This window comes from Onychomys torridus, chromosome 10 (assembly GCF_903995425.1).
Source record: "Onychomys torridus chromosome 10, mOncTor1.1, whole genome shotgun sequence".
In the NCBI taxonomy this organism is placed as follows: Eukaryota; Metazoa; Chordata; class Mammalia; order Rodentia; family Cricetidae; genus Onychomys; species Onychomys torridus.
Genome location: NC_050452.1, coordinates 38,662,004 through 38,950,361, shown reverse-complemented (window position 1 = coordinate 38,950,361; position 288,358 = coordinate 38,662,004). Strand labels below are relative to the sequence as shown.

Genomic DNA, 288,358 nt, shown 5'->3' with positions numbered 1-288,358 from the left:
GAGAAGTAGAGCTACTTTCATTTTGGGATATGGCTACTAGTGGATGCCTCATGCCTCAGTGGGAGGCCTCAAATCTATCTCCATATTTGTAGGACTAAGTGTAATCAGGAATTTACCAATAACAACAACAAAAAGGGAAGGAAGGAAGGAAGGAAGGAAGGAAGGAAGGAAGGAAGGAAGGAAGGAGGGAGGGAGGGAGGGAGGGAGGGAGGGAGGGAGGGAGGGAGGGAGGAAAGAAGGGAGGAGAACATGGTGTTGAGAAGGTGATGGGTGAGGGATTCTCAGGGGAATTGAAGGGAGAACACATGCACATGTACATGATGAATTTTCAAGTAATAAAGAAAACATTTTAGAAAAAATGTTGACTACTGAGAAGAAAGTACATATAATGATTAAACGAACTAAATAAGACAGCTATGAGAAAGAACTAGTATTATTTCAGAAACACAGGAATTACTTGTCAGTGGTGCTGAGGTGCAGTTTGACCCAGATTAAGGGTGTGCTCTACACAGGACAGCACAGGATGTCTAAAGAAGGCTAAGCTGTTTCTTTCAACATGATTCTAATTCAATCAACTCAGCACATAGAAAGTAAATTTTTCATTATTTAACACAAATTTAAGAACACGAAGAATTATAAGTAATCAGATATTTAAGATATTATACTAAAAGTGATATAGTCAATATTCAAAGTCTGATTTCTGCAGTTCTCTGAGGTACATTTAAAATTTTTGGTTATCTATGTTTCAAAGATTATCTGTACCATTCTGAACTGTCTATTTTCCTCTCAAGGTATAACTCATAGAATGTGAAGTATTTCTGAGTTAAATATTTGTCTTTCATCCTCCATCCAATGAATACATCGGTTTCCATGTCTCAGGTAACACTAGTCTGCCCTCTCTTCTCTCTTAATATGTAGCTTGCACTCTCATTGTTATCACAGAGAGTCCAATATTTTTTTTGAAAACTGGTGGTTTGCTATCTCACATCTGCCCAACTTTTGTTATGATGTCCATTAATCTTCGTACAATACAAAAGTAGTTAAACAGCTCTCTGGCTCAGAGAACTTCAACACTTTCCAGTTTCCATGTGCATCGGTTTCTAATTGTCCCCCATGGTATTTGACCCTACAATGTATAGCTTCAGTATGTCTTTTGCCTTATCTTAAGCCATCTGACAGGTCATACAGTGGTGGCACACACCTTTAATCCCAGCACTTGGGGGAAGGAAGCAAGAAGATTAGGAGTTCAAGGCCATCCTGGGCTACAAGAGATTGAACTAGTTGTGAACCAGTCTAAACAAGAAACAGAGCCTGGTGGTTGTGGTGGTGGTGGTGGTGCACTGCACACTTTAATCCCAGTACTAGGGAGATAGAGATAGGAATATAAGGCAGGTGGAGACAGGATCTCCCTACCCCAATTTGGTCTGAGGATTCATAGAGGTAAGTAGCTAGTGGCTGCTGCTCTACTTCTCTGATCTTTCAGCTTTCACCCTCGATATGCGACTCTGGGTTTTTATTAAGACTAATTAGAATCATGCTTCACTTACACAATGTCAATAAATATTTATTTGTTATCATTAACTTATGAATCTATATTTTTTTGAGCTGAGGATCGAACCCAGGGCCTTGCACATGCTAGGCAAGTGCTCTACCACTGAGATTAATCCCCAACCCATAAATCTATACTTTAATAATTCTTCTTATATGTTTTATATATCTCTGTATTTTTGTATCTAATATAAACCTGACCAAATTCATACAGAAACTCTTCTTTAAATGTTAGACTTAAATCTTCAAATAATTAAGTACTAGAGGTTTCCAATAAATAGGAATGTCCAATTTTATCTAATCATGACCCCTTGACAAGATATCTTAATTGGGTTCTAGTATTCACATTCTAATTTTTTTTTGGGGGGGGGGCTGAGGAATGAGGCATGTCTCTTCTATACATTATCTCCTGTGCTTAAGTTCCTATGATTTTATGATTTATTCATCAAGATTACTTGGATTGCAACTAACTGCCATTGCCCTTGCTATCCTAAATACAAAGAAATTTATTGAAGGATATTGAGGTCAATCTCAGAACTAAACCAAATAGTACTTCTGTTATGGACCATCTCTCACTGCTGAGAATCTTGGGCAGCTAGCTCAACCAGAAGCCATGCTGCCCTGGAGCAACATCTCTAATGTTACTCCCAGAACAGAGCTCTTTCCCTCAGGGGAGGTGGCTCCAAGTCACTCTTGCGCACCCTTTAGTGGTTTGTTTATTTGTTTGGTTTTTCGAAAAGGTTTCTCTGTGTGACCACTGGCTGTCCTGGAACTTGCTCTGTAGACCAGGGTGGCCTGAAATTTAAAAAAAAAAAAAAAAAAAAATTCCAATCATGAAAATACCAAAAATCAGGACAACTCTTGAGACCGTAGCAGCAACTTTTACCATATGATGGCTTGGTTTCAACTATTTATGTCTCAACATAATTAAATACAAAAAGAAAGCTGGGCGCAGTGGCACATGCCTTTGAACCCAGCACTCGGGAGGCAGAGCCAGGTGGATTTTTGTGATTTTGAGGCTAGCCTGGTCTACAGAGTGAGATCTAGGACAGGCACCAAATTACATGGAGAAACCCTGTCTTGAAAACAACAACAAATAAATAAAATAAAATAAATAAAAAACAAAAACAAAAAAAAAAAGAAAGGCAATAACAAAAAAAAAAAACAAATAACAACAACAACAACAAAAACCACCTAGATTCTGCATCAGAACAGGACAAAACCAGCAAACGGAAGGAAAACAGCCCAAGAAAAGGCATAAGAACCAGAGACTCATTTGTTCACACACTCAGGAAGCCCATACAAACAAAAAACTACAAGCCATAATATATATACAAAGGACCTGTAAGGAAACTTTTTTGTTTGTTTGTTTTGTTTTGTTTGTTTGTTGTTTTGTTTTTCGAGACAGGGTTTCTCTGTGTAGCTTTGTGGCTTTCCTGGAACTCACTTTGTAGACCAGGCTGGCTCAAACTCACAAAGATCTGCCTGCCTCTTGCCTTCTGCATGCTGGGATTAAAGGCCTGCGCCACCACCGCCCAGCTAAAGATTTATTTATTTATTATGTCTGCAGTGTTCACCTGCATGTATGCCTGCATGACAGAAGAGGGCACTAGATCACATTACAGATGGTTGTGAGCCACCATGTGGTTGCTGGGAATTGAACTCAGGACCTCTGGAAGAGCAGCCAGCCAGTGCTCTTAACCTCTGAGCCATTTCTCTAGCTCAAGGAAACTTTTTAAAAGCCCTGACATGACATTATGAGATAAGAAACCTCCAAAGATGCCAATGAAAACCTTTACTGTTGGCCATCTACTGCTGGGTATGTGGTCTACCCTTAAGAGTAGTTTGCTTCCCCAGTGAGACTAAGTTGAAGAAAACTGAAATTTCATTTGCAAATGGTTATCAATTGGAGATAGCTTCTGGATTAGGGATAAAGTCATGTGTCCACTTCTTTCTGCTCTAGTACCCCATTTGGATCAAGACCTGGGTGGGCTCTGTGCATACTGAGCATTTTTAAGGTAACATTTGGGTTTAAGAAACAATATAGAAGCCTAGTTAACAAAACAATCTGCTGTAGGCAGGATTAACATAAAAGTTGCTAGGGATGGGACAGGACAGGCTTTGCTTGCCCAGACTAGCATAAAGACTGGCAAACTGCATATGCAAATGAGGAACTCTGTGATTCCTTTCCGTTTGGCCTGTCACTATAGAATTCTAGCTCACTCTGTCTGTTTATCTGTCTATCTATCTATCCATCTATCATCTATCAACTCTTTCTCCTGTGTGTGGTGTATGGCATGTTTCTACATGTGCAAGGTTGATTGGATGTTTTAATTGTTCTTCATCTAGTTTTGCTGAGACAGAGTCTCTTACTGAAACTGGAGCTCACCAACTCAGTTAGATTGTAAAGCCTACTAGCCCCAGGGATTCTTCCATCTCTGCCTTCACAGCACTGGAATTACAGGCACATACCACCACAACCAGAGTTTTATTCATGATTTTGCAGCAAGCTTGTTCCAGACTGAGCTACCTCTCAGTCCCAGGCATTGCCCTTTATTTCCAAAATAGAGAGTAATTGAGTATAAAGAAGACCAGAAGAGGAGGTAAGGGGTACATCTACAAATCTCACCTCACAGGACTTTCACTCCACTTACTTGATTTGAGTTTCACCATCTCTATTGTATGGAGAAGAAAAATAAAATTAAAAGAATAAAGCAACCCAAAGTCACAAAGCTAGAGAAAGAGGCAAACTTGATACCCTGTTTAGACTGATTCCCACGACGATGTTTTCATTCATTTCCTGATCTCCAGTGGTCCCATGAGAATCATTTGATTATAATCATTTAATTTTTTAATTAATGTCAAGTCTCTGGAGCTCCTCTTATCTTTCTTTTCTAACTACCTTTAGAATTTCTGCCAACTAAGTTAATAATTATCTATTAAACTGGGAAAATCTTTCATAGGTTGGATGCAACCAAACACTAATGTATTAACAAACTAAACATTGTTCTTATTTCCATGATCTGACAGCCCAGTGTATAAAAAAATATCTATTGGTGACTCTCTTTCCTCTCTGTTACCTGGCAGTTAACTCTAGTTAAGAGCATTTGGTCCATGGGAGGCCTTACCTTGTTGCAGGAAGGACTGAAGAGTGGGTTGCGGGGGAAGGCTAGGGGGCAGGAGGAGGGGAAGGAGGGGGATCTGTGGTTTGTATGTAAAATGAATGAAAAAAAATTTTAATAAAAAATTTTAAAGATAAAAGAAAAAAGAATTATTTGGTTTCTAACCTGTAGTGAGTCTTTGTTTAAGGGTAAAATGGAAACACCATGTTAGAACTGTAAAGGTCCTTCGAAATAATTCATGTCACAAATTTCAACAAGTTTTTCAACAGTGCAAGTGGAAAATACACAAGCAATATTACAATGCATTGAGGAGAAATAGCTTAAGAAAGCAAGATTTCTGTCCTAGTATATCATTCTTTTTCAACTCAGAAAATCACTATTTCAAGTCAAATGTAAGTTTTAGACATACCATCTACAGCCTTTATTATTGATTACAGAGAAGTAGGTAGAACACAAAAGACATTTATAATTTTCTACAGTTAAGAAATGTGAAAATACTGCATTCTATTTGATGGCCCCATTTATCCACAACATTTCTGATGTTTGCCTAGAGATATTATATTAACACTGTTCTAAACAGAGACTAAGTCTATGTACTTAAATGAGTCTACTGAAGTAGGTGCAAAGTTTGTGACAGAGAAGAGTTGCAGGCTGTTAGAAGTTATAATATGCTAAAATATTCTAATCTGTGTCAGCAATTTTAACATCAATGCTTTCATAATTAATTTTTAACATTTCATCTCTTTGCTTATTTTCTAAGTTAAATACCATCAATTATTAACTATGAATACTGTAACTATGTCTTTAAAAAGCCAATGTGGTAAAAGCATTCACCATTTGTGTTAAAGAAATACGAGCCCATCCTCAGTCCTCTGTGAACAAACTGTGGACTGCACCCATTTTTCTGTGCATGTGTGAACATTCAGTTTATGTATGCCTGTCTGCTTCAGGCAAGAATCTGGTACTTTTACATCTGATTAGAGTTTAAGTGAAAGTCCCACACTGCTCATTATGAAATCAGCAATTAAATCTTATATTTAACAGAAATCAATAAAATAAAATTGCTTCTTGGGTTTGAGAACATATCCGTAAATCAAATTAATTAACAGTACACTGGGGGATAAAAGTGTTGGCAAGAATTTAAGCAAGAATTTGGTTCCTTATATGAGACTTCAAGTACCCTCCAATGTGCACAGAACTTTAGGCAAAGAAAACTTTTTTGATGAAAGATAAAAATCTCTTCAATGGCAAAAAATTATTTCATAATTATTTAACTTGTTAAAACAATTTTAATGAATACAATATATGCATTTATTTTTTCCAGTTGCTGAGGATTTATCAGTGGATTTGACAAATCAAATCAAGTTGCTTTCTACTTTAGACCCTCCAGTTGTGGTCTCTAATTAACAAGAGGAAAGTTCTTCTAGTCTCCACATGGTTATCAACTCATTTCTTAATGAGTAAGATTTCTACATGGAAAATGAATGGGCATCTACTCCTTCTCCATCTTTTTTTTCACAAATCTTCTAGTAAAGTGAATTACCTCTCACATACAGTAGATTTACAATCAATGATTCTTGAGAGAATAAATTCATGAGTTCAGGAAATACAATTTCTTGCCATTGTAAAATTAGATTCTATTGTGCAGATGTCCTTTCTTTAATAATAATTATTGCATGAGGTTGTCTTCATTTTAATGTCAGGCAAAAGCCACACAAAAGGTGAACCTACTAAATTTAACAGCCTGTTTGCTAAACAGAGTGGTCTTACAAAGTTCAAGATGTTTGCTTTTAGGACTTCTGTCTCTATATTGGCTCTAACTGCAGAAGTAACTATGTAGATGTGGAGAATCTCCTAAAATCTTTGTTCTCCTGGAATGGCTTCTGACCTTTCATAAGTTTCTAGTTATTTTTTTATAGAACATGGTTACTTTCATCTGTAGGTTGGAGATTAACAAGAGGGAACTATAGGATGACTGAAAATATGAGGTTAATTGTACCCTATTTTATCTCTATGAAAACCATGGCCCATTTTTCTCTTCTACCTCTAGAAACATACTTCTCAAAATTCTATAAATATGTATAAAGAAATGAATTTGAAATTTTCTAAAAAGAAAAGAGATGTTTAATAGACATTTCATAGTATGTAATATATCGGAAGACTTAATGATTGTAAATTAAATGAAACTGTTGTAACTTCAATATGTTCACAATTTTTTAAATTAAAGAGATGAGTCTACACTTGGTTCTGTTTGCAAGTTCACATACTCTAGCTAAATGGCATCCTAAAAATAATTAAAATGGGCTAATTGGATCTTTGCTTTGCCACTTTCAGCCCTTGAGTTTTTATGGTTCCCTAATGTCTTTTGTAGCTGTTTAATTTCTTCATGCTTCAGTGATCATGGCTAATGCATGTCACAAAGCTGTTGGGAAGGGAATGACCTGAAAACTGTCCAAGTCACTGAATGCAGAGCAACTTTGAACAGAGGATTAACTATCAGAGACTTTCACAGGGAGGGTCGAATCAAGGTCTTACACAGCATCCGTGTAAATTCATCTGGCATGAACATCCCCCAGTGTCACCTAATATTATTTTTGTGTGTAATATTTTAACTGATACATAAAATATAAAATTATATATTTTATTAAAGTAACAGAGCAGGTTTCCACACACCTATACATTATGTAGTCAGGTTAAATATATATGTTTCTTCAAAAATTTATCACTCTTTGTAGTAAATACATTCAAAATCCCTTCTTAGAGCATTGTGAAATACACCTTACACATTCACAGCCTACATGACACTATGGCAAGGTACAGAAGCCATATTATTATGTGTATTTTTTTGTTTCTCCTGGAGTTTTCTTTATAACATAATGTACTGTGAGACTGCTAATACTTGTTCTATTGGTGATTATTTACACGATGGCTTTCTCATCTTGGGAACGCTAATATTCTGCCACAGCAGTGGTTGGTAAACATGGCTACAATCATGCTCTCTGCTGCTACTTAAGCTCCTACAGCTTCAGGATCAAATCCCTATTTCTGATATCCAAAGCTGTCTGCCATTTGTCCTTGCTTTTGTAGTGTTTTACCATCTCTCTGCTACATGGAAATCCACACTGGAAATAGGCTACAGGGTGAAGTTTACCCTTTAAGAAATTATAACTGAGAGTTAAAACAAATACGCTCCAAGTTGTAAATCTATGATTCAGGCATGGCCTGCAGACTGTTCTTTATCATCTGTAGGAACATCAGTATAGGATAGTCTGGCACTTAGAAGTTTGACTCTTTTGTGATAACTAGACATATAGTCAGTATGCTTGTTAAACAGTTTTTGTTTCATCATTATTATTGCATGTATGTACATATTTTCATATCATTCTCATTTGAATCAATATTATCTTTTAATTTACAGGTTAATAATATTAAATAAATTAGGAAAATAAAAAGTTTCATTAATTATTCAAAACTCAGTTGTAACTATATTTTCAGGTGATTGTTGTTGGGTTTTGTTTTGCTTTTGGGAAGGAGTTTAAGGAAACATCACTTTTAAAACTACAACATCAAAATTGTGGCATAGAAAGTAATTATGAATCAACAAAGATAAAAAAATTATATTGCTTTATTGTGAAGTATATTCATCTTTTTATTAAGTTTGTTTTAACATCCAAAATATACTTTAATTGCTTTGAAGTTCAGAACATAAAGATGTTCAAAATTCAAAATAGATCCCCAGACGATAAGCACTGCATTTTACAGCTGACAGAAACAAATGTCTAATTGCTGGGTTTTAAGGAAAGACCACTTGATAGACATTAGCTTTCAGTACTGGGTAAAACCACTTCAAGAAGATAGTTCAAATATCCCTTTTAAATGACACAGAGATCTGAGAATGATAATTAAAGATTGCAAAGAGCTTACTTTGCAGTTTAAAAAATGCCCAGGTTCTTAAAGCAGTCCCTCCTGGGAATGGAAAATTTGCTCATGAGAACTTTTAGCTTCGTTCCTGAAAACACATAACTGAATTTTAAGGTTGTGAAAATATTTAATTTGGTGTTCAAGCTCTGAGTGAGAGTAGGATTTGATAGTGAATTTGCAAAGCCAAGAGGACATTCTGCAGTCATCATCCAGCTTTAGAAGCTGCTCCAGCATCAGTCTGCACATTACTCACATCACTGGAACACTTTGATAGTTAAAAGAGATTATTTAGTGATTTGATAAAATGCATGATTCACAAAAAAATCCTATATGTCAAATTTGAGATTATTCTCTCTCTCTCTCTCTCTCTCTCTCTCTCTCTCTCTCTCTCTCTCTCTCTCTCTCTGTGTGTGTGTGTGTGTGTGTGTGTGTTCTTGTAGGTGCACATAAGTGAAGAAGATTCCAGAAGCTGACTTCAGCTATCATCTTCATGTATTCACCACCGTATTATTATTTGAGACAAAGTCTCTCACTGGACCTGGTATTCATGGATTTAACTAGACTGGCTAGCCAGCAGGAGCCAGGGATTCATCTGTAGTGGTCTCTGTCACTGAGAGATGATATGAAAGCTGCTCACAACCTGTTATAGGCTATCAATAATAAAACTGTTATTTAAAACTTGTAATCTGCAGCTTGAAATTTCAGTACTCCTAGCAACATAAAAAGCCCAATGTTTAAAGCTGTGCATTAATAGTGCAAACATATTATTTGTTAAGTACTTTTGATTCTTTTTAATGATATTGATGCTTGCATGCAAGAGAGGACTTTTTTAGTGAAAGGTAAGTCTTGAGGTTTACCTTTCTTACCCAAAGGGAGAATACTGAAATAAATTTTTTTATAGAACATTATTATGTGACTAATATTTCAATAATAATCACTAAATTGCAGTAATCAGGATAACACAAATGTTGTGAGAAGTTCTAAAATGCAGTATTAAAATTTGGTCTACTTATTTAAATTATTTTTCTATCAAAGTAATGTTCTCTTGTCAGTTATTAGTGGCACTTAAAATCAATTCCTTTCATCATGAGTTTAATTAAATCTCATAGCAATTGATGGCCAATTTTGAAATTTTTGCAGGAAGTAGAATGACTTTCTTGACTTTACTGACATCACTGTGAAGTCACTCTTTTCATCTCCATTAACATGTCTTTGTGAGAGTTATTCCTTTCTGATTTTAGATATATTGTCCATTGTGCAATGCACCTGTTTCATACCTTGTCATGTCAGGAAATAGGATAACTGCTGTGGATATCACTCTGTGTAAATAAAGTTCTGATTGGCCAGTGGCCAGGCAGGAAGTATAGGCGGGACAAGAGAGAAGAGAATTCTGGGAAGTAGAAGGCTGGAGAGAGACACCGCCAGGCGCCATGAAAAGCAACATGTAAAGACACTGGTAAGCCACAAGCCATGTGGCAAAGTATAGACTAACAGAAATGGGTTAATTTAAGATAGAAGAAGTAGATAAAAAGCAGCCTGCCATGGCCATACAGTTTGTAAACAATATAAGTTTCTGTGTGCTTTCTTGGTTGGGTCTGAGCGACTGTGGGACTGGCAGGTAAGAGAGATTTGTCCTGACTGGGCCAGGCAGGAAAACACAAACTACAGATTACTTACTCTTTAATGCCTTTTAACTTTCTGCTGCATCCCCTGCACTGCACCTCCAGCTCCAACCACCCCTTCACATTGGTTGTGCACAATACCACTCATACTTTAATGTACCTAACTAAATTGTCAGCTCATAAACCCAATGGCATATCTGTATTGCTAGAATGCTTAACTGGTCTGTTAAAGGTTCCTATAGTCCTTGAAGTAAGTATGGCCACCACTGAAACTACAAATGACTTGTATTCATAAATGATGCTTAGGTGATGAGGTGTGAACCCTGAGTTTCCTTGATTTGATTGCTGTCTTTGCATCGTCTTAAAACCAGACAAAAGGTGTTTGACACCCAGTCTTTCATCACATTTCACCAGATTAAAATTTCCTCCTTCTTCTAAGCCTGTGATTGTAGTGGTTTGAAAAAGAAAATATCCCTGGACTTATCTCAGGTGCATGAAATGGCTTTTTTGGGGACACATTCTCTAGGGTGGGGTACCTTGCTCAGCCTTGACACAGGGAGGAGGAGCCTGGTCTTGTCTCAACTTAGTATGCCAGACTTTGTTGATTCACCAACAAAGGCCTTACCCTCTCTGAGGAGTGGGTGGGGTTGTGTAGGATGGAGGAGGTAGGTAGAGGGTAGGAGAAGGGGAGGGAGAGAGAACTGGGATTGGTATGTAAAATTAAAACAAACTTTTTTTCTTTTTATATCAAGAAAATTTTTTATTCATTTTGCATACCAATCATAGATCCCCTTCTTCCCTCATCCTGCCCCTCCAGTCTCCCCCACAACCCACTCCCCCATTTTCTCCTACAGGAAGGTAAGGCCTCCCATGGGGAGTCAGCAGAGCCTGGTACATTTAGTAGAGGCAGGTCCAAGCCTCTCCCACTGCCTCAAGGCTGTTCCAGGTGTCTCCAAAAAGCCTGCTCATGCACCAGGGATGGATCCTGATCCTACTGCCAGGGGGGCCCTTAAGCAGATCAAGCTGCACAACTGTCTTGCTATGCAGAGGGCCTAGCCCAGTCCCATGGAGGCTCCACAGATGTTGGTCTAAATTTCATGAGTTCCAACTAGTTTGGTTTGTTTGTCTCTGTAGGTTTCCCCATCATGATCTTGATGCCCTTGCTCATAGAATCAATCCCTCTTCTCTCTCTTTGACTGGAACTCAGCCTGGTGTTAGGCTGTCCATGTCTGCATCTGTTTCCATCAGTTACTGGAGAAAGGCTCTATGATGACAGTTAGGGTATTCACCAATCTGATTACTGGGGTAAGCCAGTTCAGGCACCCTCTCCAATATTGCCAGTAGTCTAAGCTGGGGTCATCTTTGGGGATTCCTGGGAACTTTCCCAGCACCTGTTTCTCCCTATCCTCATGATGTCTCCTTCTGGCAGGGTATCTCTTTCATTGCTCCCCAACTCCATCCCTGTTCCAGTTCCACTCATAAAACAAACTTCAAAAAAATAAAGAAAGAAAAAGTAAAAGAAATATCCCCGAAAGACTCAGGCATTTCAGCACTTGATCCCAAGTTGGTGGTGCTCTTAGGGGAAGTTATGAAACTTTTAGGGTCTTGCTGAAGAAAATCCGCCACTGGGGACAGGATTCAGGAGTTCAAAGTGGCATCACCTCTTCCAAGCACTTGTTCTGCTTTCTGTGTGTGGTTGAATATATGATCTCTCAGCTTCTTGCTTCTGCTGCTATGTCTACCTTTTGTTGACATGTTTCCCCACCACAATGGACTCATCTTACTGGAACCATAAGCCAAAATAAACTTCCTAAGCTGCACTTGGTCATGGAACCACCATTAAAGTAACTAATGCAGTCATAAACCAATTGTTCCCAATCACACTGACACAGAACCCAATGCATAAGCTCTGGCTAATGAAAAAATGATTGTTTATAGTTATGTAAATAAAGAGCTCATGATTTAGGCATAGTAGAAGAAAGTATTAAGGCATAGGTGGTCCTCATTCCAAGGTACTAAGAGATTGAGTAATAATGAAAATCACTGTAGGGAATAAGAATGTTCAAGAATTCTAAAGAATTCTATGAGATTAGTCTTTCAGAGTCATACTTGGAGCATACACTAGAACAAACAATCATCTAAGTGAGTTTGTTCAATAAGGAAATCAAATCCTCAGTCTAATTTCTGCCTTAGGAAATGCAGTCCAGGGGTTTCATTGTGTGGAGATTTTAGTGCAAATGATAAATGAATCTCCTAACAGAAGTAAAGTCCTCTGCAATGGCAAGATTGGAAATTAAAGTGATGACATCTTAGGTGATGTTCTCTTATTGGGAATGTGAAACTGGGGTATCATTTGAAGAGTCATGCAGGTCTCAGAAGTGTGTATAAATGAAGGCATTGAAACAAAAATAATAAAGCTAAATTCAACAAAGAGCAGCTGACTCTCACAGGAGTTTTGTTTTGGGTGAAGTAAATTCAAATGGGAACCACAGAAATAGTCCCTTGCCTGTGGGGCAATATAGTTATCAAGTCCCAGGAATGCATTTGACCTCAATTTTTCCAGCTTTTGGGGAACTAAAATAAGATTAAAACCATTTATAAAGATATACTCATAGTGTGATAAAACAAAACTTTATGTAGTCGTATATTATTTTAACTACAATAGGAAAAGATGTAGTTAGAGTATGTCATTGAATTTTTTAGTTAAACCAATAGTCTAGTACCTATATGTGGATATGAAGCTACCTACTGATGTCTTTTCCAAGGATACAGAATGCTGTATTTTAAGAAGGTAAATGTGTGTTGTAATTACTATTAATGTCTTAAGACATTTTTTAGGAAGTAAGAGTGTCTTGGAAAGGCTTTCCATTGTGACTTTATTATATAGGGACATGTGTGATTGAACAGATTGATTGCCTTTAAAGTAGAAGATTCTCAGAATTTTATACTTTGAGATAGACACATTTTACATAACGGACTGCTATTTTCAAGACAAGAAGACAGAATCACACTGAACAAGGCATACAGTGTTAGGATAATTACCTGAAATTCAGCTGCATGCTGTTTCTCTGGCCCCATCATTATTGGGGACATCCTGGCTATGGGATGAGAAGCTGCAACACTTCAGTGAGCCCCATCACTGTTCCACTCACACTCTCTGAAGTGCAGTTACTATTTACCCAACAATGTCCAGTGTTTTCAAGGTAGTCAAAGGCTCTGAAGAGCAATGATTTCCTGGTCTCTGGCAAGTGACCAAAAACCAGGGGAGTGATAAATGACACTGGTAGAAGATACCAGAAGGTACAGTTTTGGATCCAACCTTATAAGGAGTCTTTCATACCTATATTGAGTGGTTGTATGCTGCTTCCATAACTCAAAGCACACAAGTGAATCTGGGTGAGAAGAATCACAGAAAAAAAACAGTGTGTAGCCAGTCATTTGCTGTGCTAATGGTGTGTTGCACCTAAGTGAGAAAAGCAGAATCTTCCCTTCTTCCTTCCTCCTCCCTCTGCTTACTCCCTCCCTTCCTTCCTTTCTTGTGTAAGTGCATGTGAGTTTGTGTATGTGTGCGAGTGTGTGTGTGTGTATTGTGTGTACATATGTGAGTGTGTGTGTGTGTGCATGTGAGAAGTCCTATGGTCATTGAGAGCCATCATAAACGATCTATATCATAGGAAGTAGTTGCTGAAGGTGCTCCAGTGAAGACACTATCTAAAGATGGACAAATGTGTCTGTTTGGAAATAAAACCTATGAATTAGGAATGTGTTTCTATCAGAACCCCCAAAGTTCTAAAAGACAGCATATTTACATGAGCAGGTTAAAAGAACTCTGTGGAATATATATTAATATGGTGATGTCATGCAAAAGCTCTTGAGGAATGCTACCATTTTTTTTTTTCTGAAAAATTTGTTTGAGATCATAAAAAATAGAGTACCCAAACTGGTAGTCTGGAAAAGGTACATGGTAGTCCTTCAGAGGTAGAAGCAAACTGGGATGGGATGGTTAAAAGGAACAGTAATCAAATGTTTGTAAAATCTATATTTTCTCATCTTTAATTGAGAAGAATTACTCATTTTAGTAATATCAGATATGGGACATAGAATTCTATTCAATGGAACCATATTATTAAGAAAGTAATCTATTGACAAGCATCCTTTTCTTTCCATGTTGAGGAAAGAAATTCGGTTCACAAATGGAGTAGAGTGGGGATAATCATTTCTTTATTAGACTTCATAAAAGGTAAGATTTTAACTTTAATATTGTTTAACTTACATAGGACAACACTAACCATTTTAATTGGGCCTTCATGGAGCTCCATTTCATTAGACAATTTCCACATGCAACTATGAAAAACACAGGCAAAGCCACAAATAAAGAGAAACTTGCTGATGCCACATTACTTTATATTCAGTTATTTGTTTTTCCAGTAATATGGGGCAGTGTTCAAATTTAATGGTGGGTAACTACCTCTACAAAGAGAGCTTTTCCTCTGCCTGTTGCTGGGGGAGGGAATCATTCCAGTTCACAGCAGGATCCTCACCATGGTTTCATACCTGATCTATTTCAGGCTTCTCCAACATCAGAGCATTCAACTTCACACACAAGTAAGTACCTAAAGGGAGCCACAGAATCATTTGTCGAAGAGGGAGTAGGACAGGACTAGCTAATCTATAAGGAGCAAAGTAAATATTTCATAAATTTTAACCAGAGATGCATAAGGCTTATTTCCTGTAAGTTGTCCTATGAAAATTATAATAGGCCAGAGAACCTACAACATATTACCATTTCATCATGTAGTAACTGGACAGGGAAAGAGAAAAAAAGGAAGACTTCATAGATCAGATTCTTCCCAATTCCTTTGTAAAATCATAACTTCCCATGGTGTCATGAGGCAAAGTATCAGATTTTTATTTTAAATTTTTACTTAAATATTTCACTTATGTGTGCTGCATGTGGTTATGTGCCCATGAGTACAGGATCAGAAGAGGATATTGGGTATTGTTTCCCTGAGAACTAGAGTTATAAGTGGTTGTGAGATGTGTGATGTGGGTGCTGGGAACTGAACCCTGGGCTTCCCCAGGAAAGCACCAAATGATCTTTATAGTGATATTTTATTTGTATTGAAATGTGATTTTATTTGTACGTTAATAAAGTTGCCTTGAGGTCAGAGCAAGCCAGAGCAGAAGCTGGGTGGTGGTGCACGCCTTTAATCCCAGCACTTGGGTTGCAGAGCTAGGTAGATCTCTGTGTATTCAAGGACACAGCCAGCATGGCAGACACATGCCTTTAATACCTGGAGATCTGTACACACAGGCAGTGACAAGGAGGTCATGTGGCTGGGTTTACAACCAATGAGAAAAGAGAACAGAAAGTTTATAAAAAAGACAGGACACACAGAAGTAGCTCTCTGGCAGAGAGGAAAGACAGCAGAAACAGTGAAGGGTAAGGCTCTCAGCTATTGCTCTGACCTCTTGGTTTTTAACTCTGCAGCTGGCTCTGTGTTTCTTACTTAACAAGACGGTTACATCTACAGATCTTAACGCTATACAAATTACTTAGAGATGTAATTACATACTATAAACAGGACAAGATGTCTTGTTTATAGTAATAGATGGATGGGAACTTCATGTCAATCTCCCTGCTGAAAACAGAAAAAAATAATAATAAAAATGTATATTACAAAATATATAAATTATATAAATATATTTAATTTATCTATCCATTCTCTTCACTTAAATACAATGGTTTATGCACAATTTGCTAAGTAACCTATGAATACTATATTAATTATTGGTCTTAGTTTCTGTCTCTAGATGACAAGGAAATAGAGGTACAGAGCTTATAAATGTAAAGATCCACAAGGCATCACATTCACAAAATCATACTCCTACAAAGATGCTTCTGCCTTTCAAACTTTTCTCATATCATATTTTAAGAGAAAAAAATCACAAATTAAAAAAAACTGCCCTTTAAGAAATCTTAAATGCCTCCCCCTCCTGCTAGAGGTAGTGTGTACCCCCCCTCCCCTTTTCCCTTTCTTCCATTCTTTCTACCCTCCCCCCAAAATACACTTGCCACGTGGAAAAAAAATCTCAAATGGGATCAAGAAAGGCCACATACTACAGACAACAGAAAAAGTAGGAAGCTCAGATATTAAGTTACTAAATACATATTTTCATATTGTATACACTGTTTACAGTAGTGATAGACTTGAGTCAAAGGGGAAAAAATATGAAATACATTGAGAAGTTTTAAGAAAGAAACACACAGAACTGATATTTTAAAAATGTTTTGCTTTTGCCCTTGCCAGAATGAAATACTGTACTAGCATGCACTTTCCTAATTCTTAATTTTTTTCATCTAATTTTCCTATTATATTGTATTTTTATTATTTAAAAACCATTTTTAAATTTAAATACATTTGATTATATTCTTCCTCTCCTCCAAGTCCTCCCATATCCTCTCCCATTCCCTACCTATTTTTCTTAAAAAAAAAAAAATCAAAACCCAATATAACAACAATACTCCCAAAATGCCACACCAGAGGGGGGGAAAACTGTAAGCAAATAAAAAGAGTAGTTGATGAATGTCTAATGGATTTCACAGGTTTTTGTTTGTTTTGTTTTGTTTTGTTTTGTTTTGTTTTGTGTGTATGCTTTCATTTTTCTGATTTTTCATTAAGTCCAGCATATACTTCACAAGCATTTCTTTATTTCTGCCCCAACCATATTACAGGACAAGAAATTATTGTGCTAAGACAAACTCAGAAAGGAATGTCAATGTACAAGTAAATGCCAGCAAGCCAGTAGGTTTTGTTTGTTTGTTTGTTTGTTTTGTTGTTGTTGTTGTTGTTTTTTAAGTGAGTCCTGTGTTCATCAAGAGTAAGTGCTCTTTGGAAGGGACTGTGATCCTTGACCATGGTTACTTAACCATGTGAACATGTGAACGAGCATGACCAGTGACAAAAACAGGGTATTTAGCATCCCTATTATGTAGGCTAAAGAACTCTGTAGAATAGCTAAACAGCAGCAAAGGATATTATTTGATCAGAAAATTTCTCAATAGGGAAATAGAAATCAAAATTCCCTCTGCCTTTTCAGTTGAAAATTGACTAGAAGAAATCAACAAGGATAGGCTTTGTTTGACCAAAACCAAACAAAAGGATACACTTCAAAGTAAAAAAAAGAACACTACTTGAGGCCTTCTGCATTTGAGGATTCAACTTATTTTAGATTAAGAAGTCAATGAATCTCTATGGAAGTTCATAGAAGAAATGGAAAAATTGTAAACAACCTGTGATTCCTGATCATCTCTTCAGAATCTGCAGCTCTGTTAATGGGTGGGGATGGGGAGAAAGTGGAAGGTGGCACAGGGAAACAATGAAGCTGATTGTGTGTGTGTGTGTGTGTGTGTGTGTGTGTGTGTGTGTGTGTGTGTGTGAAAACATTTACATATTCTGGGTGAGTTCCAGTACAAGTCATCATATTTGGGTTCCATTTTCTAACATTTTACTCCAGGGTTCCACTGTGGCAAGATGCCTTTTATCAAGGTCTTGAGACCATGGCGAGGCTGAGTTCTCTGGTGTGGAGAAGGTGGACACCATTAAGAATCACTATTCTTGGGCTGGAGAGATGGCTCAGAGGTTAAGAGCACTGGCTGTTCTTCCAGAGGTCCTGAGTTTAATTCCCAGCAACCACATGGTGGCTCACAACCATCTAAGATGCCTTCTGTCCTGCAGGCCCAACACTCACTGTATATATAATAATTAAAAAAAAAAAAAAACCCTTGCTTTTCCAATCATATACTTTTTTTTTTTTTTACAATGTACAAGGTGGTGTGTCATCACAGTGACCACCTAACTGAATTACTCACAGTGATCTGCAATAACCTGTTACTGAAATTGATTAGAGAAGTCAATGTCATCTGTTTCTTCAAAGTTTGTGTCTTAGTGATCAACACTCTAGCCAAAGCCCGTGTCATTAGCAGAATCAGAACTTGCCAGTAGTGTCTAATGTCAGGTCAAGGTTAATACAAAAATAGCATATTAGCACAATTTAAATATATGCAGATCTTTCCAAAAGAGAGCTTGATGAATCTGGAATGAGAGGAGAGGTAATAGCTTGTTTCTCAACCAGCAAATCATTTTCATACAAACCATGAAAGCCTGGGAAAGAGGGCACACAAGATTAGACCTTGTCACTGTCTCTATCCCGTTGGAACCACTCTCTTCTGTACCAATGACAATATCCATTCTGTCCTGGGAAGTTCTTCTAAACATATATTAAATGGTGAAATAATAAATGGTTTTGATATGTATTTTTAAAAATCTGTTGGAAATTTCAGTAAAGGATTTTCTATTTATCTAGATCGTTAGATAAAGAGTGTGTGGGGGAAGCCCTTTACGCTAAAATCATTTCCACACCATGAGCCCACCCTTAGTGCTTAGCCAGAGGAACTGCTGAGAGCCAAAAGTTTACTTTAAACAGTAAAGCAACAAGAACAAGTCTTTGCAATCTCTAGCAAGGACTGTATCTGCTGAAATGCCTAAGAGAGTCTGGAGAATTTACACAAAGCCTTTATTGAAAAATAATTGGAAGCCACCCACGGCGTGCTATAAAAAAAATTCCAATTTTCCATCCTTTTTAATTCTGACAGAGTTAGCTTTCTTGTCTGCAACATGAAAATTGAAATATAATAGATTTTGCCCAATGTTTAACAATATGAGATTTTTTGTTATATTACTGAGTCCTTATTCCTATTCTCAGAAAATAGCTATAAATTCCACTAAATAATTAAATCATTTTTATCTTCCACATACTCATTTTTACAAATTGAAAGCCCATCAAAAATCAGTTTACAGCAACGATTACTTTGTAAATAAATCAAAATTTAATTTTTGTCTTCATTGTGTCTGAGTCACACATTTTCAGAGGGTCCATTACAGCTTTGGTTAAAGAAAATGTCATACAAACCTCTGTAAGCACGTAGAAAAGGGTGCCTTAGCTACATATCTCATGAGTCACATAGACTGAAAAATATTAAGAATATATATATATATATATATATATATATATATATATATTGCATTTGTTTTTTAATTTTAAAATTTATTATATAATTTGAAAACAGACATACATTTATTACTCAGTAAATATAATGTGAACACCTTGATAGATTAAAAGTATAAATATATGTCTCTGTCAACTAATAATATAATGTACATATGTAACACAAAAATCTTTTATAATTTTATTTAAGTATTTTAACACATTTAATTAGTGATATAAAATAATATATTCTAGGGATACAAAATGATTGTATATATACACATACAATATACAGTGAATATATGATCAATTCCAACTCTGCATTTTGCAGTTATATCATGCATGTATGCATGACATGTGGTAAGGGAACTGTCTGTGTCTGTTTCCCTCAAGTTTGAAGTAAGCATTAAATGTAGTTAACAAGGTTGCAGACTGGAGTCTAAGAACACATAAATCATTTAACTAATTGAAACTTAATGCAATTGCATACCTTCTCATTTCTGTACCCTCTAGCCACTGACAAATGCTATTCTGTTGGGTGTTTCTAGAAACTGGCCTTCTTTAAGCTCTTCATACTAAGAAATCAGACACTTCTGTGGCTCAGAGCTTGGCTTGTTTCACACAGCAGATGTTCTCCAAATTCTCCGTGTGGTCACAAATGTCATATTTTTGCCCTTTTTGTTTCCTTTTATGACGGAGTAATGTGTCCCTGTGTGTATATTTATCCTGCTTTGGACATGTGTGCTGTTTCCCACTTTAGTTACTATGACAATAATGAAATAAATATGAGATGCAAACAATCCATCATGCATGAGGATAGTGTTATTATTGTTGCTCTTTAAACACAATGGTAATAGAACTGTAGAGTGATGTTTCTAAAAAGCTGAAAGGAAAGATGTCCATAGAGACTATATTCACTTTATATCTGCTTGGTTTGAATCAAAATTTCATTGTCTTTGGATATGTACCCAATACTGGGATTAATGAACCATACTGTAACTTGATTTATTATTTATTTATTTATGGTTTTAGAGTATCCTCTACTGTTTTCCACTGTTTTACCCTCCCACAAACAGTAACAAAGAATTCTATTTTCTTCTTATCCTTGCTAATACTTGTTTTCTTTTTAATATTTTATAATAGATGTCAAGTGATAGATAATTGTGGGTCTATTTGCACTTCTCACATGACTAATTATTAAGATTTTCATTAATCTACTGGCTATTTCTTTGTCCCTTTTGAGAAATGTCTAAACTTCAAACAATCTTTAAAGCATGGCATTCATTTTCTTGTCATTAGCGGTCCTCCTCTGTGGACCTTGGATATTAATTCCCTTATGGCTGGAGGTTTAACAGATATGTTCTCCCTTTCTATAGACTGCTTTTGCATTGTATTGACTTGTTTGATTTGCTGTGCAGATGCTTCTAAGTCTGATGTAGTCCCACTCATTTTTTTTTTTTGCTTTTGTTGTTCGTATTTTTATATAATAGCCTAAAATAATCATTGCCAAGATGATCCACAGGCTTTCTGTATGTATTTTCTTTTTTCAGCAAGGCAAAAAAGTTTACTTCTCCAGATTTATAGCATCACTCAATGAAGCAAGAAGTCCAGCAGGGATCCCTGATTGTTTTCTTAATAACCTATGTGTTTTCTTCAAGGAAGTTTATCATTTCAGATATCACTTTTACATTTTTAATACATCTTTTGTCCTATCTAAGAGTTCTATTATTGTGGCACCCATTAGAAATGACATAAACCTACACTCCTTATCTTTTCTCATCTTGGAAGTAAAGCTTCTAGCCTTTCATGAGAACATGAGGCAACATTTCAGTTTCTATGTGGCCTTAAATGTGAAGCACATTCCTTCTTACTATATTTTTGAGGGCTTTTATCACAAAATAATGCTCAGTTTTGTCTAACAATTTTTAAAATATCTCAATATAGGTAATAATATTCCTTTGTTTTGATTGTGCTATGATCAATCATATTTATTGGTACTTTTTTTTTATCAATTCTTGCATTCTCCTCCCCCAACATATTTTTATTTTTTATTTAGAGAATTTCATAAAATGCACCCTGATCACACTCTCTTCCCATCTCTCCCAGATCCATCCTCCCTCCCTTGTGCCACCTCCATAGAAAGCTACCAAGTCCCATTCGTGTTGCCCATGTACTCAGTGGAGCATGGTCAAACTCTCAGTGGCTAGGCTCTTAACAAAAACTGAGTTCTTCTCCACACCTCAGCCAAAAGCCATCAACTGAGAACAGTTATACTCCAGCATCTTTATCACAGTATTTAAGGATTCTCTTCAACAGCTTCCTGTCTTGACTGTTTCTTTTTTTAGGAGGTGGGGTGTGTGGAGAGGCTGTCACATAAGCTATCAATGTCTCTTATTCTCAGTTAAGAGACTGTAGAGTACCACCAAAAAAAAAAAAAAAAAGCGTTCTGAATGTTCTGAATCAGAGGGCCCATTCTTGATTTTTGATCTTGATGTAGGCTGCCTCCCCAGCTCTGGGATTACAGATGCATGTCACTGTACCACGTTCTTTAAATGAGTGCTGGGAATCTGAACCGGCAACTTTATACTTGTACAGAAAGCACTTTACTAATTAAGCTATCACTTCAAACTCTAGATTAATAATTATTATGGGTTATTTATGGATCGATCTGTTATCATTATATAGTTACCTTTTTGTCATTGTGACTAATTATCAACATAAAATCTATGTTTTCTACTCTAAGTATGGTCATCTTAGCTGTCTTTGGAGCACAATTTTCATGAGATATCTTTTTTACCTCCTCCCTTTTAGTCTATATATGAGTAAAGTGAATATCTTATCATCTTTTCACTGTAAAATGTAATGTGTATTTAAATTATTTATTGATCTCTAAGGATATACTATTTCTCTTTTGGTAATTCTCTCTCAGTTTTGAAGTTCTATTATTTTTCTTGCCTCTCATGTCTCTTTTCTGATGTGATGTCTTCTGCAGTAACAGGCATTGACTGCATATATTGTGCATTGGTTATATTGTATGTGTGTGCTTTGGTTACACAGAACTTAAATAAATCATCTCAGAGTGGTATCATTCAACTTTAAGATGACAACATCTTTACTTCAATCACATAGGAAACATAAGCAGCAGCCCTTTCCTACTTTTTATTATTTATCACACATTTACATCTCTTTATGTTCTATATCTAGTAACAGCTTATTGAAGATGCAATTTAGTACTTTTTTGTTTTAACATTTGTGTTAGTTAAAATGTATTTCCAAGACACCACTGTGCCATAAAAATTTTCTACATTTGACTACATCCTGGCTTTATAATGAGTAGTATACTTTCACATGTTTTCACATTGTTACTTAGTGTCTTTTGCTTCAGTTTGAAGACATACTGTTAGCATATTTTAGGGGAGTAAATTTTAATGTGAAGTCTTTAGCTTGTCTTCACTTCTAAACAACAGCTTTGCTGGCTATAGTGTTCACAGTTGATCATTGTTTTCATATTTTTATTAGTTCTTTGAGAATTTGTAGACTGTGTTTTGATCAAATTCACTTTCTTCACAACTCATCACAGAACTACCTTTCTTTCCTGCCTACCCAATCTTGTGTTCTCATTTCCCTCAGGCATCCAGTCCAAATTGTGCTATCCATATACTCTTGGGTGTGTGGCCTTCCACTAGAGCTTGGTCAACCTACCAGGGCCTCTACTCCTAAAGAGACCTAACTTTCCCTCTCCCAGCCACCATCAGTTGCCAACACCTCTTAGGTTGGAGGTGGGACTTCATGCTCACCTTCCCTCTGCATGCTGGGATTTGGTCTGGCTTGCGCTTTCACAGTCTCATATACAGTATCACAAACATTGTGAATTCATTTGCAAAGCTTTCCTCCTGTACTGTCTTCTGGTAACCATTGCTTTGTGGGGGTTGTTTTGTTTTGTATATATTTTCCTATTCTGTCACAGCTGGGACTACTTTCATTTAGAAGTATGAAAAAATCTTTATGGAGGCTCCTTACAAGTCAGTCAATCTCTCTCTTCCTCTCTCTCTCTCTCTCTCTCTCTCTCTCTCTCTCTCTCTCTCTCTCTCTCTCTCTCTCTCTCTCTCTCTCTCTCTCTCTCTCTCTCTCTCTCTCTCACAGAGAACCCCTGTTGAGTCCATTTAGTGTTGCTTATATGTTCCTATGCTTAAATGCAAGGCTGACCACTTGGGTTTATTTTTTGTTATTTATTTATTGCTTTTCTCTATTGCTTTTAACTTTTTATTGGTTCTTTGTGGATTTCACATCATGCATCCTGACCCCACTCATCTTCCCATCCTCTGCCCTTATAATCTCCTCCCAAAAACAAAATTTAAAAGTAAAAACAAGAAGCAAAACAAGACAAACAGTAAACAAATAAAAAAATTCTCAAAGTGAAAGATGTAGTTTGGCCCAGTGAGTCACATGGTATGCCCCTTTGTCCATACCTCTTTTTTTGCAAGTGTTTATTGTAATGAAGCATTCAGTCATTAAAAGCTAGCCTCACTTGGGTTTATTCAACCTATCATGAGGCTAGTCCCTCAAGGCAACTGATTTTTATACTATCAACAGACATTTCTTGATATCATTTTGAATTCTATTACCCATGATTTATAAAATGCAATTTCTCTGAGATTGGTCATTAGTACCTTGTAATTTATTTTCATAGTATTGTGTTTGCTGAATCCAGATGGTTCATTATCCACATTCCAGGTAGCTCTGCACAGGTTTCTGCCCATTTTAAAAAACAAACATCTCTGCTAGTCTTTCCAGGTCATTCATGGTACACAGTACTTTCTCATAGTTCTGAAGCTGATAGGATTGTCTACAGGCTGCAGTTGAGTAGGTGCTAAGCCAACCCATAATAGAGCTCAGTGTTCTCAAGGTTGGAAGGTATGTGTAGAACTTATGCACACCTGGTTCTTGTCTGGTCCATGTGAGCTTTGGGCATCCACTAGGACCTTGGTCAGTGGAATCCTTGCTAGAACAAGAGTCCAAGCACGCTCAGTAGATGATGGCTCTGCTATTAGGTACACAAACAGGTTCAAATTGCCTCAGACTCTTGGAGGGTTCCTTCTTGGGCATGAGTGGGCCTCTCAATAGACTGTGCTGCCTTCAGACAAGTTAGAAAATTGACACAATTGAATCTAGGATGACTTTAAGATCCACTGCCAACACCGATGTCTGTGGGCTTTCCTCTGGACAGCGCAGACGGTTATAGCTCCTTTGAAGTCATTGTGATTTCACAATTATGATTACTTAACAGAGACTTGTTTTAGCTACGTTCACAAGACCATTTTATAGTCTACTACGAGACTGTGATGAATATATGTTACATAGAAATTAAAAGACATCCAAAATAAGATATAGAATTAGAAGGAAACTACTTTTATAATTGGTATTCTTTTAACTTCTTACTTTTCTGAACTAAATCATTTAAATTCCTCTTATATGACAAAATGGATGGAAATTGTAGAGCAATTCCCAAATATACTTAGGTTAGACATTTTTTAGCATACCAGGTATTTTTTCTCTCTCTCCTTATTTCTATTTGAAATAGAGTGGGAAGCTGTGTTTTTCCCTGTAGACAGTTCACCAATAGCTCCCTAGTTTGTGGGCCACTTTAGTCTTTTGCTATCTAAATTCAAGCTGTTATCACACGATTCTCTCTAAATCACCAAACCCTGCAAGCCTATTTTCTTTTCCCAATTCTGCTTACCACTTATTTTCTACTTTGTTGCTTGTAATACCAATTTTAACTTCCTTTTCTCCCTACACTTGAAAGATTTATCTGCCGGAAGATTTGATAGCATTGATTTAATATTAAAAATCAAGATAAAGGATTAAAATTTTATTTTACATTTTCTTAAAAGAATAATCAGCATATACAGATGTATTATAGAAGTTTTATTATTTATTTATTGTGGTGCTGATCATTTAACCATCAAATTGAAATTACTGAAAAATGAGAACTCAGACAGCAAAAACAGTGTTGGTAAAGCACCACTACCTTTATCCTCACTTTGAGTAATTTTTCGTCTAGTCAAGATGAAAAAGAAAACCTATTCATTCCATGTTCAACACTTAAGCAACAATCTGCTTGTGTGTGTGTGTGTGTGTGTGTGTGTGTGTGTGTGTGTGTGTGTGTAGGAATGTGCAGCAGGACAGAGGTTGACATCAGGTGTCTTCTTCAATCTCCCTCTATGTTATTTGTTGATACAGGTCCCTCAATACATCTGTAGCTCATTGATTGACTAGCCAGCATGGCTAGCAGTTTCCAGGGAATCTCCTATTTATGCCTTCCAGCACTGAGATTACAGGTATACACTGTCATACTTAGCTTGTATGGATGGTGGAGAGACAAACTCAGGTCCTCATGCTGCAGTAGCAAGCACATTACCCACCGATCTATCTTCTCCTCCCCCAATGATCAATGTCTTTAAAATAATTTTTATTGCACTTACATATTTATTGTGTCTTTGAGTGGGGGAGTGTGAAGAATGAGAGCCCGCTACAGCAGATGTGCAGAGAGCAGAAGACAGCTCTTGGAAATGGCTCTGTCTTCCCTTCATATGAGTTCTGGTGATTGAACTAAGGTCATAGGGCTTGATGGCAAGCACCCTTTTCCTCTGAGCTGTCTCACTGGCCCACAGAAATCTGTTTTAGCAAGAAAAATAAAATATCAGCTTTTTTTTTTAACATTTGCTCATATCTGATACTTCTTAAGATCTCATTAAACATAGAGACACTTTTATTGAAGTCACAAAATTAATGGCATCTTGCCACTAAACCTATTAAATTCTTTAGTGGGACTCTGAAGCTAGTGTTGATAATGTCCTTTAGGCTTGTATGCTATGAAACAAATAGATGGACATGGAAACACAGCAACAAAATTATACAGAAGAGATAATCTGGTATCGGTTCTCTAATCTGAAGCAGGATTTCCTGAAAAACAAACACATCACCAGCCATGTCAATAAATTCATGATACACTAATCCTCAGCTAATGGAAAAGCAAGTGAGGCATACAGGAGTAGTTGGAGCATGGCATTGAACATATCAGAGAAAAGGCTAACTAGTAGGACTCACTTAAAACTTTGAATAATACAATGTGTCAAAATTTTGTTTTCATATTTGTTTTTTATGATAATATTTGATATCTAAGTTTTTGGGCATTTGCTGAGTAGACAGAATACACTGATTTCCAAGCATACCACAAAGAAAAATCAATTGTTTCATCTTATTATGGTTCACTGATTGTCATGCCTATGATTATATTAATGCCACAGTAGCTTAATAGTGGAACATTTTAGTTTGAAATTGAGAAAAAATACTGTATGTTTTTCTTGTATGAAATTGTTGCAACTCTTCTAAATCCACTTTCAACTTAATATTCAGTTAAGGTTATCCATTCACAAATAATTATTTAACAATTTAGGAGTGCCTTATATAAAACCACAGAAACAGCATAGATCATTCTGTTGCCCTCACATGTAGTTCTCTTCATTGATTTTTTTTACTTCTTTCCTCCTGTTTTTTTTTTTTCAATCACAGTTGAACAAATACCCTGAAAATATTGTTGTTTAAGTCCATATTCATTCAGATGTTTTTTTGAGCTGAGGATCGAACCAGATTTTTATATTCATATATAATTACAATATTCTAAGCTTCCTTGATTACTTCCTGTAGTTCTAAGACATTTTAAATATAAATCACTTTTGTAGTTAATTATGCTAGCAAAAAATTGATATGCACTTTTATCAAACCAAGCAGATATAAAATGAATATAGAGTTTTTGTGGGCATCTTTCCTTTTAGGTCTGTGGAAACACCACTTTACAGCTCTGTTACTACTGTGTTTAACAGACAATAATCATAACATCATCTTCATGCATAACTCACTGTGTCTTAAGTAATATTTTCTTTGCATTTGAAATGATCACTTTAGTTGTGAAGAGAGAACATTCCTAAATGCCATCTTCTGCTAACAGAGTAGTATATGAGTACAAAGATGAAAGTTGCAGTCCCTAAGGCAGTGGTTTTCACCTTCCTAAAGCTGTGGCCCTTGGAACACAGTTCCTCGTGTGGTGGTGACCTACAACCATAAAATGATTTCTGTTATTACTTCAAAACTCCAATATTGCTACTGTTATGAACCACAATGTAGATGTCTGTGTTTTCCAATGGTCTTAGGTGACCTCTCTGAAAGGGTTGTTTGACACCCAAAGGGTTGTGGCCCACAGGTTGAGAAACACTCTTCTAAAGATTTACTAGTGGCACAAACACCTTTGTGGTAACCAACATTTCTCGGATAGACTTAAGACATGCTCCACGAAAGAAGAATGCCTGCTGGTACTAGAAACCTAGTGAACTACCCAAGTCTAGTGAACTCGTGGATCATTGAGAAAAGCTTACATCCACCATTTTCCTAAACCAGAACAATCTCTAACTACATTTTTAATATTTGTCTTTAAGCCACAGATATGTGTAATCCTTACCCTTGTATCAGAGGAAGGGAAATAGCAGGAGCCGCCTTGGGCAATAAGGGCCATTACCTCCTGCCTTTCTTATTTGAAGCTTGGGCAGTATTCTAAGTAAACACTTATTATCTACTTGCTTCTGTAGAGAACAATCACTTATCTCCCTTGGAACATCAGTGAAAGTGATCTCATTATTAAGTTCTTAAGCAGTGAATGAGACTAAAATGAACAGAAGAAAAAGGGGAGAAGAATCATTTGGCTGTCTACACTCTAAGTGAAATTTTAATATTGCTATAAATTAATGATTACAGGTATTTATTCCTTAGACTTGATTGTGACCATGCTATATTCATAAGGATAGCTGAACTTAGGAACTTACTATTTTCTGATGAGAAATATCAGATTGTACAGACTGTGCATTTCTATAAACTATAAATTTAAGTGACATAGATAAGTGTCTATGAATTCTCTGAATATCTCAAAAACCTGATAACTAATTTTACTCAGATTTTTAGAGTTACTGCAGCTCAGAAAATAAAATAATTCCCATATTTTGCCTACCCCCCAAAAAAACATATTTGAGAGTATCCCACATACAAATTCAAATTGAGCATTACACACAGCATTGCTCTTACTGAATTATAGATGATATATTAAATATCAAAATGTCAAGAGGAGGGGCAACAGAGCTGGCTTGGAAGTTAAAGACACTTGTAGTGAAGCCTGGTGACCTGAGTTTGATCCCATGGTAGAAAGAGAGAACTGACTCCTACAAGTTACCCTCTGACTATTTCATGGCATGTGCATGCTCCTCAACACCCTACAAATAAATCTAACACAAATTTCAGCATGTCAGGGTGATTTCATCCCAACTTTTATCTAGATTTCAACATTCTGCTCTAGTTGACAAACTATGCAGTCTTGGATAATTACCCCTTAAAGGTTAAATAAGTAGATTAGAGATTGGAATAAAGTAGATATGATATAGTCTGCCCCATATAATTTCCATCTTACCAAATGACTCTGTTAATGACTTAGAGACTTTCAGTCCTTTCAAGGGGAATCCAGCACAGTTTAACTCAATGGGAAAAGGAAAATTCCTTTGACGTTTTCTAAGGGTTATCTCCTATTATATTAAGAGAATGTGGCAGCGTTTTATTGGAGCAAGCACGGAGACAATTTTTTTCTTGAAACCCCAATCTCTAGTCCAGCAAAGGTCTTTATTATTTAGCCTTCAGGAAAGTACATGTGACAGATTGCAACTGTCAGTAGCTGCTGACTCCCTTTATGCTTCCCCTGCTTTTTGTATTCCCAAGAGGACCAAACTGATTAAACTCTGACTCCTGAATGTGAAGCTGAGAAGTTTCATAACCATGCAAGTGCTTTAGCATGCATAAAATGTTGCCATGGAAATCAGAACTTGACATTACAATCCACATTAATTTCTCTGAAAGTGGTTAAATAGGTATAATGTCAAAAAAAAATAAAAATAAAACCATAGTTCTAGTCATGTATCCTACATCTCATCATTTACCTTGATGTTTTAGATCTTCCTCTTGGGGGAGAATTCTTAAAGTTTATTTTATGAGGGTTTCATTATAGCATTTGCATACATGCATATCATTATACTTTCTTTTTATTAACTCTACTCCTGTACCATTCCTGTTTCCCATAGCTGTGCCTCTCTTGCTAGTATATAGACATTGTATTCAGTTTGTTGTTCCAGTTTTACAATGCCAAAAAAAAACATCCAAGAAGCTATGTATAGATCAGTCAGAATTGCCTATGTGAATAGATCAGCAAATAATCTTTTGAGGGTAGCACCCTTTTCTTCCCAGCATTCTAAACAAAATCCCCAGATTTAAAATGTGTGTAGCATAGAAATAAACCAATCAAAAGTTGGGTTTCACTCTTAAAGTAAAACTTATTGTGCTAGACAGTATTTCTTTTTATTATTATTATTTTATTTTTTTCTCATGCTCAAACCAACAATCATGTATTTCTCTCCCCCTTTCCATCCATTTCTTCATATGTAAGGTAGACAGTACTGTGCTGTGGGATGTCTTTCTGGATGCTGTGAACATGTGTGGCTCCCATCGGATAATAAATAAAGCTGCATTGGCCTATGGCAGGGCAGGATGGAGACAGGCAGGAAAATCCAAAAGAGATAGTGAGAGAAGAAAGGCAGAGTCAGGGAGATACCAACCCTCTGTCCAAGGAGCAACATGTAACTGGACACAGGTAAAGCCATGAAACATGTGCAATACATACATTAATAAAAATTGGTTGAATTAAGATATGATAGTTAGCTAGCAAGAAGTATGAGCAATAGGCCATACAATTTGTAATTAATATTAAGCCTCTGATTATTTCATAAGCGGCTATGGACCATGGATGGGAGAGATTTGTCCAGATCTCTGGGCCAGGCAGGACCAGAGAAAACTCCCCCTACAGTATTGCATAACAAGTTACAATAAGACTGAGGCCTAGTGTAATCATCATCAGAAGGGCTTCATCCAGCAATTGATGGAAACGGATGCAGAGACACATAGACAAACATAGGCAGAGCTCTGGGAACCCTGTGGAAAAGGGGGAGGAAGGATGATAGGAGCCACAGGGGTCTAGGACATCACAAGAACATGGCCCACAGAGTCAACTAAGCAGAACTCATAGAGACTGAAGAAACAATCAGGGAGCCTGTATGGGTTTGAGTTACGTCCTCTGCATAGATGTTATGATTTTGTAACTTGGTGTTCTTGTGAGATTAATTTTGGTAAGTGCTTCAGTACACATGTTCCTTGAGCTATGGAGTCAGTCAGCTGGGCAGCTAAGTGCCATTGACCCTGAGACACCTAAGAGTTATTTAAAAGCTGTTATAGGACACTGGCAATGAAGCTGATCAGGAAGAATCATGCCTTCCACCTTTTATCAAATAGCATTTTGGGTGCTAAACTTCTGTTTTCAGTGAACAGTGCCCTTAATACAATATAGGTCTTCCAAGACGTTTAGAATGAGTCAAGATTTTATTTCACGTATGTATGTGATACTTTGGCCTTCAAAAGAAAAGACATCAAGGAGAGGTCATTTGTCACTAGCTGGCTCTAACTGTCCACTGGGCCATTACTGCATCCATATCTAGTCTCACAATACAATTGTGTCAGATTAGTTTTCTTTGCATGGTGGCCCTTCATTTTTTGTTTCCTGCCTGGATTTGTAGTTCTGAATCCTACTGCTTATCTTTTCCTTTGGTGAAAAATACAGCAGAAAGTAAAAGAAAAAATTGTATCCATAACTGTTTTTATATGGTTGGAAAGGACCAGAAGACACATGTCAGCTACATGCTGAGCTTGAAATTTTAAGGTTCAATAATCAATGACATATTACTCATATTTTGTTGTGAAATATTCCTTTACACTGTGTGAATATGTTGTTGTAATTGGTTTAATAAAGAAACTGACTGGCCAGTAGCTGAACAGAATAAGGTTAGGCATGAGAGCCAGACTAGGAGAATGCTGGGAGGACGAAGTGGGGAGTCTGGAGTTACCAGGAGACTCAAAGGGAGCAGGACATGCTGGAGAAAAGGAAAAGCCATGAGCCACGTGGCAATACATAGATTACTAGAAATGAGTTAATTTAGGTTGTAAGAGCTAGTTAGTAATAAGCCTGAGCTATCAACTTGTAATATTAATTACAAATTAATTAATTTGTAATTAATATTAACCCTCTGAGTGATTATTTGAGAGTGGCTGCAGGCCAGGAAAATTCCACCTACAACATTTAATTCTACATTGTTAATAATTGATAGTAAACCTTTAAAATGTAACTGAAATTTGGGTATGCATGCTATTTAAAATCTTTATGATTAATTTAGTGGCATTGTCACTATATTTTGATATGCGTGAATCTTCAGTATTGATTTCTAGACAATATTTGCTGGACGACAACAAGAACAAAAGCATTATAGCAAAAGAGGCAGAGTGGTCACTACTATGTTCATCTATTACACAACCATTAAATATCTTCATGATGGCTTTGGGATAAGTCTACAAAAATGTACTTATCACAACTGTATTTAGATGACAAAAATACTATAAGAAAGTGAGTATTATGGTCTGAATTATGTCCCTCCTCTTTCTACCAACTCATATTTGAAATTATAGTTCCAGTTGCTCAATGCAACTACATTTTGAGAGACTATTTAAATGAGTAATTTAGCAAAGTGATGTCATTAGGGTAATTGCTAATTCGATATAACTTTTTAAATTCATTTTACATATCAACCACTGATCCCTCTCTCATCCCTCCTTCTGCTTCCCTCACCTCCACCTCCACCCCCCCCCCATTTCCCATTCCCCATCCCCCACCCCCCCCCCCCCCACAACCCATTCCTCATCCCCTCCTCCAACAAGGTGAGTTCTCCCATGGGGGAACAGCTAAGCCTGTATACCACTTTTTTTTTTTTTTAAGAAATGTAGAAGCAGGCTTGATGCCTGTCACTGAGATCAAGATGCAGTTTGTATATTTTCAGGCTAATACTGCTCCAATGGAAATTTTATATCACTTTAACAGGAAAAGTCTGCACTAACTCCATGTTCATCCATGTTCATAAGCTGAATTATAAATAGACTTTGCTCTCTCCAATATGCACATAACCTCTGCTTGTCCCCATAGTGAGTGGTTATTATGGGTCAAACAGTACAATGATAATTGTAATAACAACTGTTAATCATAACAAGAACAAACAGGGGGAAGATAATATGATGACCACAGCATGTATACATAAATTACACTAGTAACACTTGACTAATCCATTATACATTTCAGGGACAAACACTAAGCATAGTAAAACAAGCGAAAGAGAGGCTTACCTGTGTCTATACTGGATTGAAATGGGCAGATTCCATGGTTTGGGTAAAACTGATCATATTGGCTTTGCCTTCACAAAACCTAAAGAAAACTTGATGATTTGAAACTATTTACTTACACATAGGTCTTCCATATAACAACTAACTAGAAGAAACTTCATATCTACTATATTGCAGGGACCTTCCACAACACAGAGAGATTTTTTTTTTCCTTTTGACTACACCAAATTGGCTTTTTTTTTTTTTTTTAATTTAAAGATCTCAGGTTAACTATGCCTGGGCCTTTCCCAACAACAACCCAACAACCGATGAAACATATGCAGCACATAGAAAACTTGTCAAGGGCCTACATTTCAACAACAGAGTCCTCTGCTGAAAATTCAGGTTTCCACTACTTAGCAAATCACACAAGTATCTAAATACACATCTTAAAGTTATACATGATGGGTACAGAATGGTATGTGCTTATATAGCTGTGTATGTGAATGTGCTCTATGACTGAACAGCTGAAGTGTTTCTATCTTTACATTTTGATACCTGTGCTTGCCTGATTACATCTACTTCTCTCACATTTTTTTTTTCCGTGACAGGGTTTCTCTGTGTAGCTTTTTGCACCTTTCCTGGAACTCACACTGTAGCCCAGGCTGGCCTCGAACTCACAGAGATTTGCCTGCCTCTGCCTCCCAAGTGTTGGGATTAAAGGTGTACACCACCCCTGCTTTTCTTTTCTCTAGTTTATGCCTAAGCTGGGCATACTCCTAGTGGCTCAACACTTCACTTCTTTACTTTATCACCACTATCCCAGCACACAATCACTGAGAGTTCATGGCTCTATGAATTTTATAAACATACAAAGAATTGTTAGATACTCTTTTTCTATCTCCCAGGTATTCAAAAGATTGATTTTTCAAAACATAAATCCAAATGTGACATTTCTGCTATTGTATCCATTAAATGCATTATTAGAGTCACAAAAATATATATATGAAGTCTGTGAAATGCATTTCACATTCACATTGTATTAAACCTTAAAACCTTTGTATTGTGCTATGAGATTCCATTATAGATCAAGGAAATGGATTCATATTAATCTGGGACTTGGTGAGACGGCATTCTTTGAAAGTTACTGAGTGGCAGTAACAGTGGCTCCAGATGACTGATCCATTGATGTTTACACTGGCAATGCACTTTTAAGAAAAGTCTTCAGAGCTCATTGTCGACCCATTACTATGCTAATCTACACGGACTAATTGGAATTGATATTGCTGTATACATTATTATCATTAGTGTGCTGGGATCTAGTGTCCTGCCAGGATGAAGAAATTAAAAGAATAAAAGAGGGAAGTAATGGTCCATGTCAATAGATAAAAATAAATAAATTATATGCCACTAGCTAGATAAATACACTAGTGTGGCTTCCAAAAAAAAAAAAAAAAAAGACTCTATATCTCTACTCACTTTTCTATTGTTCTCATTGATGGACCTATATATTAATAAGAAAATTCATGAATTAAGGAGCTACAGTAGACAGTGGACTCATAAAAATTGATGTTTAAAATCACCGCTAAATACAAATAAATTGATCATAGAGAAATTTTTCTTTTAAGGCTTTATATTTACAAATATAAATACATGTTATTATTAACTTCCATTTATTTTTCTGTATCTATAATCAAGATATTTTGTTGAGAGTTATCTTATCCATCCTAGTGGTTTTAATTTCTGTCTCTGCCCTGGTAACTCTAAAACTTACAACACTGTCATTACTTGTGATAGCAGTGCATGTATGTACACATATATGCACATACTTGAAAGTTTGCTAAGCATCAACATTTAGATGTTCAATAGATACCTCAAACTTGTGTCCCCCAATTAGCTTCTGCCAGAGAATCCAATACAACAAATCCAGTTGACTCTATTGCCTCCCTCCACAAAGTGTTTCGACCTGCCCAGCTGCTCCCTCTAGATGAAGCCTTGGTACTTAAAGTATATATCAAACTGTCTTCCCTTGGTGCTAGGCCTGCTGCAGTTCCAATAATCACAAAATGAAATATTAGCTTTCGATCCCACCAACGGACAGTTCCATTTTCTCTACATCTTCTTCAGCATTCACTGTCAGCTGTTTTGTTGATATTTGCTATTCTGTCGGAAGTAAGGAATTTCAAAGTTGCTTTGATTTGCATATTCTTATCACCAGAGATTATGAGCATTTTTGAAAATATTTCTTGGCCATTTTTCTTTTTCTTCTTTTCTTTTCTTTCTTTCTTTCTTTTTTTTTGAGAACTCTGTTCAAATTGCAAGTCTAATTTTTTTTTATGAGTAATTTGTGTTTTGGTTTTCTTGGTGGGCTTTTTCTTTGACTCTGTTTTTTGAGTTGTTTATATATATGAATATTTTCCTCTGTCAGATGCATAGCTCACAAAGCAAAGATTCCCTCCTATTCTGTGGGCTTCCTTCCATATATGTAAAAAACAGTTAAAGAAAAATACACTAAGAATTTGAGAGAGGAAGGAGAACACATGGGAGTGACTGAAAGAGAAGAGGGAAGGGGGAAATAATTTAATGATATTATATCCTTAAAATGTTATAATAAAAATGTGAAAGACAGGTAATTGTCAAGTCCTATACTTGATTACAGGTATGTTTGTAGTAGTCATTGGAAAAGATAAACATATGTATCAAAATATCACATACATACTATTTATATTTAATTATATATAATTATATTTTAATAAAGCCAAAGACTAAAAAAATTCTTAAATATTATAAATCTAACAATAGGCACTACAGATCTATATAACTTGACACCTAGACACTCTGCAATTTCCCCCTCTGTCCTTCCCATTTACTGTTCTCCAATGACTCTGGACTCCTCACTTATTCTTAAATATGCAAAAGTCCCTACCTGGAGAAATTTTGCCTCTGTGATATTTATTTCAAGAAATACTTTTCCTTCAAGTATCAAAATGGTTCATTCACCAGGCATAGTGGCACAAACCTTTAATCCCAGCACTTGGGAGGCAGAGGCAGGTGGATTTCTGTGAGTTTAAGGCCAACCTGATCTAAAAAGCAAGTTCCAGGACAGCCAGGTCTGTTAGAGAAACCCTCTTGAGAGACCTAAATAAATAAAAAAAACAATACCGTTCAATCCATCTTGGCTTCTTTACATTCTATCACAGAAGGCACTCCTTACCATGCTACCTAAATGAGTAGAGAGGACATTGGGATGGAGAGCATGTGGTGAAGCACCAGTGCTGTTCAGATGCCAAGGAGAAGGCAGGAGCAGCCCTAGGCAAGTGCTGCATTGTGCTTTCTGCAGAATGAGGTGGGCACAGAACACAGGCTCAAGACTGGCTAGCTCTGAGAGGTGCCACAGGCTTTATAGCGTAAAAGAAGTCCCTGCCTTCTGGCCCTTCGCTCTGAGATGTTGAGTGCATGTGGATAGGAATCAATGATGTGTAATAGCCGAATAAAGAAGGTGGTTATTGTAATGGTTCTGAATTGATATTAGCTTCTGAAATCTGAAACCTCATGGTCTCTATGAACTGATTAACACTGGGAATGTCTATCCTTCATAATGGTCCAGATGTCAAAGCATCAGGATACCAAAAGATAGCACACTGTGCCATCCTCATGTTTAGCTTTAGGGTCTTCATATAATTGCCTCCCCATCTGACTTGCAATGATTTTGTTTTGACTTGCACCATCCAGATCTAACATGTACTTCATTAAAGAAATCTTTCTGTTTCACTGACTGACATGGCCCCAGAGTATTAGACCAAGGTCAGATACAAAAAGTACAAATATTGAGTTAACCACTTCCCAAATGGGTATATGAAAGCTGTTCATCAATGGTTCTCAAGAAAAGGCAATTTTGGTCCCCATAGACATTTAGCAGTGCCTGAAACATTTTTAACTATCACCTTGGGGAGGAAGGATGCCATTGGCATCCAGCTGGTGGAGGTCAAGTGTATTGTTAAGTTTCATGCAGCACAACAGCATATGAAATGAATAGAATTGTCTGGTATAAATGTTATTAGGGCCACACCTGAACACTTCTCAGGTTAATGATTTCACTTCAATGATCTCAAAAATGTCATAGAAGTGAACAGTGGTAGTCATAGTTAATGTAGAACCAAACTTTCTCACTTACTTATAATGTTTTAGTTGATACCTATTAAATAAACAAGCAGCTATTATTAATATATTTAAACAAAAGATTCATCTTGAAATGCAATGCACTTGTAAAATATTTCCTGTTTCATGTTCTCACCAAATAAAAAATAAATTAATATGTATTATGTATATTATAAGTAATTATTATTCCATGAGAATCTAGAATATGCATTAAAATAGTCCAATGATCACAGACATTATTAATTGAAATAATCTGTGTGTTTGCCATGTTGATAGAGTTTGACATACTTTATCTAAATATTTTAAAGTGTTTCCAGACCCCTTTTTATGTATGACTGTTTGTTTCAGGCACCAGGAAAGTGTGGTAAACAAACAACAACAACAACAACAACAACAACAACAAAAATCAACCTATCACCTTGCATCTCTCAGTTAGCAAGCAAAAGGAACAGGGTGGCATATGGAATGCACACTGACAATTAGGTCAGAAGTGACATCCTTGTACCAACTCTTTAAAGAGAATTGTTTCTATCCTACTTCACATTTAAGAAAGTGGTTGTTTTGGTACAGAAAATAACAGATTTGTGTAGGCAGAATTTTCCTGTCACAACTGCCTGCTCCCAAATAGCTGACAGCCTCTTGCCAAATAACTGACTTAGAGACTTAATATAAATTATAAATGCTTGGCCAATAGCTCAGGCTTATTACCAACTAGCTCATTCATTTTAAGTTAACCCATATACCTTATTTACCCTCTATCATAAAGTTATGCCTTTATTAGCATGGCACATTCATTTCCTGCTCCCTCTGTGTCTGGCTGGTGACTCCTGACTCTACCCTTCTTCTTCCCAGCATTTTTAGTTTGCATTTCCCACCTAACTCTATCCTGTTCAGCTATTGGCCAATCAGTTTCTTTATTAAACCAATCATAGAGACAAATCTTTAGTGTACAAAAGGTTCATTCCACAGCAGATGTACCTAAAGTAACACAGAAAGACAGTAGGGGATTCAAGACCCAAGTATGAATCTAAACTATATTCCCTTGAGCACAATTTCCTGCTGTTCTCTACCTGGCCATCTATAGGCAAGAAGAGAGATTCACTCCACAATTTAGAGCCCAGGTTTCTTCAACATGATAACTTCTCAGCTAAGACCAAGAAAGTTTAAGCATATATTAATTGTATAGAGCATTTATGCTAACATTCCATTGGCTATACTCCAGTCACTTATACCTAACTATATGGGCACTTGAGAAATATGAGCTCATGCTATACCCAGGGAATAGAAGCAATGAATTTGGTAAGTAACTAACAGATGTTTACAGTCTCTCCTTGAGGTCAATTATTAACTTGTATTTTGCTTTCCACTCTTAAGGAGGTCTTATTTTCCTCCATAAGTAGAAACAGCCTAAAGTCCCATCCAGTTCCTGAAACCATCATGAAGTCCAGAATCTTTTTGCAATGTGATATTTCACAATGTTTTCTTCTTTAGGGCCAATGTAAACCATTGGTTGTGTAAAGGCATATAAATTACAATGATAACATTCATATATATATATATATATATATATATATATATATATATATATATATGTATATGTGTGTGTGTGTGTGTGTGTGTGTGTGTGTGTATGTATATATATGTATGTATATATATAAAATAGCCTGGTATATCACAGAAGATATAAGACATTCCCAGTGAAAATTCATCCTTCAAAATGGAAAATGGGGAAAAGGTAGGTATCATCACCTCATGACAATGACAACATCCTATTAAACAGTGAATATGAAGAATCCTGTCTGTTCTGCTCTTTGCTTATATGAGGGTTTTGACATCTGGAGGGAACCATACTGTCCTCAACAGCAAGTACTAGGTTCTGCACATTTGAAGGTGTGGGGAATATGTAATGTTGTGGGTTTGGAATCCACAATTATCTCAGATGGTTTATTTTTTTTTATGACAGTTTATAACTAAGGGCTTCAGACTAATTAATTCTTGTAACTTATTTGAGGCTAAGGTTATGATTTCTTAGGAGAAAAAACATAAAAATGTTGAAATGTGGTTCTTAAGAACTTTAAAATATTTTCTTTTGTTCCAATCAGTGGCATAAACCATATACAGATGAATTATCACATCTTCTATGTCACCATGTTTTCCCCTCCAACATCTCCTCCTACCCAGAAAATTTCCCAGTCTGTTGCTACTATATTGAGTGAGATAAGACAATGCACTGAAAAGACATGTCTGAGTCACATTTTGTAGACAGTGCCTATTCCCTCAATGCCTTTTGGGGTCTTCTTTCCTAATATTTTAACCGCAGAAATGACTGACCTCTATAATCATATTGCATCAGTCTATTACTTGTTTTTGTTGTTGACAAACAGGGACTCTGGCTTTGTGTCTTTTATTTGCCACTCAGATCCACTCTGCTAAGCCATTCAGCAACTTGAAGTGCTTTCTGATCCTGTAGACCACTTTTAACATAAGATTCTCCATTAGGTTAAACAAGTGACTGTTACAAATGACCATAAAATCATTGGTTGACGGAAGAATGAGGGTACTTCTTATTGCACTGCAGTTCTGGGCATGTTTTGTGATATTTCCCTCTACATGAGATTCTAGACTTAACTTTTCTCTCATGGTCTTCCATTGCAAAGGTGTTGGTATCAAGCTGATAGATAAGGGAGGTGCATGATGCAAACTATTTATGATAGGATACATTGATTCATTTTATAAAATCTTTTTATAAGAATGTAATTCATAAATTTTAGCATAGTTTTTTATTAATTCTTTGAACTATCATAATTTATGTCATTTTTTTTCTAAAAAAAAAAAAAAAAAAAAAAGCAAAGCAAATACCCAAAACCAAGTTCCATGTTTTATCACCTAGCAGTTCAAAGTAATGCACTAAATCCACATAGCTATTTAGATCTTAAAGTATCTCTGGATTCCAAACTCCATTCAAGGTTTTTTATTTATAGTGTTACTAGCTCTTTGCAATCACCCATGACCTTCATGCTGAGTTTCTTTGATCCTGAGCCTTCATGACTTACCTTCACCTTCTCCAGCTTCTTAATCTCCATCTTCCTGGTGATTGCTTTGTTTGTTTTCTGATTTTGCTAACTCTATGCATGGAATCTCTATCTGCTCAAAGTGAATACACCTCAGTAGTAGCCTGCCCAATTGGCAATATTTCAATCTCTTTGATTTATGAAGAAAGCATTGACTTATATTATCCCACTTAGAATATGCTATAAGCTTCTATACATAGAACTCAAAACTTGATAAACATTATAATAATAACATTCAGTAATAATGAAGCCTATGTGACTAAAGATTCTTCTGTTTCTTCACATAAGAAGCCCTGTCTTCATTCTAATGGTGCTTGGAAGGTTTTGGCTTCTGATAGCTTAGTGAAGTATTACAATCACCTTCTCCCAAGGGCTCTAGGACATCATTCCCCCTGTCCTGCGGTGCCTGAACTCATTGAGTCGTTTGGAGCAAGAAACCTTTTCAATATATAAACTGACTCAGAATTTAGAGTTACAGAATGGAAGAACACTCAGAAATTTCAGAGGGTTTCTGGCTACAAACATTATCCGGAGACTTGCTACACAAAGTGTTATGTGCACAAAAGCAACATACAGGGACTGCTAAAAATGCAGATTATCAGGTCCCCTCCACACATGAATTTCTTATGGTAATGAACTATTTCCATGCATAATAAAGTTCAAGCTCAAGTTCTATGCAGTTCTATTATAAAAGGGCATGTTTTAAATATTCTCTTGACTTCCCATATTCATGTCTGACACACTCTACCTATGGATGTGCATACTTGTTCTGAATTACCCTTCACAAAAGAATTCATTCATTTAAAGTATAGAACCTTGATATTTTATACATCAAAACATGAAATATTCAGAGCATATGTTTCCCATAAATTTTATGCCCTTGCATTTTAAAATGTTCATTCTACATTTATTCGAGGAAACAATACAACCATGGCTCCTGTCAAAATGATGTATGCAGTGTAACATAGTTCTAACATGCAGAGTTGTTGTTTAAGTATAATGGAGAAGGAAATCATCCTTGGCACAAAGCACATATAGTGTTTGTCATCATACATTTTTATGAGCAAAAATAAACAGAGAATCTTGTAAATTGCCCATTGACAGAGTAACATTTTTCCTGTTCTCTTAAAAGAAAACTGGAATCTAGTATCCTTAATATTAAATTAGAAGTTTTTTCTCTTCTCTTTTCATTAACACTTAAATAATAAGCAGTAAACTTGTCTTTTGCCCCAATACCCCAGAAGCTTAATATACTCAACATATCTTATGAGGCAAGCTCCCAAACAAAATATATGTCTTTAACAAAATAAAGAAATTTGCAAACCTTAAATGGTGAATTGAGCTTTACATTTAATTACTTGTTTCAAATGCAATTTTTCTTCCACAATAGCAATGTTCTGAAAAATTCTTCACAATTACCACCTTTAAAATTTCAAGCAAATTGTAAGTGGTTGCGTTTTGACTCCCAAATGTATTTTTTAAATGACTGTGTGTTTCTTTGTTGAGCAAGTCAGGGTGTCATACTGCAAGTGACTAGACCTTTCTACGAAAATATAAATTTTGTAATTAGAAGTTGAATCCCCTCCCCCAATCACTATTCATTGATTGCCTTTTAGTTTTATTGCTTCTTAAGCTTTGTCCCAAAGGATGTAGCTAGTGTCTTAAGAGTCACGTTTTTTAGTTGCTAAAATGTTGCTGGTTTTCTCTTGCCTTTCTTTCATGTTTAATTCTAACTATTTCTCTCTCCTTTAGAAATATCTGTCTAAAGCCCTTGCCATAAACCTGGCAAGGCTGTGTACTAGCCACATAACTTTGTCTTCTGGAAATCTATTTGTGAGGCTCTTGTGCTCTCCCTTTCAAGTGTTCTCACCCTGCTTTGATCATTCCTCTTGAGAACCTCACCCCTCCAATTATGCCTCTACCTTTTTTAGATTACACATCTTTGACTGTCCGTGGGATTTTTCTATCAAAGCTGAGAGTGCCTGACTTAGGCCTTCTTTTGCCCTTATTGATTTTTTTTTCAAATCACAAAAGAAGCAAAACCTTTTTATGTTCCCAGTTTCAATAAAATTGTATCAGGAAAAAAGCACAGCTTAAACTTTCTCTAAGTTTTACTTCCATGATCTGAGTAGTCTATATCCTTGGGAGCACTGTTCAGGGCTCTGTCCAATTCCCCAAGCATCTTCTTGGGTAACTCAAAAGGATGTCAGTTTAAGCCCTAAAATAACACACAGTGGTAGTATTTTTATAGAAGCAAGTAGATTGATTCCCTTTCAGCGTATTAGGAAATAACCTCTTTCGACAATGTGAAAGAAGAACCTAGAGGAAGCCATCACTACTTATTCAGCAATATTGGCCTTGAGTAACTTCCAATCACATGAATTATATAAATTTCCAGGTACCCTGAGCTTTCTCTATATTCCCAATCACTATGTGTCTCTAAGTAAAAAAGAGACAACTGCCCACAGCAAACGGGGAGCACTGGGTTTCCTGGCACTTGTTTGATAGCTTGAGGTACCCAGAGTCTTATTTTCTTGTCTTCTTGGTTAGTCCCTACATGATACTCAGCAAAAACAATGCTGTTGGAGTGGTCTTATTAATGGTCAAGTTAAATTATTCCGTGGTAAGAAAACTCTCACTGATGTTGACTATGGTCAGGACCCCAGGCTGCAATTATTGTGCACTGTTTGAAGTTATTTTTTACTATTGTAAGCTCACTGTAAAAATAACATCACTGTGAAAAAATACATGTAGGGAAATGGTTTTACTAAATAGTTCTTACATTGATAAAGAAGTGTACAACAATTTGAACTTTAAAAGAATTACTTATCTGGGCATGGTGGTGCATGCCTTTAATCCCAGCACTCGGGAGGCAGAGGTAGGCAGATCTCTGTGAGTTCAAGGCCAGCTTGGTCTACCAAGTGAGACCCAGGACAGTCAAGGCTGTTACACAAAGAAACCCTGTCTCAAAAAACAAAATATAAATTATTTATATGTGTATGTCTTTAAAATTTTATGTTCAACTCAAAGTTCAGTATTAAGTCAATTTTTACTGTGCTCCTCTGTAAAGTAAAAACAGTCACTGTTCCCTTTTAATATTCTCATATGGTGAAGGGGATCAAGAGGCTGCAGAGGATCTGTCTTTTAAGAACACTGATTCTGTTTATTTGATCAATACTTGCCACTTCCCCCAAAGTACAGCCAGCTAATGCCATCCCCATGGGGGTTAGGATTTCAAATTATGAATTTAGGGAAGACAACACATCCAGAGCAACAGCAAAATGCAAATTACCTTTGAAGCATGTTAGTAATCCTATTTGTGATGCATAAAACAAAAAATTAACAATTATTCTTAAAACAATTAGAATATTATACAGAGAGTTCATCTGACTTCAATGTAGTCATTTCCTCAATTTAAACAAACCATCTTGACAAATTCTTTAAAAATGGAACAGAGCAATTTCTTCATCCATCAGTCCTCCACTGGGGTACCTGAACCTTTGTGAAAAGAGTTAAAACTCGGAATTACCAGAATCATTTGTGTCAGATGTACATTGTGCTATAATGGAGATCTAGGTAGTAATGAATTTAGTCTTCTCTCAACAGAATTCTGGGTTCCTGATGAGTAATCTTCTAAACTGTCAGAATTTTTAAGTTGACAAGATTGGGTTCCTCAGACCATACCTAAATAAGGCTTACTAAATAAGGTAACTTAGGATCTGAAATCAAGAAGAAATGCTATATCATTTTTAGTAACTCCACCTTAAGATTTCAATTGATTGTCTGTCTCTGATCCTGTGCAGGAAATATAAATGATTCTTCTCCAAATAAGTCTATTCCTGTATGCAAAATAAATAAAATGACTATGATTACAATACTTTTTGGAAAGTACTGTTATTATATGGGTAAAGAAGGATGCAAAGGGAGACATATAAACTTGAATATTTGAATTGAGTATAGAATATATATTCCAGAGTTTTAGTGAATATACTGTTCTTACTGTTACACATCAATGAGGTTATCATTACAATGCTTTGGAGAGGCATTCTATTCATCTGGTTTGCTTGAAAGTTGCTTCTCATTTGCCTTAGAAGCAAACTATACAAGTTATCAAAAATACTATAACTAAATAAAATATATTTTATAAAGTTCATTACAAGGTAGTATTACTTGTCTATATTTTAGCACTGCAGATGGGGAAGTAATTAAGGCTCACATGAGACTCCTATTCAAGGAATTTATATTTTATTAAGGGGATTGACAATGGACACTTAGGTAGTACAAACTGGTTAATATATCTGGGTGCTTGCTCTAGCCTCCTGTTGGCTCCTCATTTATTGTGATCTCGGTGAAAAGAATTCTTAGGGATACAGAAAGCATAAATGTAGAAGATGGGCAAGATTTATTGCACAGTAAACTGAATGCTTTCAAGGAATGAGAGTGGGCAATGGCCAGAGGAACTGCTGCACTGAACATTGAAAGCAGCCTTTCTACTGTTCTTAGCAAATGGCTTTCCCAGGTGATTCATTGACCATGAGGATTAATGCATGGGGGAAGGAGGAATGATGTGGCGTGGTTGCTACCCGAAAGCCTCCAGCTAGATAATAATTTTACAAATTTTAGATCATTTTCTATTCACGACCTTTCAGCCAATTTAGAACCTCATTTCTCCACCCAGTACAAAAGCTATGATCCAGGTCCTGTTCATTAGACTTCGAATCCATCCAGCTATTTTAGGTCCTTGTTTTATATACTACAAATTATCACAAAAGGGTCTATCCCCAATGATCTTCAAATGTCTTAATGTTTAGTTATCTATACAACAGTTACTAATGTGTGAAGAAAAAAGCAATTAAAATTAGAAGATCAATGTGAAAAAGAATGACTGCTTTGCCACTCTTGGTTAGAAGAAGAAGGGATGTATTTATGAAGGGGATATTTTTGTAAAAATCCTTTTTTAGTATATTTAAAATTGAAATATAATTACATCACTTTCTCTCCTCTCTCTCTTCTCTCTAGGCCCAACCCAGCTATCCTTCCATTACCAACATGGTAATTGCATAAAGATGTGATAAGTAGCACTCACAAGTCAGTGACAACCAAAAGCTCTCAAATTGGACTTAAGGCCCACTCAGCAGAAGGGAAATCATGCCTGGCAGTGGAATTCTAGCCAGCTTCCTGAGGCTAGTGAAGTCATAGACCTTAGAAAATAATTCACTACAGCCAACTTGCTAGACTAGTATAATTCTTTACTATATTCTAAATTGTAGTGGGTAGCTATTCTAGCTTTGATCTGGAAGTTCCAACCCCCTTTGAGGCTTTGGTAACTGTCACACCTACAAGGTGGAGCCAAGAGAGGACCCCTGAAGACCTGAGATCCGGATGGGCCAGCTCTCTTGGTTCCTGGGTCCTGGACCCTGGAGGTGGACTGAGCAGAGTGCTCCAGAGAACACTGCTGGACTGCACTATACCTTTCCCAGACCCTGTTGCCTATTCCTTCACTTGTAAGTTACCCAACAGAATAAACCTCCCTTTTATAATTTTTTAGATTAATTATGGAACAAAAGTCCTACAAGGCATCTATTCTTTTAAAAATGAATGTAAAACTATTCTTTTTGTAGAAAAGGGGGAAAAAAGGAAAGAAAATAAAAAATGAAGCTTTGATCCTAACCAAAAAATCAAACAAACAAACAAAAAAACTCCCTTTTAACTACGTGGAGTTGCCTTAATATTTAAACCAATACCAAATCACAAAGATATATATAAATACAGGGCTGGAGAGATGGCTCAGAGGTTAAGAGCACTGGCTGTTCTTCCAGAGGTCCTGAGTTCAATTCCCAGCAACCACATGGTGGCTCACAACCATCTACAATGAGATCTGGTGCCCTCTTCTGGCCTGCAGGCTGAACACTCACTGTATACATAATAAGTAAATCTTTAAAAAAAATACAAAATTTTTTATTAGGTTTTATATTCAAAGGTAAGTGTAGCTACCACCCACTCCCCATCAAAGAAGGCTATCTTTAGAGCCAATGGAGAATATCACAGAAAACCACAGAGATCTGTCGATTGTGGGAAGCAGAGACCTCCACATCTATATCTTAGCTTCTACATCTTTTTCTCAGGGAACATCACAACAGAGTGTGGAAAGCGTGTAAGAGCCAGAGTACCAGGAAATCTGCTCTGAAACAGCCTGCGCTTTCTAGAAACAGCTGCATAAACAAGACTAGAATGATGTCACTATCAATGGACATGTTAACATGCAAGGGATAATTTTTTCTGGGCCCCACCCCTACACAAAGAATAACAGTCTCCTATTGGAAGGATGAGCCCAATCATTAGTTGTCTTATACATTTGGTTAGACTTGAAATCATATGGACACCACCAACAAAAACAGATCTCAGTGAGTGTATTGATGTGTGTGAAATTCTTAATGAAAAAAGCTGAACAGTCAGTGGAAAGATTAGGAGGAAAATTCCTAGCATAATATAAAGCTACTACCAAGGCCATAGGGGAGGGGAAGATTTAATGAATTTAGAAAAAGATAGTAAAACTAAAAACATTGTTAGCCAATGAGAAGTATTTATGAGCAGATATCTGAGAAGTGGGAGAACTAGATGATGTGAACACTTAGGATTTGATATCTGATGGGAAACCAGTGGGGGAGAGTAGAGGCTGTGGATAAGGAGAATAAAAGGAAATACCATGGGAGTCCACATGAGAGAATAATGCCAAAGGGAGATAGGATAGAGAGATGGCAACAAATTTACTGCATGCATAAATCCAGAATCTGAATTTATAGATGATGGAGATCTTTTGAGTACAGATAATCATAGCGAGCACCTATGTTTCCTGGGTTATTTAAAATGGTGATTTGCTGAGATTGAAAACAGTGGAAGGAATTTTGTGGAAGGCAGACATGTTGCAGTTTTATTATGCACCTTAGTACTGGTCAGATGTCATATCATTCTGACATGTATGTAAGTATATTTGTCTAATATGTTTAATATAGACAACATCTGTAAAAAGAAATTTCTTCAAGATGATAATGATTCTAAAGAATACACAAAGCCAGTATTTGAACTCAGTCTAGATCAGTGCAATACTCTAAAATCTAACCTTTACTAAGCTGATCTTATATGATTGCCTTTATATTTTTAACATAGAATAAAGAAGATTGCTCAGTTTATGGATGATTTTTTTTTTCAACTATAGAATACTCAGAGGCACATGTTTATTGATTTGTAAGAATCTTAAAGGGTCTCTCTACTTTCATTCAGTTCAGTAAACACATTAAAATAAACACTGCCGGGCAGGAACTGAAAAACATGTCCTGAAGACCAAGACTTCCTGTTTTGTTGACTGAAGTTTCTGGAACACACAGAACATACTTCCCTGCTTCAGTATGTCCATTAAATCTTAATCTTTAATCCAAGAATTAGCTTGCCCTAAATAATTGAATAGCATCAAATTTCACCCTCTGCAAATATATATAAAACATAAGTTTCTAATAGAACTCTTCCCAGATAATGTGATCTCTTCTCTAAAAATATGTAATATTCCTTTCACTGTTATTTTTATAAATGACTTGAATTATTTTATAACATACATAGTTTCAAAAATGTTTTATCAAATATTAACAAATGTGTAATATTGAAAGTTAATATTTTTCAGTTTCATTTTCTACTGTGCCCACAACACCTAGACCCAGGCCTTATTTAAGAACCTCAAGTACAATATCAAAATATGAAAATCTTGGCATTTATAACTATATAAATTATATATTAAATATTAAAGCGTTAATGAGGAATTCTATGGCTGGACAAAATTAGATATTATTAATATCTAGGAACACAATTTTTAAATTAATTAACCAATAGAAGAATTACTAAAGTTACAACAAAATATCATAGGTTGATTAAATTAGCTATTCATCACAAACTCTGAGGGACTTCTGGCTTGAGTACTGTAGAAAGGTCCTGTCTATCTCCCTCCATGTGAAATAGGATTTCAACATACGGGACATGTTGCTGCCTCAAAGGATTCTATACTTTGCTTTCAGATAGTTGTGATTTCATTAATTTATAAATTTTAATCTTATTCTCAAGAGAACATTTATTTCCCTTTAGTATTTTCACTTAATGTAGAGTCTGCATCAGCATATAAATCACCAGCTTTACTTATAATCTTACGGCTTAGCCAATCTGTCCTCCTCTAAGAATGCTATAAAGATACATTTGTCTATAACATCCACTGAGTCCTTGTATTTTAAATCAAGTTCCATCTGTGTTCTAATATAGCATCTGCCTAAAGATGATTAAATAATCTATAAGCCACTGGATGGGTAACTTATTAGATCTCTGTCTGAACAACTTTGAATCTGAATATGAAAGAATGACATATCAAAACGGAGTGAAGGGAAGACAGATTATGGAACCTGGAGCTTCACAAGTCCTCGGCTTTCTAAGGACTGGTGCTTCAGTGTTTATAGATCTCTAGTTTTGTATCCATTCCCTATAAAACAGCTTCAGAAGATGTTTCTGAAAGTCAACATGACCAGTCAAAGGACTGGAAAGAGACAGGAATAATACTCTCAATTACATCATCCCTTTGTAGTTTGATATTTATTATTTATTCATTCATTCATTTTTAGATAGCATTTCACTATGTAGACCTGGCTGGCCTGCAACTCTGTATATAGGCAAGGCTGACTTTGAACTCTCAGAGATCCTACATCTTAACCTCCAGAATGAAAGGATTAAGGACTTTCATTACTATGCCTGATCAACTATCTCATTTTGTTTCTAGAATTTTCTGTCTTAGTATATTTTATTCTAGTTGCTACATATTTGAAAAATATAATTAACTATATTTAACTAAACTGTGAAAATAGTAAGCAGTAAAAATCTGTGATAAATAATACGTCAATTTGCTGTTTGTTTATGTTTGGTTTGGGTATTTTTTTCCTCTAAAAGAAAATATGCCAGGTGGTGGTGGCCCACACCTTTAATCCCAGCACTTGGGAGGCAGAGGCAGGCGGATCTCTATGAGTTCAAGGCTGGCCTGATCTACAAAGTGAGTTCCAGGAAAGGCGCAAAGCTACACAGAGAAACCCTGTCTCAAAAAAACTAAAAAAAAAAAGAAAGAAAGAAAGAAAGAGAAAACATTTTAGTTATATCACTTGGTATACTTTTCTTAAAGTTGTGAATATTAATATTTCTTAATTCTCAATTTCTCCTAAATTTGGAAGTAAAAGTAGTTGTTTTATATGTCAAATCTAATATACATAAAATCGCATATGTATGTAATTATAATAATATATGTCAAATATGTGCTGTTATTTCTCTGAAACCCCTGGTTCTTTTTCAGGTAACTGCCACACCTGCCTAGGATCTGCCCCTGGGGCATGGCTTAGAGGGAGCCCCCTTAAGACTTGAGGTGTGTATGTGTTTGCCCCTTCTGGATACCTCTGAGTGTTTGCCCCTTCTGGATACCTTTGGGTGTTTGCCCCTTCTGGATACCTCTGGTCCTGGAAGCTGGATGTGAGACCAAGCCAGAGTTCTCTGCTGGATGGTACCACATCTTTCCTGTATCCTGTAACCAACCCCTATTGGCTGTAAGTTATCCCACAAATAAACTTCTCCTGATTACCAGATAAATTACATGGAATTGCCTAAATACAGTTATACACTCTTCCTAGATACTACCTGAGCCTTAAATGAGGGAAGATTAATATACATAATTTATTTATCCATAGCTGAGCACTCACTTATACTTGACACTCTGCCCAGATACAAATTAACTGTGACCCACTGCAAAGAGAAGCTTCTCTGACCAAAGACAAAAGCAACACAAATCTACATGCAAAAACATAAATATTTGGAAGGCAGTTGACTGGATGATCATTTAATATAACAAAAGCAGTAAGCTCCCTTCTAGGGCCTATTATCTTCCCAGTCATGAACTTTTGATCAGAAGCATCAAGCAGGCTTAATATCCTATTAGAAAGTGGTTGATTACCTCAATAACCATAATGTCACCATTATACCACTTGGCCCTAACAGATGGGTTGGTTTTATAGAATGAAGAATTTCGAGTTTGGTATGATCAATGATGTGCATTCTTCCTGAGAAGACTGCATTGAACATTCAGGCACTCTGTAAGCAAGCAGGAAGGAAGTTCCCTAATGGTTGAGTTTGATTTCTTTATGTCCTATATCCCAACATGAATGTGTCTTCAACAGTAGAGTATTACCTAGTTATGCTGGCAGTCAAGAACAATAACAATAGTCTATGTTCTCTCGAGTACTGCTGATGGTTCCATAACTAATATCTCTCTGGGTGTATGCACTGCCTGACACTGAGGTTTTCTATTATAAGCCATGTATGTCTTCTGGAATCAGTACTGTCCATCCATTGTTGGTACTTCTGCCCAAACTCCTTTTTAATGTATATTATGGTTTTAATTACCTTATAAGTAGGTGGATTTCCACAATGTTTCATCAACCATGCTTATTTTTACTCACTCCTATCATTTTGTTTCTCCCTCACTTAAACCTTTTACTCAGAGTACTCACCTTATTCATGCCATTTATGATCCACTACCTCTTCTGATTTTATTTTTACTTTGGTTGCTAGATCATAGGCCCATGAATAGCTTTTTCATATGTCATTTTGCTTAAGCCTTCCTCCACCTCTCATTTTTCTATTTCTCACCCCTTCCATATTTGAATCTTTGCTCCAATACCTTTCCCATAATTTCAATGAGATAATATTTGAAAGACAATATTCTAGTGGAAAAATTACATGTTATACCTAGTAGATAATGGAGCAATACAAAGATACCATAGTTTGATACAATAACTTTTTGATGCTACGGTCATGCATGTTGTACATATGTGTGCCTTTTCCATCACAGTCTATGTAACTGGACTCTTACACAGATATGTATAGCACAATTGTCATTACACAACAATCCAGTGTTTGATAGTGCTTCATGAGCTCCATTCTTTATCTCATTGACTGATCATGAAGCAAAGCATGGAATGAAATGCAAAATTGTGACAAAAAATATTTATGCTATAAATTATTTACCTTAAAATTTTAATATTGGACTTCTTTCATTTGAAATCCATAGGTCATCATTTCTGTTCAAATATTCTCTTGCATATGTATGTTGGTTATGTATGTGCAGTGTTTGGGCCGTGGTGGCACACACCTTTAATCCCAGCACTCAGGAGGCAGAGCCAGGCAGATCTCTGTGAGTTCGAGGCCAGCCTGATCTACAGAGTGAGATCCAGGACAGGCATCAAAACTACACAGAGAAATTGTGTCTCAAAAAGCCAAAAAAAAAAAAAAAACAGAAAGAAAGGTATTTTTTAATCATTAATGAAATTTTCAAAAGTTAATTCATGTGGTCATTGTTTATATTCTGGAGATAATTTTTTAAATTAATTATTTTTTTCCCAGCCTGATCACAGTTTCTCTTCCCAGTCCCTCCTCCCAACCTCTCCAATCTCTCATCTACTCTTCCTCCTTTCTCTTCAGAAAAGGGCAGGAATCCCATGTACATGAGCCAACCATGGCATATCATGCAGCAGTGAGACTAAGCACCTCCTCTCCTGTTAAGGCTGGAAGAAGCAACCCAATAGGAGGAAGGGGTCCCAAAAGCAAGTAACAGAGTCAGAGACAGTCTCTGCTCCCACTGCTAGAATCCCACAAGAAGACTAAGCAACACAACTGTGCATAACGTAAGTAGAGATTACCCAGGTCAGTCCCATGCAAGCCCTCTGGTTGGCAGTTCAGTCTCTGTACACCCCTATGAGCCTAGGTTAGCTGGTTCTATGGGTTTCCTTGTGGTGTTCTTGGCCCCTCTGGCTCTCATAATCCTTCCTCCCCGTCTTCCACAGGGGAAGACTCCAAAGGTCTGCCCAATGTTTGGGTCTCAGCATCTGTTTCTGAGGAGTATTTTAAACATACTTTTGAACTGAGGCAGTCACTGCCTGAGTGTATTATAACCATCTACTATTCAAAACCAGGCTTGAGATTTCACTGTTTCTCCATAACAGTTTGGTAAGAACAGGATTTGGCTGCAGTCTCCAGCACTCCATATGTTTGATTTAGAATGTTTTCCCTGTTGTCACTGTTTTTTCACAGATGCAGAGATGAAAGGCAAAGTGGATTAAGCTGCCATAAAATACTAAGCTGTATTTTACAACAACTGCACAGTGACTACCAATGGATCCCTGCTAGAAGCTGCCATGACCAAGCAATTTTTTTCAGCTTTATATCTAGCAAGGGCAGAGGGAAAGAGCTGGAAACAACCTAAGACACCATAGAGGTCTTCATCTATCTTTAAAGAAAGCTAAATTTAACCCAACTTAAAAAGAGAGTGAGTTTATCTTTTGCATTGAGGACCACAACAGCAAAAGTTCAAATTCCATTATAAATATCTTTAATTTATCTTGATATCTACTGATCAGTTATGCTAGAGACATACATAGGATGTAAGCCACGGTCCTTACCCTTAACATTTCATAATTAGATCTAAAGCATACTTAATTAAGAGCAACCTATGTCACATTCTTTACTTGTAAAAGACAGCCTCATCATACTGCTGTGAGATAAGGATTATTCTTATACCTATTTTATAGAAGACAAAATTGACTTTCCCAAGATATATATCCAAGTGTGCAACATAAGACTTACATCAAAGTAACTCTAAAGCCCTGGCTCATTTATTAACACCACATCACCACTTAATTGTTTCTATCACTTTCTGATTTTACAAAGGATCTTTGAGCAGCGATTTGATCTGAAAAGACACACAAGTCACTAACAGGCTTACAGTGTATCTAATTCTCTCATGATTATTTCTGAAGGGATACAAATTCATGATTGCTAAAACATGAAAACACTGAATAAACATATCACTCATACTAGACTATCCCCCTAAACCCATAGTAGACAATGCTAGTCAACATTAGCTCACTTAAAATTTAGCCCTGATTATTTATTCACAAAGATCTGATTATCAAAACTTCAGTAAACACAAAGAATTAAGACTGCTTTGCTGTGGGATAATGCTCTTGTAAACTGATTTAATAAAATGCTGATTGGCCAGTAGCCAGGTAGGAAGTATAGGTGGGGTAAGCAACTAGGAGAATGCTAGGAAGAAGGTTGGGTCAGGAGTCACCAGCCAGACACAGAGGAAGCAAGATGACAAGGCAGAATTAAGTAAAGGTACTAACCCATGTGGCTAAACATAAATAAAAAATTATTGGTTAACTTAAGTGTAAGAGCTACTCAGTAATAAGCCTGAGCTAATGGCTGAGCAGTTATAATTAATATAAGCCTCTGTGTGTTTACTCAGGAGATGCAAATGGGAGAGATTTGTCCTGACTGCCAGCCAGCTGGGACACAGGAAAACGTCCAACTACACTGCTTGATATTGTATCATCTACCCTAAGAATCATTTCTCCATCCTCACAGACGTAAATATGCAAACTTAGTAAAGCATTTTGTATCACATATACATATCATTGTATAGCATCTATATTCATTCTCAAACAATCAAATTATTTATTTGAGTGTAGAAGAAAATTATAACAGTTTCTTTAAATGAAGTCTTAATGAAATTTCTAGGTCTATACGTACAATGTTCTCCAATATTTGTCTTAATGTAAATAAAGCCAAATAAGGTAGAGAAAAGTCAGGCCCCATCACAGCAAGTCACAAAGGGCAGCTTTTCGAGTCAGGCCACATCACAACAAGCCATGAATGGCAGCTTCTACAGTGGCAGTATTGAGTAGTCACCACTGTACTTGGGTGATTTCATAAGTAGAACAAGTAACTACTTACGGAACAGGTGCTGCTTAATTAAAAAACAATTAAGTATAAAAATATCACTTTAAGTGAAATTATGCTAATTTAGAGCTCTCATTGATTAGGATGACAGGATGTACAAGCCTTTGTGGTCCTCCATTTCTGTGCCTTAGCATTTTTAAAGTATACACAAAGGGAATTCTTTTTTCCTTTTTCATTTTTTTTTTCCGAGACAGGGTTTCTCTGTGTAGCTTTGCGCCTTTCCTGGGACTCACTTGGTAGACCAGGATGGCCTCAACCTTACAGAGATCCGCCTGGCTCTGCCTCCCAAGTGCTGGGATTAAAGTCATTCACCACCACCGCCTGGCCACAAAGGGAATTCTTAGACAACATATTTACTTTAAAAGAGAGAGAAAAAGATTTCTCCAGATTTTTTGAAATTTATTTTAAAAAACATAAACAAAGGGGAAAATACAGAGACCTACTTCATATCAGGAACAGGAGACAATCTTAAAGTTTGCAGCTGCTTAAACATGGGTTCATAAATTCTGAATATATATATATATTTCCACTTAAAAGAGTCTCAAGGATGCTCTTCAAATTCTTATGCCTACTCTCAGACACTATATCTAAAGCTCATCCTCCACTGGCCTTTTGCAGCCACATGTCACTGGTATCTCCCCATATCACAGAGCTAACAGGAGTAGAGCAATTATCCTGGCCACTCTTATCCTCATAGGATTACAGTCTCATCTTTTATCCAGATCAGACTATATCCATTGTCCTCTTCCCACCTCATCTTACCCCTTTGCACTTGTTAGACTTGTCCAATTTATGTAGCCACTGAGCACATGCAAGGTGACCAGTATGCATCAGGAATCTCTAAGTATAAGATATATATTTATATATATATATATATATATCATACTTTCTATGAAAACAGGACATGACATTTTGTATATAACAAATATATACCAAAATTCATTGCTAAAGTTATTTTCATCCTTATTGATTTTTTTTTAAATATGAAAATGAAAATGTTTAAAACTCCAGAAACAGTCCATGTTACTAGTTCTTTGGACACAATTTCTCTAATAAACTTTCAGTCACATTTGTTGATGAACTTTTGCTTCAAAATAATACTCATATTATTACTTATCTTATGGTCTATACATAAACAAGTGACTGAATTATCAGACATTCTCCATGCCAAGAAGAACTTAGAAAGTCAAAACTCTAGCTGTCGTGATAGAAGCAAAGGGAGAAAAATATATCTCTTCTTTTGTCTTGTAGAACATTGACTGAGAAAAATACATAGTAAATTCCTCAGTTAGAAATATCTTGGCAGTATCAGCACTATGGTGCCATTGAAAGATGAACTCAAAGTAAGAAAAAATTATTGTTTCCTCCTGTCACAATAAATTACTGATACCAGCATTTGTGTGTTACTCTGGCTTTCAGTTTCCATATCTCAGGCATAGACAAACAATTGTGCTACTTCTTATTTATGTCCTCTGTATTGTGCTGGAGTCCATCACCTTCTTTTTCATGTTTTTGGGTGGGGAAATTATCAGCCCACTGTGGGGAAAATCATACCCCACCAAAAGTTCCAGTGTTCTGTCTTTGCAGAAAGTTTGATGTTCTTTCAATCTCCTAATAAAGCATGGCTTTTTTTCATACGTGACTTCCTTTGTATTATTCCAATGAAGTGATTTGCACATTTCAGATTCTACCTGTGAATTTCAGTGGTTTCTTGAATTTCAAAAACTGATCTACCAGAAGGTGCCATGAGAGATTCTAAAGGAGGGAGACAGCCTATAGTCCCACCCAGCTATGATACCTATGAACCACATCAATAACCAGCATAGCATAATAACTCTGAGAGTGCAGTCATGTCATGCATACTTTGGAGGTAAGAAACAGCTCTCTAATTGGACTTCATACTTGCACACAAGGGAGAAACCAAACTGTGCCTGGTACTGGAAACCCAGAGCTATACTAGTAAAGTCATGGTTATTGGATTAATATAATAAACAAGCATAACCGCTGAAGATGATCTATATCTGTCTTTATACCAACAGATAAATGTCATCCTCATTCCTCATCATACAAACTTCTCTTTATAACAAACAGAAACGACTACAGAAAAATTCAACCAATGAAAAATGCGGAGTTGTGGAGCCCAGTACCAACAGATACATCTACAAAATATTCATACACATAGAGCTCAGAAAAAACTGCAGAAATTGGGTTGAAAAAATTGTAAGATTAGAGAGTTCACTGTAAGAATGTGTCTTCTAGTAATATCAGAAGTTAAACCCCTAAGTCTCACCAATATAACTGCCCAAATGTGAGCCAAATAAGGATACCAATTGACAAATCAAAGTTCATGGAAGAAAACTCAAGAGTCCTCAAACCTACACACACACACATACACACACACACACACACACACACACACATACACACACACACAAACACACACAAGGCAATTGAGGATAGCTAGAAGCAGGAGAGGTGGTCTTCTCCAGAGAAGAGCATATTAATTAGATGTCCAGTGCCAAACAATCAGGTCTGAAAACATAACACAAGTATTAGTATATGGATTGAGCAAATATGTCTAGGAATATGTATATGTGTATACATTTATGCATGTATACATGTAATAACAATTAGTGCAAAGGGGAACCATTAATTTGAAGGAGAGTGGGAAGGAGTATACTGGAGTGCTTGAAGGGAGGAAGAAGAAGGGAGAAAGGTTGTAATCATATTACAATTTCAAAAAAATTAAAGAAATGATCTAACTTTTGTTACTTAGGTGATAAAAAAAAGTTTTGATCTAGTGCCCAAGTTAAATAATATGGAAGTGATTTTTACTTGAAGGCAGATGTTTTTCTTTAGAACTAAGTTTGATGATGACTTTAACTGCCATGAATATAAAGTCAATACTCATTTTAGAAGAACAAATAGAATTGGTTTTTCATTAAATTTGAATGGCTTGTAAAGGTCTGATATGAACTCCTGTGTGCAGTCTTTCAACTTATACCTGCACAGTAGAGCAATGTGGTATCCTGTATATATTTCAAAAGCTGTACATTTTAATTTTGTTATATTGCCTAATTGTTCTGAAATATTACATTCCTAAGCATATATCTCACATGGAAATTTATAATAAAGTTGTCATGACTCAGCTACTAGTCAACAAAGATACTATCGGAACATGTTCTTGTATGGAGCATTACAAAAGATATATGATTTCCATTAAACTAAAGCACTTTCTTCTAAGCATTTAAACTGGAGCTCTCCATTAGTTCATCTATGTTTTATTAATCAAGTCTAATGTAGGTATTTTATAATGACGTTTGATTTTTTTTTAGATATTGACTTATTCCTTTTAAAATATTAAGGTATGATACAATTAATATTTTATATTAGGAGATTTGACAGGAATAATCATCAATCCAGTAGGCAGTAAGAGAATTTGGGGGCTGCTAGTCCATAAAAAAAGATGTATTAGAGGAGAGAGGAGACCAAATAAAATTATTTTCTAGATATATTTAATAAATATGTTTATGAACAAGAGGTCTACTCAAGAAATCTTGAAAAAATAGTCTAAATTTCCCTGCTATTGCTTTCATATCCCATCTTTAGAAAGATGAGGACATACACTCTGCTATGTTCAAACAAAAACCACTGACTGATAAGCAATATTCCAATCTGTTATATTGATTGAATTGTCTAGTTTTATATAAAGCAAATAAATGCAATAAAGAGAATTTGATGAAAGCATCTAAATACCTTCTGAATATATTCCTACAAATAATTGCCAATTCAATATTTCTTCTGTCCCTGATCCATTTCTTGTCTTTGTAATACTGAATACCAACCAATTTTAAGTCTTTATTTATTTATTTATTTTTTAAAGATGTATTTATTGTATATACAGTGTTCTATTTGCATGTATCCCTGCAGGCCAGAAGAGGGCACCAGATCTCATTATAGATGGTTGTGAGCCACCATGTCGTTGCTGGGAATTGAATTCAGGACCTCTGGAAGAACAGCCAGTGCTCTTAACCTCTGAGCCATCTCTCCAGCCCAAGTCATTTATTTTTAACCTTTTCTTGATTTTCCTTTCTTTCTCTCCTTCCTTCCTTCCTTCCTTCCTTCCTTCCTTCCTTCCTTCTTTCCTTCCTTCCTTCCTTCCTTTCTTTTTCCTTCTTTCTTTCCTCGATGATTTCATAATATGACCACACAAACTTCTAAGACACTTAAATGTTTGCCTTCATTAGCTTCTATGGAAATTCTTTTGCTTTGTTTTGCTCACACATCTGTGGTTACTCATTGACAGGTTTATTTGGGCCTCCTGTCTTAATGTTCAAAATGAAGATATTTAACTGGGGGAATATATTATTTTGTGTGAAACAGATTAAGAGAACAAACAAAAAAGGAAAAAGCAAGTACTTCTCTCAGTCTTAAAAAGGAATGTGTGCATCCGCTGGAGCCATGGGTGGAGAGAAGTGTATTTAGAAGGAGGACCAAGGGCTGGAGAGATGGCCTAGAGGTTATGAGCACCGGCTGCTCTTCCAGAGGTCCCGAGTTCAATTCCCAGCAACACATGGTGGCTCACAACCACCTGTAATGAGATCTGGTGCCCTCTTCTGTCCTGCAGTCATACATGCTGTATACATAATAAATAAATAAATCTTTAAAAACAAGAAGAAGGAGGAGGAGGACGACCGAAGGGCATATTTTGAACATAAAATTGTATATACTGTCCGCAAACTTAGAAAGAAACACCTCTTAGATGACAAGTGGTTCTCTGTGCCCTTGTTATTTCTCTTTCTCCAGTATTTAGACATTCCCTTTCTTAAATCCTCTTTATTCCTGTCTCCCTCCTCAATTCTCTACTTCTGCCCACCTTCCTTCTCACCTCTCTTCCTCTCTCTCCCCATCTCTCTCATTTTACAATGAGATTTCCTGCAAAAGTCCAACTTTCTTTTCTAAGATCTGTTTGAGTGAAATGTCTGTGAGCTTTCAGAAGACCGGACAGGATGGCCACACTGTAGTACCGGAGGCCTTACTCAGCCAGTAACACACTCTCTCCTCAAGAGATGGGTATATCCTGGACAGGAGTAGAAGGCTATTCTAGCAAGAGCTGTCTTTGACCCTAGATCTTAAATCTTATGACTTGTACAAATTGAGGCTTTTGGACCTTGACCTGTCACTTCTCTACTTCAGTCAAGCCATCCTTCTACAATACTTTTCAATGTTTTCCAGAGTTTCATGGCTATCACATTTGAAATTTGTTACAAGATGAGGATGAAGATATTCAAATTAAGTCCCTGAGGCCACTGAGACTGTCCAGTTGACAGCAGCAACAGCAGAGGAAACAAGAGGTATTCACAAGGTATTGACCGTTTAATCTCTAATTTGTTTCACTCATTGACTGAAGATATCAGTTCAGAATGAAATGTGGTAAACATTTCTTTTAGGAAAAACAGAAAATAAGAGGTGAAGAGAGATGCTTTAAAATTTTGCCTTTAGTCTGTGAACTATTGAGCAGAGAGCTCTTGTCTACAATAAAAATTCACTTTTCAAATATGTTTCTCAAAATGGATAGCCCACCATCATCTGAAGATTATCTTGTCCCATATAGAGCCTGTCATTTTCTTCTGAACTGTTCTCCTTAACAATAATTGTTACCCTAGTCCCTTAGTGAAAAAATGTCATGGTCTTCTTCCAAGCAACTTTGAACTTAGTCAAAAAAGACTCTTGCATTGAGACATAGATTTTTAGCAAAATCTGGATAGATCACATTCCCTCTATCTCTATCTGCCTTTATATCTATCTCTCTTCCTTCTCACTATGGAAATCAGATTGTTTTGTTTATGAAGTATGATAGCAACAATAACAACGGCAACTAAGTTGGACACTGGATGCTCAAAATGCATTTAAAATTACTATATTCCTTATAATTTTCACTTTTCAATTTACTAATAAAAATTTTTGACTATTTTTGCATGGATAATGTTTTATTAGCTGAAAAAATAAATTGCTCTCATAAAGTTACCATTTTTATGCAAAGATATTACATTGTGTAGAATTACAATTAAATTTTAGTATGTAATCCCTTATGAAATCATTGTTATTATAAAATAATTCTTAAAAGACAGTAGTAGCATTATAGTTATTAAATTCAGAATCACTTATAATTTGCAAACATCATCATAAAAATCATAGACTAATGGCTACATAAACTATGGCTACTCTGTCATTATAAAGCCATACTTTTCACAAAAGGTGAATAAGGTATATTTGATAAAGGATGACAGTTTTATTTCTAACTTTATATTATCTTGGTATTTACTCCAGGACCTTGAAATGATCAGGGACAGCCTGGTCTTCCAAATCACCCTTTACTTCCTTACCTCCACATCCAATCCCTCATTTTATCCTGGGAATCAGCTTTACATGGTTCTTGATTCACTTCCTTTCTTGGTCTTTTTCTTTTTGATGATCCTGCAGATTTAACCCACATGATGAAAACAGTCTTCTGATTTCAGTTTCTCTGTTCTCCTCATTGAATCTGATTTTCATATTTAAAAAAAAAAAAAGTAATTTCTCACTGGGCGGTGGTGGAGCACGCCTTTAATCCCAGCTCTCAGGAAACAAAACCAGGCATGTCTCTGTGAGTTCAAGACCAGTCTGGTCTACAGAGCGAGATCCATGACATTCACCAAAACTACAAAGAGAAACCCTGTCTCAAAGAAAAAAAAAGAGTAATTTCTCAGTATATCATTCCAGTTAATGTTACCACCCTGCTTTAAATTCTCAAAGAATAAAGAGGGTAAAAGAAGACCTTAAGGGGTGGGAATTAGTAGAACACTGTGTGAGGAAAGGGATAATTGTGGTGTGGGAGTTTTAAGTAGAGAGAAGAATGGGATGGTAGGGCAGAAGAGCAGGTTGACAGAGAGATAAATAACAGTGAGGATGCTTGAAAAACCCACAGGGAAGCCTACTATTTCATAAGCCTCATGTACACACACACACACACACAAATGGAGTTATCATATACAGGACATAATGTTCATTCCAGAAGTCATGGGCTGCAAAATGAAAATGCCTCCCTTATAGCTGTTGGTCGTAGGTGTCCCAAAGATTCCTCAAATAATCCAGGCTATCATCATGACTCCTGGTTGTCCATAAGAACCTGATAATAAGACCAGATTGCCAAAGATACCATGGGCATTGCCCATAAAACATGGAAAAATAGAGTTGGTAGTGATCAGGAAGCTTTCTCCTTGTTGGCTAGATGTCATACTATTAAAAGGTATTATGCAGGCTGCTGGGGGAAGACTTTCTTCAAAGACTTATCCGCTTTGAACCCAGTGAACCACAATAATGAATGGTGCAGTGACATATGCCCATGGGTACAACAGTGGCACAGATGTTATAGGTGTAACCAACCCCTTTCTGATTGTATTTAATTTCTGCTCTGCAGTAGAAAATGCATGCCTGATGCTCAAAATCTGGCCATGAACCCATGATTGAAGAGCTCAGAGGCCCCAGTATTAAAGCTAATACTATTATTCTACTAAACAGAGTTTTAAACTACCCTCCAAATTTATATCAGTGACACTCTCAGATATCATCAGAGAAGATCCTTTATGCAGTGGATTATAGTTAACACAGAAATTTACAACTGGTCAAAGTGCAGAGAATACATGTCAGTGGAGTTCTTGGCCAAACATAGGACAACTATATCACATCCTCTCTTCCACAGGCTCAGGAACCATCATGAAAAAGGGGGAAAGGATAGAAAGAGTTTAAGAACCTGAGCTTGAGGAAGATCAGAGAACAACAATATTTTCTGCACAGGACAGGACCATCTCATTCATGAACTCATGAAAGCTGTGGTTTTCTGAAGATTAAGCCAATTAATACTTTAGCATGTGGGGAGGGGTTCAAAATCTCCCCAACCCTAACTGAATAGTTATGGATAATTTATGGTTTCTACGTGAATTTTCTATTGCTGTGATGAGACACCATGGCCAAGGTAACTCTTATAAAAGAAAATATTTAATTGGGGGCTCACTTACAGTTTTAGAGGCATAGTCCATTATCATCAGGGCAGCAGGCAGATATGGTGCTAGAGAAGTAGCTGAGAGCAACATCCTGATCTACAAGCAGAGAGAGAGATACTGGGCCCCTTGTGGGCTTTTGAAACCTCAAAGACCACCCTCAGTGACACACTTCCTCCAACAAGGCTACATGTCCTAATCCTTCTGATCCTTTCATATAGTTCCACTTCATGGTGACTAAGCATTCAAATACAAGAGTCTATGATGGCCATTCTTATTCAAACCCCACAGGGAGGGAAAGCAAGTTTTCTTTCAAGGTCACAATCCTAGTAGGTTGATGAAACGCTAGTGTATAACCTCACAATGATAAGCATAGAGGTAGTACACACTGGAGTGAATAGGATATTTTAAAAAATAAAAAAGGACAAAAAGTTGGAGAGTTAGGGAAGTTGAGGTGGACCTGGGAGGAAGTAGAAAAAGGAGTTAGGGTAAATATGATCTAAACATATTAATGGTATGGAATTCTTAATGACTTAATACAAATGTTTTTAAATGACTAAAATAAAATATTTAAATACATAAAGAACCACAAATGACATATCACACCATTCAAGCACATTGTATAACTTCAGTTATTGGTCTACAGTAATTTTCCAACATAGATGATTCCCAACCATGTTATATTTTTAAAAATTTGGCTTTGTTTTTTGAGAAGTTCACAGAAAAGTTTAGTGGCAAATTTTTATAGAAATGTGATGAATAGATATCACATATTCATAAGCATATAGTGCACTATCAATGGAACATTCATAATGGTCAAGAAACCTCTCCTGACACTGTAAGTTCAGCTAAAGGATCTAGTTCACATTAGGGTCTACTTTTGGTGGTCTTATTCTGAGGGTTTTCCCAAACACATAATAACATGTAACCCCCTGGAATTGGGTTACAATCATTTGTGAAGCACCCTAAGATGTTGGGTGCCAAATTCGGTGTCTGGAAGAGCAGTAAACACTCAGAAACAGAGTCATCTATCCAGCCATTTTTCTCTATTTAAACAGAAATTTATCTATCTATCTATCTATCTATCTATCTATCTATCTATCTATCTATCTATTATTGTGTGTATGGGTGCCATACTGTGTATGGAGCTCATGTGACTAATTGTGAAAAAATCAGTCTCCTCCTTACCTTATATAGGTCCCAGGAATTGAATTCAGGTTGTCAGCATTGGAGGGAGATGCTTTTACACATGAAGCCCACTCTCCAAGTTCCTCAAGTTTTAAAAAGTACTGAATAACATACTATTGTCTGGATGTTACTACTTAAAGACATCTTGCTTGTTACTGTTTTAGAAGTTATGAATGGAGCATTTGCAGAATTTGCATATAAGTGTTCTGTTCTTTTAAACAAATGTCAAAAAGTGTGAGTACTGGACTGTACAGTAAGAATATGTTTAGTTTCATAAGAAATCACAAAACTTTCCCAAATCACAATACTATGTTGCATCTCTATCAGCACAGGATAGGTATTTTTTTCTTTTCAGCATTTTAAATTTTTAACTTTTTGTTTATGATATAGTGTCTCAGTAAGCAGTCTAAGCTGTCTTCAAACTCCATTATCTCCCTGCCTCAGCTCCCCAACTGCAATGATTTTGGGTGTGTGTTACAAAGTCAAGGAGATTTTGACCACTTCTTATGAATGAATGGTGCTATCTTTTTTTAAATGAAATTTTCAGATGGAACATTTAATCATCTTTCAATATGTTTATTTATCATGTATTTCTCTTTGCTGAGATTCCTGCTTAGATATTTTGTAAGCTTTTAAATCAGAGTGTTTATTTTTACCTTTGTTCAGTTTTATTTTTCCTTTGTAAAATATGATCATTAATCTTACATATACATATATATCTCATGTTTTCTCTCAGCATGTACTAAGCTCTGTCTTTCTATTCTCTTGTCTGTTTCTTGTCTTTTCCTTCTTTTGAAATAGTAGCAGCTTTTAATTTTAGTGTATACCAATTTATCAATTGTTTCATGGTTCATGTTTTTGATGATGTCATCACCAACTCAAAGGATATTTGCATTTTATAGTCTTTTCTAAGTATATTATGTTACCGTTTTATGCTACAGTCTGTGTTTTATTTTGAATTGATACTGCTCTCCCTCCGTTTTCCCTTCCTCCCTCTTTCCTCTCTCCCTCCCTCCTTCTTTACCCCTTCCTCCAAATGAGTATCTAATTGTTCCACTGTTCCTTTCATCTGCTGTATTATTTGTTTGTTTGTCAAACATCAGATGCCTAGATGTGTCAAGGCTTTTTTTCTGATTTATATGTTTATGTTTTTTCCAACAGCTGAGAATCTTGATAAGTGGAGCCTCTTAGTCTTTAGAGCAGAATGTGTAAGTCCTATGACTTTGTTCTTTTTCTTCAATATTGTGTTGATTGTATTTTGTCATTGATTATATGAATTTAAGATTAGTTTTGTCCACACACACAAATATTTTGTTAGTATTTTTATTTGCAACACTGAATTTATGGAGCATATTGTCACATTGTAGCAGTACTGTATCCACAAACATGGACTAGACTTCCACTTATTTGCTTCCTCTTTCATGCGGCTGTCAACTCTCTCCCTGCTCTGTGGCTGCACATTCTGCAGTACTGAGTTCTATTAGTGGCTGTAGCTAGAGTTTGCAGTGTATACTTGCAATCTCCATGCCCACTGTCATGTGACACCATGGGAAGCATGAACACCACAAAGCCCCTAAGGGTTGCTAACTATTGACCGTCTCTCCGATCCATCATTCATTTCACGTATCCATAAGCAAGAACTACTGAGTGCATTGCTATGATCTCACACATATTACTATCTCTTTAACAAAGTAAGAAACAGGAAATATTTTGCTTCTTTATTCTTTCTGAAACACTTTACTTGATATAGATGCAATTTCTGAACTCTGTCATTTTCTGTACATCTGAAGAACTACTGACATTTCTTACAAAGCTATTCTTTCAGGAAGAATTTCCACAGCTTTGTTTTTTTCTAAGAAATTCTTCATGTCTCCTTTGCTTTTGAAGGGTAATTTCACAGGATTCAGAATTCTAGGTTGGTGGGCTATTTCTCTCTGTGCTTTACATATTTCAGCCCATGTTCTTTTTACATAATTTCTGGGAAGACTAATGCAATTCTTATCCCTGCTTCTCTATACATGAAGATAATTTCTACCCTCTATGTTCTTTTCAGATATTTTTATTTCAAAATTTGCCTTTATTTTTTGTAGTTTTAATAAACATGTTTTTCTATTTTTAAGCTTTTTGACATTTGCCTTATTATTTATTTTTGTATTTCATGAAATATGTGTTTTAGAGTGTGACTAATTTTTTGTTTGTTTGTTTGTTTGTTTTTTGAGATAGGGTTTCTCTGTGTCATTGTGGTGCCTGTCCTGGATCTTGCTCTGTAGACCAGGCTGGCCTCGAACTCACAGAGATCTGCCTGGCTCTGCCTCCCGAGTGCTAGTATTAAAGGCATGGGCCACCACTGCCCAGATGAGTGTGACTAATTTTAAGGGAATTCTTAGTCATGATTTCTTCAAATACTCTGTTGTTTTTCTTTATTTTCCTGGCATTCTCAAAAATGTGTTTTGTAACATCTATTGTTGACCAGCAGATCTTGACTTCTGGCTTTTTCCCATTCATTTCTTTGCTTGTGCTGCTATGCTTGCTGCTTGCTAGAATACTTACTTCCCCATCATGATAGACTTCTACCCTTCAGGCACCATAAGCCCAGACGAACACTTCCTCTGCACTTGCTTTGGTTTCAGATTTTATCACAGCAACAGAAAAGTAACTAATATCTCAGGCAGAAAGGCCTGGCGACAGGAGTGGGAAAGTTGGTGGTCACAGGGCTTCTAGGATGACTAAGCCACTACTGTACTTGGAGAGCTTCTCTCCAGGTTCCACCAAGCCCCCGCGGTCCCACAACCCACATATAAAATAATCATACAGACACTTATATTATTTAAACTGCTTGGCCATTAGCTCAGGCCTACCATTGTCTAGCTCTTACTCTTATATTTAGCCCATTTCTGTTAGTCTATACTTTGCCACATGGCTTGTGGCTTACCAGTGTCTTTACATGTTGCTTCTCCTGGCAGTGGCTGGCAGTGTCTCCCTCCCAGCCTTCCTGTTCCCAGCCTTCTCCTCTTCCTTGTCCCGCCCACCTTATCCTTCCTGCCTGGCTACTGGCCAATCAGCACTTTATTTATACAGAGTGATATCCTCAGCACACTACAAGTACCTAGTGACTCCCTTTCTGCATCAAGGTTTCACATCTTGAAGGTTCTACAACTTTTCCAAACAATAAAATCTTGTAACAAAAGTAGAATACAGTCTTATACTAGGGCTATCTATGCAGAAATGACAACTTTATTTAAAAAAAAGAAACTACTTCGTTATCAACAATGACACCCATGCTGATTAATACTTATTTATAAGATTCTAATTATGCAAGTTTTCTTCAAAGATAGTATATCTGTTGTAAAATCATACAATGCAATTTATTTTGAAATGTGCAAGGTTAAATGCCTATTTTAATTTCTTACCTCATAGTTTCCATAAAGACATAGTAAAGGGTAAAGCATAAAGATAATATAGTAAGAGGGAATAAGAGCTTTCAGCAGACAAAATTCTTTTAACTGGGTTAGAAGAAGAGCAAAAACAGCCTGCAACAAGAAGAGTCTCAGAAATAGGGGCAGCTAGCCTTCCAGATGTGAAGGGGCTGACATAGTTTCATTTACTACTGCTGTTGGGCAATGCAACCCTACATAATGGAAGGAGACTCAAATGTTTTTCATGATATAAAACTGTTCCAATCTCACCACTCAAGAAAAATACATATTCTGTTTTTACTTTTCTCTAAAATTAAGTCTGCCACTTAGCAAATATCATCTATAAAACTAATCTTGCTTGTAATTCTCAATGTCAAAAGACAATCAAAAACTGCCAGAAATTGAAGAAAACCTTTGGCAAGAAGATCAGGATAAACAAACTTGAACAAGCTACCAGTGTAAACAGTAGAGAAATGAAGTAAATTTATTTCATGAAAGGAATTTTGACACCCAGCATGACAGCAGTTTGAAAGTATAATAAATCCTAACAGTAACAGGGTAAATGGGAAATTTATTACCTGAAGTTCATTATCATAACAATATCCATAGACAGTGGCTGAAATGAATTAATTTGAAACATATGTGTATTTTCTGTAGAATAACAAGAACAACTCAAAAATCAGTTAGAAAATTGGGAAAAGGTTCCAACTTTCAGGAAATAGAGTAAGTGACTATCATTTTTAGCTTAAGTCTTCCTATGTTACATGAATACTTAAACCACAAACAGATGGGAATTTTCAAATATAAGATACTCACATAAAACCAGAAGTGACAGGAAAATAAATCAATAAACCCCTGTTCATACAACACCATCTTTAATGTTTCCAGAAAATGGCACACTTTTCTGTTTTGAGTTCTTGCCCACCAAGCTTCATTGTAGATTATTTTGAAGAGGACTCTGAACAGCACATTGAATTCAAAACCAGTCCACAAATCTTAATTTTGTTATAATTTGTTACTCTCAATGTATGCTTCCACAGTCCCTTGGTGTTCTCTGCCATTTATGTGTACAGAAAACTGATATTGGTCCTTTTTGTGTGTGTGTATTAAAGACTTTCTGATGCTGTTATCTACCACATTCCTATGCCTCCTCACTTCCAGTAAATTGTAGTAAGGTATGGGTAAGTTTTAAGGAATCTTGGGTGAGTAAAGATCATAGATCTGTTTTTACTCTCTCAGCAAACATGTATTTGCTTTGTTATATTAATAGTCAGAAGTTGCCATTGCTTAGATATGCTCTCCAAATTAGACAGAACTGAATTTTGATTTCTTTCCTTTTCTTCATTAGCTTGAATAATATAAAAAAAATTCTCACATCAACCATTTGCTTAATTTTTTATCACATTTCCTGTATAGAAGTACTGCTTTTTATTTTAACTAATTGGTAAATGATGTGATAAAATGATCTAAAACATGCAGTAGACTGCAATGTGGGGTTTTCTAATCCTTACATGTAGGTCCTTATGCTACCACAGGCACCTACAAGAACAGGTCTGATGGTGACCCCTCATCAGAAGTCTGCAGGCCAAGTCTGCTTGTGAGTTCAGAGGTGCCAAACTCCATCAAGCCTTTCCTCTTTTGCTGACACCTGAGTCCTAGAACCTTTGTTTAAGCTTCTATTGTCTAATGATTGTCAACCTCTCTCTTTTCTAGCCTGGGGCATAGATAGGTAGTTGTTTATACTGATAGTCCCTTTTCTTTTTTCTTTTTTTTTTTTTTCAAGTTAACTCATTTCCTTTAAGTAAAAATACAAATCCCAAAGTAATTGGGAGTTACTGACCTGGAAATGGTGCTAGACAATGAAGTCAGTTTTGTCTATTTCTCTGTACTTAACCAGTTAGCCGAACACTACTAGTTCCAAGCCTACATTTTCCTGGATATTAATTGTTATTCCAAAAGAACTGTGTAATCAACACATCAACCTCCAGACAAAAGTATTTAGGGCATGACAAGGGCAGTATTTAAAGCAGTGGGGAACAAGATCCTGTTGGGATAGAGTGTTGTTGTTTTGACAAACTACAAGGCATCATCATGGATTTTCCAGAGGGAATCCAATTCAGCTACAGTGCCCCTACAGGCACTACTCAAAAGCAGCAACAAAACAAGTGGTATAAAAAGTCACTCCAAGAGGGACAATTTCAAAGTTGAGAATGTGGCAGATTACAATCATGTACTGTGTTGGTAGAAATAGAACTGTACACATGCCTTTATGTATATGTCCCAGCAAATGAGATAGATTCATAGAAATGAAATGGCTGGGTCAAAAGTGAATGTAAGATACTATCAAACTTTTCTAAGATATTTATTATTTTGTATTTCAAGCAGCAAAATATGTCAACACTATAATTTCCACAGTTTCATCAACATATCTTCTAAGTGCTGGGACTTCTGCCAGACTTACTGGTGAGAAGTAGTCTAAACTTAAGTTTTAATTAGTATATGTTTCCATTATAAGTGCAAATATCTTCATGTGTTTTTGTGTATATAGGAGCTATTCTCATTTATTTTTCTGGGAAGAGTCTCTCTTTTAATCTTTTCTGACTTTTGAACTTTTACTTCTCTATTTTCAGAAGTTCAAAAAGTATATTATAGTTAGTTGTTTTTAATGAATGAAATTTTGATATATTTTCCAATTAGTCATTCACAATTTTTCTTTACTTTTGTGAAACAAGTTATTTCTTGTGTGATAAACTTAGTGATATTTTAATACTGTATATGCAATGATAACTTAATTGGAAATTATGTTTTCCCCGAAATTTTTCTATATAGCCTAGTTACATAATTTCATCTTAAAAAAATTACAAATGTAAAACACATGGAATTTATCCTGTCTACACAGTGAAATGAATATAATTTAATCTATTTTACTTGTGGTTCACTCATCAAATAAGAACTTATTAAATAAGCCCACCTTTTTCCATTAAATATTGCCCTCACAGAGACCACATTTCCACATGTAATAAAGTCCACATGTGAATTCTCCTCTATTTGATATCATTATGTGTTTGTGCAATGGGAGACTGATTTAAAAATAGACTCTAGAAAAGATTTTAATAACTGATAGGGACTGCCTATTTGGTTTTGTGTGTGTCCTGATTATTTGCTATTTCTTCAAATAAATCTTAAAGTTAAATTGCCAAGCTCCAAGAAAATAATGATTAATTTTGTCTTGGAATGCCTTAATGCTATGAATCAACTCTGAGAAAATTAAACTTTATGCGACATTGTCTCCTTATCTAATAATATACTGTTTCATTGCTCATGCATAAATTGAGTATAAATTTAGTTTTATTAGCTTATTCATTTTAATTTTATGATGTAGTAATTTCATCTATACCTTCTTTTTTGGTGATTAACTTTATGGTTTTATAGTATGAACCAATATAAGAATTATTATTGCTTGTAGTTTATCTATATTTTGTGTTTTCTGTATATATTATCCTTCAGTAGCAAATAGAGAATAACTTTTCCTGACCAAATTTTATCTATAAAAGTTTTTCTTGTGTAATTTCATAAGCTAATACTTATAGTACAATTGTGACACTAACAAGTGTGAAGAATATATTTTGGCATGTATGTACATATTTTCTTTACCTGCTCATTCTTTAATGGTCATTTAGTTAGTTTCCATGACTTGGCTGCAAGAAATAATTGTGTGATAAACAACATATCTGTTTTTAAAAACTTTTCTTCCCTTTTTTTTTTTTTTTTTAATTTGCTTTTTGGCTGTTTACTCAGAACTGGAACAAGAGTTACCAACCTAGGGTAGTACAATATTCTTAGACTAATCATAGACACTTCCAATGGGGTGTTTTTAATAAGATTTCTGTTTTACTTTACATAAGCAACAATCCTTCATGTGTGCATTTGATAATAAGAGTTGAACACTTTGGTGGCTGAGAAGATGGTTCAGTTGGTAAGGTGACTGTCCAGCAATTGTGAAGCCTTGAGTTGGATCCCCAGAATCCACAGAAGAAAAAAATGGGTGTGCTGGTGCTGGTGAGTGACTGTGATCCACATGCTGGAAGGCAGAAGAAGGATACCCAAGGCTGGCTGGACAGCACACCAGGTTCAGGAAAAATAAATTAATATATATATATATATATATATATATATATATATATATATATATATGAAAAAATGACGGTAGAAAAACAAGTGGAGGATATCCACTGTTGATCCATAGCCTACACACACACATACAAATTCAGCTCTTTGGAGTAATTGGTTAGTTAAAAAAAAAAAAAAAAAAAAAAAAAGCTATCTTTTTTTTTTCCCTATTGGTTATATTCTTCTAATGACCAAATTTTAATATAGTTTGTTTCATCATAATGATGTAACTTAAAATTTTTTGACAGAACAGCTTCCTACTGAAGATTAAAGGGTGAAAGCCTGGGCACTGGCAGCCTTAATAAACTAGGCTAGGCCTCCTATCCTAGTGTGCCAATTATGGAGAAAAATTACAGTGGAAAAAGAGAATGAGGATAATTACTTAATGCGGCCAAAATGGGAAAAGGAACACATAAGGTGGTCTCCAAGACTCTTTTGGGTTATTGACATGAGGTTTATCTGTATACAAAGAAATAATGGGGCAAACAGCAGGAGATATGCATAATCCAGCAGTTCTGGGCAGGTGAGATCCAGCCTAACTTTGTTCCCCAGATTCTGAAGATATCTCAGAAATGATTAATTCTGCTCTAGGGTGAAGCTCATCATATCTGTTTTCACCTTACAGGTAAGGGTGTGTCCTGTGAGATTTTGTTCTTCTTGGAATCCATGGTAACTGCAGGTTTAGGACAATCAATTCCATGCTTCTTAGTCTTGTGGAAAGATAAAATATTTCTTGAATGATAAAAATACATACCTACAAAAATAAGCAGGTGACTGAATGTAAAGGAGACTAACAAAAAACAGAAGCAGAGATGCCAGCCATTCATCTTGCCTTTGTGTACCATGTGGGTCCAAAGATATAGTCAATGCCCCGTAATATAGTCTCTGCATGCATGCTTCAAACTTTTATGATTATTAAATTTGTTCCATATTGTCACCGTATAAAAAATAATAGAAGCACATAGAGTCAGTAGAGCATGAGACTCTTAATCTCAGGGTCGTGGGTTCATGCCCCACATTGGGTGCTAGATATTGGTGAAATTATTAAGGCCACTCATGTAGTTAAAAGGGAGATTTATTTGGTGGGGTAACTTACAAGTGAAGGGACAGGTAACAGGGTCTGGGAAAGGTGTGGTGCAGTCTGGCAGTATTCTCTGGAGAACTCTGCTTGGTCTACCTCCAACGTCCAGGGTCCAGGAACCAAAAGAGCTGGCACATCTGCATCTCTGATCTTCAGGGTCCTCTCTTGGTCCTGCCTTGTAGGCATGACAGTTACCGAAGCCTCAATGGGGGCTGGAACTTCCAGATCAAAGCTGGAATGGCTACCGACTATACAAATGTGTTTGTATTTCAAATGTATTACTTTGGAAACCAGTTAACAAATTGAATTTTTACTTATATATGGAAGTGAGCAGTTTCTTAAAACTGATTAACTTGTGAATAATGTTTTTTGAAATGGGCATGATGTCAGAAGAAATCTCGGTCAGTGAACAGAAAGGGCTGGGCTTCCACTGCTTACTCAGAACCCTTGAGCAATTACAGTTACTAGTACTGCAGAAATTCTCCTGGCGCCACAATTTAGAGAACAGATGAGGCAGATCTGGCAGGCTGCTCTGAGTCTCACCACCATGTTGTAACATCAGATGATCTGAATGATGGAGTAAAAACTATGTTCACAGTAGTAATACTTGGAAGCTCACGTTCAGAAATGATTGATAGACAGGCAATATAGAGAGCGAGAATTTGGGGTGAATGTAAGATATTCTTGGCATATGACCCTTTTACATGCCAACAGTTGAACATTTCATTAAGACAGGAAGGTATGATGCCAAGCAGAATGTCTGAAATTAAGGCATAACTTTAAGTCTACCTTAACATGAAATAAGCAAACATTTAAAAAAACATTCTATTAGCATATCTGACATTTTCTTACCTATTTTTCAAATTAACTTCTGAATAAATCAATGTAACTTTGTCATACATCTATTTGCTACTGCAGCAAAAAATATTTAAAAGCTACTAAATGTTAATAACATTTCTATGGTAGTATAGCAGTGCCATGGGTTATGCATATTTAATTTAATCAGATTAGATTACATAGGGTTGGGTATAAAAGTAGAGAGTATGGATGATTGCTAGATGGAGGATGACAGAAATAAAATAATCGAAAGGACAGGAAGACTATATGCAGGACAGAAAAATCCCATCTAGTGCTTTGCTCCTTAAGGCAACAGCCTTCTGTTCTCGGCTTCACTTTGCTCTCACAAAGAGTATGTCCTCAAACTCTATGTGACACATCTATTATGCAAATGTATTTGTTATATATATATCTTGGCAAATGAATGTATTGGTATGTGTATAACAGAGGGTTATATTAAAATGAATAATCTTTTGTGTAAATTAACTTTCAAAGTGTTTTACTTAAAACACATACAGTGTGTGGCATTTCCTTACCACAATTTATGTGACCCAAACTCCAAACAAAATCTTAAAAGTGACTTTTCTGATGGCTATGAAAGACTTCCCATCATTAACATAGCACCAGGATCAGAGTTGTTGATAACAGATAATGTGGTACTTACAGCTCTGTGTCTTACAGTGCCAGCCTTTTACAATCATTCTGTACCAGTCTGAACTTCCACTGCCAATACTGTCATCACTCCTCATTTTAACCAGATAATACGATTACAATTTACTAAGTTTACCTTGTCACCCAATTTCCAAGAAACTTCTCTAAAACATCTACTATTCCCCTGTGTTCTATTAAAATCCAGTATGAGATGAGACAGATGGTTGTACGATTGAGTACCATTCTAAACACAGTCTAAAATCAATACTACAGAAAGAAATGGCCTTTAATGCAAAAAAGCTAACAAAGACAATGAGTAAAAGAACAGAAAGCTGTTTTAAAACATATATTTTGTTCATTTCTATAGTAGGAATGTTTATCATTTAAATGATCTTATTTATAAAGTAGTATTAAAACCCTCTTATGTATATATTACCTAAAAAATAAGCACATGCCTCTTTCTTCATGTTCTTTTTGTCAGACACTCATCAGTTAAGGGTGTATGTCTGATTGGAAGATCTTTCATTTCAAGAAAATGTGAAATGTTTCCATGGAGATCAGCTTGAGATAGCCCAGTGACGAATTTCTTAGCTATAATTTCACATTGGTTTCTATGGTTTCCAGATAGGGAAAGAAAATGAAGTTGCATTTTTTTTGTAATGTAAAAGGTTATTGGAAAATAAGAGATACTGCTCAAATTAATGTCATCTCCCCCAGGAAAGTAACTGCTGTTACTGCAAAGCACAGAAAATTTTATGACATATGAATAAATGCATCTGCTTTTTTGTACTTGTCAGAATGAGGAACTATAATACTTAGTGTTACAAAATTAGCAGATACCTTTCTTCAAAGGGAGGCATTTCATCAGTGAAATGTCTTGGTAATGGTTACTAATAACTGGCTCACAATCTCCACATTTCTTACATCACATCTTTTCAGGTGCCACACAGTGTATGTGTCAAATTAGTAAAGAACATGGGTAAGTCTGCCACAGAGATATAATTTTTATTTTACAAAAGGTGTTTTTTTCCCCACTTTACATGCCAATCCCAGTTCCCCCTCCCTCTCCTCCTTTGCCCCTACCTCCCCCAATCCCACTCTCTATCCACTTCTTGGAAAAGTTAAGGCTTCCCTTGGGGAGTCAACAAAGTCTGGCATACTAAATTGAGGCAGGACCAAGCCACTCTCTCCTGTGTCAAGGCTGAGCAAGTTATCCCACCCTAGGGAATGTGCTCCAAAAAGCCTTTTCATGCACCCAGGATAAGTCCTGGTCCCACTGCCAGGGGCTCCCCAAACATCTAGCCACATAACTGTCACCCACATTCAGAGGGCTGAGTTCAGTCCCATGTATGTTCCCCAGCTTACAGGCCAGAGTCCATGAGCTCCTACCAGCTTGTCTCTGTGGATTTTCCTACCATGATCTTGACCTCACTTGCTCCTATGATCCCTCCTCTCTCTCTTCAACTCAAGTCTGGGAGCTCAGCCCAGTGCTTGATTGTGGATCACTGCATCTGCTTCCATCAGTTACTGGACATAGATTCCATGATGACAATTAGGGTAGTCACTAATCTGATTATAGGGAAAGGTAAGTTCAGGTACCATCTCAACTATTGCTAGGAGTCTTACGAGGTGTCATCCTTGTGGATTCCTTTACCTGGAACCAGGTTTCTCCCTCACCCCCTCCCCCAATGGTTCTCTTTACCAAGATATCTCTTTCCTTGCTCTCCCTGTCCATCTCTCCTTCCACTTGGCCATCTCAGTCCTCCTGTTCCCATCCCCCATCCCTTTCCTTCTATCCCCCACCCCCCAACCCAGTTTACCCAGGAGATTTTAAATATTTTCCCTTCCTGGGGCCATCCATGTGTATTCCTTTTAGGGTCCTCCTTTTTACCTAGGTTCTCTGGGGTTTTGTATTGCAGCCGGGTTATCCTTTGCTTTGCATCTAATAGCCATTTAAGAGTAAATGCATACCGTGTTTGTCTTTCTGGGTCTGGATTACCTCACTCAGGATGATACTTTCTAGCTCTGTTGACTTGCCTCCAAATTTCATGATGTCATTGTTGTTGTTGTTGTTGTTGTTTTTGTTGTTGTTTAAACCACTGAGTAATACTCCATTGTGTAAATGTACCACATTTTCCTTATCCATTCTTCAGTTGAAGGGCATCTAGGTTGTTTCCAGGTTCTGGCTATTACAAACAATGCTGATATGAACATAGCTGAGCAAATGCCCTTGTGGTATGATTGAGCATTCCTTGGGTATATGCCCAAGAGTGCTACAGCTGGGTCTTGGGGGAGATGGATTCCCAATTTTCTAAGGAAGTGCCCAGGGAGGCTACCTAGAAAACGGGACCCTAGGAAAGACACAGGGATTGCCCAATGACAGAGAAATGGATGAGATCTACATGAACAACCTGGACGACAGTGGGAGTAATGAAGGGCAAGGTTTGAGGGAAAGAAAGCTTAGGGGAGCAGGAGATCCCAGATGGATCAAGAATAGAATGGGAGAACAAGGAATGGAATAACAGACCACGATAAATGAAGACCACATGAGAACAGGAATAGGCAGAGTGCTCGAGAGGTCCCCTTAAATCCACAATGATACATCCTCTGTAGACTGCTGGCAATGGTCCAGAGAAAGCCTGATCTGACCTAGTCTGGTGATCAGATGGCCAAACACCATACCAGTCGAGCTGGAACTCTCATCCAATAACTGATGGAAGTGGATGCAGAGATCCTCAGCCAGGCCCCAGGTGGAGCTCCAGGAGTCCAATTGTCAAGAAAGAGGAGGGACTGCAAGAGCGTGAATTGTTGAGCCCAAGATTGGAAAAAGCACAGGGACAAATAGCCAAATGAATGGAAGCACATGAATTATGAACCAAAGGCTGTGGAGCCTCCAGCTGGATCTGGTCCTCTGGATAAGTGAGACGGTTGAATAGCTTGAACTGTTTGGGAGGCATCCAGGCTGTGGAACTTGGACCTGTCCTTAGTGCATGAGCTGGCTGTTTGGAACCTTGGGCTTACACAGGGACACTTTGCTCAGCCTGGAAGGAGGGGACTGGATCTGCCTGTACTGAATCCACCAGGTTTAAATGAATCCCTAGGGGAGTCTTGGCCCTGGAGGAGATGGGAATAGAGGGAAGGGATGGGGGCAGGAGCGGGGAGGACAGGGGAACCAATGGGTGATGTGTAATTTTTAAAATTTAAATTAAAAAAAGAAAAAAATTGGGGTACAGAGCTAAACAAAGCATTCTCAACAGAAGAATCTCAAATGACTCAAAAAGACATTTAAGGAATGACTCAACATCCTTAGCCATCAGGGAAATGCAAATCAAAACGACTCTGAGATACCATCTTACACCAGTTAGAATGGCTAACATAAAAATAAAAACAGCCTCCATGGAGTAAGGGGAACACTCCTCCACTGATGGGGTGAGTACAAACTGGTACAGCTACTCTGGAAATCAGTATGGAGGTTTATCAGAAAATTGGGAATCAACCTGCTCAAGATCCAGCAATACCACTATTGGGCATGCATCTAAAAGATAAAAGTCTAACATGTGAGGTCAACATTCATATTTCAAGGGTAAGGTCTCACTGTTACTAATGAAAAAGTTGTGTCATGCAGTAAGTTAATTTTAGACCTCAAAGTCAAATCCCATGAAAATGCTTGTACACAGGTCAGACTGACCAACTGTATATCATCCTTTTGGCCTTCTTCTCTACTTGACCCTTTAGCAAAAATTCTACAGCAAATGGGCAGCTATAATTTATAATTCATCTTACCTATGTCACTCAGGAAGAAAAAGATAAGCAGTGCCAGGACAGTCACATAGCTCCATGGCTAAAAACACTTGCCCAAAGCCTGAAGACATGAGTTACATCCCTGGAACCCACATGATGAAAGGAGAGAATAGTGACTCTTGGAAGTTGTCTTTTGTGTATATACCCACACACATGTGCACACATTTTAAAGAGATGGACCAAACTATTAATTCTAAATTATGAACAAAGAATATTCAGGACAAAAGTGAAAAAACAGTGCCATTTTTAAATATTGACTTCATGTTGCATTCATTTGTTATCTCCACCTTCTAGTACTCCGGTTTATTTGTTCTCAAGTTTTCACAAAAATCTAAGATTCTCCTCAAGTTGCAGGTGTCCTTCTCTAGATCTTTGCACATATACATCTAAAGGAAGGCTCTGAGCATGGCTAGCCTAGGAGGAAAAGATGAAGCCCTGATTTATTGTCTCTAGGTTGTATTTGGCAACATTTTGTGTTCATTAAAACCTAAGAGTAGAGTTAGTTGAATCCATTGTCTTATGATCCATTTCATATCACCAGCCCCCAAGCGAGAAGTATTACATCAGCTTTTGTAAGGCACTTTGGCAATATTTGACAGTAGACAGTTTCAGCAATATAGGTTGATTTCATGCAAGCTGTATAAAAATAGGCAAGCTTATCCAGTAGTGCATACAACTGCTCATTTCCTTGCAAGGAGAAATGGTCTGAGGCTTATTTCTACACTGAGCAGGGTTCCAGCTGATACCTTGGCAGGATAGTCAGGGAATTAGAAGACTATTAGAAAACTGGTAACACAAAGTCTGAGGGAAGGTTATGTGAACAGATTTCTAGAACTGAATACAGAATAGAAGGCAGGAGACATGGCAGAGGAGTGTCTTAATACGGGACGTAAAATGTTTCAGTCTGATAGTTATTATTTTCTTCTTTCAAAATATCTTCTGCTTCCCCAATGGCTCTGGAATACAGTGACCCATCAACAGGAATGGAGGTCATGCAGATTATATAATGCAATATTCAGTTCACCAACCTTGACTGCTTATATCTACTGTTGACTATCCAAACTATCAACCAGAAAAACCAAAACTATACCTCCACATGGTACCATAACCAGGAAGTAAGGAAAGTTCCATCCAGGCTCCAATGCTATATTGATTTCATTGAACCACCTACATTATGAGAAAAGCAAAATACTTGGCTCTCTGATGGGTGATGGTGCTCTGCATGCTGTGAATGTGTTGCTCCCATTGATTGATAAATAAAATGCTGATTGGCCAGTAGCCACACAGGAAGTATAGGCAGGATAAACAGACAAGGAGAATTCTGGGAAGAGAAAGGCTGAGTCAGGAATCGCCAACCCCAGAGGAAGCAAGATGTGAAGGCAGAACTGAGAAGAGGTACCAAGCCACCTGGCTAAACATAAATAAGAATTATGGGTTAATTTAAGTGTAAGAGCTAGTCAGTAATAAGCCTGACCTAATGGCCAAGCAGTTTCAATTATTATAAGCTTCTGAGTGATTTTTTTTAAGTGGCTGCAGGGTCTGTAGGGCTGGGCAGGACGAGAGAAAACTTCAGCTACAGCTCTCATCTGAATATATGCTGATGTGTGGATGCACCTTCTTCAACTCTTTTGTAAATATTGCTATTCACGAAACTGAGAACACCTTACTTAGCATTATCATATAGCACTCATCTCAAAATTCAACCAAGAAATGTTATATAGTCACTGGTATTTTTCTCATTTCTTTTTACTGACAGAAGCTGCATGATTCTCATTTGAAGTGTTAACTCTAAGTTGAATAATATCATCTCATGAGGCTACAGAAATGTTTTCCTGGGAAATGGGTATATTTTAAATAAGACACAAGTTCATAGTGTTGTTTTACAAGAGCTGGGATGTAGAAGCTTCAAAATCAAGAAGTGAATACAGGCATGGTTTCTCTCACTATTATCCTTAGGGATCCACCAGGGATACCGTTGGTTTCTATCCCTAAGACTTGCCATATTGGTCTAAAAGTCAGGCTTTCACCCATGATTACGGCAATGGTAGCATTTGAGGTGGGATAGTTAAGAATGCTATCCTGAGAGAACCTTATGTCTTCTTTGGGGAGGACAGCTAGTATATTTTTAGTTTTATGAAGATAAGTTGAGTCTCTTTAGGTTGAAACATGTTTGAGTACTGTCTTCATTTGCAGTACAAAATGTCTAGGAAAACTGTGCATTGATATGAGGTTGACCCAGAGTTGAGTACATTGTCCCTACTAAGTTAAAGTAACTAACTATTCTGGTGGCTTTAGTCTGCTTTGTTATTGCTCTAACAAAATACTTGTGAACTATAAAGAGAAAATGTTTTATTCAGCTCACAGTTTGGGAACTTCAAAGGCCAGGCATGTCAGGCACACACATTAGGCTGGCCTCTGTCTGAGACATGTAGTAAATTCCAGCACATCCTGGCAGAAGAAAGTATGTGAAGAAAAGCCCTATCAACAAACCAGAAGTCAGGGGACACTGCCATTCCTCTTTGGCTCACAAGGAAAAAAGACTTCCTTGCCACCATATTTACCTTTATGCAATCTGGTGGTAGGAGTGCACTGGGGAGAAAGGTGATCTGTGTTAATGAGATGTTTTCTTATGGGACATCTGAAATATTCCAGTTGGATTTTATGTATTACTAGTTTTCAATTTCTCACTGTATATAGTCATTGTACATGGTACTATGTTACAAAGATCTCTTTCATATGAGCATATATATTGTATACAGCCTTAGACAGGAAGTTGCAGGAAAAGAATAGGTATTATGCTCTAGGTGTTTTGCTTCAGTCTTATGAGAAAAAAGCCTACTATAAATCATGAATGAAACAAGAAAAAAAGACTTCTTATTATGCCTCATGTACACTTTCCCCCAATTTCAAGGATAAGTCTTTAACATATGGACCTTTGTGTGACATTTAACATATAAGCACAGCATCTTTCCTTTTCTATAGTTTCAGGGAAGGGCTGGTCAAATAAAGAAAAATCCTGAGAGAAAAGGAAAACAAGCATAAAAAAAAAAATAAATAAACAACTTTACACTTCAAAGGTTGGGCAGACTGTTCCCTATCCCTCAAGCTTCCAGCTTGCTTCATTGACAAGGAACAAGAGCTAAACTAGCTCCCACTAGTTGTTCTCCTTTGAGTTAAGGTAAGTTAAGTGCCAGGTAAGTGTGCAAGCCCTTAAGGAAGCCTTCACCATCTCCTATAGGTAGGTCATCAGCATAGCTTAGTGATTAAGAGGAGTGTATTCCAATTTAAATTCATGATTTCAGTGCAAGTGTCCCACATCCAATTGGCCCTGGCTCTTTCCTACTTCACATGCAGTTTCCTGCTTTATTGAGAACAGCTTCCATACCAGATGCAGAGATCTTGTATGGGTTTCTCCATCACCTCAGGCATCTGCATTCTTTGTCACGCCCATAATTCATTCTGTATTCTACATTACACATTGCTTTTCTGCTCATCAGAATAAACTCTACCTGATCCAATCAGTATGCAGACTATGCAAATTCTATAAATAAGGAAGGTAAACACCAAAGCAGAAAAATGGAAAAACAAAAAACCTCAGAAAATTCACACAAGAGAAAAAAAAAAATGGGTCGGGGAGGGTAAGATTGAAACATGAGCTAGTGTTCTGACCCTCAAAAGATCAGATATTAAAATTTCAGAAAACTCTACCCATTGTAGAGGAAGAATTAGAAATAGTCCCAGAGCATAACAGAAACATTCTCTACAATATCCCCATTCTGCATCTAGGAAAGATCCAAGAAGGCATAGACCCCCTAGGATTCCCAAGGATTGCTTCTGTAAGGTAACCACACCCTTGAAATTGCCTATTCCTTCTCCTGAGCTACAGTCTTGATTTAATTACTTTCTGCTGAACAGAATATATGACAGAAGTGGTAAGATTGGGTTGCAAAAAGACTCAAAGAAAAGCAAATAGTGTTATTATTTTATCATGACTAAGATGTAGGTATCTGGCCACATCCAACAAGGTCTTGAAACTAGCCAACTACCAAGTGAGTGAAACTGTAGTGGATGCTTCCTCCTGCCCTGAGATGAATGAAGCTCTTTCTGAATACTCTGCAGAAATATGAGCTCCTGCACTAAAAAGCCCCATCCCATCCCCATCATCCTCAGATTCCTGACAGAAAATGAGTTTGCAAATGCCTTATGGGAAGAAGTTTCAGAGTAATTTGCAAAATGAAATAGATAATTAAAATAGTCTCCAATAATCTAATTACAACCCTCAGTGGAAATCAAATTCCTATTTTTAATTTTTTTAATGAATGTGGGCTATGATTACCTATAGTAACCCATTTACTCATCATTTCAATGTAATTGAAAGCCTCATCTACCAGATCCTGTTCTGAATACGAAATCACAAAAGCCTATGATCTTACAGTTTCACAAACAAATAATAAACAAGTGTAAAAGCCATCCTAAAAGTCAGATAATGAAAAGAGCTATTAAAAAAAAAAAAAAAAAAAACAGGCTAAGGAAGTAGAAGAGAGAGAAAGTGAGACCAAAACACAGGTAGGGGGGGGTTTGTTTGTTTTTTTGAGACAGGGTTTCTGTGTGTAGTCCTGGCTATCCTAGAACTCACTCTGTAGACTAGGCTGGCCTCGAACCACCTGCCTCTGCCTCCTGAGTGATTGGATTAAAGATGTTGCCACTCCCTGGTGAGGTAGCAGTATTTAACAGATCCACTCTGAAAACATTGACATGTGAGCAAAACCATGAAGTTATGAGGAAGTGATTCATACAGCATCGAAAGTGCACCCCACGCACAAGAAAGAAACAAAATCATTGCGATGCAGGTCGTAAAATCCCATGGCAGCATCCACAGCCCCTTTTCTAATATAAGAGCTTGGACTTCAGAGACAAATGAGTTCCTGGCTTTACAAGATGAAAGTGACATCCTGACAGTTTAAAGATGATCTTGAGTGCTGAACTGAAAAATGCATCATGGTGAGGGAGGGGTCAGGGTGATGAGCTAAAAAGCAAGGAGACTAATGAGAAAGTTTTGAAATCAATGCCAGTGAAAGTACAGTGGTACAGACCAGGGTGGGAATGAGAAAGGACAGGTGAAACTGGCCAGCTTCTGACAAAAGAATATTATCTGGATTCAATAAAATTAATTTCTAAGGTGTGTATTTATGAATGTCTACCGAAGACAGGTACCTAGAATAAGTCAGTAAATCAGAAGAACTTGTGCTTCTAAAATTTTACTTTTCAAATACATGGTATCCACACTCCCCAGTATCTACATCCACTGCTACTGCATTACTTCCAGGAACTAAATGATAGTTTTCAATGACTTGTTAGCACTTTTAAATGAACTTTATTTCTTTTGTTATGCTATATTTAATTAACAGAACATTTCCATGACAAGTTTGTTTTGAGACAAGGTGTATTATGGTATCTGAGATAATTACTTATTCTTCCACTCTTTTGGGGTAACTCTGCCAACGGGAGACAGATTCCATTCTACCCCCATCTGTGTGATATAAATTATAAATCCAAGAAAACAGAAAGTGGATCCACTAATTAGCATCATATTGCCATATTTGTCATGAAAATCCGATGAGGTCTTTTTGTGGCCCTGTCTTGCCACAACTTGTCGAATGCTTTGAGTCTTCAAACGGTTTAGTGCGGATCGGGCCAAGGGAAACATAATGATGTGTGAAACGATTACTACTGATTGCAGCAATGGGTCTATTTCCAGAGACCTGGAAGACAAAACATAACATTTGATCTGTATTCAGTTCCTCCTTCATTTCAATGCTTCATCTAGGCCCCTAGATCCTGTAAACAGCCATCAAAGACCGTGAAGGTTCCAAATTTCCAGTGCAGCCCTCTATCTTTTTCCAATTAATTTTTTGAGACAAAGGTTTCTCACTGCATCTTCTCATGGGTTCAGGATCTCCTGACTGTCTCCCATTGCTGGGATTAGATATGTGCACGGCCACATACAGTATTTCCATGACTGCTAGGGATCTGAACTAAGGTCCTCATGCTCGTGAAGTAAACATTCTATCTAATAAGCAGTCTCTCCAACCCCAAGAATGTGACTTTCAAATCATGATGTCTGGATTCTAACTTCAACTAAGAGCCTGGATGACTGCATAAATTTGAGCAGTTAGTAAAAGTCCCCGTGCTTCAACATCAGTGTCAAGCTGAGATAACAATATTGTGAAGACTGCATAGAATAACCCAAAGAACAACGAATTAGACAGTGTTAGATTTTTCTTACTCATCAAAAGCATGCAAAGGCTTCTTCTCCACAGGCAGAGTCCAGATTTATCAACATGTCCAAGACAGCTACTCAGGATCATTCCCCACACATCACACTAGTTGAATATCCTATCTAAAATCTACCATACATTATAGGTTTCCATCAGAATTACAGACAATGACAGCATCATCTCTTTTTCCTGTTCTTTTGTTTTTTCCTCTTTGGCCATTAGGAAAGAGCAGAATCAGAGAATAACTTATGATAACTAGGTCTTTGTCTCATGCCTTCTGCTTTATAAAAAAGACTTCATTATCCCTCACATTGAGAAGTTGCAACCCACAAACTTTGCCCCCGTGATGCTAGCTGCACACCATTATATTATATTTCATCCTTTAGTTATTCCTATACCTATGAAGCTCTTTCATGTACCTTAAGTTTTCTTATAATTAAATTGGCTTCTGCGGTTTAAAATTTCCATTTATAAATTCCTCTTTAGTTACATCCTATAAAAAAAATAATGCTGTAATGTTTGAATGTAAGATATCCTTCATGGTCTTGTATTTGATCCCATGACCAGAAGTCTACTGGAACAATTTGAAAAGTTGTGGAACCTTTAAGAGGTGGAGCCTAGCTGGAAAAAGTAAATTTCTAGAGTATAGACTTTGAGATTTATAGCAAGATTTGGCTTTCTAGCTCACATTCTTGTCTTATCTTCCTGTGTCATCTGTGCCCGAATCTAACAGGTATTAGCTTGTTCTCCATATCTAGAGCCAGAATGCTATCCTGCCACCATGCCTTCCTCAGGATGATGGAGCATATCCCCTGCACTGTAGTCCAGGATACATTCTTGTTTCTGTTAGATATTCTGCTACAGTAATAGGAAACGTAACTAACACACCCTGAATCTTCTCACTCTTCCTGCCTGCTGATATGAGTAGCATCTACCTTGTATCTACTTTGATGTATGTGAAAACTAAGAACTCACTAGTTAAAAGCATTTTCCACATTGCTAAATTCCACTTGGCAATTCTAAAATGAATTTTGTGTGATCATGCATCTTTAGTACATTATCCAAATAACTAAAACTATCGGTTCTAACAGCCATATAGAAGTATACAACACAAAATACAATAATATTCAAAAGTAAACGAAATGCTTCTCACAGCATACATCTGATGAAAAGTGACCACAAAAAGCTAGATTTCTCTTTCTCTAGTAATAAGAAAAAAAGTAAAAGTCCTCCTATCTTTGCAGCAATAAAATAAATACGTTCTGAATACATTTATCTAAACAAAATATAGTGTTCTATTGAAGATAAAACAGAAAGACTATGAAATCTACTTTATGCAGTAATGATTAGGTTAAGCTCAGGGAAGAGAACAGCCACTACGGGATTACATTCTAATTATAGGAGGAAAATATATAGACTTGAAATTTCACTGTTAACAATAGTAACATAACTAAAGGCCAAAAGAGTAAGTCAAGCACTAATAAAGAAAGAAAATTAGCATGATTGTAGCCAGACATTATGCCAAGATTTTTCACTTCTGTAAATACAAAGAGGAAGTGTGGTCTGTTTTTTACATAAAAATCAAGTAACAGGACATGATAAGAACACATGCTTTTAATTCCAAGGGACTTCTTAAAGTACATTCAACACCGAAGACTGAAAAACCTAAATAAACAAATAAAACCAACCAAGCAAACTTATGGGGATTAAAGTTACCAGAGATAATCTTTTAATTGAAAATGATTCTCTGCATTCTACTGTTTTCACCTAGTGACTTGTGAGTGTACCTCTACACTCAGAGCAAGCAGCAGTATACATGTTCAAAAGGCTTCTGGTGCACAGAAGGTAAGCCCAAACATGGTTAAGGAAGTAAGTGGGCAAGAGAGCAAGCAGCAGAGGGTGCTGTTACTTCAGACCAGAGTGCCATCTGGGGTAAGGGTGGGGAGTCTGTGAATGCTTCTAGATGAGATGACACTTAGATTCAATCTTTAATGACAATTAAGACCAAACAAAAAACTAGGGAGAAACGTGCAGCTGAAGCAGCAAAACTACAAGCTTGGGGGTTAGCATAACAGGCAGACAAGCCAACTGGGGTGACCAGTAGCTGTCACATAATCACTTTGGCCCAGCAGATGAGGAACTGCAGTGAAAACCTGTCATGTCTCTTATGGAATTTGGACTATTGCTGAGAAAATAAGTTTTAGGTTCATAGTCCTTGATACTGAGGACTTTTCATTCTGCATTTTAACTTTTGTGGTAATATAAACTATGAGACCTAGACATTGTTGCTTCTTTGTTCATATTTTAGTTGTACTAGTATATAAAATTATGCGTTCTGGGCTCTAGAAATGGTTACATAGGTTAAGAACATTTGTTGCTCTTCAAGCAAAACCAATTTGATTCCCATCACCCATATGGTAGCTGACAATTGTCTGTTAACTTCAATTTCAGGCCATCTGTCACCTTCATTTGGCCTGATGCACAGACAAATATGTATGAGGGCTAATCACCCGCACACATAAAATAAAACTAAATTCATCTTTAAAAAAGAATGTGTGTAGATTTTATGTTTCTAGGATGTGCTCATATAAAAGGCAAAATAGCCCACTCTCTTGGTTCCCTCGGATAGACAAGCCCCAACCTCTGCCCCTGAAAGACCCTGAGCCTTCAGGTCTACCCCCTTCTTGGGAATGAGGAACTAAAACCTGTACTAAAAGCAGAATTGCTAAACCATTGTTCAACCACAGTTAAGATTTCTGTTAAGATATGTTGCTCAACCATAGTTAAAATAATTACTGTGTTCCGGGAAAAACAACTGTAACCTTTGCCCATGCCCTGATGTGTAAACTCCCCCAGAAGTTCTCAAAAAAACCTCAACTGAACCTAAGGTAGCCTTTAAAGTAACCAATCCTGTAGAGACCTGCAATCTTATGTAAAGCTTATGATTTTGGCCTAAAAAAATTATACGTGACTGCAGTTTGGGGATTCTCTTACTATGAGGAGAGGAGACAGCCCATTTGTACAAATGCCTGAATAAACCCTCTTGCTGCTTGCATCAACTGGACTGGAGTCTGGGTTCTTGGGGCACCCACCCGAGAAGGTAGTACTCTGAGTCTGGGGTCTATCACCCCAAAACAGGCCATGCCTGCCAGAAGACCAGGTAGGCCAGTTGCCCAGGTATATTTTCCATTCTCTATCTTCCAACAGACCAAATCTCAGTTGTCCCTTTAAGTAGACTATGGGGGGGGGGGGTGTTCAGCCCCACAATAGCCTGCTCCCAGGGTCTGGGAAGAATGTATGACCAACTGATAATTGAATTTTTGATGATATTAAATGAATCTAAGTACACAAAACTCCTACTCCATACACTTTATTCTTCTGAATCAGTTCTTTCTACAGATATGGCTTTTTTTTTCTGTCCTCATGCTTAGCTCCTCTGTCTCCTCTTTTCCTGTCCTCTCACAGCCCTAAGCTTTTATGTTTTTGATCTCATCTTTGTCCTGTGTTTCCTCATCTCCCATCTTTCCTTCCTCTCCTACTTGGCTGACCTGATTTGAATCCACCTACAACCTGCAAAGCCTTTCCTTGCTCCTCACTCCCCTGCAGGAGCCACTCTGCTCTACCATCACAGAAACTCTGGCCACACAACTCTGCCTGGATCAGGATTCCCACCCCAGCCTTCACTGCACCTGGTTATGCAAAAAACGCTTTTGTTCTGAGTCAATTACTCTGGAATGCTTTTTGGCCTGTCTGGGGAAGGAAGGTCTGAGCTTCATTTGCAGAAGGAACAAAGCTATGCATCTACAATCCTGCTGTCTCCTAGGCTCTTTTGGGATGTTACCTAGTTCAGATCAGCAGAAGGTCTGAGAAGCTTATTCTGTTTGCTGTTAAGGCCTAGTAGTATATAAGTGCACAAGAAATTCATAGCAGAGGACAAATAACATCAAATATTCCTTGATATTTGACTTTCATCCAGAAGAATTTCTTGAGCCTTCTAGGTTTAGATTTGTCATATAAAGCAGAATCTCTATTTCATATACTTTTGGCCCACTGCAGTCCCCCCTCCCCTTATTGCTGTGTTCCAGCCCCCAATTCTGGAAGATACCATCTGCCCAAACACTGGACACAACTTCCAGAAGACTAGATAGCCTATGCTCCCATGGACTTCCTCCACTCCCTGGTGCTCATCCCCATGACACAATCTCCCCTTCTGGGTGGAAACACTCAGCAGTACCAGAGACCACATGGAGCACCAGAACTTCAGGTAGGCTGCCCACCTGCAGACCGCCTCCAAACTCTCAGTACCCCAGCACACTATCCCTAAGCTCCCTCTGGAGGGAGAGAGTTTGGGGAGAAACAACTGGAATTGGAGGACATTTGGGGTACAATGTGGAAACATAGTGCAGTGGAAACTTCCTGGAACCTGTGAGGGTGACCCTAGTGAGGACTCCTAGTAATGGAGGATGTGAAGCCTGAACCAACCATTTTCTTTAATATGGTAAGGCTTCCAGTAATGGGACTAGGACACCAACCCAGCCACAAAACCCTCAACCTACAACTTGCTCTGTCTGTAAGATGTGCTGGGGCAATGGTGGCTTGGAGTTGATAAGAGTTGCCAACCAATGAATGATCTCACTTGAGGCTCACGTACTAGAGGGAGCCCATACCAGTCACTAACCTGGACAGCCATGAACTAGAAGCTGGATAGCCTAGAGACTTAGGGTAAAACCAAACAGGGCTGTCCATAAATAAATAAATAAATAAGTAAAATAGAAAGGTCGGATTGGTGCCTAGCACAATCATCATCAGAAAGGCTTCCTCTGGCAGCTGATGGGAGCAGATGCTGAAACCTAGAGCCAAACATTAGGGAGAGCTCAGGGAACCCCTCAGAAGAGGGAGAGAAAGACTAGAGGAACTAGTGGACCAGAGGGTTCAAGGATACCAGGAGAATGCAGCTCACAGAATCAACTTAGCAGGGGTCATAGGGGCTCACAGAGACTAAAGCAGCAATCAGAGAGCCTGCATGGTTCTGCACTAGGTCCTCTGCATAAATGCTGTGGTTGTTTAGCTTGGAGTTTTTGTGGGGTTTCTAACAAGGAGAGTGGGGGTGTTTCTGACTCTTTTGCCTGCTCTTGGGACCTTTTTAGTTTTACTGGGTTGCCTCGTCCAGCCTTGATATAGCCGTTTGTGCCTAACTGCGTCTTGTTATGCTGTGTCCAGTTGTTATCCCTGGGAGGCCTGTTCTTTTCTGAAGAGAAAGGGAGGAGCAGTGGATCTGGGGAAAAGGGGACAGGAGGGACTAGGAGGAGCAAGGGAAGGGAGGATGAAGTCAGAATGTATGATATGAGAGAAGAATAAATAAAAAGGGGAAAACAAATAAAATTTACCTTCCCAAAGGCAAAATAAGAATTAGAAGAACTGAGTTACAACAAAACTTACTATAATAAGTGCAGATATGGTAAAATAAGGAAAATATGGTCACCACAACTGGTGTTAGCTTGAGAAGAATTATAACTTTTGTATTGAAATAATATGGCAAATTTAAGTGTTCTTTGTTGGATGATCTGTCTTTAATTTTAATCTGAAAATATGGATTGGCTATATAGTTGTATTACTCTTTCTTTAAACATAAAGAGAATTAGTGTAGTTTTATGGTGACACCTAAGTGATTTTATAATAAAATACCTTAAGATGATATATCCAACATGAAATGCCCAATTCTCCTTTAAAATGATTTTGTGTGTAATTGAGAAACATTCCTGAGATTGGGGAGAAACCACTGATCATCGGAAAAAAATTTAGGGTTAAAGCCACATTTCACAGGTCTAGAGATGTAGATCATTGTAGATCATCTGATGCCACTTGCCTACCACATGTGAGGCTTTATGCGTGACTGACACCAACATACACAAAGACACACAGACACAGACAGACACACATACACATACACACACACACACACACACACACCAGTAATATGTAGTCAAAACCAGAGATTAAGACATTAAGCATTAGAGAAGTACCTATAAAATGGTTCTTAAGAGGTGATAAGGATTTGAAATACTAATAGAGAAAAATAATTAATGAATGCCAGAGAAAATCTGATGGGTTATTTAATCATTATTGCAATTAAATAAAAAATTCTAATCTCTTAGCTTCCATGTTAAAATTTTTAGCTAAGGCAGCCGGGCGGTGGTGGTGCATGCCTTTAATCCCAGTACTCAGGATGCAGAGCCAGGTGATCTCTGTGAGTTCCAGGCCAGCTTGGGCTACAAAGTAAGTTCCAGGAAAAGTGCAAAGCTATACAAAGAAACCCTGTTTCAAAAAACAAAAACAAAACAAAAAAACAACAACAAAAAAGATTTTTAGCTAAAATGTCCCAGTTTAAATTCAGCAGATGCTCAAACTAGCTTATTGCTGAACCTGTAGAGTCTGAGTCTGTGTGACATAGGTACAAAATGCAGAAAGAAAAGGTTATAAATGATTGGGTGCTTTATGATTATGTGAGTTTAGATACTTGATTGCAAGGGACCAGGATCTTGAAAGAATTTCAAGGGGAATGTGTCATCTGGATAGCCCAATACAGATCAACAAGTGGCTGCTTTATTTGATATAATGATTTTTCTTGAAAGGTAGGAAATGTGATCTTGTTTCTTAAATGTCACAGTTATCACTCTCAAAGACATCAGAGTTGTTTCACTTGATGGGATTAAGTTATATCATCAGGTCTTCCCAATAAAATTCAATTGACACTTTGCTTCAAATGACATCTGCCTGGTGTAGAATTCCTATACATTTCAATATTTGTTGTAGCATGCCTGCCTTTAGCCACTAAATATCACCAGTATCATCTTCCATCAATGATGGCATCAATAATCTCCAGACATTGTCAAATGTACAAAATCTTCCCCATAGTTCTCTGCTGTTGAAAATGAGAGAAAATGGGTTCTTTTAGCTTCTTTTTTGTTTTTGTAGTGTTAGTGATTGACCCTAGGGCTCTGCACACTAAGCAAGCACCTGATGACTGGGCTACATCTACATTTCCAGTCGCCCCTTTCACCTTTATCTGCTGTGGATATCGCTCTGTGTAAATAAAGTTCTGATTGGCCAGTGGCCAGGCAGGAAGTATAGGCGGGACAAGAGAGAAGAGAATTCTGGGAAGTAGAAGGCTGGGGAGAGATACCGCCAGCCGCCGCCATGAGAAGCAACATGTAAAGACACTGGTAAGCCACAAGCCATGTGGCAAAGTATAGATAAGCAGAAATGGGTTAATTTAAGATAGAAAAAGTAGATAACAAGAAGCCTGCCACAGTCATACAGTTTGTAAACAATGTAAGTTTCTATGTGCTTTCTTGGTTGGGTCTGAGCGACTGTGGGACTGGCGGGTAAGAGAGATTTGTCCTGACTGGGCCAGGCAGGAAAACTCTAGCTACATTTATCTCCAAGAATCAAACATTTTTATCACAAACAGCAGCTTATGTTAGAAGAAAATGCTTTCTTCCATGTCCCACCCTGGATGCAAACTCACTAGGAGCTGATCCTATTCTATGCAGTAGAACTCTGGCAACTCACTTGAATTTATCCACCTTCTGTTTTCTCTCAATAAAAAACAAAATTAACTGAATTTATTCAGTTTTTTCTCCAAACTTTTCAGATTCTAAGAGTCTCTCAAATCTTTGTTTTAAAATGGAAATTCCTATGTCTCATATCAAATGTAAGAGCATACCTGGGGAACTGCTTAGGACTCTGCATTTCTGAAGTAAGTTCTGTTAGCATGTACCATTAGCCATGCTTATGGAACACAAAGTAAGATCAGCTCTAGTGTGCATCTACTCTAGATGCTCTTGGACTTTCCAAGGAGAGAATCTTTTAAAGAAGAGTGCTGCAGTAACTGAGCCCAGCATTGTGGTGAACTAATCTGAGTGCCCTACAAGTTATACACACAGCCTGGTATGAAGTTAGCCAACAGAAACAGCTAGCAGCATTTAAAGTCATTCAGAGTACTACCAATGCTGATGTTCTGCTGTATAGTAAGTGCCATATCTTTAAAGCTGGGCTCTTGGACAACATTATTCAACTGTAGTGCCTTCGTTTCCACCTGCTTTTATTTCTAGTCTTCTTTTTCACAGCTTCAGAATATCAATGCAAAATAAGAAACAATAACAAGGCAATCGTCTTGAAATGAAAATGCACATAACCTGTGGTGTCTTTAGTTCGCTTATATATGTCAGAGGATGCAAGGAGGGATTAAGTGTACATTGTGCAAAGTGTCTCCCATCATTACTACTTAAACTTTCAGGCTTTTCATAACAAGAAATACGAGAACCCTGCAAAAAGAAAAGGTACTGGTACAAATTTTGAAAAATGGCTATATTTTACAAGCATCATATCCTGACTCACTGAATTGATGCATTTGCTTAAGGCTAAATTTTACGTTACTTTATTAAGTCTAAAATGTTACATAAATGAATGCTACCTGAATAAAGAGAAAGGCAGATTATCACACTGAATTGCTATTCCAGGAAGAAGGGACAATAGCCAGCACATAGAATTTCTGATTTGATGTTCTCTGAGGCAAGTGTTGCCTAATGATAATAGTTGTTAAGACATGCCAACTCCTACATGTTTTCTCTCCCTCCACACCCCTCTTTTATTTTACATTGAATATAAATCAGGTCCAGTATTTCCTCAAAGAGGATATTATTTGCCTGTTTGATAACATGTTCTAAAGATTCTAAAAGGGTGATCCTGTTGTTAAGTAATTGAAGCCACTCATAGAACATAAGATTTCCAGTAAGAAATAGCAAGGGCATGACTATACAGTCCATCAACAAAGGTCTCAAATGTGCTTGTCCCTTGTCGCAGTTGGCCATCTTGTTCCTTCCTCCAGTCTTCAGCTTTGCATAGCAAGGCCAGAGTTGTCTTGCACACATGTGAAAATTACAATCATCTCAGCATCCACTTCTTGCCAAGGAAACTCTCAGAATTTAAGTAACTAGATGGAACGCAGTGGTAATTACACTAACTTTTAACTACATTCTAGTTACTGGAATGAATAATCAAACTCCAGTTTTACTAATTTGATACTAATTAAAATTAGAAAGCATCCTTACTTCAGTACTTTTCCATAGCATAAAGCATATAGCTATTTCACTTTTCTGTTAGATATGGGTAAGAGCTACTTGAAAATAGTACTATAGGGTTATCTACATTTGAGAAAATATAAAGGCACCAGATAGTTTGAAAGACTTCTATGGTACTTAATACACTGCAATGATTCCTTAACAAGGATGGCATGTGGCACTTTCTAAACTTAGCTGAGGATATCTATCATGCTTTTTCTGCCTGGAGTATATCTATATTAAGATTTTTCTAGAATAGCTCAGGGGAACACCAAAAGATGGCTCTACATACCCAATCCTATTACATCACTGTATCTTTTCCTATGGCTTAATAGTCCCAGAAGGCATTTCATAAACCACATAGTTTAACACATGACTCAAGGGGTATAGGTGGCGTGGTAAATCAAGTGTCTTAACAACCATAGAATATAATATGTGTAGTATTCATTATATGATTGAGATTCATAAAGTTTCAGTACTTGTGCAGATGTTTTTCTAGTCTCTATATCCATTTTTAAAAAATGAATTTCTTGTGAATAAACTGAAAACATGACACTGAAGTGGCCAGTGGAATTATATTAATAACTTGTTTGAAATGAAATTTAGAAGTAATTTCCACATTTATATCAGTGATATACTTAGCTAAAAGTAAGCATTAAGACATTTAACTATTTGAAAACAACAACAGCATTTTAATTTTAAAATAGCACCTACTAGTCCACATTTTAAATTATAATTATTTTAATTGCTAAGTAGAACTCAGGGCAGTAAGGGTGCAATCTAGATACCAATTTTAATGAAACGTCAAATTTAGATTATGACTGTTTTCTAAAATTTCCAGAATTTTTTTCAGCTTACAGTATCTTTGCTCTCCCAAATTTGCTCCAAATTTCCCTGTAAATTATACCTCTTTGTGTAAGACTTGTGTTGCTGACATCACTTGACCAACTGAGGGGGCATTTGCAGAGGAATTTCACTTGACAAAAGGAGCATGTCACAAGCCTGAGGCAGCAGTGAACAGAGCTATGCAGGGGCTTTACCAGGCCAGTCCTGTCTTTTACTAGAGTTCCCCTTCCTCTTTCCACTCTCCTAACGTTCAGTGAACTTCTTGAAAACTCTTAACAGATATTGACCTTGTCCTTCTTCCACTTTGGATTCATTATTTGAGAACAAGGAAGATTAGCCAGAGAGTCCAATTTGGTTAACCGATTTCCCCCTGCAGACACTTCAGGAGAAAGAGTTCAACAGGATGAAATCTTGTGGCAGGATGTTCACTTTTGTGAGATGATATGTCTAAGTTTATATTTTAAGTTCCTGAGGGAGAGATGCTGAAGGAGAGAGCAAGCCTTCAAGAGTCTAGAAGTATGAGACAAAAATACAGAACACAGACTCTTATTTAAAAATAAAAATTCCCAAGGGAATTTTAGTTTGAGAAAGATTTCTAGGGTTCCCTTTCATTAATCCAACAGATATCAGATTTCATTGGCCCAAAGGGTATTCTATTAACATTGTTTTTATTAAAACAAGTAAGTCTGCTATGAAAATAGGTCATAATTTTATCATAATCAAAAGATGGTTATAGCTTAAACCACTCGGTCCTGATAGAGTATTTGGCTTCTTGCAAACAAAATCTATTTTGGTATATTCAGGTCATTCAAGTTGTCAGATTTGAAAAAATCTAGAGATTACTTTAAATTGCCCTTTGCCATATTTGTCTTTGTGGGGGTGTTACTGATTAGTCACAGCTTGATGAAACAAATACTCATTGAGAAACAAAGTATATAAAGGAGGCTGGATGTTATACGGACCCTTTCTTGGTTTTTTTTTTTTTGGGGGGGGGTTGTTTGTTTTTGTTTTTGTCTGTTTTTAGATATGGTCTCACTATATAGCCTAATCTAGTTTCAAAGTCATGATACTCCCATTTGTGCCGGCATGCTGGGCTCAGGTCTGCCATTTTCACTGACAAGAGAATCAGAGAGCTTAACTTACATACCTGGGAACAAAGAGGAACAAATACTTAAGTAGAGAACAAGTGAGGCACACTAACACTCTGGCCAGCTCTCAAACACCACTACCACACTGAATGGAAGATGGGAGAATTCTTAATTTTAAAATGCATTTTACATATCAACCACAGATCTCTCCTTCTTCCTGCCTGCCCCCCCAAACCACCCCCAATCCCTCCTCCAACAACACAAGGTCTCGCATGGGGAGTCTGCAGAGCCTGGTACATTCAGTAAAGGCAGACAATTTTGTAGCTTGAACTGCTTAAGGGGCCCCCTAGCAGTGGGATCAGGATCCATCCCTGGTGCATGAGCCGGCTTTTTGGGAGAATTTTTAAGAATTAAGGACGTTAATCTCTGACACAGGTAAAATAGATACTTTTTTTGGATGGATATCTGCCATCCTGCAAATAAACAACTATGTACATAATATATCTATAGGTAGTTTAAGAGGAAGTATAAAACCTCTTTAGGTAATAAGGGCCGATGAACTAGATTCTTCCATCTGTAATATTCCATTTCTAAGTTTCAAGTAAATATCTTTTATCATGTTAGGGGTAATGGTAACTATGTGGAAACAAATACATGCTCACCTCTTTTGTACATTTAAATTTTTGATGTGTGTAAGAGTTTGCATGTAGTTTATGAGCATGTATGTGTGCGCAGGTTCACATGTATAACATGGGAACCTAAGGATAATGCCTGCTGTTGATTCTATTGCTTTCCATTTTATTCCCTTGAGACAGGGTCCCTCACTGAATCTGGAGCTAAGCTGATGGGCATCAAGCTTTAACAATCTCCTGTGTCCATCTTCTATAAGATGGGGTTACATGTATGTCCCTAGACTATATCTGTCTTTTAATGTGAGTCTTGGGGATCTGAACTAAGGTCATCATGCTTCCCAGCACATGTTTTTACCTATTAAGCCATCTCCCTAGTCTCTATAGCCCCACCCCTTTCCTGCAATTGCATGTTTCTAGAACTAAGAGTTTCTCTTCAAGGCTTCACTATGAAAATATTAGAAACCCGTAGCTAACCAGCATAATAGAGCCTACTAAATAAATACTAGTGTCAAGAAAACTGAGCAAAAAAAATAAATCATTCTTTCCAGGAATCCTCAATTAGAAGAAGAGATGGACAGGTAACCATAAAGTATCTGAATATGGTCAGGATGTTAGATCATTAAAAATAAAAGGCCTCACACCAGCCCAAAGATTGCAGGAAAAATGAACTTTTGCCTAAACTACATTCTAAAACAGATTCAGTCATACTAAAATAAAAATGGAAAATAGAGGCTTGTTATTCAAGGCTTTTTCACAATTATCAAGGGTTTTCAAATACTTTCTCTTTAAAAATGACCTTCAAATTCCATCATATAAAAACTAGGATCATCTCCTTTACTGTCACATTCATAGCAAAAGCACATGTAATAAAACTACACAGGCACCACAATGAAGTACAAATTCTGTAATTTTTTGTCAATTATACAATAATAAATTTATTTTTTTTACATTATTAAGTATATGTATGTACAGAAGGTATGTACAGGACACAGCCTATGTGTAGAGGTCTGAGTACAACTTGCAAAGTCAGTTCTCTCCTACCTTGCATTAGGTCTTGGGCAATCAAACTCAGACCATCAAGATTGGTGGCAAAAAACTTCCCTCACTGAACCATCTAGCCAGTCCTACAAGTTGTCCTTCATTGGAGGTAAGGTGCTTTCTTCCTCTTTCCTGTTCTCCATTCCAATCTTTCCAGATGTGACCCTAGTACTGCTACAGCCCGCCTGTCTGAACCCCTCCTTCCTGCCCACCTTAATTCTCTTAGGACTGAGCCTCTTGGAATTGAGAGGCAGAGGGTTAACTAAGGAATAAATAATAGAGAACAGTTAGCTATGGGGGAGAAACCATACTACCTCAACAAAAGATAACAAGAATTCAGGGCTCATCAAAACTTCAAAATATTAATGGTCTAAATTCCCCCATTAAAAGGACAGGGTCTAAAAAAATAGAAAACAAGATCCATATTTCTGAAGCTTCTAAGAAATATACCTAACCACCATCAACAAACATCATTTTAGGAGAAAAGATATTCTAAGCAAATACAACCAAGAAGTAAGCAAACGTAGCTATTATAACACTTGACAGAACACAGATCAAATCAAAACTAATCAGAAAAGAGAAGAAAAGACACTACATACTCATTAAAGGAAAAATCCATCAAGAGGATATTACAATTCTCAATATTTATGCACCAAAAACAAGGACATCCAAGTTCATAAAATGAACACTACTACAGGTAAAAATCATATATCAAACTGTTACACAGTAATACTGGATGACCTCAAGACCTCACTCTCTCCAGCAGACAGGTCATCCAGACAAAAGTAAACAGAAAATTCTGGAGTTAAATTGAGTCATAAATCAAATGGACATCTACAAAGCTTGCCACCTAAAGACTAGAGAATATACTTTCTTCTTAGTAGCTCATTGAACTTTATCTAAAACTGACCACATACTCTGATACACAAGTCTCTCTCTCTCTCTCTCTGTGTGTGTGTGTGTGTGTGTGTGTGTGTGTGTGTGTGTGTATGTGTATGAAGTAATACCCTGCATCCTATCTGAAAACCTCAGAATCAGCTGGATATCTAGAACAGAAATTGCAGAAAGTGTACAAATTCATGGAAGCAGAATAACTTACAACTGAATGGAAATTGAGTCAAGATAGTAATCAAGAAATTTTAAAACTTTAAAACTGAATGAAAATAAAAATACAATATATCCAATCTGATGGGACATAATGAAAACAGTTCTAAAAGGCACATTCATAGCGCTGAGTGCCTCCATTTAAAAAAAAATGAAGAAATTTCATATTAATAACTTAAGAACAAACTTGAAAGCTTTAGAAAAACAAGAAATAATGCCCCAAAGGAGTAAATAGCAAGAAATAATCAAACTCAGTGCTGAAAAGTAAAATAGAAACAACAACAAAAAAAAAGGTAAAAAGAACCAGAAAAATAAAGAGTTAGTTCTTTGATAAAAATCAAGAAGACTGACAAGACCCATAGCCAATGTAACCAAAAGATGAAGAGAATATCTAAATTAATAAGATTATGTCCCTGGTAGTGGGATCAGGATCTATCCCTGGTACATGAGCTGGCTTTCTGAAGCCCATTACCTATGATGGGACACTTCGCAAGGCCTTGGTGCTGGGGAGGGGCTTGGACCTGCCTCAACTGAATGTGCCAGGATTTGCTGACTCCTCATGGGAGGCCTTACCTTTTCCCTTTTTGGAGGAGGGGATGGAGGGTGGGTTTGGGGAGAAAGCTGGGGGAGGAGAGTGGGAGGACAGAGGAATGGGAATATGTGGTTGATATGTAAAATGAATAAAAAATTTCTTAATAGAGAAAAAAGAAATGAAAAGGAATGTATTACAAAAGACACTGATGAAATCCAGAGGATCATAAGGATATTCTTTAAAAAATCTATATTCTACCAATCTGGAAAATCTAAAAGAAATTTTGGATGAATTTCATGATATGTATGACATATCAAAGTTAATCAAGATAAAATAATTTGAACAAATTCATGTAACCCCTACTGAAATATGTGTGATTAAAAACCTTTAAAACAAAAATTACAGGATATTAATTCAGTGCAGAAATCTACCAGACCTTTAAAGAAAAACTACCACAAATACTCCACAAACTACTCCACGCAATAGAAACTGAAGGAACACTTCCTAATTATTTTTATAAAACCACTATTAATCTTGATAACAAAACTGCATTAAGATATAGCACATATACACACACACAAAAAAAAAAAAACAAACACAAAAATTCAAAAAGATAAGGAACACTGAAATGTTCAAAAACCATAGCCATCAGGAAAACGAAAATTTAAACTACTCTGAAATTTCATTTAACCCTAGAAATGATAACCAAGATCAGTAAAACAAATGACAGTATATGCTGTGAAGGCTGCTGGGAAAGAAAACCACTTATGCATTACTGGTGGGAGTGCAAAGTGCTATAGCCCCTGTTAAAATCAGTGTGGAGCTCCCACCAATAGCTGAAAATTGATCTATCAGCTATATAATTTTTGTTTATATTCTCAAAGGATTCTATATTTTACTACAGAGAAACTTAATCATCAATGTTTATGCTGCTCTACTCATAATAGCCAGAAACTGGGAAAGGCCTAGATGTTCTCATGAACAAATAATGAAAATGTCATAAATTTATATAATGAAATGATATTCAGCTGTTAATAATTATCTTTAGTAAGTTAACCCACACACAAAAAAGACAAATATATGTATGTTTTTTTTTTATAGGTAAATGTTAGTTTTTATAGTTTAGACTTTTGTGTTTCAATATGAACAAAGTTGTTAGGTGGTTAGTAAGGTAGTAGGTAAGAGGAAGAAATCTTCCAAGAAAAAAGGAATACAATATAGTGTCACAAAGACATAAAGGTAAATGACAATAGCAGGATTAAATGGGGGGTGCTGGGAGGCCAAGGTAAAAGAGGGAATGTGGGGAGAGAAAACTAATCCTAAGGGTTTTTGTACAGCTGAATGGAAATCTACTACTATAGGAACTCCCTAAAATATATACATATATGTAAAGTATTTAAATAGCATCAGCATACAATGGGAAAGATAATGCTCTAACTAGACATCTTATTTGGCCAAGTAAAACCTCTACCAAGAATGAGCTACAATTTTTTAAATTGTTGCCACAGGGCATCCATACAGCCCTCCTAAACATCAAGAGAAGATTGTCAAGGCTATTGGTTATTTGGCATAATCTGATGGTAAAGCCCTATCATTGATTTACTTATGCCTTCAGACATGAAGAAATTAGTCAGGTACCAAACTAGAAGTTTCACTCCTACTGACTAGTATTCAGAGTGCTGGAAGGTAGTTTGTGTGGCACCAGGGGAGAAAAAATAATACACAATAAATATAGTGTCACCAAGCTACCAACTCTGCAACCTATGAAGGAAAAGAGATATACTTGTAAGATATACCGGTGTAATAGTGGCACAAATATTATAGGAGTAACCAAACATTTTCTGATTGGATTTAAGGCCCACTCCATGAGACGCTAATCTATACATGACACTGCTAAAGTGGCCAAGTACCAAAGAATAGACAGGTCATGAACCTAGGGAAAGTCTTATTACTATTATTCTGCTTAAAGGAGCATGGAAATAAATGACTCCTAATGATACACTCTTATAGCCACAGAGCAGAGCACCATTCAACCTTCCTCAGAAAAGCTATTGGTCATTAACAAAAAGACCCACACTGGACAATATACAGAGATTGAGAGACTTTGGATCATTCTGCCCTAAATGAATTATTTTTATCAAACCTTTCCCCTCAAGGATTGGGGATCTACATTAAAAAACCAGGTGTGGTGGACTGTAAGGAAACAGTTTCTTCCAGATATAACAAGACTGACTCAGATATGAACTCCCAGAGACCATGGTACCATGATTTCAAGCCAGATAAAATGCCAGCACTGAAAAGAATAGACACAAAGTTTCAGAACTAACCACAGAGCTATTTGCAATTGATACCTGCTGGGAAAGGAAATAATCAGTTTTCTCCGATGGAATGTCACTGGGTATATAAACAACACTCCAGGAAAGCCCTACTCCCACCCTCCAGGAATAGTTGGTCAACACAAGAGACTCCATGAAATGTTTTAGTATGTGTGTGCAGTTTTTGTTTTCATTTGTTTTACTGCTTTTTTTCTAGGTTGTTTTTATTTTCATTTTTCTTTTGTTTTTCCTGTGGTTTTGTTGTTGTTGTTTTATGAAACAGAGATCATGAAACTGTTTAGGTATGGATAAGGGGAAGATCTAGAAGTTGAAGGAGGGGAATGAATAAGTTCAAAATATATTGCATGATATTTTAAATCGCAAAACTGAAAAAGTTCTAGAATGAACCTCAAATTTTAATTAGTATTATTGTTTTTAATATTATAAAATTATGGAAGATAAGCTTCAGAGACTTCTTTAAGAAGAAATAAAATTTATAAAACTGACTAGACAAAGAATAGTAAGCAGAGTTAAGATCATTTGATTTAATTGTATTTAGAATTAATATTATCCACAGTGGGGCCATTTGCTTTAGAGTTCATGATGCTCAAGGATCATTTGTAAGTTTATACACCAGAAAAATACATTTAAAAACTTGGACAATGATAGCAAGTATATATGATTATTACAAATTAATACATATATTTTAATAACAGAAACAATACTGAAAAAAAAATCACTTTAAGTCATGATTTATATATTTGATCAAGATTTGGAATTAAACTAGTTAATTAAAATCTTCTTTAATATGCCTCACAATCACTGCCAAATACTGGTGATAAAAGTTTACAAATAGTATCTTCCAAAATATTGGCAATACAAAAAATATTGATGGAGGCATATGCTAAGTTGAAGAAACCCTAAATAAAATATCCATTTATTCAACTTTGGGAAATATATGCAGAACAAGAAAAATACTTAAGTCAAACAGTGATTTTATATAGTATAAACACATACAATGGGATACTACTACAGAATGGTAAAGGGCAAGATGGAAGAAGCTTGCTCCACGGGCATCTATTTAGCTTTAGACAAGTAGTCAAGGAACTCTGCCCATTTCTTATGTACCACCCAGATTCCACTCAATCATTCTCTATAAAGTGTTAGTGCAAAGAATATTGATATCTCCTGACTACCAAAATGAACACTTTAGATCACATTTTTTTTTTTTTTTGCATTTGATTGCAATAATAGTAACTATGCTCCTCTCCTCTGAAAAACCTATTAGCTTCTGTGATCCTCTCTGAGTTTTATTCCCGTCTCTATGGCAATTTAAAGATTCACGATCCTTGCTGAGGGCATAGCTTGGTTAGAAAGTACTCTTTATAAGCATGAAGGCCTGAGTTTGGCTCTCTAGCATCCACACTCTGCTATGGAAGCAGAGAAAGGTGGACTCCTGGAGCTTGTTGGCTAGCTAGCCTTGTCTTATTGATGACACTTCCAGGTTCACTCAGAGCCCAGAGACTTTGTTTTAAAAAATACATTGAAGTGGTTTAAGAAAATAATCACAATAAATGCTGGGCATGCAAAGCACAGTACACACACAGATATACACACACACAAACACACACACACACACACACATGCACACGCACATGCACATTTGCATGCACGCACCAGAACATTATTTTCTATTAGCTCTTTAACTATAAAAGCTTATCACAAATCTTGCATGTTTACTTCTGGCTGCATAGAATGGCTTATACCTATAATCCCAGCACCTGGGAGGCTGATTCAGGACTGATCTGAGTTCAAGACCATCTTTGGCTACATAGTGAGTTCAAGGCCACACTTTGATACTAAGTGAAAGCATATTTTAAAAATGGTTTCTTCTATTTAAGTTTCTATGCTTCTATGCTTTTCTAGATAGTAACAATCATTGTGGTAGATGATTACCAAATTATATCTCCAGTTATGAATCTTCAATTCCAGAGAAATACATTAAAATCCCTTTTAAACTCAGGACAGGGAAGCAGGCAGGCTAACTAGCTATCTTCACTTCTTCTGTCTCTCCTACAAATCCAGTTCCCCTGACTCACCAGCAGCTCCACAGCCAACCACCTGCTATGGCCTCTCCTTCATCTCTGCCCCATCTGCATCACATCACACAAGTCTTCTCCAACCTACCTCTTACTCATCCCTTTGTCTCAGCCCCCAAATGGAGCAGGCACTGGCTGGAAAAATACCAGCCAAGGCTGTCAGTGAAGCAAATAGGCCAAATAAGCAGCTAGGCTAAGTGCAGATCTTCATCTTTCCCTCCATTCCTCAAAAAGTAATACTCCATTCTTATCCCCAACTCTGTAGCAGATGACCTCTCTTCACTGTGGCCTCTCCTCACTCTCTGCTCTGAGTTACAGGAGACTAAACATTGTTCCTAGTAGAACATTCCACTTCCCTCCCTCTTGTGGACAGCCTCATCAATGGACTCTTGCCAAGAGACATCATCCAGACAAAAATATAAACAGAAATTCTGGGGCTAACTGATGTCATAAACTAAGTGGACCTAACAGATACTTACAAACACACACAGAAAATATATATACCTTCTTCTCAGCAGCTCCTGGAACTTTCTCAAAACATTGACTACATACTTGCACACAAATCAAGTTTCAACAGATGTAAGCAACCTGAAATAACACCTATATCCTATCTGGATATCAACAATAACAGAAAACAACAGAAAGCTTACAAACTCATGGCAACTGAATAAATCACTGCTGAATGAAAAATGGGTCAAGACAGATGGAAATTATGAAAGAAATAAGACTTTTCTAGATTTCAATGAAAATGAATACACAACATACCCAACCTTGTGTGAAACAGTGAAGGTAGCAAACCTTAAGGTTCTATAACAAAAATAAATGCAAATAGAAAGAAATAATCAAACTCCAGGCTGAAATCAATAGAATACAAACAAAAAACAACGGAAAAAAAAATCATACAATCAATGAAACAAAGAATTGGTTCTTTGAGAAAATCATTAAGATTGACAAACCTTTAGCCAAAGTAGCTGAAAACTTCAGAGAGAAATTCCAAATTAACAGAATTAAAGATGAAAAGGGAGGGCCTAACAATAACCACCAAGGAAATTCCGAGAATCATAAGGACATATATTAAAAAGCTATACTCTACAAAAATTGGAAAACCTAAAAGAAATGGATAAGATTTTTCAATCAATACCACAGTTAAATCAAGGTCTGATAAGCCAATTTGAACAGACTTATATACTCATATATATTGGTTTTCTAGAGGTGAAATAGAAGCAGTAATTAAAAATTCTACCAACAAAAACAGCCCAGGGCTAGATAGTGTTAGTGGAAAATACTACTAGACTTTTAAAGAAAAGTTAATACCAAAACTCTACAAATTCCACAAAACAGAAACAAAATGTTGCCCAATTCATTTTGTGAGGCCACAGTTACCCTGATAGCTAAATCAAAGACCGAATAAAGAAAGAGAACTATGGACCAATTTCCCATATGAATACAGATGCAAAATATTCCAATAAAATATATGAAAACACATCAAAAAGATTATCAAATATGATCAAGTAGTCTTCATCCCAGAGTTTCAGGGATGGTTCAAAATATGAAAATCAATAAATATAATCCACCATATAAACAAACTGAAAGTCAAGAGCCACATGATAATCTCATTAGATGCCTGCTAGAAAGGCTTTTGACAAAATCCTAGATCTCATCATGATAAAAGTCCTGGAGAGCTTAGGGACACAAAGGATATTATCTCAAAATAATAAAGGCAGTTTACAGTAACCCCATACCAAACATTGACTTAAATGGGGAGAAATTCAAAACAAATCCACTAAAATCAGGAACAAGACAAGGTTGTCTATTCTTGCCACCCTATTCAACATAGTACTTTTAAGTCTCAGCTAAAGCAATAGAACAACTAGAGGAGAACAGAGAATACATTTTGTAAAAGAAGAAGTCAAATATCTTTATCTGCAGACACTGTGATAGTATATACAAGTGACTCTAAAAATTCCACCAAGGAACTCCTACAGCTGATGATGAACACTTTCAGCAAAGTAGCTTAATACAAAATTACCTTACACAAGTCAGTAGCCTTTCTATATACAAAGGACAAATGAATGGAGAAAGAAATTAGGGAAACAACACCCTTCACAAAATAGCACTGAAAAAAAATATCTGGGAGTAACGCTGACCAAGCAAGTATAATTATCTGTTGGATAAAAACGTTAATACACTGAAGAGAAACTGGAGAAGATACCAGAAGATAGAAAGATCATTCACGCTCATAGATAGGTAAGATTAACATAGTACAAATGGCCATCCTATCAAGTGCAATCTACAGATTCAATGAAATCCTCATTAAAATTCCAACATAATTCTTCACAGATCTTGAAGGGACACATTACAAGAAACAAACAAACAACTAGGAGAGCTGAAACAATTCTTAACAATGAAACAACTGCTAGAGGTATCACCATACCCAAACTCAAATTGTACTACAGAGCTGTAGTTATAAAAGTAACACAATGTTGGTACAAAAATAGACACATTGATCAATGGAATTGAAATGTAGAACAGGACATACATGTATCCACACATCTATGGACACCAGATTTTTTTAAAGGGCCCAAAACACACACTGGAAAAAAGACAACTATCTTTAACAGGTGGTGCTGGTCAAACTAGACAGCTTCATGTAGAAGAATGAAAATAGATCCATATTTATCATTCTGACCAAAACTGAACTCCAAGTGGATCAAAGACACAAAAATAAAATCAGATATAGAACTAAATCTGATAGAAAAATTGGGAAATAGTCTGGAATTCATTGGCACAAGAAAGGACTTTCTCAACAGAATACCTTTAGCACAGGCAGTAAGATCAACAATACTAAATAGGACTCATGAAACTGAGAAGCTTCTGCACAGCAAAGGACACCATCATTAGGACAGAATGGCAGCCTACAGAATGGGAAAGTATTTTCCTAACTTCACATCCAATAGAGGACTAATCTGCAAATTACACAAAGAACTCAAGAAACAATATTAGAAGGCCAAATAGCCCAATTATAAATGGGCTACAGATCTAAACAGAGAATTATCAAAATATGAAACACAAATGGCTAAGAAACACTTAAAAATGTTCAATATCCTTAGCCAACAAGAAAATGCAAATCAAAACTAGTTTGAGATTTCATCTTACACTTTTCCGGATGACTGAGATCAATAAAACAAATGACAGCTTATGCTGGAGATGAGAGCTTAGGAGAGCAGGAAGTTCGAGCTGGAATGGGAACAGAGTGGGGGAACAAGGAAAGAGATACCATGATAAATGAAAACACCATGGGAATAGGGAGAAGCAGAGTGCTAGGGAGGTTCCCAGGAATCCACAAGGATGACTCCACCATAGACTACTGGCAATAGTGGAGAGGGTGCCTGAGCTGGCCTACTCTGGTGATCAGATGGCTGAATACCCTAACAGTCATCATAGAACCCTCATCCAGTCACTGATGGAAGCAGATGCAGAAATCCATGGCCAAGTCCCAGGTGGAGCTCCAGGAGTCCAATCAATGAGAGAGAGAGAGGAGGGATTCTATGAGCAAGGGATATCAAGACCATGACTGGAATAAGTACAGAGACAACTAGCCATACTAGTGGAAATGCATGAACTGTGGACCAATAGCTGAGGAGCCCCCATGGTACTCTACTAGGCCCTCTGGATGAGCGAGACAGTTGTTTAGCTTGAACTGTATAGCCCCACCCCCACCCCCCAGGCAGTGGGATCGGGACCTGTCCCTGGTGCATGAGCTGGCTTTTTGGAGCTCAGTGCCTATGGTGAGACACTTTACACAGCCTTGGTGCAGGGAGGAGGGGCCTGGACCTGCCTCAACTGAATGTACCAGGCTCTGCTGACTCCCCATGGGAGATCTTGCCTTGGAGGAGGTGGGAATGGAGGGTGGATTGGGGGTAATATTGGGAGGCAGGAAAAGGGAGGACAGGGGAATCTGTGGTTGATATGTAAAATGAATAGAAAAATCTCTTAAAATAAAATGGCATTCTGCCTGCAAAATATGGTATTTCTATGGTGACACAAAGCTTATAGGACTAACCAATCAATACCTTATTTGATTTACAGACCACTCCATGAAATGAAACTCATACCTGACCCTGCTTGAGTGAACAAGAACCTAAGACTAGATAGCTCAGATACCCAGGAGAAAACCAAATACTACTGTTCTACAAAATGAATGTAGCAATAAAAGGATTCCTAATGGCATTCTTCTGCTCCACTCATAGATCACTGTCTTGCTCAGTCATCATCAGAGAAGCTTCTTCCTGCAGCAGATAGAAATACAGAGACTTATAGCCAGACACTATGCAGAGAGTGAGAGACTGTGAATCATTGGGCCCTAAATGGAATGTTTCCATCCTATCCCTCCCCTCAGAGCTCAGGGAACGCTGGGGGTTGCGGGGTGGGATGGGAGGAGAGGAGGTGAGAAGAATGTAAGAGCCAGAGGGAAGGAAGGACACCAAGGAAACAAGAAACACAGTAGGACTGATGCACGTAAGAATCAGAGAGACTTCACACCAGACAGGGCCTTAGAGCTGAAAGGAGACGTAGACACATTATCCCACATCTAACCCAGAGGCTGTCTCCAACTGATAACTTGCAAACGAAAAATTAAGTTTTCTCCAAGGAACTCTCATGGATAAACAAACTCTTCTTCAGGGTAAGCCACAAGCCTAGCAATAGATGCCCAACAGAAAACAAATTCAATGGCATCTTTGGTGGGTGCTTGTTTCATAATGTCATGTCAGGGCTTTTAAAATTTAATTTAATTTTTTAAAACTTATGAAATTCATTGCATATATATTATGAGATCTGGTTTTCTGGGGTTTTTGTTTGTTTGTTTGTTTTTCAAGACAGGGTTTCTCTGTGTAGCTTTGGAGAATTTCCTGGAACTCACTTGGTAGCCCAGGCTGGCCTCGAACTCACAGAGATCTGCCTGCCTCTGTCTCCTGAGTGCTGGGATTAAAGGCATGAGACACCACCTCCTGGTTCCTGCTGTTGTGTTTTTATGTGATTCTTGAGTGTGCAAATGAGTGGGTCTAGCATCTGTATCTGCTTCTTATATCTTTTCTTTTGCTCCCCTGCCCTCTCTTTCCTTCCCTCCCTCGCTCACTCCCCTCCCTTCTTTCTCCCCCTCCCTCCCTCCCTCCCTCCCTATTCTGATGTTTGTTTTTGTTCGATCTTATTCTAATTTATTTCATTATCACCCCTCAAATGTCTGTTGTTTTTTAAGGAGAGACAGAAAAGGGAGTGGATCTGTTTATGAGGGAAGGTGGGGAGAAACTGGAAAGAGTAGAAGAATGGGAAACCATAATCAGAATATAGTGCATGAATTTTGTTTCCTTTTTTATTGAAAATAGATTCTTCCCCATACATCCTGATCACAGTTTCGACTCCCTCCACTCCTCCCACTCCCCATGTCCCCTCTCTCCCAGATCCACTCCCCCTCCATTTCATCTTCAGAAAAGAACAGGCCTCCAAGAGAGGACAGCTAACCCATACAAAACAAGATACAACAAGACAAGGCAACCCAAAAGGAGGAAAAGAGTCTCAAGAACAGGCAAAGGAGTCAGAGATATCCCCACTCCCACTATTAGGAGTGCCACAACACCACCAAGCTAACAACTATACTTAACATATATGCAAAGGGCCTGGGACAGACCCATGCAGGCCTCTTACTTGCTGCTTCCGTCTCTGTGAGCCCTGCTTTGTGGATTTGGGGGGCCATGTTCTCCTTGTGTCTTCTATCCCCTCTGACTCCTGTAATCTTTCTTTCCCCTCTTCTGTGGGATTCCCTATCTCAGAGGGGAGGAGACCTCCAATTTAGACTTTCTGTATATATCTGGCTGTGGGTCTCTGCACCTGCTCCAATCTGCAGCTAGAGGAAGTTTCTCTGATGATGACTGGAGAAGGCATCTATAGGTATAGCAGAATATCATTAGGCATCAATTCGTTGATTTTGTGGTTTCTGAGCTATTCATTCTCCAGTTCCTGGATATCCAGGCAGTGTGGGGCATGGCTCCCTCTCGTGGTATGGACCTCAAGATAAACCAAACTTTGGTTTGGCTACTCTCGTAAATTCTATGCCACCATTGCCCCAGCACATCTTGCATGGAGGGTGGGAGGGAGGAGAAAGTAAATAAAACACCCTAAAAAGCTCAACTATATCATCAAAATCAACAGACTTAAATTAACAAGCATGCTTTTCTCAAATTGATCCTCAAAGATATTTCTTTATCTCAGTAATATTATTTCTGCCCATATAGTCTGAACAATTTAAGAAACTTTTCTTGACATTTCAATTCCTTTACCTTGTCAATTACACTGTTAGATTATTTTAATTCTGCATCTTTAGAAAAGCTCAGATCTGCTCAATTCCCTATATCTGTTGCTAAACAGACCAAATTTTCTTCATTTACTCTCCTCAAAAGCCCCACAATATTTCTTTTCAACTGCTGATAGCAAAGACATCTCTTGACAGCAGAAGTAAAACTATACCATAACACAGAATACTCTCAATTACATTACGTTTGATGGTTCACAAGTTCTCATATAAATAGTGTGGCACACAGGTGAACATTTACCAGAGTCAGGATTGGCTATAGCTGCAACTACAATACAATTATTCAAGTTCTAAGCAGAAGGCTCTAAATCTCTAAGGTAAAAATTTAACAACCCGGTGTGACTAGGCCATCCAGAGCTAGAGAAGGGCTGAGATCAGATAAGACAGGAAATTTCAGCAGGAGCCAGTAATGCAAAAACTTACAGACCTCAAACAGTATTTATATTTACTTGTTAACAAAAGGCTTTATTATAATCATATAATCTATAAACATTTCTTATAATGCTGTTCTGTTAAAAGTGGGGTAAATATTTATTTAACCAGGACTCAATGAACATTTATTCATGGCTACTAAAGTAATGTATTTCATACAACTGTTCTTTAATGTTCTACTGAGAGGTATGGAAAAGAAAGCCAGTAGGGCATGGTGGCCATGACCTTTGGTAAGAAACTTGAAAGAATATTTAATAGGAACTAACAATTTCAAAAACTATAATAAAAAAAATAAGTGAATAATAAAGTAAGTTTAAGGAAAATAGAATTCAGCAAAGAAACAAAAAATATTTAAAAGGTCATCTATATGTACAAATGCCTAGATGGGAACTCAGACACATTATTTGCATGAAGCCAAATTACAGTAAAATCATGACTTCCAAATTGGTTTCTTGGGGACTTCTTCCTTTCTTTTTTCTTCTTTCTTTTTTTTGGGGGGGTGCTGGCCTTTTAATTGTTCAGTCACTTGAGCTCTCTGCAAATGAAACAAAAAAAAAATCTTGGAAGGTGGATGAGTTATTTATTCAGTAAGCCATTTATTCTCTAGCAGTGCCTCAGCTCTTCTTTAATCAGAGCATTTTTAAGTAAGTAGAAAACCCTTTTAGAAAATTCTTATGCCTATAAAAGCCAGGCCTCCCCTCCTTGAAAAATAATCCCTGTTCTCTGTGCACAACCCGCTTGTCAGCAAAACCAATAGCAGGGGTCCACATAAATGTAGCATCTCAAGTGCAATATAGTCTCCTGCTGTTTTCTTGCAGCCAAGGTATCCATTAAAGAGCTGGCACAGCTTCCCAGGGTACATTAGAAATGGCCGTTACTAAATACACAGCCTCTTCTTCCTTCCTCATACAGATGATATTGCTTTAATTGATCAGTCACCCCTACTGTGTTCTGCTGGTGCCAGGGCAACTGGAAGGGATGAACTACTGCTGTACAAGTTATTGTAGTCTCTCTTGATGAGGAAATACAACACAGACTTTGAGGCTGAAATGCATTTTCTAGGTTATTACTTCCTTTCACTATTTTATGCCTAAAGTGGGAAAGTTTGGACTCAATACCCCAAGCTGTCTGAAACTCAAAGGTTCACTGCTTTGCTCTAGGGAAATATAGATCTCAGCTGGCCAACATGATGAATTGCTTTTTGTTATGCCTTTCTCAGACCTTTGAAAGTACTGCAGATTAAAATCAAGAGAGCCCAGGAGAAATCAGAAATTCTAACAACAGGTCAGAAGTTGTTGAATTTGAGTGAATTATAAAAGATATGAAAGTTCCACTACCAATTTAGTTGCCTCATTAATTCTATCACAACCCCCCTCTATGTATCTTACTGCCTTTTTAATTTTGATCATGTGGTAAGACTGCAAATAAACATACGGATGGTATGATCCTGAGTGTAAGACCTAGAAAATTATATTCAAAGTTGTATGACTTAAATAACTACTTGATCTTAGACAGAGTAGAACTTTTTCTTGCCTTATTTTCCTCATATGCATACAATAACATGTTATCTATTTTAATTTGAAAACACATGGTTCATGAAAGACTTAATGAACAGGAATAGGTAACAATGGGATGTAGTGCCCAGTAGAGAGAAGAGGGGTTCTTAGCTATCTTATATCATAAACCACACTCTAATTGATAAAACTTATATTTTTCTTTTTAATAAGCAATTTAATGAAGATAAAGACTTTTTCTCATACTGGTATTCTCAAGTTCTCAATGCATGTTTGAGAGAACAAATGATGTTAAACATAGTTAAGGTCAGCTGGACTGTATTTGATGAAGATTATATGCGATTATATGAAGACTATGCCAGGGAGTCTGAACTGAACAGGATGAAATGAATGAGGGCTCTAATGGATAGTTCAAAGTGCAAAGTAACACAGAAAGCCCTAATTCAACTTTGGTGGACCTAACACAAAACCAAAGTCATAAATACAGAAAAGAGATCTTTACAGAAGAAAGAAGGCCAGCAAGGCTTGGAAGAAATAACAAAAGTCAGAGACTAGTAAGCAGAATGCATTATGTACAGTTATAAAGTTGACATAGAAAAAAATCAATAAACAACAAAAACATATCAATTAATATCTCTGATGAACATCAATAGAAATATCTTCATCAAAATACTAGCAACTAAATTCATCAGCATGTTAAAAGGTTTATATACCATGATTAAGAGAGCTTACCACCTAAATGCAAATATGACTTAACATACGCAAATCAATAAAATATAATGCATCACACTAACAGTGAAGGTTTAGAATCATATGATAATCTTGAACTCACACAGGTTTGCCTCTGCCTCCCAAGTGCTGGGGCTAAAGGCATGTGTCACCACCACCATGAAGTGATCATCTTAATAAATGCAGTAAAACAAACAGACAAAATTCAATGTCCTGTTGCAATAATACTTTTGGATTAAATTAGGCATGACAGGATTGTTGCTGTTCAACAATCTAAAGCTCTCATAAGAGTAAATCCATGGGTAATCACTCAATGATACAGAGTTATAAGCCTTCCCCTAAGAAGAGGAAGAAGAAAAGTGGACCAACAATCCCAATCACACACTAAAATTAGTACTGAAAGCTGTGGCCAGGCAATTAGACATGATAAAGGAATTAAACACATACAGATCAAAAAGAGATAAACCTTTAGGTTTGAAGGTGACACAATTTATTATACAGAATGCCCTGTAGACTCAACACAAAAACTTATGGAAAAAATAAATTCATCGAAGTTGCAAGATAAAAAATAAATACATAAAGAAAAATCAGTTGTTTCTACCTATTGTAAGAATGAACTCTGAAGAAAAACTATTTAAATATATCATGATTTTTAATAGTATCAAAAAAAAAAAACACTTAGAAATACATTTAAGCAAGTAGGTGAAAGATCTGTATATCAATAAAGTCTCAATGAAAGGTAGTTATGAAAGCAAGAGAAAGACCTGTATGATAAGAACTTTAAGTCTCTGAAGAAAGAAATTGAAGAAGATATCAGAAAATGGAAAGATCTCGCATGCTCATGGATAGGCAGGATTAACATAGTAAAAATGGCATTCTTACCAAAAGCAATCTACAGATTCAATGTAATCCCCATCAAAATCCCAACACAATTCTTCACAGACTTGGAAAGAACAATACTTAACTTTATATGGAAAAACAAAAGATCTAGGATAGCTAAAAGAATCCTGTATAATAAAGCAACCTCTGGAGACATCATGATCCCTGACCTACATGATCTACTATAGAGCTATAGTAATAAAAACAGCTTGGTACTGGCATAAAAACCAACATGTGGACCGATGGAATCGAACTGAAGACACTGACATTAATCCACACACCTATGAACATATGATTTTTGACAAAGAGCCAAAGCTGTACCATGGAAAAAAGAAAGCATCTTCAACAAATGGTGCTGGCATAACTGGATGTCAACATGCAGAAGATTGCAAATAGATCCATATCTGTTGCCATGCACAAAACTCAAGTCCAAGTGGATCAAAGACCTCAATGTAAATCCAGTTACACTGAACTTGATAGAAGAGAAATTAGGAAGTAGTCTGGAATGAACTGGCATAGGAGACCACTTCCTAAATATTGCACCAGTAGCACAGATACTGAGAGCAACAATTAATAAATGACACCTCCTGAAACTGAGAAGCTTTTGTAGAGCAAAGGACATGGTCAATAAGACCAAATGACAGCCTCCAGAATGGGAAAAGATCTTCCCCAACTTCACATCTGACAGAGGGCTGATCTCCAAAATATATAAAGAACTCAAAAAGCTAGACTTCAAAATACTGAACAATCTAATTAAAAAATGGGCTACAGAGCTTAACAGAGAATTCTCAACAGAAGAATCTTAAATGCTTGAAAGGCATTTAAGGAATTGCTCAACATCCTTAGTCATCAGGGAAATACAAATCAAAACAACTCTGAGATATCATCTTACACCTGTCAGAATAGCTAAGATCAAAAACACTGAAGACAGCTCATGTTGGAGAGGATGTGGAGCAAGGGAAACACTCCTCCACTGTTGGTGGGAATGCAAACTTGTACAGCCACTCTGGAAATCAGTATGGCGGTTTCTCAGAAAATTGGGAATAAGTCTTCCTCAAGACCCAATTATACCACTCTTGGGCATATACCCAAGGAATGCTCAATCTTACTACAAGGATACATGATCAACTATGTTCATATCAGCATTATTTGTAATAGCAAGAACCTGGAAACAACCTAGATGCCCCTCAACTGAAGAATGGATAAAGAAAATGTGGCACATACACACAATGGAGTACTACTCAGCAGTAAAAACAATGATATCATGAAATTTGCAGGCAAATGGATGGAACTAGAAAATATCATCTTGAGTGAGGTAACCCAGACTCAGAAAGACAAACCGTATGTACTCACTCATAAGTAGATACTAGATGTGAGAGAAGGGATGGCCAGACTGCAACCCATAGCTCCAGAGAGGCTAGCTAACAGAGAAAGACCCTAGGAGGGACACATGGATGACCCTGCAAAGGAGATGTGGATGAGATCTACATAAGCAGACTGGGTGTGGGGGAGTGGCAGAGGATGAGGAGTGGGAAATGAGAACATAGAGAAATGGGAGGGTCAAGCTGGAATAGGGACAGAGTAGGAGGGTAGGGAGGAAGATACCATGATAGATGAGGACATCATGGGAACAGGAAGAGGCAGAGAGCTGGAAAGGCTCCCAGAAATCCATAAGGACGACCCCACCTTGGTCTGCTGGCATTGGTCCAGAGGGTACCTGGACTGGTCTACTCTGGTGACTGGTATAGCAAATAACCTAGCTGTCATCATAGAGCCTTTATCCAGTGACTGATGGAGGCAGATGCAGAGATCCACAGCCAGGCACCAGGCTGATCTCTTGGAATCTAATTGATGAGAGAGAGGAAAGATTCTGCAGGAGAGGATGTCAAGATCATGATGGGAGGACAGGCAGAGATGACTGGCCACACTAGTGGAAGCCCATGAACTGTGGACTGGTGGCTGTGGAGCCCCCATAGGTCTGGACTAGACCCTCTGGATACAGAAGATTTTTTTTTTGGCTAGCACTATTTGGGGGGCACCCAGGCAGGGGGATCGAGATCTGTCCCTGGTCTATGGGCAGGCTTCTGGGAATCTGGTGCCTGTGGTGTGTCACCTTGTACAGCCTTGTTGAAGTGGGAAGGGGCTTGGATCTGCCTAGACTGTGTGCTGGGCTCTGCTGACTCCCCATGGGAGACCTCAATTTGGGAGATGTGGAGATGCAAGGTGGCTTGGGAAAGACGCTGGGGGGTGGGAGGAGGGAGAAAGGAGGATTTTTGGATGGTATGTGGAGTGCGTAGAAAATTTCTTAATAAAGAAAAAAAGTTTAAAAAAGGGGTAGTTATGAGTACAAACATGTATCAAAAATATGGAAACATCTTGTGTTTACAAAGATACATGCTCTACACTTAAAAATAATAGGTAGACCCAGTGCTAAGATTCAAACAGTGGGTTTTATAGCAATAGAAAGTAGTAATAGGATTTACATAAAACTAAAAGGGATCCAGGATTTTCACATCAATCTTGTACAAAAATGAAGCTGGAGTCACTAGTTTACCTGATACTTAGTATACTGCAAAAACTTAGGGATTCAAACAGTATGGCATTGACATAAAACCACCTTACAGACTAGGAGAACACAAAACAGAATCTAGAAATAAATCTACCTATTTACAATGAGTTAGCTTTAACAAGCAATGAGGAAAAAAAAAAAAAGCTGTGCATTATGCTATGAACGTTCAATCCTAGCACTTAGCCCAAAGCAGGAAGATCTTCCCAAGTTTGACACCACACTGGACTATATAGATCCTGGAAAGCCAGGGTAACATAGAGAGACCTTATCTTCAATAAAATGCCCAAATCACAAAATATGTAAAGAATGGGATATTATCTACAAAAATTATGCTAGGAAAATTGATTATCTTACAGAGAATAATGAAATTTGAGGTCTCCCTTAATTAATTAATATACAAGGTCAACTTGAAATGGATTAAAGACTTTAATATGAAACTTGAAACTTTACAAGTTCTAGAAGAAAAGTAGTATAAAATTCTTAACATTAATCTGGACAATATTTGTGTATTATCTCAAATGCACAGACTAAAAGAAAAACAAAAGTATACAAAAGACAGATAAAAGAAATTGCATAATAAGAAAATACTTTATAACAAGAAGAAAATTAATTATATGGATAAGCTAATGATAGGAAAAAATATCTCCAAACTATGTATGACATGTGTGTGTATAAGGATCTGATACAATATAAGCAATAATAATTAATGATGACAGTAAACAATAATAACTACCCATTAAAGCTTAGAAAGTACCTGAAAAATCATGTGTTGTTTTTTTTTTCCTAAAGAAGTCAAATAAATAGCCACATTAAATCAGTTTTTCTTAACTTCAACAAAGCACTTGAGAAAACCAACTTTACAAAGGAAGAAAGGCTTATCAGTGTTTGGTGTTAAGTCACCTGTTTCAGGGGTTTAGGCCATAACCAACTGACTCCATTCTTTTGGGGCATAGAGTGAGAACAAACGTAATAAAGGGGAGTCTGTGGTGTAGCAAAGTCACTCACTGATGGTCCATGGAAGAATATGAAATAAGAGGCAGGGGTTTGGTCCCTAAATTCCCCTTTAAATCCTCCCCTAATAACCTGCCCTCTTTGTTAAAACTCATCTCCTTAAAAATGTTCTAGTATCTTCCAACAGCAGGACAAGCTGACAGCCAAGCATACATGGCACATCCTTTGAATATTCTTCACGTCTACACAATAAATGTCCAAGAAATATATTTGAAAATGCTCAAAAGCAATAAGCATCAGGGGAAATTCAAGTCAAAATCACAGAGAGATATTACTATTCCCATTAGGATGACTATTATCAAAAGGACAAGAGAAAAGGACACATTTGCATACTGTTGATACAAACGTAAATTGGTGTAGAAAACATTATGAGAGGTTCTGAAATCATTAAGAACAGAACTACCATATGAAACAGCAACTGTACCTCAGAATGGGTATAAAGAAAGTGAAATAAATAACTTGAAGACATGTCTAAACACCTGTAGTCCAACTGCAGCATTTTTCACAATGTCCAGATTATAATTAACTTATCTGTTTTCAAGTTAATACACAAGCATAAAGAATACAGAGTATGCACACATACTACTACTACCACAACTACCACCACCACCACCAAAATGAAGTATGTTTCTGCCATAAAACACGAGAAATTTGTAACATAAAACTGAAGGATACTGTAAGGTCAAAAAGCCAAACACAGGACAAATGAATTTTATAATCTTACTTAAATATGGTATCTAAAATTACTATAGAAGCAGAGATATAACAGTATTTTCCCGGGGACTTAATGTGTGGAAAGGGAACAATATTGATTTAAGAACACACAGTTTTAGTCATGAAGGCTAAGTTCCAGAGTGCAAATGTACAGCATAAGAACTGAGTAATAGGCCTGTACTATATGCAAAAATTTTCTAATTATAGACCTTAAATTTTGTCATCATGTGAAAATGAGAATAGTAAAGACTCATGAATATGCTAATTATTTCGACAATGGCAATTATTTTATAATGTCTCCATATGTATATACATCAAAACATGATACAGACTTTACGTATGAGTAATTTATATTTGTTAATTATATTTCAAATACAGGTGAGGAGGATAAAAAAACTGGCTGGGGCACTGAGCAGAACAATGAACTGCTCTTGGATTCTTTAGGGTTGTTTAAGCTCAAGGTGACCAAACACTTCTCTCCAAACCCAGTGGTAAACCACAAAACAGTCTGTTGCTAGTTCCTCCTTTGGTTAGTATTGAGAGCACCTATATCTTGTAAGAAGACATCTGCAAATCAAATTACAGATTGAATACAGTGAGATTTTTTTTGTTGTTGCTACTGCTGTGTTTTAAATTTAGAACATAGAACGCAGTCTTAAATGTCAGGAAATAATTAAGTTTACCTAATTACTTCAGTCACAGACATTTTAGGTACTAAAGGATGATGCTTTAACATAAATAACAAGTGTAGATTTTGTCTAGTCACAATCTTTAACATTATGTCAAACAGAAAAGTATGAATACCATCTCTAGTACATTATAAAAATCATATATTTGAAGTAGTAACACACTGAAAACAGAATCACCTCTGTGCAGTTCAAGCTTCTAGTGCAGATGGAGAGCATCACTTTGCCTCAGGAAGAGTCTAAGTCTTTCTCAGTGGAAAAGACAATGCCTAGTTTTATTGCTTTACATCTCCCTGAAGTATGCTGTGCACTACTTCTATTAGCATGATCTTTTACAAACTGGTGAAAAATATGCTTTTGGATGCTTGCATATAAGTGGGTCATCCTGCAATGAACAAACCCCAGCATGACATATAGATGTATGATGTGAAACTTCTGAATAACCTGTTTTCTCCACTTCATAAGTAAAATATGTACAACAGCAGGCTATGCTCTGATTCTTTCATTATTTATTGTTTCTCAAAGGACACTAAATGAAGTTCAACCATGCCCAAGTTCAACAGATCTGATCATTTCTCCTTTTTTAAATGATTTATTTAAGTCTGCATTGTGTGCCTTAGGGGGGAAAAAGGAGATCACAAGGATTAAAGGTATCCTATATAGAAACAGCCTTCCCTGGGAGCTAGTGACATTTCTGTGACCTGTGATCTTCAAAGAAGCCTCAAACTAGAAAACAAATATAAACACTAAGTCCCCGTCAAAAGATGAGAAGCCAATACTTAGGACAGTCTGAAAACAGAATATTTAACTGATCATTCATCTAAACATAACACTTAACTTGTACTAGGATCTCCCTGGTAACTTGGAGATGCATCAGGGAACATGACCTACTTCTTGACCCCAAGGAACTTCAGTCAGTCCACTGCTAACAACAAACATTACAGACATGTTGAAACATCTGTATCATTGGTTCTAGAAAGCATGAGGCAAAGAGGGTTAGGAGGCAAATAGTAAAAGGCTATTCTTAGAGTACCAGCAAGGCAGGAAACTCCTTCCCCACAAAAATCTACCATTAATGGAATTCTCATGTGATATTTCAAACAGCAAAGTACTCACGATAGGGAATTCATGCCTTTTCAACTTACATTTCATCACAGAGCAATTATACTAGATTCTGATATTTATGAGTGATCAGTAAAAAAATCTTTTAAATATAAAACCATGGTCTTGGTTTGCATACATACACACATATGCAAATATATACATACACACATGTACATATATAATATACACATACTTACATACATACACTCATTAGGTATACATATATACATATGCGTATGCTCATGCACAAACAGACACACACACACACACAAATTATATTTGTAAAGAAAATTCTAGGTCTGGGTAGCCTCATTCAATATAATCCTTTCTAGAAACATTGATTCATCTGAAATTTTCATGATTTCATTTTTCTTTACAGCAATAGTATTCCATTGTGTATGTGTATATTTTCATTATCCATTCATCTGCTGAAGGACATTTAGGTTGTTTCCATTTCCTGGCTATTGTAAATACAACACCTATGAACATTACTGAAAAAGATATCTTTTATGTGTATTAGTATGGCAAATCCTTTGGGCATATACCAAAGAGTGATATAGCTGAATCATCTGCTAGAATTGTTTTTAGTTTCGGAGTTTTCTCCAATACTGGTTTCCAGAGGAGGAGGTGTATTCATTTACATTTCCACCAACAGTGAATGAGAGTCTTTCTTTCAGCATAACCTTACCAGCATTTGTTGTCAGTTGGTTTATTGATCTTAGACATTATTACTAGAGTAATATGAAATCTCAAAATTATTTTAATTTGCATTTCCCTACTGGATAAAGATGATAAACACTTTTTGAGGTGTGTCTTTGCAATTTTTCATTCTTCTATTAAGAATCTGTTCCCTAGCCTATTTTTTAAATTGCTTCAGTTACCAAAATAACTCCTATAACAAAAGCAGTGAATGCTATGAACAAAAAAAAACCAAAAAAACAAAAAAACAAAAAAAAAACAAAAAAACAAAGGTGAATGGGCATGAAGATATTAAGAAGTCTGTATAGTTTGGAATACAGTGTTTAAGAAAAACCTCTCTGGGATGTGGAGCAAGAGGAACACTCCTCTACTGTGGGTGGGAGTGCAAACTTGTACAGCCACTTTGGAAATCAGTATGGAAGTTTTTCAGAAAACTGGGAATCAATCTACCTCAGAACCCAATGATATCACTCTTGGGCATATACACAAGGAACACTCAATCATACTACAAGGACACATATTCAACTATGTTTATAGCAGCATTATTTATAATAGCTGGAAACAGCCTAGATGCCCCTCAACTGAAGAATGAATAAAGAAAATGTGGTACATATACACAATGGAGCACTTCTCAAGCAGTAAAAAAAAAAAAAAAAAAAAATGACATCATGAAATTTGCAGGCAAATAGATGGAACTAGAAAATATCATCCTGAATGAGGTAACCCAGACTCAGAAAGACAAACATGGTATGTACTGGACTAGGCCCTCTGCAAAAGTGAGATAGTTGTGTAGCTTAATCTGCTTGAGGGGCCCCCTGGTAGTGGGATCAGGATCCATCCCTGGGGCATGAGCTGGCTTTTTGAAGCTGATTATCTATGATGGGATGCCTTGCACAGCCTTGATGCAGGAGGAGGGGCTTGGGCCTGCCTCAACTAAATATATCAGGCTTTGCTGACTCCCCATGGGAGGCCTTGTCTTTTCAGAGGGAATGAGAGGAAGGCTGAGGGTCAGGAGGAGGGAGGAGAAGAGGATCTGTGATTGGTATGTAAAAATGAATAAGAAATTCTTAATTAAAAAAAAGAAAAAGAAAAACCTCTCTGAAAATATGGAACGTATAGGGCATGACAAAGTTGACCACTTGGCTGTCTGGAGAAAAGGGTTCAAGCAGAGTACAAAATGTTTAGAGCAGAGTAGGCTCACATGTATCCCAAAAACAGAGTCCAGTGCAGTTGGAAGAACAGTCAACCAAGTATGTAGGCAGAATTTAGAGAAGATATAGAAGAGGTATAAAAGAGAATTGCAATAGAACGATTTTGTTCTAGGTGCTGCAGATGGAATGTGTACGCCCCTCCTCTCAAAAGCTAAGTTGCTACCTCAGCACCCAATATGCTTCTGGTAAAAAAGTGAACAAGAGGCATTATACAAATAAGATTGGTACTCTCACAAAAAGAATCCTACAAGACCTTGGTCCTTTGCTATGTAAAGTTAGGGCAAAGAGAGCTGTTTTTAAACAAGGACATATTTTGTTACAATAGCAAAAACGGACTCTAATGCCCAGTAAGAAATCACTGTTAAGTAATGAGCGGAGGAATAGACAACAATTAGAATCTACATTCCACACTGACTGCTCAGTGCAAAAAAAGATAAATGCAAAAGCAGAAAGAACTGGAATAAAGACACTGGAACTTGACATTTTATTAGCCAAATCTAGTAAATTCTATGCTCAAACCAGAATCTGAGCAGGAATGCTAGGCATACTACAAGAAAAAGAATTCACAATGCTGTTTCAGGGATACAGGGAAAGAGTGAGAAAAACAATATAATTTACTTATTTGTATTTAAATCCCCAGGACCAGATGGGTTCGTCAAACAAGTCAGTACAGAAATAAAAATGAAAAAAATGCTATATCATTTAATTATTAAAATGATGAGTAAATGAGAATCTGCTGCCAGAGGGATAGAAAGAGGCTACCAGTGAAACAGAAAAATGCATGAAAAATCAATGGGGAGACAAAGAAGGAATTGGAAGGAAATGATACAGTTATTAACCAGTTAAGTTGGCCGAAGAATGCACTCTGGCTTTAGTAACAGTAATATACAAACCTTTGGAGCTGGACAAGGGACATTTTGCCTGAAGCAGAAGGAGTAAAAAGTTTGAACAGTTTCATAAAAGAAACTGTATGACAGGAGGGAAGAAATGGTGGAGAGAGGGAAAGATAAAGGGGAGGAGAGAAGAGGATGGGAAGTGGGGAGATGAATCAGAACAAATATGAACCGATTAGTAAGGAGAAATGAGGCCATGTATATTCTCTATGATTTTGGGATTATCCAGTAGAAAAAAAAATTACCAATATGAGGCCATTAACTTAACAAATGTAGGCACTAGTCTCCCAAAGGAATAGGAACTAAACCCAGTTTTTCTAAGAAATGCATAAACCTTTACAACTGAAAAGCAGAGTACCATGGTAGAGCTACACATTACAAGGTATAAATAGCCATATGACTTCAGGCAAATATTAAATTTTTCCATGTTAATATTTCTTAACAGAGGGACATGACACCGGAATTTACTTTGTAAGGATGAAAGAAATTAAATGATGTATCTATTTTTGTCTCTCAAATATGTGAGTTCTATGAGAGCATTTCCACTTTTTTCTTTTTCCTATACATATGTTTTATCTGATATATAATATGAATCCAGCAAATGTGGAGCTAAAGAGCTGGCTCAGCGATTAAGAGCTCTTGCTGCTCTCCAGAGGACCCAGGTTTGATTCCTAGAGTCAACAGTGATTCCATTTGGAACTTGAATTCCAGAAGAATCCAATGTCCTCTGGTCTCTGCAAGAACAGGCACACATGTGTTCCAATAGTCACATAGGCAGGCAAAGCACATACACATATAAAATAAAAATAATAAAATTCAAAACAAACAACTTAATAATTGTGATCTTTTACCACCACCACCAGCTTTTTTCTTTTCTTTTCTTTTTTGGTTTTCCAAGACAGGGTTTCCCTGTGTAGTTTTGCGCCTTTCCTGGAACTCACGTGGTAGCTCAGGCTGGCCTGGAACTCACAGAGATCCGCCTAGCTCTGCCTCCCGAGTGCTGGGGTTAAAGGCGTGCACCACCAACGCCCGGCTTACTAGCTTATTTTCAACACAACTTTCATTGTGGTATAAAATAGTCTCTTTCTCAATAAGGACACAGGGGATTTCTCTGTAACTAGGATTGGTAGAGGAGTGAAGGATATAAAAAAAGCACAATATTAAAGTTAAATTTTGTAAGTTACTTAAAAAATCTCAGGATTCTTTCTACAGGCTATATGATCACAGCAGTAATATTTCACACCAACATTTCTGTTCATTTCTTCTAAAAGGAGAAATACTATACAAATATCTCACTACAGTCTTTAATTTGCCTTTCACAAAATACAGTAATAATATGCATTGTAAAAGCCAGTTTATGTTGCAATTTTTTTGTTATCAGTATTTTCCCCCAGCTGCATTGCACATAAATTTATGCAAATTTTCAATTTCATTATTTTTTACAACCATTCAACCAAGATGTTCCTAGAACAAGAAAAATAAACACTGTATATCAAATTCAATTATGAGTGACCTACTTAAATGTTTTCTCCATGTTACTCTCAAATTAAAAAAATAAACATTTAATGCTAATGCATGAGATGAAGCATATAGAAGCAGTAGACATTTTTAAATATAGCTTATGCCTTGCATATTTAATCACATCAGCTGATGATCCACTGAATAATTTGATATATCAATTAGTGCTATCAGCATTAAAGTATCTGCTAGTATTTTTAGCATCTGTTATTGCACCTAATAAAATAACCAATGAGGCAAAATCTTCACCTTAGGAATTCAGTGAAGGGCTCTTGTCAGAAGACAGCCTTCTATTCTGTAAGCACTGTTCAGATACAATAAGGAAGCTTTCAGAATTCCATAAGAACACAATTTCTTTATCCCTTCATCCAGACACTTAGATGGTTTCCTTATCCTGGTTATTGCAAAGAATGCTGTGATGCATAGGGAAGGGGGCAGATATTTTTAGCAAGGTAGTGATTTTGTTTCCCTTGAGTAGATGGCCAGAAAAGAAATTGCTGGGTCATATGGAAATTCTATTTTTAAATTCTCTAGGTACCCCCATACTGTTTTTTACAACGGTTGTATCAATCTACAGTTCGCCATCAGTATACCAGAGTTCCTCTTTCTCCGTACTCCCACCAACAACTTTTACCAGTTCTTCCTTTTAATAATAGCAATTTAAGCAAAACTATGTGTGAAATGTAAATAACACTCAAATACAGAGTAGGGGCAGGCAGTTCAGGTATCATAGGATGGGTGGGAGGGCTATTACTACAGCTTCAGAGCACTTCACAGTCTCCCTCTGTCACCTCACGAAGGAGTGGGAAAGTAATGAGGAATTTCTTGGCATCACTGGAGAATGCTGTCTAATAGCCCTAACATTCACTTAAAGATGATGACTAATTGTGTTTTCATACTTCATTTGTATACTTGAAGACATTAACTATAATTCAACATGTCATAAGGACATCTATTATATGCCTTATCTGTAAGTATATTTCTAGCCTCAGCAAAATACTTGGCTTATGGTGAATACTTAGTATTGGCTGAATTTAATTTGAAAGTAAAATTGCAATTTAGGTACTGAAAACAAAAATGTACTGAAAAACACTGTATGTAGGTTGTAGGATGCAGGAGAGACTCTACTGGGGAGAAAATATTTGAGATGGGAATTCTAAAAGGTGAGTCTGACAGTGTCTTGATACACCAACATCTCATCACCTGCTCAGACTGACCTTATAAAACTCTAGGCCAACTGGATATGGATTCTCCCCTACACTGATTATTATACTTGCCATGTTTTTGTCTATTTCCTCTAATCCATGCAAACTTTCAAGGCTTTTATTTATCTGGTTCCTGACCATCTATGTATGTCATTCCACCATCTAAAGTGTATATTTTCTCCCTCATCCAGTTTCTTTCAGATGACTGTTTCCCATCCCTGCTTACTCTGGAAATAATTGTCTCTTTTGTATAATTTTTGTACACACACACACACACACACACACACACACACACACGTGCACACACATACACACAAAACTCCAGGAATACTGAGAGTGGGAGAAGTACTTTTCCCAAGGATCAGCCTGGATACTCTGAAAGCATATATATAATATAATATAAATGGATTAAGTAGGGTGTATTTATATGATTTATTATATATACATATATAATGAGTATATATTTTCTTTATGTATTACATATATTTATTTGTATATTATACATAAAATATTTTCTTCTAAAATGTTATAAAACTAATTATGATTAAAACAAATGTAATAATAAAACTAACATAATTTTCAGTTTAAAATGCTATAGAAAAGTAATACTAAATCATGAATAACAATATTATCATCTCATTGATACAACCAGATCATTAATGATCCATAGAACAAAATTACTTAGACTCATGAATACAGGGAAACTTGGATGTGGAGACTACCATTTCAAATAAGCACTATGCTGACAGTGCTGAGTTTTCTCCAAATATCTGCCTGTTCTATTTCCTGATATAACTCATAAGTTATTGCTGGTATGTTCTTAGTACTTCTTTTTGATTCTTCATAAACTGAGGCCAATTCTTTTACAGCATAACAAAGTGAACCTGAAGATGTAGAAGGAAAACTTTATAGGAGTTCATTTCATGGTCAGTGCATCCAGTCGGCACTTAAACATTGGGAAGTTTATCAGCTCGTGTAAGAATTATCAGTGCTATTTTCTTTTCTCTTTTCTTTTTTCTTCTTTGATGACTCAACTGCCTGTAATTCCAACAAATGAAACCAAAATACAGGAAAGTTCAAGATAAACAAGTAAACAAGCTTTGAAATCCCACAAGAACAGATCAATACTGGGCCTCGTTGCCCCCATGGTACTGAAAAATTAAAACAGCCATTACAACAAAAGAAAGAAAGAAAAGGAGAAATAAAGAATTCCAAAGCAAAAGCCACATGTTAATAAGTCCTGTCTACTAATGTAAAAGATATTTGTTTAGTGAACTCAGAAGTTCTTTTCTGAGTTTTCAAATTCACTGACCTATGACTGCTATCTACCACAGAAGCCTAACGTTTCTGGTAGGCCACCACCATTTGTGATATTAGCCATGCCCTGAATCACTGGGGGAGGGTGGTGAAATAAATAAGAGGAAACAAGATTATATATTTCAACTGATCCAAAGGGAAAAGAAATGGATTTCTATCCAAATAAACCACTCAAGTTTCATTTTTTAAGTCTTTAAACATTGGAATTCAAGCTACCTGAGCAAAGAAGAATGCTCAGGATTAGGGACTTTTTAAAAAATATTTTATCTCTTTCATCTCTAGAAAGCCTGATCCTTCTGCTATAAAGTATCAGAGTTATACTTTTAAGGAGAATTGGTTTTATAGATACAATTAAAGTTTATTCTGCTAGCATTCAGAAATTTCAACGTAGGTGGCACATCTCAGAATTTTAAAATATAATCATGATCTAATGTAAATAATGTTTTTAGAAAAAAAAGTGTATTACTGAAGAGTTAAATCCTAGGCGTATTGCCACATTTCCTACTTCCTCTTTACCCAGTAAATAAGAAATTCCATTGTGAACTTCATCTCATAAAAGTTTTTATGCCTAACTTAAGCCTGTAATTGTAATTCTTGGTACCATTTATCCAGATTTTTAACTGGAAGTAGTATCAGGAAAGGCACATGACATGATATAATTCTAATATAAGTAAATAATGCTATTTTGAAGAAAAATAATTGACTTTACATAAGTTTTTAGGTGAAGCTATACTGGGCTTGGCATTTCTATCTATCTCATTAACATTACATTACAACCAACTTTCTGATAATTAATTTTAGAATTTCTTTGGATCTGCTTTGCATTTACAGACTTGTGATACTAAACAAAGGTTGCAGGGAGAACTATAGGATTCCATGATCAAGGGTGGAGAGCAGCTAAGTTTTCTGACACTAAGTTCAATACAGCTAGCAGCTAAACCCATTCTGTCTTCTTCCTGTGAAATATTACTCTTACATTTGTTCTATTAAGAAAGCAGTATATGCTTAAGCCTTTCTCTGGGAAAACAAACCCATACAGCAAATAGCCATTCTCTCATCCAAGCATTTCTTCCCACGTGAACCGAAGGAGTAGGAGAGTCTGTCATTGCTAGACCTCTTGCCCAAGTGTCCTGGTTTGGATTCAGTGCATCTCTGGCATTTTCTCAAGTCTGCACTTCATGCTACAGGGAAAGATGGAATTTTTCTTTTTTATTATATTTATTTGTTCGCACATGCATGCACTGATACTCCACTGCAGGTGTGTGGAGGTCAGAGGACAATTAGAAAGAGATGGTTCTCTCCTTCTATCATGTGGATTCTGTGGCTGTTACCAAGTGGGTATCTGCTAACCCACCAAACATAAAACTGGCAGTCACAGAACACTCCATCACCAAAGTACTATGTGTGTGATCACAGCTAAAGTAAGCCTTAAAGACAAGAGGTAAACTCCGTGAAGTAGTGGTCCAAATGATGATGGCCTCACCTAATCCACTGCCATCTCTCTCCTGGCCTGCAGAAAACTATGGTTTCATGAGAGATTTGATACAATCAAACTGTCATAAAAGTTTCGGCCTGGAAGTACTAAAAAGGGTCCAAACTTTGTACCATTTTTTATTGCCTCTGATTTCCCATGCAGCTTTTTAACAGAGTATGGAATATTTTGACAGTGACCAAGGGACTGATACTAACTTTAACATGTTCTGAATGTGAACTAAGCATGGTGACTCACAACCTGAAATTTCAACAGTTTTGAGGTGGATGTTCAATTAGAAGTTCAAGGCTAGCTTTAGCTGCGTAAGACCCCATCTCACTTTCTAAAGCAGAAATAACAGAAAATAAGTTCCAGGTTCAGTGTTAATAGGGCAAAGACCATCTCTCAATTGACAGATGCCATCCAACCTAACAGTGCTTCTAAAATGCATTTAGATAGGTGGTTTGCATTCTAATCACATTTACACAGTGGGTATAACTACAAGATTCCAAAAGACTCTCTTGTGAGCTATGCTGTGGTTTAGGATGAATGCATTGGAGGGAGGGAATTTGCAAGACAAAACAAGGAAATCAGGTCAGGTAGGTTCTTGTAACATCTCTTTCAGCACTCTGGGAAGTCTCTCTCAGCATGGCAAGAACTTTTAGTTGGCAGGTCTATGGTGCCTTTCATATAATGTCAATTGAATGTTGGGTAAATTGTGTATGACACAGAATTTCATGGTATTCTTAACACTGCTTTTCTTGTAGCACACATTTCTAATTTGAAGTCAGATAACCATCCATCAGCTGCCTGCGTTTATTCACTTGACAAAGGAAAAGTGGCAGGTATATTGTTGCAGTATATTGAAGGAATTCCTGTTTTGAGTCAGTTTTCCAAAGTTTCTGAATACAGCAGAGGCACAAAATCAGGTTCACACACTTGTCCAAGAGTTTCGTGCTTGGGTTATTTACTAAAAAATGTCTGAGGAGGTTATAAGCCACAGCCCCAGATAGTATAACCAGGCTACAATCCACAGCCCTAGAGAAACTGGGTAACAAGGAGGACCCTAAAAGGGATATGCATGGACAGTTCTGGGAAGGGGAAATAGATAAGATCTACAGGATAAAGTGGAGGAAGTGGTTTGGGGTAGAGAGGAGGGGAAGAGGGAAGAGAACATGAGGGATTGGGTTGGTCGAGTTTAGGGAGGGACAGAGAGAGTTTCTTCTTGATAGAGAGGGCCATTATGGGGTTAGGAAGGAATCTGGTGCCAGGGAAACTCCCATGAATCCACAAAGATGACCCCAAGTGTGACTCCTAGAAATAGTGGAGAGGGTCCTTGAACTGGTCCTCTCCTGTAATCAGATTGGTGACTACCCTAATTGTCATAATAGAAACTTCATCCAGTAAATAATGGAAGAAATCCACAGCCAAGCAGTGGGCTGAGCTTTGGGAATCCAGTTGAAGAGAGGGAGGAAGGATTATATACGCAAGGGGCGGGGGTCAAGATCATGATGGGAAACCCACAGAGCCAGCTGACCCAAGCAAGCTCATGGGAGCTCGCAGACTGTAGACTAACAGCTAGGGAGCCTGTACGGAATTGACCCAGGCCCTCTGCATGGGGGTGACAGTTGTGTAGTTTGGTCTGTTTATGAGGCCCTAACAGTGGGACTAGAAACTGTCCCTAGCACTTGAGCTGGCTTTTTGGAACCTATTCCCTACAATGGGATGCCTTGTTCAGCCTTGATGAGGGATGGGTGGGTGGGTGGATGGGTGGGGTTGGTCCTGCCTCAACTTGGTAAGCCACGCTTTCTGGTCTCCTATGGGAGGCCTTACCATTTCTGAGTGGATGAGGGGAGGGTAGAAAAGAGCTGGGAGGAGGGAAAGGAAGGAGAGAAGGGAGGGGAAACTGGTTGGTATGTAAAATAAATTTAAAAATTAATTTAAAAAACAGAAAAAGAAAAGTCTGGTGAAAGAACAATGGAAGAGTGTAAGAATTGCTTAAATCATCCCCACAACTCCCCATAGTGATGCTACTGGAAGACTAGAGATGGATGATATTAAGAGCTTCGGCTATGAAACTGTGAGGAGAATTCAATGGCAGACTCCTCACTAAGCTTTAGGACATACTTTTTTGAGTTAAAAGGTACCTGACTAAGCCCCATCTTCTCTTCCCATAGGCATAGGATGAATTAAATGCAGATGATCTATGAGATATTCCACAAAGTTCCTTAGCAACCAGTATCTATGGCACTTTGTTTTTTGCTGTATAGAAGATAAATCCTCCTTTTACTCTTAAAGGAATTTTCCAATAGCTATATAGACGCTTGCAACTCAATAGCTTCTGATATTCTAACAATCTTGGCAAAGCTTCTAAATTAAGGTCTCAATAATTTGAAGCTTTTTTAATTTCTTCATTCTCTATCCCTTACCAGTACAAGGTAGAAAAACATAATTACACCTTCGAAAACATGGGAAATATAATCATGTTACGTTCTAGAGCATGGTTGCAGTAAAAATGGCTGTATTTACAGTATAAAACGTGCTCATTATTGCTAAAATTCTGGCTTCTTTTCACTAGCCCAGTTACTATGCTGTGGTTGCCATGCTCCGCACTTTCTCACCAAATAGCCCAGTTCATTTGCCAGTTGTTTCTCGAAGATTCTCACCGGTCCAACGCAGTCATATCCTTATATTGTCCCCTATTTTCTCTCTAAAATTACTTACTATTTATCAAAGTTTAGCATGTATATCTCCTTTGGTCAATTTCATAATTGTTTTTGTTTCCTGGCCACAATTACTCCTGATTTTTTCGCTTGTTTTTCCTACCTTCCAAGAGATACTGTTTTTCACAGAGAAAGGTAAGGGTAAAATTAAGTCTTACCCTAGTGTCATTATCACTGCTGAATCATGCCCTTGTGCTTTTTATGAGCTTTGGGCTAATAAAACATCAGCAATCCACCCTAATCAAGAACTAGGCTCTACATAGTAAGTTAATATATATGTAAATACACAAGAATACTGAAGAATATCACATATCTAAGAATCTATGATACAGTTGACTGCAAACTTTTTCACATCTATTATTCATCTGCATTGCAAACCTACTAGTTATTTCTGTCTACAATTGACATCTTAATTTTGCTGATGGGACTGCTAACATTAACAATGGTGAAAGACAAAGACATAAGAAAATGCAAATACAAGAGCTATACCCATTTGAAAAAATATTGCTTAGCTGATATTTTGATGTAACTTTTGTTTTCCTCTTATTTACACTGTTAGGGTCTACATTCAGCTTCACATAATGCCCCCTTGGCCACAACACTTCACTGATTTTTACCAAGTCTGTACATTCTATGGTCCCTAATCTACTAATACACCTTTCTACTTCTATTAGATGGTGCTTTCTCTGGATAAGTGAGACAGTTGAATAGCTTGAACTGTTTGGGAGGCACCCAGGCAGTGGGACCCGGACCTGTCCTTAGTGCATGAGCTGGCAGTTTGGAACCTGGGGCTTATGCAGGGACACTTTGCTCAGCCTGGTAGGAGGGGACTGGACTGGCCTGGACTGAATCTACCAGGTTGAGCTGAATCCTCAGGGGAGTCTTTGCCCTGGAGGAGATGGGGATGGGGGGTGGGCTGGGGGAAAGGCAGGGACGGGAGTGGGGAGGACAGGGGAACCCATGGCTGATATGTAAAATTAAATTATTTTAAAAAAAACGCAACAAAATAAAAGAAATACACTAGGCATTTTCAAGTAAAGTCTAAATATTTAACCAGATGGGAAGGCACAAACTATCTGCCATAAAACATCTTGAATGCTCTTATAACATGATCATCTCATCCCAAGATCTAAGCCTGTTTGTTTATAAATCTTGCTCCTTATTTACAGTCAAGATCTTCACATTTCTCTTGCATTTACCCTGTTGATTTTTTTTGTCATTTTGTTTGAAATGTAGCTATTATTGTTTGTTGTTTTGTGGGTCAACAGGGAGAAGACGCTAGTCTACCATTTTGCTTACATCTTGCTTTAGAAAATGAATATGGACCTAAATCCAGAGAATAAAATTCTATTTAATTTTATAGTAACTGTTTAAATTATTTAAACTTGGCTTTAAAATGTAGTAAATGTACTCTGAGATAGATATATAAAATTATGAATCAACATAGCAAAAATTTAGTTCGATGTATCAGACAAATAATTGGTGAGACTGACCTCCCATATAAATATGGACCCTAATTCCAGGCTTCTGAAATGAGCAGTGACTATGGAGGCAATACATGCAGTTTTATTTTATGTTGAGGCATGTAACTGACATGTATCACTTTGGCACACATTGAATTTACTTTTTATAACCACTCCTGTTGTAACAAATAACTGGCAAATGTCCCCTCAAGAAGAAAATAAAATAAAAACATTTAGTAAGCAAACAGTAATCTATATAAAATTATTAGCTAAATCTTTTTTTCTTTATTAAGAAATTTTCTACTCACTCCACATGCTATCCACACAACCCCCTCCTCCCTGCTCCCTGCTCCCACCCTCCAGCCCTCTTTCCCAAGCCACCCCGCATCCCCACATCCCCTAAATCAAGGTCTCCCATGGGGAGACAGCAGAACTCAACACATTGAGCCTAGGCAGGTCCAAGCCCCTTCCCACTGCAACAAGGCTGTGCAAGGTGTCACACCACAGGCACCGGATTCCAGATATTAGCTAAATCTTAATTCTGAGGTCAATATTAATTGACCTGCAAATAATGGAGAAGTGTTCCATAACATACCTCTTTAAGTGTATCTTTAATGTAATTATTTTCAACTAAAAACAGTATATGTACACTGAATCAACAACACTTAGAACTCATCACAGTCATATCTAGCATTATGCCCCTTAATGTAATAATAATAATCCTGCTTGTTAAAAATTACATTGTCTTTTTCTATTTTTAAATTTTTAATTTAATTTATGTTTGTAAGTGTTTTGCCTACATGTATGTCTAGGAACCAACCATTTGCATGCCTGGTGTCCACAGAGGGCAGAAAATGGTGATGGATCCTATGGAACTGGAGTTATAGATGATTGGGAGCCTCCATGAGAATTAAACACAGGTCCTCTGTAAGAGCAACCAGTGCTATTGACCATTCAGTCATCTCTACAGGGTGGTTTGAGTAGAGGATTCTTATCAGGGCTGCAGAAAATACTGCAATGCTCTGTGAACATCTAGTTTCTTTAATGTCTAAAGAGTCTATATAGGTAGTTGTTTTAGCAAGTAACACATTGCTTGCCTAGTAAAAACATTATTGTCTTTATATTTCTATTTTGGAAAGGTATAAAACAAATACTCTAAGAGATACTCTTGTATTCATGGACAGAAAGTGAGATCTGTTGCTGTTGAGACTTTCTTTGTGAATTCAGACTCTGAGTCTACCCTATTGAAAATAACTTACAGGCAATGAGTGAAGTGGTTTTGTCTATGTCCTCCACCCATCTTTATCCAATCCACCAAACAGTGAAATAAATATACAAATACATATACCAAGTGTATGACTTAATTACATAGTACAAACATGATATCCTCAAAATTTGTTCTAATCCTCAATATATATGAATAAAATGAAAATATATCATGGCATCTAGTATCTATAATGATATTGTTCCCATTGGCTTACCAAGTTGTACTTTAGTGAACTTTGTCTTTAGTGTTTTTTCTGGATTGAACAGGCAGGTGTTCACATTCCCCTATTAAAGGTCTCATGATAAAATTACCTATGTTACTGAGTGCAACCTGGGCTGTACTTGGACTAGAACTAGTCCTATATAATTAGAGACAGTGAAGTTCTAAGTAGGAACTGCAGTGCCATGATAATTCACTGAAATTCTACTTTTCAGCCCAGAAAATGATTTGTGGATATACATCTAAGATCTATTTTTGAAGCAGGGGTATATTAAGATTCCCCCATCATGCGCTTTAATTTTAGCATATGAGGAGAAAGTATTGTTCAGGCCTGGCTCAATGCTTTGATTCAGCTGCTCGTCCTAGAGTGGAAAACTTATATGGAAGAGAAAGAAAAAGAAAGATAACAGAAATATAATGAAAGAGAAGCAAGTAAAATTCACACTTCAATTATGCAAATTTGGTGCCTTATTGATGATATGTTACTGCTCTTCATGAGAACCTGCCTCATGTGACCTGTGCATGGATAGAAAATGAGAATTAGAAAGGAAGTTATATTCACTAAATATTCACCAACAGTCTATTCTCATCTTGAGTAAGATATCTGCATAATTAATTTTATTCTGTTTTGACAATAACTTTCAAAGAAGAAACATTTGTTAACATCACTATTAATGAGGAAGTGAGATTTGGGCATCTGTGTGCAGTTAATAGTCAAAGGCCACACCAGGGTTCACATGCCAGTCTACCAGTCCTCCATGTCATGACATCCCCATTGGAACACTAGAAGCAAACTCAAGTATGCACTCAATATTATTGTATTTCATCCATCCCCCTTTTCTACATCAACTCTGACTTTGTTTAGGAAACTTTAATTCATTATGTAACTACGGACTCCAGAAAACACCGAGAAATAGACTGTGCCAAAAAATTTACCCTCTTGGAACTCTGCAGAAGGGGAGGCAGAAAGAATGTCCTTTGCATATACATTGTGGCTTCCAGATTAGTATTTTTACAAGATTCCAGAGTGTGCAAATGAGTGGGTCTCTATTTCTTGTGCCTTCTCTCGGGCTCATTTCCTTCTGTTCATTTTGTCTTTATTCCAATGTATTGATTTTTGTTTTATCCTATTATATTATATTTTATTATTATTCCACGGAAGCCTATTTGCCTTCTAATGAGAGACAGAAATAGGTGGAACCAGATAGGAGGGGAGGTGAGGAGGAGAGTTGAGGTAGGAAAAACTGTAATCAGGATGTATTATGGGGGACAGAAAATCTACTTTCTATTAAAAAAAAAAAACCTTTATCCTCTTGAAGAAATATGATAAAATAACAATAAATACAGGTCAAAGAAGCTTACTCTGACTGTGGAGACAGACAAAGACATCTGAAGAAAACCTGGAGATGGGGCTAAAAACTCAATTAGGGGATGCTAGAAGAACAGATTCTTGCCTGTCTCCATAGAACACAGTCTTTCATTTAGAACAGTGAATGGTTATGCTACTCAGACACTCTTTAAGCACAAGTGTTGCCCAGTTTCAGAATATGCTTTATATATTTAATACTTGAACATATTTTTGAACCTTGGCTTTTCTCTGAATAATACAGAGAAAACACTGATTTAATTAGCAATTTAAATTTCAATCTTGCAAAAAAGAAATATGCAATCTTGCAAAAAAGATTGATTCTCAAAATACTATGCTGGGCCCTCTAGTGTGTTCTAGGATGCAGATGACAAAGGTCAAGTCACTGCATGTGCACCACAGTACAGGGACTGAAAACAACTGAACAAGTTGGGGAAGTAAGTACCATGTGCCAACTTTTTGATTATTCAATATCCTCTATGCATTTGGTGACCTTTACCCAATCTGCTGTTGTACTTGTCTTTTACACATTTAGTAGAAGGTGGAATGGGTCATTCTATCAAGATTGTTTATAGGAGGCCACTACTAGAGTTTTGCTGTGAATTCTGTGTAGAATACATGAGCAGGGCAGCTCTTTTTCCCAGACCTAAAGTATCTTTCAATGTAACAGAATAACAATTAAGTACATAGGAATGTGCTCACTCCTGATCAGTGTCCGTTGGTATGACATACACATAATTAATCATCTGTATGAAATATACCACGAAAAGCACATCAGTCTTTGGTTCCCAACACACAGCTAACCACATCAGGCATGGTAGTGCTGAAAACAGCATGCTCTTTATTTTAATAACTCTTTTGGTGTCTCTTCTTTTCCATGAAGAGTAATAAATTTAATAGGCAATCACAAGGCCAACTGCAGAACATCTTGAAAGATACACAAAAACGAATTCATTCTCATTAACTACAAATATGTGTATGTGTGTGTGTATATATACATGTGTATATATACATAATTAATGACATATATTATACACACACACACACACACACACACACACATACATACACACACACATTGTTGGACCGCACAGACCATTCCTTTAGACTGAATTCACTATCCCTTAAGAGTACATTCATTTAGATTGAATTCATTATTCCATAAGAGCACATTCCTTTAGAGTGAATTCACTATTCCCTAAGAGCATGGAATTAAACTTGGCAGAGTAGTCTTTAAAGCTTTCCATGAACCCCCCTCCCCCAAAAAAAGAAAACATTAACTATTTTGAGTCTATTTACAATCTAATCTTAAAGTAATAGTACTAGTACACAATTCAATAATCAATAGAGGGTTTATAAGCAATGAGTTCAGTGACATAAGAACAAAGTTTAGAATATGGTAGAATCTACCAGTGCCTCTTTTATGTTAAATACTCATTTTATTTCTTTGGGCATCACGTTTCTTAACATTCAGTACTGCGACTGTAGGAAAGAACCTAAAATAGAACAGAGCGTCAATAATATGATTCTGAAGTGTTACCCAAATTCAAATAATCACTGTCACACACACATTGTCCATGTCAAGAACTAAATATTATGATGGACTGTTAACTATATTGTGAAAAAAAAAAACTGTAGGAGGCCATGCCATGTCAAATACCTCTTATATTTCCAAAAGAACTGCCAAGAGTTTAGTTGTATTTGGGATAGTTAAAACTAAGGGAACACAATGGAAAGAAATTAGAAGACTGCATAAAAACACAAGAAAACCCCAGGGACAAAAAAAGACAATACAGAGAGTTAAATTGGGGAAATAATGGAACATGAAGCAGAAGGGAGATTTTCATCTGTATGTTTTCTCCTTCCTCTATCCTGCATGAATATTTGCCCATCACTGGCACAAAAATAACAGTCCAAGTGACAGAGAAATGAAAGAACAGGCTGGATTTTTAAAAGATTGTGACTCCTTAATTAAAATTTTATTTAAAAAAATCTTTAGCCAGATGGCAGTGGCACATGCCTTTAATCCCAGCACTCGGGAGGCAGAGCCAAGTGGATCAAGCCCAGCCTGGTCTACAGAACGAGATCCAGGACAGGCACCAAAACTAAACAGAGAAACCCTGTCTTGGAAAAAAAAATCTTTAAAAGATGTACATGTTTCCCAAGTCTGAAAATTTACAAAGACATTTACCTTCTATTAATTCTTACAGAAAAATAACTGATAGCACTCCATTTATTTGGAGGTTCTGTAACCCCTACTTTAAAACATAATAAGGAAAATATTCATGGATGCAGACATACATTACTACATTACTGAATATATCAATATGTTAAAAAAATTCAGAGATGGAAAGGCCTAGAGCGAGCCCTTATATCTATTCTCCATCTAAATGAATGCAGAGGTCTTTGAAATTCTGGTAACTAACATGCTTCAGTGATACTGACTTGCAAATAAGTCCTTGGGATCCACCTGTCTCCACCCCTGCACAGTGAGATACAAGTATGAATAACTCACCACACCTGGTTTATATATGGGTGCTGAAGATCTGAACTCAGGGCCACATGCATACACAAAACACACTTTACCCACTGAGCAACAACCTTCCTAGTCCAAGATTTAATTCTTTCTGTGAAAAAAAATGTAAATTACCTTATTATCTGTTTGCCTGTTTGCCTTTATCTTTAGAAAATGGTAAAATGGTATGTTTACCAAATAAATTGTCTGAAAATAAATTTCTTTATGATTCTTCAGTGTGAACTTGACTGGATTTGAAATCACACAGAAGACATAGACACGTCTGAGGTTGAACTGAGGTGGGTTTAACACCATTCTATCCCAGACTCAATAAAAAGAAGAAAGCTTTCAGAACACTAGCATTCATCTTGCTCTGCTTCCAAATGATACAACATCACCATGAGATCCCAGGCAATACGGACAATATTCTCAAATTATGAGCTGAAATAAATCCTTTCTTTCTTAAGTCGCTTTTTTGAAAAATCAGATATTCTATCATTGCAACAAAAAAGTACCATTTACTATCAATAAATATTTGATTTGGTTTTCTATATACCCAGGGTTGTATAAAAAACTTTTCAGGCAAAAACAGGTTATGCGTGGAGTAAGTTTAAGAAGACCTACTTTATACACATAACAAAAACAAAATCACGTACAAATAAAAAGGAAATTAACTATTTAAATCCATCATAGAACTAAGGTCTGAATACAAACAGAAGTCTAAATCTAGAAAGAAAAAGATGTCTGAAGAGAAAAACTGGACCAAATGCCTTTATCTACAATACATAAAACACTGCATTTCATATAAACTAGAATAGGGCACTATCAGAAATATTTAATAAATTCCTAATGGATATTGGTGTGTGTGGAAGTGTGATGATGTCTCTGAGGGCCTACCAATAGACACAGGTGGATTCTACACTTTCATATCTTTGACTACATGCAACTTACCAAGTCTGATAAAGATAAGAAAAATTTGAAAGAGTTTCCTCCCTGTTGCTGGCTGGGTAAATAATAGCAAGTTAGAAAATTCTTACAGGTCTTATCAGCACCATTCTCCCTAGTTGCTCTTATAAAAGAGGACTCTGGACTTGCAGAAGGAATGTTAAGCAGAAACACAGCAACAAACAAATTATAGAGTGAGTGAACTGGAAGAAGCCACCATAGTCAGAATAAAGAAATTTCAACCAAAAAAGGTATCATGTGCTCTCTAAGTAAGTCTGCATTGTAAAGAAGATAAAGCTGACAAAATCAAAGATCTGGAAATTGAAAAATGGACAAGGATGCCAGGATAAAGGAACAGAAAAAGAAAAGGAAACAAACAAAAACTATCTCCATCTCTCTCAAGTGAGGCAAGAACATTTGATATTGCCTGGAGCATCTCTGGATGAAGGAGCAAGAAAGGTTACAGAGGCAACGGCATGGAAGAACTAAGTTCATGATGCTACTCTAAGACAGGCTTAACCAAAACCTCAGAAAATCTCCAGTTCTCTTGACAATAACCATAACGCTAACAAGGACAATGTAACCCCAGACTATAGCACAAGTCTGCATCACAAATTTAGAAGAAGCAGAGTGTGATGATTTTCAAGCATTTAAAAATCAAAACTTTCAGATTTTTATAGAAATGAATTCATAACATGTTCATAACAAACTCATAACAAGACAAAGAAAAGAAAAACAAAATCAGAACCAGATTTATACATGATATAGATGTTGATATTATCAAGTAAGAATGGTATCCTAACTGTGGTAAGTAAAAGGTTGTCATAAAAAATTAATGTAAGATCATATGGATATTTCATTACAAAAATGGAAATCCTAAGTATAAATCAAAAAGAATGATTAAAGGCTAAAAGACATCAGGTTCATAGGCCGAAAGGAGGGGAGGAAACAACTTTCAGACAAGAATACTACATGAAATAACTCCTTCAGAAATAAAGTTGGTGGCACTGGGAAGACAGCTCATTGGGTGAAATACTTACTGTAGGATCTTGAGGACCTAAGTTCAGGTCCCTAGAATCCATGTAATTAAAAAACAAACAAACAAACAAACAAACAAACAAACAAAACCAGGCAAGTATGCAAGCAGCATGTGTCTATCTATAATCCTAGCGCCAAGAATGGAGAGACAGGTAACCCCAGGGGCAGGGCTTATTGACCAACCAATATAGTTGGAACTTCAGGGTCAAGAAAAGACCCTCTTTTTATAAGACAGAGTGATAGAGGAAAACACTATAAATAGGCCTCCTGTCTCCCCAAGGGCATAAACAGGTTAAGTGCATCACCCCACATACATACATACATACACATACACACACACACACACACACACACACACACACACACACACACACACACAACCCTATGGTTTGCTTTACAAAATATTTATTCGTAGTCCATTTACACTACAAGAAATGCTAATAGAAGAACTGGGGCACTAATGAAAAATGACACCAAACAGCAGCCTGGATAACCACAAGAAGGAAAAGTATCAGAGAATGATGGCACACAACATATTTAATGAACACATAGGTGTGTACTTGTGTGTATGTATGCATTTTTCCCTTATTTCATTTATTAGGTTAAGGAAGCCAAGCACAAAGTGCACACAGTGATGACTCCATTTATCTGATATTCAAGAAGAAGCAGAAGAAATAATCTTTAGTGACACAAAACAAACACTAGTCACCCAGGGGTAGTGAGCAAAGGAAAAACCAACTGTAAAAGGTCAGAAAGAAAAATTTAGGGGACAAAAAAATTTGTTTTGATTGCATGTGGGAGTACACAGTTACATGTATCTGTCAAAATTCATCAAAATATACTTAACGTGCTTATATTTAATGAAAAATATTAAATTTATCTCAGAAAACAATTAAGCAAAAAATTACAAACTTAAAATATGAAGAAGAGTTTCTTTTCAAGGACCAGTATTCTAAGTTCAAAGAGAAATCAAAAGCAAGAAGGTAGATCTGAAATGTCTTAAACTAACAAGATACTAATCTAGACTAAAGCAAACATTCCTTACAACATAAACGGACAGGAAACTCAACAGAAGACTGAGCAAAAGCTGCATATGTGAAAAGGAGTCCCACTCTCATTATGAATGCAAGAAGACTTTGAAATTACTATTTTTTAAACTGAAAGAACATTAGATGAAACTTGTGTTAGAAAATATAATGGTGAAATTAAGCTGTGAGATTCAACAATCCTGCAAAACGTACAAAAAGTGCTTAGTAAAACTGTGCATATGGCCTACAAAACATATGATAATACGAGGTGTCAATCATAGGCAATAAGGATGTAATAGATGCAGAATATACAATTCATTGCAGGAGTCAAAAGAATAAAATTAAGTCCATGTAAGGCAACTCTAACAAATCATAAAAATGTCGAACCAGATACTGATTTAATGACAACTAAACGTGATTTTTATAAAATACAAATGTTTGAACACACACTAATATATAAAGTAATACTACATAGTTTTCAAAGATACACTTAACTGCAAGTCTCATCTGAGTACTGATAGAGAGGAGTGAGAATAGAGATGAGGAATTAATTTGAAAAAATACAGAAAGATAAAAGGCGGAGTAGTGTTGGAAAGAGAAACATGATTAGCTCAGCACACAAAATGTAAAAGTATGTGCACTCCTGTTAACACATCAATAAGCTTGTCAATATCCTACCCATGAGATAGCATTCATTGGAGCCAAGGCTAGAGCAGCAGAATCTCAGCATATGCTTCAGAATGCCATCTCTTGCATATCAAATTAGATTCAGCATTCCTTGTGGAACTTCAAGTCTCATTGCATCATTTTTCCCCTCCAAAGAGAATTTATTTTTCATGGTAAGTGTCATACTGTCAAGATCCATCTTGTTTGAAATAGAAAAGTGTGTTAAGAATCACGGTTCAGTTCAGTTGAATATAATGAAGAAATAATCTTTCTTATTTCATAACCATCAGTTGTTGACCATGATGTAATTACAGCATATGCTGGCTCAGAACAGTCTACTTACAAAACTGCTGGAATTCTAATTTCTACTTCAGTTTGCACCCACTTTGGCAAAACAAACTGATAAACTTTTTCCTGTGTTCCATTTTTCCATGGAAATACTGACAGTACTAATTGTTTTTAAAGAGTATCATCGTATAACCCAAAAAGAAAAACATCACAAGTTCTCTTCCATTAGAGGCTTGTAGCTCCCTATCTTCAGAAGAGCACACACTGTATATGCTGAAATAACTGTGCAAACCAGGAAAGTAAAAAGAGATCATAGCTGGGGGCTTGGAGGCACGACAAACAGAACAGCAGGATACACGAGATCTGATGGAGTCAGGGGGTAAATGGGTGTAGGGACTCTTATAAGTGAGGAGGAGAAATAAAGAAGAAAGGGGATTAAATAACCATAAAGATATCTAAAAAGGTCATAAGGAATCAAATTATTAACTATTTATCTAAGGTTACCTATAATACACATAAGTCAGTTGTGGGTTTGAAAGAAAATGGTGCCTACAGGCCCATAGGGAGTAGCAGTATTAGGAGGCATGGCCTTGTTGGAGTAGGTGTAGCTTTGTTAGGGTGTCACTGAGATTGAGTTTTGAGGTTATAGAAGCTCAAGCCAGTCCCAGTGGCTCACCTGGCTTTTTTCTTCCCCGCCAATCCAGATGTAGAACTCTCAGCTCCTTCTCCAGCACCATGTCTGCCTGCATATCACCATGCTTCCCATTATGACAATAATGGACTAAGCCTCTAAACCTGTAAACCAGAACCAATTAAATGTTCTCCTTTATAAGAATTGCTATGGTCATGGTGTCTCTTCACAGCAACAGAAACCCCAACTTGGACAGTCAGTATATAAATAAATATATACAGCTTAAATGAAATTTACCCATTTCCAAGAGCGAAAGACAATCTAACAAAAAACAAAACAAAACAAAAATTAATTAATTAAATTAAATAAACCACTGGGCATAAGAAGCCTTATTTTGAATGGTTGCTCAGAGTTGTCCAAGAGATTCCCAAAACATTTCAGGCTACTGCTATTGCTCATAGTTGATCCCCAGAGGTGGAGGGTTAAGTACTATTGCTGAAGGCATCATACATTTTAAATATAGGGTCCAGGGCCCCTGAGCTGGAACTGAACCAAAAGCCTCCTCCTTGAAGACTAGGTTTCATGGTACCAGAAGGTACAGTAACAGTCCTACCCAAGGTATGATGCCTATGAACCACAAAAATGACCAGCATAACACAATAACTGTGATGGTGTAATCATGGCACAAATAGGTCAGAGGTAACTAGCAGCTCTCTACTTGGACTCCCACCTAACTATATCCTTTTCAGCATTAGCCAATCAATTTCTTTATTAAACCAATCACAGAGACAAATCTTCACAGTGTACAAAATGATTATTTCACAACACGGTGAATGTAAAGAAATGGAATTAAATAGGGAGACTGCTTAGAAGGTATGACACAGACCCTAAAGTAGAACCCACTTTTAACTTGCTAAATGTTCATGCTATCAAATTGTCTTCTGAGTATTTATGTTTATACCCACACTCTCTACTTTCAACCTTGGTCAGAGAAGTTTGTTGCAGTAGGCAGCAATCAATGGACAGATGGATAATTGGTCTAATTGCTGAGAATGAGAACTCAAGTGTTCAAACCTAAGCAGGCCATCTATATTAAACTATCCCCACCAAAGCTTAAGAAGCAAACACAACAGAAGAGAGGGAAGAAAGAATGTAGGAGTTAGCAGATGGAAGAAGTACTGTGCAATGCTGTTTTCTAGACATGGCAGAGCTATCACATTCATGAACTCATAAAGCAGATGGGATGGCCTGTGTCCATTTGTTTATTTTTGCTTTTCATTATAAAAATGGGCAATATGTGTTAAACATATTTAGAAAAAATAGAAATATAAATTATCCTAACATGAAAAGATTCTCAGTGATAGTAAAGTAAATCATGAGTACACATTTTCTAAACAGATTTGAGAATGCACTGTAGTGATGAGAATAACACTAAGAATTGGGCATTATTTTTCACTGTTGGTAGAAACATGATACTATAATCAAAATAAAGAACCATTTGGAAACTCTACCAATATTACAGATACATTTAGCTTTTACTGCCAGGTCTACTTACACTGATGCAAAGTAGTATGCAGGAAGTTAAATTCATAAATTTGTTTAAAAATTGGTAAATTCAGTATTTTATAGTTTGTAAAGAGCCTATGATGATAATTGCTTATAAAACCAGCAAAACAATTACAATAGTTGTGAGATTTAGCTCCGTGAAAAAGCAGGAACAAGAGCTGAGAGACTCAGCACTAAAAACATGCACTGTTCTTGCAGAGGACATGAGCTGGACTGCCTAGTACTCCATCTATTGGGTATCTGATAATCTTCTCTGGCCTCTAGGGCACTGAACACACACACAACACTCACTGTCTGCTGTCTGTGTCTGTCTATATGTCTCCCTCCCCCTCCTTCCTTCCCTGCCTTCCTTCCTTCTCCCCCTTAAACAAACACACATACCACACAAACAAACAAGATAAATCTTAAGAGCAACTCAAGTATCCACCAATAGATTAGTGGATAAAGAAAATTCAGGGGGTTGGGGATTTAGCTCAGTGGTAGAGTGCTTGTCTAACAAGCATGCAAGGCCCTGGGTTTGATCCTCGGCTCTACAAAAAAAAAAAAAAAAAAAAAAATCAGTCCCACAAAGAAATGAAGTGGGATGAATTTGAAAACAGTATACAAGTGAAATAAGCTGCATGCAATAATGGTCAATATGATAACAGTTACAAGAAATACTGAGAAAAAGAAAAGTCACAGAGACTAAGGTCCATGAGAGAGTCTCGTGTTATAGAAAGGTCAGAAAACAGAGTGCTAGCACATAAAGAATATCATGTTTTTCTTTGGGATAATGAAGATACAATGAAGATACAAACAATGGTGATGGTTTTGGCCAACATCGTGATTACTATGAATACCACTGAATTATACCATTTAAGTCATTTAAATGGATACTGTATACCATCTTATTCCAGTTTCTATACTGGGTACTTTTTTGTTTTAATATGAAGGTTATTTTGGCTCATAGCTCTCATCTCTGGTTAAAGGACTAAATCTGGTGATAATCTTTTTACTAATAGTGTCCCAAGGTGATATAGAAGTCACATGCTTCTGTTGGGACTCTTTTCCTATACAGCCACCTGTACTGGCAGGCTCCAATCTGACCACCTTGTCTAACCCTCATAACCTCCCAAATCCCCCACCTCTAAAACACCAAACTGAGATTATACTCTTTATTACCCTCAAAGCATAGAAGTTGTAGGTGTTTTACATCAACAGAAGAGATCATGTAGCTGTGGTGATATTTTATCTGTGTCCCACAATAAAGTTTATCTGAGAATCAGAGGGAAAAGCCAGTCACTATAACAAACATAGAGGCCAGGCAGTGGTAACATATGCCTTTAATCCTATCACTCGAAAGGCAGAGGTCTGTCTGGATCTCTGTGAGTTCAAGGCCACACTGGGAACAGAATTAGGTGTGGTGGTACAAATCTTTAATCCTAGCACTAACCATAAGGGTCTGGAGGTCTGTACAGACAGACAGGAAGTGACATAGAGTTGGGTAGGAAGAGGAAGTGATGTAGCTGGGCAGAGAGAGGAAATGAGTTGGCAGAATAGAAAGGCATATAGGCATGGGTATACAGGAAGTAGGTCTCATTGGAAGCTGCAGTGCTGGTGAGGTGAGGTTAGCTGTGGCTTTTCTGATTCCTCTAATGTCTCAGATTTTAACACTTCATTCAACATGCAGCCCTCTACATTCCTATGATGTCTCTTGTTTCACTTCAAAATTACCAAAGATACTAAAGAATGAAAAAGGAGCACATTAATAAAAAAAATTGTAAAAACTGATTTCTAAATGATGACAACTTAATTTAAAAGGTGAAGCTTGAAGTAACTGAAATTATCATCCATATTGAAAGCATGGGAAGCATGGCCGAAAACTTAAAATGGATTTTTACTGAAACATAAAACACATAAAGTTTAAATCTAAAGATCAGCATTATCTTTGGATATTATTAATGCCAATGAATTATAAATTTAAATGGTCAAATGAACATTTTATACCATTTAATTCTGATTTCCTATGATCTTGATATGGTTAACTATTGTTTGTTTTAGTGTAGACTTTGAAATGTATAACAGTCACAGCAAATTTGCAATCAATGTAAAGAAAATTCTGGGCTCTGGCTAAATGTTGTTTAGAATTCTTGAGTCTTGGAATAAACTACAGAAAGTAATTTGGGCAGGTATCATTCTTCCTGACACTCCAAGTATAAACAGAAGACGAATGCAAGGAATATATCTCTATGTTTCACAATTCAAACACCCTACTCAGTTCAAATATTTTCAAGAAAATATTACAAGAGCTGACACATTTTACAGCAGCATCAAATTAAGAAAGAAAATCTAAAAGCATCTTTTTGTCACATCTCTGTTCTATGACATTTGACATTGTGCAAGATGTGCTACTACCGGTCATCTAGGACTGTCTATTACGTTCAAAATCAATCTCTCTCTCTCTCTCAACCACACACATACAGTATTATCATGAGTGATTCAGTATTTCTTTATTAGATCATTTAAAATACATTGTGAACAAATACATTTCTATTAATACATGTAATTCAAATATAATTGTATGAAGCTATTTCAGAAAAACCCAGCTAATTTCATCAGATGAAGAAATTATTATCCCTTATTATATAATATAATCATCTACAATATGCTCATAAACTAGAATGCTTATTATCTTCTATCCTCTGCATTTTAGTCTCTCTGAATTTTCAGCAAGATTGGTTTTGTGTTACAAACAACTATCAGAGATTCTCTACAAGACCCTTGCACCCATGCATCAAAGCAAAATTTAGTCCATTAATCCTAGGAGGTGTCAAAGTATTCTATATGTTGTGATTAATGCTATATTTCATGCTTTATTGGTATTCACAGCTCCTTCCAATGCAAAGTTTTAATGCATACTGGCTGGAGACTTATTATTCAAACCCAAACCACTGGCAACTTTTCTCTTTATTCATCTTCTGGTTATACCCAGGATGTCAGAAGAAATGATAACGTGTTCAAATTTCTTTCTGTAGTTTATCTCAAGACCCAAGTATAATAAACAGCAGGTAGCCCAACTCCAGGATTTTCTCTTTGCATTGATTTTGCTTTTGCTGGGACTCTTTTGCAGTACAAAGTCTACACTAATGCAAACAACCAACAAACAATCATCTCAAGATTCAGAGCTGAAATCAATGCCAATGTCCCTGGACCTTCTTTTGAATTAGGTTCTTTGAGCACTAAATGTCATTTTCAGCACACTGACACAATATAATTTTTTATGTCTTGAGATCCTTGTTTCAATTTGTCTCCTTTGAACCTCTTTGGTTTTATAAATAGGGTCCTTATTATGGTCTGCATCTGGCTTCCCTCAAAGAGACTTTTCCAAAAGCCCTGGAGTAGAGCAGCCTATTTTTGCACTCTCTTGAGGAGTCTTGTTCCCTAGTTCTCCCTCTCAGTAGTTTGTTAAGGGCTGTTGGCTGCCTGATGTTTTGATGCCTCTGTCCATTAACTAACTCTTCCCTTTCAGCAACTGAGCTTCAGTATCTTGTGTACTGCTTCCTTCCTTGCAGCTGCTGGCTTACTGCTTCAGTCTGTGTTTCAACAGATTCCCTGGCAACTTCCTGTGTCAGCTTCTGCCCCTTCTGCAGATTGCTCTCACCAATTTGGCTTTCCAAAGACAGCTTGTCAGTAGCTCCAAGTGGAGATTTTATCTTTAGTTTCCTAGTCTGTGCTCGTTTTCATGATTATTAAGAGGCAGCAAGATGACAACTATAGATAAGTGATTACCTACACAGTCACACATAAAGGTTCAAGAAAGAGGTTCTGCTTGTGAAGGCTGCTATCTCACAAGATAGACTCATTTCTAGGTTTTACAACATGTACTCTTTTTAAGGGATTTCCTGGCCAAATGGATATATTGTCTGTTTATCTTTAGGTTACCTCCATGTGCATAGTGTGAGGCTATCACACACGGCATTCATACTGTAATTCATTTTATCTTTTTGTGGTCTCATAAGATCAAAAGACATTTGCACAGTGATGTTTAAATCTTACTGTTTAAAATAAGTATAGTGAAGCATTGGGACATAACATATGGTTTGTGAAATAAAAAATAAAAAATAGAGAGAGAGCGACTAAAAACCATTACTATTAAGTTACCAATTAGGGGACTGTGAAATAGAAAACCCTAAAAATAGTGGCTCAAACCCAACACAATAATTTTACAAGGAAAAGCATTTACTGGTTTTAGTCTGGAAGTTCCAGAATGCCAGTGTTCAGTCTGAACAAACCCTGCCTTTCTTTCCCTCAAAGTTCCAGGACTGCTGTTCTAGTTTGTCATTATGTGTCCTTTCTAGAAATGAAGGACTAAGAGGGCAGAATAAAAACAAGGTAAAAGGTTATACAAACAAACCAGGATCTCCTTAGAAATCTCATCACATTTCAAATGATGTCACAGAACAGAAATGATAGACTGTCTCTCACAGTAATAGAGGATGAGAAAATGACTTTGTGAGTTTGTTTGTTTGTGGCATACAGCACTAAGAGCTAACAACTGTAATTGGAAGAGTTGATACAAATGCAGCAGAGTGCATGAAGCCAACTGATGGCTGCTTAGATCTCCTGCTGTAAGAGTGAGCATGAGTGGCCTTTTAATCTACCAGCTACGATCCTGATTGAATGTGTGGGTTTCATGAGGATTCTAACATAACACCTCTCTAATATTTATTATTTTTTCTTGGACTTCACAAATACTGTTTTGTTTTGTTTTTGTTTTTTTTTTCCTGAATACTTTCTACACTATACCTAGCCCTGCAAGTTACATGCTGTGTCCTGGTTAGAGTAACTACTGCTGTGATAAAACGCCATGATGAAAAGCTGGGGAGGAAAAGGTTGATTTAGTTTACACTTCCATATCACCGCTCATCAATAAAGGAAGTCAGGACAGGAACAGGGCAAGAACCTGGATGGAGGAGCTGCTACAGAGGCCATGGAAAGAGTGCCTGCTTACTGACTTGCTCCTTGTGGCTTACTCAGCTTGCTTTCTTATAGAACCCATGACCTGCCCAGGGTGGCCCTATCCACAATGGGTCAAACCCTCCCATATCAATCAATAATTAAGATAATACCCTATTAGCTTGCCTATAGCCCAGTCTTATAGAGACATTTTTTTCAACTGAGGTTCCCTTCTGTCTAGCAACTGACATAAAACTAGCGAGGACATTCTGCAAACCGAAATATAAAATAAAATAAAAGGTCTTAAGTGGCCACTAAAAAGATACTGAGCCTGGGCATGTGCTGTGTGCTGTTGGGAATTCAGTCTGGAGAAGTGTCATAGAAGGTGGGAGTGCAGATGAAACATTTGGGTATTTGTAAAGGTTTCACTGAAAGACAGCACAAAATCTAAGAGCGAAGACAATGGTAATGAGGGAAGCTAGGAGCAAAGTCAGTAAGAACGAAGACAAAAGACACTGACTCCTTTTAAATGGTTATTAATTACATAGTCTAGGGAAATCAGCCTAGTTCCAGTGAGTATAATTTATTGGTAAGGGGTAAAACTGGAGACAGGGAATTCAGTGAAGGGACTCTGTTCTAATTGTCTAACATGAGAGTATAAACCAAAACAGTACCAGAGGATTTGGAAATTCAAAGACTGATCTCACAGATATTAAACAAGTTCAAAATTAAAAAGCTTATTAACCAGGTGCTCTTGGGCAGAGAACAAGGGGAGCCTACACAGCTGCGGGGCAGAAATGAGGATTAAAATTTAACAGAGCTCCTATTTTGTTTTTCATTCACTCATTGATTCGCCATGGTGTTTGTTGGGTAATGTGATAGCTTACCCTAATGCTGCATAACATGCGTAGTTATTTGTACAATGGCTTTTACTCTTCATTTATCCAGGTCCTGCAACAGCTCAAATACAAACACAATCCCACTGCCAAAGAGAAGCCAATGACCTACATACACTGCTTTGTCTTTAATGAACCTCTGATGTGCACTTATGTGTATTCTATAACTTGCATATTGTGAACAGTGCCACAATCAACTTGGGTATGCAGGAATAATATTTTTGTTTTGTAGATTTTCGTCTATTGGATATATGCCCCTAAACGAGATACCTGGATGTTAGTGGTAGATCTTAGTATGGACAATTTTTTTTTTTTTAATCTCAACACCTAGGCAGAAGAAACAAAAGCAAACAGATGAGTGTAATTATAACAAACTACAAGGACTGTCCAGAGCACAGACAACAATCAGCAATGGGCTTTTGAACTGGCATGGAAGAGCCTCTTCCTAGAGCAAATCTACAGGGCAAAGGGGAAAACAGGCAGCCCTAGAGTCTGTTAAACAAACAACAGACTCGTTCACATCAGTCTCCATGGTGAGCTACTTAGTAACCTTCCAAACATAATAATGAAACAATAAAGCCATCATTTTGGTCACTATAGCAATGAAAAAGTAAAAACGGCTGATTGAAAAAAAAAAAAAATCAGGAAAATAACCCTTAACATGATAGGAGCTTTGCAAAGACAATGCAAACATGGGATTAAATAAATAAAATGGCAACATGTATAAGAACTGTAATTACATTGCAAGTCCAGAGAAAAGTGAAAGATACAAGCAGCAGTTTAAAATATACACATTCTATATCCTGTTTGTCTATGAGCTACAAAAGGGCGTCCCTTAGCATGGCCCCTGTCTGAATAAGTTCACTGAAGGGTAAGTTCTCAAAGTAATTCTAGTTTCCCTGTAAAAGCAAACACCTCAGAGGACCCCCTTAGTCTTCCCACAATCCAGATTTCATCTGTCCTTAAGGACAATAACATATTGATATTAGGTAGTTATGAATATGTACAATCAAATTCATGATAGAGTATTGTGCTTGTATGCCCATTATTAGTTAGGAAGAACTGCATAGGATCTGGACTTCCCACCCAGGAGTTCTCTAATACTATCCACTTCAGAGAAGTACTGTGGAAAGAAATGCTCCCACCACCTAAGCCTGACACAGAGTGGCTCTGAATTATAAAGTGTATATTAACAATGTCCCAGGAGATGTGTTCTGCACTTTTCCCTGAAAGATGAGATAAAGCCTGAGAGTCACTGGTCTGCCCAAACATCATGGTTGATTTCTACAGTAAATATAAAAACTAGGATTCAAACACAGTAATTCAACGAAACAGGGGCTGATGTATGTACCTGGATGGCAGCTTCAAAATTAGAGAAAGGAATCTGCAAAAGAAGATAAAAACAATGACAAATTAATGTAGTATCCCTACAATCATCACATTGGAGACACTAAACCTGCAGGAATAATCGGTAACATTTAGTCTAGAAAAGAGAGAATAGGAGAAAATAACTACCACTGTCAAATTTACAAACATATATTTTAGAATAATAAATGTGATTTAATGTCACAAGAAATATTTAATTATTTTTAAAAGATGAAAACAATTAGAAGGAAAACTAGCAGTTGTAAACAAATACTCTACTGGTCTTGACTGGGAATATTCAGTAAGACATCTGCTTACTGGGTGGCAGGGGAAGCTAAGATCCCTGGACATGATACAGAAATGAAGATTATTGACATTTCAAGTTCAGTGGCTGTAGGGGAACAAGAAGTTTCTAAGGAAATCTAAAGATTTGTGTATTTTTTCACATGATGGATTAAAAAAAACATAATTGAGTTCTCTTGTTTAATTAATAAAATGTTCATGAATTTACCAAAAAAGAACTGTACAAGGCAATTTACCATAACTATGTTGTTACTACCAAAAACCATATATACCTCTGTAATAATATCAGTAGTTATAGCTGTGTAATTGCACAATTATTAAATGGCATATTAATATGAAATCAAGAACTTTAGCAATCGCATATCCTCATATTCTCCTTTCAAACTGATCCTAGATATGAGCAGGAATGAGCACCAGAAAAGCTCTTTGGAAAGGCACCCACCATATTTATACTGGCCAACCTAACATAAAACGAAAGCCAATCACTATAAGGAGATCTTAAAAATAAAAAAACAAAAAACTTGTAAATTTCACATAAACATATGATTATAAAGTCACACCAGGGGGCGCTCTTAACACTAAAATGATGGATGGAATATTCTAAAACACTTGGTGGTGGTCTCAGCTGGCCAAAAGGAAGATTTATTTTTCTAAGTATGTGGACTACTTGTAACAAATGTGTTCTTGAATGTGTTCACTGACAGTACACACATTTTCTTCTGCATCCTACTGTTTGTGTGGTTAACACTATGAAGTTACTCTATCAAGGAAAACATTTTTCTCCTGATAGGAAATGTGTTATTTTGGAAACATTTTAGAAACTTACATCTCATCTGCCTCTTATTCTTCCTGTAGTTAGACTGATTCCCATCAACATAAAGAGTGTTGATGAGCACATACACTTAAAAATATGGCACCAATGTGAATTTTATTTTTTTACCAAACTCCCTATCAGAGGGTTTAATTCCTTACATCACCACCCCTCAAAAAAGGAAGCATGATTTGGTGTGTGTGAGTGTGAATGACTGAGACGCGTGCATGAGTGTGTGTGTGTGTGTGTGTGTGTGTGTGTGTGTATTATGCTAAGAAAGAACTGTACAACTGTGCTTTATCTCAACCTTTTTTTTTTTTTTTTTTTTTTACTTTTTATTCTGAGGAAAGGTCTGTGCAAGCAGCTCCAGCAGACTTGAATTCATACTATAGCCCAGGCAGACCTTGAAATCATACCATGGAGCAGCTGACCCAGAATTCACACTGTACCCCAGGCAGACCTTGAAATCATACCATAGCAGCAGACCCTGAATTTACACTGTAGCCCAGGCAGACCTTGAAATCATACCATGGAGCAGCAGACCCTGAGTTCACACTGTAGCTCAGGCCAACCTTGAATTCATACTGTGGAGCAGCAGACCTTGAATTCACACTTGTAGCACAGGCAAACATCAAATTTACACAGTAGCCCAGGAAGCCCCTGGATTTGTGATCTTCCTACTCAAGTCTTGCCAAGTTGGGGTTACAAACCACTGCCAGACTTGGCAGAAACATGATTCTAAAGTTACTCAAAATGGAAAATTGTAATGGAATTCTAATCTTGGACATTCTAACCCACTCCTCTTATTTTCTCATTACCTCTAGTCACTTGACTGCAACTGCTCTCCTCCAAAAGATTTGAGATTTTACTCAGCTTCCTAAAAGCATAGTAGAAGATGTGAGTTTTCAGAGAAACAGAAAATGATTAAAGGTGAGTAGGCTGTGTTACCCAAAAACCATCACATACTACTCCATTGGAAGCAAATGTTTATTTACATAGACAGGACACCTAATTAAAAGAAATTTTATGAAAGGACTCAAACATGAAATGAAAGCAAAGTATGGGGAAAGATGAAACCATACTTGTCTGCCTTTAGTTCTAGGAAAAGGGTTTGCAAGTTTTTCTCAACCCCAGTTGAATACACTACTTTATCTATAAGCAACTTCCATGAGTGACATCTACCTGTAGTCAGGCACCCATGAAGAATTCTGGCCAAGGAGCAACTACTATAGCAATGTAAATTTAGGAAATAGGAGGAGTCTTTTTTTACTGTTTGTCCCTAAAACCAATTCATCAGTAAATTAACACTTCAAAGTAAAATTACAGAAGAAAATGCATATGTCTATTTAATATTTTAGACTGAAGTAGAAATGAATCTTATCCCACAAGACAGATTTTAACATGTGTAAAGACAAAAAGAATTAAAAAACAGGACAAACAAGAGACAGGCCACAGAGATGAAAACTATAGGAAAGATATTGAATGAGGAATCGGGAACCAGCCATTACCTACATTATGTACTTCTCAATTTTGGAATCAGAGAAGTTTTGAGAAATTCAACAACGTAGATACAGCCTTGTTTGAAGAAAGGCAACACTTAACAGAGTATAATCTGACAGAGAAAAGCTATGAGTTTCTATGAAAAGCAAAATCAAAGCAGTAGCCCTGGGGTTCTCTGTGGCCAATCTTAGAAGCAAGTCTGGAGTTAGTTGAAGGAAAGAAAGAAAGCAGTCAGTCCCTATTAAGACTGGAAAGGACAGTCAAGAGTTAGTTACATTTCAGTTAATGACAGGCACACAAGCCAAGATATAACAAGATGAAAAAGTTTGAAGAAATTATACTTCTGCAGGCACTCAAGATTCCAGGATTTAAGTAGAGGGCTAAAGACCCAAAGATGAGAGAGTGATTCCATTCACCCACTCACTGACCTGCTTACTAATTTAATAATATTAAAAGAATACCTATATATATACATTGCAGGCACAGAGTTACGGGCTTAGAATAGAAGAAATAACAAGACATTCATGATATTCACATTCTTGCAGGGAACAGGGATCCTCAACAAGAGCCGGCACAGTATCAGCACTGGAGAGCCAAGTATTGTGAGGGTGATTTGAACTAAACAACAGGGATAACAGAGTTCAAACACTTTTGGATCTCCTTTACCACACAGAGAAAGAGGTCTCAAGGAACGGGAAATGTCCAGTAAAGGGCCCTAAAAGTGGATGTGCATTTCACTTTTTAAAGGATAGCAAGCAGGTCGGTGTTGGGAATGGAACACAAAAGTTTCAAGAAGAAAAAAAGAACAGAATATGCAGGTTTTGCAGAGAATAAAATAAGAATTTTGATAAAGAAGAAATAGTTTGGAAATAGGTGGGACAAAACCTAATAAGTCAATCTGCCATGTATGAGAACGCAGACTATGGGATGATGCACGTGTCTTTGATTTAAGCAGTGAAAAGGACAGCTGACAATTAGTGGTGCTGAAAAGTCAGACCATTGGAGAAACTCATTTGTGAAACATGAGCTGTCTCGTAGGCCTAATTCTAAAACCTAGAGATATGGGTATGAATGGCAAGAGAAGAGGGTAAGGGAGAACTATCCTTAGACTGTGTAGGCTTCTGGGAGTCCCCCACTCTTCAACTTCTGGTGTTCACACCCCTCATGATTCCCATAGCCTGGAACAAGAGCGAACTTTCTAATTTGTTTATAACCCATAAAATGATAGAAATGACAAAATTTCTCCAAATTACACACTATAAACGCATGACTACATTAATACTATAGCTTTAATCTTGCCTGGGTTTTACTCTCTAGCAAAGCAAATACACATCAAGGAACCTGCATAGACAAGAACCAAGGACAGCCTCTAGCTGCCACTTTGCAAAACTACCAGATTCCACTCAAGCAAAGAGCAAGCCCTTCTTTCCCATAGCCTTCAGGAAATAAATTCTTCCAACAATCTGAGCAAGTGTGGAAATAAATCTGTTATTCAGATAACATCCCAGTTGCAGAGGACAGCCTGAGTGCAGTCATAAAAGAGGATTCAGCTGAGTTATGACTAGACTTCTGCTCCATAGAAACAGATTATAAAATGGGTGTTATTTTAAAACACCAAGTTTATGGTAATTTGTTATGCACCAGTAGAAAGTAACATAAACCCTGGGCGGCTGCAAAATTTAGAGGCCAGCAAGACATGTAAGGCAAAGAAAATGATGAAGAAAGAAAGGCCAATGAAGTCAGAGAGAAATAAAGAGAATTTTTTTTCAAGAAACAGATTGCTTGTTTTCTCCAAGAGGAAGATACAAAAAGAAAAGGATAAGTTGGGCCTGTGGGCCTGCTAGAAGCTGCTAGGTAAAGAGCAATTAAAGGTTCTATGAGAAACCAGGTCTAGCCACTTACTTCAGGCCTTATAGTCCTTCTCCTTCCCACCTCCTAGGACAAATAAGAAGAGGAGCTGATGGTATGTAGGGACTGGTAGACGCCAGAAAGTATTTACATTATTTCTGCTATAGGTGCTTGTGCACTAATCAACCTAGTTCTTCCACTGAAAACTTTTGCGGTTGATATTATCAATGATGATTTATCCTGCAAAAGTTTTGGGAAGTAGTGGAACTTTGTGATCTAGTCAGCTGTTAACTGCTAAAGTAAGTGACACTCAGTCTTATTAAAAGCCTTGCAAGATCCAATTAGTGCCAAAGCTGTGATGCTTCACTGTTTATAAGGCTTTGAAGGTTGGTATTTCAAAACTGGCTAACACCAATCACAGTTGGCTCATTTTAATTACTAAGTAGCTAACATAACCTATTTTTAAACTTTTTATTGTTGTACTTCATGCTCAGATTGCCTTTTAATTTATTTTTCCAAAAATATCAACAGAAGTCAATCTAATGAACATGTATTATATTCAAGGTCCTGAGCTAACTAGGTCTTGTTCAGTGAAAGAGCTCTCTGTTGCTTTTTGTAACATCTAGATTCTGTATACAAACTTACACTATTTATAAAGTACTGTCACACAAAGACTGCTGTGCTCTAAAGTGATTAGTATTCAGCTTTTATCTAGATTTATCTATGGTGAGCATCCCATTTTCGTATAATGCTTTGAAAGCAATTTCTCCTCCACTCATTCAATGAAGATTTATTGAGGACTTCCTCAGTTACATAAAAACAGAAGTTGGACAAAAGACAGAGAAGTATTTAAGATTGCTGTTTTAAAAGTATATCTCAAATGCAACCTTCTTCTCCTTCTTCAATATCTATATAATTATAAGGAGTATCCATATTTAATATGCAGGCTTTTAAAAGCATTTTTCATGTGGTAGTAATACAAATATGTTCTTTGCAACATGAGTTACACCCTAAGTCTCGCTCTATTGTTTGAGGCCAAAAGAGTCATCAGTTTCTCGTTTTACTTTGGCCCACTTCATTATCACAATTTTAATTATAGTTTTAAAATGTTCTCATCTGAAACACACCCTCATGTGGAAGAAAAACAGCAAAGAATGTTTTCTCTTTCACTCATTTCCCCTAATGTTAACATGTTATATAAAGTACAGGATCTTAATAGTAACACAGTATTATGAAATAAAATAGTCCTGATTTGATATTTACCCATTTCTCTGTAAATGATCTTCTCCCATCCCAAGATCCTTTCCAGCTCCCCATGTTATATTTAGCTGCTAAGTCTCCTCAGCATCCTCTGATTTTAGTAGTCTCTGGGTCTTCACATTTTTTCATGACCTAGACATTTTCGTTTGTTTCTTGAGACATGGCTTCGACATGGCTTCAACATGTAGACCAGGCTGGCCTCAAGTTCATCATCCTCCCTTCTTGGCTTCCTGAGTTCTAGAGTTATAGGAATTTCTAACCTACCTTTCTAGAGATGCTATTTTGGAAAAGTACTGACTAGTTAGTCTGTAGAACATATATATGAACTTTCACCACAGCTTTTAATTTAAATTTAATTTAGAATGAACTAACACATATTTCATAAGAATATCACAAAAACAGGGCTGGAAACTTCTTGGGAAATCAAACCAAGAGCATTAATGATAATACTAATGTGTATTATTGCCAATGATATATATCTTGACTGTCTAATTATGTGGGCATCAGATTTTTTCAAAGATTACTGTATTTAGTAGGTATACTAGGAAGATACTTTAGTCCAGGTAGATTCTGTTTTTTTCTTAATCTTTCCCCCACTACTCATAACACACTTGTGAGATTGTCTGTCACGTACATTGCAGCGGTATTTTGCAGAATGCTCTATTTTTCTACATTTATTAACTATCTTTTCTCTCATATATCTGTTTACATTTTGATTCCCTGATATCAATAATGATTCAAACTTATTTTATTTTGTTCTTAATGTTATCACCAAATATTACTTTATTTGGTTAATTAATTCCAACTTTGGTAATTAAAGACTTTTCCAGTTTGTCTCTTATGCAATTCTAATCAATAATTATCTTTTTATTCTTGCATTTTTTCTTCTGTCATTACAAGATCCTGAAAAAATAGTCCAATCTTTTCTTACATTAACCTTGAAATTGACCATTTACCTGAAGAACTGTTTATTTTTCTAGTTTTATTTTGATTGGGTAGTACTTTTGGGGGACTATGATCTATGTGCTGGCTATCACCACTGCTAATCAAGTACCATTGCCTTCAAGATGCTCAAGATATAGTTACAATATACATGCAAAAATATACACATATGCAAACACATTTCCTTTCCATAATTTATTACTGAATTGTGGTATTTATTGACTAAAGTTTACCTGTTACCTTTACATCAATTCTTAAGGCATTTTTACAGTTATTCAATATACTAAAATGCAGTGCTATGCTGTAATAGCAGAGCAGTGAAAACTCTGAGCCATCAAACCCAGTGTAAGGCAATTCTCTGTCTTATTATATCAAGTCTCATACTGTAGACATGTGTCTTCTTGGTGGTGTGTGTGCTGGCAAACTTAAAGTATTTTTTTTGCTTTTAGTTAAAGATTTTACTGTGTAAATTGCCTTAAAATATTATGTTAAAATTCATTTAGTGTTTCTAAATACAAAGGGCTAACGTGCGCTTTATGGAGAAAAGATACACATTTTATTCAGGAATGAGCTATACTATTGGTAGTAAATTCAATATTTTAAAAGTGTATTAAAAAAACATATATAATTTTATAAAGTCACTGATAGTTGAAAAAAAAATTTAACCAGAAGTACAGTACGTACACACACACACACACACACACACACACACACACACACACACATTAACCCTGTATTTACTCTCACAGTAACAATATAGTATTTGCTAGCTTGTGTCTTAATGGACCAATCTGCATGTTTTAAAAGCAATGAATACTGACTGATATATCTAATTCTAGTCAAAGTAATATTGTAAGATCTCTTTTCATTGCTCCTTATTTATATTTCTTTGTAAAAATCAGATATGTCAGTTCTACTTATTTAAAATCGATTTGTTCAATGAATTAAAAATCTAGCCCACTCTTGTTAGAAGCAGTTTTTCAAATTAAGATTATAGCAGCAATTTTACTTTTCTTTACAGCTAAATAAAATTTCACTGTGCATATACACCACATTTTCATTAAGTATTCATCCAATGATAGGCATCTAGGCTGGCTCCATTTCCTCACTATTGTGAATAAAGCCACAATAAATATGGATGTGCAGTATCTTTGTTGCAGGGTACAATGTCTGTTGGGTATATGTCAAGAAGTAGTAGTGCTAAGTAATCCAGCAGTTCCTTTTTTAGCTTTCTGAAGAATCCTCACACTGATTTCCAAAGGCACTGCAGCAGTTTAGACTCCTACCAACAATGGATAAGGAACCCCCTTCAGCATTTGTCCCATTTTGTTTATAATAGCTATTCTGATTAGATGCAATCTCAAAATGGTTTAATTTTATTTCTCTGATGTTGAACACCATTTATTAGCAATTTGTGTTTCTTCTTTTCAAAAAAATCTACTTAGCTCCACAGACAATTTTTTTAACTTAGTTTTTAGTGTGTAGCTTGTTTGGCTCTTTCTATATTCTATACACTACTTCTGTCAGATGCTTAGCTAGGAAATGTTTTGTTCCATTTTGTCTCTTAACTCAATAATAGTTACCTTTATAGTATAAAAGCTTTATAATTTTGTACAGTCCTTTTGTCAATTGCTGGCCATATTTCCCGAACAACTGGAATCCTCTGCATAAAGTCGTTACCTATGCCTGTATCTTGAAGAGTATGCCTTGTTTAGAGAAGGATACAGAATGAGATTTGAAAGTGAAGGGTGGGTATACTGAAGGTAGGAATTTGCTCTTATGACAGTACTATGATGTTATTATAAATATAGCACTGTAGTATAGCTTCAAATCAGGATGGTGATACCGCCATTAATTCTTTTAATTATCATAACTATTTTCTCCTTCTTATTTTTTTTTGGGGGGGGAGGGAGGTTGTGTGCATTTTTTTAAACAAAATTTAAGATTACTTTTTCAATTCTTTGAAGAATTGAGTGGAACTGTGATGGGAATAGTGCTGAATATGTAGACTGTATTTGGTAAAATGGCCATTTTCACAATAGTAATTCTATCAATTGTTGAGCATGGGAGATCTTCCATCTTCTGCTGTCTTTAATTTCTTTCTTCAAATCTTATAGTTTTTATTAAATAATTTAATTCCTTGCTTTCATTATGAAATATATTTAGGCTATGTGATTGTGTCCCTGATTATTTTTAATGTTTGTTATTTGTTTATGGCAAGACTACTGATTTTGTGTGTGTGTGTAAAGGGCTTTATTACTACTGCCTAGCATTCATAATGCTGGAAAATACTAAGGTACTAAGGAACAAATAAACCTCAATATCACCCAGCAATGACCCTGGCAAGCTACACTAAAATTTGGCCTGGGAAGATATTACTCACTGGTGCTAAAGTAGCAACAATGTTATAGGAGTAACCAACCATATTTTGATTGGATCTCAGACCATCCATCAGATGGATCAGGTACTGTTAAAAGGACCAAAAATATTTTACAGATAGGTGATAGACTCTAGAGTTCAGGGGTCTCTGCAACTTCCACAGACACCAGAGTAATGATCCACAGGAGGCAAAAAGGCAGTTCTGTTCGACACAACTAAGCAACCAATGTTGGTTCAAACTCAGGGAGTCTGATCCCATGTAGTAGTTAATTTTGGGCATATTCAAGCACAGCACAATTTGGTAAAAACTTTCCTGGTGATAATTAACTCAATCCTGTGTGCATAATAATGTACAAAGTAAGTTTAAAAAGATCGAGTGTGACAACATCATAACTCTTTGTTAAGTACATGTGACACCTTCCTTTCCGGCTCTGTAGTTTTAAGTTTCCCTGTGTCCTGCCTGGCCTGCGGTCGGGACAAAGCTCTCACCCACAATCCCACAGCCTTTTGTAAAATAATCACACAGAGGCTTAATATTTATAACTGGTTGGCCATTAGCTCAGGCTTATTACTGACTAGCTCTTACACTTAAATTAACTCATAATTCTTATCTACATTTAGCCACATTACTTGGTACCTTTTCTCAGTTCTGCCTTGTCAACTTGCCTCCTCCGTGTCTGGCTGGGGACTCCTGAGAGTCTAGAGGAGGATCCGGTATGGTCTTGGTCACACAGGTATCTCAAAAGTCACCATGTCCACGCCCAGCCTTCTGGGCAGACAACAGGTTATGCATCCATCCCTTCCTTTGAAGGGACAACCGTGTGTTTAACATTTAGTTCCCTAGTGATTATCTGTGAGCACTAGGATCCCCACACCTCCTACACTAGAGAGGAACCCAATAATATTTTTCTTAGATGGAAATAGTTTTAAATGACTCCTAATGACTTAATGATATTCCCATCAATCTGAGTATCTCTCACACTTATCAACAAGCTTCTCTTTCTTCTCAGTAGATGGCAATTAACAAAAATCTTCATCTGGTCAACATTCAGAGAAAAAAAAAAACTTACAGTAAATAAGCCCTAAGTAGGCTTGCCATTCATATCACACTCCTCCCTCCAAGGTTCATGAATCTTTACAGAAGAGGCAGAAAGACTGTAGGAGCCAAAGGTGGTTGAAAAGATCAGAGGAAGAGTGTTTTCTAGACACACAGCATAGCTGTACGTATGACCTCATGGCAACTATGTCAGCATCCACAAGACCTTACCTGTACAAGTTCATCTAGACAAATCCTAAAATAGAGGGAAGGTAGACATGAATTCCCACCATGAATTGAAGAGCTACTGACATTTGGTATCTTCTGGGAAAGGAAGAGTTAGTTTTCTTTAATGATGTAACTAAACGCTGGTTGGCTAACCACACATCAGGACAGCCCATGCACCCAGGACTAGCAGGGCAACACAAACTAGACGTTGTGGAGAAAGAAAAAGACAGAAACGATCTAATGTTTTGCAGGAAATGACAAGATACATGCTTCTCCCAGAAGCTATGTGTTATTAAATAAAAACCCCAGTGCTAGTTATAAGATAACCTTCTTGAGAGTTCCTTGTCACAGAAGCTCCAGAGACGCACCTCCCTAAAACAAGATAGGCTATTGTGATTGTTCTTTCTTGTCTATTAGAATTTAATGGTAAGATCCTGCTGCTGAAGCCACTTTACCCAGGTAATGAAACAGGGAATCAAGCTAGAACTGAGCTAGAAGTTTTCTTCCTGCTGTTTAGCTTTCATGGTGCTAGAAGGTGCTGGGGAGAAAGTGATCAACAGTCTTATTGATGTGTGAGCTCTGTGAGCCAAGGACCTTCCAGGTAAGGTGTACCCTCTAGCACAACAGTGGAGTGACTGTTCAGTTCATAACCAACCACTTCCTGATTCGTTTAGAGGCCTGCTGAAATTCATTTTGCAATATGATGATGTCAAATTGCTTTCTAGATATTCATTTTTATATTTATAGAACAGTGCTGCAGCTTCATCATAAAAGCTTATTGCAGTGGGCAGTGGTTAATGCAAAAGCCTATATGCTTGTAATGATTATCTAAATTATCCTATTAATAAAAAAGTCAGGAGTCATATATGAGGTCAAAATCTAGTTGATCAGAGAAGCAGTGGAGGGGTGAGCACTGACCTCCTTTCTCCTTCCTCGATCCAAAACGGCCATGAATCTGTCTAACCTCTCCCTACTATTTTCTGTGTCTCTCTGTATGTCCTGGGTCCTCCAAAACCTCTATGGCTGATACTGATCAGCTAGTAGCCAGCTCTGATTCATAGTAAACTTTGTCAGTCTCAGGAGTGTCAGAGTATGATCTAAATATCCCATAATAACATGACAAAAAGCTAAGAGTAAGTAATGCTGATATGCTTGGTCCTAAATGTAGTATCTCTATCACCTCCCCCAAGGTTCAAGTAATACCACAGAAGAGGTTCAGAAAGAATGTAAAAGTCAGTGGATGGGACTAGATGAGCAACATAATGCCTTTTGGACATGACAAAGCTGTTCTACCCTCTCTCACAGCAGCTGTACTTACCTGTTCAAGACTTGTACAAGACGAGGACCTTCAATATTTCATCATGGATAGAGAAAAAGTCCATGAAGCCCTATCTTTCCTTAAAAATTTTATCAGGATTTCATTTTCTTTGGTGATGTAGCCAATAATTTATCTCTACTCCAATAAATAACCTTCTATCCATGCTCAAGAAAGCATCTCTAATTAAGCTCAGTGTGATACAAAAGAACAGGAGAAAGGGATGTTTCAGCAGGGAAGGGAGGTGCAAGGAGATGAGAGATGAAAATAATTAAAATCCATTTTACATACAGGCACACACACATATACACGCTAAGAACTGAAAAATAATAATATACTGTGAAATGTTTTGAAGTTTGTAAAAATAATGCACAACTTACTGCCTTAAGCAATACTAGATGCAGAAGATCCTATTTCCCACAATATTTTGTTTCTTCAACATGTATAAGTTACTCTTTAATGATATAAGTGCTTTCTTGTGTGTATGTGTGTGTGTGTGTGTGTGTGTGTGTGTGTGTGCCATTTATTGTCACTTTCTCTGAAATCAGTGTTTTTATTTCTGTGATCTGTAAAATAGTCTATAATAGTAACAGTTAAATTTATACATTTGATACATTTTCATTCATCCCATTCTACATCATCTACAAATTGTAACCTTCTGTTCTCTAGAATCTAGGTTTGTCACATGCTGTATGCAAGTATGTTTCAAACAGGTAGCAAGATAACATTTAAAAAGAAGAGTCTTACTTATGATAATAGCATATAAACTCATACTGCATAAACAATTAGCAAAATGGGAGTTTTTATGGTGTTGTTATTAACTTTGAGTGACTTTGACTACATAGTACAATGGATGTAAAATGGAATTACACATCCCTACATCTGTAGCTCAAGGAACACCCTGGAAGATAGCATGCAAAGATTACAAGAGCCAGAATACCAAGATGTCTGCTATGAAACAGTCTCTCCTTGTTTATGGCTGCATAAACAAGACTGAACAAAAACAATATCAAATGGACATATTAATATAGAAGGATAATTTCATGAGCTACAGGCAACTATTGACTGCTTGGAGAAGCAAATTTAGCCTTTCCCAGGGATGAACTCCCTTAATGGTTTATAGAGCAACACATATTAAGAGATGTCTATCATAAGATTTTTATAAGACACTGTGAAGAAATCCAATAAAATTCTATTATTAAAATTATAAGAAGAATGCCTTAAAATTCATAAGGAATCATATTATTTATTATGTGTCTAAAATAACCTATACCATGCATAATTCTGTGTATAAATGCATAAATATAGTTAAAATGAACTTTTCTCATAAAAGCCAAAGACCACCTAACAAAAACCCCAATACTAGACGTGAGAAGTCCATTTTTGAGCTGTTGATCAGAGTTGTCCAAGAGACTGCCAAATAATGTAGCCTATTGCTATTGCTCTTGGTTTCCACCCAGTGGTGGAAGATAAGTCCCTATTACTAAAGATACCATGCCCTTCAGACACAGGTCCCAAAGGCCAATGAGCTGGAACTAATCTGAATGCCTCCTCCCTGAGGACTAGCTTTCATGATACCAGAAGTTGCTATGCAAGCCTCCAAAGGAGGGAAGAAATCAACAGTCCTACCCAGATATGCATCTATAAATGACATATTCAATCAGCATGCACAACATCCCTAAAGGTCTAGTTATGGCATGCATAGCTTAGTGGTAACAAAGCACTCTAATTGTACTTTAGAACTACTCACCAAGAGGGAATCCATGCAGGATACTAGAAACTAACTAACTTCTAACTAACTACTAACTACTAACTAACTAACTAACTAACTACTCAATGCTAGTGAAATCATGAATAGTGGAAGAAAACCTACAACTACCACTTTTTAAAATCAGCATAATCCCTAATACATTTTAAGTACTGTCCTTATCCCACAGGTAATTACAGTCCTCATCCCTCATCAAGGAACCTCTCTTTGAAACAGACAGAAAAAATAAAGAAAACCACAACCAATTAAAATGCAAAGTTGTAGAACTTGGTACAAATGGATGCATCTACAAAACACTCCTATACCCAAGGCTTAAAGAACACTGCAGAAGAGGGATAAGGAACCATAATTATTATCAAAAGATGAACTATTACAAGATTTTTATAATAGACAGGGAAGAACCTGTATGTACATCCAATGAAATATAATGTGTGTGTGTGTGTGTGTGTGTGTGTGTGTGTGTGTTTAGAATATTGTGCTTTTATTTCAAAGGCCTATTTATAAAAAAAAAGTAATGGTATGAAATGAAAATCACTCTCAAATTAATTTGGTTTTATGTCACTTTTATGCAAATAGGTATTTAAGTAGTTAAATATAAAACCAGAGTAACTGATAATTAGCTATTTATAATGAGCTAAAATAATTTACATTTTTTTCACAATTCCAAAAATAGTCAAGTTAAGTATGACTGGCTTTCTTTTAGAACCTGTAAACGAACAGTTACATAAATAACAGTTAAGCTAAAAATAGAATATTTAAGATCTGGATTATCTTCTTTTTCCAAGTTCCTACAAATCAGTGTGTATTAAGACCCAGAACCAGGGTGGGATGATGCGCCCATGATTTTCTCTCAAATCCCTTGTCTAACACCACCTAGATCTGCCATGCTTGACTTCACACACCTAAGCTCAGTTCTGAAAGCCTAGGACATTAATCTTTAGTGCTCAGGATCACACTACACTGACGTAAGTATTTGTTGGAGTATTTCTAAGTTCTCCTTCCCAACTGTAACTCGAGCTCCTCCCATTTCTTCTCCTCCCACTTTCTCCCTCTAAGACAGATTTGCAGACAAAAGTATATTACATATTTGAATAGACTACATTTATTACTTTATCACCCTTTTCACTTAAAGGATGAAATGAATAGTTTTGAGCAAAAATTCTCTTAGGAGGAAAAAAACACAGTAATTCTTAAAGCTATTAAGAAAAAATTATATTCATCCAAAGTCATCAAAAGCTAAAGTTTGTTTTGAGAGGCACACATTGGTAAGACACATTTTCACTACAACAAAGTCACAAACTATAGTTAAGTTCAGAATGTCAGTTAGGTATAATAGTCAACAGACACAGAAATAGCTGGAACAACAGAAATATGCTACAATAGAAATGTATAATAAAGAAAGAATCATTTAAGATTAAAAGTTAAACCTTCATGAATCACAGGTACAAAAGCAAAAACACTATACACATTATACAGTTATTATAAATGGGTATGACACATGCATTACACAATAAAGAACGTATCAGATGATGACAAGTCAGATTAAGATCACAAAGCTGGAGCCTGATAGCAATATTTAAAATGTACATCAAGAGTTGTGGTGTTATACTGTGTACCCCAATATATTGTATACCCTAATAAACATATCTGGGGATGGAAGACAGAGCCAGTCACTATATGAGACATAGAGACGAGACAGTGGTGGCACATACCCTCAGTCCTATCATTCGGGAGGCAGAGATACGTCTGTGAGTTCAAGGATCTCTGTGAGTTCAAGGCCACACTGGAACCAGAACCAGGCAGTGGTAGCACACACTTTTAATCCCAGGATTTGAGACCTCTGGTCTTTGCTTGGGAAAAACACACACCTGTAATCCCAGGAAATGATGGTAGGAAGTAGAAAGGTATATAAGGTGTGAAGACCAGGAACTAGAAGCTTTTTAGCAATAGCTCATTGGAGACACTTTTGGGTGAGTACTCAAAGACTTCCAGTCTGAGGAAATAGGATCAGCTGAGGAGTTGGCGAGGTGAGGTTGGCTGTGGCTTGTTCTGTCTCTTTGATCTTTCTGATTTCACCCTAATATCTGGCTATGGGTTTTTCCTATTAATAAGGCCTTTTGAGATTCATCTTACAAAGAGTTCCATAATTCCTGACAGGTTCCTTCACCTCCCTGTTACTAAAATCTCACTATTATAATTGAAAAATAGTAATTACAGTTACCACATATGGTTTTTGTGAGAATAAAATTAAGGCACATAATTAGTTAATAACACATACTAGTTCATTTGGATTTTTAAGTGGAAAACGTAACTATTTCATTGGAATCCACTTTACTTACTTTACCAAAACCATTAAAATAGTCATAGTTAACTGTGACTATTTAAAATGTGAGCATGGATTTGAATTAGAACCGTGAGGCCTCAATTTTAGTTGGAGGTCTAAAATTTTCATTTCTAGACATCAGTGGTGTCTGAGGAGGGGTACTGGACAAGCTGTACACTCCCTTGATGCTTTCAAATTCTGATGATCTAGAGAACTTGTGGAGGGAGTGGTTTAATATTGCTTCTTACAAAACATTTTCACACTAGAAACTAAAATAGTGGAATATTTCAACATATTTACGTAGCAACTGAATTAAACAGAAAGTGAGTAGAATTTCCCAATGGGAAAGCTACAGAAGTAAAACTGATCAAAACAAAGGGTTTTAAGAATATGCTCAGCACCAAGGTTTCAGTGAATGGAAGGAAAAGCTTCAAAAAGCAACTGGTATGTTAGCAAGAGTCAAAGCAGTAGACAAGACTCTTTCCCTTCTGCGCATGTCTCTGCCTTAGTGGAAATGGTAATCTCCTGAGGACTTCCCACCTTCACTTCACAGCAGCTTTATAGTACAGTCTTTAAGACTTTACTCCAGAGCGGCTTACACATGACGCAGGATAAGTCTATTAACATACGTATGAACCTATTTTTATGTAACATAAGACACACATAGTTAAATAAAATTTTAGAACAGTATTGATTCAAATAGGAAGTGAACTGTTAGCTTTAGGAATTGTAAACACAAGTTACAGGTACAGATACACGTACAGGAAGAATAAAAAGGGTAATGGAAAAAAATGAGCCGAAGTGAGGCATGCCTGGAACTGCTGTCCATTCCCCACATGCACACTGCTGCCATGAGTGAGTACAGGCCCACTGTTGCTATATCTAACCTTACAACCATAAAGGAGCATATTCATGTCACATTTGTATTTTTAAAAGTTGGAACATCATTCAAACCAAATAGATATATCTCTGGAGCATGTGTGGTTTATAGGTTGACAGTGGAACAGTAAACCTATGGGTCATTATAAACTACAGAAAAATATTTTCTGACAATAAAATTTTGAATACTTAAGATGAAATAGCATTTTCCTCATAAAAACCTGAATTGCTATATAACTCATGATTTTATAGGGAAACCAAGTGTCAGGGGAGCTAAATGCCTATACTCAGGATCACTGAGATTTCCTTTCTAAACCAGGTTTGTTCAGTTCCAGCACTTTCTCACACATGAACTGAGGAAGATGAATGGAGAGACTAGACTTCATTCTAGACCTGCAAGGTCAGAAGGATTTTAAGAAGTGTGAGAAAATGAGTCAGAAGCAATGAACATATTATTTTTAGAGAATAGTGGGGTGGTATTGTGTTCCCCAAAATATTGTGCACCCTAATAAATTTATCTGGGGTCAGAGAACAGACAACCACTAGATACAGAGGCTATAAAATGATGGCACTCATGCCTTTAATCCCAGCATTCCAGAGGCAGAAATTTGTCTGGATCTCTGTGAGTTCAAGAACACAAGGATACAGCCAAGCGTGATGACACACGCCTTTAACCTCAGAAAGTGAGCCTTTAATCCCAGGGAGTGATAGCAGAATGCAGAAGATATATAAGGCGTGAAGACCAGAAACTAGAAGCATTTGGCTGGTTAAGCTTTTAGGCTTTGAGGAGCAGCAGTTCAGCTGAGACCCATTCAGATAAGGACACAGAGGCTTCCAGTCTAAGGAAACAAGATCAGCTGAGGAACTGTCTCGAGGTGAGGAAGCTGTAGCTTGTTCTGTCTCTGTGATCTTTCAGCATTCACCCCAATAACTGGCCTCAGGTTTGATTTTATTAATAAGAACTTTTAAGATTCGTGCTACAGAATACCTTGAAAACTGTCCTGATGACAGTGGCTATTTCACACTGGAAATAACATAAAACATTGCAATAACACTCAATTTAATATTTACCACACAACAAATATTAAAACCTAATAACTTCATAAATTGCCACTATCCGTTGATTTTCATTTCCAGTGTCAATTAATTATAGCTGAATCTTTTATTGTCTTTATGACTTGCCTAAAAGACACACAGTTTAATTGATGAGAATTAGATGAAGATCACACATGCATACAGGGAATGTTGTCAAAGCATCTGCTCCTAATTCAGACAATAAAATCAACAGCCAGAATTAGCACATCTTTTTAACAAACCTTGGTGACATTGGAGAGGAACTGTTTATAAAAGCACATTGCTTAATTTCAACAGAAGATTGCCATGGTGTTGTAAAATGTCGTCCTCAGTCACCCTACAGAACAGTATATGCTTCTTAAGGCAACAAAAAGCAAACTCTCTGCTGAACCACTGCTAAGGAACTAGTCCAGTAACTGATGGAAGCAGATGTAGAGATCCACAGCCAAGCACTGGGCTGAGCTCCAGAAGTCAAGTTGAAGAGAGAGGAGGAGATTATATGAGCAAGAAGGGGTCAAGATCATGACGGGGAAACCCACAGAGACAGGTGACCTGAGCTCCTGGGAGCTCACAGACACTATACCAATAGCTAGGGAGACTACATGGGACTGACCTAGGCCCTCTGTATGTGGGTGACAGTTGTGTAATTTGGTCTGTTTGTGGGGCCCCTAACAGTGGGACCAGGGTCTGTCCCTGGCACACAAACTGGCTTTTTGAAACCTATTCCCTATGGTGGGATGCGTTGCTCAGCTTTGATGCAGGGAGGAGGAGCTTAGTCCTGTCTCAACTTGGTGTCCCATGCTTTCTTGACTCCAATGAGAGGCAGCATCCTTTCTGAGGAGTAGATGGGGGAGGGAGGAAGGTAGAATGGAGGTGGTGGTGGGGAACTGTGGATGGTATGTAAAATAAATAAAAATTAATTAATTTTAAAAAATTGGAAAAAAAAATAAAAATAAAACTCAGCAAGTAAAACTCTTGCTGCCAAATGTGATGACCTAAGTTCAATCCACAGGCCAACACGATGAACTGAGATAGTTGAATCCTGCAACTTGTCCTCTGACTTTCTACACGTGTTGTGGTACATACACACACACACACACACACACACACACAATTTTTTTTTAAATTAAAGCAACTGGTTTACACAGCCAAACAAATAGTTGTTTGGATGCCAATTCATGTTAAGTACTGCTTTCTTTAAACTTCAAATCTACTATCAACATTAAGAGTCTTCTTATGGAGAAAATAAATCATACAAAGTCTACATTTAATTACCATGAAACTATACTTAAAAGTTGAATTATTAAAATTTCTTAGATTTTTTTTTCCTTAAAAAACTAGAAAACTTTTTTTTTTTTTTAATTTTGCAGAGTGCTCATTTTTTAATGGTAAAATACCACACAAAAAAGGACTGGACTGGGAATGCCTTCATATGTAGAGTCTAGTAAAAGACAGGAAAGTCACTTAATGACTGAAATACTGGAGGATTAAAGTTGAAACTGATGATACAAGAACAAAGGAATGCTATTCCTAACAGGCTTTGTCTTCCCATACCTTTAATCAGGACAATTCCCGCAGACTCAGCAATAGGCCAATCTGATCTAGCTAATCCCTAACTGAGACTGTCTTCCCAGGTGACTCTAGACAGTGTCAAATAAAAGAAACTAACTATCACCTAAGTCTCACCACAGTCTTGTGACATAAATGCTGCTTACTTCTCAAAAAGAAAATGTCACTTTCCTGTTTATTCCTCGTGAACTGGAAGACCCAGAACCTCAAACTTAGAATCATTGGCTTAGATGCAAAACATACTCTTTCTTGAACAGTGTTTTATCCTGACTGCAAGTGTCTGAGTGTGATAAAGTATTCCTGATTAAGTAAATAATCATTTACCAATGGGTGTTATTAACAGTGTGAGATTGGAGAACACTTCCATGTTTCACCTGGTATGTGATTATCTCTTGCCACTGTTACCTTTCCATGTAAGCCTGTGGACCCCTTGCCCTAGCAACATTCTTCCTTTCCCCTACTGCCTTAGCCCTTTATTTTCCCAATCTTGATTCAAGCACTCCCACACGTGTGCATGAACATGGAGGCTGGAGTGCAACATTGGGTTGCACTCTCCATGGCTATCCACCTCAGCTGAGCCAGTGTCTGATCGTGAACTCAGAGCTCACTGATGCCACTTGCCTGGCTGGCCAAGAAGCCCCAAGGATCCTCCTATCTCCTCCTCAGCACTGGGATTAAAGGTGCACACTCATCTCTTAGATGGGTGCTGGGGATCAAATTCAGGTCCTTGGGTTTGTTAAGCAGGCATTTTAGCAAGTTAGCTGTTTCTCTGGTCTCTGATCTCTTTATCTGACGCAAAAATTCTTACCCAAAGGGTCACAGATGTTAGGAGTCAGTGATCTGTATTCAAACTATGAATTTGGCATTTATGAGCTCTTTGATCCCAAAAAAGACATTTCAGATCTTTGAGTTCTACTTTCTTTGTCTGAAGATGGTACTAAAAAAGAACAATGGATGAACTTTCAATTAAGCAGGAAAAAGGTCCTGTCTGGTTCTATTCTATTCATGAATTTAATTACAATTTTAGCACTATATACTTTTATCTAGTTTCCAGGAATATGTGATTTTTATTTCTATAACCAGAAGGAACTTATTCAAAAATGTCACTAAATCCATTTTACAGTAGAGAATTAAGGGACTGAATTCAGAAGTCAGGATGTGGGAATCCAGGTTTATGTCATCATCACATCCTTATTGTGTACCTTGGAAAATTTACAGATCCTTATTTTTCATGTCTGTAAAATATGAGTATCAATGAGCCCTCAACTCACAAAGTTTTGTGTTAGTGAAGTAGAAAAAAAAAAGAAATACTAAGAATATGGTAATAATTTAATGGATTCTATTATTATTTTAGTAAATGCATTATTTTGTCCTTTATTTAATCTATCTAAATTCTATTAATCAAGTTACTATAATATCCAATTTGCTATCCAGTGGGTAAATGGGCTAGAACAGGATAACTGCCAAAGACAAAAATATATTTGCTTCCAGATTACATACTATTTTATGCATTGGTTCAATGAAAGAATATACAGGTATGCACCTCATTTTTTTTTTATTAAAAGCTTATATATTCCGGTTCAAATTCTTTAAAAATGTATTTAAATGGCTAATTTAAGACATAAAGCCAAAATCTACTGTATATTTTAGTTTTCTGAGTAAAAGAAACATAACTAGGAGGAGGGAAAAAAAAATCAAGATTTGCTTCTTTGTCATATTTTCAAGTTCCACAAAATATGTCCCAGGCAAACCTGAGGTGTTTTCACTGTTGTGAAGAAAAAGATCCCAAAAGAATAAATAGTGAGAAGATTTTCACCCAGGAAAACTTCACTAGGACTAAATTTTTCAGTTGTAACATTTACTGCAATAAAACTAAAAAGAGAAAGAAAAAAAAATGAGATCTATGTGCTCTTCAATTTATATTCTATCTCAAGTTACTTTTCTCTTGCTGTGAAGAGATACCAACCAAGGCCATCTATAAAAAGGAGAGGCTTTTTAAAAATTGGAGGCTTGCTTACAGTGTCAGGTTAGTCCACTTCCACCATGGTGCGGAGCATGGCAGCAGACAAGCAGGCCTGGTGCTAGAACAGTAGCTGAGAGCTTACATCTTATCTACAAGATGGAGACAGAGAGACTAGGCCTGAATGGGCTTCTTAAACCTCCAAGCTCACCCCACACACCTCTTCCAACAAAGCCACACCTCCTAAGCCTTCCTAAACAGTCCACCAAATGGGAACCAAACATTCAAATATACAAGCCTAGCCTGTGGGGGGAACATTCTCATTCAATCCAGCACATATTTCATTGCTGTAACAACCAAATACTTATACGGTCTGTTCTTTTGATTCTCTTGTGGTGTCTTATTGATGTTTCTCCCAAAGTAGAAGGCATTCTTAGCTACATTCATCATATTGAAAATCAACATCATGTTTGATTAGCTATGCTTTATATAGTCTCTGATAGATTTTGAAAGCACACAGTATTATTGGTTAATAAAGGGTACATATTAATACGTTAAGTGTAAATCTGAAAGAGACTGAGGCTGCCCACACAGGCTTTGGCCTCACTGTCTAGAACAGTGGTTCTCAACCTCCCTAATGCTGAGACCCTTTAATACAATTCCTCAACTGAGGAAGGTAAGGCAGAAAGCACTGGGCCTTAAGCAAAGCGCTATAACATGCAGAGTAGCATCCTGACCCAGAGGAGCCTGAAACCAGACCCCCAAAATGACAACTGCCAACATAAGACCCAGTGCCAAACCAAGAAGTGCCACGGTGGCTGGTAGCAAAGCCCACCAAACAGCACACATAAATACCTCAGCCATTTGTTTAATACACGAGACTGTTTGCATTTCTCTCTGAGCCTATGTCGCTGGTTCTGCCCACCCCCGACCCCACCCCTGGGATCTAGGCAGCAGGATCCCAGCTGCAGAACCAGCAATACCCAACCATAAAATTATTTCACTGCTACTTCATAACTGTAATTTTGCTACTGTTATGAATTATAATGTAAATATCTAATATGCAGGATATCTGATATACAACCCTCAAGGAGCTCATGACCTGCAGGTTAGAACCACTAATCTACATCATATGATTGGACTGCTTCCACACTCCAACAATGAGATATTGTTGGGTGAAGACTGACCAATGTTTACCTATGGTAGACTCATTTTGTCCTCCTTAATCAGAAGAATCATTGAAAAAATACAATAATATGGTAATATTTAATTTTTCTGATACATTTCACTACACACAATTTCTCATATACACTTGATAAATATTTCAATTAAACAGCTTCAAGGTATTTTTTATATAAAAAGTAAGCTCTATTTCTCCTTACTGTTGATAATTAGAAATATCACAATTTTAAACATTTGATTAAAAAATCAGGCAAATGTATGAAAATGCACATTCTTCAATCTAACAAAAACCTAAAATCATAAAAATCTGGGACCAGTAACTTAGCACATCTTTAACATGAGTTACTTCTCTTATATATTATATTTCTCTCTTGTTCTAATTCCAGGCAAATTATTGACCAAATATTGGGAAGAGGAGGCTGATGCAACAGATCATAAACAGAATTTATTTTACTTATAATTTTAAATATTAGATAAAGTTATCTGACATAACAAGAATATCATTTGGGGAGCTAAAATTACAATACTCTGTTTAGAAGTATCACTTACATGGCAATTGGAATTTTATCTTAAATTCTTTGTGAAAGGAAAAAAGGGGGTTCTTAGCTTACTTAGCTTTTTATTCACCGTGTACTCCTGCCACACCTCAAAGACAAGAGACAAAGGATGACAAAGGCTCATTTATTTTCTCAACTCGACCTATAAAATGTCTAAATGACACTACAAACTGTGCCAATAGACATATAAACCTGACAAATTACCCTGAAACACAAACTAAGTTCAGGGATTCACCTGAACCTATACTGTAAATGAACTTTTGGTTTGGGTAAATGTTTACCTTAATATATCAAAAAATGTTCTGAGAAAAGGAATCTACAGTTTTAACATTCTCTACTTTGATAGTATGACTTAAACAAGAGTTCTCTGAGTTTTTCTCCAGTCTAATATAGTTTTACAAAAGTCCAAATAATATTACACGCAGCTAAAAAGAACCCGTTATTAATGTTATACAAAATAGGGTTCTGTGTAGTACATAGGAGTACAGAAGCAGACAAGAGTCTTGTCATTTTCCTGAACACTATGTGAAGTCATGATTAGCCCTTTTTCTACTGATATCACATCAGTATTACTGTACTGTTCTTGTAGTTAGATTTTTCCTGCCTGGCCCACAGTCAGGACAAATCTCTCTTACCCGCCAGTCCCACAGTCACTCAGACCCAACCAAGAAAGCACACAAAGACTTATATTGTTTACAAACTGTATGGCCGTGGCAGGCTTCTTGTTATCTACTTCTTCTATCTTAAATTAACCCATTTATATAAATCTATACTTTGCCATGTGACTCGTGGCTTACCATTACCTTACATCCTTCTTGCCATGGCGGCAGCTGGCAGTGTCTGTCCGCCCCAGCCTTCTACCTCCCAGCATTCTCTTCTCTCTTGTCCTGCCTATACTATCCTTCCTGCCTGGCTACTGGCCAATCAGTACTTTATTTATTTTAACCAATCAGATCAACATATTTGACATACAGAACTTCCCACAGCACTGTTCTCTCATTACCTGTGAAGAACAGTAAAATGAAAAATAATTTCATTTCTGAAACATTTAAAACATGCTTCTGTATGGCAGCTGATTTTAAGGCTCCATTTTTATATAAAGTTAGTTCAATTACTTCTTATTGGTGCTAAAAAGTAAATATATCAATATTAAAAATCTGAAGTGGAAACATCAAAGTCAATTTCATACCAAAGACTGAATTCTAGGTAAGAGCAGTAGTAACTGAGAAGAATTAAATTGGTCTTCTATAGTAGTAGTGGTATTTTTTTTTTAAATTCTAGGAAGACATATTCAACCATGAGAAGGAGATCATCAATTGCTTTTAATGATTTTGTCAAATATTATTATTATTATTATTATTATTATTATTATTATTATTTTCCTCATGTTTTTCCCCAAACTAGATTTTAGTTTTGATATTTTACTTTATATATTGATCATGTCTTAATTTACCTAAATAACATCTCTAATTTGCAATTTTTAGCACTCTCTACCTTTTCACATTTATTTTTACACTAATGTTTTCTGTTATGTTAATTTGTACCTAGCTACATATGCTGGTATATATGTGTATAAGTAAACACACACACACATATATACAAATATATAATATATATATATATATATATATATATATATATATATATATATATATACACACACACACACACACACACAATTACTTTGTTTAAATTCTAATTCTTCACAGTGCCCTATCTGAGAATTTCAATGTGTTTTCAGAAAGAAAGAGCAGCATTACTGTTTCTGTCCTTTCCATGTTACTCTGGAAAAACTATTACAACTAGTTCTGTGACAAACATTGACACTCAATTTATAAGATATGTTTATTCTTGTTGGATGTGAGAACATAACTATAGAACCCAATCTGGTCAGTGTACCTTGAATCTAGATATGGCCTTCTGCCTTGCTATTGCACTTTCTCAGATATAATCTATGGCACATGCCAGGCAATTGTGTTTAAACTGGTCTGGCCTGAGAAAACTCTGGGACAAGGCTGCTCTGTTAATATTTGTAGGTGCTTACTGACATTTATTTACATGTTTTTCTGATCATGTTTGTCTGAACTCAAACGACCTTCTTTGGATCATTGTTTTCTTTGTTCCATTTGTGTATAAAAGCCCACTGAAACTGTAGGAAGTTTGTCTGTAGCATTAGACTATAGTCTGCCCCATTCCTTCAGGTCCTCAGATGCCAGGGCCAACAGACAAGATCTGCAAAGGACAGCTGAAAAGTTACAAATCTTCTAACACATATAATTATGTACATATCTATATTTAGGTTCAAAAATATATATTGTTTTTAAAGAGTTTTAGGTTAATGAAAAATAACCAAGAAAAAAGAACTCGTTGTTGATTAACAGCCATGACAAATAAATTAAAATGACATAAAATATGTTCAAACAAAAACTTACAGAAAGGGAAAGTAATTATAGATGCAGTTATTTCTCAAGCAGGAGCAAAGAGAAACCTGCAATCTACTTCCAGCCATTCAGACAGTAAAATGAGAGACCAGAAATTCAGTGTAAGGAAAAGCTGCATACAGACGAGCAACAGTTGGTTAAAGGAACAAGAAAACCCGTGTAAAAGGAGTCGGCCTACTGAATGAACTGCTAATTGTGAAAAAAGTTCACAGATGTGTATTTCATATTCCAGGAAGAAGTCTTCAAAACAACACCATAATTTCTCCTTTTGTTTTTCAATTAGCATATAATTCGAATAAAAGCAAACATCCTTATGTGTTTGACACTGAGAAGGGCTTAATAATACATACATATATACATACATACATACATACATACATACATACATACATAAAACTGGAAAAAACAAAGGAAAGAATGTAGAAACTGAGGGGAGAAGGGAATTGATCCCATGGCCTCTTCACTAATCTACTAGCTTGCTTGGCTTTCTGGGAAGGATTTTAGGCCATACAATTTTTATGTGCATTTTTCACTTGTGTCCTCCTAGCTTTAGGGCAAACAGAGAAAAAAAAATGAATGCAGACTTAAGGAGCAGAACTTTGTTCTAGTCCCAGTGGATTTGTGTCTATAAGAAAGCAGGAAAAGGTTGCATCATATTCTTTATATGAACTCTGCCTACTAACCAGCATTTGAGTTTTATAAGATTCCTCCAATATCATGAACAATGAAGTAGTTTAAAAAAAAATGCCTCATGTTGGTATGTGATGATCAAGTCAGCCTGGTTAACCCAAATACAAGACACAAAATGTTACCAGACTCTTCCTTAGTTCTCACATGTCATTAGTTAGCTGCTGTATGCCACATGCAAACAAGCAGCAGAATGAAAACAAAGGTGAAAGATGGTCTGGCCAAAAAGTCTTGTCATCTCCCAGAAATGCTTCATTCCTATTTGGAACCATTAATCAGGGAAAGACCAGTAGGCTGCCAGCGCCTGCTGAAGATGAAGATGCCTCAAATGGCATGCATGCTTGCTGTGCTGACACTACTTTTAATGATTCAAACATCTGGAAAACAGCATTTCACAGTGACAATCTGACTTTACTGATAGCAATAACTCCCATGCTGTGTACTGTGCATTAGAAGCACAATAGGAATAGCAAAGTGGTGCCCACTTAGTATGCACCTTAAGAGCTCAGTTGATTTCCATTGAGACAAAGACTTTTGATCTTGACAGGGCACCTACATTCTACTAAGACTTCAGTGAATTCCTAAGGAAATAAGTCACATTTAAATGTTGGCCTTCTGAATTTTCTATTTCTAGTGTGTTCATGCCAGCTTAAAATTTGGATGTTCTTTACATGTAGTATTTTTCTAATCACTGAAGTATACATAGCAGTTTAGATGAGAGTGATTAATGGGGAGACTGATATAATTTTTCTTAAGAATTTTATATTACATTGAAACTGCTTTTCTAGTTGTCTCTTTTTTATATTTCATCCAATTCCAAATATCTCTCTCCCGTTATCACCTCACCAAATACTGTAAGTACCAAAGGATGCTTTAAGATAAGCATAGCAGCAACTTGGCATAATGGTACACACCTTTAATCCCTGTCCTTGGGAAGCTGAGGCCTTTATGAACTCAACAACTTGGTCTCACTGCAGGAAGCCAAAGCTACACAGTTGAAACAACAACAACAAAAAAAAAAAAAAAAAAGAAAGAAAAGAAAAGAAAGAAAGATAAGTATGGCAACACTCTCTATACTTTCTGTCATTCCTACAATGACCATGTTACATTAAATAAAGCAAGGAAGAATGATCCATTGATACAGTTAGTGAGATTATCCTTACAATTTGCCACATTCACTTTCTTTCACTAGGCATGTAAGACATTCCCTCTACACGGGACTTGGAACATCTCCCTTAGATCTTTATATATGTTTTTTTTGTGTATTTATCAGTTTCCTTAAGGCTTAGGCTTTGTCAGAAGCAGTGCTAGAACTGAACTCTCCCTCTGACTACTAAATCTGGTACCACAGTATTACCAATTCTAGCGTTCTGGAAGTTCAGGATACTCCATTTTTTTCCAACTCTTGACCTAACTCATTAAATTCCATTTTGCAAGGCTTCACTGCCTTGTCTCACTAACATACTTGTAAACTGGAAAACAAAGTATACAAGACTCCCGAGCCATTATTTCACAAACATTACTGAATGGCTAGAAAGTATAAAAAGAAGACATCTGTTGTGTACATCAAGCACCCTGTACTGGTAATGTGGATAAAATGCATTACAATTTACCATAAAAGCAATGCCTTGAAGAGTAGCTCATGTGATGAGAAAGTTAAATTCCTTTAACTATTTCAAGCTTATTTAAGCTAAAAACAAAGAGCTCTAAAAATGAATAGTGCCCATAACTGTAGAAGGCACAAGGTTCTTGTGCTCACAGATACACACTAGGAAAACAAGGAATGCTAACATACAGGGCTGTCTCTTCACTGTTTTCTACCCAGAAGGCTTGGAGTATATGTAGCCTCGTGACCTATGCTATCTGTAGGGTTAGGCCACATCTCAATCTCCCTGACTATTATACATATACCAGAGTCTCTAGACTCTTATCATGAGCACTGTTTCTCAGTCATTAGAACCTATCCTTAGAGGAGATGTCACATGTTCTTTATAGCTTAGTTACCTCTATGCTATTTCTATGACCAAGACAACACCAGATCCTCCCCTAGACCCTAAAGCTATAGAACCCATCTTTATGGAAGAGGTCACATGTACTATACAAAAGAGTTTTGATGCAGACAAGAATTAAGCTCTATTGTGCACAAAGGAATGAGATCATTGTGACCAGGAATTTTTTTTCCCAAAATTGTACTGTATTTAAATATGCCTAAAATAAACTGCTTGGTGTCAGACTCTCGAAGTTTGAACCAAAACCAGTTACTGAGTCATGCTGAACCAGATTTCCTCTTGCCTCATGTGGATCACTATTCTGTATGCCCTGGTGTTTGCAGAAACCTCCACAACTGTTATCTTATTTCAACCACATTGTCATGTAAATATATACCCTAAAACTAAAATATGTAAGACACATATAAAAATGTTAACAATGTCATTTCTTTGGAATAATTTATGTTTTTCTATAATTATTACTCAGTATTTCCTGATTAATTTGCCTCATATTACTTTTATAAAAAAATTATTTTTTCAAAGGACAAAATGCCAAAACCACGAAGTTGGGGATTTAGCTTCCCTACCAAGCACAAGGTCCTGGATTTGGTCCTCAGCTCTGGGAAAACAAAAATGCCAAAACCACAGTCAGCCAAGAAGTTCTGTAAGTACCCACACCTCACAGCCAGTGAATCCAGCTACATGAGTAACAGAATCAGACATAATCCCTCAGAAAGTAGAATCTGTAATAAGTACTGAAGACTTATGTCACTGCAGTACATCTGAGCACAACACTACGTGCAGGCCTTCCTCTGTACTTACCATATTTTCATAATCCCAAATTTCTGGCTTCTGTTCTACCAGAGATTAGCTGCTAAATGCTAGATCTGGCCAATTGGCTGACAATTATAATAGATGTGACTATGGTCATACTTCTATTGCCTAGTACAACAGAAAAGATGATGCACTAAGCAACTGGAGCCTTGAGAATATAACCAATGCTTTGTTCATTGATTTCTTAACTATTGCAGCATGCCTACGTGTACAATTCCTAGGCCAGGCTACTTTAGATTTCAATTATATGAAAGACAATCTGGCAGTGCCTTTTCTCATAGGTCCTAGATAATGGATATAGACAGCAGATAAAAATACAGAGAAAAACAAGATGAATGCTATTTTCCCAGGATCATCTGTGAAGTGTGACAAGCTTATGCTCAAACAAGGAGACCAATATTGCACATAGAGGTGGTCAGATTCCAGAGGAATTTCTAAAGTTGTGGACAAACAATTGCATATGTGGGGTGTGACACCAAGAATGACAATGTGTGTTATGCCATTTATTTATTTTAATTTGGGCAACTAAATGTTAGCAGTTATTACAATAAAGCACTCTAGGGAAACATTTAGTGGGAATAACCAAGAACTTGAGTTTAAATGTAGGTTGACAACTAGAAATGAGTCTGAAGATCAAGAGAAAGATTCTGGGAAGGCGTCAGCATGTAAACAGTCACAAAACAATCACAAGGTGAGTTTAGCAGAAAGAATAGAAGAGGTCAAAGGATGGTTTTGCAGATCTCCACAGTTTTTAGTTTAAAAGATGATCCAGCAAGACAGGACTAAAAAGGAGGAGCACAGAGACAATGGGAAACTAGGGGAAGACACGAAGTCACCTGAATAAACTATACTTTTAATAATAAATAATAAACTGAATAAACACATTTTTATATCACATGTCTAAAGTCATAATGTCCTAGCTGACTTCAGGCCAAAGAATACAATCTTAAATTCAATTTAATAAGCCTTTGAAATATGGAGCTGGCATAGAATGCAATGTAATGTTATTATTGGTTAGTCTGTTTAGCCTTTAACCCTGTCTTGTTTCTTTACCTTTTCCTTCAGTCAGTGGCACTGATGAATGACAGATATTCAGCACAGGCTGAAAACACACACACACACACACACACACACTTTTCAGGGTTGCAGCTCTCCTGAGCTGAGCTTCATTGTAAACAATGTATAACAGAATCAAATTGCAAGCATGCTATTGTGATGCAGTGAAGAAAAAAATGAATCTCTTACGTAAGTATGGTTCCTTTGTTACTGTTCTGTATAAAGGACATCTTATATATGTTCATTTCCTTACTCTTTTACCCTTTTCAGTTAAAAGTATTTTTAGCTATCATTAAGTGCCTTTTGGGGGAAAAGTACATGATCAAGTAAAAACCCCAAGTTCTAATAAACAGCTAACTATTCAGCCTACCACTACCAAAGGGAGAGATCATCCTTCCCCCGAGAAGCCAAGTGTAACATAACAGCCTGTACATCTTCATGGCTCTGATAATAACTACATGTCTTTAACAGATTTAACAAAGAGGTGTCTATTGCCTTGGCCACAGGACAGAAACTGAAGTCCATGTAGACATGCATTATTGCCTGCTGTGGGGAAACTGCCATCAGCTTTGGCTATTTGGAAAGGTGATTTATAAATATCTGACTCTTTAATTCCAAACTAGTTTTTCACTTCACATCAGTGTCAATTAAATAGAGAGAGAAAAAAAAAGATTTCTTATACACAGAGTAAATTAAAGTAACCTTATATGGAAAATCAAGTTTGTAATAGGTCATTATAACACAACCATTATTGGAATATTTGTTGTAAAAATCATGTTAGGACACAAATAAATCTAGGTGACATCTACATAGTTTAATAGTTTTCTTGAAAAAATGTAATCTTAGATACTTAACTTGGTAAGAGCACAGTGATGTTTCATGCTTATTGACTATAAAATCCTTTTATAGGATGAGTGTTTCCTGGAAAATGTTTTGAGAAAAAAAGATAAGACAAGTAATCTCCATTATTCTGGCAAGCTGAATTATTTCTACTCTTTTGTTTATACTTTGCTGTAAAACTTTTGTTATAAACTGTTTATATCTACTAGTCTATGAACTCTAAAAACAAACATTTCTCCTTTAAATTTCTTTGTTCTTCACCTGGATCCAGGTACAGGACCAAGCAAAAAATCAAACAAACAAAAAAACCAGGATAAATGCATTAAAGCCTGAGTGCTGAATCGATTATATAAACAAGTGTTTTGTTAATATGGCTCATCATTTTCAGGATGGTAAGAGCTTGGCCAAACAAGACTGGCTCGTGGGGCAGGCAGCTCCAGCTGCGGATGATAGAATGAAATGAAATCGCAGAATGCTGAAGTCGGCCTGAGTTTACATGTGGACAGGAAGGAATCTGAGCAAGAACTTTTGAATGAAGTCAAAGATGTAGAATTTCCAAAAGTGAGTGATGACACAGAAGAAGTGTGTACATACAACTTAACAAAAAACGCTAACTATGCTCTTCCATGTACAAATTAAGCCAAGCAAGTATCACGTGTCTGTAATCCCAGCATGTTGGAGCTGGTGGCAGAACAGTTACAAATAACAGACACAGCTGGACTACAGAACAAAATAAAATTAAAAATTAAGCATTCTCTTAAAAAAAAAAAAAAAAGGAGTTCTCTTTTTCCCTACAGAATGAAGGCATCAAGTAGTATTTAGCTAAAAATATGAGATATGAGTTGTTGGCCAAGAGTGGGTTGAAGCAACTCCTCTCAAACTATAGTCTATGCCAAAGCTATTTGTTACTCTCCAGAATTTGACAATAAGACTCTATTATTGACGACACCAGATACTTATGTCACAGAACATGGAAAAAATCTAGCTGATATTCAACTGGAAACATTATTTCTACAGGCTAGGATTCATAAGGTTAGCTATACATGATAACTGAGGAGAAAAATCATCAGTCTCACCCAGCTATAAGCATTTCAAGGAGCATGAACAGCCTACCTAGCAAGATATGCCTGCTGGTGCAATGGTGCTATAGTGGTATGAATGTTACTGGAATACCCATTTTTTTTTTTTTTTTTTAATTTAAGGCCGGCTTCATGACATAGAACCAACACTTACCACTGTCAATGAGGCCAAGAACTTGAGGTTAAGTCATGGGTCCTAAAAGAAAGCCTACTATTATTACTCTGCTAAAAGAACATAGTAATAGAATGACTCCTAATGACACATTGCTACACCCATACATCAATACACTGTTCAACTCTCATCAGAAAAGCTTCTTTAGTACACGGCAGTTAGTACAGAATCCCACAACTAATCAACATGCAGGGAATTAGAGACTTTGGGATATTCAGGCCTAAATGGGATCTCTTTATCACAACACTCCCCTCAAGACTTAGATACACACACACACACACACACACACACACACACACACACACACGAGAGAAAGCATGAAAAGATTTTAAGAGCAAGAGCTAGTGGATGATTTCAAGGAAACAGTATTTCCCTGACTGTAGCACAAATCATTAGGTCTTACTAATAAAAACAAACCTGGAGCCAGGTATTGGGGTGAATGCTGGAAGATCAGAGAAGGAGAACAAGCCACAGCCACCTCACCTTGCAAATTCCTTAGCTGATCCTGTTTCCTCAGACTAGAAGCCTCTCAGCTGAGCTGTGCTGCTCAAAAGCCTAAAAGCTTAACCAGGATCTAGTTCCTCCTCCTCATGCCTTAAATACCTTTGTGCTTCTTGCCATCACTTCCTGGGATTAAAGGCTCTTGTTACCAAGCCTAGCTGTTTCCAGTGTTGGTTTGAACTCACAGAGATCCAGAGGGTTCTGTGCCTCTGAAATGCTAGGATTAAAGGCGTGCATGCCAACATTTTCTGGCTTCCGTATCTAGTGACTGTTCTGTTCTCTGACCCCAGATAAGTTTATTAGGGTGCACAATATTTTGGGGAATACAGTATCACCACACCCTGACACAACAAATGCACATAGGAAAGCACAGAGGCTGTGACAACAAGTACATGACCTACAAAACTCAAGCTAGTCAAAGTCCTAGGATAAGGGAGGGAAGCTGGCTACAAAGTCCCATCACTAGACAAGGATCTACAGCCATTAGGTTGCTGTTGGATTAGGGACAATCAGTTTTCTTCAATAAAATGACACTAGGTATATATGGACTACAATACAGAGCAGGCCCCACACCCAGGAGTATATGAACAAGACAAATTAGACTCCTTGTTTTTGTTTGTTGGAGAGAAAGAACATGAAATTAAGTGGGCATTATGGTGGTGGAATGTATGGAAGGAGTTGGGGGAAGGGAATGAGTAAGATCAAAATTAAAAATGTAAAGAAAAAATTTAGAGGTAAAAATGCTTTAAATGTTTCTACATTTAATTGTATTTGTCATTTTAATGCATATCTATACTCATTGTAAGTCTATGAAAGTATATATATTAGTCATTTTAAGGTTCTTCAAATTGTATAAGCTTCAGGCTGCATGAAATGCTGGTCTCAATGAAGGAAACACTATTAATTAAAATTCACTTAACTAGAAAATAATTACATTTCAACTTGAAATACAGTTGACTATTCTCAAAGCATTCTTCCCCAACATCACTATCACTACCAATTAAAACTCAGTGACAATTAATTTCATCTCCTAAGAATAAATTTAGAGGAAAAAGATAAAACACAATAAGGCCTCTAGAGAAAGCAATAATCTAAGTATGCCAAAAAGCAGCTAGACTTATGTAAAAATAAAATATTCGAACTTCTCATTTTGCTTAGACTTGTGCCACTGACTTTCTATTATGGGTTTGACAAAAAGACTTATTTATTAAATCACTATGAATATGAAAATTTTACCTTATCCTTATCTTTTCCTTTCTTTGACTATGGTTTCCCAATTGCAATGGTTATGAGACACTCTTAGGAGAAAAAGAACATTCTAGTATGTACTGTGTTGTTTATAGAACTTTATCTCCAAGGCATCAACCTACTTTTATTTTTAGATGCTTTCTGAGATGGTTGTACTATGAGTAAATTTACCCAGTGGTCATTTCATGGCTACCATACTAGATAGATACATAAATAATTAAAGCTACAATTATGCATTCTAATAAGTCTATTAGATTATTTCCTAAAGCAATTAACAGTAATGTATAATGGCTATAGCAGGCAGATAAGCAAGCCAATCACACATGAGATCATTTTTTGGAAGATTCACTGTTGCTCAGCTATTAAACCTAGTGGGAGAACCTTCTTCTAAAGGCTTTTTTCCTGGTTCGTTTTGTACCATATAGCACTCAAAAACATTAATTAAAAAAATTAATTAAAAGGAATAGAAAAACAATGCAAGAAGAAAGAAAGCTTAAGGCACAGGGTTACACAAGAGGAGTAAACCTCCACACAATTCATACAATTTGGGACAACCAAATGTTGCAATATTTGCCATGACTAGCAACAGGCACCCTTTGCTATTATTAATGCAGTTCAGCTAATATGAACAGACAATATTGAAAAAGGAGGAGAATGTCCTTTATCATCTGTAGCAGAATTTCAATTTTCTCTTTCAAGTACAGTTGAATGAATTTTCTTTGCAAGCCAAAGACAGAAGATCTTGATTACTGTTGCAAGAATAATCTTAGCCTTTGTGTGAAGAAGATAGGGAAAATAAATAGTTTTTCTGGATGATGTGTCAGCCTGTGAACTTACAAAACAAGATATATTCTTGGAGGTAAGGAAATTAAATTAGGGTAAATGGTAGACCCATTAAAATGACAATTGAAGGCTTATTTTGTAGTCCATGCTGGCTTCCCAATTGTCCTCTATTTTTGCTTCACCTCAGGGGCACAGACAACTGAACCAGAAACAAACAGGGTCAAGACAGGGGCAACTGTCTGGGAATACAGGTCACCCAGGCTGTAGGCCTTGTCATGAATTGTTAGCTGTGTTGTAAAATTAATCTCTCCAGCTACTATCATTGTTTCAGATCTTTACACACATGAAGAGACAGACAGACAGACAGACACACACACACACACACACACACACACACACACACAGACACACACACACACAAAGTGAGGAAGGAAGGAGGAAGAGGGAGGGACAGAAGGAGGGAAGGAGGGAAGGAGGGAGGGAGGGAAGGAGGAAGAGAAAGAGAGGGTGTGTAACATCATGTCTTCACATATTTTCTCACTTTTATTAACATTAAAAAGAACAATCCTGTATCATTCACTTAGCCACACTTTCTCTGTAACAGAATACTCATATTGTCTTTTGAGTATTAGTTTTTTGAGTTACCTTAATTTACTCCCATCCAAAAGACAATACAGGCTTTCATTAAAAAAAAAAAAAAAAGGCACATCACTCTACCTAGCAGAGTCAGCAGACACAAGGACACACCCATCCCACATACTCTCATGTATCCTTCAAATAATCCCTATGGATACCAACTCAACATAGCTCTCTCATCATCACCTGTCATGCTCAAATTAAGTGGCTCCTCAGTCACAAATTATCTGACAGAATAATGTGTAAAATGTGACCATGTTAAAAGTATGTATTTGCATCAACAATAGGCTCAAGTTATCTCTAATACACATTCACCTCACTCTGGGAACACTATTAGCCAGATTAAAAGTGATTTCCTAGACTTCATTTTCTTTCAACTCACGTAAAAAATTAATACTGCTAAACACATTAATTTTACAACACTATTTCTTCAGCTTTCTTAACTGTGCTCCCAAGTTCTTCCCACCTTCCATTTCTCTTAACCCTGTATGGTCTTTCTCAAAACTCCATCTTCTCTGGCCACATAACTTAAGGACTATCCTCACTCCCATGACAATTGAATTGGTGAACTCTAAAACTTTACCTTATGACCCACATTACTGTACCTTAGACTCACTAGCTAGAAAAATCTTTGTCCCAGATTTAGTCACTGGCCTACAGCCAAATTAACAAAGATTAATTTTCCCAATTCCCTTCCAAGTTTGTACTGTTTTCTCTAATCAAGAAGCTATTTCTAGATTACCTTATTCCCTCTACTCACAAATTGTCTATAAAAATTTGTATTCCTTTGAATTCTCTGTTCTAAAAGCCAAAATTACATTAGATGTTTTTATCATTTCTTGTTTGTATTATACCAGTATTTCCCTAATTGGTCTTCCTGACTCCTATCTCTCCATATTCAATTTACCTTTGACTTATTTTCCTAAAGTATTTATTTTTATCCTTTTACTTTCTTGTTTAACAACTGTGCTAATCTCAAATTGCCAACAACAAGTTTAAATTTTTTGGTCTAACCTGATACATTCTTTTCTCCAGCTTATATGTTCTGTGTTCCCTGCTTATAGACTTAATCATTGAACTAGTGCATCATACACTTAGGCTACTCAAACGCAGATGCTTTTCATTGTATTACCCCATGTACATCAATGAATTCTTCCTCTACAGATGGGAAAAGTTAGCTAGCACATGTTCAGGAAGTGGAACATCAAACTAGGTATTTATCAAAAGGGGACTGACTATTCAAATACACCAAGACATACTCACATAACAAAATGTTATATAACTATAAAAAAGCATGGGACAATTTCTATAAAAACATGAATATATTTTCACAATATGGAGTTAACTTTAAAAAGGGGGCACAGATAATTACTTATACAAAAAGAAAAAAAAGAACTAGGAATATATGTCCATATTTGTATATATTTATGTTTAAAAGCATGACCAAGAGAGAAAGAAAAACCTCCTGGGCACTTGACCTATATAGTTCTGACTCAGGAGGCCAGACTGCTTTGGTCTGTTTCTGTCACTCGCAAATTAAACCTTAAGCCTATACTTAAAATAACTGTAACAATTCTTACTGCTGAAGGTTGAAGTATTATAATAGGTTAACACTGACCAAATGGAATGTATATATAGTAGCATTAGGCATTTAATTGTTATAGGTTTCCTTATAACAATTTCTTATGGGGGCGTGCTAAGTGAAGGCTGCAGGGGCTGGTGGAGACACCAAGAGAAGACTTACCAAGATGGACATTTTTAGATCACGTTAGAGTTTGAAGCACTTGGATTCGTATTTCAAGACCAATAAAGAATACATAATTTTAGAACTCCCTACCAATGGAATTATATAAGACACTCCTCAATCCTAAAACAGTATTCCATAAACACTAGAAACCAAAGACAAATGGTGACTACAGGAAAAGGTCATGGAAGTAATTTTGCTCTGAGTGCACCAGGATGCAAATCCATTTATAAGTGCATCATCCAATCCAGGGGACACCTAACTGTGTGCTAATTTTCCTGTTATGTTTTCATGACATCTAAGAAGAAATGGAATCAGTGTACTGTCGTCAGTATGGATGAAATCTGAGCTGTCTTTCAGAAAAGTTTAAAAGTTTATCAACAAATCACCAGATTTAAGTAAAAGTACAGTTTGGTCCTTAAAATTCATTTTAAATTTTCTTCATTTCCTCCCAGTTTCTGGTATTGTTTGGGTGCTACTGGCAGTATACTTTCCCTTAAACAAAACAGCCAGTCTCCAGTAGACAGGCATTTCTACCCTGTACAGGAGTGCCAGTTTCCTCTGATTAGAGAATCCCTATACTGATGAAGTCTGCCTCTTAGGGAAGTCCTTAGTTTCCTGCAAATCCTGTGAACAGATTCCTGAACTCAACTCAGGCAGCAACTGATGCTGCTGAAGCTTGTTCCCCTAGGTTTCCAATGAGAATGAACTCCTCTTTAGCGCCTTCCCTCAGACACTGTCATTCATTGCTGAACTGCTACACTTTGAACACCACTTTACCACCACATTTTTTTTTAACAAGCCAGGACTGTATAATTTTCATTTTGTTCTATCCTTCACCTACCCTTCTTGGTTTTTTGTTTTGTTTTGTTTTTTTAACCGCTTAATATGTAAGAAGTTGAGTACTATTAATGTGGTATTCAGTAGCAGGGCTCTTGCCTAGCAAGCCCAAGCCCTGGGTTTGTTCTGCATTGCTGCCATTTTCAACTGCTTAGTTTAATTTCCTCTCTCCCCTATCACACAACCATTTCATGCTGCTTTGTTGGAAGTGAATACTTGCTTTCTGTGCCTATTTTAAAAACCAGACCTTTTTTTTTTTTTTTTTTTTTCGTTTTTCGAGACAGGATTTCTCTGTGTAGCTTTGCGCCTTTCCTGGAACTCACTTGGTAGCCCAGGCTGGCCTCGAACTCACAGAGATCTGTCTGGCTCTGTCTCCTGAGTGTTGGGATTAAAGGCGTGCACCACCACTGCCCGGCCCAGATCTTTTTTAATAACATACTCCTATCTATATTCTTAAAATCTAGTTTGCTCCACTATTAACATTAAAACAGCTTAATTTTGAGTTTACTACAAGTAATATTCAAATACCCCCTACTGGAATGGATAATTACAAGATATTTTCTCATGCTAGATGACTAGCCTGTTCAACATTTAACTTGTACTACAGCCTGGCCTCTTATAAAACCAGCTCATCTAGCTAAGTCTCATCTGAACTCCTATGAAAACATTTTATCAAAACAGAAAATACATTTATACCCAAACTCCACAGTAACAACATACCTTGAAAATCACCTAATACTTTGTGTACTTACAATTCTACCTAGTCTTTCCTTTTGTATTTTTAGCTTACAAAGGTAAGGTTTATGACTTTTTAACACAAACCTGAGTTTTCGTTGATGTTACTCACTCCTTCCCCCATCTCTGTCCACTTTCTCACTAGTGTACCCTTCACCGCCCCCCCCCAGTATCCCAGTCCCCCCTTGTACTTTCATTTCTCGTGTTTTCTTGCTCCTCTTGCCCCCTCTCTTAAAGCCTTTTTAAACTGTAATCTCAAGGGCCTCTTCCTTGTTTCCTAGCCTTTACCACATTTACTCCTGTGGTTGTCTGAGTAAGAAAGGCCCCCACAGGCTCATATATGTGAATGCTTAAGTCACCAGGGAGTGGCACCATTCCAGAAAGAGTAGAAGGACTGGCTATGTGTAGTTAGAGTTTTCCTGCCTGGCCCATAGTCAGGACAAATCTCCCTTACCTGCCAGTCCCACAGTCGCTCAGACCCAACCAAGAAAGCACACAGAAACTTACATTGCTTATAAACTGTATGGCCATGGCAGGCTGCTTATTATCTACTTCTTCTATCTTAAATTAACCCATTTTTGTTAATCTATACTTTGCCACATGGCTTGTGGCTTACCAGTGTCTTTACATGTTGCTTCTCATGGCGGCAGCTGGCAGTGTCTCCCCAGCCTTCTGCTTCCCAGAATTCTCTTCTCTCTTGTCCTGCCTATACTTCCTGCCTGGCCACTGGCCAATCAGAACTTTATTTACACAGAGCGATATCCATAGCACTTCCCCTTTTCTTTTTTTTTTTTAGGAAGGTTTTAACTTTTACATAGTACAATTACATATAACCAAACAATTATCAAGCAAGAATTACAGTTACAATATTAAAGAAGATATACTATCTATATTTGTGACTACAAATGGCGGCCAACGTGTTGGCAAGAGTTTCCACCTAAAACCTGAGAAAAAAGATTCTAAGACGGAGCTAAAAACAGCTTCCTAATTGTCTCAAGTTAGTGGCAGCCTGCCGGTTTGAGCTACTATGGCGGGTTCCTGGCGTGTGTGTCTGACCTGCAGTGTGGCGGGAATGAGGAATCTATAAGCGACACTTTACTCTGCTGCGTGGTGGATTTAGCCTTTGCTAGTTAAAAAAAAAAAAAAAAAAAAAAAGATTTCTGGGCTATGTGCTGCTTTAATAGAACTGCTTCTGATAGTTGATGGTACACATGGCTCCAGACACAGAGCTGGCGGCGGTAAACTGTACCACCGCCATGTTGGAAAGCTGAGGTGGGCGGAGCCAGCAGCCACAGCGGTGTTTCAATCTTACAAAAATGGATATTACACAGAGAATCTGGTTTATGTTGTCTTTGGGATTTTTAACTGCAAAAAAAGATTTGATCGTAAAAGCTGTTGAGTTAAATAAATATGTAAATTTTAAAGGTACCTTGACTTCAAAATTTGGATATAAGGATATGTTGCTTTGGAAAGGAGTCTCTGCTTTTGTTTTCACAGAAAGCCAGAGGCTGTGGATTTGTTCCAGATTAAGATTGATCAGGTTTGATCAGCCAAGACCACCTGAAAGGTTTCCGATGACACCATGGCCCAGATGATCTGACATCCAGAATGGTTTCAAGGCAACTGGCTCAGAGGTTCACCCTAATGGACTACTCTATAATCCTAAAATTTTCTTTGTATCCCCATACGATACAGCGCCCCCCTCCAGCAGGAAGTAGTAAGAGAAACTACGCCCACATTCCCAAAATTATCAAGCTGGCTTTGGAAATTGAATTGGCTCACTCCTTCTCTAAACCCAGACATATTGCTAAAAGAAAAGGTTAAGAGATTCTTGTGTCCCAAATCAGAAGAGCCCTCTGGTGTGGGACAGAGAAAAACCAACATTTTTATTTAAATCAGGTTGATTATAAATGCGATCTCTTTCTAAAGAAAAGAAAGGGGATATGATATAGATATAATAGGATGAAAGGGTAGATTAATGAACTTCTAAAGAGCAACAACTTGTTTAAAATGTTTTACATTGGTATAGATTTTAGTCTATTGATACAAACTTAAAGTTAATTTTGTTATACTATGTATATATTTCTACTCGTGTTTAAGGTATTATGTTTGTATAGCTCATTTTAAATTGAAATGGATAATTAAAAAAGATTAATAATTAATCATCTGTGATAATCATACTCATAGCCATGTTAGTTAAGTCTTCTGGGTATACATAGAGATATTTCAGATAGATAGGTAATCTTCAAATACTTCAAAGACCTTCAGAATATGGCATTTAAAATATTTTTAAAATTTAGACTTTCTGGACAGTGAGACATGTCTGCTCCTGGCAACACCAATTTACTTCAGAGACAACAATGGGCATTGAAGACACTTCATATCTTATCTTCACCTTGGCAAAAATAGCCATTTGGGCAAGAAACTGTTCTTGCCTGGACTGCTCAATCAACTGGACATGCAGGACCCATAGAAAGGTGACCACTGAACTTTGCTTGACAAAATGGTCCTTCAGGTTCCTGCTTCACAGAGGAAACTGCCAGACATTCTACAGGACACTGAGAGAAGTGACCAAGAGACTCTAGCCCTGTGGGCTGAAGACAAATGCCCCAACATTACAAAGGAACATTAGGTGACTGTTCAGGCTGCCAGCTGTCTCTGTCTACCCTGCAAGACTCCCGAAAGTTGCTTGCATCCTTCTCCCGGTTCTCAGGTTATATTATATCCTTCTGAGGTCTTTGATGTGGTTGAAGACTAGATAGTTATAATTTTGCTCAGTTATGATACAAGATAAGTTAGATATAAAACCTTAGACTCACCAATATAAGATAGGATATCTTTTTTAATAATGTAACTATAATTCTTGCTTGATAATTGTTTTGTTATATGTAATTTTACTATGTAAAAGTTAAAACCTTCCTTAAAAAAAAAAAGAAAAGGGGAAGTGCTGTGGACATCGCTCTGCACAAATAAAATGCTGTTTGGCCAGTGGCTAGGCAGGAAGTATAGGCGGGACAAGAGAGAAGAGGATTCTGGGAAGTAGAAGGCTGGAGAGAGACACCGCCAGCCGCCGCCATGAAAAGCAACATGTAAAGACACTGGTAAGCCGCAAGCCATGTGGCAAAGTATAGACTAACAGAAATGGGTTAATTTAAGATAGAAAAGGTAGATAACAAGCAGCCTGCCACGGCCATACAGTTTGTAAGCAATATAAGTCTCTGTGTGCTTTCTTGGTTGGGTCTGAGCGACTGTGGGACTAGTGGGTGAGAGACATTTGTCCTGACTATGGGCCAGGCAGGAAAACTCTAACTACAGCTATGTTGGAGTAGGTGTGGCCTTTCTGGAGGAAGTGTGTTACTGGGCTTGGGCTTTGAGGCTTCAAAATCCCACGCTAGGCCCAGTCTCTCATTCTTCTGCCTGTGGATCAAGATGTAACTATCAACTACTTTTCCAGCATGATGCCTGCCTGCATGTTGCCATGTTCCCTGCCATGATGACAATGGACTAAACCTCTAAAACTGTAAGTAAGCCCCCAATTAAATGCTTTTTCCTATATGCCCATGTTATTATCTCTTCACAACAATAGAACTGTGACTAAAACAATGCCCAACTAGATACACATACTTAACAATCAGGATGTTGGATCACCATGTGAGAAAGAACATGCAGTATTTGTCTTTCTTAGCCTGGGTTCTCTCATTTAATATAATGTCTTACAGTTCAATCCACTTTCCTGCAAATGCCATAATTTTATTTTCTGTTATGGCTAAATAAAATTTAATGTTTGTATGTCCCATGTTTTCATTATCCATTCATCTCTTGATAGACATCAAGGCTGATTATACTTCCATTATATTATAAAAAGAGCAGCAATAAACATGGATATCAAAGTATTTCTTTATGACTGTTTAGGTACATGCCAAAAAGAAGTTAGTTGGGTCACATGGAGTTTCATTTTGACTTTTTTGAGGAGCTTCCACACTAATTTAGATAGTGGCTGTACTAGTTTATATTCTCAGCACAGTGACTAGGTTCCTCAGAAAAATATGAACTGCACTGAGATTCCATCCAACTAGTTGGAATGGCTGTCATCAAGAAAACAAATGACAACAGAACCTGGAGTGGGGACAAGAAGAACTTTTATTATGCACTCCTTAAGAGGTAACTCTGACTGCTTCTAACTTCAGTTCCTACCTGGGACCTCTTATGGCCTTTCTGATTTTTATAGAAATTTTTTTTTTAATTTCACCAGCATATCCCAATCATTTTACAATGAACTTCTTTCATTTTACAATGAAGACTTTTGTTTTTAAAAATAAAAAATATTCATAAAGTGTATGGAAGCATTATTAATGTTTCCTTAGAAGGCTTTCTGAAATTTCTTTTACATTAAATACCTCCAACAGGGATGATTTGGGATCAGTCTTCTGTTTCAACTTAATAGCCACTGAGTACCACCCCTTTCCAAACACTTTGTTGTACAGCCTCTGGGTCTCTCTTGAAGCCATTTTCTTTTTCATGATGTCTACAGCAGATCTCATTTTTAGGTCATTACTATTAAAACTTTTATTTTCTTGCTTATGTTCTTCCATTGCTGCATATTAATACTGAAGAACACATTTTAAAACTATTTTAGTATACTCAATTCCAATGAAAAAAGTCAGTATTAGAACCATTCAAATCATTTTGGTTTTTCAAGACAAGGTTTCTCTGTGTCATTTTGGTGCCTGTCCTGGATCTCCCTTTGTAGACCAGGCTGGCCTCGAACTCACAGATAGCTGCCCGGCTCTGCCTCCTGAGTGCTGGGATTAAAGGTGTGTGCCACCTCCACCGTGCTTCAAATCACTTTTTATTTGCTTGCATAGTCACAGATTTTATAATAATTTTAACGAGCTGTTTTTCATCATCAATTTGTTAAGGTATATTCTTTTGACAAGAATGGTCCTTATCCCTTATAAAACTGACATCAGCTTAATTTGATATCTTTATGCCGATCCTGTGGTAGGGTAAGTTTGGATTTCAGTAATCAAAATTAATGTCAGAGTACACAAAATTATGCACTACAAAACTAATTTAAGGTTGAGAGCTTGGGGCAACTTTAAAACATACATACAAGTCTTATATGTCCAAGGTTTGTCCTACTGTAATTCTCTCCCTTGGCTGAATAGACAAAAGAATAGAAACGTAAAGCAGAGTACGTGCATCGTGAATCCTAATTGGTCTTAACAAAAACCCAGAGTCAGACACCAGATAAATGCTGAAGGATCAGAGAACTAAAGTAACCAGCCACTAGCTGGCTCTCTACCAAATCTTCAGATGGAAAGGGACCGAGCTCTTGCATCCATCCCACCTTATCATTTCCTATCTCGCCCAGCCATATCCCTTCCAGTCTGCTGTCTACACAGACCTGACCTCCAGACCTCCAGGGTTAACTAATGGCTAACTCCACCCCCCCCCCCCCCCCCCCCCCCCCCCCCCACCCCGAGCTTCAGGAAAACTCCGTTAGACCACAAACAAAATATCATCATAAATGAGTCTACTTTCTATACCAGCTGCTTATGCTTATACTCCTGATGTAGCAAAAAGCAAAAAAAAAAAAAAAAAAAAAAAAAAAAAAATCTAACATCATGTCTTTGCCTCACACAAAGTTACTTTAAAAAATAATCGCTACAGATTTCCGGGTTCCTCCAGGTACGGAAAAGGTTTAGGACCCATTTAATAACGGCTGTCTTCCGCTCCCGTGCTTGCTGCGCCTCTCAAAGCTCACTAGATCTTTTTACAGACCAAGGCGCCCAAACTTGCCTTTGTAGACGCCAACAGCAGCTTCGATGAAAACAGTCACTCTGCATGGACAAATCAGTGCAGAAAACAATCCCCATCCGGGTGGCTAACCCGCCACTTCCGGCTCTGACCGCGGCTGGGCGTGGCAGGGCCAGCCTCCACCACAACGTTCAGAAGCCACGCCTCGAAGCTAGCCTGGGCTACCAATAAAAAGCACAGACAGGCCTTCTCCACACACAAAATAAAACGGCCGTCACGAATTTTCCTCCCCTTCGCCCTCGAGGTCCTTAAGACGCTGGACCGTGAAAGAAATCTAACTCAAGGGGTCTTTTCCCCAGGAGGAAAACAATAAAACTAAGCAGTTCACCAAGAAAGGCCCCCGAAATGATCAGCAGCCGTTATTCACAATTAGAGGAGATCTCTGCAAACTACAGACAAAACTGAATCCCCAAACTGGACTTACCAGCACCGCCACAAGAACAAGCTAGAAGAAAATGGTGCCGAGGCGAATCCGGTACCTGTCAATCTTGCCTCCCAGAACGAGGCACTTCCTATGGCAGCTCCGCCCTAGAGGAAAGGAAGGGGCGGGACACCTTGAAAGATGGCGCCTTCCAAACTGACCAATCAAATGACCTCCTTGGCCTCCTTAGCTCGACAGGAAGCGCCAAAGGAGGCTGGCCTTTGGGGGTGTTGTAATGCATCATTTGATGAAGGAAGCAAAACCCCAGACTTGAAGATATGCATCCCAGCATCCTAGCACATTGCATCTCTTGTTGGTACTCTTCCCTTCCAAACCATGATACTCTCTAACAAACCCAGAAGCCGTCTCTCAATTATATTTTTATTTCAGTGAGTTATGAGGGAACTTTTGAGATTTTCTTAAAACCCCAAAGGAAGGTCAAATTTCCTTATAGCTTTCTGGCCTCACCTATTTCAAGATGTTTATAATGGTGATAAAATAATCTTATCACCAAGACAGGATGTTCATTAGAAAGGCAAAGTGGCAATATCATTATTTAAAATTCTAGTTTAAGTGAACCAATTAAGAGTATAACTAAATCAAAGGTGATTTTACAAACAAATTATTTCTAAAGACTAAAATACTATAATGGTATATTATTTGTATTAAAGAAAAAATTTTAAATTTCTATGTTCATAATATAAATTTAAAATAACATTAACAATTATTGGCCTGTATTGTATTTTAACTAATATATAGCTTTAAAGTCTTTAATATTGAGCCAGGCAGTGGTGACACACTTGGGAGGCAGAGACCGGTGGATCTCTGTGAGTTCGAGGTCAGCTTGGTTTACCGAGGGAGTTCCAGGACAGGCTCCACAAGCTACAGAGAAATGCTGTCTGAAAAAAAGAAAGAAAGAAAGAAAGAAAGAGAGAGAGAGAGAGAGAGAGAGAGAGAAAGGAAAAATGTCTTTAATGTTGTCACTAGTACTTTCTGGAGAGCATATTTTGACACTGTATTATGTTTTTTTAATTCTTAAAATTACCTCTTGTGGTAGTTTGGATGAGAATGGTCCCCATAGGCTAATAGATTTGAAGACTTGGTCCTTGTAGAACTTTTGTAAAGCCTTTGAAAGTGTGGCCTTGTTGGAGGAGGTGTGGCCATGTTGGAGGAGGTGTCACTTTATTGGAGGAGGTGTGTCCAGAGGGGTTTTAAGGTTTCAAATCCCACCTCCTTCTGTCCATTCCCTGCCTCCTTGCAGATCAAGATGTAAGCTCTCAGCTACTGCTCCAGCACCATTTCTGTCTGCTGCTGTGGTCCCTGCCATGATAGTCATGAACTCTAACCCTGTGAAACTGTAAGCCCCAAATTAAAGGTTTTCTTTTATAAGTTGCAGTGGTTATGGTGTTTTATCACAGTAATAGAAAAATAACACAAACCCTCAATCCTCTTAAATTGTTATGAGTCTGATGACATTATAACATATAACTTATTCAAATTTTAATTTTAGTAAAATAGAGGATTTTTGTTTTTTTAAAAATGGCAAGAACCAAACCAGAGAATTTTCTAGGTAAGGTCTCAACTATTGTTAGTCCAAGGATTTTAAATACAAAACCCAGAAGATTACATGGATTTTGTCTATGTGTAGGCAAGCTCTAATTTTATTGTATGTGTCTTATAGTTGTCCTAGTCATCTTTTTAGGCAAGTTTGATTACAAAAGCAGAAATAGCACTTAGTCTTATTATCTATTATTACCTTGCTAGAATAGCAAATTTTTACAAGATTAATCAATTTAAGAACAGTCTTCAAAGTCTGGAAGAAAGGGAAGCAGGTTGCTAGGGTTCAGCCTATACTAGTGAGGAGCTAACATACGAGAGACTTTTTTTTTTTGGCTTTATGGTCTCTCAAGCATAGTAAGTCTAAATTTTAAGAGTAATATTAACCATCACAAAATGTGTATTTTATGGTTGATATATATTAACTTATATACATTATCAATTCATTTTCATTATAAATGACATTTTACTCTGTAAAATTTGTAATTTTTAGCCCACTTATCCTCATAATTTTATCTCTATTCAGAGTATTTATCTTCAGACATACTTATAAAGTTTCTATTATTTACAAGATATTATTCAGTTCTCTTCCTGTAAATTGAACAAAATCACGTGGTAAACCATCAGTTGTAGCTAGAGGTTTCCTGCCTGGCCCAGTCAGGACAAATCTCTCTTACCCGCCAGTCCCACAGTTGCTCAGACCCAACCAAGAAAACACACAGAAACTTACGTTGTTTAGAAACTGTATGGCCATGGCAGGCTCCTTGTTATCTACTTCTTCTATCTTAAATTAACCCATTTCTGTTAGTCTATACTTTGCCACATGGCTTGTGGCTTACCAGTGTCTTTACATGTTGCTTCTCATGGCGGCGGCTGGCGGTGTCACCCTCCAACCTTCTACTTCCCAGAATTCTCTTCTCTCTTGTCCTGCCTATACTTCCTGCCTGGCCACTGGCCAATCAGCACTTTATTTACACAGAGCGATATCCACAGCACTTCCCCTTTTCTTTTTTTTTAAAGGAAGGTTTTAATTTTTACATAGTACAATTACATATAACAAAACAATTATCTAGCAAGAATTACAGTTACAGTATTAAAGAAGATTTCCTATCTATCTTATATTTGTGAGTCTAAAGTTTTATATCTAACTTACCTTGTATCATAACTGAGGAAATTATAACTATCTAGCCTTCAACCACATCAAAGACCTCAGAAGGATATAATATTACCTGAGAACCGGCAGAAGGATGCAAGCAACTTTCGGGAGTCTTGCAGGGTAGACAGAGACAGCTGGCAGCCTGGACAGTCACCTAATGTTCCTTTGTAAAGTTGGAGCATTTGTCCTCAGCCCACAGGGCTAGAGTCTCTTGGTCACTTCTCTCAGTGTCCTGTAGAATGTCTGGCAGTTTCCTCTGTGAAGCAGGAACCTGAAGGACCATTTTGTCAAGCAAAGTTTAGTGGCCACCTTTCTATGGGTCCTGCACGTCCAGTCAATCAAGCAGTCCAGGCAAGAACAGTTCCTTGCCCAAATGGCTATTTTTGCCAAGGTGAAGATAAACTCCATATGAAGTGTCTTTAATGCCCATCCTGCTCTCTGAAGTAAATTGGTGCTGCCAGGAGCAGACATCTCTCACTGTCCAGAAAGTCTAAATTTTAAAAGAATTTTAAATGCCATATTCTGTAGGTCTTTGAAGTATTTGAAGATTACCTATCTATCTGAAATATCTGTATGTATATCTAGAAGACTTAACTAACATGGCTACAAGTATGATTATCATAGATGACTAATTATCAATCTATTTTTAATTATCCCTTTCAATTTAAAATGAGCTATACAAACATAATACCTTAAACACGAGTAGAAATATACACACAGTATAACAAAATTAACTTTAGGTTTGTATCAATAGACTAAAATCTATACCAATGTAAAACATTTTATATGAGTTGTTGCTCTTTTAGAAGTAAGTTTATTAATCTACCTTTTCATCCTATCATATCTATTATATCCCCCTTTTTATCTTTAGAAAGAGATTGCATTTATAATCAACCTGTTTTAAATAAAATATTGGGTTTTTCTCTGTCCCACACCAGAGGGCTCTTATGATTTGGGACACAAGAATCTCTTAATCTTTTCTTTTAACAATGTGCTTGGGTTTAGAGAAGGAGTGAGCCAATTCCATCTCCAAAGCCAGCTTGGTAATTTTGGGAATTTGGGCGTAGTTTTTCTTACTACTTCCTGCTGGAGGGGGGCACTGTAACTTATGGGGACACAAAGAAAATTTTAGGATTATGGAGGAGTCCTTGAGGGTGAACTTCTGAGCCAGTTGTCTTGAAACCATTCTGGATGTTGGATCATCTGGGCCATGGTGTCATTGGGAGACCTTTCAGGTGGTCTTGGCTGATCAAACCTGATGTATCTTAATCTGGAACAAATCCACAGCCTCTGGCTTTCTGTGGAAACAAAAGCAGACTCTTTTCCAAAGCAACATATCCTTATATCCAAATTTTGAAGTCAAGGTGCCTTTAAAATTTACATATTTGTTTAACTCAACAGCTTTTACGATCAAATCTTTTTCTGCAGTTAAAAATCCCAAAGACAAGACAAACCAGATTCTCTGTGTAATATCCATCTTTGTAAGACTGAAACGCTGCTGTGGCTACTGGCTCCACCCACCTCAGCTTCCAAACATGGCGGTGGTACAGTTTACCACCAGCTCTGGGTCTGGAGCCATGTGTACCATCAGCTATCAGAAGCAGTTCTATCAAAGCAGTGCATAGCCCAGAAACTTTTTTTTTTTTTTTTAAACTAGCAAAGGCTAAATCTATCATGCAGCAGGGTAAAGTGCCGCTTGTAGATTCTTCATTCCCGCCACACTGCAGGTCAGACACACATGCCAGGAACCGGCCAGGAACCCGCCATAGTAGCTCAAACTGGCAGGCTGACACTAACTTGAGAGAGACAACTAGGAAGCTGTTTTTAGCTCCGTTTAGAATCTTTTTTCTCACGTTTTAGGTGGAAACTCTTGCAAACACGTTGGGCGCCATTTGTAGCTAGAGTTTTCCTGCCTGGCCCAGTCAGGACAAATCTCTCTTACCCGCCAGTCCCACAGTTGCTCAGACCCAACCAAGAAAACACACAGAAACTTACGTTGTTTAGAAACTGTATGGTATATATATATATATATATATATATATATATATATATATATTTAAATCAATGTACTACCACATGGCTCTGTATCTTTTTTCAGCAAGGTAAGTTCATCTTGCTTCTCCTTGAAACTCCACCCTCCTTTATCCTAGAGAGCTCTCTCTGTCTCACCTAACCTCTTTCTTTCTAGCTACTCACCATTTAGCTTTTTATTAAAGCAATGAGAAAAATTTATCTTCACAGTGTACAAAATAAATTCCACAGCAAATGAGCCTTAGTATCAAGATCATTTGTTTAACATTTGAGAGTCCATTGCTACTGGAAAGATTTCCTGCAAAATTAAAAGAAATTTTACTAAACTATTTGCAGTAATGTAGCTAGTGACAAAATCACTGTATCAAGGACATTCATACTGCAGTGTGTGGTTATGAGAGCAGCTTCAGTCAGCCTCAACTTCCCAGAATGATTTCATGTTATTTAAATTTATTGTGTTCCACCAAACCCACCTATTACCATTTGGCCTCAAGGGACCCTGTATTTCAATGTTCTGCACATTGACCAGTCCAGGATTAAATGTTACCCTAGGTGGAAGGGTGTGTGCTATGATATTTTGACCACACTGTAGCTCTATAATTATAACTAGGCACAAAAAATAAAAATAAATGTCATTTGGGGAATATTTTGATAACATAATATCTTTGCCAAGAAGAAGTTAAAATATAAAATAATTATGTAAGTACTCTAACATTTGTAAAATGCATTTGTCAAAGGCACTTCTCTCTCTTAGAGCATGACCATCCCTGTACTTTGTAAGGTAATACTTTTGTTTCTTGTTAAGTATTCCCTTTTAAAACAAATGGTTCACCTTTTTTTCACATGTATGAATACCTTTTATTCAGAACTTCCTATATTATAAACTAAATTTGTGAGATCCTGTCTGCATAATTCTTTTTAACTTTGCTGTTTCTTGTTTTTATTGAAAATAGATCCTTCTCTCACACAATCCACCCCAACCACGATTTCCCCTCCCTCCACTCCTCTCAGATCTCCTCTACCTCCCCTCTCCCCAAGATCCACTCCTCAGCTGAGAAGGACAAACCAAGATGCAATCAGATAAGACAACCCAAGAGCAGGTACACCAGCTCCAATTGCTGGATGGGGTGTGGGTAGCAGCTACTAAGGAAGAAGATTGATTTCTGAGACTGCCCTGCCATGACGTGAGAAAAGCAGACTGGAAGTAAGAATCTGCCAGATGAGCCCAAAGACCAATGATGAAAATGCCATTCTATTCAAAATGTTAATTGCAGGGAAGTTTATTAAACTGCAAAAAGATACCCAGAATAATGGTCAACATTTGCTGAGCACGTCTTTGTGCACATTCCTTTAAAAGCAAACTCCTAGAGAGTTTCACAATAAACATCAAAATCACTTGAGAGGAGTGATCATCGTTTATGAAAAGATCAAGCAGGGGAAAAATTAAAGGAGATACTGAAAGCCACACTATGACTAGTAATATAAGTCTGAAGCTGAGGATTCGCACTGCAACAACCTATCTCTTTATTGTCACTAAGGCACTATACTGCTATCTTCCAAAGTCAAATGATAATACTCACACCATTGAGTGTCTTTCTGAGAATGTTTTTCTAATACTTTCTACTAGCATTGAGTTAATTCATCATATATATTTTCATCTTTATTGTATCAGATAAAATATCATATATATGTATTTATGTGATATGAACACACCATAAATATCTGAAAGTAAAACTGGTATTATTTATGTAAAAGCCACCTGATATGAAATTATATGACAATATATCAGAAATATTCAAATGCAATTAAGTGCAAGCAATACTATCTAATGTCGACATCACATGTATATGATCAGCTGTTTACACAGCTCAGACTTTTCACTTCTGTGAAAAGAAAAACTCAAAATCTGATTGAAATGAGTCACATGTCTATTACTGCATCTCCACACAATACTATAAACATAGATGATAGTGTCTGATACCACAATGTTGTGAGACTGAAATTAAAATAAAATATAAAATTTACATTTACTCTGTTCTTGAAATGCTCATGATCAAGGGGTGGAAAGAAATCATCCAAAGGAAGGCATGCTAATACAAGGAATGCAATAAATCATTATTTAAAATTGAAATGTTAATTTTGCTTTTATATGCCTTATAACCTCAGAGTGATTTTGCCTTTATTATTTTACACACACTTCATTTTCCCTTTTAAGTTCTTCTTACACAATAGTAAAAAGCTCCATTTGTATTCTCAGGAAGGCACTTCTTACCAATCAGATATCAAGTATATTAAGTGGATGATTGCGTTTTACATTTATGCTTATGAATCTAACACCAAATAAAAGTACCTCAATCAACAATAATTTAATAGTGTCCCCAGAAGCAACATAATAAATATCTATAGTTATAACTGCCTCAAAATTGATTTCAAAATTGATTTATATTATCCAAGTGCAGAATGCTTATAAGTCAATGCATGATTATTCTTACAGGTTTACAAATTTATCAACATACTTAACTGACAAATATAAATTCTTGCATGGACCAGTATCTTCTCCAAGATGCTAGTATGAAATGAATTATTTTATTTTGCATATCCTCACTGAATGACAGGTGAATGAAACAGTTAAAAAGGGCAAATGTATATTATTTCTCTTCTCAAAACTATAAATGCTTAGATCAGTTTTTATTTATGCACATTTCACTACCTGCCAAATTTCCAATAAATGCTATAATTAGGATTATAGATACATTATAAAACTTTTAGAGCAAATGATACAAATTATTGATTAGTTATAGTATACAGTTTCAAATTGAAACTGTATAAATAATAAGTTTTTTGTTTCTTTACATAATCAAGTATAATCATTAAAGTGTATCTATGAAATGAAGATAATGTTCACATAACATAGGTCAGTTTTAGAATTTATCAGAAATTTTATCAAAATTTCACTGATAAAACATGCTGGATGATATTGGTGAGTCCCTTAATTTAAATGTTTTTAATTAAAGTACTTTGGTTATGGACTCTGGCAATTAAATAAAATGTTTGTGATTTGATTTTGTTGAAGTCATTTGTCCCCTTTAGCAGTTAACTCACCTTGAATTCAAATTATTCAATTCAAAAATGTTACTATACCAGAATGATGTTTGTCATCAGACACTTTGTTATATTGACATTAATCTTGTTAAATCTATGAGATAAAAATATGAACTTGTGATTCAAGAAAATGTCTGCTTATCATTCATTGAAATACAGAACTTTATGAATATTAAAATAAAGTATAGTAATGAATAATCATGAAAGGTCACACAAAATATATGACAGGAAGAAAATGTCAAAATTAATTCCCCTAGACATAGTCACACATATTTTCAGCAAATGGAGATGCTACAGATATCTCAGAAGCTTCCAGCAACATAGCAGGAGAAAGGCAATCTAGGCAAAGGATTTTGCTTGACAAGTCACTAAAGTAAGGTCACACAGGTTATATTCAGGGAAATTACATGTAGCCTGAATGGGTAAATCATTGACTAGATGAAGTGATAGCTCAAAGATGATCTCAGGATGGATTGTATTGTCCCCGAATGTCACAGTCAGTGATTCATATTTTATCTCATTTGATGGGGGAGCTGCCAGCAATTCTAAGGCAAGTGTGAAATGAAAAGAAATGTTCTTTAAATATAGTCTGACATCATTCTGTAGAATGGGTAAGTTGAGAAGGATGAGATCAAGAAGCCTGTAAGAAGGTCAATTCTTGAGCAGAAATGCAAGAAGCAATTGTGTAATGGAAAATGGATTACATATCACTCAACCTTTATGATGAACGCTAGCATTTTAGGTCTGTTCTTTGAAGGAGGTATTTGAATAATTCAGTTAGCACAGTCCCTAAAGGGCATTTTCAATTCTATGTATAGTTTATTCTTAGAGTGGCCAGGAGGCATAATTCTATTCAAGTTCAATGTTTTCCAAAATAAATAAAGAGCAATAGCTTTCCCCCCTCACATTTGCTTGGGGGGGGGCTGGAAGAAATATTAGGCCTATTTTTATTTATGAGTGAAGAATACATTGTTCTTGTTTATGGAGAAGCATGATCTATTATACAATGTAGTGAGTGGTTTAAAAAGTACACACTTGAAAATAAACAAAAATAAAATGTATTCACCTTTTCCATTTTGGAAGCAGAAGAAACACAGATTTTTGTTTTTTGTTTTTTTCTCTGTGATAGTAAAATGGCAGACTATGACGAAAACAATTTTAATGTCATACAATCTTTGCTTACATTAAGGAGGCAGTAGGTAAAAACAGAGAACTTAAAGAAGAAATGTTTTCAAAATATTGATGTAACATGCCAACAGATATATTCTTTTCTTAAGATTATGCATGTGTCAGTCTGGTTTTCAACTGAAACATGCTTGTGGTACTTTTGACAATATTACTATTAGGTAAAAACTCCTGCAAGACTTACTTAGTAAAGGGTACATCTGATTAGCTTTTATCTTAACACTAAAGATACAAATTCATAAATAGGTTTGCCTAGATGCCAAAGTGAATGCAATTTATCCCATCATTAAGGGATGATATTATTTTACACTCACTAGAATAAAATGAAAGGGATAGCATTTAAGAATTCACAAGGTGGGATGTATATTTGACATCAGCAAATTATGCCAGAATTTAGTATCAAGCAGTTAGTGTAATTTTTCTTCTGAGATAGATTGATGTTAAGGATTTTAAAGTAGAACAATGAAATATATTCATAATTTCCAAACCACTCAGGGCTCATGTTCATAACCAAGAGACAGGCAATGAGCTTCACCATACAATTAGTTCATAAGAAGCCTGACCTTTGACAGTTATATTGCTCTAAGCATGAGTTGTGTAGAAACTATTTTACACAGCTATGAAACGATAGAAGATTGAAACAAATGCAGATAGTGTAGTTTAAGCAATGGAAAGGCCATTATCCCATCATGTCTTCTATGATTTTTTTTCTCACATTTCGATTTATGCTTGAACATGTGGATAGGGGTAGAATGTATTATCATTTACTTGCTTAGTTCTATCCATTTGTATGTATGTATGTTTAAGTGTGAGTATGCATGTAGACACCCACAAAAGCCATAGGAAGGCATCAGATACTCTAGAGAAGTAGTTCTCATTTTCAACCTTCCTAATGCTGTTACCCTTTATTACAGTTAGTGATCCCAATTATAAAATTATTCCATTCCTACTTTACAATTGCAATTCTGCTACTGTTATGAATTGTAACATAAGTATCTGGTGTGCAAGATGTCAGATATGTGACCCCCGAAGGGTTCGTGACCCACAAGTTGAGAGCCATTGCCATAGAAATAGAGATACAAGATGTTGTGAGCTGCTCCAAACCATACTGTTGCTAAAAACTGATCTCTGGCTGGGCAGAAGTGGCGTACTCCTTTAATCCCAGTACTCAGGAGACAGAGGCAGGTAAGATCTCTGTGAGTTTGAGGCCAGCATGGTCTACAAATAGAGTTACAGGATAGCCTGTTATACAGAGAAACCCTGTCTCAAAAAAACAAAACAAAACAAACAAACAAAAAACAAAACTGAACTCTGGTCTTCTGCAAGACCAACAAACTCTCCTTAACAAGAAGCCATCTCTCCAGCGATTACCTATGCGTTTCTACTATAAACACCAACAATAAGAAGCAGGCATTTTCTAAGGAGTATTTAAATCCATTGGAAATAGTGTTTTGTTTTGTTTTGTTTTTTTCTGAGCTGAGATCGAACCCAGGGCCTTGTGCTTGGTAGGCAAGTGCTCTACCACTGAGATAAATCCCCAACCCAGAAATAGTGTTTTATAACCAACATTCCTTCAGAAATTAGTTACTTGTAAAAGTATTAATCATATAATAAAATGGATGTACATTTTAAGTATTAAAGCTTTAATTGAAATTATCTTACCAGAATAGAATACCATACATAACTACTTAATACAATGAATATGGAAGGATGTATATATTGTCATGCAGATGAACAAAATAAGGATGATTATGATGATGATGTGAGCATATGCTTTATTAATTTCTATTCATACATAGAGAAATGTATGTATGTATATGTGTATGTATTATAAATAGCCTATGGTAAATATTCTTCTTCCCAGTCACATTCTCTTGTTTAAAATGTAAAATAAAAAAAAATAACCTGAGTGTATACAGGAAACAATTGTGTCAACACATTGCATCCAAAACATTTATATACCATTATGAGTTGTAAAAGAAAAAATGACATGTTGTTTAAAGACATGTTGCTTCACTTATCCAAATATTATTTATAAATATTAAAAATCATAATCTCATGGAATTATAAAATTAATATTGTTCAAGTATCAGAATTAACTATGTTCTTCAAAGTTAAGTTTAAACCATAGATTGATCAGTTTACTTTAGTCATTTTGAATCTTTCCCTTGGTTTAAGCCAGTCAGCAATAAACACACACACATACACACACACACACACACACACACACACACACACACACACACACAGGGAGAGAGAGAGAGAGAGAGAGAAAGAGCACATCACAATAGTAATCAAAACCACAAAATGAGAAATTGTTGACTTCTTTATTCATAGTAGCTAAAATAGATCCTTTAATTCTTTCTTCTTGTCACATTTTCCAACAATTAAATCTTGCTAGAGTTGAAATCTACTAGATATTATTGGTCATGCAGCCTATTACAGGCCAGTGAAAATCAGAGCTATAAAGATGGCAGGATGGCAGAGATTCAAATGTGAAAAATTATATCAGGCATAAGACTGTGACCAATTTAGTAGAAGGAAATTCTTATCCATAATACACTGTTAAGATAAAAAAAAATCCCCAAGGCATATGTTTAATATTTTAAATTAAATAGAAAAATGATTTAGAATATAATGTTTTATATTTTAATGATTTTGGAGTTTTATTTCCACCAATTTATCTTAAGATATAAGTATCTATGATTAAATTTTATTGAATTTATATCCTTAGTATTAATTTAGAAATGCATTTTGAGTGAGCTATGGAGCCCTGAGTTATTTGTACAGAAAGAAGCTTTTACTTTCCATGTTCTCCATGGCTTTGTCATTAAAGTCATTATCAGGACATCTCTGTCATTCAGAGCATATCAGTAAGTCTAAATTTGGTTTTAATATGCAAAAGAGATTTTCATAATAAATAAGTTTATCTTTGAGAAACATGTTTACTTAAAGATATGACATATAAAAGCCATTTCTAAATCAAACATTCAAAATATTAATTAACACGTGATGATATCCCTTCTCTCATAGGAAACTTGTACAAACAAAATATTTGTACTACATTGCACTACAGAAAACCACAGCAACACTTGTACCAAGTTTTGAAGGGTAACATAAGATGGCTCAAAGTTCAATTGCATGTTTATAGGGTAGTGGCATTCTCTGTAAAATCCAAACACCTAGAATCACAAATTGAACTGTTACAAAGATCACAGTTTATACTTTTTATTCTCATAGCAAAACAATAATAAAACTTGAAAAACAATAAACTTCATTCTTATGACATACTATCATATATACTATTGTCTTTCTTCAATACAAAATACTCTCAACTGTAAAATTAAACAATTAAAAAATTATACTAACAGAGGTGAAAGAGAATTACATTTCATTCCTTGCTTTTTGCCACAGAGCAGTTAAAAACCAAGGAGGAAAAAAGCCTTTATACTTTTCCATGTTCTTTACAGATTCATCACCAGGTGATTATTAGTGCATCTTGATAATTGGAGTAATACAGTGGGAAATTCATTCCCTGGTGATGGGAGCCATATGGCCAAGTTTTAGATCAGTATATGATGCTCGTCCAACAAGTCTCCATGAGGCAAGACCTTTTTTGATGGTCTCTCACTCAACAAGAACCAATGGACTTTGGGACAGTGAGGAATACTCCTGAGACCGCACAGCCTGCATGTGCTCTTCTCTCTCATATTGATAATTCTCTTAGCCGTATTTTCTTTTCACTTTGTCAGTCACACATGAGACAGATGTAATCATTCCCAGAAAACCCATTTTTTTCCACCAATATTTTATCCTAAAATTCTTTGAGAACTGATGCTTCTCAGGTTTCTTATCTGGAAATACCAGCTGTAACCCCAGACCCTGGGAACTTTTCGAATTCAATGCTGACAGGATCAGAGGGAATAAAAGTTAATGGGCACATATAAGGATGCAACTCAGGAAACATTAACTACATCTCCTAATTCTGGGGGAAAAAATTAAGATGGAAAAAGAGTGCCTTCTCAATGTTTGCTCTTTATGGAGAGGCTTAGACTGCAAGACCCTTTTGTGGGCCAAGTGAACAGTTGGAGAAACCGAAACTAACTGTATGCATGCAGTTTACGGCAAATCACCCCTGTTCTGTAAATATGCTTTATTAAGTTTTGATATTGCTGTTCTTGAAAATGTGTGCCTATGTCTATCACTTTTTAGCATTGGAAGGACAGGATGTACCTGGCTCCATATTTAGCCAAGCTAAGAAAATGCTGAGCAATGTTTTTGGTATAAAAGTTGTTTTGATGTAAAAGTGTGTGTGTGGAGGGGGGAGGGGGGTCCAAAACATGTGGTTTTATTTCCAGAGAAGAATCCTGGAGGGTGGGGAAATATGCTTGTTTTTGAAGTACAATAAAGATGGCTTGAGCTGTTTGGGGCTGGCCGCTTGTGTGAACCTCATCTGGTGGTTGGATACTTCCTTTTTCGTGCAGATGCCCCTTCCCAGTCTCAGTACCTAAACCCAGGTGTGGCAGGACCATGAACCCTGTTTCATATTCTGGCCACTCCATATCATATTGCACAAATATGGCTTTACATGAAAACTGAATTCTTATTCATTATATAATGCAAAGCACCATAAAAAATAACAATGCCTTACCTTATCAATCAATAACAATGTTTCTGTCTTTTGATAAATGAGAGCTCCGCCTACTGCATAGTACTGTGTACTGCATACTGCACAAGGAAACAACATAAATGATCATTGAAAGAGACAATAACAATTTATCAGCAATATTGGCAAAGATGGAAAACAGACTACAGTTATCAAACAACATCTGAAAAAGATTATGTTCACCAGGGGCTGAGAAATGGCTCAGAGGTTCAGAGCACTGGCTGCTCTTCCAGAGTACTGAGTTCAATTCCCAGCACCCACATGGTGGCTCACAACCATCTATAGTGGGATCTGATGCCCTCTTCTAGCATAAAGTCAACAGAGCACTCCTGTACTTAAAATAAACCTTTGGGGGGGAAAAGGTTCTTATTTAAAAAAAAAGATTATGTTGACCAAAGATTAAGTGCATTAGTATACATCTATGAAAAAATGGGGGAAAAAACATCACTTCAGAAAATTACCACCATCAAACAGATTACAAGGACATACATTGAAAACTTTCTAACTGTACTTTACATTCTAATATTCATATATGAAAATATGCAATGCACAAGAGTGAAATTTTTATGAGTAAAAATTTACATCATTTCTTGATGCTACCTAGAATTTTGCTGACATATGTTTACTGTTTGCAGGATGTCTGATGCTCTGTTTTATCACTGTCTGCCTTCTTCTCTTGAGACAGGATCTCCCAATGAAACTGGAATGAGGCTGGGGCCATCAAGCTCCAGGGATTCTCCTGGCTCCACTACTACCAGTGCTTGTGTTATGAGCACACATTAGACCAAGTCTGTCTTTTTATGTGAACGTTGGGATCTGAATTCTGTTCATCATCATTCCATGCAAATTCTCTTACCCACTAAGTCATCTTCTCAGCTCCTCCTCTATATTTTAAATGAAGAATCTGGTGATAGAAAAAGTATACTTACTATAAAGAAAGTGCAAATATTTCTAAATCTCCATTAAATTGGTAATTTTTAAGAAAACATGAAAAGTTGTTTGTCCTATTGGCTAAGAAAATTGTCATTCCACTAATCATTTGATGAATTGGAGAACAGTAAAATATAATCAATGAACTAAAACTAGCACAAAATACAACCAGAACACTGAAAAGTGAAGCCTAGGAGTGAAAGATTTAAAAAGAAATGAGAGAGAAGTCTCACAAGAACAGGATTCTCCAAAGGAAGCTAAAGATGCCTGCTGAAGTTCTTCCCAGGAAAACATGGTTTCTATGATCCTTGTTCTTTCTGTCAGTTCCTAGTCCTTTCTAGTATTTGTGGGAGCTATATGATTTAACACAGATGCAATTTAAGTTTAACATCCAGCTGCAGTGGTACCTTATAATTGAAAGGCAGGAATCATCAGGCTCTGGTTACCATAGCAATGAAGTATACCGACTTCAGTCCCTGGTCTAGTGGAAAGCTACACCATAGAAGGTAAGTCTATTAAAGATGATGCAATAAACATGTTTGAATCCATCTTCCCCATAGCAAACTCTAAAAAACATAGATATTGAAAATTAGAGGAAAATTCAAACCATATCTTTAATTAATTAGTAAATAATTGATAATACACTATGACGAGTGTCTTTCCAATAGGGAGAAATTGATTCTAACAAGACAAAGGAAACTGGCTGGCATCTATTTTGGGCATGGTACAGATTCCACTGAGTATCATGGTGTGCTGAGATGTCTTAAATGTGGCTTTGTTTGAAGCCGCCCAATATAACATATACAGACAAAAGTAAATAAGACCCCTTTTCAAACAATTTTCATTTACATATTCTAAAATGGCAGAAGATGCAGGCATGGGGGAAATGATAATTTACATCTGAGATCTTTGCAACTGTATGCTGGGTAATGCTCAAAACACTGGAAGAAAGGGGGAAGAGTGGGAGAGTATTGGAATAATACTCACTAGTAATAACAGGGCAAGTGAATTGAGAAGCTTGAGCTATGAACAACACAGAGTACCCGGACATGACAAATAGAGGAAAAAATATGGTTTCCAGGCAGAAAATTAAAACAGATTTGGGGAGGTGGGCTAGCCTTTGTTTTAAATAGCTTTTGTGGGCTGATCTGACTCACACACCCACCACTTCCCACTCTATAGTTCAACAAACAGCTAGCTTAATTCAGTGATTAATAGAACAAAACTAGCCCAGAAAAGATACAAAAGCAGTAAAAAGTACAGTGAAAAATCAGATGAAAAAATGTTTTTCAGGAAAGAGAAAGATAATATGAATAGCCTTCTGCAGTTCACAAAAATAAAAAAAATAAGTATTATATTAATATAATAGATTGAAAAGCTCAGATGACACATTATGCTTCAATAAAGAAAAAAATCATAAATATTAAAAGATAAATTGTGGGGAAAACACAATGAAAGCAGTAAAACCATTATTGAGTTACAAATTACAAATTACAAAACTGAATGACTACAACTGCAAACCCATTCAAGTATAGTTGAAAAAGTCTGAAATGTGAAAAGACACAAAATTATTTTAGAAACTATTACAGGAAGATTTCATGTTAATAATAACCCTTAAAAAGTTTATTTAAGCATACAAAAAGAGAAAAGTTTTGTGAAATTGAAATCTTTGATAAAAGGAACAGCATTGATAGTTCTTGATTTGAAGAAAACTACCTAAATATCAACACTTGTTTTACCTGTTCTTAAACTGAAACAGAAATTAACTTCAGATGCTAAACATAATATTCCAAGTCCTTAAAAGGATAAATCAGGGCTGGAGAGATGGCTCAGCGGTTAAGAGCACCGTCTGCTCTTCCAAAGGTCCTGAGTTCAATTCCCAGCAACCACATGGTGGCTGACAACCACCTGAAATGAGATCTGGTGCCCTCTTCTGGTCGACAGGGATACATGCAGACAGAATACTGTATACATAATAAATAAATAAATAAATCTTTAAAAAACGATAAATCAGGAGGATTACAATTTCAAAGAAAATCTGTACAAAGTGATGCTATATCTCAAAAGAGGAATATTCTTCCACATATAAACAGGAAAGAAAATCGATCATAGCTACTAAGGGAGTGGAGGCAGGAGAATTAAAGTGTGAAGCCTGCCTAATACCTCAGACAGAGGTCAAGGGCAGCCTGAATAATGAAATGACAGCATGCTTGCCTACCATATGGTGAAACTCAGGATCTTTAAGCAGTGCTGAAAAAAATCGACTTCACTTTTCATGATTTGATAATTGCATACTTGACTCCCCATGTGTAAAACATTGTCTTTTAATAAATATATTCTTCTTTACAAAACTTGTGTCTTACTGATCATGTCCATGAAATGTAAATCCCACCTTGGTAGGATTTCATACTAAATAAAGTGAAACCATCAGAATTAAAAAAGAAGTGGAAGTCAAAGGTTAACTGGAAATGTATAGATGAAGGCTCAATTGTCTCAATGCCTCTAGGTTCTTTTCCAGCCCATAGTTCCAAAAGCTGTCAGTGGGTTTCCTTCAAACAGAAGCAGAAGTGTATTAGCCTTTCCAGGCTATCCTATAAGATTTCCAACCTATCAAAACTAATCTGAGTAAAATTCAATCTTTTCTGCGATTTCTACAAAATATTCCCTTACCGATCTCTAATACTTCTTGCAACTACCCACAATTTACACTTCCCTGGGTACAGCTTTTCCTATGGACAGTAAGAGCTTAGCTTGACATTTTAAATCTTTTATGTTCCAGGTAATGATAAAAAAACAAATGTACTTTTAATCCTGGGAGTTGAGTGGGTTGGACTAGAAGACTTGCAGGTCATGAATCTCAGTTCCTGGCCACCACTGTGAAGCTTGATCTGTCAAAATTTTCATTGCCAAAGTCACAGTTACAAGAGCCCTTCACCCACCATCAACACTGCACCATGGCTAGAAACACTGGAGCTTGGGACAAATGGCAGCATCACTAACACGAGTCCATTTATTTATACTTTGTGCATTTGCTTCACCATCAATTTCTGCATTGACTTTTGGTTTTAAAATACTTATTTCTAATACTTACCTTCATGATTGCAGCTTTTAGAGTCCTGATCTTGGTCCCGCTCCATAGTCAATACATTTATTGCACTCAATGGCTCCTGATCTACCTGTATCAGCAGTGGTAGACTATGATAACTTTCAAGGAAAGTCCAATGAGTAGGAGCTCATTGAGTGATGATGAAGAATACAAAGACTAGAAAAAATATCAATACTCTTTCATCTTTAAATTGTATAATCCTTCAGGGGGGAGCAAATACCTAATACAGGAGAAAGGGAATTTTGTTTTTCCTTTTTTTTTTTAATGGTAAGGACATCATACTTGGAAATAAACCACAGCTTGAGATTATACAATAAAAATGTATAATTTCTCCATAATAATAATAATGTATTTGTAGCTGGGCAGTGGTGGTGCATGCCTTTAATCCCAACACTCGGGAGGCAGAGCCAGATAGATCTCTGTGAGTTCGAGGCCAGCCTGGTCTACAGAATGAAATCTAGGACAGGCACCAAAACTATACGGAGAAAGCCTGTCTCGAAAAAACAACAACAAAAAATGTATTTGTGACTCAAACTATAGCATGTATATATTGTAAGTATATGCTTATATTTACAATGTTATTTATATAATATTGAAATTTAAATAAACCATTAGAAATTATGTTATTTACCTCCCTGTTTTTAGTCCTGAGGTAGTTACAGGACTCATTTTAAACAACAGTGGTCAGAACTTAAAATCAAGTGCATCCTCTTTTCTCTTTCTTTCCCACTGCAAATTATTCTCAAGTCTAGAGGAGCAGACCAGTTGAATTAGGGAAGTGGTGAATGGAAACTTTTTCTCTCTCCTCTCCTGGACCAGAAACAATTGTCTGGTTTATAGACAAAACAAAATACACACTTTTTTATGTATTATTTGAAATAAGGTCCCTGGTAAGGTGAGTGACTGAAAAATGACCTTTTAGAAGTCCATTCCAGCCTACTGCATTTATCTTCATCCTTAACTGATCTGTGACTCACGTCTAATATGCAAGAGAGTGATGTCGCATGGTCCTTTAAGATTTGTGAGGCTCATTTGAAAGTACTATGTCTATGCATAAAGACAAATTGTTTTTTTTTTTTTCACTATGGATTAGTCATGTTGATATATGGTATAACCAGTCTTGCCTTGGGGAAATTAGAGGTGATTACACAGCTATAACCAGCCAACTAGGAAATGAAAAACCAGAATTAACATATTCACCAGTTAACCATAAAAGAATTCTGAATTTAAACTTTAAAGATGGGGTTACACAAAAGGTACCATTCTCGGACAGAAGGATTTTGTTTGTTTGCTTGTTTGTTTGTTTTCCACTATTGGACAGTACTTTGGGATCCCATGGTCATTCTTATGAATAATGGTGAAAAGTGACTAGATCTTCACACCAGACTATCCAATATGGCTCCAAGTTATGAGGAAGACATAAATGGTGACCAAAAGAAAAGATAAAGAAAAGAGTTTCAATGAAACAAAGCATGTGTTGTTATTATTAAGAATGTCATGTGCAGTTGAGATAGATTCTTTATATTAACAATAAAATATTTGGGTCAATTTAGTCTTCAAATGAACAATGGAGGCTCCTTGGAAAGTTTAGTCCTTTCTAGTCATAGGGCTACATACATGCAATCTAATTCCTTAGGAAACAGAAAGGAAGAACTCGCATTTGAGATCAGCCTGGTCTATATAACAACTTGAAGGATGTCCTTGATAGCACACAAAGACTCTGCTGAAAGACTGCTTAATTCCCTGCCCTCAGAGCAGGGGTATTCACTTTGATTTCTTTTTTAAAAATATTATTGTTTATTCACCTGGGGTTTTGTTTTTGTTTGAAGACCGTGTTGCACTCTATCCTAGAATGGCCTGTAACTCACTCTGTAGCCTCAAAACTTATGGCATTTCCTGCATCAGCCTCCCCCAAAACTGGGATCACAGGTTTGAACTATAAAGTCAGGGTGAGTCAGTTATTTTTCAACCCATTTAAAACCCATAAAATTTTTAAAACAGTATATTTTAAAAGAGGCCAATAGAACACTTAAAGTTTATTAGAATGAATATTATTTTAAAAAGAAAGACAATAGAGAAAAAAACAAAACAAAAAAGAAACAAAACCAAAACCAAGAAGAGTAAGTGTTCATTTCCAAAACAATATGATCATTGCATTGGTATAAAAAGTGATGATGTTTTCCCATCTGAGCTCTAAGCATTGGCCTAAAAGCCAAAAGCATTTTCATAATCATGAAATAATTTTAGTATAAGCTTTTATGTACAATTACTCTTTATTAAATGTATAAACATATTTACAGATGTTCCTGGGCCTCATTTTGCTAGTATCAATTTATAAGTGAGGATTTCTTCAACATCTTTTAACTTTAAAGTGTTTTAATTTATAAAATATTTAGAAATAAAAAGAAGGAATTCTCAGATGGAGGTCAATTAAAATCTGACATTTTCAAATTTTATAAGTTTCATGGGCAACCGTTACAAAGCAATGTACTAACTCAAAAGTTCATATTAATCAGTATAATTTTCCCCAGAAAATAAGAGATTCTGCTATAAGATGTCCATTTCTATCAAATGTTTTCCCCCAACTCAAAACATTTTCATTTACAGATACCAAAAACAGGTAGAAATACAAGAAAAAAATCAGGAAGTAAAACAACAAAAAGATCAACCAGGATTGAGCAATTTAGAAAGAGCTGCAAGAGATTCATTAGGCTATTAGGCCTATGTAGTAAAAAGGCAAAGTCAGTACTCGGAAATCTAAATACACTGCCTAACAGTCACTGACATCCATCCAAGGCTATGATATTTATATTCCTTTCTTTCTCTAACTGCTCCTTTAATTGTTAAAGTACCTTAATTATAAAACCTTATCAAACTCTCAGAAAACAAATACAAAACATGCCAGACATACAGACATTATGAGCACAAAAGCTTGCAAGAGCGTTAACATTTTGGCAGCTAATATTGCTCTCTACTGGAGTAAGTATACAAAAGGCCTGTGTGGACTTTGATTTGATTCTGGTCTGGTGGGAAAACTATGCAATGTGACTTGCATCAAAGTTGACACAGGTCATCTGTTAGGTTTTCTAGTGCCCAGATGTTTATGTTTCAGGTATATGATGCTTTTCACCTATAGAACAATCTCTATCATAATTTCATTATAGTTTGAGGACCAATCATCAAGATTATACTAACATGTACTTATCTCAAAGTGGCTATAGGAACAAATGCATTTGTTTTCCTCTGTCAGTGCAGGAGAAACAAATATATTGGCTGCATTGGCAGACCCTAACTAAATTGCCTTCATTACAGAACAGAATGTCCTCAGTTAAATTATGGTTCTTTAACATGCACTGACTGTTCTACTACTGAAGGATTGCTGTAAAGGTGAAAGGACTTCCCTAGAAAACTGTCTCTAAACAGCACCTAGAACACAGTAGGCTCCAGGCTCTGAGGAACTATGTAGTAAATGCATACAGTACATAACTGAATGAGATACTATGAAAAAAGAATTTATACAACAAATTTAACTTTGGCTCAGAGCACAACATTTCAAGTCAACTGTTTTAAGTATTTTTTTTTTTTTTGACCAATATGTGCCCGAAAACACATTTGCCCTGGTCGGTGTCTGTTATTGATGCAGCAGAGGCTTCACTGTATTGATCAGTGTTTGTTTGGTTCCATTTTCCTCTTCGCAGTGTTTTTGTTTAACAGAAAAACTATTTTCTTGAAGGTACTAAGAGGAACTGCAAAGGTCACTGCTCATAACTTACAGTACACAATTCTGGTTAAGGGCAGTGCCAATGGGAAATTTTCAGTGACTGTTTGATTTCATGGGGTGTATTTAAAAATATCACAGTCTCTTTTTTTTTTTTTTCAAATTTCAATGCAAAAAAATGCATCACATATCTCTTCTGGCCCTATTTCTCTTGTTCCAACTTTCCATAACGGTCTGCATTCCATCCAATGTGAATACTGAACAGATTCCTTTAAAATTTTCTTTCTATAAGGAAAGATGGTTCACTTTCTGGCCACTGAGGAATTGATTAACTCCCTCTCTATCTCCCTGGCTTGTATTTTTAAATTCAAAAATTACATAGAATTTTTATTTTAGTAAAGAATACTTATCTTTAAAAACATTTAAAAAGACAGTCTGGATTTCCATTGTCTTTTATGAGATTGCTATAGCAACAAAATCACATTAGACTTTCGGATTTCTCCATGGTGTCCTTAGATAAATAAACGACCCAGTAGACCATGTTAAATGCCCCGAATGTGACTGGAAAGAGAATACGAGCGTATTTGTCTATTTTACTCGTACCAGATCCGGAAGGTGGTGGAGCAGAGGGAGGGGGTGCGGCTGACACAGTCCCGGGTGCCCCTGTGGTATTAACTGTGGTCTTAATTCGCCCAAGTCTAGACCCAAAGGCAGGGCGAGTAGAAGTCGACCCCAAAGAAGCTGGTCTCGAAGTGACACAAGGCGTAGGAGAAGGTACAGATGAAAGACCTCTTGCGGCGGATATTGTCTCAGCAGCATTTGCCCTGCTGAAGGGATTTGGACTGGAGGCTAAGTACTCCTTAGGTGCAGCTTCAGAAGACTCTTGGGCTGTGGCGCTCTTACTGGAGTGGTTTCCCACCTCAGTTCTGCTGTTGATGTCAGATTCTGAGTGGACCAAGGCATTTGTTCTCTTCCTCATGTTCAAATTGGCGTGTGTATTCTGAGAAGATGTAACAAAAATTACATTGATTGTGTAATATTATGTAGAGCTGTACATAATTCAAAGATAAGAAAGCATGATTACTCAGAGTCTACAAAATAGTCATTTTAAAATCAATTGCAACCGTTTAACTAGATATAATTGTTTATTTCTAGCCATATTAATAGGAAGTAAAGAGATGGAGAAATCAAGAAGGTTGAGAGGAAGCTTACCCATCTTACCAATAGGTGAGTGGAATAAGCAAGCCTCGGAGGCCATCAAGGAAAAAATATAATTGAGAGCTCAATTTGGAGAGATGGGCATTTTTTTAAACTATTATATCTTAATACTCCACTCAGACATTTTTTTAAGGTTCACTCCATACCTCATGTACTTGGGAATTATGATTTCAAGGTCAATGAGCAGAGTTTGAAAACAGAAGAAAGCACTTTCACATAACAGAGTCAAAGCAGACTCCGAGACGTTTAGAAAGCATTCCTCATGTCAGCTTGGAGCACCCTTCTAAGCAGATTGCAGCTGAACTAATGAGAACCGTGACCTGACATATGGCAGCTAATTTCAGTGGAGACAAATGGAATCAAAATCAACATCAACACAACAGCTGAAGACACCAGTATGTACCTTGCACTTTCCTCTACAATTCTTAAATCCCATTTTATAGAGAACAATCCATTTTAATCTCTCCTATTATATTATACACACTGTAAAGAATATCTAAGTGTTTAAAGGGTGCATACTATTGCTAGAAAGACATTGCTTGTCTACACATCATGAAATAAAAAGAATACAAGAAAAGTGAATATACTGGAAGTAAAAGTGAGACAAAATGCTAAGCAGGAGTAAGAAGGCTCAGCTAATAAAGGCATTTGCTGGCAACCTTGGGGACTGGGGTTCCATCGTCAGGACCCACATTGTGGAAGGAAAGAACCGTTCTCTAGAACAAAGTGCAAGAATATTTAAGAGCCTTTTCAGGATTTCTTCTGGACTAGTATTCTTCTAGAACTTCATGAAATCCTGTGAATCATACTCTGTAGTGAGTTGGTTACAAAACTGATTCTAAGCCATTACATACCTTTATATTCATGTCCCATGTAATGTACACACTCCCTCCTCTTCCATCAAGAGACAGAGTCCATTTGCCCATAACCTGCCTTGTTATTTTCTTTGACTAAAATAATGTACTGCGGCAATGATAGTATACCATTTCCAAATCTACTTCAAGAGTTCTGATTTGATTTCATCTTGCTTAAAGTGTTGTAACCAAAATGAAACCCAAGTTAACTTGCAGTGTAGGACTGTTGGAACATAATCATTTATCCCAATGAGACCAAAGAACAAGCTGATGGGTCTGTTCCAGTTAGGAGAATATAAACAGCCTAGGCAAGAAAATCAACACAAGCAGAAATTTCATACTGATCTGTAGAATTGAAACGTAAATATTTATTGTGTGTACATAAGTATTGTTATGACTTATTAGGCAGCATTGTTCCTTCAACATTTTAATATCTATAGACAAATAAAATCAAGCATTCAGGCAGGAGGGCTTCCTAAACCTCTCTTGTGAGAGAAGATCCTGCAACCATTTGTGCAAATGAAAAGGCTGCTTTCCCAGAACTCATAGAGGACCTTCAGGGGGTGCTGCTGCCTAGTGTCACACAATAGTTAAATGACCAAGGTGTGTCATTCTTCAGAATTCCATTTGTCAGCCATTACAATATTTTTAAGCTGGGAGAAATTTCAGTGTCATTCTGTTGTGTTGAGGAGGAAAATAAATTCTGACTGGTTGGAAGTCACACCACATATCACTAAATGTCTAATTTGCTGTACTGAATAGCCTGTCTACCCAGAAATGGGACAGAGGATTCTAAACTTACTGTTGAGAAGTTTATTCAAGACTAGAAAATCAGAAGTATGGTATATTCTTTCAATGTCATGAAGGTGCATGGATCAGCAGGTTAGCCAAGGGATGTGAATGTTTTAGCCTAATTGACCTGAGTGTGATTCTGATATTTATTATTTGATTTGTGACCAGATACTATAAAATTTCCATATTAAGTTATAGCTTCATGCCTAGCAGAAAATATCAGCAGTGCTTATGATTTTATTTCTCTGCATGGCAATGAAACAGTTCTGTATCAAAACTAGCCATCATATTCTAGAATTCATTCCTTTTAAAAATGCTTTAGAGAGGCTGGGGGCATGGTCAGGGGTGAAGGCCCTGCCTAGAATCCCCCAATGAGGGGCTCGGGCAATGGTTCTGTGAGCAAACATGCTCATGATACAAATGTGAGGGCCCAAGTTTGAATTCCTGAAACAACATAAACAAGGAGCTGTTGAATACATCTATAATTCCAGTGCAGCAATAGCAAGATCTGAGCTATAGGCAGGGGGATGGCTAGAAGCCAGACAGCCTTGTACACACAGTACCAAACAACATAGAGTCTGTCTCAAGACAAGGTGGAAAGCAGAAACCAAAGCCTGAAGTTTTCCTCTGACCCCCACATGCATTACACGTCACATGTACTTCCCCTCCATACACAAATACACAGGCATATAGATTGCCCTTTCCCCTACAGATTTTGAACAAGTTTTCCACCCATGTAATTGATTAATGAGTTGAACAAATCCTGACATATGTACATCTGACATTTGTAGAGGTAAATTTTTGATTGTGTGAAAACTATATTTTGATATGTATTTTATATATAGTTCACAGTATTTAGAAGTAGGCATCATTTGCAAGAAGCAATGGGAAGGAAGAAAATAGAATAAATGGTGTCATTAGGATGGCTGTATGGAAACAAGAATGAAATCTGTGTATGTCTAGTTGAAATGTGTTGATGAGCTTCTCAGGCATAGAGCATAATGAGTGTCTTATTAATCACTGAAGTTTAAATTACTCAGTAGGAAGCAACTTCACAACTGATCTTTGCACCAAGATGAGAATATTATGGAAAGTCAAGATCCTTCCAAGTGCTTTCATGAAAATAAAAAAAAAAATAAAAAATTACATCCAGTGCCAAGTTTACACTTTCTTTGTTTGTGGATCCAGCTTTTGGGCTACTGTAGGTAATACAAAAGCAAATAAAAGCAAATAACTTATCTGGATTTTATTCTAAATCTAACTGAGAAGGCCTAAAAAGTCCCACTAGTATCTATCATTCCTACACAAACAAAAACAGGAATTTGACTAATTTGAGACTTAAATTATTGCCAAGCAACCACATGTTATTTCAATTATCTTCTATTTATGTCTGAAGGTAGACTGTGTAAAGAGTATTCCTTATTTCTCATGATGATAAACCATCAAAGAACTCAGGAATCCATTCCTAGCTAGCACAGGACTCACTAGGAAAAATACTGGCATGGATGTCAAGTTTTGGAGCAAATGAAGTATTGGTCAGTATGATGTTGATTCATTTAGAGTTCTGAGTCTTCTAATAGTATTCCATAGACATATAGCAGTTTCCAACAGGACCTAAGCATCATCTGGATTTTTTAAAATGGATCAATTTGAAATCATTTTGTTGCTGGTCACAATGGCCTAAAAGTGGGGAAACATGGTGGCATAGAGATGGGCGGTGGCAGATTCAAAAACTACCAACAATTTAAACCAGCAACCAGCAAACAGGGTCAGATCCAAGCAATTTATCAATCATGACTGTGATCTGGCACAATTTCTAAAGAAGTACTCTAACTGAAAAAAATTAAAATTCATCTCAACTTAGTACTCTAGCAGTGAAGAGATAAAGTAACTAAGACTAGGCTTGCAGAATGCAAGCAGCTACGTTTATATTCTTTGCCAAAGAAGCTAATGAAGTTTAATACAATGTAATTTAGCACTCCTAAATTAAAAACTAACAAGGCTAATAATGAGCAGGTTTATCTTCCAGAATATCAATGAGTCAGATACAAAATAAGAGTCAAATAATGTGAAGACATTGATTCAAGGCTACTTGAGCAGGTTTCAGGAGCAGTCACACATCTTTTTTTTTTTTTTTTAAAGAAGGAAATAAATGTGTGTTAGAGCAGCTACAAATATGCTCAGAGGTAATGATTTACTGAGAACTATCAATAGTGGTTCCAGAAAGTTCTCTCATATAGAAATGAAAAACATTACCTCCAAATAAACATGCTAAATATTTCATAAATAGTTTCCAAGAGATTCTATCTTATATTGAGCTCCAGAATGTAGAAATGAAAACACAGAGTTCCCAATTTATTATATTTCATTTCCTCCTAGTATTAGCATTTAATCCAATATTCACATTTCCATAAGCTATAGAAATATTACTTTCAATGCTAAGGACTGGAACAAACGTCTATCTTCTATTTGGATTACCTAACCCCTTCCTGAGATTTTTAAAAATGCATTTTGTCTGTTTCATATTTGAGGGTTTGACTCATTAGGATTTCTTTGAGATAAGTGGTTTTGTGGTCAATTTTGTTTCAGAGCAATTCCTGGTGTTTCTTTTTATTCCTAAGCCTTTTATATATTGCATCTGTCCTCAGTGGGAGAAGCTACTTTGTTGCCAACTTACACAGTCAGAGCTGAAGTCCTCAGCTAAGTCAAGTGGATGTCTCTAGAAGGCTATCTGGAGTTACTTTTATCAATTCTACCAACTTATGCCAGAGAAAGACAGGGGCAAAGCAGACACAGTTAGCTTTCTCAAAAACCAGACACTCTGGTGGATTTGTCCTTTGTCATTCAATGAGGTAATGAAGTATTGTAATCATCTAAAGTGTTGATAAAAATACCCTCAAAGGCAGTAAAATGTTCAAACCCTTAGGCTGCATTTGTTTAAAGTTCATGTATTAGTAAAGTGACCTAGGGTTTGTTTTTATTTTTGTTTTTGTTTTTGTTTTCCTAACACTAGCTAATTGATTTGGATATCAGATTCCCAAACCAGACAGAGTTGAATTCCAATACTGAATCTGTTATTTGTAGTGATGGGACATACAGCAACTTATTTAATGTCTAAAAATCTTAGACTCCTTCAGGCATCTAAATTAATAATGTGTCTTCCTCACAATGAATAAATGAATGCCCAGCATGCAGCAGGCATCAACTAAATAGTGCATAGGAATTTAATCTAGCTTATAAAAAAGAATCTGTGTGCAAAAAATTAATCATAAATGAATAATTATAGGAAATAAAACTTTAGAAGACATTTTATATATCTATGAATTATGAACCAAAGTTCCTAATAATCAGAAAAGTAGCGAAGTAGCTGGTTGAATACAAGAAATAGGCTCTGGTGAAGTCAGACGAAGTTGCTGGTAGAATAAGAAATAAATGCAAATAAATACAAAATTGTAGTGATAGTAAAGATGAGAATTAACATATGCACAAACCAAATACAAAATGCAATTTGGGGAAAACTAAAAGCACACTACCACAATTAGACTGACTTCAGCAGAATAATTCTTTCACAACTGACACTGTGCTCGCAGGCTTTGATTACATCAGGCACCACTTTCAGTATCATGCTGCACACAGGAAGAACTATATCAACAAATATTTCAATGTCTAAACTTCGTATGGTTGAATTATTACGTCATATCTTTGTCGCTCTAGTATTTTGTCAGTTATTGGTAAAACCTAACTCTAATCATCAGGAAAAAAAAATAAATGGCTGGGAAAGAGCTATAACCCTCTGTCCCTGACAAAAGTACACTTCATAATGCAATGATAAGGCACAGCATTAACTCACCATTCTAGACTAGCTAGTCCACTCTCTAAATATAACTGAATATTAAAAAGAATTGAATCTGCAAACATAGTGCCCTGGTATTCTATGGTAAACTTTTTTCTTTATTTCTTTTCTCATTTCAATTATAGTAGTCAAAAATAAGGTGATGTGGTCACCAGATAAGCATCAAAGAAATTCATGAATGCAAACATTAATAGATTAATCATGGCTTTTTGAATCAAACTCTGCCCTCCTCAGACTCCTGTGGCTGAATATATCAGACAGGGGAATCTCCTGAAAGAACATCCTCCTCGAAGATGAGGAGACATAGGAGACAGCTCTCTCCTAAGGTCTGAGGACACCATGGCAAGGGGGATGGGAGACATCATGAGAATCTGAAAGCTACCAGCCCATGGTCTTAAATTTTTCAGCCTCTAAAATTGGAAGGAATTAATGTCTGTTGTTGAGTTCATCCAGACTCTGGTATTTTATTATGTCTGCCTGAGCAGACTAAGAGGATCATCTAATGTCAAAAAGGAAATCCATAACACAGATTTTTTAAAAAATGCTAAATCAATCATTCCCTGAGGAAACATAAGGAACATCTAAACAACCTTGCAATTCCCCCTCTCTCAGTTCTTTGGGAGGTAGGGTTTGTGGGAACTCAAAAATCCCAGGTAGAGTCAGCAATCCTGAGAAACTGAAAGGTGTTTGTCAAGAGTTAAGCATTAATTGTTTTCACATACTGTTCCTTGTGCTGGAAGAAAGAACATACCTTCGAATATATTGTGGAACATATTCAAGTTCTTTCTAAGAGGTCAATATTGTCTAAATGCTATATTACTTCAAGTATCTCTTCATGGTTTTTAGCTAGTTCTCCTCTATGTCAGAGGGGTATTGCTAACTACAATGTTTATTTAAACTTTGGAGTTAATTCCAGCTCTTTCTTCAATTACCCAAAAAATTTCCCTAAACTTTTCCACCTCTCTTCAAATTATGGCTTGTGTATTGCTAAGCATGTGTGTTGAGTTTTAGAACATATGTTTATCTTAATATTAAAATGATGTCTGACAAAAAAGATTTGCAATTTTTCTCTTTTACAGTTTATGTTTTTGGTTGTGAGCCTAGTCTTTTTAACGGCTGAGCCATCTCTCCAGCCCCAGTTTATGTTTTTAATCCTTAAATTAGAACTAACATATAGATAATAGATGAAAAACTTGCAAAAAAAGAACATGACTACTATGGATGCAGTAGGAAAATAGATTGTATATTTTTAAAAAAAACTAAAATACTGAATATTTTGGCCAGAAGGAAGTGATTAATGTTTGAAATGGCATATTGAAATGACAGATATGTCCTTCCATGATTTGGGAATTAAACAATGTACACAACAAATAGTAGCCTTGAAATATGGTAACTCTGTGGGTGGGGGTTGAGGTGCATGCACATGTGTGTGCCTTTGGAGGCCAGAGGAAAATGGTTTGGCATCTTCTATAGTTCTCAATCTTGCTGGGGTGGGGGGCAGGGTATCCCACTGAACCTGAAGCTTGCCATTTAGAGTAGGCTAGCCATTGAGTTTCCAGGATCTGTCTTTCTCCACACTACAACCTTGGGGTTACAGACAAGTATGACCATGTCCAGTTTTTATGTGGGTACTAAAAATTCCAACTTGGTCCTCTTGTTTGAATGCCAAGTGCTCTTACCCTCAGAAATCTCAACTTAGCCCTATAAATATGTGTACATTTATACATCAATTAAGTATTTAATCTGAAAAAATGATGTTTAAGTTTTCAAACAAACTTGCAAAGTAAAGTAAACAGTTGATATAATTTGATCATAATGAAATTTTGCTATAATAAATAGTTATTCAGAAAGACTCAGTGCTATGCCAACCATATGAGAAGCTGTCATTGCGATAGTCTGAATCACAATTTTATCTGCATCAGCAGACACCAGGGCATTGTATATGAAACATATAAAACATCCATTCATCAAGACCAGATCACACATTCAGGAAAAACAACAACAACAACAAAAAAAATGTTATGGTTCAGGCAGTAGCCTGACATATCCCTTTACAACAGAATGGTTATGTGACATAAAGATATCTTTGACGAGTTAAGCATCATATTGAATTTCTTCGGAATTCCTATATTTTTGCTTAGTGATTCTAAACATTTATATAATGTTAACAAAGTTTATTTTTAATGGAAAAAAATCACAAACTTCATGTTTCATGGACTGCTCAAGATTACTGTCCAGGAAAAAAGTTATAAAAGATCTATAATTAATATAATAAATAATAAAACCTTCATTGAAAACATTTATTCAACCCATTTATTCATTAATTCAACAAGTTTTTACTGAAAGTATAATTTTTCTTCAAACTATTTTGTTTAACTATGTAAAAATGTGTTGCATTTTATAAACTATGTAAGGATATGTTGCATTTATTTAATTATGTAAAGATATGTTGCTGTTTTACTTTGCCTGCCTAAGGCACCTGATTGGTATAATAAAAAGCTGAGCATCCAATAGCAAGGGAGGAGGTATAAGTGGGACTTCTTGGCAGGGAGAGTAGGTAGGTGGAAGAATTTAGGCTTGGGGGAAGAAAGATAAAGACACACTAGGTAGAAGGCGGGGGCCTGACAGACAGATAAAAAGGAAGCAGGAAAGTAGGACATACAAAATGAATGAAAGGTAAAAAGCCCCAAGGCAAATGTAGGTAATTAGAAACAGGTTAAATTAAGATAAAAGAGCTAGTGGGACATGGCTGAGCTAAAGCCAAGCATTTATAATTAATAATAAGTCTCTGTGTCTTTAGTTCGGAGTTGGTTGGCAGCCCAAAGACAATTCCAACTAGAACTGGGCATTGGAGAAACAATGGGCAGAAATATTTCAGTCCTTGAAATTTCTTCTAGGAATTATTAATCATTATGATAGTAAATAAGTACCATAAATCAATACCAATGTACCAACTGGAGATATTGCTTCATCTTTGAGCTAAAAAGGCACCTTGATCAAAGTCACACTTATGCTAAGATATTAAATATTAAAGTTAAAAAGAGGTTCAAAGACAATGGAAGAAGGCACCTGGACATAATAGGAACACTTTTTGAAGACTTTTCTCAGCAATATGGAGAAGAATAAATCTTTCTCTTGAGACTAAAAAATTCAACTCTATTGATGAGTTTCTAAAATCTCCTCTTTCTCTTTTTAGTCTTATTTTTCTCTTGAAATAAACACTTCATGCAATAGTGTACATTCTACTCATATTAATATCTACTAACAATACTTCCCAGACAGAAATATTGAATTATTATCAACATCTATCTCTATGATGTACTGAACATGTACTATGGGACAAGATGCATTAAATGAATTTTACAAGTAATATCCGCTTGTTGCTGCAACTCATGAAATTGTATTAATGCTCTTGTTCTCCAAGTGAGGATAAAGGAGTCTAGAGAAGTTGAGAATATCTTCCAAAGTCACTCGATTAAAATATTTGAGAGTCGTAATTTGAATTCCAAATGATACTCTTAACCACTTTGGGAATCTGCTAGAAACTGTAAATACATATGCTCAGGAGACTTTTTTTTTAAGCACAAGAGCATTTTTCTGAAGTACATCTACAATAATCCAGCTAAAAAAGTAAACAGCATGGTTTTTCAGATCTGAATAAAACTGTATATAATTTTGACTATGCACTAAACACTGATCCAAAGTCTTTATTTCCCAGATAAGCACCTCCTTAAGTTGATAATACATCTCTGTAGATGAATTTCTAAACAGTCTTATTAAATAAGAAACACAGAGCCAAATACAGGGGTGAAAGCCGTAGAGATCAGAGAAACAGTGATAACCACGAGCTAACCTGAGCTCACCACTCCACCACAGCTTCCCAAGAAAGCCAGCTTCTTCCTGTCTAACCTGCACCTTTGTTATTGCCTTGCTGTTCTGCCTTCTCATTGGCTGTTAGCCTGCCCCCTCATTTCCTCATCACTGCCTATCTGTACAGACCTCCAAGTCTCTTTGTTTGGTATTGAGATTAAAGGCATGTGTCACCATGCATAGCTGTGTCTTAAACACACAGAGACTCTGCCTGCCATGTGATCAGATTATGGCGTGTGCTCCCACTGCCTGACTTCTGTTTACAGCTTGCTATGACCTCTGATCTCCAGGCAAACTTGATTTATTTATATACAAATAAGATATCACCACATTTCAGCACAAATAAAATATCACCACACATCTCTCCAATGTGTAGGGAAATATTTTGTTAATCCCTACTTACTGGTCTTATTCCCACTCAAAATACGCTGGGATTTTTTAATTTTTGTTTTGTTCTTTGAGTTTTTTCTTTGTTTGTTTGCTTGCTTGCTTGGTTTTGTTTTTGCTAGTTGATTGTAATGAAAAGTTTGTAGATTCTGTATAACAGTACTCCTTATACTCCTGCCTAAATATTTATAAATTTATAAATAAATTCAGATAATTTATTCTGCAAAAAGTTTATCTTAGAAACAAATGCAACTTAATTAAGTAAAGTCCCTCTTTCCTTTTTCCTGTTCCTCTTTTTTTTTTCTTGAGACAGATTTTGCTGAAAAGCTCCAGCTGACCTCAAACTCAAAATCTTATTTTCCTAAATGTTGAGGTTAAAAGCAAGAGTCACAATAAACAGCCAGGAATTTTTTGCTTAATTGAATAAATTTTCTGTTTATTCAATAGATGAATTAATGTCTTCTCTCAAAATCTACATTTTTCTATATCAGATAGAAACACTTTTATGGCATTCCAAAGAGAACCTTTTTCTAAATTTGCTTTCATGGATTCTTCTTTAAGTTTGAACACAGCACTTCCAAAAACTGTTTAGAAATTTACTATTCAACTCTGTTTGTAATCCACAGAAAGTTTCAATCAGTAACATCTTTAGTTTCAAACTTGAGAATGAGTCTCAAAACATGTTAGTTCTAGGTATGAAGCTAATGGAATTCCACAACACACATAGCAAATTACGGATAAGGTAAGTCCATGTTTACAGGCATGTATAGCAGAAGATGACTTACTAAATCTTTTCAAAATATCTTACTATATTCCCAGGCTGGCATCAAGCTCACTGTGTAACTGAGACTTGCCTTGAACTTCGATCCTCCCTACTTACCCTTCCCAGGGCTGGTGCTACAAGCAGGTGTCATAACACGGCACACACATAATGTCTTATACTTGTAAAATGCAATCTGTATTCCAATTTATACATTGAAGCACAGGAAGTTGGTCAGGAAGCATAGGTTGAATTATCATGCTACCTAAATGTGGTCCACACTGACTCTATCCACAGTTGAATAGCATATTAAATAGGCAGAGCAAATTTACATGGCTCTATGACACCTCATAGTGCTTACAATATCAGGTACATAACCCTTCAAACAGCTTAAATCATTTGGGTCTCTTTCAGGGAATAATTTTATTTGTCCTAAGGGGTAAGCCCCATGGTATCAGTTATCATTTGCATTGGGGCATTATCAAAATCATTCAGAACTTAATAAGCCTCTCATGCTGGAACAGCTGTTCATCTGAAAGGAATTTTTAAAAAAACTTTCTATGATCCTAAGCTAATCTCGCTTGAGCTAGAAAATAAGGTATTAGACTATTTTGCATGTTCTACCACTTTGTGACAAGAAAGCCAATTTTGCACTTCAGTAAAGGCAGATTGTAAATTTAGAATGAATTGAACCAGTAGCTGAGTCGCAATTTCTGGCAAATGGCTCATCAGCACATTAATGTATACCACCAAGATAACCACTTCAGTAAGGCAAGTAGGAAAGTAGAAGACACACACATTTGGTAGGCAGCAAAGGAAATATACTCTCTACCAACATCCACAAAACACATCCTAAAGCACAAAGTTACCAAGCATCATTGTCATTTTTACATGGCTATATATTAGTGATAAAAAATTAAATTTAGAATCACAGATTTTAAAACCAGGTAGACACACTTTTACCTACTTGATATCTGTTCAATATTTTGGGAGAACTTAGCCTATCTGTGTTTGACACATCTCCTGCATATACTAAAGAAAGTAATAAGTATGACTCTTACAGTTATTAATGGGACAACATTAGTGAAGTGTTCAAACTCTTAGTTAATGATAAAGTCTCAAATATTATTATATTGTTAACATTTCATATTACCAAACAAAGATCATTCCTATGGGATAAAATATTGCTAATGAAGTTTCCATTTTTTTTTTCCTGTGCTTATTCATTCTATTTTTCTCAACAGAGCTAGATGTTAAGTGAATAAATACAGTTGTGGAAACACAATCCAAGAATGGAGTCATGTTAGAATTCTGAGTGTTTGTGAGAAAAGTCCAAGAAAACAAGACAGGAGTCTTGTGACCTCAGTTTCCTCAAAAACAGGGAATTATTCTTGGATTGTGCTTTCATGCTTTTCCCAGGTGTAGTAGATAGGAGTGAGTTTACTTCAGATGTTGTTATTCATATGCCTCTATGGAAAAATATGGTTTTTTCATATGCAGATTGTCCTTGTGGTTGTATATTTTGCTCAGGTGACTCTTCTTAACTTTCAGAATATGCATTTTCAGATTCTCTGAATAAATTTGGTTACTGCATGAGACCTTAGTCTGGCTCCTTTTTAGGCACCACTCTCCCAGGTTCATGCTGCCAACTAGAGCAGTGAACATGTGGCACCCAGAGACCTGAAGTCAGCTGTGAGAAAAGAGAATGGAGACCTCCACAGAAGGAGGTGAGAACAGTGTGGCAGAAACTTGGAAAAAACTTTGCCTCATGTCTAGCTTCTCCATCATTTCTTAAAGAAACGAGGAACACAAGTATTAAAATCACAATCAATAGATTGCTTGTAAGTTGTTTATTGTGGTGGTATTGTGTTCCCCAAAATATTGTGCAGGCTAATAAACTTATCTGGGGTCAGAGAACAGGACGGCCACACTATTAAACATGAGGATAGGCAGTGGTAGCACACGCCTTTAATCCTACCATTTCAGAGACAGAAATACCTCTGGATCTCTGAGTTCAAGGCCACATTAGAAACAGCCAGGCATGGTGACACTCGCCTTTAATCCCAGAAATCCAGCCTTTAATACCAGGGAGTGACAGCAGAAAGTAGAAAGATAGATAAGGTGTGAAGAACAGAAACTAGAAGCATTTTGGCTGGTTAAGCATTCAGGCTGTGGATCAGCTGAGAGCCACTGGCCTGAGGACACAGAAGCTTGCAGTCTGAGGAAACAAGACCAGTTGAGGAACTGGCGAGGTGAGGAAGCTGTGGCTTGTTCTGTGTCTCTGATCTTCCAGCATTCACCCCAATATCTGACCTCAGGTTTGATTTTATTAATAAGAACTTTTAAGATTCCTGCAACAGTTTATGGTCATAATCTCTGGTTCCCAGAAGAAGGAACTTTAGATGAAGTATGGGACAGAGTCCAAAAGAATATTGAAGATGCAACAATAAAAAGGGGATAATATCCTTCTTCAATTTTGGGTCACTTGGGCATTAATTCGAACTTTCATCAAAATGCTTAAGGAAGATAGTAATCATGAGGAAAAGAGGGTTGATTTCTTGAATGGATATAAACTATATGATCAAACTTTAAAACTGGTAAGAGAGACAAAGAAGGAGATTGGCTCTTTTCAGGGAAAAACAGCACCACCTATGCCACTGACGGCTCCCTCAGCTCCCTTCCTGAAGCCTCCTTTAGATATGTGTCTTCCACTGCCTGAAATGATCCTGAAGCAAGGGGCAAAGATTTGATGATTGGTCTAATCTTGAATTTTCTCCACTTTTTGATGAGGAATTAGGAAAGCCTATGAAAAGCTAAATTTACAACCTAGGTAAGCTAGGGCACAGCAGGGAAACAGAATTTGTTGAGCAATTCCTCCCCTGACATCATGAGGTGTGCTTGGTATTTTCTGTGCAATTTCAGCAAAATCAAAATGTTTTTATGCACTAACTAATCTGTTTAAGACTCTAGGAGAGATGGCATCGGGCGGTCTCACATATTATCTTAAGAGGCAAGAAGAGAACTACAGCTATTTGAATCTAAATTAAAAGAAACATTTGCATATTGTGCGACTCCTCCACTGCCTTTAAACTTACATATTTTCCCCCATTAAATTGTCTCCTACAGGTATTATATCACAAGAGGATAAGTCTTTGAAGTGTATTTATTTACAACACAAGGACCATAAAGTACTAACTGTTTACCTTACTCTTCTTGCTCATTTAGTAAACCAGGAAGGACTAGATGCCAACAATGATGTGGGTTTGATCTTTGCTCCATTACTTTACCCTTAACTAACAAATCAGATTTTAAGAGCATTTTAAAATTCTATGGATTTTCAAATTTCATTTGCAGATTACTATGGAAGGATGGGAAATCATTATCCAGATGGTGGGCTGTGGGATTTTCTCATACAAACTTAATTTGTGATCCCAAAATTGTCCAACCTTCTTCCATTCCACAAGCAGATACTTACTTTATTGATGGCTCATCTAATGGTATGGGGGGATTCATGGTCTAGATATTCATTGATCTAGTAATACTTCTTTTTCCTCAGCCCAACAAATGAAACTGTTTTGATTCATCTATATGGATAATTCATAAACCCTTAAATGTTGTTTCAGATTCTGCTTATTGTTTCCAGCAATAGACTCATACTTACACACTTTCTAACCTCCCTAGTTTTCTTACAGAAGGAAATAAGCAAGATGATGCATTAACTTGCCCTATTTTTACTTCTCCAGAGGAATTTTGGGAAGGGGTATGCATCTGTCGTTGCAGATGGATCCACTAAAACATTATGGGTTCTTTTTTGGTTCCTTCAGCCCCAAGGCATTAAGGACACTGGCCAAGGGTAAGGAGACAGTGGAAGTCACCAGAAAGATAGCAAACCTCCAGCTAAAGGATAAAAAGAGATATTGGCCATATCATCAGAAGTCAAGTCTGCCCATTTAGAGGCAAGTTAAGGCCATATGCACCAAGGGAAAAGTTACTTCATTATTGACACTGTGTTTCTGTCTGGAACTGGGACCGTAATAGACAAATTCATCCATCTAAAGAAGATACTGCATTTAATTTTTCCTTGGGATTTAAATAGTTTCGATCTCTGTTTTTGAAGGCAGAGATTTACACATAATTCTTTCACTGTTCTAATTTTATAATTTTCTTGCTGAGGATACTTATACATCAAATGACAATTAGATTTTTTCTACAACATCTCAAATCAAAACTACTCTGGATTTCCTGCTATTAAAAAAAAAATAAAATATGGAGAGATGTTAGAACACAGCTTGAGAATCGAGTCATGTGAGAATTCTGAGTGCTTTTGAGAAAACTCCAAGAAGAGTTTCATGATCTTAGTTCCTTCAAAAGCAGAATTGTCCTTGAAATGTGTTTTTGGTGTTCCTCCCAGGTGTAGTGGATAGGAGTGAGTTTACTTCAGCTGTTGTTAATCATATGCCTCTAAGGAAAACCATGTTTTTGCCACATGTGGATTGTTCTTGTGATTGGACACAAACTGTAAATTCAAGTTATTCTTTTTAACCCTCAGAATTTAAATTGTTTGATTCTCTGAAAAAAAAGTTGGCTATTGCATCAGACTTTAATTGGCCTCATTTTTAGGCCCCGCTTATCCTGGTTCATGCTGCCAAGTAGAGCAGTAAACATATTGTAACTTTCCCGTCTCTGAAAATTTTGATATGCTGTCCCCTGTTCAGAATTCATCTTAGTTAGTATTTCTATGTGGATGCATTCAGCTTCACTCCTTAGGGTAATGCTAAGACCTAGTTAAAAACCAAACTAGCCCCAGTTTGACAGTTGACAGAATAACAAAAATGAAGGATTCCCATTTAAAAGTCTCCATTGGGCTGGTAGATGCTGCAAGACAGGCATAAAATCAAGAATTCTGTGGACCTCATTCTGCTTAATATGGGTTAGCATTTTAAAAATACTCTTTTCAAGATATAGTATGCTAAAATTTCATCCTCACCACAAATAAGCAAAGACAAATGTCAGTTACTAATACTTCTCTTTTTTTTTTTTTTTTTTGACCATTTCTACCAACTACTATTTGTGACCGCTGGTATGGAGACAATTATCTGCAATTACTGCTTACACTGACCCATCTGTTTTTACTCTGAGCCTCATCATTATTTGACACTTCCCTCATAATCCTTTGAAATTTTGTGCTTAGCAGAGTAGACACTTTTTAAAAATCTGCATCACACAATGTCTCAATTATATGTAACACTATTGATCTCTTTGTTTCTTTAATTTTTTTTCTGTAACTCCATATTCAAGTCAAGTAGAAAATTCTTGGTCTCCAGTATAGAATTCACTTCATCTAATTCTAAATTTCATTTCTCTGCTTTCAACTCGTAGATATTTTAGTTTGCCCAAAATTCAGTAAATGAGTACGTCCAAGGGCTTTGGTTACAATATTTATATCAATATCATAAAATTACTATCTACTACCTCAAATTTCCTCCAGCTTTTGACCTATATTTAAAGAAATATGCCACCTATATAGCTTAAATGCAATGCAAACTTTTAACTTATTCATCTATATACCCATTTAATTTAATTACACAATAAATATTTATGGGTTTTGGCACTGGTGATGTATAATTCGTCTTCTAATACCTACTCTTATGGAATTTGCATTCTTGTTCATTTCTAAAGTGTAATCTATGTAGAGGTTTATTGATATCAAATGAACAAAATATTTCTTCAGGTGAACGCATTCCCACTGCTATAACTATTATCTGCCACTTTTCCAAGTGATATTCTTCTCTGAATTCCATCCTACCTCCTCAATATCTTTTCAAACTGTCTATCTCCAACCATTATAAAGGTTTATCATTTCTCACCTGGCTGTTACATGGGCAATGAACATTCCCAGAACCAACATCTTCATGTACCTTCCTTCTCTTCACTCTCCACTGAAATAATACTCATAAAAATATTACCATTTCACTTCCTAACAATTTTTTTAGTGGCACCATTTTGTTTTCAAGGGGAAAACTTATATGGCCAAATGCTCAACATGATCCAATCCAGACATATCTCTTTTTCCCCAAACCCTCTCTCAGCTGCCCCAGGTATTCTGATGTAAAATATTCTGTCAGTGCCATAGACATCTTTTCTTGGCCTACCCTGGAGGTTATCACAGACAAATTGGCAGCTTGCTGTCTTTCTTGCTGAAGGGTACTCTGAGACTGAGAGTACTGCTTTGGCAAGAAATGTGAGGAAAAAAAAAAAAACAGTGTGTGATCTCTAACATGTGGAGTCATTTTTAAAAAATGTATGTATGTGCTTATCTGTATAAGCACATCTGTGCATGTGACCATGGAGTCTACAAAATGGCATCAGAGTGGTGGGTGGTTGTGAGCTACCCAGTGTCAGTTCTGGGAACTGAACCCAGGTCTTCTAAAAGAGAAGTAAGTGCTCTGAACTTCTCAATCATCTCTTTAGTTTCTTATGTGAACTCTTAAGAAGTTGAATTCATGGAGGGAGAGAGAAGAGTCATGATTACCAGGGCAGAAACACAGAGTGTGAAGAAGTGAAGAGGGTCTTCTCAAAGATTTCAATGCAAGCTAAATAAATTCTAAAGATAAAATGCACATCGATAGAACTTCACTTTCTAATTCTATAATGTATATTTGAACATTCCTAAGAGAGAGGACCTTCATTGTTCCTGTCATATAAAGAATAGGAAATTTTCCTGGGTGATGGTGGTGCATTAACCCCAGCACTCGGGAGGGATGGCAGAGGCAGGCAGATCTCTGTGAGTTTGAGGTCAACCTGGTCTATAAAGTGAGTTCCAGGGCAGCCAGAGCTGTTATACAGAGAAACCTGTCTTGAAAGAAGAAAAAAACAATAAAAGAATAGGATATTTTATGGACAAATTGATATAATTAGTCAATTATTAGTACGAAGTTCACTATGAACATCATGTTATGTCATACACCTTAAATATAATGTTTCAATGAACAAACTAAATCTGAGCGAACCTAACAAGAGTTAAGAGTTAGGAAGTAAGTAGCCTGACTTCCTTATCACCAAGTGGGACATTGCTCATGCTTGTTCGACATACACACTCTATAATCATCTCCAGCATGGTAAGACATGAGGGTGACTCAGCCTATATTAATGCAACCAGGTTGCTTCTCTCCCACTTAGGTCTTGTGCCATTGCAATCTTGGGATCTGTCACAGTTTACTTTGTGTGACAACTTGATTTAAACCTGGAGTCACATGGGAAAAAGACCTCAATTAAAGAACTAATTTGATCAGATTAGCCTTTGTTCATGTCGGTGATACATTTTCTTAACCAGTAATTGATGTAGCAGGGTCCAGGCCACCACAGGTAGTACCATCCCTAGGCTGCTGGTGGGGCTGAGGTACCTAAGAAAAGTACTTGAGCAAGTCTGGGGAAGCAAGCCAGAAAGCAGCATTCCTCTATACCATAGAACCTACAGTCTCTGCTTTACTGCCTGCCTTGAGCTCCTGTCCTGGCATCCCTTGATGATGGACTTCAGCCTATAAACCAAATAACCCTTCTTCCCCGAGTTGTTGTTTTTGGCCAGTGTTTTATCACGGCAACAGAGAAGCAAGCTAGGACAGGATCACATTAGAAGAGAGCTACATTATGGAGTGACCCAAATGAAGACATCTGAAGTCTAAGCACTCTGCCTTTGTTCACATCAAGCAGCATGGGCCACAGTCCCTTGACTCTGGGTCTTTGCACATCCTCTGCTGTCTTCTTGCTTGCATCTTCTTTACTTTGCCCCTAAGAGAGTATCTAAATATTGATTTCCCTGGCAAGTTTAGTGTGACATTTTGACCACCTTCATTGGAATCCTTCACCATAGAAATTTCAACCAAGACCATGGTACCTTTACACAGCATCAGATGCTTTTTCTAGACTAGTATTTAGCATGTTTGTGTGAACATCCATCCCCACTGTGAGTTTCTTAGGGATTAGTTTCTTGGTGCCTTACTATTTTTCTTCCATCACCAACCAGCAGTAGGTTACACTATAAATTCCTCTATAAAAATATGTTGGGTGGATATTAAATAAATGATGGGTAAATTGTACTAAAATAATTCAGCAATAAAATCAACTTCTGTACACACAAAATAGCAAAAATTAGTTTCACACAACAAGTCTCAGGAGGTGCATATTTAGCAATGCACATAGCCAAAAGCAGTGCATTTAAGTCTACTTGCAATACAGATGACAGTCATTTATCCTATACAGATTACACTTCCTAGGCCACTATAGTAGTAAATGAACTGTTTAATGAGTCAGTCCTGGATATTAACTGATAACAGAATGAAATGCATTTGCTCTCTTGTTTTGTTCACCTGCCTATAGAAACTATGACTCAGTGATTACCACCGAGCAGGAAAGAATCTGGCTCGACCTCCCCATGCTCTTACCATTTGATGTCATTGCAGAAAGGTGTAGGCACTAACCTGCCTCTCCAGTAGCAACATGGAGAGATACATGAGCATCTTTTCCTGGATGCTTTGAAACATGGAGCCAGTGGCTGCAATAGCTTGTTTAACAAGACTCCTTTCCTCCCCCCTCCTCTCAATCATCTGAAGCTATCGTTTATTGAAAAGCTGACTTTCAAAGCACACACTAGAACAGCTTTGCTGTACAGCTGCAATGCTATTTAAAACTTCCATGAATATCTGCACAAAACCAAGAAAAATTTAAGCTGAAATCCTGCTCTTAGGAAGGACATAGTAAAATATGACCCTGTGGGAGAAAAAATTAGGAAATGAAATCTAGTCGTTAATTTAAGGCGGAAATCAGAAAAGCAGACATAGGACTTTTCTCTGCAGTAGAAGAACACCTGGAATTACTATTAGGAAAGACAACCTTCAGACAATTTCTTAAGATTCTGGTGGACATTCGCAGACTGTCTTGAAGGCACTTCTTAATAGGCTACAGAAATGTGAACAAATGCCTCACTTTCTGCTGTGATAAAGTTGAAAATGGATGGAGAATAAGCACTAAAAGCAATTCTCTAGATACTAGGCAGATGGAAAGGCATAGCATCATCATTGGGAGGAGCTAAAGATTGAACCCGAATGGCTATGCTAGTCAACCTCAAACTCTCATTTCCTACAAAAATTTCAGGGTGTAGGAGAATCCCAGCAACCCACTGGTGATTCTAGTGACAATTATGGGATGCTTTAATTTCATGTAAGCAGTGGTATCATCTTCCTGCTGTGATCAAGCCATCCTACTGTAGCCCTTTAAGATCACTTTGCCATACTGTATAATGTTGATACTTCCTTGAATTGCATCAAAGTGAGAACTTACAGAATGTGGCCATCTGCATTCCAACCTGCATTCCCCTTAAAATATTCTATTTCAGTCCTGACAAATGACCCGACAAATGAAATTATATTGGATCCCAGTCACTATTATTTTCTATTTTGCAGCTATTTAGTTTGAAGCTATTGAAAAAACAAAAACAAAAACAAAAACAAAAAACTAGCTGATTACACCTTTGGAAGATCTCAGAAATCACTAACCAAAGGAAATGCAGTAGCAGAACTGTTTTGTATTCCACTGAGTGTTATGAGGCCCCACAGCTCATTTTTGCTAAATTTTAGCTTCTTATATAATAGGACCTCCAAGCAAAGACTACGTGGATGCTTGGTAAAGTGTTGATTCATTTCAGATAAAGAAATGGCACAAAATCCCTTGGGTATGACAAGATGACTGGAATATACAAATGAATGGTCCACACAGCCTGGCACCTTGCCTGGCACCTGGCACAAGTGAAGCATTCAACAAACACGTCTTGGAAGAATGGATAAATCAATGGGCACAAGCTTGAGACCCTGGTGCTTTTGAGAGCAAGCACTGAAAAGTCCACACAAATGTCTTAACTCATTGTTTCATCACAAAGCATGATTTAAAGAAAAACAAACAAACAAACAAAAGAAAACCAAAAAAAAAACCCTCCACAGACTAAAACAAATTTAACCCCATTACAAAGCATTGTGAAATTAATAAATGAAAACGCAATGCCGTTTGGAGCTCTTGGTGTACTGTGAGAGCCTGCTGGTCCCTGGGTTTAAAAATACCTTTCTAGCAGACTGAAATCAGATCTCTCTCTCTCTCTCTCTCTCTCTCTCTCTCTCTCTCTCTTTCTCTTTTTTTCTCATGTTGTTCTCTCCTTTGTTTCTGTAGGAAACAGTGACTTCCAGGGATCCAAGATGACAGAGCCCAGATTGCCAAATTGCATGCCACCCTGCAGTTGCCAAGGAGATAATGTATGTCATTCCTCCAAATAACATGTTGCTCACGCCTTCATTTCCTTTATCTAGCTTTTAAAGATATTTTCCCCCAGAGCTGAATGCAGAGAGCATTCAACGTGAACTGATGGAAACACTCCTTTTGGAAAATCTTGTTTACCCCATTTCCCCAAGGCACGTGATCACATTACATACTCAACTTCTGGAAGGTCTGAACATATTTTATGCTGATTTTGGAACCAGTGATTCAGCAGTTTTCACGGGGAGTGGGCATCCTGAATACTGTCTGCCTGTGTTCTAAGTAAAGGTCCAATTAAATCCACACCTGGCACTAACATAGTCTAGTTAGAAACGGCCTACCACCAAAGCAGCTGTACACAGTTGAATGTCAGTAGGGGGGGGGGGGGGAAGGGAAGCAAGCAGAGAGGACAGAAAGGGAAAAGAATACAGAAGGAGAGAGGGATGAAAAGTCAGGACAAAGGGAAGGACAATGAAAGAATGCTTGTGGAGCAGCTGCTGTGGTACAGAGTGAACATCTTGGTGATTTTAAAAAGAATTAGGAAAATTTAAGATACTGGATGACATGCTAGTTAGCAAAAAGCAGAGCCAGTATTCCAACCTGGGTATAGGTGGGGTGAAAGGAGGAGTTTCCTCATGCTCTAGTACAGCATACCCAATCACCCCAGAACAGGAGGCAGAAGCAGCAGCAGCTCCCTGATACCTTTGGACTTGACTACAATGCTCTTGAGGAGTTTCACATGGTTGCAGTAAAGAGGCTAGGGTCAAAGTCACCCCTAAGACATCTTCATTCCCATGCCTCACAACTTTTTCTTGGTTTGTGACCTAGACCATCCTCCAGAATACTGGAAATAGTAGCACCAAGTGAATGATTCTTAAAAACGGTGATGTATGTAGCCATTTGAAGCTGTATTCTTATCAGTTTCCATTACCTTTTCTCAGTATTTCCAGAGAATTCTGCCTTTTAAAAAAATTCTTAGAACTCTAGTCTACCTTTGAATCTAAATAGGCCTGAACCATGAACCCATCCAGTCATATAGCTCACATTGAGCATCCAATAAGCACTTTAACCACTAAAACAATCACAGCTTTTATCCTTTAGAAATCTATCAAGCTATTATCATAAACACCGAGACCCTCAGCTAGAAAAATAGGATATTAATGACATGAAGAGAGAACACTGAGGAGTAAACACAACCATCAGACTGTGGAGAGCATTCAAACTAGGGAGGAACACTATGGTGAGCTAGCGGAAAAAGAAGCGAAGAATTACGTCTCATTGTTTGCATTGCTGTGAGTATGTGACTGTGATCACTCTACTGTGCTGGCAGATTGGCCCAGAATAAACATCCATAATGCTTTATTTCATGCAGCAATTTCTGAGATGAAGCTTCACAATAAATTCGGCTGCACAACATGGTGCTCAATCAGGTCTATCAAGTAAAGCCACAATTCAAGAGTGTTCATCCCAGAGTGGAACACGTGGGCTCCCACCGCTCTTTGCTAATGTGCGTCCAGGGTATATTCTTATTCAGGCCAACAACTAGGATTAACCCTTTCAGAATCTCCTTCTTGAGCCACAAAACATTCCTAAAAGGGGAAGCATTTAGAAAGTAAGCAAGGCATCTCTCAGCAGGACAGACCAGATCTGTGCCTGAGGATTCCTCTCCTCAAATTTGTAGGTTTTTATTTCACTGTACTTGTCTTGCCTCAAAAACTGGGAAACAACCCATTCTGTACATTTGTCCTAAATGAGGAAAACAATCTAACAAAATTTCTGAAAATAAACCATATTTCCTATCTTACACTATAAAAGAATTTGCTGGCACCTTAAATAATCACAATAAAGCTGTTGAGAGCTCTTTCTTTCTCTTTCTCTCCCCCTCTGTGTGTGTGTATCTGTCTGTCTGTCAGTCTGTGCCTCTCCCTCTTTTTCTTTCCCTGGTACTTAAAAACTCCCATGATTTCTAAAATTATATATGACTATGCAAACTTTTGGCTACAAAATGACTGGACAGGCATCAGAAAATTAGTTGTGGAACACAGAACATAATTGTTCTAAACTATCTCATGGGTTTTTGGAATCCTCTATTAATTGCAATTTTTTGCCGTTAATTCTATTAAAGCATAATAGTCATAGTCACATATATCCATATTACTATTTGGTGTCAAATATTTTTACAAATTTCAGTGGTCAAGACAGTGTACTTCTGCCAGAACAGATGTTAAACTGGGTTGACTATGAGACAAAAGTCATAAATCTGAACACTTGCTGGCACACATGAAAAAGGTTGGTATATTCATTAAATGTTAATTGAAAAACCTTTTTCCTAATTTGCTGAGATTCTGAGAATCATGTAGAAAAGTTATTTTGATCAATATAAATGAGGATAAAATATGCTTATCCATATTCAATCTCATTGATGCACTGATAAACTTCTTTACACATATTTATAGTAATGCATTAGATTAAAAAAACCAGCTGTGCTACAACTGATATTACTCATTTCAGATGTAAAATACTGAATGATTTATGAAATTTTGAAAGATGAGTATAATTCAGAAAGAAATAGTGGGAAAATAAGTATTAATCATACAACTGAAATATTAAAAGTTACTAAAGGAATTGTTTTGTTTTTTTTTAATGAACTGAAAACAAATAGGAATCCCTATATAAAAGTCTCATTCTATTTTCTATGAATTGCTGGAGGATACTAAAATAACTCTGTCAGCAGATCAAGTCCCCATTGACTATAATCTATTTCAGTCCCCAAATATATTCTTGTTCTGTGGATAATAGGTAACCTCCTTGGTGCCATTTTTAGAACAGCCCCATTAGCAAACATTAGGCAGACAGCACGTGAACATTTTTCAGGATCTGCTGGAGCAAAGTGGGTTTCTTGCAGAAGCAGCAATAGTGAGCAGAGAACATGGGGGAGAGCTTATTGAAGCTCGAAATTTACACAAATCTCTGCTGCTTCAAGTCAAACTAAAATAAAGCAACCCACAAATGGTCCTGTGGAGAACAGTAAGATTCTCACAAAGGATTTGCCTTTCTCGGCTCAGGGCACACTGAATGGAGCTCCAAATTTATAACATTTTCGATTGTAAAAGCAAACAACAAAAATAAAAACAAAGCAACAAATTTATAAGTGTTCATAATAATAATAATCACAAAGACTTTTTATTAAATAATTAGTTTGCTGTCACAATTAGGCATCTGGAAAAAATAATTGTCAGTCATGTCTGCCTCTTTACTACAAATGACTATTTCCCACTTACTGGATTTTGTTTTTTTTTTCTCACCATTTGACCAGCAAAGCGTGACATTTCCATATAGTTTCCACCTATAAACTCAGATTTTCTCAGAAAAAAATCCCATGAACTCAAGTTTTCATGTAAGAATCAATCACCAAAGTCAATCGCACAACTGGTGCTGTACACTAACCACTGACTGCTCTCCCCCCTTTTTAGTTAAAGACCTCCTTGAAGAAGGTAATTTTCAGGTTACTCAGTGGTTTCCAGGTCCCTGCTTACTATTCCAGAAAAGCTCATTCAAGGTCCACAAGGCCTCCATTGACCACCTTCTGAGTAGGATGCCCATATCAAAAACACTCTAAATCAATTCTTAGAAGATGACCAAGTCCTTTATTCATACATACCAGAGAGCTTGTCTGTGTGTTCTAGGGATAACTTGACCAGAATAATTCAGAGTGATTCTCACTGTCCTTCCAGCCAGAACCATTCTGGTTAGAGATAACTCACATAATCAAATTAAAGTTCAAAGCTATATGCAACGGGAGGGCAAGGATAGCACTTGCCTCATATGAGAGAGTTCAAAGAAACCAGGCGGACTAATTTTTTTAAAAAAGTCATCTAAATTTCCTTCAATTATTACAAATCTTTAGATAGGTCTCAACACACACACACACACACCACCACCAACAACAACAACAACAATGTTTGAATAGGCTTAATTGGAATCTTCTGTGATACTGTTTTGACTTAAGATTTCTGTTACTGTTAGTATTTTGAAGAGAGTAGAGCTGATTCATTCATATTTTTCATTCATTGACTTAGTTAACAAATATTGAAGTGGCAAGCTCTATGCCACATATTAGTCTTAGTGGTAATAGTCTTTTAAAAATATATTCAATTGATTAACCACATTTATTCATATGGACTCACAGTTTTTAAACTAAAGATAAAAGCATACCTATTTTGTATATAAAACAAATGTTGGCTTCCTGCTCTTTGTACACACAGAGTCTCCACAATCCTTTGACAATTTGTAAATGTTAATTCTCAAGCATCAAAAACTGGACAAAAGGAAATTGTAAATGTGGACAAATGAGAGACATGGGCATTCAAGATCACCAAAAAGGATGATAAATGGCACTTTGAGGAAGTCTATCATGTATTAGCCCAGCAAGAAACCAGGGTGGGGCAAATATCTTATGGAATCAGCTACAATAAAATATTAAGTAAGCATCTCAGACACAAGTTAAATGGAAAGTTCTGCCTTCTTAAAACTATTGGGAAACTGACCAAAAATACATAATAATTATCTTTTACAATAGATATATTTTCTTGCATAATATGCTCTAATTCATTTAAGTGAAATGAAAGAAGTCATACCCAAACTGATGCCTCTTGAAACTGCTAAATCATCTGAGGCTGAGCAAAAAGCTGGAAATTTGGAGATGTATATTATGTTGTGGGAAAATTATCTCCTCAAAATAGCAAGGAGAAAATTGGCAGCTTAGTCAAATAAACCAGAAGGAATGAATAATTTTACTCAGTAGCTTACAGACTGGAACTTGCTGCAAAATAGACCGAAACACTGAGAAAAGTTTGTTTCAAGCATTGTGTACTTTAAAGCTGTTTCTTTTTCTATCCTATAAAAATGGGTTGGTCCACCCATATTGTTGGCACAGATGGGGAAAGGTCAAATAAAAATTAATTTATGTTAATAATACAGATTTTACAACGAGAGAGTGTGGTTCTTTCATGCACTGCCATCAATGGGGTCCATACTTTCATCACATAAGCAATGAATTCAATCAGGAGGTATTTCATGAGCTCCTGATATAACTCAGTAAATCAGTACAATGCTGTAGTCAGTAACTGTGCTGCAATCATTCAAAAAATAATAGAGCAAATTGAGAAAATCTTAGTAACATGCTAATAGTTTATAAATTATATCACAATTCTAAAGCAATCCTCCCTCTACTTGGTGAATATCATAAGCCAACTAATGATATATACAGTTATGAGCTGGCTTGCTTCGGTGCTATTCTTTTTTTAATCTACTAAGTATCAGCATAATGCAAGACTCACCACCTAAATTCTTGTGACAGCCACCATGCCCTAAAGTTCAGTGTACTTCTCACGCTGTCCTCTGCTCCCTATATAATAAATATCTCTGCATTATCTGTATATTCCGATATTCTCTTGCCCAATATAATATATATTCTGTAAGGGCAAAGTAGTTGTTTAAATATTTTCCCCAACATTCCCTTGATCATATGTTAGAAATAAACGTTCCTTATTGGATACATAGATGTATATAAAATAGTTTATTTCAAGTCAAAGTTTAGAAGAATACTTGCTCGAGTTTGTTTTTTTAATGTTTAAAATTTCAAAAATGACAGCAAATTGTGGGTTACTTAATCTACTCTCTGATTAAGTGATGACTTTGGGCTTGACAAATGTATTTCATGCCATGCTAGAGTTTTGGAAGGTGCATTAGTTTTCTGTGATTTTGCTAAACTTGAGGTTAACCAATATCTTGTTTATAAGTGGGATAAAATTTCAACAGAAGATTGACATTATTAAGATAACTGTCACATAAATTCAGAAATGAGGTGGGCTGGGCTATGTGAGAGAAGAAGGCAGGATGGAGGCCTTCATTGTGGTTATAACTGAAGGGCAGAAATCTGTACTAGTTTCTGAACATATATTTGGATCAGTGTATCTGGCTTTAAATCTTGGCTCTGTTACACAGCAGCTGTGTGACTTTGGGCAAATCACTTAGACCTGTTGGTGCTTCAATTTCCTCATCTATAAAAAGGATTTTTGTGAAGATTATATGAGAATATATGTATGTATATATAATACATATAATATTTAAAATACTCTATGGCACATGGAAAGTACAATATAAATGATGTTTTTATTGCTGGCGGAACAACATGAATTCTTTATGTATGGGTAAATATAAAATAACCGGAATATTTAATTATACCTGACTCAGTGATCCCAGAAAAACGAACCTCTGTTTAATCAGATCTTGGCATGTTGTATGTAATAAACTACATCCATGTTAAAGAACAGAGAAGATAGTGCATTGAATCAGAGTTTGGATGAGCATGCAGTGACACAGACATCTTAATTATAACAGATTGAGATATATTCTAGCTTACCTTCACAAATAACAGAGAAATAGAAATCTAAGTACTGGGTTATGTGCTCAAACCAATACTGGAAAACTTGAAGCAGAGACAAAGTGCCATCTTCTTTGGTTAGTCTTAGGTAGAGGCAGCAAAATGCACCTAGCTTTCTGATGCAAAAAGACAGGGCTCAAATCCAAGCCAACCACTTACTGTGCATATATTTTACACAGTTACCAAAATGGCTTATGAAGTACCACCTTTGTCAGCCACCAAGTTAAGTGTATAAAAGCACAACTCATCTTACAGTTTGTTGTCAAGATGAGACATATAATATATAGGCATCTCACAAAATGTTACATATAGCAAGCAAGCTAAGAAATTGTTCATGGGGCTGGAGAGATAACCCCACAGTAAAAATACTTGCTTCTATTGCAGAGGACCCACATTTAGTCCTATCACTCACATAGTGGTGCACAATCTATATGTAACTCCAGTTCCAGGGGACCTAATACCTTCTTCTGACCTCCTCAGGCACCAGGCACATATGTGGTATACAAATATAAATATAGGCAAAAGATTAATATACATAAAATCAATCTTTTTTTAAAAAAAGAAACACATTGATAATTTCCACCATCATGGTGCTAATGCTGCTTTCTCAAATTGTATAGTTAATACACTTGACTACTTTATCATGTTATCTATAAAAAAAAGAGTATATGAAAGAAATAGACAAACTTGCTATTAAACTAAATCAACTATATTTATACCTATATCATACACACACACACACACACACACACACACACACACACATTGCTCAATGTGCTACAATGGCCCATTCCCTTACTTCTCCCTTAAACACTAGCTACAATATTCATCTTCCTCCTGCACTGTTACATTTATGGTGTATTCATCTATAAAGAAGAAAATAGCCTATTTTCAGTTAGCATGCTAATGTTGGTACTTTTCTCTCTATGTGACTTTACCAACAATTACCAAAATATGCATAATATTGTTTCAATAAGCTGAAAAGACTAACTACTTTCTTCCCATCATCATCTGGATGCTATCCCTCACTTCATGATGTTTTGCTGTTCAAGATTAAGTTGATGTCTCAGTTTAACTTTCTTGGATATAATTCTTCATTACCTGTTCTGTCTTTCCACAGTATTTTGTCAATTTTCATTCTAAATCCCCTATCCAATATCTAGCCTCCTCAGTATCTTCATACCTATGGAGGGAAAAGGAACACATTCCCAACATAGCCTTACTGAATATTTGTTCTATAAACATACATACACAGATATAACAGGTCACCATTATATAATTGAATATAGTATTTCTCCAGTATTTCTGAAGTTCTAGGGCAATAGTAAAAAATCTGAGAATAAGTTTACACTATCAGTGTTCTTGATTTATTGTAAATTAATTATAAGTCATTCTCAAGATGAACAGCATGACTCTTACTGGATTAACACTGTGGATTTTAGTCTTTGAGTCCTCAGTGACTGACTGTAATAGGTGCCTGATATATGCTTGTAACTCATTAACTATGATTCTCATTCATACATTTCATATGTTGGCATGTGAAAAAAAAATAACAAAATTAACACAGAAAATAGGGCAAAACATGAAACATAGTTCTGATTTTCTTGCTATATAAATCACTGAGTTTAATGCATGTACAATTAAACAATCACTCATGACCTGAAGAATATTGCCAATTACAGAACATTTTGTACTGAAGATGCTATGAGTTTGGGGAAGCACTTAACTAAATAAGACTTAAAGAATGTCATTAAACTCTTGTCGCAAACATGCCTAAATGTCAAATGAAATGGCAGCACTAATCTAGGTCCTTTTTCAAGCTGCCAAGGTAGCAGATTTTAAAGAAGTTAAGATATGAAAGGAGTAAGAACAAAAAGAAAAAATAGGTGCACTACTTTGTGGCATTAAGTCTAAACTATTTAAGGAACATCATTTCTAAGAGGGGCTTTTAAACAGCCTTTCTTTGAAGATGATTGAAGTTAAAATTTGAAACTGACCCATTTCTGCACCATTTAGGAATGGAATGAAGCTTGCATATTACCAACCACCAGAAAAATCACTGCATTTAGCACATCACAGACTCTGATATCTGTGAAAGTGAAATGCCTGAAATGATCAAAAGTCACTTGGCTATTCCTTTTCTTGTCCTGAATGGCTGTGTGTGAATGTTATTCCTTTGGCTTCTTTTCTAACTGTCCTTTTCAGTACTGTATTCTCACTCATTGGCTAACCCCCAGTGCTGACAAATGTGCCTCAGATTTGATCATTACACAGTATAAACATGAACCAGACAGTCATGGTGTGGTACTCAAATATATACAATCATTATAGGTGGTCACAAGGAAAGGAATAAAGAGATAGCTCATAACTTTAGATATGTACTGCTCTTGCAGAGTACACAAGTTGGGATCCCAGCACCAAGGTCAGGCAGATCACAATCATCCATAACTACAGGTCCAATAGGACCAGCCACCTCCAACCTCTGCCATCACCTTCAGTTACATGCATATTTTCACACACAAATACACACAATTTTAAAGATAATAAGAAAGTAAATCTTAAAAAAATAACTGTTTAAAAACCAAAGAAGGACAAAAGGAACATGAAGAATACATTTCTATTGTCTTAGAAGCTTACACAAACAATGCTGGCCAGACAGTGGTGGTGCTCACCTTTAATCCCAGCACTCTGGAGGCAGAGGCAGGTGGATCTTCGTGAGTTCGAGGCCAGCCTGATCTACAAAGCGAGTTTCAGGAAAGGCACAAAACTACACAAAGAAACCCTGTCTTGAAAAACAAATAATAATAATAATGATGATAATAATAATAGTGATAATGCTGAAACTCAGTACTGCCTTTTGTTCACATTTATTCCTAACAAAATGAATTTCATATAAAAAACACAGGTTCAAAATCAGTGATGAATACAATGGTTTCTCTTCATAGCAACACCAATTCGTATAGTTCAATCAATAGACAACTACAACTTTTAAAATCTATGAACTACAACTTTTAAAATCTATGAACTACTCTGGAAAATACAATGAAACCATATTCTATTTTATAAATGAGTTTACATCTACCAATGTAAACAACAATCACATAGGAACCAAACTAAAGCAAACTTTCACAGAATATTATAAAGTGATAAATGAGGTCATTCATGCTTCAAACTTGTAAGTGCTAAGGAATTCAAGCAGGAACTGATCCTTGGTGTGGTCTTCTAGGCTGAGCACCATGTTGTATATTTTACCTGCATAGTGTAATGTGAGCCTCAGTATTTGCCTTTCTGGTAGGCCCATTTATTGCCCCCATTTTATAGATAAAGACATTTGAGATCTTATCTTTGAGATTCAGCTGCTGACTCGGAATGAATTCCATATGGGAAATAAGATTAGAGCTTGATTCTGAAGAATTAGTATTAAGTGGAGATTATCATAAGGGCATGAAAAGTATGTCTTGGATCATTTATATTTCTTTTTTTATGCCACCTTTCTATTTAAGACTCTAAGCAGAGGAAATAATTCTTTGGTTTTCCAAACAGCTTTGCTAGAATCTATGCATAATTTAAAACTGAAAAACACATACAGTATACCAGAAAAGTGAAATGAAAATTAAGAGAAAAATAAATTAGTTAGATGGAAAGCATATGTAGGTAGGGGAGAGGTATGGATTAATGAATTGAGAAAAATCTCATCACTGTTGTGGTAAAGTGATGCTCTGCTGTGGAAATCTGAGCTAATTAGGTTGTTCATCAAATGTGCTCATTACTGTCCCTCTCATCCTCAGTGTCCTTTATCCAACACATGCAGCCAGTGACTACAGCTCATGATCTCAACCTTGCCACCTAGCAGATAGAAGACTGTGGCAGAGTAACTGAATCATAGGAAATCACTTCCTATTTAATGAAATAAAATTGGATAAAATTAGCAACTATTTTATAAATTATTGGAAGTAATAATCTGATAGGTTATCTATAAAAGTTTCTTTTATTATCACAAGAAAGAATTTGTAATACTATGCAATTAATCAAGTCTTTATAAAAACTATGAACAAAACAGGGCTGTTGCATGCATGGAGTCATTGCATACATGTGTATATGTGTATGTGTAGGTGCATGTGAGTGCAGATGCCCGAAGAAGCCAGATGAGGGGATAGATCCCCTGGATCTGGAGTTACAGGCTGCAAACCGCCTGGTGTGGATGCTAGGAACTGACCTGAGATGCTCTGTAGGAGCAGTATATGCTTTTAACCTATAGGAAGTCTCCACCCCAACTTTTAAAATGTATATATGACATTATTTAAAAGCATTCTTGGCTTTGATTCCATAGTTACTTATCTTTCAGACAAAATTGTCTGCATCCATGAGAAAGTGGGTATGTTAAAAAGAATCAGTAAGAATATGGGAGAACAAAATCACAAGAACAGTGTCCCACTCAGATATTAGCATAGAGTCAAGGGCAGAATTAAGGTAATGATGAGCAGAAACAGAATAGAAGTTTTGTGCCTCTTAAAATATCCACAGGTATACTTGAGCTACTTATAGCCACTCTTACATTCCAGCAATTGGCTTTTCCATGAATATTCCATTAAGCTATAATCTATTCAATTTTCCAAGAACAGAAATAGTCACTATAAGCCTCCACCTAGCCACTAATGGTCCATGGGTCAAACAAATCAAACTGCTAGTGAACTCCCAAAGGAACTTTGAGCTAAGTAGCATGAAGCTCAAAGGTCTTTTACACATAAGGTGCTCAAACATGTTTTAAGCCAAGCCAGTATTACTCAAAATAGTAATTGATGGCATATTTTAGAACACATCTTTGAATAAACATTGGCTATCGGATTAGAACCTCTACTGACACTCCAAACTGTGGATTCTAAGAACATCTCATTTCAGGAGTAAGTTCCAAATGTTTGTTCTTAGCACATCCTCTCCATTTCTGTACTTTCTCCTCACGCTTTTATCTGTCTCCCAACTTACTTCCCAGTTAATGTCTTCTCCACCTATGAAGTTTGCCTGTCACTGAGGCCATGCAGGGGTCTGAACTCCTGTGACACTGAGTCATGTTGTGCCGCGGTTTTTAGAACACGGGTACTTTGAAGTAAATTGCCAGAAAGATCGAGGTCATTGCATAGGCATTTGGGATAGTAGACATAAAGCACATGATGAATACTTTGACTAGTTTTATTTTAAAAATCATCCACAAGGCTGATATGGTATGACTCTTCATCATTTTGCAAATATGCTTCTTCTTCTCCTCTCTCCCTAGATATGTCATAAGCACAGGACATGTGCACAGTGCTGCAGAGAAGTTTCTGAATCACTTAGTCAAGCAGATGAGTTCAGCCAACCTTTACTGGTGAGGGCAGCTGCTGTAATCAAGGGAATATTTCAGAGAGCAAAGGGAAGATTATCAGCTATCTCCCCATCTTCAGAAATTGGACATGAAAACTTTATTCTGAGTTGGTGGTACTTTAATGTATTTGTAATATTTCATCATTATATCCATACAATACATCTCATTGGTGCAATACAAAAAAGAACAGAATCAATTCATTATAAATGGATTTTTTGAGATAGGATCTTACTACAAAGCCTATGTTCACCTCAAACTTGAGATTTGCCATCAGCCTTCCAAGTTGCATGAATTATACGTATATAGCACTAAACCTGGCTTGCATAAAATTGATTTCAAAAGCTAGAAACTTTAGAATAAAGCCATTTTTGAGTTAGGGCAAGTTAATGTTTACTCAGACATTTATCAACATTATTAGAAAAATATGTTGAGGTAAGTTTTTGAAGCCTTAAAAACATGATATAAAGCTTCCAGAGTGCCTAAGAAAAAGAAGACAAGGATGATTTTTAACACCTAAAGAAAACTTTAGGAAAGTTAATATCAAGAAAGAAAATACTATTACTAATGTTAAAATAAGGTCGAGGAGTATATCTCAGTAGTAGTACTTGCCTAGCATGCAGAAGGCCTGGATTTGATACTCAGATCACAGGAAGGAAGGAAGGAAGGAAAGAATGAAGGAAGGGAGGGAGGAAGGAAGGAAGGAAGGAAGGAAGGAAGGGAGGGAGGGAGGGAGGGAGGGAGGGAGGAAGGAAGGAAAGGAGGGAGGGAGGGAGGAAGGGAAGAAGGGAATAAAATAATTATCAGAGTTAAATTAAAAAAATCACACGTACAAATTTTAATATTATCTCTATATTCTCATCTCAAAAGTGAAACTATTACTCCAGAACAACACATAGCAAGTAATTCTGATAATATTAATCTCAAAATTATGCGTCATAGAACTCTATACAGAAGAGATCTAAGTTCAGTAAGAGAAACTTTATTCTTCAATAAGAAAGCATGAAAATAAAGTATACTCAAGTATCTTGAAAAATGTGACAAATTTAACCTGTATAAATATATAATTAAATTAACTCATGTATCAATCACCAGAAAATAATAAACAGTAAAATAAACCCAAGATTCAGTGACTTAAAAGAATCAAGAAATAGATTTATGTAGTTTCAATATGTCAAAGCAAAACATAATAGGACAACAACAAAAGACAGAAGGTGTAAGTTTACCTATAGAAAGTGGGAAAAAGAGTGAAGCTTGGACAGTACTTTTTAAAACTGAAAACAGCATGCAAAATATGTTATAACCAAATTGAAAATCTTGATGAATTCACTTAGAAGAAAATATAAACTATTTAAACTTCTCGATGACAAGTATTCATTACTTAGCTACCTGGGTAGCACCTGGAGACAGTGGGAGCAGAACCAAGACTGATGGCACAGAATGGGTTAACCCTGTAAAGGTAGACTTCTAATCTCTAATGGCTTCCAGACCCTTCATAGCATCCCCATTTTATGCTCTAGGTGTTTCATTACTTACATCAAAAGAAACTGTCTGCCTCCACTCCCTTGCCACATGGAAATAAATGCAATGTACATAGTGTAGGATATTTACTGGCTTTTAAAAATATACATTATTGATTCTTAGCTTCTGTGTAATGTCTGACCCATAGTTAGCATTAAATATATATTTGTTAAATGAATAAGTGAATAAATGAAGGAATGAGATACCACTTAGTAGAGGGAAAACCATTTGATGATGTCTATTACATTTTGGTTTGGGTAAATGCAGACCAAGCAGTTTTATCGTGCCATTCATGGAAATTACAGTTGGCTAGGGTACAAAACCACAGAAATCTGTCTATGTACACAAAAAAGATGAACAAAATGAAGGAGAGTCCTAGGGACATAGCAGAACAGTGGAAGAGGAAAAGGAAGGTTAAGAAAAAGTCTACCTGCTTAATTATCCATGTTCTTGTACCTCTTGCTGCTTTTTATATAATAAGAATATGTGTGGAAAAGAAACTTAATATTAAATAAGAACCCTTGAGCCGGGTGGTGGTGGCACACACCTTTAACCCCAGCACTCAGGAGGCAGAGCCAGGCAGATCTCTGTGAGTTCGAGGCCAGCCTGGGCTACCAAGTGAGTTCCAGGAAAAGGCACAAAGCTACACAGAGAAACCCTGTCTCGAAAAACCAAAAAAAAAAAAAAAAAAAAAAAAAAGAACCTTTGATAAGTCATACTAAAAAAATCACAGTTGTTTTTATTGTTTTCAACTTTCTCTTAGATATGGCCTTTAGAGAATGAATTGTTCATTTGGATATACATCAGCTATAATTGTGGATGATTTTGTTGCTAGGATTATTTTCTTCTTTAATACAAGGTAGCGGTTCCATCGGAAACTCAGGGCCATGTTAAGACCTATCATTTTACTTTGGTCAATGAATTCTATAAAAGTGGCCTTTGCAGCTCTCTCAACACCATTACCAGGTTCCTCTTACCAGTATATGTTCCATTTTACCCATTTCTGTGAAAAAAAAAAAAAGACCTTTGATATTGAAAGGAACTTTCAGACAAAAATAGCCTTATGTCATGTATCAAGGTCATGTATGGATTGTTTTAGCTTTAAAGTATCAATGTATTAGGAGCAAGGGTTACAGTTTAAGGAAGTGGCTGGGAGGGGTGGGAATATGGAGAAAGATAAATGACACTAAAGACCAGTCAAAAAATTTATAGGGAAGCTTCCTGAAATACATACATACATACATACATACATACATACATACATACATACATAAAAAGAAATTAAATAGAGTTACTCTATAATGGGTTGACAAAGCCTCTACAAGACATCACAGGTTAACTAATAAAAACATTTGTCAGGAATGAGTTATCTCTTACAGAGTTCCTAGCCAAGGAGGTCCCATAGACCCTCAAACATTATAATCGCTAAGAACAAAAATATTCATCAGATATCCCAGCTATGAACTCTCAGAGTTACAATGATGTCTGGCAAGGCAAAATATGCCAATTCCCTCAATAGTGACATTAACATCATGGGAATAACCAACCACTTTCTGATTAGATTTAAGGCCCAGACCACAAGAAGAAAAACAGTCATGCTTGGCACTATTATTGGGGCCAAGAACCTGTAACGAGATAGGTCATAATTCCTATATTCTGCTAAATGTGCACAGTGCTAAACTGACCCTTATGACTTGTTAAATCCACAATGTATCTCTCAACCTTCATCCGACGGTTTTCTTTAGCAAACGGCAATGAACACTGAGACACACAGCCAGCCACGCTGCAGAGAATAAGAGACTGTGGAATGCTCAGCCCTAAATGGAACATTTATTATCAACAACCCCTTCTTCCCAAGACCAAGGAGACATTCTGGTTAAGGGAATGAAAAGAGTTTAAAAGCCTGAGGTGATGAATGACTACTAGGAAACACTGTCTCCTGGATGCAGCAGCACAGGCAGTGCATATGAACTCCCAAGACCTGTACAAGCTCAAATTAGACCAAACTCTAGCATGGGAAAGGGTATTGGCAACTCATAGTCTCTGGGAGAGGAAGAGTTGGTTTTCTTTTTTAAATGTATACCCTGCTAAGTACACCAAGTTCCCATAAAAGCCACACATCAAAGAATACATAAGCAACCCATACTGTAAATGATGGCTTTGAGAAAAGAAATAGAAAAGGATACAAAGCTGGGTGGGTGGGGAAAGTAGGTTGGACTTGGGAAAAGTTACAATGGGAGTAAATTATCAAAGCATACTATATGATATTATCAAATAACTAAAAAAAAATTGCAAAACCAAAATATCAGTGCACATGTTATCATTTTACATTCTCCTCGACTCCCGCCATTCTCACAAATTGTCACTGATATTTTCATATTCTCTGTTTTCTACCTATGATAAAAATTTGACCAAGCAGCTAAAACCTTAGAAAGAAGGAGAAGAAATACCTGGAGAGAAGCTTCTGGATGATTCTCTTTCAGCACTGGAGCAGAAGGAATTTCTGGAGGAGGCTTCGATACCTTCTTTTTGGCTTTCTGCATTTGAATGTTGGTGAAATAGTTGACAGCAGCAAACTCAATAAGAGCCGAAAATACAAAAGCAAAGCAGACAGCTATGAACCAATCCATGGCAGTCGCATAGGATACTTTGGGCAACGAATGCCGGGCACTGATGCTTAGGGTGGTCATCGTGAGGACTGTGGTTATTCCTTCAATGCAAAAGAGCAAAGAGGTGAAACATTCTACTACTATTTCTACAAGAAGACAAGCTAACCCAAAAGGAGGAGGTGGGATGAGGTTGGCAAAGTTACTACTAGGTGAAACCCACCACCTTTGATAGAGGATTTCATCCTCTGCTTCAGTGAAACCAGCACAGGTTTGGGATATGCTCAGTTCCTGGCTCTTGTAATCATCAGCTCAGTGTGATTTGGTTCAAGACTGTGAAGCTCACTGGGATTTCCTTGTACATTCTAAGTTTACTATAACAATAAGAATATGTAAAACACATAGAATATATTGATTTTATATTGGAAGCTGAAACGAGACCCTTGAGGAATCAATATACAAATCCCCCAAGAAGGATTATTTATTGAAACAGTGACTCTCAGACATTAATGGGAAGCCAGGCACATTAGCCTTCTAAATGGGAGCATGAATATACTAGGTAAGCAAGGCCTGTTACCACAGATAATTATTGCCAACAAAACCACAGTCATACATAAGTTCTTATCATTAAATTACTATAATACACTGTATAAAATTAATGCATTCATTGTTTATCAAAGCTATGAATATGTTCTGGCTAAATGTACTTCTGGAACAATTTGACCTTTGAAATATGGGTGTTTACCACACATCAGTGTACAACTTGAAGCAGAATACTTGCAACAAGAGTAGAGAGAGCCCTTCTTCCATCAATCATTTTCTGAAATAACACTTCCAGGGAAAGTGGCTTCTTAAACCAGAGAAAAGGTTGGGCTCCTTTCTTAGAAAAATTCTACTTGTCACTAGAGCTACAGAATAACATATTATTTGAGGGTGTTAATATTTACATAATTTTCCCTATTTCTATTTATGTATGTTTATTGAGTCAATATTATCTAGTTTATCTGGGAAATTCCTGGGGGCCTTATTATACCCATTTGAACTCATTCTACATAACTCCTAGGATAGGTCCTGAAGTAGGTACACTCAGGTATCTGTAGATAATGGTGATGGTGATGGCATAAATTATGGTGACAAAGACAGTGTTTAAAATATCCTAAATGTATATGTCAATCCATGCCAACCCCCAGCTTAAAGGTGTTTAATCCATGTTCAACTGAAAACATAGGAAATGTTCACAACAATAAAGGAATAATCATACTTTGACTTGAAGAAACAATACTATTCTCTTCAACTTAGACTCTGATTATATTCTACCTGGTACTATCCCTTTACAGTTCTGTTTATGTGAGTCTAGAGAGGAATGTAAGAGTAGCTTAAGATCATTCCTAAAAAAAATTCCATCCCCTTCCTAAGCTATTGGTTCCTAGAAGATGAAAATTTGGAGCATCAATGTATTACATGAGCTACAAATTTTTAGAGAACACTCTAAAACTATGTATCAATATGTATTACATAAGTTCTTTAATAATTTTAAGCATTTTCTTAGCCTAAAGTAAAGTTTTCAGATTTTATAATATATATTTATTTATATGTATGGGTATGTGTTTGCATATGTATATGAATATGTACATATGATATGTCTGCCATGAATGCAACTGGCCAGAGGTCAGAAAGCTCATTGGATTCCCTGGAACTAGAGGAATAAGCTGGATTATAAATGGAGGGGAGGGGCTGGGGGTAGGTGGGGGGGGGGGCGGGAGGGGGGAGGACAGGGGAACCCATGGCTGATATATAAAATTTGAAACACATAATAATAAAGAAAAAATAAATCAAAAAATAAGTGGATTCTGGAAGCTGTTTGGGTCTTCTAACAGAACAGGAAGTATTCTTAACCCCTAAGCCATCTGTCTCTTCAGCTCCCCTGAAGTAGATTTTTTAAAAACCTTATTCCATTAAATAGGTCGATTAAGTACATATCTACACCAATGGCTCATTGGAACGTAGTGAATTTGTCCAGCTTTTTCCTGAAAGAGAGCTTCAAACATTTTAAATGTTAGAGAGAAGGCACAATTCTCCCAAAGACTGTAAAATCAACCAACCAACCAACAAACAAACAAATAAATAAATACTATTGAAGGTAAATTACATTTCCTATCACTCACAACAATTTATCTGTAATGGACTATCAAGAATTCAAAAGTGTTGCGCAAGTTTTGTGATGTGTAAGCGGTGCATTTCTTCTAAGGCCATAGAAATGATGCTGAAAGTACTTGCAAGTAAAAAAAATATAAGAGTGTGTTCTAAATGAGAAGACTATCCAGTGTTCAGAAAAGCCTCCAGAAACCCTTCTGTGCTAAGTAAGAAAGGGAAAATCAAATTTGAATACCAGGAGCTTAATAGTCCCCTTGCTATTGTAAACTTTGTTCTTGTTGTAGGTGGTTCAGTGATTTTTCCTGCCAATAAACGGAAGTGTCTTCATCTTGCCTACTGTTATGTGAAAAAAATTCCAAGGTGATATTCAACAAACAAAATACTGAATTATGAATTTAGTGATGACATCCAATTGTTCAGAATCAAGTTGATGGCTTGCTGTAAATCACACTGTTTATACTAACACAAAAGCATATGACTGTCTCCCATTTCTCTTTCATTGTTTTTTATTTATGGAATGACCCTCTAGACAGTATGGTTGCTATGTTGTAGCTGTTGGCAAAACCGGGAATGTTGGCTGACAAGAATGATTGGCTCAAAGTTGGTTTAAAATTTTGTTTTCTATATCTTTAGACATTAAAAATTCTCTGTCTTGTGTTCAAATTTGGAGAAAGTGGTAGGAATGTAGGTATGTACTTATTCCTTTTAATTTCAGGTATAGCACTTGAAAGAATAAGCACTGATGTAACAGAAAACAGAAGTCAAGGCTTTCAATAATAATCTCACCCTGAAAACATTTCAAAGACATAATATTTTTTGTATGTTCAAGTATTGATGCCAGCCTGTGCCTTTAGACTGCTGAATATGCATCATATTGGCTGGCCCAGGAGCCGAGAGAGGAAATTAAGGAGTAGGCTAAGACTGTACACAAGAGTGAATTTTTGGCTGGCCATTCCTAGAAAATGAAATAGCAATGATTTCAATATGCCAGCTGGCATCTACTTGCATTTAATGTTTAACCATATTGGAATAATAATAATAAAAAAAACCTTAGAGTCAGAGAAATTTCAAGATAGAAGAAGGCCTTTGGAAAGAATTCCACATATCCTGTTTCTCAGACTTGTGCTGCTTTAGGATTTTGTTCTCCCTGGTGTTACCTGTGACCCAGCACACTGTGACTTTGCAAGTGAAAGGGGAGAAGAGAGCTGAGGAAGAGTCATACTAGTCTAGAGTTCACATCCACCTAAATCTCATATGGAATAAATAGCCAATGTTCCCAACCACGTAGGACTTGACTTCCCTACGGAAACTATTACTCTAGGTCCTTGATGAATAGTCTAATAATTACAATTCTGAAATAGTTTACATTTTTGAAGACTTAATCATAGCTGTGATTTTCCTGGTTGATCAGAACTAATATTGATCTAGGCATAGACACAGGCAGGCAAATTTCACATTCTCAATGAACACATCCTCCTGGCAACATATTCTCAATCAGAAGCTCTGGAATTCTTCACAAGCCCCTTCCCTGCTTTTACACACCCATACCTGCTGTGAGGATTACATGACTGAGTTCTCAATGTTATATATATTGTCTCGGGTGTATCACTTATAATTAAATGACTTGATAAATGTTTTTAATATCTTTGTGCTGTTTTCCTTACTATAAAAATTGAGAATGTCTATCTTGCTGAACTTGTGACTATTAAGTAATAGGACCCCACAGTGTCCATTTACTCAATATATTGGAACTAGTAATACTAGCTTTTTGCTACACTGCTTAATTTCTTTGCACTGTCTTGTTTGCATGGAAAACATTAGCTGAGATCAGCTGTAATGGATGTTACCTCTTCCCCTACTATTGAATATTTCTCTTATCCATGGACAAGTAAGTTCATCAACCAACAATAATAAAATTATATACTATGTGTGCTAAGGATTTTCTTTAAATGTTTTACTGAGATTAATGCATTGAATCCTCCTAGCAATCCTAAGAGGTAAGCAATTCAGCTTCTTTAACATGTGAGTTAACAAACAGAAGTATCTCACTGAACACTATATATATATATATACTTTCCACCGCCCATAGCCTTTACATGGATGCCAAGGATCCAAGCTCAGGTACCCATGCTTACACAGCGAGTACTTTACCAACACAATGATTTCCCTTTATCCTTGATTACTCTATGCTAGGACAAGCTTAATGACTTGAATTTCACTCTCAGCCTCAGCAGCTCCCTCTTGCCCCATCAAATAAAAAGTCCTGAACATGATGTGTTGACTCTAAGATCACTGTGAGTGCTAAATAGGACAAAGAATGCCAAGAAATTAACTACACAGGAGTGCACACCAGAAAAACACTTTCTTCAAAATCCAAAAAAAACTGAGAATGGATTAGTCTCTTTGCTGGGTATGTATGGGAGGAAAGTACAGAATACACAATCCGTTTCCTAATATAAGGCACTCTTTAACCTTCAAAAGTTCTTAAAATATGTCAACCTCTACTTCTGTGATGGTCCCTGAATGAGAACTTCACCTATATTTATTTTCTGCACTTTGATCAGTTGTGAGTTTCTACACTGTCTACTGCACAAAGAAATCACTCTGATAAGGTCTGAGAGCTGTACTACTCTATGGACACAGAAATGCAAATTTAGAGGCAGTTTAATACTACATTCAGGGAGTGTCGTAATAGTAGTAGTCACTCTTAGGATTTTCTCCTATGGAACAGTCCTTAAATGCAATCAGAAAATAGTTTGTTGCCCACATAACAGTCACGCCAGTATCATACCCATGGAAATCTATTGTCATGTTGGTCATTGTTGTAGTTCACACACTTCACAGCTAGCCCTCTAGTACTATGAAAATTAGACATCAGGGAGAAAACTTCCTAGTCAGTACTTGATTTCTCCACGTTCCGTGATTAAAATGTGCATTGTCTTTAGCAATGGGGTAGTACTGTCATGTTCTCATTGGCAACTAAAAGCAGAATCAATACCCTGTATTATTTAGGGGGGGTCTCTGAAACATACCTAACCAACAACTTGAGTGGTGGTATCCCACATCTGGCACAGGACTTTTTATTTGATAATCTATGTCTTCAGCTTCTTGGCAAAGTTTTGTCCCCTGTGTAGGTTAATGCCTATTAAATGTTATTATATATAGATAGATAATAGATTAGATAGATAGATAGATAGATAGATAGATAGATAGATAGATAGATGATGGATAGACATAAGTTAGGAAGATAGATTGATGGATAGATAGATGATAGATAGATAGATAGATAGATAGATAGATAGATAGATAGATAGATGGGAAGGAAACATAAAGTAGTAGATTGAGTGGTTGAGTACTGGTCCAAAATAGTATCTTCAGGACATGACAAGACTGATACACTCAAGAACTCAGAGCAATTGTGGTTGCTTACATGGGACTTGTACAAGATCAAGGCACAAAACATTCTAGTGGGAAGAATCAAGATCAAGAGCCCTGCATATACCTCAATTAGTGGATGGAGAAAGTAAGTGATATAACTGAGTTTTAAACCATAACCTTTCAATGATAGTATCTAAACCTTAGATATATTTTCTATATTTCATTTTCACATGTATATTTAGCAGCTAGTAATTGTTCTACAGCTGCAATGTTGCAGTTATTTAATTAAACTTTCATAACTTTATGAAGTAGCTTGAACTATCATTCCTGCTCACTCTCTGCCGTAGATCAAACCTTGTCTGTCACTGGCCCTCTGTATGAATTTTGACGATGATTCAAATGCCATCAGCATTACAGAGACACTGGTTATATGTGGAAGAAATACCTTGGTAGGAGTATTTCAAGTTTGTTGAGGACAACAAGACACTCTTGTCTCTGAAGATGGGGAGTGCTAGGGTTTGAATCCACAGTGTTCTCAGAGGGTCATGTTTTGAATTCTCTATCCCCAGCTCATAACACTATGTTGAAGGTTGTGGAACCATTCAGAGTTAGGGCCTGTCTGACCGATGTATATAATTAGATGGCCTCTGAAGGTCATTCCTGTCCTGGTAACAGCTTGTACTCTCTTCTTCCTCTCCACCACCGTGACAGCAGGTGTTTGATCCTCCTTCCAGGGTCAGTGCTGCCATGGTCTGCTTTCTAATCTGTCTGAAATCATGAGCCAAAGTAAACCTCTACTCCCTGAGCTGTTTTTGTTAGGGATTGCACTGATCGCAAAGTAAGATGGAAGGCTCTATGAATTCTTCACCAGCCTTCCTGCTGCTGTTGTGTGAAATGAAATGTACCCACGGTTAAATCCAAACAAACTGAAAGGCAAAAAGGAGAAATTGGCATATCTTTGGAGACCTTTGTCTCCATTTTACAAGAAGTTTAATCATTTCCTTTCTTTCTTTCACCAACACTGAATGATAAAGTTGAATAGAATAAAGAATAAAAAACTATATTGCAATAAATAGACTTAATTATAATTAATGTTATAATATAAAGCATCCCAGATGTATAAAAGATTTATTTAACACAAAAAAATGTTAAACCTATACATCTCCAGAGGCTTACCATTTAGAATAATATGGAGAAACCATAACAAGAATAAAAAGAAAAAAATACTAGTTTAGAAAAAAATATAGGAAGTTATGCACATAGAATACAATAATGGACTGAGAGATGAGGCACAGAATACCTTCCCATTCAATGCATTTAACCATTTGCATTTTGTTCCTTTTCACTAAAAACCAGATTATTCTAAGGCTTTCATGTGCAGTCAGCCATGACTTTTATTTGTTTTATTTTAGGCTGTCTATGCATTTCATTTTAACACCTAGACATAATTTTAATTCAATTACACAGCATTAGGCTAGCAGCTCAAGAATGTCAGTGAAAGTGAAATTGTATCCACATTTCCATTTGGTTTTCACCTGACTGGTTCTCATAAAAGGAAATCTGACAGGACCTCAGAAGGGACATGCTGTCCTCATCTCCCCAAGCAGCAGTATGTTATAGTGACCAGTTAGAAATGAAAGCTTAAATAGTTCCTTCTTCAGTGTGGTTTGGTATACTAGTATGTAATATTTTCTAAGAAATATCAAAGGATTCTTCCCATGAGTCACCATCAAAAATGTAATGTGAACAAAAGTACTCAAGAAATAAATTGAAATTACCAAATACAGTTCTAGCTGGAACAGACTCCTTATTTATCCAGAAGGAAACTTGAGAAAGAATCACTGTCATAATGCATGGGATATATGTCTGAATCATAAAATAGCCCATCTTCCGTCTGAGGTGGAAGTAAACTGTCATAACAATGTATTCACCTGCCAGGAAAATGAAGAAAATACATTATTGATCCTGTAGGAAATTAGTCAATCACTTCATGATTGTATGTTAGACTAACAATAAGCATTCATAGTAAATAAATTCTTTTCTCTGCATATTTCAATGAGAAATGCATAGTTCTCTACTGTGGGTAGGAGAGCAAAAGAGAGGGCGACAGTGAACATCATTTTATTCAGAAAAATATTGTATGACTTATTCTGTAGCTGTCTTATTTATTTACTTATCTATCTGTTTATTTATTTATTTGTTTGTTTATTTATTTATGTATTTTTTTGAGACCCAGTCTGCCAATGAATATTGTGATAAATAATTCTTAAGACTGTTGGCCAACAAACCCTTGGGATCTTTCTGTGTCTGCCTACACAGTGTTAAGATTGCAGGTACATGCCATCCCAACTGGTTTTTCACATGAGTCCCAGGTATCTGAACTTGGATTCTTATGCTTTCACAGTGAGCACATTACTCACTGAGCAATCTATCCAATCACAATCACCACCATTTTCAAAAGCAGAATTTAGGCTTATGATTTATAGGAAAGCAGATGAAAAAAATGTAAACACATAAGCATACATACATACATACAAAATGAAAAGCTTAATTTTGGAAAGACATGAAATACAGGAATTTCTATAAAAATTATGTAAATATGGATATATTTTACTCAAACATATTTCATACCTGTACATGTACACAAGAAGCTGATGAATTGTATTTCTAAGCATAGCATATATAAGCAAAGGTACAAATAGAGATAGAACTTTAAAAATGCAGTAAGTAAATAAACAATATGCTTCTGGTAGATGTTGATAACCAGTCTTACAAGAAGGCATATATAGAGAATGTTATTTAAGATCCAGTGAATATTCACAAATTAAGCCAAAGATTTATAAATCTCTACTCTACTTCAAACACACAGATGGAAAAATCAACATAATTCAGAATATCATGAGAAGCAGAAGTATCCTGTTAGGAGGCCATTGCACTGTTTTATAATTCATATAAAGAGGATATGCCCAAAATGATGATGTGCATGACAGGCATTGGAAAGACACTGGAATTTGCAAACATGTGACAGAGGCGACACAAGAATCAGGAGATTTGCTTCAAAATTGTGTGTGTCCTCGTTTGGGTCTCCTAGTAATAACCAAAGCTACATCCATAATGTCTCACCGTCACGTCATGACTGCCTAAACCTGAACTGAACAAGGACAGTACCAACGGACGTGTCAAACTGGAAAGGGGAAGCCCCACAGGGCCTCAACCACACATAGAGATCCATAGGCAACTGAGGAAATCTAAGAGTGAGAGAGGTGATCTTCCTCATGAAAGAACACACCAATTGGTTGTCCAGTGCCAAACAGTCCCGAAAACACACACACACACACACACACACACACACACGCACGCACGCACGCACGCACACACATGCACAAGCATATGCACACACGCGCACACGTAACATTATATGAACTGAAAATGTCATATTTAGGAATAAACAGTACATGTATTCATAAATGCATGCAATACCAATTAGTGAAAAAATAGGCCCTAAATTTGAAGGAAAATGTGGACGGGTATATGGGAGGGTGTCGAAGGGGGAAAAGGCACAGGAGAAATGTTGTAGTTATGATCTCAAAAATGAAAATTAAAAAAAAATATACATGGGATGGGGGAGAGAAACAGTGCCAGACATTTCATAAGAGGATGTTTGGGTCTATACAAAACAGTTTTCAGTGAGTAGACAGTAAGCGAAAATATTTCACAATGAGCAGTCTCATGAATCAATTTCAACTTTTAAGAATTAAATTCTCACAATTTCTTGTCACTTGCTTCTAATTCTTAAGCCACTTTTTGAGGTATAATGTATGTTAAAATACTGCCCATATTTAATATATATGCTTCTTGATTAGTCTGGAGGTATGTATTCATCAGTAAAAATGGACAGACCACAGCCTGTCCTAAAGGATCCATCATCTCCAGAAGTTTCTTCCCAACATCTTGCTTACTGTATTTTTGTGATAGAAACATTTAATATTCATTCTCTTTACAAGTTGTTAACAATATGTACTAGGTGGTCAGTAACTCCCTAGGATTACTTATTTTGCTCGGCTGAAATTATGAGTTGTGTGCCTAGGAATTCTTATTTCTCCTTAACCCCTCCTGAAGACTGGAAAGCACCATCCCACTTTGCTCCCATGAGTGTGCCTCTTTTTAAACTCTTTCCCCATCACATCAATGCTTTATCAATATATTTCTTACAACAGCAAAAACCATTCTTTCTCATTCCACAACACTGTTCAAGATCTTGCAATAACTACTCTGCTTATGTTTTGTTTTACTAATACCATGACATCCAAGGCCTGTTAAGACAGTTTACAGAACACAGAATGTCTATGAATTTGGGGCCTTGACATTTAACAGCTGTATGAGCCAGGCAAGTTACTTAAGTACTTTATACTTACAGACTTCTCATTAGAAAAATATACATGGTAATAGTACCATATCCCTGGGGTTGTTTACGAGAATTCAGTACAAGGGAGGAATTGGGAATGGTCCCTGTAAGATGATAATTGCTGGCTATATTACCATTATTTAATTACCACTGTTGTCTAAATATTGGTCTTTAAAAAATCATACACTGTGCCTGGCACAATGGCACACCTTGAGTTACAGCACTCCAGAGTCTGAAGCTGAAGAAACTCCATTGAAAGGCTACCCTGGGCTACCTACATAGTAAGTTTCATGCCCTCCTAGGCTATGTGAGATCCTGTATCAAAAAGATGGGAGGGAAATCACATATTGAAACCTATCCTCCAATGTGGTAATAGTACTAACTAGTCTTTGATAGGTAGTTAGCATATGAGAGAGGAGTACTCAAGGCAGCATTAGCATTTGTATCAAACACTCTAACTTGGTAATCCTTCCCTATACACCTTCCAGTTTGAAGTTTCTGGAGACAGGACTATTCCCTGCACCACAAAATAAGCTCTCAGCAAATATTAAGTCTGCTGGCACTCTAACTTTGATATTTCCAGATGCTAGGCCAGAAAAACAGGTCTGATCTTTATATTAATACCAAGTTTGTGATATTTTGGTATAGCAGTATAAGCACATCAGGGTAACTATCATTAATTATTCCTGGTTAAAAATGTGTATGGAAAAACACTATTTTAGACCAACATATAAATAGCTAATTTTCACATTAGATGTGATAGAAGCTAAATCTTAAGATTATTTCTCTTCATATTGAAAATCTAAGAATCACTAGTAATAGCCATCCATCTGCTTGTATGACAATTTTACATATACTCTAAATATACTTTGCAAGCATGCTTTGGTTTTGCTTTTATTTTGGAACAAAGAGTGGAAATGACAGCATAAAATTGAGTAATAGTAAAAAAAAAAAAAAAAAAAATTGAAAAGTGCCACAAAATCAGAGCCAGACTTTTTCCTCATATTTTGTTGAAAATGGTTTTAATATATTTAAGTATTGGCTTTTGTTTCTATGTGAGAAAAGTCTATTCATTTCTCTTGTCTCAACAACTCAGAATTTATTTATTTATTTGTTTGTTTGTTTATTTATTTATTTATTTTTGGTTTTTTCTTTTTCTTTTCTTTTTCTTTTTTGGAGCTGAGAATCAAACCCAGGGCCTTGTGCTTGCTAGGCAAGCGCTCTGCCACTGAGCTAAATACCCAACCCCATATTTTTGTTTTTTTGCGACAGGGTCTCTGTGTAGTTTTGGTGCCTGCCCTGGATCTCGCTCTGTAGACCAGGTTGGCCTCGAACTCATAGAGATCTGCCTGGCTCTGCCTCCCGAGTGCAGGGATTGAAGACCTATGCCACTGCCCCCTGGCCTCAGAATTTATTTTAAACTGAAATAAGATTATAAATGTATCAGCTCTACTTCTGGGAAAAAATATTTCCCCTGAAAACAATGAAGATTTCAATGAAAGGGATAGAATAAAACCCCATTACTGATGCCAAGTAGCACATTGACTTTTGAGGTTAAAACTCTCACCAGGAGGGAGCCAGAGAGATATCTCAGTTGGTAAAGTTCTTGCCATAAAAACATAAAAAACATAAAGACCTAAGTTGAAGCCGCATAATAAAGCATGATGAGATAGCCTAAGCTTGTAATCTCAGGATTGTGGGGAAGCAGAGATTGGAGGGTCCTGAGGCTAAGGGACCTGACTCCTAGCTTTCCCATTAAGCTCCAGGACAGTGAAAGACCAAAAATAAGGTGGATGGACCCTGAGGAATGAGGACCCTTTGAGTGGTCACGTATACATTCCAATATCCCCCTCCACACATATACCTACATACACCACCCATGCATACACACACATGTATGAACAAAAAGAATATGAGAGAGAAAGAGAGAGAGAGAATATGTGTGCATGCACTCTCACCTGTAATAGATTTGATAGTTTCACTTGATACAGTCTGCCCAATTAGGTCATATTGAACTAAGCTAGAAGACTCCTTTGGCACCTCCACTGACTTCTCGGGGCCTTTGGTCCAGGTATAGATCATCTCACTCTTGGGATATGCATCTGGATAAGAGCAGAGAGTGTGCTTACTATAGTCAGGTCTCTTCCTATGCCAATCTTAAAAAATCAACACTTAATGTGATGAATGTTCAACAACAACAACAAAAAAAGGGAAAACAATATTCATTATGTCATTTTCAAACATGTTTGTAATTTAGAATAATTAAGATACTAAACAAATGATAGGTTTTATTATTTTATGTTGAAAGACGGAATGCAGTGAAGAGTAAAACTGTAACAACAACAAAGCTCCTTTCGTATCAGTGCAGGTGGTCACATTGCCATTCCAACAAGGTGGGTAACTTGAGAAGCAGATAGTCCAAACCTTCTAAACTGGTGTGAGACTCCTAATTCTTTCACTTCTTGTCTATCCTTACTTGGATAATCCCATACAGCTCTACCATCCAGCCATGCACCAGATGCTGCCTCTGGTAACACAAACGAACTGAAACAAATTCTCCTCGGGATGGAGCTCTCCAGGGGTCACCTGCCCCAGCCTCTGCCTCTGGCCAATGCCCACGCCATTTGGAAACCATTCTGCTGGGTCCTGACTAGGCTGGCTGCAAAGCTCTCAGCCAGGCCCAGGGCCTTTAGAATCTTGCAATTAGAACACTTGCCCTTCGGTCTTCAAAGAATCCTTCCCAGTGGCAACAGGAGTACATTTTCTGTTATTTCTTCTTTAGCGCAAATGGAGACCAGCTGCTTGCTAACCACGCGACCCAGAACAGATAGCTTGGCTCATGCACAAATAAGTTCAAAGGAACCAGGATGAATTATGTGTCATCCTCCCCTACAAACATCCCTAAAATGGCTGGAATGCAGGAGGTCCCCGGTGAACTTGTTTAATGCTACCAAAGGAGTTCATATCCAGAGAGGTTTTCCTTACAGATGACCTTGGAAAACACACTAAGAGGCTTGAGCTGTCATCCAACATGACACAGCTTCACGTCAGCGTTTATCTCTGGAAGTGCATTCACAGTGTTATATATTTAAACACTTGCATAATATATTCCTATCTATGATTTTTTTTTTTTTTTTACTTCAGGAATCATCTCTTGGATACCTTCTATTAATAGATCAATCTTTTTCTTGGATTGTCTTTCAACTTCCTCTTATTGTAAGCATAATTAAACAGTGGTTTTCTTTAAAAAAAACTTCTTGAGAATTAATTTACTCAGCAGAAACTGCTTGCTGGTACGGTATAGGTAAACCAAAATTCTTTCTAAAATGTGAGTCCTTATTCACATAAGAAGCCTGAGATATCAGCAAGTTGGCTCTAGTCACTGGAAGAATACTACAAGTGAGAACTGGAGAGGTCTTGGGAGCAGAAGACTTTTCCAGATGGGAACTATCTTTTAAAAGAACCAAATTATTACAGGAAAAAAATGTAATTTTAATTCTGGCCCAGTAAGACCACCCTCTCTGTGTGTTCTTCTGTTTTTATCTTGTCTTATTAAATCATTGGTCAGGGAGCAAATGACTTTCTCTAGTCTCAAGTCAGCCCACTGAGTATTGTGATTACTAGGGTTATAAAAAGAGTGGTGACTGCCGATTCTCATTAAGTTCAAGCAATGAGCAAGGGGAACAGCAGGCACCGGTTTCACAATCAGTGAAACGAAGAGGCTGAGGCAATAGTAAAAGCCAGCATCTATTTTTGGTAGGTTCTGATTGAATTGAATGTTGGAAGCAGACCTTACAAGAGCAATCACATTTTGTTGCCATCTCAGAGAAAGGAGCTTGAGGAAAGAAGCCTCATTCTCTCTACTACCCACTCATGTGTTCCTCTTGCCTTCATCGCTACTAAATTTCCCAAACACATCTACTTCACTTTTGCTCCTTTTGTGCCATGTGATTCTAACCAACTGCCATCTTTGATTGCAGGAAAACAGCGGACACCAGCTGTCCCACGCTTCCACTCCAGCCTCTCTTCAGCCCATTGCCACCGAAAAAGATGTCAAAGGAGGCCATGTCCCTTTGTTAAAATTTCCAAAATCTTCCCTAGCTTTCAGATGGAATCAGACTTCTTAATGCAGTCAACAGTATATCAGCCACTAAATTTTCTTACATGCCATCTCAGCTAGAACTTTGTGGAAGTTGAGCTGCGATCACCAACAGCTACCCATGAAATTTTAACTCAGTTTATTTCGGGAAAGTATAAAACTTTCCCTTACCTTTCCCCAAGCCACCTTTAAAGGATTTTATTTGCAGCTGAAACTATTAAATCATATCCCCTTCACAATGCACTTTCTATGCTACGTCTCTGACACAGACAAACTGTTCCTGACTCCTGAAGTTTCATAAGCGTCCATGAACTTATTAGTTATGACTCAGTCTTCTATAGCCATCTGTAAAAATAGAACTTTGTTTGAGGTATCACTTATATTTCAGAAATTAATAGTTTCCTAAAACTTGCACATTTTTTTTCTCACAGATTAAGGGTTTGAATGCTGGATAATTAAAATTGCACAAATACGTAACTATGAGCTTGAAGAAGATATACAGAAATTTGAACAATACTTTAAATGTAACTCACAACTCCCAAATTTCAAAGGGCAGGCATGACCATCCATAGGAAAATCCACCAGTCTCATGGGACACTCCGCACTTATGGTGAGTCTATCATGGAAAAAATGCAAGTAGGAAAAATTAATGTTTTTATTAGCATTACAAATTACTAAAATGGAGAGATAGAAATCAAGAAGGAGGGAAAAGAAGAGGGTAGAGTGGAAGAGAAAAGTGTATAAGGATTTTTTTTTAAATGAAAGAAAAATCCATTACCTCATTGTGTATAAAATAGTGCCATTTCTCATAATTCTAAAAAGCTTATTGGGAGCTGTCATGTTATGTGAGACAGATTTCTTTCCATTCCTGAAGAAAGTATCAGGGGTCCAAACTTTGGTAACCATCATATTGTTCAACCTCAAAATTTCAATGGGGCCATCGTATTTCAGTCTTTTGTCAATCCACGTCTGTCTGAAGAACACATCCATTGTATATTCCTAGGGAAGGTGGTTTGTGACACAGTCAAGTCACAGGTGATGACATACACATAAATGCAGAAAGTAATAAATTCTAACCTCTCCCAATCATAAAAGACTACCCCAGTGGAAATTAACAGAAGCAGAGATGATCTTAAACCACCAGGACACAAAGATTCAGAGCAAATATGCACTGGAATGTCCATCTTGGTCCCTTCAGCTTCTGCATTCATAAGAAGTAAATCACCACATACTTTATCACTGAGGATGAATTACTGTCATTAAATAAAGGCTGTACATTATTTTATTGAAGAGAGCAAAAATCAGTTAATGTGTCACAGGTATCACTACATAATTCATCATAAGATTCCAGGCATTTCTTTAAGATGAAGCTAATTTTTTTAAAAAAAAAAGATAAATTTTGTTTTCAAAAGTGTATTAAAAATTACTTGAAGAATCCAGGGTTTTAAACCATGAGGAGCCTTCAAGTCAAGAAAAAAGTAAAGTAGACTTGTCATTATGTTTACTAAGTATATTTAATATACGAGAGCACAGCTGAAGGGATGTAGAGTCCCTGACAAATGTTGGCCCTTTTGGTGTCTTTAAGCATAGGAAGGAAGGATAGAATCAGAGGATGGGAAGCAAGCAACTGAGCCAGTGAGGAAGCAAAAGGCTGTTAGAAATGTAATATCGTGTACACAATTAATACATTTCAAAACTGCTGATGATCTCTCATTTTCTTCTCCTCGGCAGTTTCCATAGAAGGCCATGCTGTGGAAGCAGTATAAGAAGTCAATAAATACTAAAAATGATAGCTCTGGGATGCAGATGGAATATCTTGCTCTTTGGAGACTTTTAAGCTTAATCAAGCATTGACTTTGTGTGATTGACAATATAATAAATATTGATTGACTCTTTTCTGGCTTATTTTCTTCAAACCTTCAACATTTCTCAAATACCTACCATTTCGACATCAGAAACGGGTCCAAAGCTGGTGACATATATGTCAGTTTTCACTTCTGTAACAGGACCTAGCAAGTATGAAGTAAATAGGTGTGAAAAAATAATTACCAACATTACAGCCTTGGAGGATTAGATAACTAATAAACAAATACAGATATGAAATGTCATGTTTCTACATGCATCTTGACTTTTCAGTGACATAATGAATCTCTCAAAAAAAAGTGTAAGTTCAGTTTCAAGTGCATCCAAATCAAGCTGAAAGTAAAATCTAGAGAAGGAAAAGTGGTGTTTGCTTAACAGGCAAATAGACACCTCAATTACTTCTATAAAGATACATCATCCCTGGGCATTGTGATAACAGGCAGTGCAGACACACACAAGCTTTTAGCCTTAGTGATTTTTTTTTTAAGAGTCCATCATCTGATTGGCCTCTGGAAAGAAGTGAGCTGTTCAGTGGAAGAAACAGCAGGATGCAGGAGTGAAGAGGACGAAAGGTACAAGGTGTGGCTCCTTGTAGAGTTGAGGATGCTTGTAAATAACTTCCAAAATGATTACTGTCACCTTTAACAATAGGCACCCCATCCACTGGTGATTGGGATCCAAGACAAGGTCTTCTGTCAGTTACAACCATTCAGCCTGCACCATCTCTTGGCTGTGTGATCTTCAGCAAGTTACTTAACCACTTGATTGCAGCACCCACACCTGTCTCACAGAATTTTTACAGCAATCAAATGGCATGCCGAGCACAGAGGCTCCCTCATGCAAAAGCTCATTCCATATTAGTTTCTCTCAGTTGCTACTGAAATTCTCCATCATCTAAATAAGCCTTTGATCATGAGTAAGTATGTGCATGTATAGCCCAGAAGAAAAGTAAAGGGCATGAGGCTAATATTGCTGACAGAAAACAGACAAAAAAAAAAATCACCACTCTCTGGGTTTAGCAATATGCTTTAAACTTGGGAATTTTTGTAGTTCAGATTTAACTCATAATCCTTTCTAGTTGTACAAACTTTAGTCCAGTAATATATCTTCAAATGCAATGATTTTAACAAGTATTAAATCCGTTAGCTGTAAATCATTTTCCAAGGACATAACGTGTTCATAATGTGTTCAGTTGCAACAGTAGATTTTATAGATAAGTCAGCATTTTACCACCCATAAAAATATAAAAGTTGTTATCCTCCTGAACACTGTTTCCTCAAATGATGCTTTATAATGGTGCACTGCTGGAGGCTACATACTCTACAACTGAATACTATAGTGTCCACTATTAGAATAGAATATCACTTGGAGACAGGTTGGGAAACTAGATTTATGACAAAAATGGCAAAGTGCAATTGGTATCGCTTAAGACTCTATGTCTGAATTCAGTCTCAAGAAAATGAATCTAAACATTTCTCCCTCTACAGACTGAAGATGAGGCCACCACACAAAGACAGGGAGAATGAGGGAGAGAATGAGAAATTATTTATGGAATAAGTATCCTAAGAAACATAAGTTGTGGAAGTATAATAAGAACAAAATTATAGCACATGCTTTTATTTTTACACCACTTAAAATGTGCCTCTTTGGAAGGGCAGAAGTTAATTAAGTTTTGGGTTGAATGTGAAACTAGAATCCACAACAACAAATGGTAGTAATAAGCTCATTAAACCCAAATTAGTACAGAGATAGGTAATCTAGGAAGCAAATAATTGCTAACTTTTTGAACCTTAGGAGGCAGCACTTTTACTCAGATTGGCTTGGAACCACTGATATTTCCTTAGCAACAACTGCAAAGGTATCAGAAAGCAGAAATGCTGTCTTTACAAGTGAGTGCTAGGGGAGATGAGCTCATATAAACAACTAAAGCTGACAGTGTCCTGACAAATGAGCTATTTTTGCCATATTCTTGGCCAAGCAAACATTATTTTGAAGAGAGATTTAATGTAGTGTTGCTTAAATGTTATAGGAGAATCAGCTGGACAGGCTGGTTATATACAGATTGTGTTGGACAAACCTTCAGATCTGCAGAGTTAGTAGGAACAAGGTTGGACCTGATGATTTGAAATTCTCTAGAAAGTTCCAAAAAAAAGACTGTCCAGTTTATTGTTGTTTATGAACATCCACTCAAGCTGTTTTCTATATTGTATTTACAATAGTTTCCTGTGAAATACTGACACCATAGGTGGGCCAAGAGAGTGAGCATGGAGGGGCATGCAGGAAATGATTGGGGACAATGTTTTTTTTCTCTTACTAACACATTGTAAGCTGTGTGTACGTATGCTTATTCCGTGGCTATAATCATGCCATGATAATAAAAGTCTACTACTTTTGCAATAGTTCTAAAATACTGTTCTATGTTCAGAATTATAATCTCAGTCTCCGTGTGTGACATTATCTGGCATTTGCTTATAAGATTAAACTGTACTTTAAGATTGAGTGAGAATCTAAATGCACCTGATTAGTAGAGGGATTTTTTTTTTTTTAGGACATCCATTCAATAAATATTTGCATGAGCGCCAGCTACATGCCAGGTTCTAGAGGAGTTCCCTGCCTCAAAAAGTCACCATGACCATGCCACTGGGAGAATCAGAGAATAAGCGGAAAAGAAACAAGTGAAAGGATGGACAGCTGTTATTTCAGGATGGAGACAGGTGGGAAAAGATGAGACTGTGAGAGCCATTTCAGGGTTGTGTTCAGAACCGCTTCTTCAAAGCGTAGTCTTTCAAACTAGTCCCAAACATATACATGAAGTAGAAATGCTGGAACACAGCAAGTGACAAAGGGTGACACTGGGAATAGGTCCTACTGTTTTCAAGAACAAGAAAAGAGACAAGTGGGACAAAGCAAAGGAGGGTACTGAGAAGAAATAGAAGCCACAAAGAGAAATAAAACCAAGGTACCATGGACAGAGAATCCACCTACTCCTGAGCCCATTTTTTTTTTTTTAAACAGCATCTTTTAAGTAACAGATTTATAGCACATGCTGCCGTGAATACAGTTTAAACTACAAGCAACAGGACTCGCAGAATGACAAGGGATGGCCCATAAATGGAAAAGATTGCCTTGGACTAAGTTATACTCCCCTCACATTCACATGTTGAAGTCCTAATGATTATTTTTAGAGAGAATGCTATAAAATGTAATTGCATTAAAATGAGATTTTTCTAATAGTACTTAATCCAATATGAGTGATTGATGGCTTTACAAAATGAGGAGATCAGAACACAGACACGCACTTTGAGAGAACTCTATACTGACACAGAAGAGATGCCTTCTCTAGGACAACAAACCAAGCTTACTGATGCCTTGATGCCTCCAGAGCTGTGAAAAAATTCATCTTTGCTGTTTAAGTTACTAGTCCATAGTACTTTAAGACAGCCCTCTAAAAATGAGCTTATAAGATAGCATTTTCCTTATATTATGCCCCCCTTTTTTTCTTTGTTATCGAGTTTAGCTCTGACATGAATGTAGGCTGCAGTGAGGAGTTTGACTTGTACCCTATAAATACTGACAGACCATCAAAGGCTTGAAATAAGGAGATATATGATTGAATTATAAATTTTTAAAAAATTATACATCCTTGTGGTGTATGGGAATAAGTTATAGGAGGCAAAGAGCAGAAAGGGTCTAATAAGAGGTCATTAACCTACTCAAGCTGATGGGACGAGTGGGGACTGAGAATAGAAAGTGGACATACCAAGTGGCAAGTATTGTGTACAGTAGCTTCTAGGGAATGGCTTTTTGAACCAAGGTACCATGAGCAAAATAATAATAATTATTATATATTTAAGTTCTACTTTTATGCCAGACAAGATGCTACATTCATTCCGTGTGACATTTCATCTCCATCACACCCTTAGAAGGTGCTGTTATCACTATGATGAGAATTTTATATATCTGGAAACTGGGTTCAGAGAGGTTAAGGCAGAATTCTAACTCTTCCTCTCAGTCTCCAAGATGTGTTCTAGTTTCACTACATTACATTATGCCATAAAATAATGAACCAGTTGCCTTTTAGCTAAACATGGAACTTCATGACACTATCTTGATTATGCATCCAGCTATGCCTACGTTCTCTCATTGAGCTATGCTCAACAATGGGCTCTAAATTCTGTTCTTGTGGCCCTTTGTGTCTTCCTTCAGACTACTTGAATTTGTGTTTTCATCATTAGAAGTTGAGATGAAATTTCAGTCCCTTTCAACTTCCAAACTAGCACAGTGCTTTGTAAATATGAGGTGCTAAAAATTGTTTCCTTGTGTTTCTAATATCATCAATCATGGTTTTTCAATGCTTCTCACAATTTTTCAAATGTGAGACTTATGTGCTACATGAGTTAAGCTAAAAATATTTCTCAATTAAAGCAAAAACTGTATGATTTATATTTGTATTCTCCCATAGAACTGATCTGCCACCAGAAATGCAATAGGTCCCTGATAAATCATTTGTCAATGAATAATGGTAGCTATGCAATTAAGAATAATTCTTAGAGATACTTCCTCTACTGCTACTGTTTAGAATGTTCAAATCAACCTTGCAAAGTGCATAATTGCATAGAAACTAGACAATTTGAGCTTGGAAAGATTTCTTCCCATAACTGTAGATATATTTGGGGTGCATCAAAGACATTTTTTTACAAAAATTCTACTTCTTTGGTAATGGGCAATTTTTAAAATGTTATTTTAAAATCTTTCTGTGAGGTGACACTTTTGACCCTGAGAGTCTGTTAGGCAAAGAGAGTGATCTCCATCAAGAATCAACCACACGAGACTGTTAATATTAGGTTCAGGGAAATAGTCCTATCTAATTAACTTGCTGGAAAGGCAATTAAGAAAGTATCAGATAACCTGCCATTGTTTATTCAACAGTCAAAGACCTAGTTACAGGACATCAATTCCTAATTTCATCTCTAATCATGGTATATGATTTGCTGTTATATCATAAAATAAAAACCCATTTGACTGATCTGAAGATGAGTCAATCATAACTTTCCAATTTGTCTCCCCAGATACTCTCCTTAGGAAATGTTCCTGCTCTCCAGCCACTCGAATTACACACAAACCTACATCTTATATATAAAGTGCCAGTTGAATCCAGAACTAAAGAGACTTCAAGAACATAGTCATCAAACAACAGCAACAACACATAATTCTCAGGGAAATTTATAAAGAAATTTCTAATTTTGCTTGACATCAGCAAAATATAGAACTACTAAATTTACTGGATATTAAACAAAGACAACAGATACCCTCTGATTTCATCAACAAAGCAGGAAATAGCTCAGAGTTCTAGAAGCTTCTTTGCCTTAGAAGACATTAAAATTACTGCCTTCTACATTTCATGATTCTTCTATCAACATTCTCTTACTTCATAAACAGTAAAAGCTTTCAATAACAGAAGCAAAAATCTCAATACAGTATGAATAAAACATGAAAACAAGAAATTATCAAATAAAAATTCCTGTAGCCAATAAAGATTTTAAAAGACGTTCAGTGATATTAGAACATAATGGAAACAATAAATATTAAATTGCTCTCAAAATAAAATGCCATTTCAAACATTACCATGAACACACACACACACACACACACACACACACACACACACACACACACTTTCCTGCTGCTAAAGTATATGAAGATCCAGAATTTATGCTCATTGTAAAAGGGAGTTTAATTTTGTAAACTCACCATGGAAAAACAGTTTGGCATTATCTCTTCAAGCTGAACTCCTACTTATACTAAGATCCAGAAAAATCCACTCCTTGATATATATGCAAAAGAAACTCTTGCACATTTACAGCAGGAAATTTGGGCCAGAATATTCACAGCAATACAATCTGGGAAACAAGCAAAAAAAACCCTACTGCCAACAGAGCAGAGGAATGAGCCGGTTCTTATGCAATGCGAACATCGCATAACAAGCAAATGAAGGATCAATAGCACTATGCAGCAAAAAGAATGCCTCTTAACAATGTATCATTAAGTTGAAAGCATAGCAAAAGTTGATGTACAGCAGTTAAAGACAGTTAAATGTTTTAATTACTTTAAAAATGAGGATCACCCAAAATGCCCATTAGAGACTATCTGTGGAATAAAACAATGGGCAGATAGTGAGGGAGAACAAACAGAAGGATAAGACTGAAGAAATGTATAACACACTGCAAGTTCACATTAGGGTCTGCTCTTTGGGCTGGACGTGGGTTAATTGCTATGGTTATTATATTGTAATAAACGAATGGACATATGAAAAGAAGATTATATGTGGTTATAGTGAAAATGTATTACTAAACAAACATCATCACATGCACTCAAGGAGCCTTAAAACAAATATATTCAAAGAAGTATAAAATACAAAGCAGTAATAGTTAATGACATACATATATAAGCTAAAATGTTTTTATATAAAATCTGAAGCTCGGCTGAAGCTTTACCACAAACCACAACAATTTACTAAAATCCTATTATCTATATTTAACATGGTCTGTTTCAGGACATACAAAATGCACTTGTATGTCCTTATTCCTAAGAAAAACTAAATATCTGACAGCGCAAGATGTTTGCTTTCTTATAAACTTCAGTAAAGTGATCTTTCTTCCATACACTCCTTCTCTCCATTCCAATATGTATATATATTGCACTCAGTCATTACAAATAGTACACAAACAATTTATGACATTTCTAATCTTAAAAATATTTTTTTCATATATTCCAAATGTGTATTTCCACATTACTTAAAAATATCCTTTCCATATTTAAGTTTCTAGAAAAGTCAGTACACACTGCTCCAAATCTTCCTTCCTGTCCCCTCCATCCTCTGCTGTATTCTGATTCACTGAAATTTTTGTTTGTACCATGAGTTCCCTCCTAGCAATTCTATTGTTCTCGTTAACTTTTAAAATTATACTTTGTCCCCCATTTTTAAGACAAAGTTCTATTTCATGAAACATGCTAATATCTTATGTTAAATATTTAGCCTGCATTCTCAAAGTGAGTGTGTCTTTTGTCAACAATAACTATAAATAGGATAATTTCAAAAAATGGTTACTTGATACTACCTCTTCCATTTCTCTATCCATTTGTACAAATGCTTCCACATAAACCTCCCCCTCTCTCTTTTGCTCTTCCTCCCCCCATGCCCACCTTGCCAAAAAACTGTGCTTTTCAAAGTTATCTAAGCCACGCATACCACTAAATGTAGTGGTCAATTTAAGCCCATGTCTGTATTGATCTATTTGTTGGAAACTATCATTTTTCTTAACGCACAATAATCCTCTTATTCTCTGGCTATCATAGAACACTCGTGCTCAGACTTCCTGGAGATAATTGACTCCTCCCCTTTCCATGCCTATTTGTATCTTTTCTCTGCCATCTTTAATCTCTTGGAATCTCTTTAGCCTTAAGACTTCAAATACCATGTGTTGACATGCCACTACCCATAAATTCCAGGCTCCTCTCTACTTAATATCTAGAAACTGTGTGTTTATTATATACATATACAAATCATTCAACCATGCCTCTTCTATCACCCTGATGATTTTGTTACTTTTAGACATTTAAGTCAAAACTTTACTCAGCCTCCTTTCTTCCATTTCTCACAACCCTTGTATTGTACCTGTGGATCCTTCATCTTAATATATATATATATATTTGAGAGAGAGAAAGAGAGAGAGAGGGAGAGAGGAGAGAGAGAGAGAGAGGAGAGAGAGAGAGAGAGAGAGAGAGAGAGAGAGAGAGAGAGAGAGAGAGAGAGAGAGAGAGGCAGAAGACAAACAAATCTAAGAAATCAACAGATTCCTCTGTCACTTGCTTGGACAAAGTGTTAATCATCTCTTGCCTGACTGAATGTGGAAAAACTCCAAGCCACCTCTGCTTCTTTCTATTCTTAACACAACATTCCTAGTGAGCCTTTTAAAAGCTCATTAATCTAGCAGATGCCCCTGATACTATCCCCTCTAGTCTTGTCTAGTCTAACTTAGAGTAATAGCAAAAAGTCTGTGAGCATGCTTACAAAGCTTCATGCAACCTCTTTTTGTTACTGCTCCTTTCTCCCCAGCAGTTTCATCTGCACTGTACCAGACCCACCTTCCAGCCCTCACAGAACTGCACCTAGATTTCTTGCTCACCAGAAGACCCCACCCCAACTGTGCTGTATGCTCTTAGCCCTCTCTGATCAATATTCAGGTATCACTTTATCAACAAACCCTCCCCAGTTGTTTAGTTAAGACCATGTCCCCCATGCTTTATGTTCACTGACACCAGACACACTGCACACTGAACAGTTCACTTGTTTTGTGGCTTCATTTCCTGCCTCTTCTACTAGCAAGTGAGCACGGGAAGAAAACTTGGACACTCCCCCATTGCTTGAAGCACTATACTTGTTCAGTTTCTCCGAATAGAAACCATGGAGCTATTTTTACTTTCCTTGATCATTCATATTAAATAGATCATCATTTTTGTTGGATTAAAATCCCCCAAAATATCTTCTTTGTCCATTTATGTCCATCCTTCCTACATCTCCTTCATTCCATGCAGCCATCTACATAATGACGACAATACCAACAAAACTCCAAAACACAAAAAGCTTCATCATATGCCTCATGTTTTCCTCTGTTTCTAAACCATTCTTTGCCTATCAACCAGACAGGTCTTTTCACAGCCTAAGTCATGGTAAGTCAATGCCTTACCTAAAGAACTCCAGTGACATCCAAGTTTACTAAGAGATTCATTCAGGCCCCTTAATAGAAAGACCTTTCATAACCTGATTTCTGCCTACCATCCTAACCCAATAAATACTCTAATATCCCTGGCCCTACTTTCGAATAAGAAATATACTAGAAATCTTTCATACTCAAAAATCATACCAATCTAGTGTCCACTTTTTCACTTTTACTTCCTTCCTTTGTTTGTTTGTTTGTTGAGTTGGTTTGGTTTTCTTGGTGATTTGCTTGTCCAACAATAACTTTTCTCTTACCCCTTCCCTCAGGGTACCCTTTGCTGTCAACTTGACTTTCTTGGCCATCATTTCTATGCAGACTAGACTCCTCTCCTATTTTATTTTCTCTCTTGATGCTACTAAATTGTCCTCCAGTATTATCATTTACTTATTTTATCTTTGCTCCTCTTATCTCTTTTATATTGCTGACAGGTAAAGTCAATGAGGGATCAATTTTGGTTCCAAATCCTGTCTTAAGGACTACATATTATTCCTTCTACACAACACTGTATTTGCACACTGGCATAACAAACAAATCAAGAATGATGCTGGAAATGAAGTTTAACCTCTCTGTTCCTCTATTTGAAATATCCGTTTGATCTATGATTATTAATTACAATTTGGCATACAATTAATATAGCTAGCACATGACACAGGAACTTTCAGACTAAGATATAGAGCATCTGAAAACATCACTGTGCAGGAAATGCACCATGTTCACCTAAATAAACATGAGTTTTCATCTCCATTTTAAATATTATTACATGTTTGTGACAAAAGTTCTTATTTTTTCTCTTTTGGATGTTATAACTGCTTATTTATCCTTAATCAAGTAACAAGACATGTTCAGGACAACCTGACTCTTAATGCATAGTATTATGCAAGGAAGCCTGAGAAATGGACATACCCATCAGCTGTCTGACTAAAGATTTGAAGATATGGTATGAGTTGTGACTTGGTCACTTATTAGTTTTAATTATTTTGGACAATTCAATAGAACTTCTCCCAGCCTCTTCTCTAGCAGACGGATGATGCCTGCCCTGAACATCTCTGTTTCTGTAATAATCTTATTAAGTATTACACATTAAAATATTTTAAGACCACAAAGAACACCAGTAATATGAAGTTCTCCTACACTAGTGAGCAATCTTGCAAAAGTGATGACAGTTTCCATATCAGAAAGGTTATGGAAGAGGATGTAAAGCAACCACCTATATTAAAGTATTGATTATTTGAGATCATGTGTCCCCAAGACTAGTACGTGTCCCTTAGATCAGTGAAAAACGGGGAGGGATAGGATTCCCAAACTGTCTTCCCATGGCCAGCTGCTTAGTCTTTTAAAGCCATACATCTGTGTTCAAAGTGGACAAGAGACAGAAGGAATGGCTTTCTGCTTCCTTTGTGACAAAGTCAATGTGGTGCCACTTCTAAGCAGGAACAACTGCATCAGCATGCTAGGAACTGACTCATGAGAAGATGAAAGACTCCTGCCCTTCAGAAGTCCATTCCAGCCCCTCTCAACTGCCCTGCTCTTCTTACCTTTCCCCTTTCTTTCCCCAATGGGAGAATGTGGAGACAAGAGAGAGGAGTTCCTGGAGGGATGAAGAGAAGAGAACCATTTCAGTTCCCTTTATCTCCCCACGGCAAGCTGTGCTGCTGAGTTAAAAATACATAATTTGGTTTCCAAATCTATTTCAACCTCTGCCTGGCCTACTGAGTAGTCACAAACCATCCAATTTCAATTCACATCTTTGCTTTTAGCTTTATTTTAAATGGAACAGAGCTAAGTTGTATAAACAGATAAAAAGTAAATGTCCCACAAAGAGCAGAAATGGGATTAAAGGAAGCAGGAAGTCAGTCCATATTTACAGTGTACCTTGGTCAAAATATGAATGGTTTTCATCTTATTTTTAAAATGCCAAACTTTCCACAAAGTATAAAATGTCATGTCATAGAAGAGATGAAAGTTATGGCATATAGAGCTTTGTGATAACTGTATTGTTTTTATTTATTTTAATTAGTTCACAATTAAAATTTCATATAAACAGATAGTCCACATACTGCAGGTGATAAAGATCACCTTTCTGTCACATTTGGAATACTACATGTTTACAGATAATGGCCCAGTTCTGAAAAGTCAGTTATCTGACCACAAGTGCTCATGAGCAGAGTGAAAAACATCCCTAATATAGAGCTTTGTGGTGATTTTATTGTTAATTAATTACCTGCTGACACTCAATGTAGGATAACTGCAACGCTGCCCCACAAATTTTTTTTTAAAAAGAGCCAGGTAAGTAATGCAGATCACTCAGCAATGGCAAGTGACATGCCTTAAGATGCTTAGCAGCATTTAAATTGACCCAAATCTGGCACTCTTGTTATGGTCTACAGAGTGTTATGGGAGAGAGTACATGGTAAGCATGCTCCTGTAACAGCAGGTTCCTTTCTTCTTCTTTTAAGTTGTCTTACAGCCAAAAGAACATATTTTTACTTTCAACACTTACTAATAAAGTCATATAAATCCAGCTATAAATTGTGCTTTCATTTATGAATATTTAAACTACATGTGAGCTATATTTTCCTTGCTTTTATATCTGAAATGTGAAGATTAAAACCCTTCTGGGAAGATAAAGCCTCTTTTATTGACATAATACAGTTTCAAGTGGTATCACATCATCTAGAACATTCTCCACAAAACTATTTTTGACCTAAAATGGTAATGTCCTCATCACTTATGGGAGCTCATACATTGACAAATGATTCACTTCTCTAATGAAACCTCTTTTCAGATTTGCGAGAAGGTGAAGGTAGTGTCAGCACAACACCCTATGTCTGGAGAGACCAGGTGGGAAAAAAAAAAGCAGGAGAAACTTCCATCGTTCCCGTTCACCTTTATCAGTGTCAATATACAGACACCAAAGGAATCCTCTCACTCCTTTACAGAATGTTTGCTATTAAATCCAGGCAAGAAATGGATTGGAATGTAGACCCGATCACAGCTCATCACTAAGGTGCTCTGTGTCTGTGCTCCATCAAATCCTCCTTGTCTTTAGTGCCCTGGTTTTCCTTGTCCTCTGGAGACTCATCTCCCTAGTCTATCCAAGTCCACTTTATTGAGAATTCTTCCTCACTTGGTCCACAGTCCTTCTTCCTCACATCCCAAGTTCTCCACTCCAGGATCTATTTTATCTCTTCTCCCACTCTTTCCCTCCTCCACAGCCTCAATGGAAGGCAGAGAGCACCGCCTCCCCGCCATGCTTTAAGTTTGCCTTTTACTCATCACACCACTCAGTGTAGGCCATCACCCCAGTCGATTGGCTTTGTCCTGTAACGACAAAATGCCACCTGGATTCAAATCCATACAGTAAACTTGAGTCAGCCTAACTTTCCAAATCTGACTGATGGGGATATCAACAGCTTCTTGGAGTTGCTGTGAGAGTTAGGAATAATGTGTATAAAATGCAGCTCTAGTGGAAATGCTGTTGTTAGCATGCCTATCATTGCAAGAACGTTGGCTACTTTACACCTGAGGCCATCTTGTTCAACTCATCTACAGTAGAAAGAGAGGGAGTTTGCGTTCAGAAAGGTGAGCCAAGCCAAGCAGGCTCTTAGCAAGTCACGTTTCCCTGATGAACTGGACTGCTGGGCTGTCTGAGGTGAATTCTACCTGATTTCGGTGCACCCAATGCTTAGAACCATGCTTGCCATAGAGATGTCTATTGAAAATACAAAGGAATTATGTTAAGAGAACAAAGTGCTGTGAACGTCTCTCTCTATTACGCACTTTGCAGATACTGATTGAGGGAGGAAAATAAAGCTACAGGAGATATGTGAAAGACCAGCACCCCAAGAAAGTAAGAACAGAGTAGGAAAGGACTGGGTTCCCCTGCAGAGCAGCCAACTTCAGCTTCGTGCCCTAGATTCCTGTCCCAAGTGGAACACAGGGTGAACCTTTGGCAGGGGGGGGGGGGGGGGGGACGTGGGAGGACAGAAGACCTGAGTGAGGCCAGCTGCCTCTGGTGCAACAATGTACCTGTGCAGAATCACAGATTCAAGGCAACAAAGTCCATGCTCAGGCTCAGGGAAGCCAGGCAGCCACAGTGCAGCAGCTCCGAGTTCATTTTTGAATTTCCAGTCTCCCCCACCCTGCAGTCAGGTCTCAGGAGGTAATTAGTGTGGGGGAAGCCAAGCTCCTGAGGGGGCGGGGAGATGGGAAAGTACGGGTGGAGGCGGTCTTCTTGTCATAGGTCTCACTGAGGAGAGGAAGAGAGAAGTGGGGGGGGGGGGGGAGGCGCTCGAGAGAATGACTGGTTTTCATTTTTGCACGTGAGGCGTACCTAATGATATTTCCACAAATAGACAAGCAGACCAGAGACGGACACACAGAGCACACTTGGGTGTTTTGAAACATTCCGTACCCCCAAATCCAGGACGCAGCCTGTTGTCATAACCATCCAGCAAACTGTCCAGGATACGGGTAAAATTTTCCGGGCACAATTTCTCGTCCTTTGAGTTCTGTCCTGGGGATTCGTTTAAACTGCAAGTGCAAAAATAACGGGGGTGGAAAAGACTATTTTAAGAATGAATCTGAGAACAGGTGGAAAAAGGGTTGCCTTCTAGGGAAAGAGTCGCTGGCCTTAAGCTAAAGGAGGGTTGGGGGTTGGGATGTGGAGAACCACATCCAAAATGGTCAGGAAAAGCGCACCCCTAGGCAGCACGCACCCCCAGACTGCAAGTAGCCTCAGGCAGCATGGACCCCAGCACCCGCGCTTCCTGCACCCGACTGCCCAGTGCTTTCGGAGTCCTACTCGTCAAAGCTTGGCTTCAGCCCATCTAACAGGGAAGACGGGAAGATCTGCTTCGCTAAGGGAAGAATGAGTGACCAGAGCGGTGCTGTGGATCTGGGCACTTGTCCACCTTTCCCATGCACCCCTACCCTACGACACCCTCCCACCCATCCGCCCACCCACCCCGAACTCACCAAGCCGCCAGGCACAGGAAGTGCAGGAGGGCAAGGCTGACCCCGGAGCACAGCGCGATCGCGGGTACCTTCTGGACAGAAACCATCTTCGCAACATGCCATACTTTAAGCCTGTTCACGTTTCCAGGCTCTCGAGATGCCCTGTGCAGGGTGCGAGGAGAGGGCAGAGTGGCTCCCGCGGCGTGCGCACACTCGCGCTCACACTCGCCCGCGCTCCGCCAGCCCAGCCGCGGTGGGCGTGTGTGTGCACGCGGCCAGGGGAGGCGGGACCTGCGCGCCCGCCCCCTCCCTCGCCCAGTTCGAGCCGAGCCTGGGCTCAGCGCCGCACCTTGTCGCTCCTGCACGCTCTGCTCACCCGTGAACTTGGGAGCTCCTGCCACGCGAAGCTAGGCAAGTTTGTTCCAACCTGTAACTCTGGGGACACGACCCACGGTCGTTCGTCCCTGCTCCGGGTCAGCGATCCCATAACCCCAAGTGGGTCCCTTGCCACAGGACCGGGCGGACTTCTCTCCCTAATCCCATTCCTTTCACCAGGGTTTTGGCTGGTAACAAAGGAGCTCCTTTCTCATAGGTTGTATGAGGACTTGTCTGTGCCCACTGTGGAGGATGTAGGTGGAGGGAAAGGGCGGGCGGGATGACAGGGTTTGCGGGGCGTGGCGGTGGGAGGTAGTGAGGAAGAGAGGTGAACCCATCTGGAGTACAACAGCCTTTGGGACCTAGCCTTCCAGGACCAGGACGCTAGGTTGCTAGTGAGTAAGGGAAGGAGAAATTCTTCCTAGTAACCTGCGTGGACTTCTGCCAAACTGTTGGGAAGTTACTGGAGAACACAGCCAAGGCATCTGTCAAGTTATTGCTTTAAAGATATAACAGGTTTTCTTACTTTGCCCCATCCCACTCTACACACACTCATGTCCCCTGCCTTACTCCACACAGGAGCCTTGGGGATAGAGACCTACGACAGAGAGAGAGAGAGAGAGAGAGAGAGAGAGAGAGAGAGAGAGAGAGAGAGAGAGAAGGAGGGAAGGAGGGAGGGACGGAGGGAGATGGAAAGATGGAGAAAAAGAGGGTGGGATGGAGAGAGGGAGGGAGGGAGAGAGATAGACTAGAGGGGGTTGTTTCCTTCACAACTTGAGAGAGAACCTTAAGCAGGATACCTTTAATGCTTTATAAAATAAAGATAAATATTTCAAACAGGCCATAAAAACCACTAATTAGTTGAGGGGGGATGTCTTTTACATTAATATGATGCCCACAACTACTCCATACTATTGGTGTCAATGGCATAAGTAATTTCCATAATATTGGGTCCTTGGAACCAGACACCGCTGTGTTCTGTTTAGAGCGTTACTGACTTGTTCAAATTTTTATGACTAGTGGGCTGCTAGCATATGGAAAAATTAGAAAAGAGTTTTTTTTTTTTGCTTAATTAATTCAATCTCCTAATAATTTTTTTTCTTCCCAAAGGAGAGCAAATAGTGTAGAGTGAAGAGCTATGAGCTCCCATGGGGGTCTGCATTCTGAATTGCTGCCTTGTGGAATTTGTTAGACTCCCAACATTCCATCTCTGACATTTTCCTCCTGTGGACTGTGATCTCATGCTGTGTTTATCTCTTGTTACAGCGCAGGGTACGCAGCCTATCAGTAAATATATCTGGACAAATAAATCAGTTACTTCCTTAGTAAGAGATCTATCTTACTAATTCTGGTGAACTGTAACCCCTTTCTTTTAGGAAAACAATAGAAGAATCCCTGCATACTGCAAGCATGCCATGAAAGCATTATCCATACACACACATTGTATATAACAAATACAATGCTCATAGAAGACTGTGTTATTACTATATTATCTATTGACCAGCAGTGGGACTGCTATATCACATGGTAGTCCAATTCCTAGTGATTTCGATATGGTTGTATCAACATACAGTCTCAGCTACAACATAGAACTTTCCCCTAATCTGTGGACTTTAACAGAGACTACACCCATAAGAATTTCATGATATCAGTTGATACTATTGTCTAAGCGACTATTTTTGCCCTATATTTGTCACAAACTTAATTGTTTTAGTGTAAATATTAGAAAAAAATAAAATTTGAGCAATGTTTGCATTTTACCTGAATAACATCTGTACATGAAATTTACAAAGTCAACATTTTTAGGGATTTTAAATTATTAAATATATTGTATATTTATCTATAATTGAGTTTGGCACTGACACATTGATTTTGTACTTAATGGCCTCTAAAATTCCATAGTAACTTAGTAAGAAATGCTCTATTTCCAATATAAACTTGTGGTGTATTTGAAAATCCAGTGTTTTCTGGGGAACAGGAAAACGCATTTTCAAGGCCAGTGAACTTAGTAGCAGAGTCACCAGATAGTCTGCAATAGTTAGTAAATGGTTAATAACAGGGAACAATTATTATATTACATCTCGAGTAATTAAATGGGTTCATAGTAAGTTTAGAAGTTGTATTGGCTGCTTTTCTAAAACCAGGGCCACTTACAGAAGATTGACTTTATCTGCACTATGATTCCAGGGGCTTAGAGTCCATGAGGGCAAAGCAGAGACTTGGCAGGTGGAGCCAGAAGTTGAGAGATCACCTATTGAACTTCAGGTAGGAAGCAGAAAGAGATTAAAAAAAAAAAAAAGCTGAATATGGCATGTCTTTGAACTCTTAAACCTACCTCGAATAATATACTTCCTCCCAAACATCCCAAATACCACCAACTGCATGCCAAGTGTTCAAATGCTAGAAGATATGGAGGACATACTAATTAAAACCACCATAGAAGTACCCTCCAAAGTCATAATTTTTGTGTGTATTCTATACAGTTCACAGAAAATATTGACTGTTAGAATAAATATTCTCTTAATTGTGTTAGTAAATTCAGGTGGTACAGATGTACATGTCCAAGTTTCTGAAGAAACCAATAATTGAGTTGTGTATAACTCAGTGTCAAGTGGTAGTAGCTAGTAGGAAAAGAATTAAGCATTATCCACAGATACTGGCCAAAAAAATTTGAAGTTGTTCTCAAGTAGCTATATAATAAATACAGTACTATGTCTTGTATTAAGAAATCTTATGTCTATTTTACAGACTATTTAAATGCCCCAGTGTATTCATAAAGAAGCATGCAGAGTGTTTTTAATTGTTAATAGTAGAAAATTGTAAACAAATCAGTATTTAATGGAGACATGAATAAGGAACAGAGATTGTAGTAGACACGGAGAGCTATGAAGTAACACATGGTTTCAGTTATAATCTAGCTATTGCAAAATATCTGAGGCTGGGTTATGCAGCTCATAGTTTTGGAGGCTTAAAATCTAGGTAGCATAGCCTTGGCTGTTGTAAGGATCCTGCTAGCTACATCACAGCGTGGTGAATGGTATCCTGGTAGAAGCTTATGAGAGGGGCAGTCAGGTGTTGAGACAGGAAGCCAAAACAAACTGAGGACAAGTCAGATGTGCTCTATTTTTCACCACCCTGTCATAGGAACTATCCAGGTTCCTATAAGAACTACTTTAATCTCTTTGAAAGATGATGCCTCAAATAACCTGTGTCTTGGAGTAGACACTCACCTTTAAAGGTTCTGCCACTCTCACAACACTGGGGACCACATTTTAAACATACAAAGATTATATTTCTGTAGCATTTAAAATGAAGAAAATAAGACCCATCTACCTATCCATTCATTCATCTAATTAGAGATATTTTCCATAACATATGCAAAATAAAAGGCAGAAAAATACTTTCAGCAAAATATTCAATTAAAATTAATAATGATAGTCAAGCTGGGGGAGGGACGGGGTGGGAGAGCAGTGAAAGAGATATCGTGATAGAGGGAGACATTATGGGGTTAGGTAGAAACCTGGTGCTAGAGAAATTCCCAGGATTCCACAAGGATAACCCTGGATTAGACTACTAACAATAGTTGAAAGGGTGCCTGCACTGGCCTACCCTGGTAATCAGATTGGTGAATGCCCTAATTGTCATCATAGAGCCTTCATCCAGTAACTGATGGAAGCAGATGCAGAGATCCACAGCCATGCACCAGGCTGAGCTCCAGGAGTCCAGTTGAAGAGAGGGAGGAGGGATTAAATGAGAAAGGGGGAATGGGCGAGTCAAGATCATGTGGGGAAATCTACAAAGACAACTGAACCAAGCTTGTAGGAACTCAGGAACTTTAGACCAAGAGCTGTGGAACCTGCATGGGACCAGACTAGACCCTCTGCATATGGGAGACAGTTGTGTAGCTGGGTCTGTTTGAAGGGCTCCTGGCAGTGTGCTCAGGATCTATCCCTGGTACATGAACTGGCTTTCTGGATCCCATTACCTATGGTGAAACCTTACTCACCCTTGATGCAGGGTGAGGGCCTGTGTCCTGTCTCAACTGCTTTGCTGTCTCCCCCATGGGAGAACTTACCCTTTTGGAGGTAGGAATGAGGGGTTGGAAGCGGGTGGAGATTAGGCATGGGTGGAGGGAGCCAGAGAAGAGGAGGATCTGTGGTTGGTATGTAAACTGAATACAATTTTTAAAATAAAAACGAATAAAGTGAAAAATAACATTGTAAATTGTTCATGGGCATAAATATAGCCACTTGAGCAAATATGAGTGGAAAGAAAAAAATCACAATATTTTATATAGTAAATATCTGAGAAAAGAAAGAATAAATACACGAAAGGTGAGGATCCATGCCTGCTTCAATTATGTAATGCCTTGTTTCAATGGGAAAAAAAATGTCTGAAGGAAATATGGAAAATGTCAACTTTTTTCAAATGCAGAATAAGGCCTTGAATGTTCAGTAGTGCCTGTATTTTAATTATTATTATTGTTGTTTTGAACAACTGTTGGTGTGCTACAAAGCAATATAAAACTTGCTGTGTTAAAACAATGATTTATGATGGTTTCTCAGAGCACTTATCATGTGGCTATAGCAATTATTCATAGGGGTCCATAATACTACTGTAGTTAAACAGTGGTGCATTTATCTGTGACTGTTCCAGGTATTAGACCCTGCTTTAGATTTTTACATGATGGACACCTAGCTGGGCTACCTGGAACACCTGGGGAGGCATTGGTTACTTGTTGCATCCCCTCCACCAACACTTCTCTCCTGTCTTAGACTGGACCTCCTTACAAGGTGATGGTATAATCATCCTTAAATACTGTGTGTTCTCCCCAACAGCTAATGTGAAGCTGACCACTTCTTAACAAAACCTTCAAAATACAGAGTATCTTTCTATTGGTCAAAGCAGGTTATAAGGTCTAATAGGTTTGTGCAAAGACAATTCAGAAAGAAAGAAATACTGAAGGATATTGAGTATATTGAAGGATTCTGAGGCTATTGAAGAGTATCT

General features: G+C 36.9%; 2 protein-coding genes across 3 annotated transcripts; both read right to left on the bottom strand.

Annotated features, from left to right (window-relative positions):
- Positions 1 to 82,275: 82,275 nt before the first annotated feature.
- Positions 82,276 to 207,832, bottom strand: LOC118592373 (cytochrome c oxidase subunit 7B, mitochondrial). Its single transcript, XM_036201259.1, has 3 exons — positions 207,609 to 207,832; positions 149,154 to 149,186; positions 82,276 to 82,645 (listed from the first exon to the last, which is right to left on the bottom strand). Exon 3 carries the CDS (start codon positions 82,588 to 82,590, stop codon positions 82,348 to 82,350), a length of 243 nt encoding a protein of 80 aa, XP_036057152.1. The 5' UTR covers positions 82,591 to 82,645; positions 149,154 to 149,186; positions 207,609 to 207,832; the 3' UTR covers positions 82,276 to 82,347.
- Positions 207,833 to 214,085: 6,253 nt separating this feature from the next.
- On the bottom strand, positions 214,086 to 283,557 carry Gabra4 (gamma-aminobutyric acid type A receptor subunit alpha4). 2 transcript variants are annotated; one of them, XM_036201203.1, is made up of 9 exons: positions 282,995 to 283,556; positions 282,432 to 282,550; positions 269,316 to 269,383; positions 268,153 to 268,373; positions 267,908 to 267,990; positions 265,234 to 265,377; positions 260,649 to 260,801; positions 253,183 to 253,442; positions 214,086 to 216,377 (listed from the first exon to the last, which is right to left on the bottom strand). In XM_036201203.1, exons 1-9 carry the CDS (start codon positions 283,078 to 283,080, stop codon positions 215,856 to 215,858), a joined length of 1,656 nt encoding a protein of 551 aa, XP_036057096.1. In that variant the 5' UTR covers positions 283,081 to 283,556; the 3' UTR covers positions 214,086 to 215,855. The 2 variants fall into 2 exon arrangements, with proteins under 2 accessions (XP_036057096.1, XP_036057097.1); XM_036201204.1 differs by lacking the exon at positions 214,086 to 216,377 and adding an exon at positions 251,680 to 251,735 and having other exon boundaries at positions 282,995 to 283,557.
- Positions 283,558 to 288,358: the final 4,801 nt, after the last annotated feature.

What these genes read in the sequence shown, in the direction of transcription:
- Gabra4 (XM_036201203.1), bottom strand. Translation starts at nt 283,080, where the DNA reads ATGGTTTCTGTCCAGAAGGTACCCGCGATCGCGCTGTGCTCCGGGGTC. An exon ending in CCGTTTCTGATGTCGAAATG is followed by an intron (nt 268,374 to 269,315) that starts GTAGGTATTTGA and finishes CACCTTCCCTAG; the next exon opens with GAATATACAATGGATGTGTT. An exon ending in TCCAGCTAGAACTGTATTTG is followed by an intron (nt 253,443 to 260,648) that starts GTAATTTCAATT and finishes TTTGCATTGAAG; the next exon opens with GAATAACCACAGTCCTCACG.
- LOC118592373 (XM_036201259.1), bottom strand. Translation starts at nt 82,590, where the DNA reads ATGTTTCCCTTGGCCCGATCCGCACTAAACCGTTTGAAGACTCAAAGC.